General features: G+C 43.4%; 22 protein-coding genes and 3 long non-coding RNA genes across 73 annotated transcripts in view; 15 read left to right on the forward strand and 10 right to left on the reverse strand.

Annotated features, from left to right (window-relative positions):
* Nucleotides 1–6601: 6601 nt before the first annotated feature.
* On the reverse strand, nucleotides 6602–7535 carry LOC101161489 (gamma-crystallin M2). Its single transcript, XM_004072055.5, has 3 exons — nucleotides 7309–7535; nucleotides 6988–7230; nucleotides 6602–6911 (listed from the first exon to the last, which is right to left on the reverse strand). Exons 1-3 carry the CDS (start codon nucleotides 7339–7341, stop codon nucleotides 6636–6638), a joined length of 552 nt encoding a protein of 183 aa, XP_004072103.1. The 5' UTR covers nucleotides 7342–7535; the 3' UTR covers nucleotides 6602–6635.
* Nucleotides 7536–10417: 2882 nt separating this feature from the next.
* On the forward strand, nucleotides 10418–19845 carry inpp5e (inositol polyphosphate-5-phosphatase E). 2 transcript variants are annotated; one of them, XM_020705663.3, is made up of 12 exons: nucleotides 10418–10544; nucleotides 11005–11763; nucleotides 11954–12077; nucleotides 12157–12254; nucleotides 12325–12449; nucleotides 12638–12757; nucleotides 12867–12974; nucleotides 13056–13217; nucleotides 13294–13409; nucleotides 13503–13639; nucleotides 19534–19661; nucleotides 19834–19845. In XM_020705663.3, exons 2-11 carry the CDS (start codon nucleotides 11036–11038, stop codon nucleotides 19619–19621), a joined length of 1806 nt encoding a protein of 601 aa, XP_020561322.1. In that variant the 5' UTR covers nucleotides 10418–10544; nucleotides 11005–11035; the 3' UTR covers nucleotides 19622–19661; nucleotides 19834–19845. The 2 variants fall into 2 exon arrangements, with proteins under 2 accessions (XP_020561322.1, XP_004072102.1); XM_004072054.5 differs by lacking the exons at nucleotides 19534–19661; nucleotides 19834–19845 and adding an exon at nucleotides 14646–15818.
* pmpca (peptidase, mitochondrial processing subunit alpha) lies at nucleotides 15734–23487 on the reverse strand. The gene is made up of 13 exons (XM_004072053.4): nucleotides 23361–23487; nucleotides 22064–22266; nucleotides 21909–21988; nucleotides 21759–21841; nucleotides 21594–21688; nucleotides 21413–21513; nucleotides 20131–20394; nucleotides 19966–20058; nucleotides 19776–19894; nucleotides 19602–19692; nucleotides 17968–18030; nucleotides 17739–17883; nucleotides 15734–16463 (listed from the first exon to the last, which is right to left on the reverse strand). Exons 1-13 carry the CDS (start codon nucleotides 23405–23407, stop codon nucleotides 16294–16296), a joined length of 1554 nt encoding a protein of 517 aa, XP_004072101.1. The 5' UTR covers nucleotides 23408–23487; the 3' UTR covers nucleotides 15734–16293.
* Nucleotides 23488–29327: 5840 nt separating this feature from the next.
* LOC144994509 (protein sax-3-like) lies at nucleotides 29328–33357 on the forward strand. The gene is made up of 5 exons (XM_078952494.1): nucleotides 29328–29468; nucleotides 31581–31751; nucleotides 32045–32196; nucleotides 33143–33311; nucleotides 33347–33357. The coding sequence occupies exons 2-5, from the start codon at nucleotides 31694–31696 to the stop codon at nucleotides 33355–33357; spliced, it is 390 nt and encodes a 129-aa protein (XP_078808620.1). The 5' UTR covers nucleotides 29328–29468; nucleotides 31581–31693.
* LOC105354687 (uncharacterized) lies at nucleotides 33355–48171 on the forward strand. Its single transcript, XM_023958332.2, has 13 exons — nucleotides 33355–33584; nucleotides 35045–35139; nucleotides 35222–35408; nucleotides 40280–40377; nucleotides 40460–40613; nucleotides 41433–41551; nucleotides 42357–42524; nucleotides 42616–42729; nucleotides 43038–43917; nucleotides 43992–44146; nucleotides 44279–44348; nucleotides 45126–45315; nucleotides 45386–48171. Exons 1-13 carry the CDS (start codon nucleotides 33370–33372, stop codon nucleotides 45878–45880), a joined length of 2940 nt encoding a protein of 979 aa, XP_023814100.2. The 5' UTR covers nucleotides 33355–33369; the 3' UTR covers nucleotides 45881–48171.
* Nucleotides 48172–48607: 436 nt separating this feature from the next.
* On the reverse strand, nucleotides 48608–60685 carry ptgs1 (prostaglandin-endoperoxide synthase 1). Of its 2 annotated transcripts, XM_020705662.3 has the most exons (11): nucleotides 60523–60685; nucleotides 60391–60453; nucleotides 58566–58682; nucleotides 58349–58489; nucleotides 56350–56493; nucleotides 56107–56288; nucleotides 55943–56026; nucleotides 55026–55272; nucleotides 52992–53278; nucleotides 50909–51056; nucleotides 48608–49483 (listed from the first exon to the last, which is right to left on the reverse strand). In XM_020705662.3, exons 1-11 carry the CDS (start codon nucleotides 60527–60529, stop codon nucleotides 49134–49136), a joined length of 1770 nt encoding a protein of 589 aa, XP_020561321.1. In that variant the 5' UTR covers nucleotides 60530–60685; the 3' UTR covers nucleotides 48608–49133. The 2 variants fall into 2 exon arrangements, with proteins under 2 accessions (XP_020561321.1, XP_078809450.1); XM_078953324.1 differs by having other exon boundaries at nucleotides 60391–60598.
* Nucleotides 60686–74597: 13912 nt separating this feature from the next.
* lhx6b (LIM homeobox 6b) lies at nucleotides 74598–81673 on the forward strand. 6 transcript variants are annotated; one of them, XM_011478774.4, is made up of 8 exons: nucleotides 74598–75607; nucleotides 75950–76078; nucleotides 76251–76372; nucleotides 77267–77487; nucleotides 78542–78642; nucleotides 78718–78813; nucleotides 79316–79487; nucleotides 81141–81673. In XM_011478774.4, the coding sequence occupies exons 1-8, from the start codon at nucleotides 75605–75607 to the stop codon at nucleotides 81221–81223; spliced, it is 927 nt and encodes a 308-aa protein (XP_011477076.1). In that variant the 5' UTR covers nucleotides 74598–75604; the 3' UTR covers nucleotides 81224–81673. The 6 variants fall into 6 exon arrangements, 5 of the variants coding, with proteins under 5 accessions (XP_011477076.1, XP_023813962.1, XP_078808490.1 ...); XM_023958194.2 differs by having other exon boundaries at nucleotides 77270–77487; XM_078952364.1 differs by having other exon boundaries at nucleotides 74715–74915.
* Nucleotides 81674–85219: 3546 nt separating this feature from the next.
* On the reverse strand, nucleotides 85220–86629 carry LOC105354671 (uncharacterized). Its single transcript, XR_909241.4, has 2 exons — nucleotides 86489–86629; nucleotides 85220–85611 (listed from the first exon to the last, which is right to left on the reverse strand). It is a non-coding gene; the product is annotated as an uncharacterized LOC105354671 (long non-coding RNA).
* Nucleotides 86630–91555: 4926 nt separating this feature from the next.
* krt1-c5 (keratin, type 1, gene c5) lies at nucleotides 91556–98857 on the forward strand. The gene is made up of 9 exons (XM_023958191.2): nucleotides 91556–91697; nucleotides 92098–92489; nucleotides 92570–92652; nucleotides 93353–93509; nucleotides 95982–96146; nucleotides 96227–96352; nucleotides 97881–98098; nucleotides 98405–98433; nucleotides 98549–98857. Exons 2-9 carry the CDS (start codon nucleotides 92106–92108, stop codon nucleotides 98662–98664), a joined length of 1278 nt encoding a protein of 425 aa, XP_023813959.1. The 5' UTR covers nucleotides 91556–91697; nucleotides 92098–92105; the 3' UTR covers nucleotides 98665–98857.
* A 3889-nt stretch (nucleotides 98858–102746) lies between these two features.
* Nucleotides 102747–121827, forward strand: shoc1 (shortage in chiasmata 1). 9 transcript variants are annotated; one of them, XM_023958187.2, is made up of 31 exons: nucleotides 102747–102873; nucleotides 103181–103244; nucleotides 103335–103467; nucleotides 103687–103762; nucleotides 103845–104008; nucleotides 104112–104274; nucleotides 104353–104458; nucleotides 104524–104665; nucleotides 104742–104837; nucleotides 104912–105038; nucleotides 105158–105252; nucleotides 106377–106634; nucleotides 106759–107091; nucleotides 107805–107993; nucleotides 109354–109548; nucleotides 109624–109716; nucleotides 109804–109976; nucleotides 110054–110126; nucleotides 111030–111096; nucleotides 111181–111356; nucleotides 111428–111533; nucleotides 111865–111976; nucleotides 112867–112991; nucleotides 113105–113192; nucleotides 113503–113634; nucleotides 114591–114740; nucleotides 114837–115473; nucleotides 118160–118213; nucleotides 118536–118911; nucleotides 119960–120046; nucleotides 121687–121726. In XM_023958187.2, exons 1-29 carry the CDS (start codon nucleotides 102779–102781, stop codon nucleotides 118616–118618), a joined length of 4305 nt encoding a protein of 1434 aa, XP_023813955.1. In that variant the 5' UTR covers nucleotides 102747–102778; the 3' UTR covers nucleotides 118619–118911; nucleotides 119960–120046; nucleotides 121687–121726. The 9 variants fall into 9 exon arrangements, with proteins under 9 accessions (XP_023813955.1, XP_078808482.1, XP_078808483.1 ...); XM_078952356.1 differs by lacking the exons at nucleotides 118160–118213; nucleotides 118536–118911 and having other exon boundaries at nucleotides 113102–113192; nucleotides 121687–121827; XM_078952357.1 differs by lacking the exons at nucleotides 119960–120046; nucleotides 121687–121726 and having other exon boundaries at nucleotides 113102–113192; nucleotides 118160–118248; nucleotides 118536–119839.
* Nucleotides 121694–123283, forward strand: tal2 (T-cell acute lymphocytic leukemia 2). Its single transcript, XM_004072051.5, has 3 exons — nucleotides 121694–121833; nucleotides 122032–122106; nucleotides 122435–123283. The coding sequence occupies exon 3, from the start codon at nucleotides 122439–122441 to the stop codon at nucleotides 122775–122777; it is 339 nt and encodes a 112-aa protein (XP_004072099.1). The 5' UTR covers nucleotides 121694–121833; nucleotides 122032–122106; nucleotides 122435–122438; the 3' UTR covers nucleotides 122778–123283.
* A 1337-nt stretch (nucleotides 123284–124620) lies between these two features.
* Nucleotides 124621–128499, reverse strand: LOC110015593 (uncharacterized). The gene is made up of 2 exons (XR_002290808.2): nucleotides 128367–128499; nucleotides 124621–124795 (listed from the first exon to the last, which is right to left on the reverse strand). It is a non-coding gene; the product is annotated as an uncharacterized LOC110015593 (long non-coding RNA).
* LOC101172907 (UDP-glucuronosyltransferase 2A2) lies at nucleotides 128360–132675 on the forward strand. Its single transcript, XM_004072099.4, has 6 exons — nucleotides 128360–129134; nucleotides 129238–129386; nucleotides 129477–129608; nucleotides 129905–129992; nucleotides 131095–131314; nucleotides 131479–132675. Exons 1-6 carry the CDS (start codon nucleotides 128426–128428, stop codon nucleotides 131759–131761), a joined length of 1581 nt encoding a protein of 526 aa, XP_004072147.1. The 5' UTR covers nucleotides 128360–128425; the 3' UTR covers nucleotides 131762–132675.
* zgc:152968 (uncharacterized) lies at nucleotides 131970–138799 on the reverse strand. 2 transcript variants are annotated; one of them, XM_011478768.4, is made up of 16 exons: nucleotides 138556–138799; nucleotides 136792–137942; nucleotides 136620–136712; nucleotides 136291–136546; nucleotides 135507–135823; nucleotides 135297–135434; nucleotides 135120–135234; nucleotides 134975–135046; nucleotides 134773–134910; nucleotides 134543–134656; nucleotides 134370–134443; nucleotides 134191–134295; nucleotides 133177–133292; nucleotides 132971–133109; nucleotides 132390–132510; nucleotides 131970–132237 (listed from the first exon to the last, which is right to left on the reverse strand). In XM_011478768.4, exons 1-16 carry the CDS (start codon nucleotides 138695–138697, stop codon nucleotides 132149–132151), a joined length of 3180 nt encoding a protein of 1059 aa, XP_011477070.1. In that variant the 5' UTR covers nucleotides 138698–138799; the 3' UTR covers nucleotides 131970–132148. The 2 variants fall into 2 exon arrangements, with proteins under 2 accessions (XP_011477070.1, XP_004072146.1); XM_004072098.5 differs by having other exon boundaries at nucleotides 134773–134913.
* A 1749-nt stretch (nucleotides 138800–140548) lies between these two features.
* poli (polymerase (DNA directed) iota) lies at nucleotides 140549–147202 on the forward strand. 2 transcript variants are annotated; one of them, XR_013658224.1, is made up of 11 exons: nucleotides 140559–140769; nucleotides 140847–140966; nucleotides 141655–141819; nucleotides 141935–142081; nucleotides 142224–142460; nucleotides 142537–142715; nucleotides 143370–143461; nucleotides 143551–143684; nucleotides 144301–144491; nucleotides 146195–146969; nucleotides 147075–147202. XR_013658224.1 is itself a non-coding variant. In XM_011478765.4 (10 exons), exons 1-10 carry the CDS (start codon nucleotides 140685–140687, stop codon nucleotides 146888–146890), a joined length of 2046 nt encoding a protein of 681 aa, XP_011477067.1. In that variant the 5' UTR covers nucleotides 140549–140684; the 3' UTR covers nucleotides 146891–147038. The 2 variants fall into 2 exon arrangements, 1 of the variants encoding a protein (XP_011477067.1); XM_011478765.4 differs by lacking the exon at nucleotides 147075–147202 and having other exon boundaries at nucleotides 140549–140769; nucleotides 146195–147038.
* Nucleotides 147203–147476: 274 nt separating this feature from the next.
* On the forward strand, nucleotides 147477–151997 carry LOC101172416 (ras-related protein Rab-27B). Its single transcript, XM_023958193.2, has 5 exons — nucleotides 147477–147774; nucleotides 148007–148092; nucleotides 149746–149849; nucleotides 149945–150068; nucleotides 151580–151997. The coding sequence occupies exons 1-5, from the start codon at nucleotides 147622–147624 to the stop codon at nucleotides 151758–151760; spliced, it is 648 nt and encodes a 215-aa protein (XP_023813961.1). The 5' UTR covers nucleotides 147477–147621; the 3' UTR covers nucleotides 151761–151997.
* Nucleotides 151998–157248: 5251 nt separating this feature from the next.
* siat8c2 (alpha 2,8 sialyltransferase) lies at nucleotides 157249–163360 on the reverse strand. The gene is made up of 4 exons (NM_001201497.1): nucleotides 163215–163360; nucleotides 161845–161967; nucleotides 158571–159128; nucleotides 157249–157531 (listed from the first exon to the last, which is right to left on the reverse strand). The coding sequence occupies exons 1-4, from the start codon at nucleotides 163358–163360 to the stop codon at nucleotides 157249–157251; spliced, it is 1110 nt and encodes a 369-aa protein (NP_001188426.1).
* Nucleotides 163361–164117: 757 nt separating this feature from the next.
* On the reverse strand, nucleotides 164118–169001 carry LOC101159996 (cyclin-G2). Of its 3 annotated transcripts, none has more exons than XM_078953334.1 (8): nucleotides 168862–169001; nucleotides 168103–168226; nucleotides 167887–168024; nucleotides 166285–166535; nucleotides 166081–166159; nucleotides 165896–165985; nucleotides 165609–165811; nucleotides 164118–164761 (listed from the first exon to the last, which is right to left on the reverse strand). In XM_078953334.1, the coding sequence occupies exons 2-8, from the start codon at nucleotides 168223–168225 to the stop codon at nucleotides 164650–164652; spliced, it is 996 nt and encodes a 331-aa protein (XP_078809460.1). In that variant the 5' UTR covers nucleotide 168226; nucleotides 168862–169001; the 3' UTR covers nucleotides 164118–164649. The 3 variants fall into 3 exon arrangements, with proteins under 3 accessions (XP_078809460.1, XP_004072097.1, XP_011477066.1); XM_004072049.4 differs by having other exon boundaries at nucleotides 168664–168904; XM_011478764.4 differs by lacking the exon at nucleotides 168862–169001 and adding an exon at nucleotides 168664–168849 and having other exon boundaries at nucleotides 167887–168061; nucleotides 168178–168226.
* A 126-nt stretch (nucleotides 169002–169127) lies between these two features.
* Nucleotides 169128–195410, forward strand: LOC101172169 (uncharacterized). Of its 12 annotated transcripts, none has more exons than XR_013658220.1 (24): nucleotides 169128–169267; nucleotides 169336–169393; nucleotides 169894–170024; nucleotides 170241–170389; nucleotides 171339–171457; nucleotides 171526–171775; nucleotides 171863–171915; nucleotides 173321–173431; nucleotides 173540–173621; nucleotides 174700–174819; nucleotides 175122–175337; nucleotides 175448–175666; nucleotides 175765–175861; nucleotides 177073–177225; nucleotides 177293–177405; nucleotides 177474–177632; nucleotides 177838–177930; nucleotides 179950–180072; nucleotides 180278–180429; nucleotides 180521–180571; nucleotides 180751–180803; nucleotides 182657–182798; nucleotides 187010–187110; nucleotides 194713–195326. XR_013658220.1 is itself a non-coding variant. In XM_020705653.3 (24 exons), the coding sequence occupies exons 1-23, from the start codon at nucleotides 169180–169182 to the stop codon at nucleotides 187082–187084; spliced, it is 2811 nt and encodes a 936-aa protein (XP_020561312.1). In that variant the 5' UTR covers nucleotides 169128–169179; the 3' UTR covers nucleotides 187085–187110; nucleotides 194713–195410. The 12 variants fall into 12 exon arrangements, 8 of the variants coding, with proteins under 8 accessions (XP_020561312.1, XP_078809452.1, XP_078809453.1 ...); XR_013658221.1 differs by lacking the exon at nucleotides 194713–195326 and adding an exon at nucleotides 189515–189779; XM_020705653.3 differs by having other exon boundaries at nucleotides 180751–180807; nucleotides 194713–195410.
* A 3150-nt stretch (nucleotides 195411–198560) lies between these two features.
* On the forward strand, nucleotides 198561–211307 carry scarb2a (scavenger receptor class B, member 2a). 3 transcript variants are annotated; one of them, XM_023958061.2, is made up of 15 exons: nucleotides 198561–198825; nucleotides 198912–199175; nucleotides 199264–199402; nucleotides 201332–201489; nucleotides 201595–201742; nucleotides 201897–202091; nucleotides 203048–203139; nucleotides 203655–203774; nucleotides 203903–204081; nucleotides 205106–205224; nucleotides 205315–205388; nucleotides 206235–206286; nucleotides 206363–206515; nucleotides 208101–208148; nucleotides 208329–211307. In XM_023958061.2, exons 3-15 carry the CDS (start codon nucleotides 199280–199282, stop codon nucleotides 208458–208460), a joined length of 1593 nt encoding a protein of 530 aa, XP_023813829.1. In that variant the 5' UTR covers nucleotides 198561–198825; nucleotides 198912–199175; nucleotides 199264–199279; the 3' UTR covers nucleotides 208461–211307.
* A 3592-nt stretch (nucleotides 211308–214899) lies between these two features.
* LOC110015591 (uncharacterized) lies at nucleotides 214900–215702 on the forward strand. Its single transcript, XR_013658225.1, has 3 exons — nucleotides 214900–215032; nucleotides 215117–215218; nucleotides 215568–215702. It is a non-coding gene; the product is annotated as an uncharacterized LOC110015591 (long non-coding RNA).
* A 5666-nt stretch (nucleotides 215703–221368) lies between these two features.
* On the reverse strand, nucleotides 221369–235545 carry LOC101171918 (serine/threonine-protein phosphatase with EF-hands 2-like). 4 transcript variants are annotated; one of them, XM_078953329.1, is made up of 17 exons: nucleotides 235389–235545; nucleotides 234834–234893; nucleotides 233221–233348; nucleotides 233086–233140; nucleotides 232826–233001; nucleotides 231558–231672; nucleotides 231027–231073; nucleotides 229943–230109; nucleotides 229804–229840; nucleotides 228153–228302; nucleotides 227744–228082; nucleotides 224991–225176; nucleotides 224765–224907; nucleotides 223573–223679; nucleotides 223076–223242; nucleotides 222753–222840; nucleotides 221369–221989 (listed from the first exon to the last, which is right to left on the reverse strand). In XM_078953329.1, the coding sequence occupies exons 2-17, from the start codon at nucleotides 234883–234885 to the stop codon at nucleotides 221736–221738; spliced, it is 2211 nt and encodes a 736-aa protein (XP_078809455.1). In that variant the 5' UTR covers nucleotides 234886–234893; nucleotides 235389–235545; the 3' UTR covers nucleotides 221369–221735. The 4 variants fall into 4 exon arrangements, with proteins under 4 accessions (XP_078809455.1, XP_078809456.1, XP_078809457.1 ...); XM_078953330.1 differs by having other exon boundaries at nucleotides 234834–234954; nucleotides 235389–235520; XM_078953331.1 differs by lacking the exon at nucleotides 234834–234893 and having other exon boundaries at nucleotides 235389–235518.
* LOC101158701 (flavin reductase (NADPH)) lies at nucleotides 235373–240794 on the forward strand. 9 transcript variants are annotated; one of them, XM_020705649.3, is made up of 5 exons: nucleotides 235373–235512; nucleotides 238294–238501; nucleotides 238781–238982; nucleotides 239700–239864; nucleotides 239932–240794. In XM_020705649.3, exons 2-5 carry the CDS (start codon nucleotides 238367–238369, stop codon nucleotides 240087–240089), a joined length of 660 nt encoding a protein of 219 aa, XP_020561308.1. In that variant the 5' UTR covers nucleotides 235373–235512; nucleotides 238294–238366; the 3' UTR covers nucleotides 240090–240794. The 9 variants fall into 9 exon arrangements, with proteins under 9 accessions (XP_020561308.1, XP_004072096.1, XP_004072091.1 ...); XM_004072048.5 differs by having other exon boundaries at nucleotides 235395–235512; nucleotides 238348–238501; XM_004072043.5 differs by lacking the exon at nucleotides 235373–235512 and adding an exon at nucleotides 236457–236557.
* Nucleotides 240795–250515: 9721 nt separating this feature from the next.
* On the forward strand, nucleotides 250516–261512 carry LOC101171671 (selenocysteine insertion sequence-binding protein 2). 6 transcript variants are annotated; one of them, XM_011478750.4, is made up of 18 exons: nucleotides 250516–250725; nucleotides 251049–251128; nucleotides 251218–251344; nucleotides 252034–252103; nucleotides 252234–252412; nucleotides 252489–252558; nucleotides 252640–252722; nucleotides 254196–254330; nucleotides 254401–254487; nucleotides 254580–254639; nucleotides 254716–254848; nucleotides 254931–255097; nucleotides 255182–255305; nucleotides 258846–259020; nucleotides 259087–259307; nucleotides 260484–260638; nucleotides 260717–260912; nucleotides 261002–261512. In XM_011478750.4, the coding sequence occupies exons 1-18, from the start codon at nucleotides 250693–250695 to the stop codon at nucleotides 261112–261114; spliced, it is 2208 nt and encodes a 735-aa protein (XP_011477052.1). In that variant the 5' UTR covers nucleotides 250516–250692; the 3' UTR covers nucleotides 261115–261512. The 6 variants fall into 6 exon arrangements, with proteins under 6 accessions (XP_011477052.1, XP_011477054.1, XP_011477051.1 ...); XM_011478752.4 differs by having other exon boundaries at nucleotides 250517–250725; nucleotides 252234–252403; XM_011478749.4 differs by having other exon boundaries at nucleotides 250547–250725; nucleotides 251046–251128.
* A 4465-nt stretch (nucleotides 261513–265977) lies between these two features.
* prlrb (prolactin receptor b) overlaps nucleotides 265978–276343 on the reverse strand; it is a 12052-nt gene continuing 1686 nt past the window's right edge. The window contains exons 2-9 of the mRNA XM_004072093.5: nucleotides 273471–273608; nucleotides 271871–272003; nucleotides 270569–270738; nucleotides 268438–268604; nucleotides 267615–267756; nucleotides 267448–267541; nucleotides 267277–267346; nucleotides 265978–267196 (exon numbers count right to left, since the gene is read on the reverse strand). Of these exons, the coding sequence (XP_004072141.1) occupies nucleotides 266471–267196; nucleotides 267277–267346; nucleotides 267448–267541; nucleotides 267615–267756; nucleotides 268438–268604; nucleotides 270569–270738; nucleotides 271871–272003; nucleotides 273471–273531 (1563 nt within the window). The 5' untranslated portion in view covers nucleotides 273532–273608 and the 3' untranslated portion in view covers nucleotides 265978–266470. The remainder of the gene's footprint in view (nucleotides 267197–267276; nucleotides 267347–267447; nucleotides 267542–267614; nucleotides 267757–268437; nucleotides 268605–270568; nucleotides 270739–271870; nucleotides 272004–273470; nucleotides 273609–276343) is intronic.

Below are 276343 nucleotides of genomic sequence, written 5' to 3' on the forward strand. Positions count from 1 at the left end.
CATTTACTTCAAATCTGAGTCAATGTACATATTTTAGGACATATTTATACATTTCTCATAAAGATAAAAGCTACTAAATTAAAAATAAAACTGAAAATTAATTATTTATACTAAATACATTTTATAGTCAATATATTTTAATGCAATAAAAATGTATTGAGGTTCAAATTAAGTCTATATTTGTAAAAATGTGTGAATATTAAACATAAGATGTACTAAGCAAATTTTATGATCTTGTATTAACACTTTTGATCATATAAAAGCACACAGAGGCCTACTGCCGATGGATTTAATGACAGGAACAGAAAATGTCTGCAGCTAAAAAATGTTTTTATTGTGTTCACAAAACTACATCTGTTAAAAATTTAAACCACAATAATTTTTTCCGTAAAAAACATTTTCCTATAAATATACTAAACAAATATTAAAGAACACCTTTAAATTTGCTTCACTAGATGGTTTTATTGAAGGCGCAGCTTTTAGAAACAGCTGCAAAAATGAAAAAGCATTACAAAAAGATAAATAAAGTTAACATTTTTGGTGCTTTTACTCATTTCCCATAGTATAAGTAGAAGCAAAACCCTCACATTTAGCATTTTCCACATCCTTTAGGTGCATTCTTCTGCTTTTAAGGTGATGTTTTCTCTCTGGAATGCTTCTTTTTTCCCTTTATCATTCCCAACTTGTAAAACATTTGTTTTAAGGATCTACAGAAACCGTACATCATTTATAAAAAGGTTGTGCCGACTCTCAATTTCATTTGAAACAAAAAATGAAAAAAACAGAAGTTCTTGATTGAAAGAAAATAAAGCATTCCCAAACTCTCCCTCACGTAAAGGTAATGCAGAGTCCTATAGGCTTAACTCTAAAAATGTTGCATGAAACGTTTGGTTTCTCTTCTCAGAGTCTCGTGGAAATATGATCCGTACCTGATGGGGGCTTATTGATGAAAGATTCAGATTGTTTTCATCCGAATGGGCGCCTTCTCTGTATTGACTGGAACTCTGAGGCTTCATGAGCTCAAATCAGGCCGAACAAAACGGAAACCTGACAAGCAGCTTTTGAGACCCCCCCCCCAGGTCACAGCTGATGGCAAACTTTGATCTTTCTTCACATCCAGGCAGCTAATGATGTCTGCAGTACATTGGCACGAGGCGGAGGGGGGATTTTCAGCCTTACAAGCACTTTTAACAAGTTTTATTTGTTTTAATGATGGGGGGGGGGGGGGGGGGGGCAGGACATGGGGGGGCTGCCTTATGCCTTTACTGGGCGAATCATCTGCCCCTCATGAGGGTCTCAGCACAGCATCACCTAAAAGAGGAAGGCGTTTCCTGGTTCTTGATCCGCCTTTATCTTCTGAACCGTTCATTGTCGGTTCCTCCGGACTTTTGATGGATCTGCATACGGAAGAAGAACAAGCCTCAGAAACCAACAGCACTGAGCAGCTGACTCATGCCCCTCACTTCCCCCTTTTGCCCCATTTTTCAAAATGATGGCTTTTCTGTTGGATTTGATCTCCATAGCTATGAAGTGACATGTTGACATTGAAAACAAAACTTTCTACATGTTGCAAATAAAACTAATAAACATTTGTTTTCAATTTGTTTTCACTTTTTTTTTGTTTTGTTTTCATAAACTCTTTCAAAAAATGTGTCTCTGCTGCTCCTTCTGGGTTTGACTCTGAGAGAAACGGTCCAGAATGGTTGATGACTGCAGAATCCTGGTTGAACAGAACGGATACAAAGTCCAAAGTCCATGTCTGCCTCCAAGCACCGTCAATGTGAGACAGAGACACCTGATTGGTTAGAATCTGGACCAATCAGCAGCTGTTTGATGGCAGCTTTGGCACGCAAGACTGAAACCTATGAGAGCAAAATCAAAGAGAGGTAAAAAGCGAGAAGAGACACAAAGCATGCGGAAACATTTACGTTGCAGACGCATAAATGTTTTTTGAAAGCAAATAAAAGGATTTGATAGCAAATGTTTAATATTTTTTGTTGTAACTGCAAGTTTTGTTTGCAATGTGGTGGCATAAATATCACTTCATACATAGCAACCACTTTATATTTTGTCTGCCTGGGGGTGACGAGCAAAGTCAGAATTTTTTCTTTCTCCATGGCCCTAATCCTCTTCCGTAGCTTGAGCCAGCGATTTGTGCATTCAATTTTCACAAGATTCTGGTTTGAAAAAATCTATGAAGAACATGCCAACGCTGTTCAAAGCCTACAACGTCTAATTCCAACATTTTTTCTAAAGTAGCTTCCCAGTGATGCTCGAGGAGTTAGGAAGCGATGAATCCAAATCTACAGGAGGTTTTAGATTTATAGAAGCTGTTTTACACATTTAAGAAGGCAAACTCTACTTAAGGTCAGAGGTCAACGAAATTTTGGTGATGGTTGTAGGCTTAAGTATAATAAAAAAAATAATAATTTCTTCTACTGTCATATCATGTCATTTTTTTGGAGGGGGGGCATTTACTATGTCCAAAATTCATTTTCAGGCTACTTGGTGCAAATTCTGATGAGTTTTTGAGTTTGTGGCAAATTAGAAAAAACAAAATGACAATAAAAAGTCTTCTGAAGTTTGGACTAAATACATTTTTACACTACAAAATATTTTAAAAATAAAACACAAAGGTTTAAACAATTGTTTTTCAGCCCCTCTCTTTCCATCTCAATACAGCTATTTTATTTTATTATGGCACAAAAACAATAAAAACTTCAAAAACCAATTTAAAAAGTCTGCAAACTTTCCCAGCTGTTTCCATCTCCAGGTCAGCGTTGGACTGTAATCCCAGAGTCCCTCGTCAGAGTCATTCCCAGAAACCACTATTACCAGCAGACCCGCTGCCTGGAAAGTTGGTCGCCTTCACAATAAACTCAATCTTGGTCCCATGCAGGCTGCAGCTCCCTGCCCATCGCCTGCTCATTAAGCATATGTCTCACTTTCCATTTCAGAGCAGAGATAGCATAGAAGTGCTCACAAAAGCAGTATTTTCAGGCCTCCTCTCAAAGTCTAATGAGAGCAGATCAGAAATAGCTGACAGCGAGGGGAAGACAAAAGCTCCGGCTGAGCCAAGAGGCAGAACAATGCGGCCGAGTGGAGCAGGAGCAGAAAATGCAGATGATTCTGTAATGAGGGATTAAGTGGTGGATTATGGGTCTCTATTAAGATGTTTCTGATCCTCATTAGGCTGAATCCTGTATCAGGGCATCGATTGCCCGCTTTCTGGCTGGATTGGTTTCTCTCTGGAGGAAAAGAAATGAAAGAAAAGGGATGGAAAGATGCTGCCATATCAAATAAAATGACAAGTGGAAGTCGTACATCACTATGTGACATTCAGCTGTAATTTATTAAAAATTATTCTGTCCGGATCTTAACCGGCAGCTTCCTTCAGAAATCAAAGGAATGGTTGTTTTTTTGTTTGTTTTTGGTGCAGGTGAAGGCAGATCTGTTGGTACGGCAACTATGGAGGGGAAATTGTTCCAAATATAAAAATTTAGATCCAGATGTTAGTCGGTGAAACGTCTAAACTTGCCTCCATCCGTGTGCAGCATATGGACGGCAGCAGCTTCATCCTGTTTGGATCTGACCTGGAGGCCGCGTTACACAGACACAGTCGTGCAATCTGCGCATAAGGCACGGATGAAAATTAGTCATTCGCGAATATACGGAGAAAAAGTTTTTTATATAGGCTCGTTAGTGATTCGTGCAACAATTACGTAAATTTAATGTGATATTTGCGCCGTATTGATGACATTGAAATTATACGTGCGTGAAAAGTCCATTAGACGTGCGTGGAACGGTCGTAGAAAGCCACAAATTCATGCAGAATTGCGTTAGATTTACGTAATTATTGCGCATCAACTACGTAAAATATGCTCAAACTGTGTAATTCTGAACCGACGGCTCAAAACCAAATTTAAGTAAAAGACCCGTCGGCCAAAACCCTCGACGGACATCTGCGCACGTCGACGAATGATGAACGCCAGGAACACGTATGAATATGTCACGCACGTATGACGAAAGGGCGACAGTTCATTCACAGACAATGCGCCGTGTGACTCGGCCTTAAATCTCACTCCTTCACGGCAATCGTTCGGGGTCCTTTACAGGTATTTTTAAACGCAAACATGTATGTACACATACATACATACATACATACATACATACATACATGTCCATAGCTCTGCTGCTGAGTTTTGAATCCATCTGAGACGTTTTTGGATCATGAAGGGATTCCAAGGAGCTGCATCAATGTCCTGCAGCCTTCCTGGACTGTTTTCACGATTCTTTTGTCTTATGGAGCCTTTGAGCGAAAGTTTCACCCTCGCCACCACGGTTGCCCCCCCAAATGATGACATCAGAGCGGGAAAAAACATTAAAAAACAAAGGAATGGGGTCTAAATCTCTTATGGGTCTCAAAAAAAGGACAAAATAAATTCTGAATCCACAACTGAAAAAAAAAACACACATGTCAAAGGACATCCAAAGGAAGTTTTCAAATTATTAGGGGATGGCCACAGGACTAACCACTTTGTGTCCGTGTGAAATTTGGGAATTTATGCACAATGTGGGAAAATAAATATTCATACACATACCACCAGGTCAATCTACAACCACAATGGAGGTTTTGTTGACCTTTGACCCTAGGAAGGGGGTGCCATCTTGAATTAAAAAGAAAAAATCACCTTTAGTACCTTAGACAGGTTTAAACTCATCTCCTGGATTTAATTCTGTCACCTCCAAACTCTTTGGAGAATATGTTGGACTTGTAGATTTTGAACGGCATCAGCGTAGCGAGCTTTCATGGGTGGCGTTCCCCTGATGCTCATGTGTTTTTACCGGAATACTGTAAGGTTAAATATATGAATCTTTGGCTCAAGCTGAACAAAACAATATGACATGAATGTGGGCGTGGTTAACCAAAACATCCGTTGCCAAGGAAATCGAATAATTTACTTTTGCGGATGGATGGATGGATGGATGGATGGATGGATGGATCGATCGAACGATCAATAGATAGATGAAATGGTCACATGCAGCTCTGACCAGGGGGGCAGGAGGGGAAAGTCAGGGGGTCAGCTGTCAATCACAGCCATCCAGTGACTGAATGAGTGGACAGTCTGAACTGGAGCTAAAACAGCACATCCAACACTGTGAAGACCATGAACCAGAGATGTTACAGTCACGCAGAAATGCTGGAGAAACGTCTGCAGACCTCTAATGCATAAACTGTGCACAGGGTCCCAGGACAACACTGGACTGACGTTTAGGTTCCCTCCTATGTAAACCTGCTAAGTGCTCCACAAACATCTGCATGATCCTGCAGAGGACATAAATCATCATCTACATTCCTAACCCAGGCTTCAGCCTCCTCCTTCTCCTCCTATTGTTCCACTAAATCAACTCTGACATCTTTACTTGGGCTTGTTTTGACTGAGGATGGAGCAGATGGAAACACATTCAGGTGCTCCAACAGAAATATTTACATCCCATAATAACACAGCAACACTGAGGTGCAGCCACGGAATCCAGAGTTTATCCGAGAACGTCCAGGTTTACGAGGGGAAGGCCGCAGACAAAACAGTTTTACTTTTGTGCTCAGACTAAACCTCCTGCAGCTCAGCTGGGAGGGTCGGCATTTCTTCTCATGGGGGTGGGTGGGGTGGGGGGGGGGTCCTCCGTGCTGAGGACACGACACTCAGCGTCAAAAGAGTTTCAGGTACAACTGTAGTTTGAGATTCTGTCATCAAAGCGTTTTTTGACCTTTGCCCTCCTGACGTGGTTGCATTTCCCACGTGCGTGTGATCTCGTTCGGGTCGCCTCACGGAGCTGAGATCACTCAGGAATCAAACCAACGACTGTTCAGCGATCCGGACCGTCAGCTATCACCAGCGGATGGAACTCTGCCCGTCTTTGGCGTCACGGTTCAGTTCATGCATCGGTTAAAAAATGAAGAAAGTCATCATGAAAAAAAAAAGTATAACAGAAATGGGATTATATAAATCTGCTTCATCCCACTGACTTTAAAGCAATGATCCAAACTCTATTTGACAATAATCATTGTGTACGAGCACAAATATGTCCATCAGACATGTTACAGACCTCTCAGAGGAGCTGGAGGAAGCGGCCTGGGAGAGGGAAGTCTGGGCGTCTTTATAACTTAGCATTTACATTCATTTGATTTAAGCATTTCATGGCCTTTGCAGTTTATCATTTGTACATTATTTCCATCTTTTACTCTGTACCCTCTCAAACTATTAGCCACAGCGTTTCTTATCATTTGATGTTCATCCACTGAATTTCAAATATGGCTGTTTAGATTTTCATTATTTTTTTTTTATTTTGCATTAAAAGCTTGGAAGGGATTTTAGACGTTTTTCAGATAAGGTACAAAATGTTTATATCGTTTTCATATTTTGGCTCCTGTTCTTTTCACTATAAAGTGATAGATGTTCCACAACTAAACTGACTAATTCTACTGCACATTTGGTTGGAAATTGGGAAATGCAAAGCAGTTTTGTTCACGTGTGTTTGATTTTTTTAAATTTAAAGTTTGATCCGTTCTCAGAGGAAATGAGGACTTCGCCGCCTGCTCTGGGTTTGTGACAGCTTTATTCAGTGCAAAGAGTCTAATAGAAGGAGTCGGTGATGCGCCTCATGCTCATGAAGTGGCCGCTCCAGCCCATGTTGGTGAAGCTCCGGTACTCGCCGGGCCTCATGTACATCATCCTGCCCCTGTAGTGGGGCTGCTCGTACATCAGCCAGTGGCCGTCCATCACGTTGCAGGACATGCAGTTGTTCATGCGGTAGCGGTCCATGATGTTGTCGCAGTCGTCCATCAGCTCGTACATGTGGCCTCCGAAGTTCTCCCTCTCGTAGATCCTCATCCTGTAGGACCCCCGGTACTGTGGAATCGCCAGAGAGCCGGTGAGACACAGAACATCCCGCAGCTCGCCACCAACACAGGAGATGCTAGCTCACCATGGGGATCATGCGGCAGGACCGGATGCAGTCGCTCATGCCGAACATGCTCATGTAGTCGGCGTACTCGCCCCTCCTCATGAAGTACTGGTTCCCCATGTAGTTGGTGCGGTCGTAGACCATGAAGCAGCCTCTCTCCACCCTGCAGGAGTGGCACCTGCTCAGGTAGGAGGACATGTCTGGGCAGTCGCTCATGCACTCGTAGGAGCGACCCTGGAAGTTCCTGTCCTCGTAGAAGACGATCTGAAAAGGGACAGAGGCGCCGTTTAGCCCAAAAGCTGCGTTTGGTCTCACCAGGACGGAGGAATCCCGGACGCCCACCCTGCTCATCATGTTCATTCCGCTGGAAGTCATCTTGCTGCTCGGTTGGATTCTGCTGCTGCTGGAGCTGCTGCTGCTGTACTTCCTCCTGCACCAAACTGTACCCCACCTGGTTTAACCCTTTCCTTTTATACCTGACCCCCCCAGACCGGCCCTTTGTCCCAAACCTCCTGAGCCAGCAACACCTGTCACTGAAATGTGCAGAACAGGGACGGAGCGTTTCCAGGGGCCAGCGAGCCCAGAAATCCTTTCAGAGGCCGTTTGTGGTACAACACTGGGGGCTGGATGAAAGGGTTAACAATGGGGGGGTTCAGTGTTCTGTCAGCAACAACAGTTGTGTCTGTTGTTCAGGTTTTTTTCTCTTCTTTGTCCGCCTGCAGCGTTCTGGCGTAAAAAAAAGAAGTCTTCTGGAAACATCCGATTCATTGATCAGTAGTTGGCACAACAATCTGATTCATTTAGTGCATGTCTACTTAAATAGACAAAGCTCCGCTTCAAATACCGTTACAAAAATCCTCGTAGTTTCCTTCTGCTTCATGTCTTCTTTCTGACCTCCACTGCCTATTAGGACTGTCTGGTAAAAGCAATGCAGCTCGATTTGGAAACACATTTCATACCCAAATATAATTGAAAGTGTTTTGCAGAGCTTTATGCAGCAAAAAGGGAAAAGCTTAAAAAATAAGGGTGTTTTATAAAAAGAAGCATCCCTGTAAGGGTGAAAGTGCTGACCACTACACCACAGAGCATCGCAAAAGAATATTCAAATTTAAAACAAAAAATAAAATAACAGTTTGTTAAAGACAGAATATCTCATTTTAAACGTTATCTTTGTAATAATGATATCTAGAATTATGCTCAGTGTGTTCTTCTGTAATCAATAAGCACATCATCGTTGTTATTTGATGCTATTAACATCCGATCGTCTTTTGATCATTTTTCAAAGCGCTTTAATTTTGATTATGCTGTTTTTAGCCCTAATTAAAACCTTTTTTAAAACGCATGGATTTGTTAAACGACCTTCTATGAAGTGAGATTTACGCCACAACGATGAAAACAAAACTTTCTGAGTAGCAAATGAAAATATTAAATATTTGCTTTCAAAAAGTTGAGAGACGACGCACGTGAAAACCTTTGTGTTGCAAACGCAAAAATACTTTTTGAAAGGAAAAAAAAAGCTTTTGAAAGCAAATATTTTGGATTTCATATTGCAACTTAGAAAGTTTTGTTTGCAACGTAAATATCACTTCAGAACCTTCAGTTGGACTGGTTAAGTATAAGTAACTATTCAGAAGTGAAGAACTGCATTGTGGTAACTATGTGTAAAGAAAGAAAACGAGTTAATTTAATATAATAGAGGTGAGATTCCTCCTTTTCAAGCAAATAAATCTTTATTTGTTAAACTTCACATTTAATTGGTTTAATGTGTCATGTATGTGTGTATCTGTGCAAATATATATATTTTGGCTGAAGTATAAGGGCATCAGTTATGTGCATGTTAAATGTAGATGTGTGTTTAATTCCAGGGTATTTATGCAATATTTTACAACCCAAACCATAAAAACAGGTCGTTTCTACTGATAAACTCAGTTTCCGGTCTAATCTTATTTATTAAACTCCCATGACTTTAACCTCTTTTCCACAATGGGTTTTCCTGCAGATTTCAGAAACTTTCTATAGTTTTCTCCTGCAAATGTGGCAACTCATAACACCTAAAATAACAAAAAAATGGATTCTGCAGCATCTCAGACACAAAAAAAAAAACATTTCAAGGAGTTAGTATTTAGAAGAGGAAGTAAAGCTGACAGGAAGTGGTTGTTAGTTCAGAGTTTCAAACTCACATGTATTCTTAGAAGAACTCTGCTTAATTGCACTCTCACAAACATGAACAATAAATTCAGGTGATATTTCAGCAAAATGTCTGCTCTGCGGGTGAAAATCATGGAGGTTAAAGGTCAACAATCTGGCAAAGTGACATTAAAATATGAATTTAGCAATAAAGTTTTTAAGGTGGTAAAAGAATGAGTCTTCAAAGTTCGACAGAAAAAATAATAAAACAAGAGAATCTTCTAAATAAATTCTTAGATTTTTAACGAATGCATAAAAATATGGATTAAAAAAAACAGTAGTTTTTACATTTAAGTTGCTAGTTGAGGTCTTCCTGTATGATGTTAAAGTGGAAAATAAACAAAACGATATGAGGTTTGGGTTGGTTTGGGTCACCAGAAATCAAAGTTTGTACATTTCTGGCATGTTAATTAAATCCACAGAATGTGTAAAAAGAAAAAAAATAGTTATAGGATATATTTATGTAGAATTTAAAATAATAGAATAGGATTCACAGCCAGTTTCAGGACCTTTCAATAAAATTCAGCTGAAGTTTAGAGAGACCACTTACCAACTATTAATGGAATACTTGTTTTAAAAGTCTTTGGGATTTTCAGCAACATTTTTCTTGTTATAATAGAAATAAACATTAAAAAAAATCACTGTAGAGTAGTTATATTAAGTTAACTAAGACATAAATTAAAAATAAACCTGTTGTCCAGCTTTAGATAATTGACCGAAATAGGATTAAAACTCAAAACCTTTTCCACTCTTTTGACTTGATTGTTCTGCTAATGACTAATAATCCTGAATTGGGGTGGATGGATGGCTGGTTTGAATCTTTTAAACCGTCTAGGTTCAGCTTTTTGAAGGTTGAGAATAAGAAATGAGAAATTGACAATTTTCAGTATATGTAATTATTCAAAATTGTATTTGTAATTTTTAATCAAAAGAGAGTGCAGCATTTTAAAAAAAAATCAAAAAGTTGACTTAACTCAGAAGCTGGTTATATTTATATCGAGCTAAGCAGCAAAAAATAAATTATTCTTAATATATAATACTATAATACTTATACTGATCCTTTATGGTGTGTTAATTGTAAAAAACTGTAAACTTGGTTGTTTCTTTTTACATTTTTTTAGAACAAAAGTAAAATATTTATAATTTTTACAAATGTAACAAAAAAGTTCTTGAGAGGAATACTTATGGACAGATTTTGTCGAATATATTTTAAAACTCCTTTGTGGATTATGTACTTCACAAGCTGCAATCAACCTTCTCAACACGCGGGGGCGCTGTGACAAAGCCTAATCGATCACGTAGCAACGAAACCTTTGTTGTCAGTCGTTGCTAAGGAAGTAGTCGGCCAGTGTTAAAAAAAAAGGTGCCCCGAAGCAAAGTGTTGAGCGGAGGTAAGGACGCTTTGAGTTATTCAACTTACAAGTAAAACTTAAATAAAATAATAGATATGTGGCTATAAATATAAAAACAGACGCTGCCATGTTGTTAGCTTAGCTAGCTGTTATTTAGCACTTCTTTAGCTCTGTGAACAACAGCAAAATAATGACTCAGTCAGCGTGGACTATTAGTTACAGAACGGAAAATGCAACTTTATTGCAAAACTGATGCGAAATGACTTTAATTCCCAATAAAATGTTTAATGAAGTATTTTAGGAGAGTTTTTTTCGGAGACAGAAAGGGACGGCTAAAGCTAACCTAGTACTAGCTAACAGCGCGTCACATTTATTACCGCTTCAAAGTGAACTTTTGTTTCGATCTAAACATTTTAATAGATGGGGTACAGTTAATTTTAGCAGTCAGGTTTAGGATAAAGCTGTTGCTGAAACGCCGGACTCTCATGTTTGTCTGCAGGCGCCGTTACAGCGATGAGAAACCGCAGCTGATGTTGGACATGAGAATGAGTGAGGATGGAGAGAACGGAGCCCTCCACCTGTCCAGCCTCGCTAAAGGGAACTCCGTTTCCCATGAGCGCCAAAGACTCCAGACCCCCTTAACAGCCAGGAGATTGGCCAAGCAGAATGAGGATGTTGCAGGTCTTGCCGGGGGAGAGGTCACCACATTTCAGCCCAGACCCCCTTCACTTCCGAAGCTGACACGGTTCGTCAAAAGCGTCTCCCTGGAGGAGACCTTGAGAACCAGGAGGATCCACAACAGCCAGGAGAGTCTGAGTGACCGGGCGGGTACCGGCTCCTCCACCGACTCGCTTAAAGAAGACCCCCCAGCTCCGGCCGTCTTTGCCCTCAGCGGGAGGGATGATGACCAGGATTCACCAGACTTCCGGGGCAGAGGGAGCAGCCTGTCCGGGAGCGACGGCAGGCCGCACAGCCAGCAGAGCAGCAGCGAGGAGAGGCCCGCCAAAGTGCGCCTGTCACCTCTGCAACCACGAGGGCCCCTGCCCGCTCTGGAGAGGAGCTTCGTGTCCGCCCCTTTAAGGACCTCTAATAGGATTGACAGAGATTGTTTGGATTATAAAATGCCGGGCAAACAGAAGTTAGGCGAGAGATCTCACAGCCAGCTGGAGGACATGGGGTCGGATGACATCTCTGTGAACACCCTGAAGTCCTTCTACAGCGTTCTGAGCCCCATCAGACCCCAGGACATGAGGAACAGGTACGGTGGGCTCAGCAGGTCATGGTGCATTTGTTGATGAAGGCAGTCCTTGGACATCATGTGGTTTTAGATCATTGCTGGTATTCTCTTTAGGAGGAAGGTTCAGAGGAGAAGCTCGTTCTTCACAGCGTTTGGACACGAGCAGAGCAACCAATGGGTCACGTCTGTTCTTGCTGTGTCTTCTCTCCAGGAGCTTCTTGGAGGGCAGCGTTCTGGGAAGCAGCGCCCTGCTCGGCGCCGAGGAGCTGGAACGTTACTTCCCCAACAGGACGCTGGGCATTTACATCGTCACATGGAACATGCAGGGGGAGCGGGTTAGACGTGGGACTGGCGGCTGGACGTCACTCCACAGCCTCCAGCTGAGCTTTGACCCACCTCTCTGTCTTTTCCCAGTTTCTTCCAGCCAACCTGAACGACCTCCTCCTTCCAACCGACTCAGAGTTTGCGCAGGATTTCTACGTGGTCGGCGTTCAGGAGGGATGCCAGGACAAGTATGTCGGATGTTAAGGTTGATGCGCGGCGCTTCATGAGCGCCGTGTAAACCGCTGTGTGTCCCTGCAGGAGGGAGTGGGAGATCTGCATCCAGGAAACACTGGGGCCTCACTATGTGATGCTGTACGCAGCATCACACGGCGTTTTATACCTGAACGTGTTCACAAGAAGAGACCTTATATGGTTCTGTTCAGGTGCGTTTAGTCATGTTTCTTTGCAGCTTTTGGTCAGATTTATGGCTCAATGTTATAAAGTCTAACTTTCTCTGATAAAATAATTCTGCAGGTTATTTTAATGTGGGAAAAAGCCGTCTCCATCTGATTGGGAATGATGATAAAGTCGATCAACAAAAACCAAATCTGTCTTTTGTTGCCCCCCACAGTGCCGGAGCACTCGACAGTCACAACCAGGATCATCTCTCAGATCAAAACCAAAGGGGCTTTGGGAATCGCTTTAACCTTCTTTGGAACGTCGTTTTTGTTCATCACGTCTCACTTCACCTGTGAGTACCAGCCTCTGCGCTCCGGAGACGCCACGGCTGGGATTTCTCACAGGACGATTCAACCCAAACCGTCTGCAGCCTTTGATCTGTAACTCTGTTCCTCTTCTAGCCGGAGACGCCAAAGTTTACGAAAGAGTTCTGGATTACAACAAGATCATCGAGGCGTTGACTCTTCCTAAAAGCCTTCCAGACACCAATCCCTACCGCTCTGAACTATGTAAATCGGAAAATCTCACGATTCAAACGAAGCGGTTAGGAACGGAAAGCCTCACGTTGTAAACATTTTCTGTTCCTGCAGCTGATGTCACCACGCGCTTCGATCAGGTCTTCTGGTTTGGAGACTTTAACTTTAGGCTGAATAAAGATCGAGCCGACGTGGAGGCCATCATGGCGCGGACAGTAGGGGGCGATATGAGCACCCTGCTGGAGCACGACCAGCTCTCCAAGGAACTGAAGGATGGTGAGAACAAACGAGGCTTCGGTCTTTTAGACGTCCTAACAGAAGGAAAGAGTAACGTCCTTCCATTCACCTGCAGGCTCCATCTTCAAAGGCTTCAAAGAGGCTCCCATATGCTTTTTCCCCACCTACAAATTTGACATCGGCTGTGATAAATACGACACTACATCCAAACAGAGGACGCCTTCGTACACGGTAAGACCGAAGCGAGACGGACGCGTGACTTTCAGGTCAGACTTTACGTCATTTGAACAGCAGGTTTGAGATCTTCTGCGTTTCCATTTGCAGGACAGAATTCTGTTCAAGAGCAGGAACCCCAAAGAAATTAAGGTGGTCAAATACAACAGCTGCTCCAGTGTCAGGACGTCCGACCACAGGCCCGTCATCGGGGTCTTTCAGGTCAAAGTCAGGCCAGGAAGAGACAAGTGAGTCCTGCCAACTCCAATCACAATCACTGTCAATTTATCCCCGGCATCTTCCACCATAACCTTTTTCATTTTGACTTTGCATAAGATTATGCCAGATTAATTCAAAGTCCAGCTGGAAAATGCGATCTGTCTTTTATGACTTACCAAATGTGGCGCTCAAGTCAGATATTTGCAGTTTTTGGAGGAATCTCATCCTACTGTTAGACTGATGAAGGTCAAATTCAAGGCTTCAGATGTTTGGATGACATGATCCTTAAAGGAGGAACTACGTCATAAGATTGTTTAATGAAAAAGGAAAAGTGATGAAGAGAAAGTCCAAACAACGTCTTTAAATTGAAAGCTACTTATTGTACCTTTAAGAGTAGATTCAGTTAACAAAAGGAGTCCAATGGAAATCAGCTTAAAGTGAAGAATAAACCAGATTGTAAATAAAAAGTTTAAATCCTCAAGAGCACACTGTAAACGTGAAAAAAAAAATCAAAACATTTAGAAAAAAACATTGTAAATTTGAAAAGTCTTAACCCTTTTGATGCAAATGTGCATCAAACCACTTATGTACTAAAACTTTCTTCGTATAGCATCTATAACAAAAAACAAATATTTAAAAAACTAATTGTAAATATAAAGTTTTTTAACATAAAAGTACACATTGAAAACTGGAAAAAAATAAATGAAAACAGTTCTGAACTTGATAGAAATGTTTTTAAATTTCAAGAAATACTGAAAACTTGCAAAACTATAAACCTAAAAGTGTTAATTTGAAATATTTGCTGCTTTTTTGTCCTATTTTTGTTTTTTTTACATTTCTAACCATCTTCCCTTTGTTATACTTTAATTTTATCCAAGTTTTCAGTATTTTTTTAACTTGTTTTTTTTTAATTTACATTATTTTTCAAGTTTGAAACAGTTTTCACATGTACCATCAGGGTTTTTTTCCTTTGCTTCAAGCGGATTCTGGTTTCCTCCCCACATTTCTGCTGTTTTTCTGTATGGGGGCGGGCAGTGTTCCCCTGTGTGCGGGGCAGTTTGACAGAGGTTTGTACCTGGAGGGCATTAAGAGGAGGATGGCCGCCCGAGAGCTGAGGAGAGCCAAAGAGGGGATGACGAGCCCCAGCACCGTCTGCAGCATCTCCTGACCCGCCGGACCGGAACCAGCCTGTGCCTCGGCTGGAAGAGGACCAAAAGGAAAACCAAAGCCGATCGTCCACCGGGGCTCAACGTGGACTGACTGGACCTTTTTTCTGCAAACCGGATTTCTCCCGTCAGGAGGAACCCGAAGAATCGCCTTGTGGTTTTACACTAACCGTATCTGAAGGGACTTGAATCAGAGCGGCAGAATCTGTGCGTTTACCAGCCCTGCGGGGTGACAGCTGAGAAGAATGAGGACAGATCAGGGAGACTCTGTTCCACCATCATGAGGTCAGGCGAAGCACTACAACAAGCCCATAACTCACTGCCTTACTTCTCACCATATAAACCCATAGAAGCTGTCAGTGGATGTAGCACAACGGTTAACTTGTTTTTACCGCATGAAAAGCAAAAAAAGAAAAAGTGCCTGTGGCTCTACATCGTTTCCTCATAAGCTGCTCCTTTAACGCCATGTAACCTGCCCTCATTTACATTTTCCCCCACACGTTTGTCCATATCTTTGCCAGACACATGCAGAGTGTCGAACACTTGACTGTAGACTGAGGGAAAAGACGCCGGTGTTTTCTGAGCAGAGGGAGGGAAACGCTTGGAAGTGGCAAAAGAAAAGCCAATCTGTGAAAGCCTCACCTTCACCATTTTGTAGAGAAAAAGATCACATGTTGTCCTGACGCTTTCAGTTTCCACATTTACAGACTGGAGGAAAAACGTCAGAGAAACACATTACAGCTTTTTTACTTAAAGAACAAGAAAAAAGAATTAGGAAAGAAACGTTTCTGAAGATTTTTTTAACGATTAAAAAATATATACCGAACTTTTCAAATCAAAGTTTAACGTTTTAAAACAGACCCAAAACAAAGTCTTGTATATATGTAGCTTCCCAGATGCTGAGATTTTTTTATTTTTGTAACTTGTACTAAACCGCATTAACAGGATAAAGCAAAAGATGTTTACCAATATTTATTATTCGCTGAAATGTCTCATGTAACTTGTAAGAACAGAAACTGACATTAAAAATCTGACATCTTGAGGGTTGGTTGTTCTTTTTCTTTTCTTTTTACAGAACATTTGGCCAACAGGTGAACCTCAAAACTCTCACGATTGGAAAGTGTTGGGGAAAAAGTTCAACCTTTTCATAATTCCTGTGATATGTTTAAGCCAATGCTTTAAAAAAAAACTTTAAAGAATCCTGAGGGTACAGTAAATAATAATTTATCACACACTTCCTGTGTGGATTCACACATTAAAACATTCACTTTTACTTTGAAGGGGGCAGGAAGCTGTTTTGGGTTCAAAGCGTTTCTTTGAGACCGAACTGCATCCCAGAAATGAGCGCAGATCCATAAGATGAACAACTATGATTAATGTGGAGTAGCTGCTTTAAAACCCCCATGGTTTGTTTTCCCCCCGCCCCTCCCAGATTCATGTGTGGCGAGTTCAGAGTTGGGAGGGGCCGCTAGAGCAAAAGTCCGATCCAGTCCGCCGTCTGGCGGCTCGGTGGAGGTTTACCGGAAGAGGCGGTACATCCGCGGCAGCCGCCCGTCTTTGCTGGACAGCGCGGCCTGAATGTGCTCGTAGGAGGGCAGCTCGCTCAGGTCGCCCAGCGCCGCCACTGCAGGTTTACCGCGCAGCATCTTGGTGGTCACTCTCTTAATGTCGCCGGCTGTCACTTTACCTGAAAACAACGAAGGGCTCCTTTCAGGGGCCGATCTGAAATCAAATAAAGCTGCGAGTGGGGCTGCCTGTCCCCACTGCCCTCTTTTGACCCGCCCTCACTAGTGAAGCAGCTGCTTCACCGCCCCCCCCCCCCCTTCCGCCCCTGCCACACTGGTCAGAGGTGCTTGTGACAGATTCATGAAAAAAAAACACCCTTTTCTGTTGGTTTTATCTCCTTAGCAGCCATTTCATCATTTTGCTCGCCTGGGGGTGACGAACAGGTTTACGTACCTCTCCCACCCCAACCCCAAACTACTAAAAAACTAGAATTCTAAAAGCAATTCGGACACCATGCCTGGATATGACGTCATCGATTTCACAAAGTTAAAATCTAATTGATATGAGCGCTTTGCGACGATTGTTTATGAGTCCACTGTCTTCTGAAGGTAACAACGTTGATGGTTTATTAAAAAAATACATTTAAATAAATTATTTTGGCAATAATTGTTCTGACACAATGCATTTTGGTCTATATTCACCAATCTAGTGAGCATTGATGCACACTGTTTTTACGCTGAGACTTCTGGGAAATTTCTAGGGCTCTGGATTTTGGAATTGGTTCGGATAGGACTAGAAAATGGAGAACGCTCTATAGAGTGCACTATAGGGTTAGGGTGGGAATTCAGAAACAGCCTTATTAAAGGTAAAATGTTGAATTCTCCTGGCAACAAAGGTTTTTGTTGACCACACCCACATTGCTAGTCTGTTCAGAATGTTCGTCATATCCTTTCATTCAGCTTGAGCTGCAATTCATGGATTCAATTTTGTTATACCATGGTCCAGGTGAATTCTTGATTCTTATTGGCTGCTGGGTGTGCATTAAAAAATGATAATGCACACCTGGTCTTAAAAACAAACTTTAGCTTCATCATCTGGAGAAATGAACGCACGTCGCAGAAGCAACGATAATGCAAACTTCGTGGGCCATAAACCCTTACGTAAAAAATATCCGAGCAACAGCCGTTCAGCCATTTCGTATTAGCATCATCCCTGGCTGACGGCCGCCGTCTACACGCACGACCACGCCAACGAGGAAATCCTGAAGATTTTGCCGATACCTCAAAGTGGCCGCCAAGTTATAGGTCATGTGGCCATCCCATAATAGCTTAAAACGTAGTGGATTTTGAAATATGTATTCTTTGAGCCTCTTAAAAGACTCCTGCTGTGATGTCATCTCCATTTTGTTTGTTTTATGAGGGGGTGGCGGTCGGGGGTGTTCAGTAGGCAGACTCACTTATCAGCTGGCAGAGCTCGTGGGGGAGCTTCCTGTTCCCCGTGGACAGAACCTGCCGACCGACATCCTCGAATATAACCGGCCGGGACTCCAGGTTCATCATCAGCATGGACTTCAGCTGAGTCTTGGCTCTCTCCAGCTCCATCTGGGTTGCAGAACGTAAAATGATTTCCTATCAACTTAGGTTAAAAAGCCCCCAACATGAGGGCAAACGGTGGGGGTGAATTACCTCTCCTGCACTCCCACCCATCTGAATGAATTCCCTGGTGATTATTTCCACCATTTCACGCACCTGAAAGAAGAAGTTAGAAACACTTAACCACATTCCGTCCTATAAAACATAAAGCTGCAAGATTACTAGACTGAAATGGTATCTTGTTTTAAAGCAGTCGCGGTTTTTCCTATGGGCAATGCAGGGGGGGTCACCCAGGGCGCCATCTTGTAGAGGGCGATTTTTTAGAACACAAGGGCGCCGTCCAGGGTGTAGATCTAGCCAGGACCACCTCTGTTCTATAGTTGGTCCGGGTGAATACCTGATTCTGATTGGTTACAGATTGTCCATTAAAAAGTGATCATGGACACCTACAAAAGAAGTTCCGGTCACACAGCCTGAATGCTGTTTTCGGCGTGTACCAGAACAACAGAAACTTGAACATAGGTGGACGGATGGTATTCCACAGAAGACAGTAGACAAGATCTCTGTCCATCGAATGTCTCTACGATGGACATGTCTTTGTTGATCCACGACGTTGTGTCTAAATTCCTTCCCTACTTTCTACATACTGCCCTACATGGAGCGTTCTCCATTTTCTACAGCTGTCCAAATCTACAACTCCAAAATCCAGTGCCCTAGAAATTTCTCAGAAGTCTCTATGGAAAACCAGTGTGCATCGATGCTCACTAGATCGGCGAACATAGACCAAAATGCATTGGGTCAAAACCATTTTTGCCAAAAAACTTTATTTAAATGTATTTTTTTGATAAACCATGAACATTTTTAATATTCAGAAGACAGTGGACTCATAGATAATCGTCGCAAAACGCTGATATCATTTAGATTTTAACTTCAGGAATTCGATGACGTCATATTCACCATTTAAAAAAAAAAGTAGTGAGCATGGTGTCTGAATTACTTTTAAAATTAAGGGGCACTACATAGTGCCCCGCTACATTTTTTAGTAGTTAGGAGTTATAGTGAGAATTCGTAGCCCCACATTTTTTGATCAGAGTTAATGTACGACATTTCTTCAACCAAAGGGATCTAGAAAACTACTTGTGGACTTTTTCTTCATCATCTGGACAAAAACAAGCGCTGAGAGTTGAACTTTCCGTCTAAAATGACGCTTTGGATCACTAAACATGATGTTTGGCAGATAAAGTGTTCCCTCACTCTATCACAGTTCACCTTTCACTGATTTTCTTTTAAACACAACTTTCCACGCTTTCTTATTCCCACAGTACACCATGTTCTGCTTTCTGATTGGCTGTAGATATTGTCAATCAATCTCCTGCGTGTCGTGTCTCCTGTACAGAATGCGTTCAGTTTTCCAAGTAAATCTGTGATTGGGATTAGATCTTGTTTTCATTCTATAATCCTGGACTTATTTTTCCACTTTGTGAGTTTAAACACGAGAGAAGAGTGTGAAAATGTTTATGTCTAGTGAGGAATTTTACTGCTCTAAAACTTATCTTACTACGTTAGTCTTTTGGTGGTTAGTTTTAAAACTCCTGTGATAAACGAGGGACAACTGCATTTAAAAAGCATTTCCAAACACAAATCTGCTTTCTTTGTTAGGAATAAACTCAGTAAGGAAATCCATCACAGATTGGAGCTGAAGTGCCCCCATCAGCTGCTACACAGACCTGTCTGGGATCCGAACTAGCATGGATACAGAGCAGGCCGCTGTCTTCGTAGCTGTGATGGTAAGAGGTGGCGTTGTACATCCAGTGATGCCTGCCGACCACAAAAGCCGTAAAGATGTTCTTAATCAGCAATAAACTCAGAATCGGACACAGAGCAGGTGGTTGAAGACTGACCTGTTGAGGACATTCAGGTACAAACGGGTAAACATGCCTTTTCCGGGTCCTCCTGCAGAGAAGGAGCCCCCTCCTCCCATCATCATGTTCAGCACAGCAAACGGGATGAAGTCGTCCTCCTGCAACAGAAGCATTTTCAGCTCTGTGTGCTTCAGCGGACCGCCGGAAACCTGCCCGGCCGAAAACCAACCAGGAAGGAGCAGCTCTCCAAGCCGATCATGATGTGGGTGAGTTCTGGGATGGGGGTGGGGCCGAGGCTCACGTCCGACATGTCCTTCTCCGTCTAAATCGGGCCGACAGAAGAACAATCACGTCTTCCGTTTCGAAGGAGTCTCTGCGGCAGCGCTGGACTCACCTTGACGATGCCCCCCGTGTACTGAGCCACCGAGAGGTCCACGTCGGCCGCAGAGCCCTCCCCCCACACGGGCTTCACGCCCAGCAGGTACCTCCTGGCGCATTCAACCAGCTGCTCGTGCTCAATGCCCACTCCAGCCAGCACCATGCGCTCAGGACAGTAGTAGCTGCGCATGTATTTGTGCAGAACTTTCCGGTCGATCTTGTCCACATTCTCTGCAGGACAAAAGCGGGGAAGTCCCACCGTGTTTCCTCGATACGCAGCCTGGAGACAAACGACAACATCCAGGTTTAGTTTTCCTTCAATACAAATCCACGAAGTACAAAAAGTGAATCTAAGAGCAGAGATTCTTATCAGGATTATGTCTGGATTGTGTGTCCTCTTCTCATCTGAGCCACAAAGTTGTCCTGTTTTCCACGGTATTACCTTAATATACAACTGAAAATAGTGTTTTTAACATGTTCTTGTGGCATTTTTCTGATGAGTAAGGACACACACATGAAAAAATTAAGCTCAAAATGCATTTGGGTGTATTTATTCCAGTTGTTGTGAATCAGGGGCAGACGAAAAAAATCCTGCTTGAAGAAGATCTTTTTTGTTTTTTGTCACAAGCTCTCAACAGTGTGTGTGTGTGTGTGAGAAGTGCATCCTGACACTTAAAAATACACAAATGATTAGGGTTGTAACAAGTATCCGAATACTCGGATATCTGTAATCTGATCCAGAGAAAACGAGAATGAATATTTGTGATGTCAAAGATTGCTGATTCGCAATCTTTATAAATATAGACGAGTAGAAAATGTAATTGTGGCTCTAAAATGCAGAACAAAGGTGGATTTAATTATATAAAGAAAACAAACCAAATGTCACAGGAAGTTATTTAAACCTTCAGAGTAAAGTGTCGGAGAAGATTCTCAAAGTAAAAGAATCAAGTGTGTTTTTAAAAGATGAAAAAATAAAATATTAGGATGAAGTTTAGTTACTGAAATAAATAATCAGATTGGTTTTAAAAACAGTTGACAGTTTGAATAAAAAGATTGAATATAAAACTAAGAATATTAGTAAAATCTGATCAATGATGCGACGTCATGTGACCGTCTGAAGAAGTTGGAACTGTAGTCGGCTAAACTGTGGAGAACAGCTTCAGGATGTGTTGTTAAATGATCCAAAACAACAGATGTTTATGTTTTGTGAATGGAATCGGATCAGCGCCAAAGTAACAACCCACAACCTATGAACTAACTCTCCTAAAAGGGCATCAGAACCACGAGGAGTCACTCACGGCGTGGATCATTTCAGTGAGTAACGGCTCCGGGTCCGGTCTCATGTTTAGATCTTCCAGCTCAAAGCGAACGGCCATCCGGGTCATCTCGATTTCTTCGTCTGCATTGAAACAAAAAGTCTTGTGTTCTCCAAAACGGATCAGAACCAGTGGAAAAGAAAAACAAGACAAACGGACGAACCGAGCAGGCGTGGCTGAAGGACGGCGTCGGACAGGAGGCTGACCACGGTGTCCAGACCTTTGACTTCAGCAGAGACTGCATACATGGTGGTGTCTCTGCACAGGAACATAGTCAGTGGTTCAGACTAGATCCAGTAAACCTCTCAACAGAAAACGTGCGGCTTACCTCGATGTTTGGCAGTCACAAATTCCCCCGTGTTTCTCCAGCGTGAGAAGGATTTCATCTTTACTTCCATACTGTGCTGTGGACTAACAGTAAAGATGTTGTAAGCCTCAGTTTACACACATACTAATACTCTCCACAATTTTAGCTTACAGAAAAGGCCAGCTTTTCTAAGAAGTGAGCTATTCCGCTCGGATACTTTGCTTCGTGTCTGGATCCAGAATTAACTAAAACTAAAAGAAAGAAAGAAAGTGTGAAGAGACAACAAAGCTAAAGATGATCCAATTACTCTTTTTGTTTGAACTTACTTCCAACCGTGCAGAATTGACCAAACTTATTTTGAGAGGCAACTTTAAGGCCATTTTCTAGCGTCGTTATCTTAGTCTCGTATTTTTCCTGGCCATCCACAGATGCAAACACGGGTTTAGGGATCCCAGTTAGAGGTGTGGAGAGGGATATATTGGGGTATCCACTGCCGCTGCTGTATTTTCTGTAAGCTGCAATTCCAAACCTTTTGAAAAACAGAAGCAGACGGACAATGTAGCAATTAGCTAGACATTATTTACAGTGTTGTATATAGCTAAATGTCTGCAGATACAACTGTTTTCTTTAAAATAAACAAACAAAACGTTTGTCAAATTTAAAGTTAGCCGGGATATTTGTCTCAATAAAAGCAGCATTTTTAGTTTTATTATCTAAAACATGTATCAGGACAGGCTGGTTTAAAGTACATCTTTTTGATTTTTACTGCTAACCTTTAATTGAAACTTAAAAAACTGTGTATGTGTGTACTAGATACACACACACATATATATAAGAGAAGTGTGTTATTCTTTATCTATAAATGACCTGGAATGTGTTTAATGGTAAACACGCTTTAAAAAAAAAGCTTTTTAGAAACATTTTATAAGTCCTTTTCAGAATTACAAAAACAAAACAATTAAACTGAACACTCTGAACTTGACTAAAAAACATCTGCTTGTGTTCAAATCTAACACAATTCATCAGCTTGTTGTCATATAAAAAAGAACAATTCTTTCATGACACTGTACAAAACAATTAAGAAGTTAAGAGTGTTCATGGAAATAATATGTCCTGAAGAAAATCTCAGGCAGCAGAAACATTACATGCACGATATCCAATATTTTTGGAAAAATGCCTATTTTCAGTCAATTCTGACTAAATCACACGACCTTGTTGTACTTTTGTAATATTGGTTTCGAATCACATAAAACTGTTACAAAATCTGTTTGCTGACTGAGCACAAACCCGGGTCAATATTAAGTCCCGACGATACCTGACGTAAAGTCTGCGCATGTGCACTTAACGTTACCTAGGTCGTCTAAACGCCACCACGTGAGTTAAAAAAATGCAAAAAAATTACAACAAAGAAGCGACAGTATGAAAATCCACAGTACACCGGTGCAGCAGCTAACACTTAGCATCACTTTCTTTGGCTAGCAGAGCTAACCTTATTGAGGACGAACAGAAGTTTGGAGGCTGCTGCCGTCTGACAGGGGTCTTCTGGACCCCCCCGGATTTATGGTCTCTGCTCGCGCTCACCCAGCACGCGCTAGCTTTAGAGAGTCACCTTAAAAGTCTCACCTTTGAACTCGATTCCAACTTCTGCACCTCGACAAGCGAGTCGCCATCCTTGCTGTCAATGACCGGAAGTCAACCCGGATGACCCGGATAACGATGACGAGGAAAGGGTATTTCCGGTATTTCTTTTTGAAATGTCTTTTTTAAGCTATTTATTTCTTTATTCATTTGTTTATTTATTTTAGCTTTAAGTTTTATTTATTTATTTTAGCTTTAAGTTTTGATTTATGTAAAACGTATTTTGAGTATTTTATTTATGAATTGCCTAAAATTATACGATTTCTAACAATAAAAATTAAATGGTTCACATACACAATTATTAAAATAAATTAAAACATTTTGGCCATGTTGTACTCTTGAATTATTTAGGTTATATTTAATAATTTAATTTTGTTGTTTATTTTCTAACAATGAAACAGAGATAAAGTTGGATCTGAATTTTTGTGGAGGGCCTTGAGAGAATCCTATCAGTGGAATAATTTCCTTTTAAATAAACTGAATTAAATTAAACTGCGGTGAATAGAGAAATAAGTTCATAAAGGCTTTTCTTCTTCCAGATGATGTGTCTTGAAGTCGAGTCATTGCGTCTGGACTTATTGTCTTCTTTTCTTGAAACCTTTGGCACTTGGTGAAACTGCCAAGCAATATGCTTCAGACCAATAAAACTAAAGCCTAGCTGACTTTGCAATGATTCACGGCACACCGGTCAGTGACATTTTAGCACAAAATGCGCACAAATAATTTAAACCAAGTTTTAGACTTAGTGGTGGAGAGTTCAATACCTCTGTTTTTGATGGCCCCTGATAATAGAAGCTTCTTTGAATGCTGTTTCACTGAACAAAGACTCATTAACTCAAACAAAGCTTGTGTCTGTGTCTCTACAATTTGGACTCAATTAGCTAAATTGATTTTTATAAAAGGCCAGAAAGCCTGGAGCAGTTAGTCAAATCAATTCCGATACAAAAGCAGGCCAGCTCTGGAATAACTTTAACATTTCCACTTGACTTTGGACCACTGTGGAGCTGACAGGAGACCAAACAGGGCTCCAATCCACAATCATGTTCTCCACCTTGCAGGCCACTGTGGTCATGTGCTGGATCTGTCTGCTTTCAAACGGCAGCTCAACCTATGAGCTGCAGGACACCATCCACACCCTGAAAGAAGAAAACCTGCACCTGCAACACCAGCTGGAGAACCTGACTCGAGCTCTTGGAGACCTAAGACACTTGCTGATGGAGCATCCTGGAGGTAGGCGAGGAACTAGAATTTGTTTTAAATGTCCAAGAAAAGCTTTCAAAAGTTTTTTTTCTTTTTAATGAATGCAGCTTCTGGAGGAGTACATGACCCTGAATATCTACACGCCTGGAGGGAATGGACCCAACATGGTAAGACCTCGTAGTAAATTTACATTTAATTGATCTAGTTTAATACGATCAAATACAAATTATTAGTCTAAAAGATGCATTTTTTTTCAGGAATAAGTGTTGAAACTCAGGAAATGTTGGAGCAGGCTCTGTGTTCCAACGACCTCAGTAATGCTGCTCAGTCCGCCTTCAAGCCTCCAGGCTTTTTCATCCTTTTTTATGTTGCTTCCCTGACTTTCACAGTGTTGTCTTGACTTTAGCTTAAAATCTGCTCCAAAACAAACATCGACACTTCAGCAAACCTGATATTTGTTACTGTTTCAAATGTTTTATCTCAGATTTTTTTTCACTGTTTAGCTTGCCTGAAGAAAAAAGGAAGTATTATTTGTACTGTTCTAACAATAAAACCTTTTTGGTTTGACGCTACATTAGAACACAATTTGTGGACAACAATTGTGTCATGTTATTCCTTGAAATTACGTAAAGTTGATGAATATCTCGTCCTCTAAACAACCAAGTTTACAAATAAAGAAGAACCTCCCTGCTATGCATGACGTGTTTTAGCTCGATTCCAATAAGATTTACCATCATCGACCATGTTTTTGCTTTAAAATAACTTTAACAACCTCAAAAAAAAGTAAAAATAATTTCTTATTGTTCTGGATGAGTATATACTAAATTGATGTTTTCAAAATGTGAAAAAAATTTGGTTTAGCAGATAGTTAAAGGTTTAAAGACATTTCAAGGATTACAATAAAGAAATCCAGAATTGCAAGCCTTTTCTGTGACAATTTTAGAGAAGTTGTATTTTAATCAGTTGTTTTACATGACCAAAAATGTTAAACCATCTAAAACAAGTCTATATCGTTTAGACAGATTGTACATTTTGTTTTGTTTTAATTTGTTAAATCTTCATTGTTTAACAGGGTTTTGCACTTAATTTGAGGGCTCAGTGGGTAAATTGTTGACTTTGTGCAAACATGATCCTATTTTATCAAAAGTTAACCATTTTCCTAATTTAAAAAAGAAGTATTTATGTCTTGTAAACATATGAAACTGTAAAGCTGCGCTTTAAATACTTAAATCATTCTCCCATGATGTGGGAGATGATTTTTGGCTCTTTCAAATACTTTTTTTTTCATGCTGAATAGTGAATATCAACCATGTAGCATTATCTGTAAAGAAGAAGTTACTCTGCCTGCATAAGCTAAATTACTTGTTGCTGTCCTTATCCCATGATGCATTTCACCCGCTTTGTCTGCATAATTAAATTCACCCATTCTGAATGAATTAAATCGGTGCATTTGTACTTTAATTTTCATTTGATTATGCTGCAAGGACAGTCTATTTACATTTGCAAGGATCTTGCCACAGTGGAGGGCAGACTGGCCGTGTGAATAAGTGTTATCGCTCACCAACAAATAAACAGCTGTCGTTGAATTTTCTTTCTGCTCATTTTAATAACAAAACGTGGCTCTTTACAGCTGATAGAAAATGAAGAGCGGAGAAAATGAAGTGAGCGTCTCTGCCAGGCAGGAACAATGCTAACGTGCTGACCTAGCCAATCTTACACCTTAGCTTTGCCTGTCAGAATGCTAATTCAATAATGATGTATGTTAATGGCTTTAATACATAAATACGTAAAAATGAATGATCTAGCTGTAGTAAAAAACAAAATGAAAGACATAGACTCTAAATTTACAAACAAGAAAAAGCAGTGACATGAATATGGGATGTGTACGAAATCTCTACTAATTGGTGACATCCATCCGTCCGTCGATCCATCCATCCATCCATCCATCCATCCATCCATCCATCCGTCCATCCATCCATCCATCCCTCCATCCATCCATCCATCCATCCATCCATCCGTCCATCCATCCATCCATCCATCCATCCATCCATCCATCCATCCATCCATCCATCCATCCATTCATCCATCCATCCATCCATCCATCCATCCATCCATCCATCCATCCATCCATCCATCCGTCCATCCATCCATCCATCCGTCCGTCCATCCATCCATCCATCCATCCCTCCATCCATCCATCCATCCATCCATCCATCCATCCGTCCATCCATCCATCCATCCATCCATCCGTCCGTCCATCCGTCCGTCCATCCCATAAACTGTATATAGAGAACTGGACAGTGGCTCCAGCGAAATTAAGCCAATTCAGTCACTATTTTTCCACAATACGGACGTCGCCATGTTGAAGCCAGATGACAGTGATTGGTCCGAGTTGGTCTGAGTCAATGTTTCTATGGCAACCACTGTCGCCAATCAAAAGTGAGCTTGTTCGAAGTCCACACCCTGAATCAGACATTGAGGTGGGGCGTAGTGGCCACCACATGCTCTAACTGAGGCATTTGATTGGTCAGTTTGTAACTTGGATAACTGGGGATAAAGAAAATAATTCCTGAAATAAAAGAGGACAATCAAGTAGATGTTAAAGAAAGTGTGAGATCCAGAACAGTTCTTCTGACCAACGGAATGACTAAGTAACAGCTGTTAATCTTTCTATAGAAGTCTATGAGATTTGGCTTCTGGGAGCCATTTCCTGTTTGGAAGGAGCAAGTTGACATTTGGAAAAAAAAAAACATATTATATGTTCAGGTGTGCTTGAAGAAAACACATTGAAACCAGTTTTCAATTTAACTGAATAACAATATTCTTTGGCATAGAGGGATTTATAAATCTTCTTTTCTGGGTGGTAAGTTTGTAGTTTTAAATATATATCCAGAATATTCTGTTGCTTTAAAATTATGAATATACACTTCAAATGCTGGAAACATAAATGCAGACACTTTTTTAGAAGAAAAACTTTCCGTGAAGCAGTCTGGTCTAGTCTGCAGCTTTAGCACGGCTTTCATTAAAAGCTAGTTCATTTATGTCTTTAGTGGGACAAAATGCCACTACTACCCCCATTAACCCACATCAGTGTGAACACATCCCTATAGATCCCCTGGTCCTTCAGCACTGATCATTATGTTGTGTCACAGCGACAATCATTTCTGCAACGTCTTCATGACAACTTGGACACCATGAACATTATTATGCACTTATTTAGCAACCGATGTTGTGAAAGTTTAACGTCAATCAGGCTGTAGCTTCTATCTCTACAGCACAGCAAATTTCATACAGGAGTGTCTCCTTGTACGTCTATGCATGTTAGTAAAAATTTACATTAAAAAGCTCGATTTTGACTCATCTACTTACAGTTTTACAACCTTTTATCTCCTGTTTAGGGTCACAGATAATCCGTAAATAATTTTTGTGCATCACTGAATGAAAGGAGGCAGAGTTGATCATTTTATGCTTTTGTGGGTGAAAAAATTCACAAAGATGAATTAAAGGGAATATTGCTTGTGTGTTATTGTTTGGTTTTGCATGTTTTCCGAACCAGTATATTTCAAAACTCTTGACCAACGTGCAGTTTTTATTTTGTCCATCCTTTGTGCTTTACCTTGATAATTGTATTTACCCTGTAAAACGAGTGGGTCTGACTCAAAGACACTTTCCTGTTTCAACAAAACAGAAACCTGCTGTTTATTAAACTTAGCTAGTTAGTTTAATAATATTAAAAATGCAATTGGTCCAGATGTGGGCTAAGGAGTATTAATTGGGGCTTCAATTGGAGTTAATTAATTTAATTGATTAGATTCGTCAAAAAAGCAATAAAAACCTTAGGTGCTATTAAAATATATTCCTCTATGGTGTTATGTATTCACAGTTATAAATTAAGCCATTTGGCAGTTTGTTAAATTACTCACGTTGCTGTGCAAAAGATTAGTTTTCAGTGAGGATCTACTACACTATACTATACTATCCTGTACTATACTATTCTGTACTATACTGTACTGTACTATACAATACAACACTATAACATGCTATGCTACACAATACTGTGCTCTGCTATACTATACTACACTATACTATACAGCACTATAATAAACTATATTACATTATAGTAAACCATACGATACTATCATCTACTATACTGTACTATACTATGCAATACTATCCCATGCTATGCTACACAATACTGTGCTTTGCTATACTATAGTATACTATACTATACTACAGTAAACCACACTATCCTGTACTATACGCTACTGTACTATACAATGCTAGACAATACTCTACTGTGCTATACTATGCTTTGCTATACGATACTATAAAATAGTATACTACAGTATACTACAGTATACTATGATGCTAGACCGTATTCTATTCTTTTCTATTCTATTTTATTCTATTACTATGTCTTTCCAGGCAGGTGCACTGACTTTCCAAAAAACCTTCTAAAAATACACAACAATGGAAGAATGGATGGCTTTAAAGCATAAATTTTAATCCCACTGAACTAGAAGTTTATTTTTTTATTTACTCAACTGATTTACTCTGCTGATTTTAATTCTTTAGATTTAAAAGTTTTATTTAACAAACATTCAGTGGATATTTTATCTAAACATCAGAATTGGCTTTTCCATAAAAAGAAACGCAGAGACAAGTTGAGCCGTTTTTATCGTCCAAATGAGTCCAGATTTAGCGATTCAGTAGGCCAGTTCTGAGTGGATTCACAGTGAACAGTGTGGGTGTGTGCCGTGGAGCTGTTGAAGGTGTGTGTGGGGGAAGTGAGCGTCTAAGCTCCCCCGGCTGGACGCTGAGGAGATGCATCGGGGCAGGAGATGCATCCACACCGAGAGGGGCAAATGGACTGATCCAGAACACAGAGGCAGGGTGAGTAAATCCTCGGTCACTGTCGTGGAAATGGATCATTCTGTGATGTTTGTCCGTCTCCTGTGGGTGCGTTGAACTCCTCAGATCATGCAGCTACATCCAAGCATAGTTAAATGTTCTGCACGGCGTCGACCATGGTTTCTAAGAGTTCAATCCATGCATTATGTACATACTATAAAGGTTTTTTTCTCCAGCCTTTACATTATTATATTCCCTTTTTTTGTCTTCATACTTTGTATGAAAATGCTCTTCTTCAAATACATTTTCAGTCAAATGTGTGTGCACTAAAATGGACGCTTGACCAAATAAAAATTCTAATCACGATAAGCATCCATTCTGAAAAAAGTGTATTTTCTTATGAATTTGTCACGTCTGACCAGGGTGGAATGGGCAGAAGGGGAGGGTGAGGGGCTTAGCAACCGCTCAGCTGGTAAGGGCAGGTCAAATGGGGGGGGGGGGGGCGGGGGGGGGCGGCCTGCAGGTCATGCAATGCTGCACATGACTTTAATTATCTTGTTTTTTTAGATTTTCAGTCCTTACGTAAGTCTTAAGTTCTGTCAGTTCTGTTGTTCAGAGCTCCACCAAAGAAAGAGGGAAATGGAAAGTGAAAAACACAAACGTGTCATCATATGAGTTATATTAAAATGAATTTATAGTTGTTAACAAAAAAAGAACATTATTATTGTAGAAACACAAAGTATTGAATTGCAGTTCCAGCAGGTGTCTGGAACAATGCGCTTCATGTCCAACATTTACATAATGTTGGACACTTTCATTTGCAGGTTTCTTTCTACTTGTCTCTGCAAATGACTAGAAAAATATTCCAAATAGTATTCAGATCATTTTGTTCCTAAGCTATCTGCAAACAAACGCATTTATTTTTTCACATTTTTTAGTTAAGCAAAAAGTAAATGTTCTTTGTGTCTAAAGGATGAGCCCCATAATGGCCGTGCTGAGGATCATGAAAGCCCATAGGATCAGACAGGTGGTTGTCCTTGAAGGGACCAATAACTGATCTTCACAGTACAAAGCTCCGCAGCCTCTTTTCATGTCACTTTCATTGAGTGAGGGGGGGACTAAAGCACAAGCTCTATAAAGTGGCTGTGTCCATTGAAGGTACTAAAGAGGACAAAGCTGGACTCGTGCTGCAGATTCACATCCAAAACAGGAGGAATAAAAGGGGGCAGGGGCGCCACGAGGGAGGGATGAATACATTTGGGGGGGAAATGTATTCATGGTGGATCTGAGCACGTGGCAAGTTCAGCGCGCCGGTTGTAGAGGAGGAGATGAGGAACATTTTTCATTTAATTTGTGAAAAAGTTAATGGTTTGGTTCAGTTTTTGCATGTCGCAAAAGCCAGTGAAAATCACAACACATGGTTACCTTAAATTTGCTAAAACAATCTTATGGCAGCTAGAAGTAATCAACGAATCGAACAAATCCCTTTATGCATTTGGACAATCAGATGGACGCCTTTTATGTAAGATGTTTGCCTCTGATTGACTCTTATTTAAATTAAACTTTTGCAGTAAAATGGAAATGATGTTTTTGGTTGTTTTGCTGTTTGTTTATGTTTCGCAAGTTATATCATCATCGCAATATTGATCACTGATGTCGCAAAACGCGAGTCTTCCTCATATGGTGCAGCCCTATAGTCTCATCCTTATGGTTTCACGTCCGTCTAAAGAATTAACATGTAATCTGTCATGGTGAAATTTTACAAAATACAAACTAAAATTGATTTGAAAATACGAATATCTGCAGATTCTCCAGGTTCCTGGAGCCAACCCCACTGTTGGGTGAAGGCGGGGTTCGCCCTGAACAGGTCACCGGCCTGTTGCAAGGCTGCACACTCACACCTAGGAGCCAGTCAGAGCCACCAATGAACCTTTGAAGCATGAGGATTTTCTCTGATTTCCTCCCACGGTCCAAAAACATTGGTGTCTCTGAATTGCCCCTATAGGTATACATGTGAGTGCGTGGACCTGCAGCAGACCGGTGACCAGTTCAGGGTCGTCCAACAGTCGGGTCGGCTCCAGCAGCCCAGTGACCCTGAAAGGGATTCAGCAGGCCCCGAAGGCAGAAGGATGGATGCCTTGTGTCGTATTTCAGAGTGAAGGCCATCAGCATGGATCGCATGGATGAAGCTGGATGCCGTTTCCTTCTTTCCTCTCTGGGAGCTCCACAGTAGAATGCACGTCTGTGTCCTCTGATTGCTTCTACAAATGGTTGTCCCCCACTGTGTCTTCATCCTGTCCAGCTTGACAGTCGTCTCGCTTCTGGGTGAGTCTGTGAACGGGCTCTTCTTTTCTCCTGCAAGGACCTTTTATGATTCCTTTGGTTTGACTGTTAGCGGACAAATGTGAAAAAATGCAGAGTATTTTGGTCCAAAGTGAAGTTCCTCTCATTAAACAGATGAAAGAAAGTCAACAATAATCCAGATGATAAATCGTCTGTCCTCCATTCCCCAAATCCACTGACAGACATGAATGATTGATTTACGGATCTAGACACAGTGATGACACAAATACAGCCGCTTGCAGCAGGTGTGAGATGTTTAATAACTGGGGTTCCAGGTTTGGAGGATGTTTTCTTCAGTCCTCAGAACCAGACGGTCAGAGAAGGAGGGGCGGTTTTCCTGCAGTGTGTGTCAGGGGAGAGCTCTTCTCCTGCAGAAATCTTCTGGCTCAAAGATGGAACCACGGTCACCAGGGGAAGACACTTCCAGGTGAGAACGTTCTCAAGAAAACGGCCGCGAATTTAGGTCAACTCTCAGGAAAAAATAAAACGTTTTCTTCCGTTTGCACAGAAAACTCATGCACTGTTAGCGTATAAAGACTCTCTCTATAATGTATATAAAAATAGCAGAACTTGCTATATAAATAGATATAAATATAGATATAAATGTATATATCAAATAGTACTCCTCTTGACATTTCCATCTTTACCAAAAGCAAAACCTTCACAGTGTTTTAGCTCCACATCTAGCATTTTAATACACTGTGGGAAATCAAACTTTTTTACCTGAATTCTAGTATTTTTATCTCTAAAGAACGTCGAAGAGAACAATCTACATCCCTACAGGAATTTCTCCTTTACAAGTTCTTTAGACCAGCGTTAAGACAGAAGATAAAAAGAACAACAATGAACAAGAAAAAGGCCTTAAATTATTTAGATTAATTTAGATCGTCACTGAAGAGGAAGTAGGAAACCTACTGGATCCTTCAACGAAACCCAGAATTCCACAAAATATTCTAATTATTTCTCTTTCTCAGCATTTTGACTATTTTTCAGGTTTTTAATCTTTTGAATCGTGTGTTTTTTATTAATGTGTAAGTGTTATAAACTTTTATTATTCTAATATTTTAAACTGTGGCTGCTTGTTGGCCACAACTTTATCGGTTTTTATTCTCCTTGGGAATTTCCTGGTTTAATAAAGGTCAATAATAATAATAAATACCAAACCTTAAATATTGCATGTTTATGTTCTTAAATTAGTTGCATTCTTTGTCATTTTCTTGCATTTTTTAAAATTTCATTTATTTGAATAGCTCAGCTACATTTGTGGTTATTTAGTGGAAGTATTTGCTCTAAACTCTGAGGTTTTTGCAAATGTTTAAAAACAGTAATTGTCATAAAATTGCGCGCTGTAATCCGCCTTTTCTCTGTTTTAGGGGGAGTACGGTGGCGGGCAGCAAAACAAAACCTCAGGCACGCTTCACCTCTCTAACGTGACATTACACGATGACGGAGTTTATGTCTGTGTCACAAGAAATCCGTCACTGAACATCAGCAGGAAGAGCAAACCGGCTAAGCTGACCGTGCAAGGCGAGTTGACTTCTGGTCAGGATCCGTCTGTTTCTCGTGTGAACGAGCAGTCTCCTTTTGAAAACTGGGTCTTATGAAGGCAGTTTACCTTGCAGGGGTGCGGAGGAAGCTGCAGATCACCCAGGGCCCTGACAACACAACTGTTGCTATGGGAACCAATGTCTCCATGCAATGCACTGTTTCTGGCTTCCCTGTTCCCATGGTGCGCTGGTTCAAAGACGGGTTCCTCCTGCCCAACGGCTCGGCTTCATTCAGCCTCCAGAACAATGGGCAGCTGCTCACATTCAGGTCCGACACCGAACACAACAATCACTTTTTTTTTCTATCTGCTTTGTCAACCATTGTTGAAGTTATCAGTCCAGCTTAGATCTGAAAATACTGACATCAAAAGATGTTTTGGGGTAAAAATAATTAGAAGAACCTCAAGTCATTTTAAATTTGCGACCTAAACCCGACTGCTGTTTAAGATGCTCCTTGACGAAAACAACGCCGCCTCAAAACTCCAAAGAATCTCACAAAGTGTTTTGTAGCAGTGGACGTCACTGACAAGCCAAAAAATCTTCCTTAGGATTTTGGACCGAAGAGAATGATAAAAAAAAAAGCTGTAACAGTTAGACTCCAGGAACTCAAAATGTGATGTGGTGGAAAACCTGCAGGCCTCACCCGAGTCAGATCAGGTCAGAAGGCATAATTCAACAGATAGAAAGAGACTTTTGGACAACAATGGATGACGCGGAGGCTTCAACTGTCCATCAGCACATTATCCCGCTCATACCGTGGTCACTTATGAAACAGATAAATATTAAATCAATTGTTTGTACTTTAATCTAAATTCTTCTAACGTTAAAATTGTTCTTCAAAAGGAGGAAACTATTTGATACTCTGAGTGACGTCATGGTGACGGATACAGAACCTGCTTGTCCTTCTGCTGCAGATGAGGTATGAGGATTAACCAGCGGCAGAAGGTGGTTTACACGCTAATCGTCATTTCAGAGGGAAAGTTCACCTCTTCCCGCTTGCTTTTGTCCGGATGGTGAAGATAAAGTTTCAGAGAAATAAATTACATAAACATTTTTCTGGATCGTTGAAGAAATATCCTCCATTAACTCTGAGCATTAAATGTGGATCAATGAACAAACTATTTATTTCATTAAATAATAATACAATTATTTACAAATACATTCCCTTATGTTCTGAGTTTCTGTTGTTCCAATTACCAACTGCTGTTTAGGCCAATATTACGGTACATTCAGGCTATGTGACTGGAACCTCTGTTTTAGGTGTCCATTTTTAATGGGCATCCTGCAGCCAATCGGAATCGAGTATTCATCAGAACCGTAAAAGTTGATCCAAGGGAGCGATTAAGGGGGGAAAAAAGCACTTTAAGTCTCTCATTTGAGAAAAACCTTTGGATTATTCCCAAAACCTATGGACTGGTGAAAAAAAAGAGGAACCTTCAGGAAGAGGTGTGATCTGTTAAATCTGTAGTTGGCATTAATAAAAGACACAAACAATGAATCAACTTGAGGGCCTCAATGACTCAGCCACCCTCCTTCTAAAAAATAAAATGAAGGTTTCAAGAGGCAGGTCATTCACAAACCTTTGAATTCAGTTGCTGCCATGAAATGTTTGATTTTGGAAAATCAACCTATATTGTTTCAAAAGTTGTTTTTGTGTGACAATTCTGCACAAACACCTTGATGGAGGTTTGGTCTGACAGCTGTTCATTTCGGACTTTTTTTCATTAGAAATGTGACAAGGGAGGATGAGGGCTTTTATCACTGTGAAGCATCCAACCAGAACCAGACTGTCCAATCAGAGCCGGCCTTCCTCCTCCCAGCTGGTACCGTATTTACCGATGCTCCGCCCAAATGTATCAAAGTTCTTCTGTAAGTCCCTTCACACATGATCTGCTGTGTTTGCAGAGATGGGCTGGACTTTTGTGCAGGAGCCCACAAACATGACGGTGAAGAGAGGAGAAAACCTGACTCTCAGCTGCAGTCCTCCTCACAGCAGGCCAGAGGCTCGGGTCACCTGGTTCAGAAACGACCAGCTGCTGTTTCCCACGGGCCACATCACTGCGCTGCCCAATGGGGACCTTTTCTTTCTGCGGTAACAAAAAACAACATTAAATTTGTTTCAGTTTTAAGTACTTGAAGTCAAACATCATGTTTTTTGACCCATACCTGTGACATTTTTCTTGTGAAATAGAACAAATGTAATTTTAAAAAATCCTTTCATTTTTGCATTTCTGAGTACTTCTCCTTTTAAATCCCTGTCAATCAAACTGTTGCAAAATCGCTCCGTTTAAATTAATGGGCTGTTATGATGTCACAACGGCCCACTAGCACATGCGCGTTGCACAGGCTCTCTGATCTGCCCCGTCCAGAGTGCACAAGCTCAGGTGCAGGAAAAGAGAAAATGGCACATTGCTGAAATGCCTGCATGTATTTTAAGTGCGTCCAAAGGCTGGATCTTAACGTTTGTTGCAGATTTTTAAAAATGAACTTTAACCTAAAATCCCTAATCTGTTTCCTGCACTTGTGTTTCTTCTCTGACTGAGTTTGAAGGCTGGCTTTCCCGCATTAACCAGAGAGGGAAAAAATAAAAACAAGAATAAAATCAGGCGATCTATTTAATTATTCCCTCGGTGAAAATAAGAATAATATCATAAAGTTCTGGAGGCCTGAGCAGGCTGGCTCTAAATCCCGCAGCGGGTCTCTGTCTGGCCGCCTGCTCGCCGTCTGGAAGCCAGCGTAGTGACCGGGATTGCTCCAGCTCCATGGGCCCTGCGACAGACTGTCCAGGGTGTACCCGCCTTGATTTGGTTCAGACGGGTACCAAATCGCAACCATTGCTCAAATCGCACCGCAGGACCTCAGATTGCGTCTGTAACATCAATTTAACATTGAAACTGGTCGCTTCTGCCGCGCCAATCGCGTTCGGTGTGAACGCAGCTGAACCATGACCCATAATCCTAAACCTGACCCTTCCTCTGGGTCCGTGCGGCCAAGAAAAAAGCTCAGCACATATATGGAAAAAGGCCACACGCTTTCTTTCTGGCATTTCATTTTATTTGCTGTGCAAGTGAATCTAACAATTTTCTCAGTTTCTGAGACTGTCAGTCGTTGTCGTTTGTGCCGCCGCCCTTGTGTCAAGCTTTTCAGTCATACAAGATAAAGCTTGCAGAACGGGGGGGAGGGGTCAAGGGCGGAGCTACTCGGCTCAGCACCATTTGCCACGCCCATGTGGAGGAGATTTTGGCAACAGAGGCTTCAGTTAAGCATGAAATATGGCGTCAAATTTACGGCAGATTTCCAACTGTGCAATCAGTGGTTGCCTCGGCCGGTTGGCCTCCTCGGTCCCGTCGAGGCCTGACCAGAGCTCTTCTAGGGCCGGCGTCTGGGGGTGGGGGCCTGGGCTTGCTCCGGGGGGGGGCGACGCTTTCTGGCTCCTCTCTCTCTGTGTGGGGTGGGTGGTGCCGGGCCTGGGGTGTCGGCGCCTCCGGGGGTGGGCCCCTGGGCTGGGTGGCCCTGGCCCCTTTGCTGGGGGTGGGCTGGGGGACGGCTGTTTGACCACCGGGGGACAGTCTACCAGCTGTCCCCAACTTACCCCCTTCCTTATATAACCTCATATTAGGGTGAGGGGGTGGGGGGTCTAGCCTGCGATGCGCCTTGGGGGGGGGCTACTTGGGAGTGGCCCCCCTCCTATGGTTGCCGTATGGAGTGGGCCCCCCCTCTTTCGGTTTTATTTGCACCTTAGACATGTAGGGTCCTTGGTAGGGGGGGTGCTTGGACATCACTGCAAGCAAGCAGCAGATGTCCTCCTGGCACCCTACCCGCCAATTTTAACCGCACCTTAGACATTTAGGGCCCCTTGGTGTGGAGGGTGAGGGGACATCACTGTGAGTAATCAGGAGATGTCCCCTTAGTGCCCTACTCGCCAATTTTAACTGCACCCCCCTTAGTACACACACCCCTCCCCCTTCAATATATACATTCAAACATAAACACACACACATGCACACAAACACCCTCTCAAACACCCATACACGCACACACATTTTACAAGGAAGGTGGGACCTGGGTCCATCTGTCCCCTACCCCTTCCCTGGTGGGGGGTGCGGGCCCCTTGGCGATGGCGGCCGTGTCCCTTGGGTGCCGGCTCCCTGGGCCCGGCGGTGCTCTCTCCGCACGGTGGGGGGGTTCATATTACACCTGAGCCGGGGGTGTTTGTGTCCCTGGGGGGTGGGTCCTGGTCCTTGCCCCTGGGCGCTGGGCCCCGCCAAACTTCCAACATGGCCGAGCCTGGTCGGGCCATATTTATAACATCCCTTGTGGGCCGCCCTTTTTTCCCCGGGGTTCCCCCCTCCTGGGCGGGGGCGGCGGGCCCCTGCCTTGCTCCTACCTGGACCAACCGTGGGCCGGGTGGGTGGCTGCCTGGAGTGCGGAGCGGGTCTCCCTTGGGGGGTCCTGGCTCGTACCTGGGGTCGGGGCGGGGGGATGCCCGGAACTCCTGGGTGGTGGTGGGGTGCTCGTCTGGGGCTGTGGGCGTCCCTCTCCGGTGGGGCCCTGCGTTGGGCTCTTCCGGCGCGGCGGGGGGCTGCTTTCCTGGCTGGGCTGGGGCGGCGCTCTCTTTCCCTCCGCGCCTCCCTGCTCTCTGGCTCTGGGGGCCTCGCGGCGGTCCTGCTGGCCCTGGCCTGGGTGGCGGTCTTGGTCGCCCGGGGGGCGGTTGTTCCCTGCCTGTTCCCGTGTGGCGTTGGGGGAATTCCGGCTGCCGCTGCTGCTGCGGCGGGGGTATGGGTGTGGGGGTGGCTGGGCGCTCCTCCTCCTTCTTTTCACATTCCACCATCCATTTTAGAAGAACATATACACTCACCTGAGCACAGGTGTTAGCTCACCTTTGCACTAATAGTTTGCATGATTGAATGAATGAAAGATTTCACACTAGTTGGTTTAAAGGCATAGGTATGCGTTCGTGAACACTATCTGTTTTGTGTGCATGTTGACATGTGGACATTTTTGCGGCTAGCAGGTGTGTTGATAATATTTAAGTGTGTGTGAACAGGCCCCGCCCTTTTTGTACTACATTTGAACCGTACCGTAACGATAAACAACCAGTAAACCTGTCTGCTCTATGCTGCTTCATGGTCTTACCCCCCTTCCCCTCCTATTATCACCCTCCTACCCCCCCCTCTCTCTAACGTCCCTCTCTCTTCTTCCCCTCTTTCCTTTTCCGTCCGGTCCAACACCAAAGATTTTCAAACATGATTGAAATTAATAAATTTTGGCCTCAATTACAAAAGGGGTTTATTCAGACATACCTTTGGTTTGTCTGAAGATGAATAACCCCTCTTGTTAAAATAAAATATGTCCAACACAAGAGGCCCTCAGCTCTCATCTGTTTGCCTAGCTGTTGGACAGGACAAGTTAAAAAAAAAAAAAAAAAAAAAAAAAAGATTTCCAACTGTGGGCGAGCCTGGTCGGGTCATGTTTACGACACTTCCTGTGGACCCCCTCTTCCCCTGGGTGTCCTCGTACTGGGCGGGGATGGCTGGCCCCTGCCTTGCTCTCTCCTCGACCTACCGTGGGCCGGGTGGGGGGCTGCCTGGATCGCGGGGCGGGTCTCCCTTGGGGGGTCCTGGCTCGTACCTGGTTGCAGTGGGGGCATGCCCAGAACTCCTGGGTGGTGGTGGGGTGCTCGTCTGGGGCTGTGGGCGCTGCAGGGCCCGCGTTGGGCCATCCCGGTTGCTCTCCTGGTTGGGCTGGAGCTGCACTCTCTGTCCCCCCGTGCCTCCCTGCTCAGTGGCTCTGGGGGTCCTGTGGCGGTCCTGCTGGCCCTGGCCTGGGTGGCGGATGTGATCACCCGGGGAGCGGTTGTTCTCTATCTGCTGCTGTGCGGGTGTTGGGGGTTCTGGCTGCCGCTGCTGCTGCAGCGGGGGTCTGGGTGTGGGGGTGGCTGGGCGCTCTCACTCCTTCCTTTTACATTCCATCATCCATTTTAGAGGAACATAAACACTCACTTGAGCACAGGTGTTAGCTCACCTTTGTACTAATAGTTTGCGTGATTGAATTAGATATTTCACACTAGTTGGTTTGAATGCATAGGTATGCGTGTGGGAACAGTATTTGTGTTGTGTACATACCCCCCCCAACTATTATCACCCTCCTATCCCTCCCTCTCTAACATCCCTCTCTCTTCTTCCCTTCTTTCCTTTTCCGTCCAGTCCAACACAAAAGATTTTCAAATATGATTAAAATGAATAAAGTTTGGCCTCAATTACATTCATTCATTCATCTTCTTAACTGTTTTATTCCCTTTTGGGGTCACGGGGTTGCTGGAGCCTATCCCAGCCACTTGGGTGTAGGCAAGGGATGCCCTGGACTGGTCGCCAGTCTGTCACAGGGTAGAATATCCTCAATCACACATCCATTCACTCTCACACTCACGGACAATTTAGAGTTGCCAATCAACCTATGTAGCATGTTTTTGGATGGTGGGAGGAAGCCGGAGATCCTGGAGAAAACCCACACATACACGGGGAGAACATGCAAACTCCACACAGAAAGGCCCCCCATTGATGTTCTGTTTTTCATGTCCCCCAGCTGGGACTTGAACTGGGGGCCTTCTTGCTGTGAGGCAAGAGCGCTGACCACTGCGCCACCGTGCAGCCGCCTCAATTACAAAAGGGGTTTATTCAGACATACCTCTGGTTTGTCTGTAGATTAATAACCCCTGTTATTAAAGTAAAATATGTCCAACACAAGAGGCCCTCAGCTCTCATCTGTCTGCCCAGCTGTTGGACAGGACAAGTTAAAAAAAACATGAAATATAGCTCTTTAAGACATTTAGATTGCTGGATTTTGGTTATAAAATCACCACTTTAAATCAAACCATAAAAATGTAAGTCTTGTAAATTGTGAGAATCACCAAAAAAATTGAGGTTGAATAATCTTGAGGAGCGTTTTGTCTTGTCCTTTTAGTGTCCAGGAGAGCGACAGCGGCAGCTACTTCTGCAGAGCCTCCAACATCCACCTCCAAAGATTCATCACGTCTACCAGAGCAGCAGTGACTGTGCTGAGTAAGACCCATCCTCTGGATTGTGGGGTCTCACGTTATCGCAAAGAGTCTGGAGCAATTCTGTGTTCTCCTCTCCTTTGCAGCCCCTCCAACGGTGAAACTGCACCCCCAGGTGTTGACGGTGGCTGCGGGGGCTCAGGCTGTGCTGGAGTGTGAGGTGTCGGGTCGGCCTTCGCCTTCCATCAGCTGGGTGAAGAGAGGTCACTCCAAGCAGACAGGGGGCAGGGTGGTGTTGGGGTACGGAAAAACAGCCTCCAAAGACATGGAGGGATATTTATGCCACCATGTTGCACACAAAACGTTCAAAGTTGCAAATGGAAATATTAAATATTTGTGTTCAGAAGTTTCAGTTTAGCGAAAATCAAACTTTTGACCAATATTTTGCTCTGGAAGATTCACAGATTACACACAGGCCTGTTGATTAAGCGTAATGTCAGCAGATAAACAGTTTCAGGAGATCCTCAGCTACAAATTCACAAATCTGAAAAAATAAAAAAACAATCAATGCTGAAAAAGAAAGAAAGTATTAATTATTTTTTAAACTTGAGGCTAAGAGCTGGTTCGGCTTCTATGCCTTGTTAGCAGACACCATGCTTGATAAATAAAGCAATTTGATTGGTTAGAATTCAGACCAATCAGCAGCTGTTTGATGGCAGCTTTGTCACGCTAAACCGAAACTTATGAAAGCAAAATCAAAGATGGGGAAAAAAGCGAGATGAGACACAACGCATGCGAAAACATTAGTGTTGCAAACGCAAAAATATTTTTTGAAAGTCCAAAAAAAACATTGGAAAAAATATTTTCGAAAGCACTAACAAAAAAATTTGAAACCAAAAAACATTTTTGAAAGCAAATATTTGATAATATAATTTGCAACTTTGAAAGTTTTCTGTGCAACGTGGTGATGTTAATATCACTCCATAGAAAGATGGCAGCCTCTTCCCGAGGTCAAAGGTTACTGCAACATCAGTTGTGGTTGCAGACTCTGGTCCTTCAGTCGAGGACGGCTGCTGCAGCATCACAGAATCAAAAAATCTGTGTTTCCCTCCCATTTAGACGGAGAACTGCAAGTCTGCACATCCAGTCCGCCAGGCGCTACGATGAGGCAGAGTATCTGTGCGAAGCGTCCAACATGCTGGGAAAAAGCTACAGCGCAGCCCTGCTGAGAGTTGCTGGTAATGCTCACTCAGAAAATTAAAAGATAAAGAAAAAAATAGTATTTTTTAAATCTTTTTCATGTTGGTGTTTTCTAGAGCCTGTAAAGCCAGTGAGATTATTATTTTCTACTTCAAAGTCCCCTCTTTTAAGTTGTGGGACATAAACTTATGTCACCAGGTAAATAATGTATGCATAAAAAATACATACTTGTCAGTAATTTTAAGAGCCTATTATTAACTGCAGCAAATCCAAAGAAAACTTCAAATAAAATATAAATAAAAAATGTGTAAACTAAGAAATGTTCCTTTAAAAGTTGCAAAGAATACTATTTCAGCTTCTCTTTAACACTCATCATAAGTACAACAAAAGTCAGAATTAATTGGATAAATATGTTCTATAGGATGGATAAATATGGATAAATATATTCTGTAGGATTTCAGAGACAAAGACAATAATTATGAAAATGTTTTCATAATTGTTTGGACCCAAAACAACCAAAGAATTCTTTAGAAAAAGCAGTAATTACAAAAACACACAAGTCAAAAAATAGAAGATTTCAGGTGGAGCAACAGAAATAGTGCATTTATTGAGTTTAATGATAAAATAAAACTTTATTTATATTCTCCTACAACAGTAATACAAAGTGCATATAAAATATATATACACTTAAATAAATACCTTACCCCTCCTGACCCCCTCACCACCACACACGTGACACATAAAGTGACATATAATAAAACGGATTTGAATTTATTTGCCCTCAAATAAAGCTGTGCAACCCCCCCAAACCCTAACCGTGACTCTAACCCTAACCCCCCCCAGTGAGCCCCATCATTGTGACCCACACGGATCAGGTGGTGTGCAGGACGGGGACTGTGGCGATCCTGCCCTGCAGAGCTGTGGGGGAACAGCCCATCACGTACCGGTGGACCAAAGACAGAGCCGGGATCCGGTCCTCCATCCCCATCACTGAAGACAAATACATCAGCGGTAAGAAATGAAAACTTGTTATTCCTGATCCACGTTTAGGAACCTGTACGTTCCGAGTGACTCGCGACTCTGTTGGTTTTGGCTTCTTCAGCGGATGGAGACCTGCACATTTCCAGGGTTCAGTACTCAGATGCAGGACACTATTACTGTGTGGCTGAAAACACAGCCGGGCGACATCAGAGGCGCACGGTGCTCGCTGTCACAGGTGTGTCACTTGGTCCACAAAAAATCTGCAGTGTTGATTTCATGTTGGCTTTGTGTATGAAAGTGGTGTAAATAGTAAATGATAGGACATTTCTACCTTGCTTTAATGACCCTCTCTATTTTCAAAGCGTCCTCAGTGGTCTTAATTGATCAGTTTGAGGTTTGAGGTATGTTTGGAGCCACAACAATATCCAAACGTAACTGAACCACGACATGAAATCGTTCTTTGGCTAAAGTTAGACGAAACATTTTTCCCTTCAAACCCCATTAAATTGTGTTGGATTTACCTTTTTTTCATGTTATTTTCAGGTTCTGGCTCCAACAACATGACTACATCCCTCACATCTCCAAGGAAAGCTGTGGCTGAACTGATAATGCCTCCTGAGACGCTTGAGGTTTTACAGCAGCACCTAAATCAACAAGCAACCAATCCAACACAAGTGTTGGTGACGCAGATTCAGCCTCCCATGTTGCCGCCTCCGCCCCATCCATACTTTCAGTCAGCTGAACTCCACACCCCACAGACAAGAGGGACGGTTTCTGCTTCAGTGACCTCTGAGGTTTTGGATTCGACTGTGTTTGTTGAAGGTCAGACGTCAACATCTGTGGATGCGCCGAAGCGACAAAAAGTCCTTCAAGAATTGTTTTTACGCTCTTATCCTGATAGTTCCAACATGAGCGATGAGTTTTTTGGTCCCAACTTTGATTCACTCAACCCAACTTCAGCTCAAAGTTCTGTCACCCAGACCTGGATAAGACCTTCAGGACCAGATACTGAACTCTCCTCAAAGCCAGCGGCCCCCCAGCTGGTGACCAACTGGTCTTTTTCCCATTTCCTCCAAACAACACAGGCTCCTCTTCCATCTTCCTCATCTCTAACCCTTCCTCAACAATCTTTCACGATTAATGTTTTACCAAAGTTCCATCTTGAGCTTTCAACACTCCCCTCTTTTATCCGACCTACAGTCTCAAATGTAGAACATGGATCATCTCCAGAGCCACGTCCTCAACGTCCGCCCTCAGCTCCTAAGAATCAGGTCTCCACGCCACGAGATGACAAAGTCCTGTACCAAACAAACAGATCTTTTCCTCTAAATGAGACAGAAAAACCACTGACCGACAAAGAGCTCACTGATTCAAGGTCAAGGAGGAACACCTCCCAGTCTTCTGTGACCATCAATGATCCAAAGTGAGTGAGCGAAAACCCGGAGATGCTCTCAAAGCTGTTCTGTTCACTGACTCGCGTTTGTTTGTTTGGTCCAGAGGGACTCAGCAGTCGCCATCATGGCTGCCTGTGCTGGAAAAGCACGACATCCCCGTCGTGGTGGGAGTGGGCGTGTCTCTGGCTTTCATCTTCATCACTGTAACCTTCTACTCAGTGGTGCAAAAGAACGAACCTGCACAAATGTGCCGAGCAGGTCAGAACTTCCTCAGCACACACCTGTAACTTATAACCTGTTAACTGGTTTGGTAAAAAATGTCCATTTAATTCTCAATGAATGCCAATCTGTTTTTATGAACCATGTAGTAACTCTGAACGTCCTTGACAGCTCAGAGGAACCTTGGGATCCCAATTCGCCATGCAGACTGCCGCTCTGCAGGACGCACCTATGAGAACAGGTGAATACTCTCACTGAAAGAAATGAAAATAACAGTTCCTAAAGCTTTAGTCACATACACCCGGATGGGGGCTGACCTTGTTTGGGGTCAACGGTGGGTCATAGAGAGGGCAGGTGTGTCCTGCAGGTGTGTTTTCGAGTTCCTTTGAGGCATGATGACCTCCAGGGACGGCACGAAAGTGGAACGTACCACTGTCGTGTGTGTGGTAAGTATTCGTCAGGTTGCATACTCTAATGACATACAGGTAACGCTGTATGTCATGGCACGGCGCCCCACGGCACCCTAGTTGATTTGAGTTCTGTCTGCTCAGTGCGAATGCACTCTGATATGTAAGCGCTCGTAGGACACCTGTACGATGTCCACACAAACTTCACTTGAATTGTCTACGTCTCTCATTTCTGACAGTCAGGCTGCAGCAAGGAGCGCGCACGTACGACGTGAGCAGCACTAACGGCTTCCTCGTACAGCCTGGGGAGTTGAAAAAGCACCTCACCTATGAGGCCAGCCTCATACCTCACCTGCTTCCCGCTTACTAACACTTGTGTGTTCGCTACAACCTGTCGTGAAACTGCATGCCCGTAGAAAAACACGAGCACGAAGGTTTTCGCAGATTCACCGAGTGGTCTACACTTTGATACTTCGTGCGGTCCACCTGCAAACAGGTTTGACCGTTTTTTTTTTTACCTGCAGACAGCCCGAATCCATTCATAAGGGCGGTTGGGACTCAGGCATAAAGCTTGAATCTCAGTACTAAGACTGCGTGTTGTCCTCACGCAGGGCTTTTGAGGACGACGACTGTGTTGCAGTGATTGAACAGAGCCCAAATACATCAGACACCCGAACACGACCTCCAGGACCCTGTCTGGTCACCGTGCAGATGGAGCCCACTTTTCAGGAGCTTTCAGAGAACGCGCTGCCAGCCTCCGTCACCGTGGAGACCCATCCTGAACCCGTCACTGTCACAAAGGTCTGAACTAAGAACAAAAACACAAAAAAAGTTAACATCATCTGCATTAACATTCGTCACTTTGTTCCAGGTGGACTCATTAACGGAGGAGGAGAAAGGCTGCAGTCTGTCTCAGCCCAGCATCCGGCTTCAGTCGTCTGAAGAGTGGACCAGCAGCAGAGGAGACACCCCCAGCCTTTGCCAGGAGACCTTGCCCCCTCCATCATCTTCACCCTCCCACTCCATCTCCCCCCCTCCACAATCCAGACGTCAGGAGGCTCTTCACTCCTCCCTAACTCTGCAAAGTGCGGAGTTGAGCGTGGCACCGATCCAGCACAGCCTCAGCGTCTCCCACGGCTCGCCTCCCCTGCTGCTCTCCCATCACGTCTCTCTGGGCCTCACAACGGTTGCTGTCGACGTGCAGTTTTACCCAGCAGCCACTGCTCCCGTCACAGTGGGTGCCAGCACTCAAATAAATTCAGCGTCAAACTCAACCACAGCGACTGTGCCTCTGTTCAGCCCCTTGTTAGTCAGCGGCCATGAGGAGGACGACCCGTCAACCGCCAAGTTTCCTGCCAGGAAGTAGGTCCAAGACAGACATTGTCATTATAATAATAATAATAAACTTTATTTGTATAGCACCTATCAAGATAAAAATCTCAAAGTGCTTCACAATAAAACACAGTAAAACATAGTAAAACACAGAAATTTAAAAAAGTTATTTTAAACAGATAGGTTTTTAGCTGTTAAAAAAAAAACACTGAGTCTGCAGATCTGAGGCTTAGAGGAAGGGAGTTCCAGAAGGATGGAGCCAGCCAACCCTGGTCAGATGACCTCAGGGACCTGCTGGGAGTGGACAGCTGCAAAAGGTCTTTTATGTAGACCGGTGCCTGGTTATTAAGAGCTGTGTGTGTTAAAACCAGGATTTTAAAACGCACTCGGTAGCGGATGGGGAGCCAGTGCAGCTGGATTAACATCTCCATCTCTATCTCAGTATGCAACACAATTGGACTCAATTTTGCAGTGATTGGTCCAAGTCGGTCAAAGTCAACGTTTCTATGGCCACCACTCTCACCAATCAGGAGTGGGCTTGTTGGAAAGCCACACCCCTTCCACTTGAAATCTGGCTTCACAAAATCCGTCCAACGTTTTGATCGTTAGACGTGGGGGGCCAGCCGGCTCCACCTACTTTTATTGATTGGTCAGTTTATAACTTGAGCAACAGAAATAATATTACAAAAAACAGCATGTTTTTTTAAAAAAAGGCATCAGAGCAAGAATGGTTATTCTGACCAACAGAATGACTGAGTGACAGCTGCTTATTTCTAGTCTATTTCTAGTCTATTTCTAGTCTAGTCTTATTTCTAGTCTTCTTGGAATCACTTCCTGTTTGAAACGCCAGGGGGGGCGGGGTCACCCAGTCAAGTTAGCATCATGTGTTTAGACTTTGTTTATTTTTTTAGAACAGTAAATTGGAAAGTTTAACTGTGTGAATGATGTTTCAATGAAAAAAATGTTTATAAATAAATACAGATAATATATACATAATCCATATGATAATATACATAAATCTATGTGTAAAGTAGTAAAACCCCAAAATGTGCATTTTAGACCACAGGCAGCATTTGTGCAATTCCTCCTAGAGAATATTATTGTGGTAATAAATAACATTTTAGCACATGTCATTCAGGTCTTTCCTCGTCTTAAAGGTCAAATGAAGTTATCTTGTTCGATGGAATTGATCATCAACTTTGTCAAAAGTTTCTAAAGTCATCCATTTTTTAAAAACATTTTTGAAAGGAAAGTTTTAGCAGCTCTTCTATCAAGTATTTGTTTCACAAGTTTCACCGTAAGTTTCATTAATAGAAGATCAGAAAAAATTGCAAAGAACATAAAGAAATTCTTAACATAAAGCAATGAGATGATTCAAATGCAAAAACTTTATTTAAAAGTATTTCAATTGATATTTTATTTGAAGGGGATCTCATTTTTGTTTTTGCTTTTAGCCTGTGTACTTTAGGAAAAGAGTTTTACTGCAGTCTCAAAGGGATAAATATCACGTTGCTTCTCAACAGTTTGGCTTAAACCCGTCAAGTGTAATAAACTTCATCTCAGCTGATCTCACAGCTTTTGATTTAAAAAGGTACCAAAAGTAAGATTCACATCTCTCTTTTTGATAAAAAGGAGATTCTTTACATCACAACTTTGAAACCTTGCCCCTTGTTATGAACAAAACTCATCATTCGTGCTTCTGTTTGGTTTCAGAGAACATTTCCACCAAAACCCCAGTTATTCTGTGTAACCTGTAAACCTGCTAAGTTAAATTTCTCATTCAAATTATTTGTTTTTAAAGTATTAACGTATTTTTATATATTTTCATGTTAAGCTCTGCGTTTTCTGGACACTGTTGTGCTTTGTGTGATGTAGTACTACTGCGCTCCACTGCTGGAGATGTTTTCACTTAGATTTTGCCAAATAAAAATGCCAAAAAATACTTCCCAAAGTACAAGATTTCCTCCTTTGCATTAAGTGCTTTTACACTTAAGGTTGAATTTGTTTGCCTTCGTCTTTTTGAAGGCAACTTATTGTTCTGGTCTTCTTTAAATTCTACATTTTATTGTTTTAACACATAAAAAACAATGTATTTGTGTTTTTTTTATTATGTGTGTTTTGTTTTGATCCATATTTCCATTTGTACGATTCAGCAAAAATGTTAGTGCGTATGTTTTAGTCAAACAGCCAAGGATCCATCATGGTTTTGTGTTTGATTTTTTTCTTTTTAACATGTCTCTATGTAAAGTGACTTGACTGTTAGACATTTTTTCAAACCAAAGGAGGGTCATTGAAATGTTAATAAAAGTGTATTTAAACGCAAAACATCTTTTGTGTTTGTAGTTTTTAAAACTTTTGAAGCCCTTTTCAAAACGGAGGGATAAATTCAGAAAGAAAAAGTTTAGAGCAAGATTCCCAAGATTTGCACCATTTCTTGGACATTTTGCTCCAAGCCTCCTCCAAATGCAGGTGGCGGATATCTGCTAGTAAACAGCTGGAAAAAGAGGAGAAGAGGAAGAAGAAGCCCCTCCCCGCTTGTCCAGTGTGAACACCGAGGGCTAAACCCACGTCAAATCCCCCGTGTGTATCAAACACAACAGTTCATTTTTTTTCTTTACTTCAGCAAAATTTATGTTTCACGGTATTTGTCTAAAAATGTTACAAAAAAAGTTTTCTTTTGAAAAATTGTACTTTCTTTAAGCCTAAAGTTGAAGAAGTTATTGATTGAAAAATATCTGAAGGAATGATTCACACTCTTGAGTGACAGTTTTGCATCAAGATTATTTATAAATGCACAGAATCTGCCTGTATGTTTATTTAAAGATGTTTGATTACACTTATGGTTTGTAACGTCAAAATCGTTTTAAATTTCATCCTTATCCATCGTGTCATCCCTATCTTGAGTTGTTGAAAAGGAAGTTGAACCACAGAGACCGGAAAAGAGTCGTGCTCAAACCACAGGCAGTTATAGACTAGCTTTAACTGCTTTGTCAGATGCTTTGCTCATTCCATTTCTTGTAAGTATTTGAAATATATACATTTCTGAGCTGGTTTGGAAATGATGTACTTTCAAAAAGTTTTAAAATGTATTAAATAAAGTAATAATGTCTCACTTAATACGAATCATCTAAAACCAAACAATACACGACTCCAAATTATCTAAATAAAAGAGTACAAACATGTAAACGTTTAAAATAAAATTTTAGAGTTTGAAGACATTTTTGGTCAAACACCTTATGTTTATCCTTAATCTCTTCAAGCAAAACATTGTCAGATGTGGCGTCTCCTCAAAGTTCGGTGCTAGCTTTTCTTCCTCCTGCCTCTTCCTGGTTTGGTGGGACACGGAAGGCCACGTACGGACACCACTTGGTGTTGAGACAAACCAGTTTCTTCAGAGTGGACGTTTTGACGATATTGAAGCCCGTCTCTCCTCCAAAGGTGCTGGGCTTCCAGTACTCTGGAGAGCAGATGGGATTTCCCATCAGCCCCTTCAGGGAGAAGGGTGCGCCCATCTCCACCATGCTCTCACCAAAGATGCTGTTGGCTCGGGCTTTCTCCAGCAGGACACCGGGGTAAAACTCCAGAGCGTCGACGTCACCGTACAGTTCTTCTAAGCCTTCAGCCATTTCTTTGTCGTCTGACCACAAAAGATAAGCCTCAGTTTTTCAATTCAGATCATTCAATATTTTCTGAAGCATTTTCTCCGTTGCGGCTCTGAGAATCTGACTCATACTGTCTGTGTAACGGAGATTAATTGTAAATATTGCATTTAGCAGATCTCTCATCCTCACCTTGTAATGACTCTATATAAAGATTTGAACCTGAGATTAAGTCACAGCTGTGAGGATTTTACCCTTTGGTTTCATTTCACATCTGTTTTCCTGTTTTTTTTGTCATGTTTTGTCTTCCCAAAGTCAGTCACGCATGTTGATAGTGATCCACAGTTGTCTTTATTTCAGTCACTGTCAGTATCTGGTTTTCAGGTCATCTGCATTGACAGCTTCTGGTTTCTGCCTTGTTTCTGAGTTAATATACACAACTTTTAATTCCTGCCACAATCCTGGTCTCCTCCAATTCTGGGTTCTACTTTAGCATCTTTTCTTGCAGTTCTTTTGCTTCTGCAGCCCACGGCATGCCAGAAGATGGTTTTTCTCCAGCTGTGTTTAAGTCATTTCATCCTAAAATAAACCAACTACAGAGGGATTGCCTAGGCCACAACTCATTAAAATTCCTGCCACTGAGGTGGATTGCTGGGGCCGCTCCTCTTCACGCTCCCTGTCCCAGAGCAACATCACCAGCCTGCATGTTCTTGTTCTCCGTTCATGAGGGTCGCCAAGGTTGCTCCCCTTCGTGTTTTCCGTCACTGTGGGAGGATTGCAGGATTGCTGCCCTTCATGTTTCCTGTCACCGGGAAGAGTCATCGGGATTGCCCTTTACGTTTCCTGTCAATTTGGAGGGTCACCAGGGTTGCTCCCCTTTATGTTTTTTTCTCTCTAGGGACAGTCATTGGGAAGCATTCCCTTTCATGTTTTCTGTCACTGTCACTGGGGAAGGTTGCCAGGGCTGCTCCTCTACATGTTTTTGTCTCTGGGGAGAGTCATCAGGACCAGCCCGCTTCACATTTCCTGTCACTGAGGGAGAATCACTACGGTTGCTCCCTTTTATGTTTCTTGTCTCCAGGGAGAGTAAATAGAACCACCCCCTTTCAAGTTTCCTGTCACTAGGGAAGATTGCCAGGATTGCTCCTCTTCATGTATTTGTGTCTGGGGAGAGTCCTTAGGGCCACTCCACTTCATGTTTTTGTCACTGGGGAAGGCCGCCAGGACTGCTCCTTTACAAATCCTCCTTTCCTGAGTGAAGTTTGACACTAAAACTGATTTAAATCTATGCACTAATGGGACTAGTAGGACTCAGGAGACTCTGCTTAGACTGGGGAAAGAGAAAAATATGACAAAAGCCAAGGATACACAACTGAAGTGAAACCAAAAGGGTCAAACTGTTTGAAGTCATTCCTCTGAAAAAGTCAGACACCTGAGTGGATTGTCTCTCTCCGTCTGCTCACCAGTGAACTCCTGAAAGGACGCGTATGGCTTCAAGTTGAACCTTTTCCTGTATTCATTGAAAGGCTGCATACGTGTCCTCCTGGACTCTGTGATCACCATCTGGGCCACCTTAAGAACCGCTTCATGAGAGTTGCGACCCCCTCCGATCTGAAGGACAGGAAAAAAAGGTCAGACGGTGTCTTTTTATTTTTTTGTGAGCAGAAAATGCAGCAACAGCCTGGTGTGTTCTGAAGAAAACTGTCCTTTTGGTCCTGCAGATTTTTGGTACAAATCTGACACCTCACCTGCTTCACCTGTACTTACCCTTGCATTGTGTGTATACTATGTTTGTGTGTAAGCTATGTCCACTATGACCCATCACCCGGAGCATGCTCGTGGTAAAAACATGAAGATTTTGGTTCTACGGCTCACTGAGAGATTGAGGGTTTTGTCCGGGCCGCCTGCGTACCACGTAAAAGTTTGACCATTTTTCGCCCGCAGACAACCCATAAAGTATGGAGTGATGTTCATGCCATCACGTTGAACACAAAACTTTCTAAGTTGCAAATGAAAATATCACATATAATACAACATATCACATTAAACACCTGTAAAAGCTGTTGGGACTAATTCCTAATGAGGGGAAACGCAAGCATGATTATTTAGTTGTAACACAAATGCCACTGTAGTCTGAAGACAGGAACGGCTTTAATTCCATCAAAATGTACTTTTTTCTTTCTATTAGAAGAGGTTTGCCTGCCACATTTGGACTTTCTGACGTTGACGGTGGTTTATTATCTGAGTTATTTTTCTTTTTTAAATGTGGTGAAACTCTGGGTTGAACAAGCTTTGACCAAAATACAGAACTGAGACATGAGTCTGCACAATCCTGAGTCGGTTTCCTCTTTCTTCCTGCCTTATGCCTTACGCCAATCTAAAAACCTTTCATTGCTTTGCTCTTTATGTGAACACGATTAGATCTACACTCACCAGCCAATTTGCTAGTACTGGGTTGGACCCCCTAATGTGTTCAGAACTGCCTTAATCCTTGGTGAATCAATTCAACAAGGTACTGGAAGCAGAGACTTTGGTCCATGTTAACATGACAGCATCACATAGTTGCTACACATCCCAAAGGTTCTCTATTGAGATCTGGTGATTGTGGAGGCCGTTTGAGTCCAGTGAACTCATTGTTTTGTGAAGAAACCAGTCTGAGATGATTCCAGATTTTTGACATGGAGTCTTATCCTGCTGGAAGTAGCATCAGAAGATGGTCCACTGTGGTCAGCAAGTGATGGACACGGTCAGCGACAATACTCAGGTAGGCTGTGGCGTTGGAACCATGCTCAATGGTACTAAGGGGCCCAAAGTGTGCCAAGAAAATATCCACCACAACATGAAACCACCGCCACCAGCCTGAACCGTTGATACAAGGCAGGATGGATCCATGCTTTCATGTTTTTTCTGACCCTACCATCTGAATGTGGAAGCAGAAATGGAGACTCATCAGACCAGACAAGGTTTTTCCATCTTCTATGGTCCAGTTTTGGTGAGTCTGTGTGAATTGTAGCCTCAGTTTCCTGTTCTTAGCTGACAGCAGGGGTACCCGGTGTGGTCTTCTGCTGCTGTAGTCCATCTGCCTCCAGGTTAGACGTGTTGTGTGTTCAGAGATGCTCTTCTGCAGACCTCTGTTGGAACCAGTGGTTCTTTGACTTCCTGCTGTCTTTCTATCAGCTGGAAGCAGTCTGGTCATTCTCCTCTGACCTCCGGCATCAACAAGACATTTTGACCTAGAGAACTGTCGCTCACTGGATATTTTCTCTTTTGCAGACCCTTCTGTGTAAACCCTAGAGAAGGTTGTGGCTGAAAATCCCAGTAGATCAGCAGCTTCTGAAATCCTCAGACCAGCTCTAAGTCACTTCAATCACCTTGAGCAGATCGTCTGGACCATGCCTTCGTGTTTAAATGCATTGAGTTGCTGCAATGTGATTGGCTAATTAGACATTTGCATTAACGAGCAGTTGGACAGGTGTGCCCAAGATAGTGACCAGTGAGTGTATCAGTGCTTCATTTTCAAATGGTTGCATGAGGCTGTTATCATACCTGTCCTGCTGCCTGTCGAGAAAAAGCATCCACCAGTTTCTCCACACCGTAGTGCATGAGGATGGAGGTGTTGTATATGAAGCTGGTTAGCGGGATTTCATCGCCATCGATGACGAAGCTGTCTGGCATCAGAGGGTGCCAGTGGTAGAGGTGACAGAACTCCAGGGCGATGCGGTTGCTGTACTGGAAACGCACGTTGAAAAGCAGGGAGGGCTCAAACTTCAGCTTCAGATGGTAGCCGCTCAGCTGCTGCACATACTCTTCTGTGATTATGTTGATGATCTGACCTGAAAGGGACACTGGCACAGAGTGATAAACTGACCCAAGAACCACGTGGAGGAGGTCATCATAAATACATTAAGAAAGAAGCGAAGGAGTTGATTTAGAAAGATGTATTACACCCAAAATAGAGCAACAATCATAGTCAGCACGTGAAGATCAGACACTTCCTGTTAGCTTTGCATTGTCATTTAGTTTACAGCTTAATGGATGAGTTGGTCCATCATGATAAAAGACGTAATTTGACAAAAAATCCAATTCAATATTTCTGAATGAGACTTGGTCACATTGACTGTGTGTGAGAACTGGACTGAGAGACTCCTCCCCTCTGTCATTCCAAACAGGAAGTTCCTGATGGCTCCAAGAAGCCAAAATCCTATAGACTATTACAGAGAAATAAACATTTCTTCAATTGTCAGGAAAAAAAACCCGGCTCTGATATCTTTTTTTAACATGTTCTTGATAATCCTCACTTTTTTCACAATATTTTTTTTCTGTAGTTCAAAACCTCATTTAACATACTTTCAAGTGGTAGGGGATGTGGCCTTCCAACAGGCTCACTCCTGATTGATGAGTGTGGTTGCCATAGAAACGTTGACTCAGACCAACTAGGACCAATCGCTGCTTACTGATGATGTCTGGTTCCAACTTGGTGGCATTCAAGTTGCAGGGAAAAAAAAGGCGACTGAAATGACTTCATTCTGCTGGAAGTTAACCATTTTCTATGTTGGCGTCGCTCGATCCAGCTCTCACATGCAATCAATGGTTGGTCATCAAAATTGATTAATTAAGATGAGAACGACCATGGCTGACAAAAAAAAACATCAGACATGGTCGTTCTCGTCTTCTGCAGAAAAACACAGAGCAAAAACTGACAGAAACTTGTAATGTAGATGTGATGCTGCCGTCAGAACCACACTGAATTCAAGTCAAACTGTAGTATTTAGTTCCACAATTTTACATTCAATTTAGTGGAACTGTACTATCCGGATGTGGCCGGAAGAGGGAGCTACTCTACGTAGCTCTACAAAAGGGGTCAACCACTGCCTGCACTCCATGGGGAGGTTAGTGGTCAGTGATTTGAGTTCCTTCCCAAGTTATTTTGTTAAGTTGACCTCTTTTTTATTGATATTTAACCAGTGATATGTGTTTAGTTTGGACAAATGCCAAAATGTCAAATGACAAATGTCCATGGTCTTGGCTTTTGGCTGCCTGGTTCACCACAAGAATAAGACAAGAATGAATGAACTAAAACAAACAAAATAACATAATCAACCTCTGAGGCAGAGTATGAGCCAAGCTAACCTAGCCAATTATCAATTAGCCGAAAAATAAAAATAAAAAATAGATTTCAGAAAGAATCCAAATTGAACCAAACCAGATAGTTTTAGGATGAAACTGAAAGAAAAAAAGGAAATCCTGAGAAGCTGCTGTGTAATTTTATTCATTCTTAAAACAAGAAGGGTTTTCGTGACATGTCAAAGCCATCTCCCCTTCTGATGCTCTGTTCAGAAAACCTTAAAAACAAGTGGAGATATTTTGGTACAAGCAAAATTTCTCCAACAAAATCATTTCCTTTGTTGCTTCAATTTCAACATAATTAAAAATATGGAAGAAGATTTTAGGCAGAGATTCTCCAAATTAAAACTGTAACTGAGGAAAAGCAGAGAAATAAGTATGACTCACTAAAACTAAGCGCATTCACTTGTTTGACCTATTATTGCAAAGTCTGCGCATAATTTGCATTCTTCTCACCGATGATGATGAGTCTGGTGGTCTGGAAAAGCTGCTCATCATCCCAGGTTGGATGTTCGGCCTTCAGGATGTCGCAGATTCTGTTGTGCTCCCTCAGCCAGATGGTGGCGTACATGGTGAGGCCGGGCAGGAGGCCGAACACCTCCTGCCCGATGGCCAGGCGCTGCTCGGGGGGTAAACTGTCGGGATACACCATGTGCACGGGGACCTCAGAAACTGTGGGGGGGTACATCTCCCCGTTCAGCAGCTGTGGATGGAGATGAACCAGAACTTTTATTTTTCGCTTTTACTTTGAAACTTCATTTCTCAACAGCTTGTATTTCACCAGACAAACTGATTGGTTCTCAGATCACATGACGTCTCTCAAGAACCTTTGGTGGCTTGAAAGGAAAAAAGTGTACGTTATCGAAGCATCGTCTTTTTTTATCTTCAAAACCAATTTGTCCTCGGGAGAACAAACCACATCTTTCTCAGAAGACAGGAACTGAAACTAATGGTAGTGACTGCTGAGGGTGTTTGAGGAGATAAAAAAAGGACAGATTAATTAATTACCAAGTAATGCACATCCCTAACGTTACCATGATGTCAAAGTCATACACAACATTTAGTTTTCACTGTTTAAGTTTCTGGATTTTTATTTAAATAATCCTTTTAAAATGCTTTTTTTTCCACTGGGAATCCTGTATTTTCTTTAGTATAATTTAGTATAATGGCAGTTTCGACTGAATGCAGTCAAACACACCAACAAGTTATTAATTCATGTATGAGGCGCTCTGGATGATAAGGCGAACTGTTATTTTTTTGGGGGGAAAAGGGATTTTAAGTGCGTCTTATAGGGTGGAGAACACAATGAGTGCCGTCCACAGGACGCCCGTCTAATCTAAGAAAGTGCAGGATGTATGTTTAATGTTGAACACCTGGTATTTTAGTTTTCCATCCTTATGAAGCCGAAGTTCATGCTGTCTTGCGAGCTCTTCTCCATAAATATTGCTTGCATCTACCTGGGAAATAAACCAAAAGGATGTGGTTTTAAAATCGTCCAAAATTGATGGGTCCATGTGTCTGCCTGCATGTCCCTCACCCCGTGTCCCAGAGCATTGGTGAATCCGCCCTCAGCTTTGCGGTTGGTCTTGAAGAACTGGTGGGTGAAATGCTGAGCCATGAAAGCAAACATCAGATTGGTTCCTTGGGGATCGGGACGAAACTTTTGCCTCCTGAAAAACCTTTCGGTCAACAGTTTCACATCTGGCAGGACTGGTTTCCCTGCAGAAGGACAAACAAATGAAGGGCGACTGCAGTCCAGGTGGACTCGTGCGAATCTCACCTTTAGTCCCCATCGGCAAAGGACAGTCTGCAGGAACTGGAGGGAGGAGCCGGGTGTAGTAGGAGGTGTTGTGGTACGCCTCCCAGCTCAGGTATCCGTACTTGGTGTTGTAGGTCGGGGGGCTTGGAATAAGATCACTTCTGACTGAAACAGATGAAGAGTCAGAACCTAAAGAGATGTCTGATTTTGAGCTGGTCAGCATCTTAACAAAAAAAGATTTATCTGAAAATTTGCAACTATTGGACCAACAGTACGTCCTGCTTGAGGACAGAATAAAGCCAGGCAAATGTATCTAAAAATCACTGGGTGACAAGGCAGTCCCCATTTACCCCAATGTAAAACCACATCACCTAACACTAAAATGAATGCATCCTTTTGAGATTTAAAAACATTCCTAGTCAATTTTCCCAAGAAATTAAAGTAAACCAAATTATTAAATTAACCTGAAATTCTAGTCAATAACCAGATACTGTTTGTTTCTGTTTCAGTCCGGAAGTCATCAAGTTACTGCTGCATCCAAAATCAATGATGAAAATGTTTGATTGAGTAAAACCTCTTGGAGATGCTGTCAGTTTAAACGGACTTTGCAAAAACGCGGCATTAGTTTCTAGCTTAAACACCTCCGTGATATCAGACTAAATTAACTTAATTGTAAGTTTTCAGTTAAATATTACGTCTTGTTTGAAGACAGTAAATATTGAAAACCGTAAGTTATTCTATCTAAAAAAAACCTTTATTTTTATTTTTTTATAATTTAATTTAATTAAATTTAATTTCTTTCATAGTATTTTTAAGTTTTTTGCACTTTTTATGGTATTTTCAAGCATTTTTTAACTACATACCTAAAAAGTTTCTTTTAATGTTTACATAGTATTTTTTAACCTTTTTAAGCTTTCCATAGTATTTGTAAGTAATTATTATGGTTACATAGTATTTTCTTTTTTCTTTTTTTTACTTTACATAATATTTTTAGGTATTTTTATATTTACATAGTATTGTGAAGTATTTTTTTTTCTTTATATTATCATAGTATTTTTAAACTTCATATGGTATTTTCAAGCTTTTTCTTTACTTTACATGGTAATTTTTATCTTTACATGGTATTATAGGTGTGTTTTTTACTTTAAATAATATTTTTAAGTATTTCTCATCCTTACATAGTATTTTAAAGTTTTTTTCAACTTTACATGGTATTTTAATTTTTTTATACATTTTTATTATTTCTTTTCTTAAAATAGTATTTTTATTTTATTTTACATAGTGTTTTAAAGTATCTAAAGTTTTTTCCTTTTTTAAGGTGTTTAGTGAACAGTGAGCGGTTTTCAAAAAACAGTTTAACTTGAGTTGAGGAGGCTGGAAAGTTTTATTTTACTTAACTGACTAATTTATCCAGAATCTTAAAGACAAATTGATCTTAAAAATGTATAATTCTAGAAAATAAGGATAGTTTGACTGTTGCAACTGTTAACATTTGGGGGCCAAAAAGTGTACAAATATACTATTTCTTTATTTTCCGACATAATATTTCCAATTACCAGAGTAAACACAGCTGTTTATGGCTATTTTATTTTGTTTTAAAAGAGCAGGAAATCACAGCTTGTTTTAAAAAAAATTTACCAAGACAAATTCTACTGACTGTATTGGCATTTTTCAAAATTAAAACAAGGAAAAATCTTAAATTTTATATTAGTAACTTGTTTTTGAAAAGCACATTCTTTCACTATGGTTCAATTCATTTTACTCACCTGCACTCAGGTGAGATCATAGGTCAGCACACTATATATGGAACAGGTTTATTCACAGATTAACATTTCTCCAAAAGATCGTATTCAACAATGGATGTAGATGTTTTAGGAAGCGCAGTTCCTCCTGTGGGGCTCTTTCAAAATTATGACAGGAATAAGTCATTCCTCATGCGGTTCCTGAGCTGACGTCTGTGACAACATCTCCACACACAAAGTACCTGAGCAGAACTGGCGCCAGAGCGTCATTCACAAACCTGTCAGCACCATTTTCATGATGGTATCTCTGAGGGAGGAGCTGTTGATGAGCTCCCAGAACCACTGGAAGTGAGTCAGCAGGAAGTGGACCGTGGAGGGGCGGGGCTTCAATGCCAGGCGAATCCTGGTCCACAACTCAGCTGCACAACACAAACCCCCGTGTTAGTGCTACATGCACAGAGATGATTCACCGTGGGGTGGGGGTTACACGCTTACGGGTGGTGCAGTTGTCTCCATAGAAACCTGTGCGGGTGCAGTCACACCTGTAGTCTTCCAGGCCGAACCGCACGCACACGCCAGTGTTCTGGCAGGGGTAGTAACAACAGGGGTTCACTGCAAAAGGAAACACAACAGCAGCATGAAGCAGACACACAACATCACAGCTTCAACACAGAAGATGCAACGTTCCTCAGACATTTGTCTGTCCAGAAGTCGTCCTGGACTGAAGGACCAGAAGAGCCCCCCCCCCTCATATGAAGTGATATTTATGCCACCACGTTGCAAACAAAACTTTAGAAGTTGAAAATAAAATTTTATTTACAATAAAATTGTAAAAATGTTTTGTTTGCAATGTGGTGGCATAAATATCACTTCACACCATTCTCATACCCCTGTATCGTGGACATCTGATTTTTAAGACAAAAATCATGTGACTGCAGTCCAGTGAGGAAAAGAAATACATTTCTTTCTCACTATATGTGCAGAGGAGTTGATGGAATAGAGGATGTTGTCATCAGCATAGAGGTGGATGGATGAGTGTTGTTCATGTAGATAGAGAAACCCGTTGGTCCATACAAAAAGACAACTTTCAGAATTAATTTTACTATCTAGCAAAAAATTTGTGACGATGCAGAAAATATGCAAAAGAGGAGAAAAAAAAACCCTTATAGGACATTACAAAACCCCAGATGCAACACCAAAACCACAAGGATGATGACACAAACACACACACGGTTCCAGTTGGGCTGTGAAGGTTAGTTTTTAGGCATTTAGATGCATTTCTACTGTTTAAAGTTTTTGACTTATGTAAAACAAAATCATACATACAGTTTGCCTTAAGCCTAAAATTTTGTTGTTTTTTTAGGTGGAACAACTTTCTTGTGGCTACAAAATTTCTGGTTTCATAAATTTGATGTATTTCACAAGTTGAAGCATAAAAAACTCCCACCATAACCACATGAAACAGAAGCAGAAGTGAAACATTCAAATATACTGAAAATACTTCACATTATGCTGCTAGTTTGTATATATTTGGGTGTATTTTCCACCTTCTCTTGAGGTGCTAATGACACCCTAACTTCCTATACATATCTGTGCAGGGCTGGTTGTAGTACGACTTCCTCTTTTCCCGCTTATGTTTGCAGAAGTTCTGTGAGATAACATGACACAGCTTAAAGTCAGACGCTCCACATGACAATTAACCGATAAATGTGTGTTTTTAAGTAACAGACTCTACTAACAAACTTTACTATGAACCAGGAACTGAGAATTTCTCTTAAAACAAAATATTTGGGAGTTTCTATTGATAATGTGAGCCTTTCTGGATTTTATTGATGATTTGAGCATAGAAAAATCATTTCATGTTGTTATCACTCCATGTTGTTTTGAGGTACTTTGAGGTCCATCCATCCAAGGATGGGAAAGTTATGAGGTCAGTTTTAATGGTCAACAAATGCCCCCTTTCAACCCAAACTCGTTCATTCGAGTTTGCATAACGGACCTGAAAGGAGAAGCTGCAACCTGATCTGGAAGCCGTAAAAACGGGGGTTTTAAAGGGATGATCAGGATGGAGACTCAGTCACACAAACCAGGCAAAAGCTGGGTTTCTCTTTAAATGAAAAAAAAAAAAAAAAAAAGCTTTTAAGGAACTTACAGCAAAAGAGCAGGTTTTAGATTTGGACACAACTTAGGCCATAAGATAAAAAAAATTAAGCTAAGCTTCAATTCACACAGAAAAACCAAGAAACTGTCTTTTTCTTCACTGAGAATGCAGTAAATACAAGTAAAGGTTGGATTTATTTAGGAGGAAAGTCCTGCTCACCCTTAGTAGAAGATGATTTCTTCATCAGAATCATGAACACACAGATGAAGAGTAAACGAACAGCTGTAAATAAAAACAAATGGTTCATAAATAGATGTATTAAACTCTGAAGCAAACATCTTCATGACTCACCTTTCATGATCAGGCCGTCTGAAAGGCTTGTCCCTCAGTTCTGCACCTCTTCTTTAGCAGCACTATTGCTGTTCTGTGCGGCAACATCGCCTGTTGAAAGGGGAGGGAACTCACTTTTCTTTCCTTCCTGAAGTGCATTTGAACGCAACAACCTTGAATAATTCTAAGGATGATAGAGTCAAAACAATAAAGTTATTTACTGCATTTCGCTGAGATTGACAGGTATTTCTAACAGATTCGCAGAGTTTTGGATCATCACTGCTACAGTGACTGAAATGAAGGATGCGTTTGTGCAAAGAAAAATAATTTGTCGCCTCCTGCTGGAACATTTGAGCATTACCCACAAAATTCTTTTACATTCTGAAGCCTGACACACTTCAGAAAATTAGCTTCAATTGTCTTGGGATGGTTTATTCTTATTAAAGGTGATTTTTATTTTTTTGAGCTGAAATATTTTGTTGCTGCAAACAAACAATCCCAAGACGTCTAACTTCTTTCTGCTCACACCAAGACCTCATTTCTGTTTGAATTTGGTTTTTCAGTGACCCTCATCTCCATCTTGTTCAGGTGAGGTCAGGCCCAAATGAAGCACGTCTGCTTTGCTCTTTGCACTTTTGTAAACCTTTGGATGATGCAGAATCTCCCAGAGGCTCCTGTGTGAACCACAGCGGGTTCCTGCAGTGAAAAATCCTACACGATCCTAAACAGTTTCAAATGTTTTAAACCTCGTTTTTTTAGACAGTCAAGATGTTTTAGCGAGTTTGAAGTTGTTTTATTATATCTTTGCTAAACACCTTTTCAAGTTTTTACAAAATGTTGGTCTCTCAGAATCTAGAAGGAGCAAGTTTTTGCAAATGACTCCTAATAATTTTGCTCCAAACTCTTGACAACAGGAAAGCTTGATTTTACTGTAACTTTAGCTTCAATGTAAAGGAAGTTATTTAAGGTTCAGACTGGAATTCATTGTAATTATTTTGAAAACAAAAACTAAGATTTTAGTTCAAAGAGTACGTGCTAGTTTTAGATTCATGAGAATTTCTTAAGATGGGCCAACCTTTCAGATTTTGTTTACATTTTGTTTTAAAAAGAGCTCATTTCCACTATTTTTGTCTCAGTAATCCAAATGAACTACAATTCTGATATTAAAAAACATACTTATGACTGGGCTGCAGAACACTCAGTTTATTCAGTCACGCCTTTAAACAGTTGACTTTTTTAGCAAATTTTTACCTTTTTGGAATGCTTTTGTCTCCATACAAAATAACACATTTATTTACAAATTAATAAATAACAACCAACAGTAACTGAACAGGTGAAGTAAAAAGGCTTCAGGGGTGAACCAAGACCAGTATAACAGACAAAACTCCAACCAGAAAACAAAATCTTACCTGCACTAACAAAAACGGGAAAACAAAGACAAACATAACCTCCCTGGACCAACATAAACAAGAGAAAAAGAGTTTTAACTTATAAGTTACTCTAAAAAAAACTACACATAGTGGGCAACAACACAAAACCACAAAGAACTACAAAGTGCAACACAAACTAAAACATGTGGAGAACTACAAAACAAATGGAGGAGAGGGCCAAGCTGCAGTGGAGACGTGTTGCAGCCCAGCTACCTGGGAGGCCACGCCCTTTTCCAGCACAACACCTGAAAAAATTCCCACAAACACTCACAAAAGTCCCACTCTGATACAAACAAGATGCACAAAACACTGAGCAAAAAGAAAGAACAAAACCAAATACGGACACAGCCGTAACACTTGATGTCATATTTTTGAGCAGAAGTTTAGATTTGTGAATTGGTTAGTGGTCTACAAGCACATTTCCTGGAACACTTGATTTCTTCCATAAAGTAAAAATGCATCTAATGAAAAGCAAGACCGACGTTTGAAGGTGAACGAACATTTACGTATGATGTTTAAGACAAATTGGTCTTAAAATGTATGCTTCCGGTCTATAAAATGATTATTGTTTAGAATTAACGACAGTTGGACTGTGACCCCGACTGATTATGACCATTATTTATTTTTATTAAAAGCAACAAAAAAATAAAAACTGTTCCACTTTTCTAGTTTTTACAACCAGATTTCACATTTTGGACGCATAAAAGTGAATCCATTCCTACAAATATTTTCTAAATAAAATCAGATGAACAAAACCATTAAAGATTAAAACAAAATAAAAGAAAGAACACCTAACCCCTTTTTTCCTCAGACCTCAGCATGTTGAATGTGTCAAAAACATTTGGAAAAGTTTTGGCCTCGTCCTTCCAGTCGCTTCCCTTTCAGACTTCAATAGCGGCTCATATTTAGGTTACTTTCTGCTTCCTTTACATGATTAATACAAAAAAGAATGAGATGCATCAGGAACTAATTATCAAATCGCCATTTCCCGCTTCACAAGTGCCTGCAGGACTTCTTCTGGCAGGAGCGGTTGCCATGGTTCCTCTGCAGGCCGAGCCTTGCTGCTTCTACAGCAAACCTGCTAATTGGGATCAGATGGTCGGCTGAGCGGGACCTGGACTGGGAGTAACCTGGAAGCATTTATTTTATGGAGAACATGTTTAGTTAAGCTGTGCTCCCAATCCGAAAGAGCCCGGGTCCTGCTGCAGTGATGAATACGATTGGTGAAAGCGCTGAAGGCTGGTTCCTGACTCCTTCCTTCCAGCGGTTCAGGTTACAGATTAGCAGACTTCCCTTTCAGTCCTGAAGCACGCCAAGCTGAGCGACAGAGCGGGCCTCCCGGGTCACGCAGGACTGGGTTTCTGACAGCGGTGGGTCCTTAGAGCATCATTTGTTAAACCTGTTAGGAGCAGCAGGTGATTGAGAAGAAGGACAGACCCCCGTGGAGAACGGCGAGCTGACTGTGCTCAGAGCAGCAGGACGAATGTTTTCCCAAAGACAACGGATCGAATGACCATCTGTATAGAAAACGCGCATCAGCAGGTACATGTGATTTGAACGTTTAGCCGTGGATGCAGTTCAAATCCATGCGGTCAAGGCTGCAATCTGCAACTTGACTGAACGTAAATATGTGGGAACACAAGCCTTTATTTCAACTGGACACGACTGGAAACGTGAATTCACGTGATTGTTTACACGGTTTCTCAGGACTGCGCGGCATTCCTCCATTCCGTTGGGTCACACACCGTCCCAAAGCCGCTCCTCTGCTTGGGACCCGGTTTTCCGGGGAGATCCGGTTCTCCTGAGTCCAGCAGCTCGCTCACCCAGACTGACTCCTTTGGAGCGCCACACCGTCTACGCTTGACCTAAACCAGAGCAGCAGTGACCCACAATGGGAATAAACTTTTTACATGATGCACTACAATCGGATCAACAATCAGCATAATCTCCATCGGAAAAATTTTTTTGATCTTTTTATTCCGATCATGCGTTCATTACGATTACTTTTGTCCACTATCTGAAGTGATATCTGCACTAAAAAATTCCTCTGATACGTTAAACTTTACTCTAAACTTCTACATTTCAAGGAGAAGTAGCCTAAAAGCAGGAATTGAACATTAGTCTTTCTGGCCGTGTCACACAGCTGCTACGTTCTTTTTGCGCATTTTCCACGTAAGGAATTTTGGTCTTTTCTGATACATGCGTGATTCACAGTGGAGCAAAAAAGTATTCAGTCAGCCACCAATTGTGCAAGTTCTCCCTCTTAAAAAGATGAGAGAGGCCTGACATTTTCATCAAAGGTCAAAGGAAGAAAAAGTATGAAAGTATAATAAAATGCGTGAAATCATGCTACATTTCCCATTGAATAATTACACTAATACCACATGAATTAAGAGATTCTTTTGCTAATATGTTTTTTAAAGCTTTAAATGTATTTTTCTGTGTTTCAGGTGCATTTCTGACCAAACACATTTCTGTACAGACTCTTACTCTTTACTTACTGTTTGACCAAGATTCTGACAAATACAGAAATGAAAAGATGCTGAAGTTTTTTGCCACTTGTCGCCACCAGAGGGAGCCATAGTGTCCAAGAGATCAACATTTTAAGTGATTTAAGCAACAACAACAAATAACACAAAGGAAAAAGACACTAACAAAGGCACATAGACATATCAGAACTACAAAATACTAATGAATAAACAGATTACAAAAAAGACTAAATGATGGTCAATTCTTGACCTTTTTATTGCTCCTAATCACAAATGAACATACTAGCGTATAAATAAATACATGTGACCCATTGAATATATTAAATTATAACAATTATAAATCACAATATTTGGGGTAAAAGTCACCACTTAAAGACCCTTTCTTTCCTTAAACATATTAAATTAACAAATTGATATTTTATTCTTTTAAGCTTTGTTTATGAAAAGGTTTTCACAGAGTTTCAGCAGATATTTCAGCAGGTTTGAAGCTCCATTAACATAAAAAAGCTACTTTAATTCAAATTTGACTCTTTCTTGCAGTTTCTGTGGTTTATAAAAATGTTTTTTTTACACTTGGAGATTTGAGGTTTGAGGCATTTTGAATAAAAAAAACATTCTGTTCAAAATTAACTGTAAATAGGTTTAGATTTGAGTGGAAATAGAAAATAATGTCAGAAATCTTTGAGCTGAAACTGGACGTTTCCCCCCTGAGCTGGTGTCTTTGTGGGCAAACTTCCTGTCTGTAGCACTTCTGGGCCGGTGTTTGGTTCTGCTCGGACTTTCACGCTTTTTGCTGCAAATGTTTTGCAGGAGTGAAAGCTGGAGTCATTTCTCAGCTGTCAGGCGGCTGGCACTGCTCCGTGTAGAAAAACAGAACCCTCTCATTGTGCCGTGCACGTTCTGCACACACACCCCGGCTTAAGTGTTAACAGTTTCAGGCCGTGGCGCACATCCTTCTGCTGTGTGGGGGGGAGCCCACTTGCCAGCCTATTTCCAACCACGTGCGTCCTTCTTGTCCTGCAGGTTGGAGGTCCCTGCCCCAGCCGCCCTCCGCTTCCTGTCCCACCTTTCCCCCTGATGGGAGCGTGCCAGAACCTGTCGCTTACACTCAACTGAACACCCGTGTGGATCACCACAGCTGCAGGATATTGCAGGCGGCATCCAGCTAAACATGCCATGAGTCCCGCACATGTGATCTTCACGTGGAGCCTATTTAATGTGACAGTTTAAATGCTCTACTCTCCGAGGTGGGGCAGGGCTGTTGGTGGGCTGACCAGAACCCCAACCAGAGAGGGGTTTTGATGATCGAGCTGCTCGTCCGCCCCACGATCACCGCAGGTCACTGCAGGTGGGTGCAAGTGGTCGGAAGGAAGCGATTTTCCTTCTGGAGCTGGTTAGCTGGTCTTTGACTCCGACCTGGTCCTCAAACAGAGTTGGATCTGCGTCAGGAGGATCGGGTTTGTTCTGCTGCACTAGTGTGAAAACACAAAGTCCCACTCACCGGACTGGAGTCTGCAGTAGTTTATACACAAATATACGACACACTTTTCAGTCAGATGTAAAGACGTGTTTGAGACAAAAAAAATCTGAAACATCCTGTTGAGTCATTTGTTCTCTTTAAAGTATTTTTTAACTTTACATACTGTTTTAAGTAGTTTTTTTTTTTAAACTTTACAAAGTAGAGTTAAGGTTTCAATGTTTTACTTTACACCATTTTTCTTTTATTTTACATATAACACTTTTTTGATATTTTTATTAAGTTTACATATCATTTTTAAGTTTTATTAGATATTACATCGTATTTTAGTTTTTTTTTACTTCATATTATATTTTATAGTTATTTTTACCTTAAAAACTTGAGTAAGGTTTTTGTTTCACTTTCACTCACATATTTGTTTTTTTTTTTTAACTTTACATATTTTAAAGTTAGTTTTACCTCACAAACTTTACACACCATTTGTAAGGTTATGTTTTTACCTTGTATATTGGATTGTTATTTTTAATTTTAATAATAATAATAATACAATTTAATTGTATAGCGCTTTAAAAGGCACACAAAGACACTTTACACCACGTGAGTAAAAACAGTCAATATTAACTACAGCTAATTCAAAAAAATGACAGATTAAAGATTAAAATTAATTTTAAAAAGATGAGTGCATAATGTTTTATTTTTTTTATTTTAGATAATTTGTTTTCTTTTCCTTTTAACTTTACATAGTATTTGATGTTTTTTTTTTACTTTAAATAGTATTTTTGGGTTTTTTTTTACTTTACAGTGTATTCTTAAGAGTACTTTCCATACAATCTTAAGTTTTTATACTTAAAGTACTATAGTACTAAGATTTCTGTCTTTTACAAAGTATTTTAACATTTGTTTTTTACATTGTATTTTTTAGGGTTTCTTTACTTACAGAGTATTTCAAAGTTCTTTTTTGTGAACAGGGAGCGTCTTGTTTTAAGAAAAATACTTACTCGATTTAAGAAGCCTGAAGATTTATAGAATCTTAAGACAAATTGATCTTGAAATGTGGGATTCCAGTCTCTGAAATGATTATGGTCTAGAAATAAGTAGGACTGTTGTAGCTGTTAAAGTAGGATACCTTTGGGGGCAAAAAGTGTTTAACGATAAGTTTTTTGGGGGTTGGGTTCTAGCAATATATCAAATTCATCGGGCTAAACACAGATTTTCAGACATATTATCTTATTTACCAGAGTAATTTACCTAAATCTAAGAATTTATGTTTTCAAGACTTGTTTTAAAAGAGCTGACACCACAACTTTGTGATGTCAACTTACTAAGACAAATTCTGCTAATTCTCTCTCTTTTATTCGGTGATAACCAGGAAAAAAACCGTGTATTTTACATTTTTTAATTGTTTTGGAGAACAATATTTTTTCCAGTGTGGCGACACTTCTCATTGCCACGTCTCCTTCTCTTTTCTGATTTTATGAAACAAACTTTTTTATGATCTTGTCAACAACGACCTTCTAAACTTTCCTCCTGGAGAATCATTTGTCCAACTTCCTGCTTTGTATTCGTTAAGGATGTTCTACTTATTTATTCAGTTTTACAGCATTTTACTTGTATGTTGTGAAGCATTTTGTGATTTTCTTTTATTCTTGTAAAGAAAGTGCGACACATATTCTGTCAATAAATACCTTTTGAGCGAACGTTTTCATGTCTGTGGTGTTGCAGCTGCAGCGTCTCCAGTGGAGCCAACAGCATCGGCACAGCCGGCTGTTGGAGGGAAACGTTAGGGATCCACATTCCTGCAGACCCAAGCGGCGTTCACTAAAAGCTGGCTTTGAGCCTCTGCAAAGCTGAAAGAAAATAGTTCCCACGTCAAACTCCAGGAGGACGGAGGTGGAGATGGCTGGAGTTTAGCTGCACCCGCTCAAACTACAAGTTTCTGTTCTTATCAGGTTCATCTTTTGGGATTATTCAATTGTGGGAACTATAGTGAAACTTAAAACAGCACTCGTCATGTTTAAAGCCAGAAATAACTCACTTTCAGTAAACATACAGCAAATGTTCAAGGACAGAGACGGGAGTTACAATTTAAGAAATCAGTTGAACTTCAAAACAGCATTCCTATAGTAAATAAAAAGAAAATGTGCTCATCCATTTGTGGTGTGGATTTATGTAACGGATTGGATGAAGGTTTAAAACAGACCAAAAGCTTAGATGGATTCAAAAACACACACAAGATGTCACTGATGGAACTGTACAAGGCCAGAAAAACCAAAATGTCACCTCTGCATGGGTGCTAGGGTGCAGAGTGACTGTGTGGCATTGAAATATGCAGATGATCTGGTGTTGTAAAAAAAAGGACACTGTCTTGTTTCATCTGTCTATTTTAAAGTCTTGTGTTTATTTTCATTTGTGTTTGAAATAAAGAAAATCGAATTGAAATGAATCGGATCTCAATTCCTGGGTTTATTTGTGAGTTTAGACGTGATTCTTCTGGATCTTTGCAGACAAACAAAACAACAGAATCTCCATTCAAACCCCAGACATGAAACTTTACAAAACCACACCCAACGAGGCGGATTATCTAATCTAATGTTTAATCTTCAATCCCTCAATTTGAATTTCTCTTAAAGTCTAGATCCTTCAGGCATTCGGTTCTGATGAAGCCTCTGTTTCACATCTGAGAATACACAAAGAGGATTTTCATGTGAACATTTCCTCTGGCGCTGAAAGAAACAACCGTTCTGCAGCTTCACCTGGAGAGACGGCGTCAGACTCTCCCTCCTCCACCCATCAGAGGAGCCGATCTGCTAATTCTGCCTGTGAAGAATGAGGCAAAACCGTAATCCACTTGATGAATCTGGAGCAGAATGCGGCAATCAGCTGAAAGCAATTTGCATGTCTCTGCTGCAGCCAGCGGCTCTCAGTTTTCTCTCCTGTCATCCATCATGGACCACACGCCCAGGCCAAGATACACAATGCTCCCAAATTACTGTCATATGGAGCGCAGGCCCTAAAAAAATGATAATTTTCCTTGTCTCTACTTCAAATAAACTTGTATTTGTTAGGAGGTTTTCTTCTCTCCCCGCAGTGCAACTTTTCAGCGAGTGGAATTGTGTAATGTGCAATTTTGTGTGCTGCTGAAAGCTCATCTAGTTGGGTTTGATCTCAGAATGTCTTCAGATGGCAAAAATGTCTTTCTCGCCGGCTGGAGCTTAGGGTCCAACTCCTGAAAGGTTTACATCTCCTAAACAGGACTGAACGCTGATCATCGGCCGCAAAAAAAGCCTTAACTGCAGCAAAAAGGGTGTTTTTATGTGTGGAAAATCTCACATTGAGCTTCTTCGCTTTTCACCCAAACTGCAGCAGCTGAAGCTCCACGGAAACCACAGCCGGCTTTTCGGGCTGCCTCCACCCAGTCAGCACGCCGAGGAGACCATCGCTCATCCCCGGTCTGTAACCTTTAGCCGGGTAATACAGAGTGACGGCACTGCGGCTGCAGAGGAATGAGAGAAAACCCAGCAGTCGGACAAAACTGTTTGGCTTTCACAAACTAGAAAATGTTGTTTGTTTTCCTTCGAGTAATGCAGCCAAAACAGACGAAAACGACACAGAAAAGAAGGCAAAGTGGGATTTACGCAATCCTGCACTCTGATTTCCTCTGTTTAGCTTTTCAATTGGGCTGAAATCATAAAGCAAGAAGCAGAACATGACAGCGATGCGCGTCAGCGTGCTCCGCAGACGTGCATGGGCTTCAGGTTGCTTCCCATCTGGATCCATCAGACCACAGTTGATCCTAATGTGGCCACAAGCGCTCACACGTTTCAAGTTCTCATCCAGAACTAAAAAAGTCCAGCCTTGTGGCTTTCCAGCTTTTTTTTCTGTTTATTTTAGCTTCATGAAAAAGACCAAAGCTACAGAAAACTTCTGCAGATTTTTTGCTTCTCGAGTTTGAAATTTGGATTTGACACAATAATACCCAAGAAAACAAATTTGGATCAAATGGTTGATGGATCAACAATAGGTGGACAAACAACCAGCAGGCTGATGTTTCACAAAGATGTTGCTTTCCATTAACGCGTCACGCCGCCACTACGTCCATTTTTTGCAATTTCCACAATGAAATTTCCTTCTTTTATGCGTGATAAACGTCATTCATAAGTGTTTCTAACGTTCGTCATTGGTTGATGTGTCCGTCGAGGGTCTTCACATGAATTCGGTCTTGAGCTGTTCAAAATCTTTGGTCGGTTCAGAATTACGCAGTTTACACGTATTTTACACCGTCTATACCGAATAATTACGTCGTAAATCTTGTGCAATTGTTTGGGATTTTTCCGAGATACACACGTACATTTGTGGCTAAATTTGTTCCACGTATGTCTGACGGACTTTTCACGCATCTACCATCGATGTATTACTTCTATATTGCGTATTCGGCGCACATATCACATTCAAATTCCATAATTGACGCACGCATCGCTAATGAATTGCGTATAAACAACACAATAATCTACGTGCAACGTTAATTTACGTGTTCTTTGCGTGGTTTATTCGTACTCCTTCTGTGGTTTTAACGTGGTTCATTCGCGATCCAGCTGTGAAAACTTCGTGAAGACCTCGACTTTTCTCAGTTTTTTCACGTAGATTCACGTATGACCAGTTTTATAATCCTTATAAATATGCGCAAAATGTACGTGGTGGCTGTGTGACACGGTCTTCACAACAGAAACAAAAAGATTGCGAAAAGCTGAACTAAACGATATGACATATGACAAGGACTTATTAGGAATGTGGGCGTGGTTAACAAAAACCTCCGTTGCCATGGAGATCCAAAAATGTACTTTTGCCGATTTTTCTAAAAATGACATCGACCTGTTTGTCCCCCCCAGGCGACCAAAAAATAAAACTGTTGCTATGGAGATGAAATCAAAAGAAAAGTGGATTTCGTTTATTACTAATCAATTTTCTCATTTAACACAGTTTGGAAGTTGAGCAGAAGTCGATTTTGACGGCCAGTTGAGGTTCCTTTGTTCCGAGCATCGATCCGCTTTTAGGGCTGGACCTCTATATGCAGATTTTGAACACTGTTAGACCTCTAATAGAGTGACATAATAGAGTTTTATGTCCAGTAAACATCTACCATATAGATGAATAATCAGTTACGCATCTTGTGCTCGGGGGGCCCCCCTCGCAATCTGCTTCAATTAATCGGATTTGAATGATTAAAGAAGAAAAAAAAACCTGAAACAGAGGAACGCCGTGGAAAGACGATACAGAGATCAGAGAAAAGGACAGTGTCCGTCTGTTTTATCAAACCTCTAATCCCACCAGTCAACAATGCTGCCAGTTTACTGAACGGAGTTCTGGGAAAATTAGAAACCAAGAGATCTGCTGTGATGGAGCGTTTCTGAGAAGGACAAACATCTCAGACATAGAAACTTTGGAAAATCCTGGATTGATATGATTTAGACCTTTTGGATATCTTCTCTTTAACGGACACGACTAAATGTACTACATATTATGGAATACTGTCATATATTAACTACACCGTACTTTATTTAATTGTAATTTATTAGTTGGCAGAAATATCAGATGAACTCTTCAGGAGTAAATTGAAGGGTTTTTATTGAAGAAACAATTTTTCACAAAGAATCAGTTCCAGATGTACTTTCGAAGTTTGGAAAGTCATCAAAAAGATCTAAATACAAATGTTCCATCATTGATCTCTACCCTCAGGTTTCTATTTCTACATGGATGAAATCTAAAAGCTCGTGTGTCTAAAGCCTCGGTCCCCACCGCCCTTAAGGCCCGTACACACCGGGACGAATATTCGCCAGGCGTTATTCGCCAGCGTTTTTTGTGTTCAAACCCAGGCGATTTTCGCTGACGGTGAGCCGAGCGAACATGCAATTTCATTCCCTGACATTAGATGGCGCTTAATGTAAAACAGAAATACTCCTGTACACAAGGTGGCGCTGCACAACTTTACGATTCTTAAAGTCGCTTTTCACTCAGAAGAAGAGAGCAAGTATTTACGCGCTTGTCAGAATAATACAAAGAAAACATGAATATTTCAAGCATCAGTAGCTCCAACTGGTACTTGGTAAGGGGATATTTTAGAATGTCCGTCATTATTTCTTCGCGGCAGTGTAGACGCTACTTGGCGTCTATCTTCTTCGCTGGTATGTGTGCTCAGCAAGGCAGTTTTGTGTTTGAGCGCCCCAAAGTTGTGTTTTACTGTAACTTCAGAAGCTCCAGACACGTGAGCAAAAGCGCCATTCTCATTGGTCGAGTAGATTTCGACGCGACGCGTCGAAAAAAAAAAACGAACCCGAGGCGGGTTTTTTTTTTGACGCTTTGGCGCTTGGCGTTTTTTCGCGTCGGTGTGCACACTCTCATTGGTGCCCTTTGTTTAGTCACGAGGCGTTAAACGTCGGCGAAAATCGCCGGCGAAATTCGTCCCGGTGTGAACAGGCCTTTATGGGTCGATGGGTGGAAGGGTCAAAGCTGTACGGGGACACAGGTGACCCGGACCAAATATCAAGGTGGTACGCTTACCACACGCACGACAATGGTACGTTCCATTTTCATGGCGTTCCTCTATGCGGCCGCTGAGCCTCAAGGGAACTGCAAGACACACCTGCGCTCCCCTTAAGATGCAGCCGCTCCTCTCTAGGACCCTCCATGGACCCGGACCACCTAAAAACCCAGCAGTACCTGGAGGTGTAAAACCCAAAATGAGCTTCGTGGAACAGAAACTTCAAAGTTGAACTAATAAATAAACTTTGTTAGGGAGAAACGAAAGCAGGTCAAAGCAGTGAAGATCTGAAGAACCAGACTCTAAGGATCACTAACACAAACCCACACAGCTGGGGATTGTGATTGACAACCCAAACTGACACAAGCTAAAACAGAACCACAGAAAAGTCTCCAAAAGTCCAAACTATAGAGCACAATTCTCTGATTTTTTCCCCCTGAAAATATGCATAAAGAAAAGAGAAATGATTCCCCTTTCCGCAGGAAGGACATCTGAATTTCAGGTGAAAGTCTTTTTTTTAGCTCATTAGTTGAACGTCCGTAACAAATTAAGCCTCAAACGTGGTTTCCTCTCCCAAATCTCATGTTTAGAGAGAGAAGAATCTCCAGCCGGGTGGGGTCTGAGCAGCTCTGAGGTGGACTAAATGGGATCCCTAATGGACCCTTCCACACTCCTGCAGCCGGTAATTAGAGTTAATACTCAAAGCTGCCAAAAGCCATTACTGTGAGAGACGGAGACGATGAATGCTTTTTACTCGATCAATGACAATGACAGCTTTATTGATTTGGCTGTAACCTTTACTTTTAGCCATTTTACTCTATTGAAGTTTACTGTAAAAGAAAAAAATTCCTTAAATGTTTAGATCTGGAAACTTTTTATGACAGCGAAAATTTGAAAAAGTTCCTGTAAAAAAGCAGATTTTTGGTAACAAATGTATTTTAAAAATTGTTGAATTGCTTTTGGAAAAGTTTTCATTATTCATTTTTATCGCAAATATTTATAACATGTTTATTGATTTTAAAATCTGTTTTTGATTAAATAAATAAATAAATACTATTATAGTTTTGTAAAATAGTGATAACAATACAAGTTATTATTAGGACTTTAACTGTATCACGATCTGAAAGAAGAATAAAACATGAAAGTTTCAATAAATTAGACGACTTCTTTCTTCAGATGTGAGCCTTTTCTCAAGGATTTGCAATAATCATAATTTCTTTTCTTATTCCTCGTGAAGCTCTTTGTGTTGTCAGAACTCAGCATTTGGTGAAGCTAAACTTTGTCTGCTTGGAATTTATTTGAAAAAATCTACTTTCTGCATTTCTTTTAAATGCAAATGTTGAGATGTATTTCAGTTGAATTTATTTTATTTGGTTCCCACAAAACAATCACAAAAATAATGCAATATCAGAGGAAAAGAAAGAAGAAAACTGATTATTTCTGCCTTTTTTACTTTATTAATTAATTGATTCGTATTTGTTTCAGTGTCCCTATTTTTCATGCATTTTGTGAAGCATTATTTCACACATTGTTCCTATGGATTAAAGTTTAAAATGCAAAAATGATTTTGCTCATTTATATTAAAAAGTTGTTTGAGAAAAATAGAAAAAGCTGCGCAAAATGTGGACAAACTTCATGCTTTTTGATTTATTTTCTGCTCATTGTCATAAAGAGGAAAAGTGCAAACTGGATAAAAAGTGACTCATCAATTCCTTTTAACAATTAAAAACACATTTTGAAATCAATCATTTTAATGCTATTGTTGTGTTTTCGTGTCTATTTTAACCAGAGGAGCCAAAAATGAAACGTTTGCTGCTTGATTCTGACCTCAAACCCACTAAGACTGAAGAAAAGCAGTTTGTTTCCACCCAAAAAGGATGAATTCATCTTCAGCTGCAGGTTTTGTTGTGCATTTTGTGATCATGGATGTAAAAGTTGAAGACAAGCAGGAACGAATCAGAGCATCCATCATCTCGATGGGATCAGTCTAAAGAAGTCAAGATCTGTCACTTCATGCTCTGCGTGATCAGATTGTGGCTTCGGAGAGGCGGCCTCAGGCAGACTGCGGTGAACTCACGCCCTCAGTCTACATGGGGGGGGGGGGGGGGGGGGGGGGGGGGGTTTGAACCCGGGGCTGCAGGTCCACCAGCATCACATCCTGCCTCACAGAGAGCAAAGTCAGAGTCGAGGCGCGGAGACGCCACAGCCAAATGGGAGCGAGACGCAGGAGCTGCTGCAGTGACGCGCCGCGCTGCCCGTGGATTATTTTCCTCCGGAACCATAGAAAAGTGGAGCAGAGCCGTTCGGAGCCTCGCAGCCCCCCGGAATGATCTTGCTCCGTCTCTATGATGCTCAGGATTATAAACCGCGCCGGTCGGTGCTTGCTCTGCTTTGGGAGGATTTTTCCCGGATCAAGCTCGCTTTGACGTCCACGCGGGCCATCTCACCCATTTAAACGGCCTCCAATATTTATGCCGCAACCGGTAATTAACATAATGCTGCATTCCTGGTGATTTCGAGGCGCGAAGGACAACACGGAGTCCAAGATTACCCCCCAAACGCAGATTTCTGGCAGTCCCTGAATGCAGCTGTAATCACGCGCGGCAGCTTCAAGTGCTTAAATGGGTCCATCACGAGAAAGAGACAATCAAGCTCCTTTATGTCTGAAGATCAGCCGCAGTTTCTGCGCATTGTCTGTTATGAATAGACCGATCTCCAGTGGAAGCTCTTCACTTTATAAAGATTTTTCGATTTTCGATTTTGTGGCTATTGAAATTGGGGCGCGCCGCCTGTTTTTGCCCTCTTAGCTTGGTAGTTGTTGTTGCCCCCTTTTTGATTGGCAGTTGAAATTGACACTCGGGTTGCCTCTTATCAGGCGAAGCGTCTCAATCCTCCACTAATTGCAGATTTCGCGCCATCCTTTCCTTTTACTGGCGTTTGATTGCGCCACAGCCTCCCATTGCGCGCAAGAAGGATCGATCACATGTAGTCCCCCCCCCCCCCCCCCTTCTGTTAATTGCATCAAAATTTTCTTTTGTTGCTAGGGTTTAAATGCAAGAGAAACCGTAATTCGTTGTTTTGGACCGGATATAGTGCGGGTTGGGTTAGAGATGCGTAATGCGCAGAGCAAGCTCCGTTTCTTCTCCAAATAGGCGGCATTCAAGAAGGAAAAATGGTGAGTCAGACATCTGGACGGGTTGCGTTTGCGGGCTTTGTATTGCTTTGTATTTCTGGTGCTTTTCCTGAACTTTACGCACGATGGAATGGCGCTGTTAGTTGATCATGAGGAGGAGAGTCGCCTGCTCCAGTGGGGATGTTTATGATCAGCGATCCTACGAAACTTATTTTCAGGAGAAAAAAAGAAGTTTAGATCAAACCACAACTGCGCGCAAAAATGTGGGATATTTGTTTTAATTCTTTGCGCAAAATGTTTAATGAGAACAAAAATGCTCCCTTAACCAAAATATTAGTGATTTATTTAAGAGTGGATTTGCTGCAAATGTGTTTCTTTACGCAGTCTAAGTCGGAGATAAAGAAGGAGTCCGGAGAATCCAGCCCGTCAGAGGCCGCCTGCCTCTGCTCCCCAGCGGCCAAAAACCAGTGCGCCAACTGCGGCATTGAGATCCACGACCGGTACCTGCTCAAGGTGAGGAATCACACCTGCCACCGCTCGAGGAAGTGAACCCCGCTCACCTGTCAGATGTCAAACAGGAATCCGATGCAACCGGTCTTCATTGAACCCCGTTTTCATGTCACAATAAAAGCCCCAGGCCTGAATTTCCGGTCGTTAACGGCGCCCTTTGCGTTCCGGTTCGCAGGTGAATAACCTGAACTGGCATTTGGGTTGTCTGGAGTGCTCCGTGTGCAGAGCGTCTCTGCACCAACACAGCAGCTGCTACGTCAAAAACAAGGAGATCTACTGCAAACTGGATTACTTCAGGTAAGAGCCACGTGACGCACGCACGCGGCACATTTGCTAACGTTAATTTGTCGACATTAAATTAAAATATTCTGACAGGAAATTGTGTCAATAAATGATCCAATACTGTCCCGTTTAGATTTCCAATTACAGAAATATTTTTAAAAGCTTTAGATTCTAAAAAATAAAATATTTGTTAGCAACTAAACGAATTGGTGAAAATTATTAACCGTGTTTAGATATTTGCTTTTAATTATTTGAGGCCTAAATTTAGAAAAAATCCGAGAGACTCGATCAAGGATTCTGCTGAAAACATGTCAGATAAATATTTTTTTTTCGGTGAGGAAACACAAGGCTGGAGTTCACTGATTTGGCCCTTTGACAAAACAAAAGTGAAATAAAGTAAAGTACGATTTCTTCTGCATTCTGTCGCTTATTCATAGTAAATCTGAAAATATGAAAAATGTTTCATTTCTTGTTTAAGTTTAAAAACAATAGAATTTGTAGTAAACATTAAAAAATGACATAAATAATAAAATAATTAAAACTATTTCCTATAAAAGACTTAAATTAAAAGAATTAGGGAAAAACATTTATGCAACATAAAAAGTTCTGCTTTGTTGCCAAGCGTAAAAATGTTTCAGTCTTAATTTTTTTATTTCAATAAAATAAACTGAATATATTGAATTTCTGACAGTTTTTCTAAAATGTGTTAAATGATCACCGCAGACTTTATTGATCCTGTTTCGATCTTCAGCAGATTTAGCATCTTTATCAGCAGCAGCAACATTTTTTTATAAATAACAATTTTTAGAAGTGGATTTTTTAAATCTAAACACGTGACTTGCAGCCTCAGACCTCACGCTGTGCGCAGCGGGCAGACCCTAAGTGCGCATGTCCTCCCCCTCCCCACAGTAGGTTCGGCACCAAGTGCGCGCAGTGCGGCCGCCAGGTGTACGCCAGCGACTGGGTGCGGCGCGCGCGCGGCAGCGTGTACCACCTGGCCTGCTTCGCCTGCTTCTCGTGCAAACGGCAGCTGTCCACCGGGGAGGAGTTCGGCCTGGTGGAGGGCAGGGTGCTGTGCCGCAGCCACTACGACATCATGCTGGACAACCTGCGCAGGGCGGCCGAGAGCGGTAACGATAATCCCAATAATCCACCGGATTGAGGATTACAAACCTTCATTTAGGAAAATTCACATCTTAAATACAGTTATGTTTATTATTTCAAAGCACCAGATCCGTGTCCACTTCATTCAAATTTATATTTTCCACACAATCCTGTGAAAAATCTGTAAAAAGTGATCTTTAAAAATTCAGAATGAATCGTCCTGATGATCTGGAAATTTCGGATTAGTGTTCCCTAAACAGAAATCAGAGAAACTCATTCAAACGATCTCATATTTTGGTGTTTTCAGAACTGTAATAGTATTGTCATATCCAGAAATGTTGTTGATTTATCAGCAAATCATTTAAAACATTTGAAAGGAAAAAAAGTTCCTCCAAATGTTTGAGTTAAATCTCTCGTGGCCGAATAAAAGATTGTTCCAGATTCAGAAATTATTATGAAAGCAGAAGAAAAAGAGTTTAACTAAACCAGAGTTATGACTGAACTTTAATAATCAAAGAAGAACCAAAAGCTCAACTAAAAATGATTCAAAGAGTCTTTTTTAATGCTTAAATGTGTAAATTAGGAGCACAGTCTCCAGATATGTCTCTCTTCCTCAAAGAGGAGCAAATGAATTTTCCTTAACTGGAGCACATCTTATTATAAATCCAGATGTTTTGGTTTTTTTGTTTTTTTTGGGAGGGGGGTATTTTAGAAAGTTTGTGTCTTATTTGTTCTGCAATTCGCAAAAACAAAAGAAATGTTTTGGTTATCTGAAATCAGATGCTTCTAGATTCCTATTTGCTATCTTTTTTAATATTATTAATGTGTTTTTCCCGTTGCAGCAAACAAAAAGCTCAAAACTGCTTCAATCCTTAAATACATTTTAAACTACATGAATTGAGACAGAATTGACTTTTAAGAAATAAAGAGACTCATTCATTTCAGAACGAGGAAAGACAGTTTGTTTTGTAGAAAAACCTCTGTTTCCTTGGCTCCGTTTTGCTCTGGAGTGATGAAACTTTTCCCAGCGGTGGTTTTGGTGGAGCTCATTGTGAATGTTTTTTATGGTTTCCTCTCCAGGCACGGGGCTGACTCTAGAGGGGGCGCTGCCCTCCGATCAGGACTGCCAGCCCAAACCAGCCAAGAGGGCGCGGACGTCGTTCACCTCTGAGCAGCTGCAGGTAAAGCATCCTCTCTGCAGCGAGCTGAGGCGCAGCGGCGCAGCTTTGCTCATCCGTGGCTCTGTCTTCTTGCAGGTGATGCAGACGCAGTTCGCCCAGGACAACAACCCCGATGCGCAGACGCTGCAGAAACTGGCAGAGATGACGGGTCTGAGCAGACGAGTCATACAGGTCGGTGATGACCAGTGTCACATTAACACTAGAAGATGGTTTGTAAAAGAAAAGGCTAAAGAAACTATAAAACGCCAATACTTTGATTGATTGATCTTTGAACAGAAAAGTTCACTTATTCAAATAGATCCCAAGCTTCTTTCATGCAATCTATCAAATTATAGCTCTTCCTGCCTTCTGCCGTCAGATTTTCAGGAAAATTTGGGAGTTTGTGTCTCAAAAGAGGCAAAGTTTTGGGAATATTTAAGAATTTTATTTAAGGTTTGTACTTTAAAACCGTTGGAGATGAAACTAGAAGTAGGTATTTAGTAAAAAAAAAAGAAAAGAGTAGCAGATTGACTGTGTTTTACACATTAACACCCTTTAGTGTGATGGGATCAAACCCCCCGCAGCCCGTGCCAAAATAAACGGGGCGACCGCAGTGACAGCCTGAAACCTCGCCTGCATAATGTCAGACGCTCCTCCCTGCAGCTGCACGCTCACGCTCTGAAATCCTCTGAAGGTCTGGTTTCAGAACTGCCGGGCTCGGCACAAAAAGCAGCCGCCGCAGAGCAGCTTCTCCCAGAGCGCCCCCCTGTCCAGGATGCCCCCGTCTCTGCCAGAAGACATCCACTATTCGCCATTCAGCAGCCCGGACAGGCCACACCTCCTGACGCTGCACAGTTACCTGGACAGTGAGTCTGGAGCTTTGGGTTTGAGCTCTTTTATTTGGTTTCTTGCATTGTTTTCTACTTAAAAAACAAAATCTTGCTCATCTTGCAGCTCCACAGTCCCTTTTCATCTGCTTCTGCATCCAGCTGATAGTTAAAAATGCCCTCCAGGTGCTGCAGCTTTGAGATGTTCTACCTTCTTTTGAAATTTGGCCAAAATGATTAAATTTTTCAGCCAAATAAGGCTCAGCTGCTTTTGTTTTTCACAATATAATAACAATAATAATAACCATTTGGATATTTTACAACTCCTTCATTTTTTCCCAAATAACACAGGAAAGCAAGATTCAGTTTATGAACATTTCAGTTTCAATGTAAAACTTCCAAGAAATGTAAAAAATGTGTCTAAAATAGATCAGATTAGATCAATAACTAAATAATGGTCTCACATTCACAGCTCATACTTCATATGTTAGTGGCTGGGTAGCTCAGTTGTTAAGGTGAGAGGCTACCACGCAGGAAACCAGGGTTCAATTCCCAGAGTGGGATAAACAATGGTTCATCACCAATCAATTACTGAATCAATGGCAAGCAATTAATCCCACTGCCTCCCAATCACCTCCCCAGGGGATGGGATTATTTTTTTTATGTTCTTTGATGGGACAGCTGTTTGATCGGATGGAAGCAGATTTATAGACGGGCGACAGTGTTGTGTTCTCCTCTTTAGTGCAGCAGAACGAGGTTTTTGCTGCTCTTTTCCTCCTCTATCGACGAGTCTCTTCTCCATCAGTCAAGCCTCTGAGCCGCATGCAGGTTGTGGCTTTTTGCCTTGAGGGTCTGAAAAAAACTAAAATCATGTTGCCTCAAGGCAGAATGCACTTTGAAAATACTAGTATTCATTCAAATTGGTGTAAAGTACAGAGATCTTTGTGTTTCACGACTAAATTACTGTATTAAAAGATTTTAAACATTTGTGTTTTAGGTCTGAAATGAACAAAATAGTTCATATTTATCAGAATAACAGACAAAATAATGCAAAAATGGCATGTTATTGTTTTAACGTGGAAGTATTTTTTTTTTAAAAGAGTGAAACAATTTCCAGTTGATTTTCTTCTATAAAATAAATCTGAACATTGAAATAAATCATTTTTTAAAGGCCCTTCTCTGATGAAAATTTGGTTTTTAGTGTTTTTAACATCTAGTTGCATTTTCCTGACCATGGAGCACATGTATAAAGAAAATGAAAATTGCATTTCTGAATATTTCTTTATTCAAATTGCTGTGAATCAGGTGCAGATAAAGAAAATACTGCTTTAAAAAGATTGTTTTTGTGACATCGAAAATACGCTGGGCGGGGCCACAAGCTTCCAGCTCCGCCCCTTTCTGATCCTCCACCTGCAGACACACAGATCCATGAACGTCTTTGTTTTCCTGGTCTGAGCTGGAATCTGGTTAAAACCTGTACAGATGGATTGCTCTTATTTTGCTCGCCGTTTGTGTTTCTTCTGCATCAGCAGGTATCTGTCAGAATTCTGTTGTGATGTTTGGTTTCATCACATCAAAAGTTCTGACCTCATTTCCTCGATTGGGACTGAACTGAGATTTCAACCAGTTTTCTTGCGATGCTCTTCCAGTGACGCTCATCATGCTCTCTGTGTTCTGTCCTTGCCGGTACAGCTCATCCTTTCTCCGTCCTGGCCGCCCCGGGTCACCTGACGCACCCGTCCATCTCCTTACCACAGCTCCCCATCAGCCGCTGACCTGCTGCCTCTGAGGAAGTTCTGTTGGCGTCCCGTCGGCGTCCGGCTCCGTGCTGCAGGATCTCTGCTGTTCCATCTGTGGCGACGGCCTCAAGCTGAGACGGGAATTGATTTAAATATTTTTTATGTAAAGAGGAAGAGTTCCCTTATTCCCTTTTCCCACCATCAGGTCAGGACTTTTCATTTCGTGCACCGTGAGCTTTCTAAAAGCAAAAATGAGTCAGTGTGACAGAAAACCTCAGCCTTTTTTGTCTGTTTGTCATGAGCACATCTGCAGCTTTGTCGTCCTTGTCCCGTCTTCAGAGGCGTATTTATTCAGAGCAAACCTTTTTTTAAAAGCACTTTTAAATGTGTCTCCACGTGAACAAGTTAGTGACTGTATTTCTAACAGAAAAAAAACTGCTATGATTTAATAAAATGTATGGGATCTGTTCTGAAATGGATTTAAAATGAAGATTCATGTGTGTGTGTGTGTGTGCGTGCATCTGAGATTATGACGATGCAGTCAAAGGGAAACTGGGAAAGAAACTGATGAGACTGCAGCTCAAAGTGAAGCCAGAATCCTGGAGATGCACTGCAGCAAGAGGTCACAGCAAAACACCGAAACCAGAAGAAAAAGACTTAAAGCAATAAAATGATCAGTCTGTGAAGCGAGGCATGAAACCTGAGACTAAAATCTCAAAATCTAGAAACAAGGAGTTCTACACAAGCATTCAAAAAGGAAAAATATGCTAACTGCTAAATAGAATTACTTCAAAATGAATAAACAGCCCAATAAGAAGTATTTTTATAGCAAATTGTAGTTTGTTATGATTACAGTGACAAAAAGTAGAGTAAAAAGTAGGTGTCGGCCCATCTTAATAAATCCTCATAAAATAAAAAACTACAACTTATTCTTAGAACATCAATCTACAGTTTTGTTTCCAAAATAAGCACCAGCAGAAACCTAAACTGAACCGGTCAAATTCAAGGTTTTATGAGTCTTAAATCCAGTTTTTCTATCGTCAAGAGTTGGGAGTTTTAGGAATTTGGCTCATTTTGATAGTCTTTTCCTCATTTCTAGATCTCAGCTCAGGGGTGGGCAAACTATGGCCCATGGGCCACATGGAGCCCGTCGAACTATTCAGTCTGGCCCTGAAAGCTGGAATAAATTATATTGAAAATCCCTAATAACGTTTTATTTGCTGATGTGTCGCCACTCATAAAATAAATTGACCTTTAGGTGCAGTGTAATGTCATGTGGTGTTGGAAGATGTGTTGTTTTTTTTAAGGTTCACGTGCGTTTTCCGAGTCGGACGGTCATCTTTCTGGTCATTCAAACCTGCTAAAAATCTCTCTCGAATGTCTAAAAACAAGGAGAAATCTTTGCAAGGATCCAAGAGTTTGCACTCAGACCAATACTCCTCCTCCAGCCTGCTCATCATCATCATCATCCTCATCTTTAGCTTCTGTAACCCTCTGGGAGGACAGTAGGATTAATCTGCTGTGACTTCACAGACAGATAAAGCCAATCGATCAGGCAGATTGCTGAGCTTTTTTAGGGTATTTACAGACCAACTGTAGCACTTAAGCTGCTGTGGAACAAATGAGATATGATGAGTTCAAAGACTCTGACTCTTTAGGTGAATCAATACCATCATTAGAACAAAAAACACATTTTTATGGTGCAGTGACCAGAAAGTGTAGCTCAACTGCAGAACTATTTACTGTTGGCTTCTTTTCTCAGTGCATTTCCAGTGGTGCTTTGGCAGAGAACACATCACTGTTTCACACACAGAGAAAGAGCACCTCAGGAAGGAAAACACAGAAGTTTGTCTCCATGTTTTGGTGGAAAGAAGACCTCGCTGGAGTGTGACGTCTCCACGATGGACAAAAGACAGACACTCCGATGAAAACGTGCCGGGAATAAAGCAAGTGAATGAGCTATTAAAGGGCTTCAAATAACAATATAATAAAGAAAAAAGCAGGTTTGTTTGAATCCTCCACTAATTCAGACATTTTGTTTTTTGGTATTTTACAGACTTTAATATTGCAGGATGTATCAGGACTGAATGTATCCGCATTTTCTCATTTATCCTTTTTTAAAACATTAAAAGGTTTGGATCAAAAATGCGATGAAAAGAAGATAAGAAAAACTAAACTAAACCTTTTAAATATTTAGATAGTGTCAGAAAATAAGATCAGAGGGAGGAAAAAGGCTTAAAATAAATGAGAGGAAAAAAAGTATTTAAACTAGTTATTTATTTATTAGCAATTCTTAAACATTGAGCCAAAAGGTTCATGAAGAAGTTCTGACCATTGGCTGTAAAAACAAAATGTAGAAACATTTTTACAGTCTGGTGCGTCAAACCTGGATGATGACGCGTCAGCATCCAGCTTCAACGCATACGCGTCCAGGTATGGATGCTGACACGTCGAACACGTCGAACCTGGACGCTGACACCTCGAAACTCGACGCGTTGAAGCCGGATGTTGACACGTCCAGGTTCGACGCCTCAAACCTGGACGTGTCAGCATCCAGCTTACACCTCGAAAGTAGACGCGTCAAAGCTGGATGATGACGCGTCCAGGTTTGACATGTCAGCATCCATACCTGGATGCGTATGCGTTCAAGCTGGATGCTGACGCGTCATCATCCAGGTTTGACACGTCGAACCTGGACGCTGACACCTCGAAAGTAGACGCGTCAAAGCTGGATGATGACACGTCCAGGTTTGACATGTCATCATCCATACCTGAACGCGTATGCGTTGAAGCTGGATGCTGACACCTGGATGCTGACGCGTCAAAGCTCGACTAATGCATTAAACTTGGGTGTAAATTGTCAAGTCTGTTAACGCAAAGTTATTGGATTTATTATTTTTAAATAAAAATCTACATGAATGTAATTTTAGTGCATAAAATCACATTGGATGCAAATAAAGATAATGGGAAGTTGTGACTGTTGCCTTTAGTTTGACAATCAAACCTGTAATTTTGTGAAAATAAACCATCTCATTTTTGGATAAAGCAGCATGTCTCATTGCAGTTCTGGCCTCACACATTGCGTGATTATAAAAAAATTAAAATAAAAAAAATCAGACAAAAATGAGGAACAACCAAACTCACAACCTTTGTTTTTATTTCTTTGTATTTGACGGACGAGCCATGAGGAGGGCGTCGAGTCTTTAACTTATACCTTCGCCGCCTTTGGATCCTTGAGCATCAGTTGATTGAATCCCGTCAGGGAAGCTGCGGCGGCTCCTCAGAACAAAAAGCCGCCTTCCTGCCGAGCGCAGATGATAATCAGGCTGGCGCGGTTGGGGCCACCTGCCAGCACTACACTGCACAAAAACAAACTTTCTGCCTCCATCTCACTCCAGCCCGAAGGCACGTCTCCCTCCCTGCGTCCCCCCCCCCCCACCCAGAGCCTTTGAGCCACCCCGATTTGTCATCCTGCCATGCGTCTGCCTCTGTGATTGGCAGCTTCAAGTGGTTGCAGATGAAAATGGGCCCCCCATGCTAATGAATAGGCCTCTGATTGCAGAGCCGCTCGCTCGCAGAATTACAGCGTCGGCAGCCTAATGAGCAGATACACTGCAGTGCCCCTCGTCTCCAAGTATTCACGTTCCCATCCTTCATGCTGATGAGCTCTCCGCTGCACAACAGTCAACAAAACCTCTGTGGCAGATTTCAACACCAGCCATCTTCATCAGTCTCCTCCTCCTCCTCCCACCCAAGTTTGCTTCAAAGGCTGTACAAAGCTGACAGGGCCTTCACTTTTTTTTCCTGTCAGGACATAATCTGACTGAGATGATCAGCAAAAGTGTCTGAATATCAGAGGAGAGAGTTTAAAAAAATAAAAGGACTTCAAATTAAACACATTTGAGCATTTTAAAATAAAAGTGATGGATGTGATGAAATCTGCTCCGTTTCTTGAGCTTTATTGAAAAAGTAGGACCAAAAAAAAAAAAAAAAAAAAATCACAACATAAAAACATTGGATCAATAACTGACATGATTGGAAAAGTTTCATTTTTAATCCCATTTTTTATAGAAGGAACACAGTCTGCAGATGCAGCAGGAAGGCATCCATCTTCAGAACGGGAGGAATCCTTTGTGACCATTGGGGTTCACCCTGAGCAGGTCGCCAGTCTGTTGCAGGAGCGCAGGCTCACACCTAAAGGACAACTGGGACTCACCAACAGCAGGTTTCTGCACTGTGGGAGGAAACCTGAATGCGTTTGAATGTGGCGTTTGTGGTTGAAGCAGCTCCTCCCTCTTTCTGGAGGTCTCTTGAATCCTTATGATGATCCGCTGAAGGTCGTCTATTTAGCTTTTTGCCACATTTTTGTTCTTCGAGTCTTTCCGTTGATCTGCTCGGACAGCGCTCTGTGAACTTTACCCAGACTACGGAGGGGAATCAGGGATTAATTACATCAGGGGAATCTGTGCAGGCGCCAAATGTCACACTGTGCAGGTCAACAGACATTCAGAGAATTTTCCTTCAAAAAGAAGCTGCTCTTCAGAAAAAAAAGAAAAGAAAATAAAAAGTTCATCAAGCTCCATCCAACACCTGATTTGAGACACGAGCTTCAATCTCTAAAGTTGTCTCCAAAAATGAGACAACACTTCACACAGTTCCTTTGGGCCAAGACTTCCCAGACTTTGTGGCTTTTTGTGTTTGCTTCTCAGCGTGGAAGTTGCGCAGGCCTCCATTTAACTCTGACTAAAATAAATGCGGTGCTGAACTGCGTTCAGTGTCAGGTTTCCAAACAAATCTAAATTTATTCACTTTGATTCTCTTTGCTATAAGACCAGCGTGGTGCAGACCACAGAAAAATAAGCACAGCCTCTCATGTGTGAAGCACCACTCTTACAGTAGCAGAGCAGACGACAACAATTCTCCTCACACACTAAAGAAAAGTCAACATTGGAAGATTTTGGAAATTTGATGCCCGTTTTTGAAAAATAAAAAAAATCAAAGCTTTATTCATTGGAAACTTTAAATCCGAAAGACTTTTTTTTTTAAAAAAAAGACATGCTGAAGAAAAGCATGCGATCTCTGAAATGAACTTTTTCTTTGCCATCTAAAAAAAAAAAAACAAAAAAAAAAAAAAAGAAGAAGCAGATTACACCAAACTGCAGCCTCTGTGTTCCCAAATGTTCCTCCAAACTCATTAAAATTAAATAAATCAACTTTAATTTCAGGGATGAACCGAACACATGCAGGTTTGCAATGAGGGGATGTTGTGCAACACCAAACATCTTACAAGAACAAACTTACTTTAAATGAAACGATCCGCTTTGTAGAGGAAGAAGACTCAGGAAGGACTCAAACATATCCAGTGTGTGCAGAGGCTTGAGTGAGACCTGGACACACTCCAACCCTAAATGAGATCATTGCAGGCAGCTGTGACCATCTTCAGGTGAGGCCAGGGGGCGGGGCATCCAAACCTGCACACAAGCAAAAGGCAAACCACAACATTTTGTTCATGTGGACTTTTTACATTATAATGTAAAAAAACAAAACACACACACACAATAGCTTTGCAAATACAGATCTGAAGCCTTAGTCACATGCACCTGTACAGGTACAGGTGGGTTTTTGGGTTGCCCGGTCAGTGAAGAGCCGCAGTAGAGTCCCACTCAGTTCGCAGGGGTCTTTTATTTATGATTATGTCGTATTCAGCCAAAATAAAAAACACCTGACAGGACACAGTTTCTGCAGAGTGGCAGAATTTCACCTTGGAGTTGTGGGCGGGACTGTTGGCATAGCGCAATTTCCCATCATGCTGATCCATCACAATTTGAATAAAGAAAAACTTAAAAACAGAGTTTTAAACTCAATTTTCTCTCTCAATGTCCTCCATCATGAGAAAAAGACTGTTTTCATTGGAGTGGGTGTTCATGGGGGCAGAAGTTCCCTGAGTCACCTTAAAGGATGTCAAACAAATGGAACGTACCATTGTCGTGTGTGTGGTAAGTGTGACGGTGAAAGCTCCGCCCACTTATGACGTACGGGTGATGCTGTCGTACGGCGTCCTTACGCCACACTGTTTTTTTTTTTTGTTTTTTTTAACTTGTCCTGTCCAACAGCTAGGCAGACAGATGAGAGCTGAGGGCCTCTTGGGTTGGACATATTTTACTTTAACAAGAGGGGTTATTAATCTTCAGACAAACCAAAGGTATGTCTGAATAAACCCCTTTTGTAATTGAGGCCAAACTTTATTAATTTCAAACATGTCTGAAAATCTTTGGTGTTGGACCGGACGGAAAAGGAAAGAGGGGAAGAAGAGAGAGGGACGTTAGAGAGAGGGGGGGTAGGGGGTGATAATAGGAGGGGAAGGGGGATAAGACCATGAAGCAGCATAAAGCAGCAAGTTTACTGGTTGTTAATCATTATGGTAAGGTTCAAATGTAAAAAAAAACAAAAAAAAAGGGCGGAGCCTGTCCACACACACACTCAAATGTTATAAACACACCTGTTAGTTGCAAAAATGTCCACCTGTCGACATGTACACAAAACAGATAGTGTTCACACGCATACTTATGCCTTAAAACCAACTAGTGTGAAATATTTCAGTCATTCAGTCTGTTGAGCTAACACCTGTGCTCAGGTGAGTGTTTATGTTCTTCTAAAATGGATGGTGGAACGTGAAAAGAAGGAGGGAGAGTGCCCAGCCATCCCCACCCCAAGACCCCCACCGCACCAGCAGCGGCAGCCGGAATCCCCCCAACGCCACACGGGAACCGGCAGGGAACAACCGCCGCCCGGGCGACCAAGCCCGCCACCCAGGCCAGGGCCAGCAGGGCCGCCGCAAGGCCCCCAGAGCCAGAGAGCAGGGAGGCACGGAGGGAAAGAGGGCGCCGCCCCAGCCCAACCAGGAGAGCAGCCCCCCCGCCGCGCCGGGAGAACCCAACGCAGGGCCCTACCGGAGAAGGACGCCCACAGCCCCAGACGAGCACCCCACCACCACCCAGGAGTTCCGGGCATCCCCCCGCCCCAACCCCAGGTACGAGCCAGGACCCCCCAAGGGAGACCCACTCCGCACTCCAGGCAGCCATCCGCCCGGCCCACGGTTGGTCCAGGGAGGAGCGAGGCAGGGGCCCGCCGCCCCCGCCCAGAAGGGGGGAACCCCGGGGAAAAAAGAGGGCCCACAAGGGGTGTTGTAAATATGGCCCGACCAGGCTCGGCCACAGTTGGAAATTTGGCGGGGCCCAGCACTCAGGAGCAAGGACCAGAACCCACCCCCCAGGGACACGAACACCCCCGGCTCAGATGTAATGTGAACCCCCCCACCGCGCGGAGAGAGCACCGCCGGGCCCAGGAAGCCGGCACCCCGGGGACACAGCCGCCGTTGCAAAGGGGCCCGTACCCCCCACCAGGGAAGAGGCAGGGGACAGATGGTCCTAGGTCCCACCTTCCTTGCAAAATGTGTGTGCGTGTATGTGTGTTTGAGAGAGTGTGTGTGTGCATGTGTGTGTGTTTATGTTGGGATGTATATATTGAGGGGGGAGGGGTGTGTGTACTAAGGGGGGTGCGGTTAAAATTGGCGGGTAGGGCACTAAGGGGACGTCTCCTGATTACTCACAGTGACCTCCCCTCACCCTCCCCACCACTACGCCACACTGTTAAAGAGGTGTGAGTACTGGCTCCTTTTAGTGCTGCGTGCACGTTGTGTGCACATGATGCATAAGTGCTCGTAGGATGTCCACACAGACTGGTTGTTTAATTTCCTTATTTTTAGATAAAACTAAACAAAATCTGTATTATTATTGTAAAGGTTTTAAATCTTTTTCATTCGATCTTTCTTCTATATTAATTTAGCGTAAAAAATCACATTAGTGTGCAGATTTTTGATTAAAAAGGCTGAAAATATACTTTGATTTTTGTTTTGTTTGGGTCCAAAACCATCATTTTTTTTTTTTTTTTACGTTTGTGTTATTCTCAGACTGTCAACTTTGCTCTAGCTTTCCGTCTTAAAGACAAGAATCTCAGCCCAAACCATGATACAACCACCACAAAGTTTCACATTTAATTGTTTTTTTTTTACATAAATCATGTTGTTACCTCAGACTCAAAGATGTGTTTCATACCAAGTTTTTCTTCTGCTAAACCTTTTTTTATAAACAGATTGAAAAGATCCCTCCACAGAGCTCCATTTCGTTTTTTTGTTCTTTCAACAACAAACTGCTGAATTCTTTTAGTGAACTTTAAATTCCCACTTTATTAAATCATCATTACAACTTTAAAAAGATGGAACATATTTAATATCTTTACTCACTATTTTATTCCAAATGTCTTAACAAAAGCTTTTAAATTCTGCTAATCGTTTCAGATTATCATAACAATCTGAATATTTGTCATTTATCAAAATATAGACACACAACTTTTACTTGTTCAGAGTTAAAATGAAGGTATTTCTATATAATAACAGACGAATTTAATTCTGCATTTTTACTGTACACACAACTGCAATTCTTCTTCATACCACAGGGTGGCAGTGCAATCTTTCAAAACCCAAATTCTATTGGAAAATGTGCTGCAAACTTCCTGTTTGGCTTTAATTTGAGTCCTAAAAATATCAGAAACAAACAAACACCCCTACAGGATCTCATATGTTACCTCCTTAAACAAAAGCTTTTTCAGGTAAATAATGAATTTACAGGTTTGCCTTTCCACCGTTACCTGTTGGTTCAGCCTCATTGTGTGTCACACCTGAACAGCTGATGTCCCAGCTGACTCCTGCTGAAGCCAAATGCAGCTTTTATTTTTGTCAACAAAAAGAACAAAGGCAGCTTTTGCACACAATGCAACTTTGATTTGACGAAAACCAGGCCGTGCCGGGTGCAGGTGACACAAAAAGTAAGGAACCAAAACACGCTCAGAGTGACTGGTCTTCCCAATAGAACGCCACACAGAACAAAGGACTGGGAGAACAGGGGACTGCAGGGACTGGATTACGTGAGTGAGAACATGAACCAGCTCAGCCAGAAGCTGCTACACCCTGCAATACTCAGAACATTTCTCAGGGGTCTTCTCTTTCTTTTCACTCCGTCTTTCCATTGTTTCCTGTTTCCTGCCGTTCCTCTGGCCCCTGGGGGCCGTCCTCGGGTGAAGCCGCCTTCTCACATAGCTCTGATTGCATTGTGTGGGTTTGCTATCGAAGCTCGGTGGAGACAGCCAGATCCAGGTCTGCAGCCTGCAGGCCACAAAACATTCAGGTCAGGCCAAAACCTGAGGAGCAGAGTGTCACTGTGCGGTGGTGACGGCGGCCCTGGAGGCGTTTTAGTGCGCTAAGAACGGAAAAGAGGATAAAAATATGTGTGACTGCATGTTTAAAGCTCAACACTACATTGACTTGAAATCTTATTGATGTCCTGCAGCCGTCCTGAACTGAAGGACCACACTGTTTTCCACAATACTTCTTTGAGCAAAGATTTCACCAAAACACTCCTAATTCTAGCTGAAAATGAATTTTGGAAAAGGTGAACAACACCCCACCCGCCATGTCAAACAAACGATCAGGGGTTTCCAGGAAGTTTTGAAATTATTATGGGATGACCACATGATTTACAGCTGGGTGACATTTGGCGATTTCTAAAATTTTGCGCAGGGTGAGGGAAAGAAAAAAGCTTTAGTTTGAGCGTTCTCCACAAAACATCAGCACAAAACACTCCAAGTTTGTACAACCACAACGGTAGTTTTTGTTGACCTTTGACCTCAGGAAGAGGCTGCCATCCTGAATTTAAAAAAAAAATCCCCTTTGGTATCTTCTACAAAGTCAAAGTCCAACTAGATTTTGATTTATCGCCTCCAAACTCCTTGAGCATCATTGAGAAGCTAAAGACAAACAACTTACTTTAAAATACAAACATATTAGGAATGTGGGCGTGGTTGACAAATAATCTCCGTTGCCAAGGAAATCCTAAAAATGTCTTTTGTCGTTTCTTCTAAAAATAACATCGACCTGTTCGTCGCCCCCAGGTGACCAAAAAATAAAATGGTTGCTATGGAGATGAAACCAACAGAAAAGCTTAAAAGTAAATAAAATAATTTGTTACATGCAGCCTTGACCAGGGGGGAAAAGCCAGCACCTGCGGACAACTCCCCTCGCTGCTTTCATTTAAGTTTTTATAGGTTTGTTGATATTTGCTCAAATTTGAACTCCCATTTGAAAAGGTCAATAAAGATAATAATTTTTTTGTGGGATCAATAAAGTTTTATACAACACAAACTTTATAGTTTTCATAAATTACATTTAAACTACAGGTATTTCCTAATTTCAATAAGTAACAACAGGAAATTGCTGCTCCTCATCTGTTTTTTTCACTCATCTGTACACGGTGTCCTGTTGCGTCTGGAGAGACCGGACCGCCCTTGGCTCCGCCCCCTCTCCAGGACTCACCTGTGAAAGCTGTTGCAGCTGCAAACACAGTCGCTCCCATCCCCTGACAGAGCAGGACGGACTCACAGAAACTCGGACCCGCCTGTAAGTCCTCTTTTGACTTTTTATCACGCGTCAAATTGTTTTTTTAAGAAAATGACTGTGTGTGTTTAAGCTGAAAAAAGTGGAGGAAAACCTTAAATATTTTAGTATTTTAAGGTTTAAAAAAAAAATAAATACACAAATATATTTTAGTAACGATGATAAATAAAGTTGTATTTTGAGACATCAATAGATTCACCAGCTTTGGAAAAGTTTCTGTGTGACTTCAGTCTTCTTAGAAAATATGCAAAGATTTTTTTTAAAAAGTAATGCAAAAAAGAAGGAGTGATAAGAAAGACATGTTGCCGTCGCAAAAGAGCCTTAAATAAATAAAAAAAAAGACAAATACAAAGAGAGGACTGTGTTTGTATGTTTTTGTCTTTACTATCCTGCATCCCTGCAGCGGACACCATGGCCTCCACGCTCTCCGTGCGCAGCTACTCCTTGCGCCAACCTGGCTTGTCCAGCGTTTCCATAAGGGACGGGGGGCGAGGCCTCCGCGCTAAGACCCCCATGTCCCAGCTGTCCAGCCCCCTGTCCCGCTCGCTCTCGGTGGGCAACGGCCTCAACGTCCTGGGCTCCCCCACCTTCTCCAGAAACGGTCTGGGCGCCAGCGAGAAGGAGACCATGCAGGTCCTGAACGACCGCCTGGCCAACTACCTGCACAAGGTGCGTTCGCTGGAGAGGTCCAACGCCGAGCTGGAGATGAAGATCAACCAGCTCATGCTGGAGAGGACCCCAAAGGGCCACGACATCGAGAGCATGATGGCGCAGGCGCACGCCATCGGGCAAGAGGTCAGGCAGCACACGACAGACCGACCTTCACGGAGTTTCATCCAAAACAGAACGAGTGTCACTGTGATGTTCCCGCACAGGTGAGGAAGAAGTCTCTGGAGAACGCCCGGATCATGCTGGAGATCGATAACGCCAGGCTGGCCGCCGATGATTTCAGGGTCAAGTGAGTGTCACAGACTTTTTTTTTTTACCTGCCTGTGACTGTTCACACAGGAGCGCCAGACTGCTGAGCCGTGTGGATAAATGACCTTTCTGTCGGCTGGTGAAATCCGAGACGCAGTCCCACGCTGCTCAGGGGCGGAATATCCGCAGACCGCTGAGCGGGAAGTGATGGATCGTCCGGGTCAGGAAGACATCGTCCATCTCTGATGCTGAGAGGAGAATGTCAGATGAAACGTCAGAAACTGCTGACGTGTTTGACGTTGGGATGGTGGAATGTTTCTCAGGCTCGTGTGAAAACCACTTGAATTTATCAGCTGAGACAAACTGATCAGCAGTTTGCACTAAATACAAACATTAAGGCTAATTTTCATCCCCTTAGACTTTAAAAACGTGTTTTTAAGAGATATTATCTGTCATTGGGTTGTGAATCTCTGCCTAAATACATCGCATAAGCACTATGCAAAATAAGAATTTGATTAAATATTAACTTTTTATCTTTAATTTACAAGGAAAATCCTATTATGTGGTCATAAAAAAAACTTTCCCCACAACAATCACCAAAAAGGGGGGAACTTTTCATTGGAAAATTTTGAATAAATATAAGACAAAACTAAGGGAAATGTGTTTATTTTCTTTACCTGATAAAACTCAAGGAAAGACTGTGAAGGAAAGTAGAAACTCTGCCCTGTTTTCCTCTGCAGATGGGAAGCCGAGGCGGCTCTTTGTCAGTCAGTGGAGAGAGACTGTCAGGCCCTGAAAAGAGCAAAGTCAGACCACGACCAGATCGTCGGAACGCTGCGAGGAGACTTGGACAGTCTGAAAGAGGAACTCTACTTCCTCAAGAAGAATCACGAGGAGGTATTTGTCCTCATATCTCAAGGGTATTCATAAGAAAATACCCTTTTTTTTTAAATGGTGGGGCAAAAACTGAATCTTAAGGAAGTAAAAGCTTATTTTGTGGCCTGGAAAAAAATCTTATCAAGAAATAATCTTGGTTTAAGAAAACCTGTTTTTAGTGACTAACATTTTTCTTAATAAACTGAGAATTTTTGGTAATACTATGCAATACTACCCCATTGGCAGATTTCATTTTTCTTAATTAAAAAAAAAGAATTCAAATGTGAAGAATTTCGGTTGGCTGTTTTTGCAGCGTGAGCAGCTTCCTCCCACATAGCCAAACTAACGTCCCATCAGTGTGTTGACAGACAGCAGCAGCGTGTCGGTATTTACACACTCTGTCACAAGGGTTGCTATTATCACAAACATGATGAGGTCACAGCACGGACACGCCCTTCGTCTTTACAGCAGGCTTCAAGGGAAGCATGGAGACGCGCGTCTCCATCCGGCACCAGAGTGTTTGGACAGTGAGGCGTGTTGACCAGGACATGTCTGTGGCTCACTTCAACTCACCTTTAACAAGTTATAGCATCCCACCCACACCGGTGACGCTGGCGGAGGTGGAGAAACACATCTTACAAAGCAAAGTGTTGTGGGATGCAATGTAAAAGTGCTCTTTAATTTTTCTAGAAGAATAATCAGGAAATTTTGTTGTTACCTACCACCTCACTGCCCCATTATTACGCCCTTTTTACCTGCCCTCATTGGCTAGGAGGCTTCCTTCAGGTACTTACCTTCTTCTTCTACCCTTACTGGAGCTGCATGTGACAAACTTTTTTTTTTTTAAATGACAGCTTTTTCATAGTTTTATCTCCATAGCAACCATTTTATTTTTTGCTTGCCTGGAGATGACGAACCGGTCAATGTCATTTTTTTTCAATTCAAGATGCTGGCCTCTCCCTGAGGTCAAAGATCAATGAAACTTCAGTGGTGGTTGTATGTAGACTTTACCATGTCCAAAGTTGGTGTGAGCACATTTTGGTGAGTTTTTGAGTTCGTGGTGGGACAAAAGTATCACTCAAAAGCTCAGTGAGAAAGAAGAATTGAGAAAAGAATCTGGTCCTTCATTCCGGGACGGCTGCAGGACAGAAATATTCCACAAATGTCTTTTCTCCCAAGTATGCGCAGTGGTTAGCGCTCTTGCCTCACAGCAAGGGTCAAGTCCCGGCTGGGGGACCTGAACCAGAATACCAATGGGGGACCTTTCTGAGTGGAGTTTGCATGTTCTCCCCGTGTATGCGTGGGTTCTCTGGATCTCTGGCTTCCTCCCACTGTCCAAAAACATGCTTCATAGGTTCATTGGTTCATCTAAATTATCCACAGATATGAAAGTGAGAGTGCATGGGTGTGTGATTGTGGCCCTGCAACAGACTGGCGACATATCCAGGGTGTCCCCTGGCTTCGCCAACGAGTGGCTGAGATAGGCTCCAGCAGCCCTGTGACCCCGAAAGCCACGAAACGTGGTGATTGAATGTTTTGAAATTAATCAATGTCTTGTTGTTTTTTTGTCCAAATTCTCTTTTCCTCTTTTTGTTTGTAGTTTTATCACATTCACATTTTGCTCTTCTAGCCCTTGTTCTATCCTATGGGGTCCAGATGACCCCATTCTTGCATTGACATGTTCTCCCTACCATGACACAGGTAAAGGTAAAGAGTATTTCATGTAATCCATGGACACCATTGAAGATCACAAATCAAGGTTTAGCGCACTGTCTAGTGGGTCCAGATGACCCCACTCCCAATATTAGAGTGCCTAGGATAGCACAAGGGTTAATTTAGGTTTGTGTTCATTCATGAAAGGACGACCTGCCTTATTTCTGCTACATTTGGGCCCAAAAACCGACATTTCTTCAAAAACTTTTAAAATAATGTGAGTTTCTCAATAAAAAGAGTAGAAAAACCCAACGTAGTTTTTCTCGGAGGTGATTAAAACCCCCAAAAAGCCTTGGATATCCTGATAACTCTGCAGGAAGTAGCTCTAAAACACCTCAGTGTGGAAAACAGGACTCAATGACTAATGGATCTTTAGATTATCCATAACCCTCAAAAATGTTCCATGTCTCATGAACAAACGTCACCGTCGATCACAGTCTGGAAATTGGTTTCACATACGCATCCATCGTCAGATGATCAGACGGCCTTTAAGAACGTTAAGTTCTGGTTTGCTGCAGCTCATCCGATGCCTCTTCAGCTGGAAAAAATCACGTCCTTTGTCTGAAATTAGAGCTCCATTGTTTCCATAATAGCAGTCTGTGATCATCCCTGCATCACCGCCCTTCTGAAACCCCCTCAGCCTCACTGAGACGTTGCTTTGGTAAAATGAGACGAATCAAGTCAACGAGTCAGAAGTGTTGGGCTCAGGCGACTGTGGCCTCCACAGGTTTAACCAGGAAAGATGCTCCAACAGTAAACACTTTGTTCTTATGGCTGCAGGAGATGAACTCCCTGAAGTCCCACCTTGCTAACGAGCAGGTGAAAGTGGAAGTGGATGTGACTCAGGGGCCTGACCTGGGGGCCATCATGGCTGAACTGAGGGTCCAGTATGAGGGCATCACTCGCAAGAACAAGGAGGATGCTGAGACTTGGTACCTCAAAAAGGTTGGCATCATCCCGGCTGCTGTTCCCTTTTTGTTAGGGACTCTGTTTGGTGATTTAAGAGAGACTTTTGGTGTCCACAGGTAGATGCAGTTCAGTCTGAGGTCAAAGAAAACAATGAGGCGCTGCGCTGCGCCCAGACCGAGCTCAGCGAGAGGCGGCGCTTCCTGCAGGCTCTGGAGGTGGAGCTCGACAGTGTCCGCAGACAGGTAAAACTAGCATTAGCGATGCAACAAAAGTGTTGAACAACATCAGGGATGTCCAGATTGCAGCTCAGACGAGTAAAACAAAGATGCTCAAGGATCCATTTATCTAAAAGTGAATGCATCCCAATGGAGCGGAGCAGAAAGCTTGTGGCCCCATCTTTTACTTAACAACTTTTCCAACTGCAGAAATCATAGTAGTAGGTTTAGGGGCTGTTATCTGGACTTGGTTTTTAAGTTAAAAGACGTTTCACCTCTCATCCAAAAGGCTTTGTCAATTCTGAATTAGCTGGCAGAAGAGTTGGTTTCCATGTGCTCGTGGGGGAGGAGTCAGACCTGAAACTGGATGGTATGGTTGCTGGTCGTTAGTAGTCCTTTGTCCTCAGCTGGGGTTGGGGAGCCAGTGACTCCCTCCCCAGACTGGTCATCTCTTTCAGCTGTTAACGACCCAGGTGGAACTGATTCGGTTTGTTTGGGTTTCAGAACACTGCTGTAGATGGATGGAAGAATAAACCTGAGACCATCATTCTTTTTCAGAGAAGGTTGATCTTTCTTGACAAAGATGGCTTCTAACTTTAAAAACTAAATCCAGATAACAGCCCCTAAACCTACTACTATGATGGAGTCAACCTGGATGAATGAGTCTTTATAGACAACTGCAGAAATGCAATTTTGAGCTTGATTTTATCCATACATGTCCTTTATAATCAGAAAATGCTACAAGAAGCTTTTAAAAACACAATTTTCACTGGTGTGAGTCTTTAACGTCTCGCACATTTGGAAGCACCGCACAACTCCCCAAAAACGGTATCAGACTTACTCCAGGATTCCCACAGATTTGCAAAAATACAAACCAGCAAGCGGAATAAATAAATGAATTAAGTTTATATGTGATAAGAAAACTGTCTTATCTCATCCATAAGTCATATTAGTGCCACACGCGTCCAGTCAAAAATGTGGAAGAGCTGCTTTTGTGTCTGACCTTTTTATAACTAACGAATATGCTTTTACTATTGTACATTTTTTCTAGACTTCTCTCTTTGTCTTTTTTTTATCTTGGCAACGGATGTGTCATTGTGTTAGTGTACTTTTACCTAATCTATCGCATCATCTAAATAAGTTGCATTTGCGAGCGCCTACAAACCTTATTGAATCACTCCAATTGTCGTTGTCTTCCATATTTCAATTTTTAGATGTTTTCTTTAAAAGACAAACATTGATTAAATATGTGATATTTTTTGTCATTTTCAATCCTCGCATGTTTACCTAACCCTCATAATAACCTTTAAAAATATTTAATTGACCATACCTTAAAAAAAAACCGGGAGGATTCTAAAAGTACGTAAACAATTATTCATACTTGATTTTTAGTTTAAGAAATGCGTTCATGAATAGTATCCTTATGATGGAAATAAACAGAAGTTGTACAGTGAATAAAGTGTCATCTGCAAAGATTGGCACTTTGCCGGAGTTTCTGAACCAAATGAGTTCTGATTCCACTGCAGCTGCTGACACGATCTGAACGCTTCAACAGGTCGGCGTGTTGGAGGGAAACCTGGGGGAGACGGGGCACAAATACACAGTGGAGATGGACCACCTTCAGACCAACTTGATGCAGCTGGAAGACGAGCTTTCTCAGCTGCGTTTGGACATGCAACGAAACAAAACCGACTACGAACAACTGCTGCGCATCAAGCAGAACCTGGAAATGGAGATCGCCACCTACAGGAGGCTGCTGGAGGGGGAGGAAATGTGAGAGCAGCACTGTGCAGCAGTTGAAGACTAATTTTTATATTTGCAGGCCAAACCCCATAGAGCAGTCCTCTTTGGGATTCCCTGGGCTTACCTACATCCATCAGTGTCAGAAATCCGTTTTCCAGAGATATAAACTTTAAAAATGAAAGGAAAATGTTCAGTCTATTGGTGCTCAAACTCTAAAACCACCCAGAGCTGCAGGGGGATTGAATGAAATGTGTCTGTACACACTATCAATAGACATTTGCTGTAATTTGTTTATTTCTGTGCTTTGATTCCAACTCATGAAACAATGTTTTGCAGGGTGAAAGAAAAACCTCCGCCTCCCAAAAGTAAGTCTGAATTTTGATGTTTTATAAATCATCCGAGCTTTGGTGAACTTCTTCGTCTGGCAACGACACGATGCTGTTCCAGCAGCAATAACTCTGGTTTCCTGTCGTGTCACAGAGGAGCCCGACGTCAGGACCAGGAAGATTGTGAAGGTAGTCACTCAGACCATGATCAATGGAAAGGTGGTGGGTGAGTCCAGCGAGGTGGAGCAGATTGAAGAGGACAAAAATTGAGCCGCAGATTGCAGAAGTGAAGAAGACGTGAAGCCCCGGTGTTTGTGAAACTCCTCCTCTTGATTAGTCTTTGACAGCATGTTCAGAATGGAAGTGTGCTCTAAGGGCAGTTTGTCGGATTCTGCATTGCTACATTTTTGCCGGTTGACCTGTCCATTTAAAACTTTTCAATAAAGATTTCAAAACTTTTAAACAGTTCCCAGTTTTTATTTAAAAAAACAAAACAAAAAAAAAATTCAGTAAATCAACTGCTTTCAAGTTGATTTAAATTGAAGTTTAATTATTCACACATTAAAACTGTGAAGGGGCGGAGCTAAAACATAATTTTATTTCTTTTTTTTTGTTTTTGCAATCCTTGAAGAAGCTTGTGTTGATGAGTTGTTGATCTTTTATCTTTAAAAAGTTTTACTTTTTTTATTTATCTTGGAATTTAAGAAAATTTTAATGTCATTTGATAGACTTTCAGTTTATAATTTAAAACAACTTTACTTCAAACAAACTTGTTTGGAGAACCTTAAGTTTTGCTCATTTTTGGCCATTTTTACTGCAAAAGTCATCTGAATATTTTTTTTCTGTCTTATTATTTACAATGAGAACTGAGCGTGATAATAATAAATGTACTAAATTTTATTTTAGGTTTTGTGTGCGGTCAACTGTTGGGTTAGCAGCATCAGAATAATTGTAATATGTAAAGTTAAAAAAAAGGGAGAAACGGACAAAAACAAAGATCTTTATCACGATCACTTTTTTTAAAAATCTAAACCTATTAAAATGGTTTTTACATTTTTCAAATGTGAAATTTTCAGTCTCATTGTTTTAGAATCTTCAAACACCGTCTTCCTTGTCTGTTTTTCTTTAGTGAATGTGAACCAAACTGTAACTTCTCTATTACTAATGTGTAGTTAAAGTAGTAAAAAAATGAAAAGTCTCAGAAATAAATCTGAACCTGTAATGACGTTTATTACAAAGAAACCAAATGCAATTTTTACGTATTTTAGTTTCTGATGTCTGTGGGTTTGGACATAAATATTTAGTGGAAAAGGATTTTTTTATTTTAAACTGATCTTTTTTTCACTGTAAAAGCATTTAAATTAATTTTTAAGTTGTGAGGAAGTCATCACACTGCAGTGGTTTTGAGTGATAAAAAGAAACATAAGAACCTGAGAATTAGTCAACGTTTTTCACCTCTGCTTTTAAAAGCATAACAAATTAAATGTCAAAAAAAAAGTTATTTTATATATAAAATAACCAGATTTACACTGAGATAAAGAGCTTATCTCACAAATGTTAAAAAAGTACATTTAATTTCAAATGAAACTGAACGTCTGTGCTTTGCATGTAAAACACACAAAAGGTTCACAAGCTCTTTATGTTGCAGCAGCTTTTGTACGAAAGCTTCAATGAAAACATGGAAATGTCATCTGGAATATTGTAAAGCGGCACAACATGATAGTTGCTCCTGTGAGTAAAGGTGAAACTGTTGGAGCGAGTTACAGACCGCAGGACAAAGACCCAGAGGCAAAGAACGACTGCTGGAAATCAGGACAAAGATTTTCTGTTCTTCCTTCAGAACCAACCTGTTCTGGGCGTCAACGGCTTTTCTTTGACAGTGAAAGTCTCTTTTAAACCATGAAACTCAATCATGTTCTGACTGTGTGTTTGCAATCAAGTTGCCGTTTGGGGATTTTGGACACTTTGTGTTTTGTGTTACCCAACTTTTCTTTTAAAAAGCAGATGTAAAAGTTCTAGAGAGATAATTACATCCCTTCAACGCTGCTATTATTAAGACTATTTGATCCTTGCAAAGATTTCAAACCTTCTTTTTAGACATTCAAGATATTTTACAGGTTTGAAGTTGTTTTAACTTACCTGTGTATTCCCCAAACACACAGGACGGCTTTGTACCGGTGGGAAGGAAGCGCAAAAAGGCAAAGCTCCCCGTTCGTAACAGGTTCTCCTCCCTCAGCGACACACGCGCTCAAGCGTCAACTCTGGTCATTGGCTCTTCTATAGTTAGACATGTGGAGCTTCCAGCGGCTACAGTTAGGTGTTGTCCGGGGGCCAGAGTTGATGACATCCAGGGAAACCTTAGGATGTTGGCCCACAGTACGTCCAGGATCCCCCAAAGTCCCCCCAAGTTATAATAACTATCAGACCCTTCAGGGAAAGAAGGTGGTTTGGCAGTGATACCACAGTATAGCTTACTTCTTAGCATTAAAGTCAAACATGTTTATAACTCCTTTGAAAGCGTCATATTATCTATGAATCTCAGTTTTAGGACCCATCCTGTTTATGATTTACATTCTTCGCTTAGGAAACATGATCAGGAAATATGAATTTTCACTGTTATGCAGATGATACGCAGTTGTATTTATCCATTAAACCTGACCAGAATAACAGAAACTTAATGCATCCATCAGAGACATCAAGACCTAGATGACAATTAATTATATAATTACAATTTATTGTCTCTGAGTCGTCTCGAGCCCCCAGCCGTCCCCCCACCCATCTAGCTCATCTGCTGGACTAAATAAACATGTAGTTGTAGAGTTAGATAAGCTAATTCTCTCTAAGAGTTCTGGTACAACGCCTGTCCGTCCTGGGGGAGTATCCCTCCTTTATGTGGACACCCCCGAGGTTTCTTCTTTTTTTCCCCAGAATCTGTTTTTTAGGAGTTTTTCCTTCATGAGAAGGAGGGTCAAAGGGCAGGGACGCCCGGTTTAGCATGTGCTCCTGTTTTCCCAAAGTGCATGAAGAAATCCAGTTCAAAGCAGAATTCAAATTTTCCTGTTTAGATGGATAAATGTATTTTTAAAAGGTGAAAGTTGTAAATGTAACATGACATTCTTAATATAATAGTTTTGTTTTGAGATAATACTTTGTGTAAAATCAATCTATAAGAACAAATTGTAAGAAAAATTAAGAGTAAAAACAAAAGATGACACTGGATACCAATAAAACTACAACAATAATGCCTATTGTAATTATTTTTTTATCAAATTTTTTTAAAGTGAGGAACAAAAAAAATTACAACCCTTGACAAACACAAAACTGATGAAGAATCTGCAAAAGATAACGGATTGTTTTTACCAGCATGAAACGAAGACGTCGTTTCTTCTAAAAAATATCAAATTTGTAGATTTCTTACTAAAAGCATGAAAGAAACCCTTGATGCAAAAATATTTTTTTATTCTTATGATTTTAATTCTTCACTTCCCAAGAAAAAAAAGAGTAGTTGTACTCTATATTTCCCAAGGTTCAAACTTGCAAACTTAATCTATTTGATGCTTCTCCAAACATTTTTTAAGACACAGACGCTTCAGTCTAAAAAGAAGACAGAAATCGACCAGAATCAACATTTAAACATCTTCTGAAATTCTTGTCATTTTTCATGTTCTGTGAACCCCGGAGGACACCTCCCTTTGAAAATGTTAGTGACGAGAGAGAGCAAGGTGGGTTCATAAGTGGCGCTTTATCACATGGCTGGGAATTCTCAATAGATCATCACTGCAGTGTGAAAGCGCACACAGCCAGGCTGAGCCGGCCTCATGCAGGCTTGAGACCAGAAAAGGGTGGAAATTGTTTTTGACACCCCGATGAAAAACTGGTAAACCCTAAACATAGACATTTAAGAGTGCAATTAACATCCAAACCATCCAGTCAGTTTACACATCTGAGTTTTTGGCCAGAAAACCACCAGCAGAGGTTTGAACTGCAAAACAGCTGCGCATTTAAAGGGATTTTAAAAACACAAAGTAAATGTGGTCTTTATTTTCTCTTAGGAAAACGAAATCATTATTTTGTTTATATAATTTCTAAAATGCTTTTGATCTTACTGTTAACCATTTTATTAAAAAAAAGCCATAATTTGATGTCACGGCACGGCTAAATGACACGTTTGAATGTGGCAAACAGCGCCATCCTGTGGCCGTCTATTTAAACACATTTTGTCTGGGATTTTTGTTTAAAGAAAATAATTAAATTCTCGTTTTTTAAATAATTCTAATACATTTTTAAATTTAAGACTCAGAAATAACTATTGTAATAAATTTAGTTTCGCTCTTTATAAAAGGCATCGAAACTATGCCAAAGCGCATGCGCTTTCTGTCAGCGCATGCGTCTTCAGACAAATGAGAGTTTTAGCGGTCTTAGAAAACAAAAAAACGTATTTTTAGATACTTCAACCCCTGAGGATAACTTTGATATCATGTAAGCTTCTTAATAATATATCAGAAAGCACGATTATCGCTGTTTATTATTTTTCTGCTTATGTTGAATTCGAGTTTTAAACGTAATTTATTTGTGTGAAATGTATGTTAGCACAGTGACTAGCTTAAAATGCTAAGTTAGCTAAACGGCAAATTGAAATTATTTGTTGTTTTTTTACTTTAAAGTAAATTTTTGAGCTTGTGTTTTATACCTACTTATACTCATAAAATCTTAGTTTTTTTTTTAGTTTAGACGACATTTTCAGGATTTTTATGTTATTTTAAAAATGTTTTTTGTTCTAACACAGGGCTGACAGGGCTAGCTGTGTGTTCCCGGTCATCGGATTTAAAGCACTCGACTACGTCTTTGAGGTGAATTTTTATTTTGTTCATTTATGTATTTGTTGCTAAGCTGAATGTTAAATGTTCAAGACAGGATTATCTTACATGTGTGTGTTCTAGGCGAGCACAAGTCTCAAGGTAACATGGGATTTGCTGGCTCTGCCAGAACCTTACTCAACCGGTACCTGTGACCTGCTGAACGCCCACATTCACCAGCTGTTTGAGGAAACCTACAGGACACCCTTAGTCAGAGGTAAACAGCTGGTTGATGGAATTAATTTGATTGTGATCATCTTAATAAGATATTTTGTGTTTAATAGTTTTTTTGATTCATTATGATTTTTATATTTTGTTGGAAAAGCCCAAGCTTTATCACACTTTGTTCTTACTGATTTGAGCTGGAAACTATTATTCATCTGTTCCAAACGTTTCAGTCTTTAAATAAACATTTAACTTCTTATTTCCTCAATAGAGCAGGTGACCTTCTCTTCTGGATCTGTTCTGGATGATCTGAGGGAGAAAAACCAGTCACTTACCCCGTTGGAAAGGTTTTGGCATTTTATAACTCATGAAAGTTATTGATACGTGTTTTTTTTAGGAGATTTATAAAACATTAATGTGGTGTTTCAGATATAAAGCTGAAAGTGAGGAGGAGGTGTTCATTCCCAGCTCCAATCCCGACTCTCTGAAAGATTTTGACCGGGATCTTTGCGTGTTAAAAGAGCCGCAGATGTTCTGTGATCCACACCAAGAACTGTTTTCTAAGCACATACAACCAAAGCAACAAGGGAAAGGTAAAGTCTTGTGCTTGGATTCACTCCTGTGTTTTAGACTTGTTGGATTCGGTTTATTTTAAGAAACATTCTAATTCTCATGAACATTTTTTTACATTTCTAGATCTCTCCCTGGCAGAGGATCTCATAGCTGTTGATCACCTCCCGTATTTCAAAAGGCATTTGCCTTCTTTGAAAGTCAAACTGTCCAGACTAAGGACGCTTCCTGTTGCAGACCCTTTGCTGACTCCAGGAGGACTTATGATCTCAGAGGAGAACATCTTCAGGTGTTTTTTAATTTACGTTTGGTAAATTATACTAAAGACAAGCGTGTCTTCTAAACCCCTGCATTGCCTTTGTTTTAGGAGATCTGCTTCATATGAAAAACTTTTGGACACTGACACAATCAATGGTCAGACAAGCCCCTTTATTCAGGAGGACTTTCTTCAGGAGTCACTTTTGAAGGAAGAGGTGTTTAAACTCTAAAAAGGTTGGGTTGCTCAGCCTTTTTTTAGCTCATTGTTTCTCCTCTGCAGATGCTGCTTTTGCCTGAGGTGGTGGACACTCCCCAGCTGGAACTGCCAAAGGTCCAATCCACGAAGAGCTTCTCTGGTCTTTGGGTCGTTTTTCCAGAGCCTCTGGATGAGGAGCGTTCGGTTCTGGACATCCTACGCAAAAGTGAGAATTTGAAAATATTCATCCGACTTTAATAAAAAATATCAAAGCAGATTAAATAAAGGTGTTCTTGTTTCAGCTTCCACTCGAGGCGGGTCGATGGATTTATTTCAGTTTGATCTTCTGGAGAAAAGCAAAGAACAGGAGAGTAATACTGGTTTGATGGAGTTTTCAGGTACATTTTCAAGAGTCATTGACATAAACGGACAGTAGACGCGTTCTGGCAATAAATTCTTCTGTTTCTCTAAGGACACCTGGCTCCTCCAGCGGATTTAGAGCTGGATTCAGTCCTGAGCCTTTCTCCAAAGAAGAGATCCACCCACATCGGCCCGTCTGTCACTCAACTCCAGAAAGAAGAGTTGTCTCCTTGCAGGCTGTGAGCAGTGATTTGTGGTTATCCTGCACCTTTTTAGTACTCATACATTGAATGTGAAGCCAGAATATACTGTGTGTTTTTGTGTTCTCATGAGGAGAGTATTGGTGAATGTCACACAGATCCTTGATGTCACCGAGGACTCGGACAGCGATGGAAACGGCAGTCTGGAAGGCAGAGAAACATCCGGCCTCTGTGGAGAGATTCCTCTTAGCAGGTAGGAATGTGGTTCTGGCTACACGTCCTGAGGAGACTCTAGATTCAGAGGCAAAATCACATGAAAAGTCGTTACATTAAATCATGGAATCAGAAAATGAAATGTAACCTAAAAATCACCCCTGAAGTTTAAAAAGGTTTTTCTACTGTAAAATCGTTCCCAGTGGTCTTTCCACTATGATAATGCAGTTTTTAGCTAAAATAAAAAGTCTTTCTTTTTGTTTTTAAGACATATTTTCTGCAGAGCAGCAGGAACTCACTAGAAATTTGCTTTTGGGTTATGGCGTGGAAGTTAGGCTAATTTCCCAGCATGCCTTTGTTCACACTCTCCCGCTAGTGCCTCACAAGCCTAAGCCAAGATCAGCGTCGCAAAAAAATAAATAAAAAAGGGAGCAATATCGGCGGTATCCAGCTGTACAGTTTACAGCTGGAAGCAGTTCAGACAAGGACAGGAAAACGTACACGGATCTATTTGTCTGCAGGTGGAGGATTTCGAACCCTAGCAGAATAAGCCAGATCATAAGTTCAAGGAGGAGATTCAAATCATATCAATCTTTATTTTTATCGCTCTTTACGTACCAAGTAACACATTGTTCTGCATTACAGAATTGATAATGTAAAACAAGTACAATGATTTAAAAAATAAAGTCCCACAGAGCAGCCCCCCCCCCACGATGCTGCAGCAGCTGACCCAGAGGGAAACTGAGGAAATAAAAATGATCCTCAAACATTAAAATACTGGTAAAAACATAATGAATAATTAAACAATTAATTGAGGAATATTAAATGACCTATTAATAATCCAGTGTCATCAATCCAAGAATATAATAAATATCAAAAGATGGAATCAAATGAGCTAAAAGCAGAATTAAAGAGATCAGTCTTAAGCCTTTTCCATAATGCTCTATGTGGCTTTCAGGTCCTCCGTTCCATTTTTTTGCTCAGACAGATCAGATCTCTTCCACAGCAGTTCTTTATTTTACCACTAGATGTCCTCGTGATTCCAGATTTTAACCCCACAGAACCCACAGAGTCGATTTAAAAAAAGAATGTCATTTCTCTAACTTTCACTTCAAAACTTCTACAGCCCTGCTGCAGACTAAACGACTCCGAATTTTCCCACAGAACCTCCGACGGACGATCCAGCCGGCGGTTTCCAGCACGTCTGTGAAGTTTTGAGGCTTTTAAAATCCGAGCAGCTCAGTTGCATCTGCGTCTTTGACGAGATGGAGTTACAGCTGGACTCAGAAATCCCGTGGATGTTTACGGGACGTAGCAGCGAGTTCATAGAGAAGCTGTCTGCAGGTCAGTGGTCTGAGCCTCCTCCCACCACAGAGGAGGAGATGGAAGAGTTCACCAGACTGGTACCTGAACAGGAGGAAGGTGAGAAAATTGAGCTTTGTTAACTGTAGATGCTTCTGTGATTCATGAAGTTGACATTCATACATTCATTGTCATTTTCAAACGCATGTAGCAGCTTCTTTTGTAAATGTCCCTCTGGTTACAGTCAGATCCATCCTGCCTCGGTTCACATGTGAAGTTCCTCTCCAGAAAGAATCTCCAACCAAAGTCCTAGAGAGCGTTAACACTAAGGAAGAAGCTCTCCCCAAGGAGAAGGTTGTAGAAAAGACGGCTCCTCTGCTCAAAAACTACGTGAAAACAGTCAAATGGAGCGAGAAGCCTCTGTCCTCCGCATCCGCTGACAGACAGGCTCACAAATATTTGAAGATCCGTCATGAACCCCAAAAGGACCTGGACCCTCTGTCCACGTTCATGATGCTGAGATCCCAGCTGCTTCTTCCAGATGCTGCTTTGCCTCAGGACTCGGCCAACGCTGCAGGTACCTTATGCACTTCTGAAAAATCAAAGTTCTCTACATACTTTTCTGTTTTCTACACTCACTTTTGCACATTGTTGGTATTAGCTAAAAAAAAAACACCCAAACTTTCACAACACAAAGCCTGAGTTGGGATTTCCTTCCATTTAACTTCCCTTCATGGTTTGGACATAGAAGGCATGAAAAAATACTCTTCTTTATATTTTCAAAGTAGTTCCACCCACTAGATTTGTCTTGGGTCTTCATGACCTCCTTTTACTGATCAGTTGCTGCTGACAAAGATTTCAACCTTCCCCTGTGTACATACTGCAAAAATAAACACCTGGCTCCCTCTGCTGGACAGTTTAGGAACATTATCAACAGATTTATTTTACTGTTTTCTATTGAGACGTGCATTTATGGTCAAAGTCAACACAATATAATGGATTTATTACTGAAAAAAGAAGAAACCTCACTTCATAGTTTCAAGTGTGTGGTCACCTGTTGGTTATTTTAATAACGCTTTCTGATAGGTATATGGTATTCATAAAATAAATAAAATAAGGTGCCTCATCATTGCATATATATGCTTTTAATTTTATCATAAAAATACATTTTTTCATACTTCTGAATTATTTTTACTGTTTATATAGTTTTTTTATTAACAAACTAGCCATTACCTGGCATTTATAATTTTACTTTAAAGTTGATTTATTGGAATTTCATGTTGTCTACAGTTGAAAACCAACAAACAGAAGAGAAGGAGCTGCCGCCTTGCACTCACAGTGGGGGGGTGAGGCCGGTGGGCGGCGGCATCGCCGACTCGGAGGATGCTGGCAGACAGCAGAAGCCTCATCAGTGGACCAGTCAGCTCATCGTCCGTCAGGACGGCCAGAGCAGCAGAATCATCCAGGTCCAGGCTGCAGGTGGGACTCATCACTGATGGAGAGCTTCCTCATCACAAGTTCTGATCCGCAGCCATGATCACCAAACATGCTTATTGATATGGCGCCTTAAAGTCCCACTCCGATCATCTTCTGATCCATTTTCATTATAATGAAGACCTGTGTGGCTTTCCAGGACATAGTTTCTGCAGAGCGGCAGGAGTTCATTAGAAACTCTCTGAGTTGTGGGCGGGACTGCTGGCCTGCAGCACCCCCACGCACGCCCCCTTCCCTCTTTGTTGCCTAGCGGAGCAGGGAGCTTGTGGCCCGCCCAGCGTGTTTTCCACGTCACAAATGAGCCTCTGCTCTTAATTCACAACCAAACAAAGAAATCCTCAGAAATACGATTTAAAGCCTAATTTTCTTCATCTATGTCCTCCGTGCCACAAGAATGTGTTCAGAACACCGATGTCATCAGAGTGGGTCTTTAACATGAACGCAGTCAAACATGCGTTTAAAGCTCAAAAGGTTAAAAGCAACAACGAAAAGGTTAGAAATGAGAATAAAATAAGTGACATGAGAAAATAACACTGTTAAGAGTTAAAGCAAAATAAAACAGCTGCAGAGCCTCATGCTGTGTCCAAAACCTGACTGTGAAAATATACATTTTTTTAATTAATAGACACTTAATCTGCATTACATTTGGAATGTGTTTATATCGATAAATTATATATATTATATATATATATATTATTATACAATTTGGGCTAATTTTTATTATTATTTGATATTTTATTGTTACTTGCGCAAATTAAAGGATTTTTCAGATTTTATTTTATCTATTCATTTTTAGTATTTTGTTGTTTTGTATTATACAAATCAAACAAACAAAACCGTGACCCAAAAATTGAGGTTCCAACTAAATGACCGGGAAAGTGAATCGTTGTATCTCTACCAGACATGGAAAAATCAAACTTAGGATAAACAGTCATGAATTAATTAAAAAAGGATAAGAAGATGATGAAAAAACACACATCAGTATACATACATACACATGTACATCTCCATATATGGATGTTTAATGAGGACAAACCAAAGATCATTGATGGTTTAATGATAAAAAGCAGTTATAAAAATGTAAAAAGCCGTGAAATGAGAGGGAGTCAGCAACTGAATTCCAAGCAATTTTAGAGATAACTCTGCTCTTTAGGGACTAAACGAGGAAAAGAAAAAACACACAAATCCACTGACAAAGCAGCTGACATAAGCAGTGTTTTATGGCATTGTTTTCTATTTTCATTTTTTGTTGTTTTAAATCATTTGTCTGTAAAAATACTTGAAGATAATTTTCTACATGATTAGCTCAAATAACAGTAGTCGAAGTGACTCCGCCTCCTCGCAGAGAGCCAGCGGCGGGCTTACCGGGAGCTTCTGGCCTTCGCTCGTCCCCGTTTGGACTCAGCCAGACAGCTGGGACTCCACGGCCCCATGTGGGGGGACTTCAGCTGCTTGGGCCCGGACCAAACTCACTTCCTCCTCAAGCAGCAGGAGAAGGCGCTCTGCAGCACCTCTGCTGACGACGCAGCGCTCCTCAGGGGTACGGGGGGCCCTTTCACCGAAGCCTTTCATCTGTTCACTTCAGTCGGTGCAAATCTACTTCTGTCCGTCACAGACCAGGAGCTGCTTTTCAGTCAGGTGGTTCTGATCCATGTGTTGGTGACCTTCAAAGAGCTGCTGCTGAAATGTGACCTGAGGACCGGCCTGGGTCAGTATGACAAGTTCTCCAAAGTTTAATCTAAGGGCTGAGGAAAAAGTCCTCTGTGCTTTAACGTCCCTTTTCATTTTGCTTCAGTCTATCTGAGCAAAGCGGCAGAGTCGTGTGCAGATCAGAGCCTGAAGCAGCTGCTGAGGAAGCTGCACGTCATCCTCCTCCTCGCTCAGAAGAACCAGGAGTCCAACAACAAGCTGCTGGAGCTGCAGCAGCTGCTGGCTGCGTGGCTGCACAGCCGGACGTCTGCAGAGAAGGTCGGTTCAGGGAGGTGAACATAAGGCTTCTGCTAGCTCGGCAGCTGAACTGTAAACCGCCTGCTTGTGTTTTCTAGATTCTTGTCATTCTGTCAGTGGACTCCGATGAAAACAGATCAATGATTCTCAGCGGTCTGAGCCGAGTGACGGGTGAGCAGCTTTTACTGAAACTCCTTCAGCCTCTCTCTAATCCCAACAGCAGTCGGGGTTGCCAGATTGGGTGGGTTTGACTCTGACTTTGCTTTGGGTGGGTGGACACAAGATTTGGAGTCAATTCCTTATCGAAATGCGTTTCAAACACAAATGTGCGATCAGATCATTAGATGTATACTAAATAAATATATGGTCACTAACCCGTGCTACAAATGTAATTTATTTATAGGATAATCCTTTCTTCCCCTCAAAATCTCTTTTTCTCTTGTGTTTCCTGTCAAACTGTAGCATAAGCAGGCACTAAGCATGGCTAAACGTGTTTTTACTCACTCAGCGTATGCTCATAACAGAATGCTTTATTTAAATACTGAAGACATTGTAGACATTTTTTATGACTTGTTTTAGTGCTCAGATCTGACAAAGCTGCATTGAAAACACCAAAAACATCATTTTCATTTGACTGGAACAGTTTCATTTAATAAACGTTGACCCTCGTCTACATAGGAGGCGAGCATCTAATATAAAAGGGCTTCATGATATAATGACATAAAGGGATGTATTTGATTACTTAAGTACTTCAAGCACATTTAAGGTCTTTTGCGTGTTGCACAGCTTGATATTGCAATAATGATAAATATGCGCTGCATTGTGCAGGCATAAGGCAACTCTTTACTACTGCTAATTAATCTCTAATTAATGTGTTTTGGGGGGGGGGGTAGGAGTGGGAGGAGTCTAGATGACTTTTAGGCTGGAAAACCGTGACTCTGGCAGCACTGCCAGCAGCACACGCTTAATATTCAGTCTGTGTGCTAATAACTACTTCTAAATGAGTCAAAATCATGGTAGAAACCCCAAAACGTCCATGTTTTACAGTGGATTTGTTTGTTCTTCTGGTGTCAGGAGCTTCTTTGACTTGTGTTCGTCCTGAGGACAAAGTGAAGCTGAATGGAGCCAGTGTGGTCAGCAGGTCCGTTTAAACACTTCTGACACAAGCGGTCCTCATTTCCCGTCTGAAACGGCGTCCGTTTTCATGCTTTGCGTGTCTCGTCAGCGTTTGCGGCTGTGATTGTGCGCTGGTGTTTGAGCAGCACATCGGCCCGGACTTCCCCTGGACCAGCTTCTCCCTGGTGGTGGAGTTTGACCATCCGGGTCAGTCTCCGTGGTCCGCGGTGTGCGGCCAGAGGAGCATCCAGCACCTGACCTTCGACACCGTCATCCCGGACTCCGGTCTGCCGCCTCGGCTCGGAAGCGGTTCTGGGACCGCGTCCCCCTCTGAATGTGTGTTTTGTCTCCTGAAGGCACGGGGGAGGTCCCATGGTGCTTGGAGGACAGCGTCCCATATGTGGTGTTTGTGACGGAGGAACTACTGAACTTTCCTTTGCTACTACAAACCCTGGAGTCCAGGTGAGCTTTGCATTTCACTTTATGATCAGAATTCTGTCGTTTTTAAGAGATATAACAGCAGAAGTTAAAATATTATCTTTTTATGTTTTTTTTTAACATTTGACCATCTTTTAAATTTAACAGATTAAATAATTTCCCAAAATTGTACCTAACATCATTTTAAAAATGTTTTTTAAAGTAAAGCAACTCCCTGTTGATTTTGTCCTTAACTAAATTGTTTTCTTGACAAAAGTCTTCCAAACTTTTCCCAATAAATACTTGACATTTCCCTAAAGCTGTTGCTTTAGTCTGGATCATCAGACTGTCTTTAAAGGTTGTGTTGCCTCTGCAGCTTCAATGTGACGGTGCTGGAGAGGAGCCCCCATCCCAGCCTGCAGATGCTGGGCGGGACCCACAGCTACGCCGTGATCACCGTGGATGAGAGCACGGCAGTCGTCATTCAGGTAAACGCTCGCCGTTCTCTGATGCGCGTCGAGAACTCAACTCTCAACCAAAAATGGAAAAATGATCTGGAAAGAACCGATAGGATTTTTTTATTAAAAATCTTATCTTTATTTGTTTGTTTGTTTATTTCATACATTTTATTTCTTGTTTTTTGCATTTATTCATTTATATATTCAGTACTTTTATTGATTACTTAGATTTTCATCACTTATTATATTACTTGTATTTTATCGCAATACTTATTTATTATTTTATGACATATTTGCATATTTTATTACTAAGTTCTTTGTTGAGTAAGTTGTGTAATTTATAACATATTTTATTTCATTTACTTTATTCAATACTTATTTATACATGTTATAACTTATTTATTCAGCTATTTGTATGTATTACTTTCTAATTTTTTACCTAAATTGTTAACTTTTTCGTTTAATTAATGCTGTTTTTGCATAGTTACTTATCTTATTACCTATTTAAATGTGTATTTATTTTATAATATTCCTTTTATTTTATTCAATATATTTCTTTTATTACATATTTCTTTTAAAAACTATTAATTTTTTTTACCTTTGTGTTTATTTAATTGCACTTTTATTTATTTTATTACCTGTCTATTTATTGGATTCTGTATATATTTTATTACATATTTGTTTATTTTATTATTTATTATAAGTATTTCTTTTAAATTGTTAATATATATTTATTTTAATACATAAGTCTTTCAAAAACTATACATTATTTTACTTTTGTGTTTTTTTGATAGTATTTTTATTTATTTGATTACTTGCTCATCTTGTTCTTCCTGTTAACTGTCGTCTCTGTTCAATGCCAATAAAGCTTTTTTTGAATCGTCGCTGGTTTCTGATTGAAGCTTTGGTTTGTTCTTCAGGAGCTGGAGGAACTGGGTCAAGAGCGAGCCAGTGAGGTTCTGGTGATGCGTTTGACCGCGCTCTCCCTGCAGTACAGCTGCTGCTGGCTCATCCTGTTCTGCCCCGACGGCGGCGGGGGGGCGGGGTCAGTGTCTCGCACAGAAAAACAGCAGAACAAACCAAGTCACCAACACGGAGGGAAACTGGGAGCTGACGGATCGGGAACAAACCTCGTCTCATTTGTGTTTGTTGAAGCAGGTTTTCCAGCGAGGCCTTCAACAACCTGACCTTGGTTTATTCTTCTCTGGTTTTGTTTGGAATGAAGTCTGAGGATCTGGATGTGAAGGTAAAACGCCAAACTCTCCAAAAGTGCATCAAGTTGTGACATCGTGGCTTTAAATCACTTTTTCATCAAAGATTATAAATAGGAAATTTTCTTGCCGTTACGATAAGTTATGAGTTTTAACTATATTTCTTTTTTTTAATAATCATCTTGTTTCCATAAATCTGACATTAAACGTTGCTTAAATATAATTGTCTTTAACCAAAAAAGTTAGTTTCTACTTTACTCTTCTTTTCTTTGTTCCACACGTTTTTGACAGCGGCTTCAAAGGAGTCGGCTGTTTCATCGCAGATGTTCTGACTCTGTTCCTCAGGTTCTGCTCGTGTCAGAAGTGACTGAAGTGGCCAGAAGCATCAATCGGATCTGCTTCACCGCCATGATGACCAGCGACGGGGATCCTGTCGGATACCTGAACAGAGACTGGCTGACTGTCATCCCTTCACAGGTGAGAGTCGGGAGGGTTACCTGCAGAGACAGGAGCTCCATCTGTGTCTGTGGTCAGGTTTGGCATGGGATTTCAAAGACAATCACATGTGATTTAAAGGAGGCGCCTTACATTACAGATTTGGGAGCTCAGAAAGCAAAAATGTTACAAATCATGTGTATTCGGACCGGAGAAATCCTTTGTTCCAGATCGAGTCCGCTTAGTTTGCTCACCACAGCCACTACAGAAGCATCACACACACAAAAAGAGTCAAAATGATTTACAGAGTTTATTCCAAGTAATAAACTGACCAATCAGATGCCTCAATGAAAGTAGGTGGAGCCTGTCGGCCCCAACGCTCAAAAGGTTTAACAGATTTCGTGTAGCCTGCTTTCAAGCAGAATGGCGTGGCCTTCCAGCGAGCTCCCTCCTGATAGAAACATCGACTCAGACCAATCGCAGCTTCCCGACGACGTCTGGCTCCAACATGGCGGCGTCCGTTTCACGAAGAAATGGCGACTGAATGGACTTCATTTGCTTTGGAGCCGGACAGAAAGCGTTTTCTTCAGGCGATGTCACACTCGCTCATTCCAGTTCTTTGATGCAGTTGAAGGTTGGGCCATAGTGGGGGGGACCCCAGCACCCCCCACCCACCCCCGATCCAACTGCATCCAAACTCATGAGACCAAACGGTATTTTTTAAAGTTTTTTTTTAGACACCAGAATGAAACGTTTGCACAAAACAGTATATTTTTTTTTTAGTGCAGATAAAACATTTTTTAGAAATATTCTTTCTTGCATCATGATGTCAGTTGATATTCAGACAAAAAGATCAGCTGCAAAGGATTTGGAAAGTCAACTCTTTTATTTATTTCATTCCACCTTTTACTGGCTAGAAAAACAGAAAAAAAGCAACAAAAAAATCTGTGAATTTGTGTCCGTAATTTACAGAAATGAAGAGTATGTTTTGTCTCCAGGAGGAGGAGTGTCTGTCCCGGTTTCCTTGTGTTAATCCTCTGGTGGGTCAGCTGATGCTGAACAGATTCCCATCCCTGCTGTGGCTCCTGAGGGCCTCCCTCCCACAGCTGAAGGAGCTGCTTCCTGAAGTCCCAGAGAAAGTCCTTAAGGTGATCCGGACCAGTCTCATTTCTGATGCTTCTGTCGCAGTGAAATCAGCTTCATGCAGATCTGAACCATTTATTTATTGCTCTCTCTGGTGTTAGTTGTTCAGTGACATCACGTCCCTGTACTCCACCACGTCTGATCCCGCACAACCCTCTGAAGCAGACCCGCCCTCAGAAGACCTGTGGACCAGCGGAGGCGAGCAGATGACCTTCGGGGATCCTGAGCTGCTCTGCGGCGGCCTCACGCCCAACTTCCTGTGTGAAGCTGGCAGAGCTGAGGACCTTTTCTGCAGGCGAGACCCAGAATCTGCAGCATTCAAACTGGACCTCCTAAGCGGCTCCTTTGGCAGCCCAGATGTTCACCCCCAGAGCAGCTGGACAGAAGCAAAGCAGACCCTCCGAAGCAGAGCGGGGGCTGCCGGGAGGGTCGTTGAAAGACTCGACGAGGAGACGAGTCCCAGATCCTCATCCGCTGACTTCAGCTTCCACCGCCACGAAAGCCCCCTGAAGCTGGACTTCAGCTTCTGTCAAAGCCCCACCCCGAACCGCCTGGTCCTCAGCACTGTGCCCCCCACACCCACAGGTCCCAGCTGGGGTCTGAGCCCCCCCGCAGGCGCCCCCTGGGGTTCAGAAGACCACGAAGGACCGACGGCAGCTTTAGACTCGTACGGATCCAGGATCTGGAGAGGACTGGAGAGGAAGAGGAGTAGAGAAGCAGCTGGTCTGGACCCATCAGGTAATTGATGATGAAGAGGAACCTTTTTTGTAAAACGTTAAAAAAGAGAACAAGTTTAATCAACAGATCCAGACGGGTTTTTATTTTATCAACCATTAACCAGAGTAATTCTGTGGAGTCGCTTAAACAGGTAAAAAATAGTAAAACCATTAACTAGAAAAATAGTCAACTATTAACTAATTAACATAGATGATAATTAGTCGTGTGAGAAAGTTTGGTAAATGAAGCTTCCGCACATTTTTTAATTAGATATGGTTCAAATCTTCATTAAAAAATCCCAAAATAAATAAATGCTGACTTTCTGTAAATTGTTCTTGTAGCTTAAATAGGATGAATGGATCATATCGGTATTTTTGAGAGCTTATTGATTGATTTTTATTTCATTTTTTTGGATCCCTTTTTGCAGACGTTTTTAATTCTCATCAAAGGAAAGTTTTTTAAAAACCTTTTTTCTTTTAAATGTTTTAGTAACCCCGTTGAGACTAGGGTTGTGCCGATTGACGATATCATCGTCCATCGTGATGGGTGACTGACATCCCGATGGAGAGACCACCATCGTGATGCCACGCCCCCGCCACGTTGCGCGTCGACACCATAAGCCGCGGTTACATGTACAAAATATCTTGATGGGATCAATGGTCGGATTAGAATCCAACCGTGTAGATGGTTCCAGAAAAATGTTTTCAGAATATAAAAACGTTCACTAAGGTCACACTTTCCGTCGGAATAAATCATTCGCACATGCGCAGTAGGGTTTGAAAAACGGAAGGATATAAACTCCGCCGAGCGGCTTTTTTTTTTTCAAACTTTATTGAATGTAACAATTCAATACAAAACATTGTTAAACAGCGCCGAGCGGCTATATGCATTGACATGTCAGCTCGGTAAAATACGAGATGATCTTCTAAACGTGCTTTTAATAATGTTACGGTTATTATGAAACACCTGTTCGCTCATCATTTGAATTTTAATCCGTGTGGTCAGTGCTTTTTCTGAACGAAGCCAAGATTAGCAGTATGCTAACACGGGCTAACAACATTAGCTATGGGTGGTGCTGCTTGCTGGCTGCACGTAAACATGTAAGAATAACATCAGCCTTTATTTAGTCGGAACACGACTGGAAACATAAATCCGCGTGATTGTTTGAATGTTTTCTAAGGACTGAGCGACATTTCTGCTTTGATGCTCAAACCGCTGTGTGTGCTGACGATCCGAGCTGTGCTCAGACACACGTTTAGACCCGGTTCTGAGTTCGGTTGCTTGTACCCCTAGAGCTGCGGGACGGATCGCAGTCTTAAATCTCCCACACATACCGCTCATGTAACAAAGCACCCCCCCCCCCCCCCCCCTTCCCCTCAAACACAAAGCTGTAAGTCCGCGCTCCGCCGGTCCACTTCACTAGTGAAGTGCGGGAGCGGACTACTTCTTTTCTATTTTGTTTGTTACTTTTTTTGTTAAAGTCACTTCCGTCAGTTTATACTGGATCATCGCGGATGAGTCATTAGTTGGGAAATAAAATGAAAAAAGCAAAAAAACGAATAGCAGTTATATAAGAAAGAAAAATGTAAAAATACCCCCCCCCGACGATGTGATCGTCCATCCCGATGGTTGACAGCAAACATCGTCAACGGCCAATTTAAGGGACATCGCCCAACCCTAGTTGAGACAAACAAATAGAAACTCTTGCCGTTTATTTATGAGGCCGGAAGATGAAATCAGTGAAAATCCTGAGTTTTTCTGGCAGTAAAACGTCGTGATCCGATCACGATGTGCGAAAAGTATTTATCTGGAATAATGAGTTAAATGTATACAGCTGATCCTAATAATAACAATAATCAACTTTATTTGGATAGAGATTACAAAGTGCTGTACAATCAACTTAAAAGACCAGGATTAAAAACAGTATGGAGGTGTTTGACGGTACGACACAATAAAACACAAAACAATGATAGAAGTTTAAATCTCTAAAATCAATAATATCAGAGGTTTAAATTTAACAAACAGTCAAATCTTTAAAGCTTGCCTATAAAGGTCCGTTTTTAAAAGCGATTTACATAGTGGTAGGGACTCAGCCTGATCTCTGACCTTTGGGTGAACGGGTCTGTGACTGTGAAGCTCTTTGGGCCTTTGAGGAAGGTAGAAAAGCGTGATATAAGTATCGCCATTTACCAGGGAGTCTGTTCCAGAGTGTTGGGGCTCTTATAGAAAGGCCCGTCTCCCTTGGTCTTTAATCTGGATTATGGGATTGTTAAAAGGCCTTTTGCCGAGGATCTAAGATGATGATGGACGAGGAGATGACAATAGTCCAAACGGGAAAAAATAAAAGCATGAATCAGCGTTTTTTAGATGGGAGAGAGGTTTTAATCTGTGTATATGCCAGAAACCAGATTTGACCACCGCTTTGACACGCGTCTCCAAATTCAGATCAGTGTGGAAGATATACCCCCCCCCCCCCCAGATTCCTGCAGTTTGTAGAAACATTCTTAGACCGAGACTCCACCTTATGAGCCTCAACGGATCCAAAAATCATTACGTCACTTTAGAGAATAATATAGATGTCCCATCCCTGATCGGGACACAACAGACTGAGTCTGGGATTACGTGATCCGGGCCGGTCTCAACGGATTGAGACACCCCCCCCCAGTTGAGGATGATTCACCTAAAACGGCTGTTTGCGTCTTTACAGCCTCGACGCCGCTGAAGATGGGCCGGCTGAGCTGCGAGAAAGTTCCCGGAAGAGGTGACGGGCAGACGAGACTCCGACTCTTTTAGACCGTAAAAAGAAAAGTCTATAAACTAGAAACGTCTGTTTTCTCAGTTTAGATGGAATTTTAGTTGAGTTTAAAGATTCTTACCTTTTTTACCATTCTCTTACCATTTTTTACAAATGTTAAAACGTGCAAGATTTCTGTAAATCGTTGGAAAATAAATTTAGTCTGAATAAAAGCATAAATGTGTTTAGATTTGATGAAACTTTACATTTATTTAGCTAAAGTTCCAGAAGCAGATTCTTCGTGAAAATCGGGTTCAGGCTTTTGTTTTGTTTTTTTCTCGCCGTGCAGAAAAGCACAGACAGACGGTGATTTGCGGTCGGAGGACCGGCATGGAAGGACACTCCGGTTGCAGCGATAACGTCTCCCTTTGATGCCGGCGGTGTCGCTGGGGTTTCTCCTCCTTTCATACATGTGGAGTTTAGTGAAGCAATCCCCTTATCGCGCCCCCACAGCCTGTGGAGGGGGGGGCTTATCTGCAGGAGCCAGCAGAGTGAAGCCACCTCCCTCAGGAGGGATCCCTAGACAAAGACCCCCCCCTCCCCGGGGGGGGGGGGGGGGGGGGACTCCAAACCTCCCTGCCTCTGGACGGCACTTCTCCGCCGTCCACCATCAATAACCCCGCCGCTGCCTTCCAAGGAGAGACGCTCAGACAAAGCCAGAGAGGGTTTGTGGGCTCTTTTATTGGCTCTGGGACAAAAGCGGCCCGCGTGGCGGTCAAAGGAGAGCGGGACGGCGAGGTAAACATCAGCCTAATGGTGCAGTAATGGCTCCCGACCGCGGTCCAGCCACGGCTCTGAAAGGGACGGCGGGTTAATGTGGGAAATAACAGGCTGTTCAAACCCGAGCGGCCTGCAGACCGCCGTCTGCGCATCAGCTGGAAAGGTCACTCGGCTGTTATCTCCCACGGCAGGCGGCGCTTCCCCATCACCTGTAAACGCCACCCAAACCCCGCCCCTGAAGTGAGACAAAACCCAGAAACGGGATGTGATCCACAAAAGGAGCAGATTCTTGTGTTTCCGTCGCTTTTATTTTACTTTAATCCATGAAAACAAACAATCTTGACTGAGTTAGTTCCCTATGAAACTGGAATTTATCTTTACATTAGATCATATTTTATTATGTTTGACATTTACTTTATGGGACAAAACAAATGGAGGGAAAAATCTAACAAATATCCAGAAGGGAGAGGAGAAAACATCTCAAAATTGCATTTCTGAGTATTTATTTATTCAAATTATTGGGAGAAGACATAAAATGTTTGAAAAAACATCGTATTTGTGATGTAAAAAAAATATATACGCCGGGCGGGGCCACAGTCTTCCATGCTCCGCCCCTTGCAGACAAACGGATCCATGAACGTCTTTGATTTCCTGGTCTGAGCTGGAATCTGGATCAGAACTGGACAGATGGATGGATCTGATGTTGCTGCTGTTTTTGTTGCAATATTTTACGCTACGTCGATAAAAAGCCGTTTTTCTGCGCTTCAGAACCGGCTAATTCACAAAAGCTGCCTTTCAGTCGACTATGAAATTGTGCAAATTGGATTTGCGTTAAAGTCTCCTAAAGGAAACACAACAATAAAAAAAAACAACTCTGCTTTTTTGGAAAAAATGAGGTGTTTTTTTGAGGCGTATCGAAATGGACATATTTAGCAAAACTGCACAGAATTAACTTCTTGTCATGTGACCATCATGGGATGTGTTTCTTGGTAGGAAGTGCCGGCCTGCACAGGGGGCGCCACCAGAGGTCCTACAGAATGTGTGATGGAAACGCCGCTGGTGAACGGTGGGGGATTTACAGTATGTCAAAGAGCGAGTGTTCATTGGGCCTCGCTGGTCACATCTTAGCCCTCAAAGGGTTAGTCATTGACCTTTGACCTGACATTGACTGCATGTGAGAACAGGACTGACACTGCCACTCGTTCCACCTGTGATGAAGCTCAGGCCTCCAACCCCCATCAGTACCAAGGATCTGGGGGTCTTTTTCATCTGTGGTTCAAGTTTGTCCAGGACACGTGTGACGTCATCGGCCCAGAGCAAACCGCCCGCCAAAGATCATTTCAGTCAAACACATTTTTACTCTCTTTTCTCATTGAAATGACAGATTTGACTGGACTTTCTGCACTTTGTTTCTGGTAAAGCAGCTGCAGCAGGAGGATCTGATACGTCACAGGATGGGTTTTATTTTGAAAGGACCTGCTGCTGTCAAAACCAAAATATGTTTTTTTTTATATATATATATATATATATATATATTTAAAATATATATAAAATATGATGGAACCGTTACAATTTAAATATAAGTTTTTAAAAGCTACACTTTATTAAAGAAAAGGCGTAGTGGGAACAAAGTGAACGTTTCTAAAGGCTGAAGTGGACATTTTTAGCTCTCGCTGGGTTTCAGTCTGTAAGAAACTATTTCTCCCCCCACTGCCTTTTCTATTCTTCTCTAATGAGAACACATTTTATTTAGAAACATAAAACTACACACAAACATATGCAGAAACATACACTCATGGTTAAAAACTCATTTGATTCTGTTTTAATCTTAATTCCCTTAAAAAAAACTCTTATTTCTGAACAAACATGTACCCCCCCCCCTCCTACAATTTAGTTTATCTTCATAAATATTTACAGGAATATCAGACTTTTTTATATTTTGTGTTTCTATGATTAAAAACAAAACAAACAGGAGAAAATATCTGCAGAAGAAGTGAAAACGGATTAAATTATTAGGGATTATCTGAAAAACGTTGGCATGTGTTGATAATTAACCTCTTCAGACCTACGTACACGGACGCCACATTTTGGGTTCTGTTACCACACTAAGTAAATCTGGGGCCCTGCGACCAAAGGGGGTAAATAAAATAAAGCCAAAAAAACTCAGTTTGAAAGGAAAGAGCTGGGAAATAATGCATGTTATCAACTGAAGGGGACAAAAGCGGAACGAATAAGTGAAATATTAGAAATCGATAGTTTGTGTCAAAGTTGTTGAGGCTGGAAAAGTGCAGCGGCGTCCCGTCTGGAGGCGGAGCGCGGCGTGGCCGGCCCGCAGGTGCAGCCTCTTGGACGCGCAGTGGGGCTGATAAATGGACGGATTCAGAAACCCGGCCCCCATCGGGCCCTGTTCTCCAGACCCGGGGCTAATCCTGGCCCCTAATCGGATTATGTAAATTCCTACTCCACACAGAGACTTTTTTTTTTTTTACAGAAGGCTGCGTCTTTGAAACAACACTTGAAGGCCGTAAAAAGACCACTGACGATTGGTTAAACCAGACTCCTGTTTTTATCTGAGCTTTAAAGTGGTGTTGGGGGGGGGGGGGGGGATTTATGTGTGGCCCCTTGAAATGGTTCAACAAGATTACCATAGTCCTGACAAAACGCGCATTGTGGGACTGTCAGTCTGGATGTGGCATTTTTACCTTTTGTGGTCCAATCAGGCGGAGCTGCTGGGACATGAAGGTGTTTTCCTGGAGAAGGTCCACGCCGAACGTCAAAGAGGCAGGAGGGTCCACCGCCGTCACAGACTAACGTCTCAGTTTCACCTCGGGGATTTAAACCACCAATGAATCCTAAATCAGCAGCCGGTACGAAGCGCCTTTCATCATCACACCTCTCGGTGTGTTTCTGGTCCCCGGCGATCAAACTGGGCTGTGCTCTGCACCAAACGGCACAAAGAGGGGAGGCGACGTCACACAATGGAGCGCAGCCTGCTATAAAATGTGGGGCAGAAGCCTCCTCACCCTCACTCCGTCCCTTTGTGTCCCCGTCCTGCCCCTCATTAGGAGGAGGACGTGCATCTGAGAGGACACTCCTGCAGGACCCTCGTTCACTCTTCACGCCGTTCTTCCTCTGAGCAGGTGAGCACTCCTTCCTTCTGCTTCTTCAGGTTCACCTTTGATTCAGAAAAGTAGAGAAACGCATTCCTTTATCTGTCATCAGCATCATTCCAACATCCTGAACTTTTCACGGTAAACATTTCCTGCAGTTTTAGATGTTAAGATCCTCACAAACCTCCAGTAGGAATAAAATGTGCATCAAATGTTTCCAAAATGTTCGTTTGGATGAAGGAATCTGAAGGTTTTGAAGCAGATTAGATCACGTATGAAGCACAGAGTTGCAGTGAAACAGTCATTTTAAACCACGTTTCTAAAAAAATCTGCGTTTTGCCTCCGTGTCTGTGCTCAGCGCCATGACCAGGAAGGTGTTCACCAACACCAGGGAGCGCTGGCGCCAGCACAACGTCAACACGGCCTTCGCGGAGCTCCGGAAGCTCATCCCCACCCATCCTCCCGAGAAGAAGCTGAGCAAGAACGAGATCCTGCGCCTGGCCATGCGCTACATCAACTTCCTGGTGCGGCTGCTGGAGAGCCAGGGCGGCCAGCCGGACGGCCGCTCCCCCACAGCTCTGCTCACCTTCCTCAGAGGAAACATGGAGCAGCTGCGCTCCCCCCCGCCCCGCTGGACCGTCGCCAGCGACACCGAAGCCCCGTCGCCCGGATCCAGCTGCGACAGCTCCGAGGCCTGGTAGAGGTCTGGATGCTGGAGGAAAACACAGATTATGGACCCGAGCCGGGCAGAACCAGACCCGAACCCATGAGGCCAGAGGGAACCTACTGCCATACGTTTTCTGTCACGCCTGAAGGGATTCCGCTTTTCCACGAGGCAGAGTTCTGAGAGAAAAATGAAGGATTTCATCCAGTCCTGCACTCAAACCACGGCGGATCTTCCTCCTTTTCCCTCCGTTACAGCAGCACTTCTCTTCTCCCCAAACTAACTAAATCTGACCTCCTCCTCCTCCTCAAAGATGAAGGTCATTTCACTCCGGACGTCTCCCTGCTCCTTGTTAAGGAGCCGGGGACCCGGCGGTCCTCCTCCATCAAACCACTTTAAGGGTTTTGTCACACGACCAAAGATCCTGAACTGATTGTCCTCCGTCTGAAGCGTCTTCTCTGACCTGCTTGTAAGTTTGGCTCGTTGACAAATAGTCTTATTTATTTCAACTATTTATTTAATAAAGGATTCGTTATGACTTTTTCCAGCTTTGTCACTGCTGTCATTTAGAAACCAAAATGTATAAAAATGTTTATTTTTTCCTTTGGGATGCAAAAAAGGAAGCTTCTCCTGCTGATGACAAACAAAATCTTAAGTTTTGAGGCACAAAAATGATCTGATGTGTGGAAAATAAAATCCCAACACTTTCTCAAATGATTTCTAAAATTCATTCATGTCAAATTATATCTAATTACACAAAAAATTAAAATAACTTCTGGTATTTTATGGTAGAAAAAAGATCTAATGAGAAGGATCCCTGCACTTTCATTAGGTGATGTAGATTTAACTTTATATTTTATATAATGACAGAAAATGTGGAAACGAATATAGCGTTCCACTTGTTTTGCTTTGTGGATGAACTGGGATTCCACGTGGGTCAGAGGTCACGACCCCTGTGTCAGAACTTGCAGAACAGCTGAGAAAAGGACAGAACCCAAAAAAAAACCACGAACGTAAAATGCTAACATGACCACACGAGTTCTGCGCGACTAAGCAGATGATTTTATGCAGGAAACTGTCTCAACGAGGTGTTTTGATGTCCTAAAAAACATCTTTGTGCTTTTTTTGGGATAGTTATTAACATAAAAGTAAAAAAAAGACAAAGAACTAAACTGCAGCTCTGTTGTTGGTGTTTAAAAGGCCAAGAAACTTTGGTTTTCTGCCCAAGTGGACGCACAGATGACCTCTGCTCATTGTCCAGCGACCGGCCGCCTGAAGGACCAGCGTTTAACTTACAACCCCAGAGGTCAGAGGTCACTTTGGAGTCAAACACTGTCCAGTTGCCCGACATGCAGATGGAGAGATCTGAAAGAAAAGACCAGTTTTAGCAGGAAGAAGAAAAGAAGTCTAATCCCTGTTTGCAAACACTGGCCTTGTGGGATCAATAAAGTTTTAATCCCCTCCCATATTTTTTAAAACAGCCGTCTAAATAAAATACACTAATTGAGACATTTTGAGTTCAGATACAGGAAAGACCTAAAAGTTAGAATTTAAGTTTAATGACCGGGGGAAAAAAACCTTCAGAGTAACTAGAGGCTGTAAAAAAAACACAAGAACCACCTTCAGGCTGCGTCCGGCTGAGCTGAAGAGTCAACAGACTCGCGTTTTCTGTTCTGATGGGGCAGAAACGCCACCGACGGCAGCTGCGCACGCCGGCGCCGACAGGTGACTGTCATCCAACAAACCCGACGGAAAGCACAGCGCCATCAGCCGGTCGATCCTCCTACTACATGAATTGAGGAGGTGTTTTCTTTCATGGTAAGCAAAGATATTTCACATTCAACCTGTAAAAAAAAGAGGTTAATCATAACTTTTGTTGTTGGAAAATGAGGAAATATTAAAACTTCAAGGTTGCTTTGGGGGAATTCCTCCTCGCGGTGTGTGATGGACCGGAGAGGCGCGTGACTGACAGCATCCACCTCCTCCTCCTCCCATCCGACTCAACCGTGTCTGAACATCCCTCTGACCCGGAGCCTCCATCCGGACCGTGAAGCTCTGAAAACAACAAATCTGTATGCGTCTCATTCCCTCCAACCCAGAGAGCGGGGTATTCTCCCGGGCTCAGGGGTAATCGTCTATGGAGAGCACATTTCCTTATCAGCGTCTAGCACACCGTCTGAATTCATTATCACAATGGGCCAGATCGGCGCAGGCAGCCCGCCGCTCTCCCGGCTCAAACGCCTGTGAAAGAGACATTTCTGGAGTTGGGCGCCAGCCGATGGGCCCTGAGCTCTTTATCCCTTTAAAGCCAATTCACACTCTGCAAGTTTGAATATCTCTCAGCTCAACCCCTGCCCTCCCACTCCCAGCATGCTCTTAAACCCCCCCCCCCCCCCTGCACTCTGTGGCTGCACGTCTGAGCAAGGGCCGCCGTTGGTGTGGACGAGTGGGATGCAGGTGCTGGCTGGACGGCGAAAGACGAAGGGGAAGTCGTTCATTGTTGGGGTGGACAGCACCCTCTCTCTTCTGGAGCACCCACTGATTCGGGGAGGGGGCACTGACAATCGCTCGCCCTAATCTGATTATGCAAATGTCTACTTCAAAAAGCAGTGCTGTGTAACGCTCAGCGAGTGCTGGAGGAAGAGGAGCAAGCCAGAACGAAGAAGCAGTGAAGAAAAGTCCAACATGGAGTCCAGACTTCTACCAAAACATTAGCCTGCAGCACCTTCAACACTCCAGGTGGTGCCTTAACCTAAGGGGGGGGGGGTCCCCTACGAGCCCCAGCATCCAGCAGTTCACACGGTTATTGTCGTTGAGTCAAAAGGGATCAACAATGTTAATGAGGTGAGGTGGAGCGGGGGCCAGTTTGGAGGCCCAAACAGCTAGAAGTGACATTTCTCCAAGAGCACCGATTCCTTAAGGGGCATTCAGAAACACCCTCTATAGCCAAGACTTTAGAGTGACCCCCCCCCCCCCCCCCCAAAACGTCACTGAACCCAGTCCATTTCAAAAAACCGCTGCTCAAACGACAAGAACCCTGAAGACTGGACCCAATGTGCATCTACAGGCGGTGTAGCGGTTCCTTTTAACAACGATTCATAATTATTGGTTGATGATCTGATTCATGGTCGATATAAGTTTATTTTGAACGATAGGATTGGATCAAATTCTCCGACCTAAAGTGGATCCAGATCCTCTTGATCCAAACTTCCAGCAGTGAGACTCAGACAGAAATTCCTGCTACTGAACAGTTTTCCAGATTCTTGGATTTCTTCCAGATCATCAAGTTTAAATGAAATCTGTGTCCAAAACAACAAGTAAACTAGAATGAATGTCAAATCCATTCACATGTTAGTTTCCTAAAGTTCACCACTGTTGTTTTTCCACATCCAAAGAATCCAAAGGGAACATTCTTAGAACATTCTAGACACTGGATGGTCACATGACTTTATTCAAAGTCTGTCCACACATTGGACTGGAATGATGGACTGATCCGTGTTCATGACATCACACGTGTGTTGTCCGCTGTGATTGGTCGTTTGTACCTTATAGTGAAATAAACCTACTGTACCTCAATCCAAATAGTATTTATTTATCAATATGATTGAATTATTTTATTTTTATTAGGATTTCGGTTGATTTGATTAACAACTTGCCTCAGACGGATCGATCTAGTTGGACAATAGGAATAGAAATTGATTCATTGATTAATCGTTAAACCCTTTTTTATTTTTATTTTGGAAACATAACTTAAAAAATAAATTACCAGCTCCATCGAGGTTGTGGATGTACATGACAAAGTCCATGTGAAGCTCAGCTCTCCATCTGATGGATAAGTGACTGATTAAAACAAAGTTTGACAATGTTTTGATAAGAACTGTGAAGTTTGAACTTTTACTACAAAATACACAGAAGAGGATAAGGGGGAATGGTCATTAACGACCAACAAGCCAATTCTCCTGACTTTATAACGGTGGGGGCGAAGAAAATACAAGAGGTCATGGAAAAAAAGGAAGTATCGAGGACTGCTGGACTCGTAACACAACATAGGACATGTAAGCGGCTACAAAGATGAAAATGTTATGTTAATGTACATTTAGGGAAACGGTTAGATCCAAGATAGTTCATTAATAATTAGAAAGAAAATTGTTCTCTCTTTTTTCAGAAATAATTCTTAAAAAAAGGGATGTTAAAAAGTCTTTCTAGAACTCAGGAAGGAACTTGGATCAGAAGCAGACTCTGTTAGGGCGACCACCACAGACGATCTACTTTGGAGCTTTTTGGGAATCTTTATGACTTCAGCTTGGATGGACCGGCCCCAGTTCCGGGTCCTCACCGTCTCCTTCGTCTTCTAGCTTCAAAGTGTCAACTTTGCGTCTTTATGTGGTCAATAGTTTTTTAGCTGCACTATAGATGGTGGTAGAGCTTCACCTTCCAAAAGGTCCCAAATGGGTTCCCAGAATACCTTTTGAGGATGACCAATAAGGATTCTCCATAGTTTCAACAAACTGAATTTTATCTCTGCAACAGGCCACAAACCAGCTCTTAGAAATCCTTAAGCTTGATGACTTCCTGTAGTTCTGATTAGACCATTGCCAGATCTTAGTTGCATCCCCCCAGCAAACACCGAAGACATACTTCAGTCCACAGTGGGGGTAAAGAACATGGCACCCCATGACTAAATGTCCCCAGACAGTTGTTCAGGCCACAAGTCAAACTCACTGTTCCCAACTTGGAAGATCAGGAAAGAGATTCTCTTGTTCACAAGGAGGAACTCCAACACAAGGCCACTAAACTGGGCATCTGTGAGCGAGTCCACACTAGCCCGTCACCTCTCATCATAAGGAAACTTCAAAGTGGGAGTGTCTCAAAGAGTCTGGTTTCAGAGCATAAACTGTGTCTGAAAGCAAGAAAGAAAATCTCTGGCCGGAACCACCTGACCTCCCACACAAGTTCAGGTTCCTTCCCACTCAGGAGGTTCCCTGTTGGTCAGGGTCTACTTCCAGGGATTGGCCCATCAAGCCACCCATTTTTGACCATTGTCCAAACCACACAGCACACGACACTCATGGTCCATCCTGAGAATGATGAAGGAGACTCCATGCTGGACCCAGCAAGGAGGCCACCAGGCCTACCTTCAAGCTCAGACCTCAGGTGCTTGTGTGGGACAAGACCCAAAAGATGTAAGGCCAGGCATCATGATGGGCGCCTCCTCAAGCATTATTGACTTTCCTGCTGTGTCATTTCTCCTTTAACCCTTGTGCTATCTTAGATGACCCCCCCCCTTCCATTGACATGTTCTCCCTACCATGACAAAGGTGGATAAAGGTGGAAAGATTTCATGTAATCCATGGACACCAGTGAAGATCACAAATCATTGAAGAAGAAAGGTTCAGAGCACTGTCTAGTGGGTCTAGATGACCCAACTCCCAATGGTAAAGAGCCTAGGATAGCACAAGGGTTAAGAAGCAAAAATATTATTTACATAAACAATTGTTTTAGAGGATGACTGTAAATCCTTGCAGTCTTGCACTCTACCCTCTTTCAGGGTGGACCTAATGTACCTTAGATCGTATGGAACAAAGAGGAGCATGTCAGAGTTCAGCGTCTGCTGGTTAATCATTACCTGAGAAGGTGCGCCTGTAAAAAAGGCTCAGCAGGGTCTCCAGCCGACATCCAGCCACCATGGAGCTGCGTCTCTCCCTGCTGCTTCTCTGCTTGACGTCGAGCGCTTCTGGAGGAAACATCTTAGTATGGTACACTGAAGCCAGCCACTGGATAAACATGAAGCCGCTCCTGGAGACTCTGGTGGACAGAGGACACAGCGTGACCGTCCTGGTCCCAAGCACGTCCATGTTCATGAGCACCAAGGAACCGGCCCACTTCCACTACCTGCCGTTTAACGTCTCCGTTTCCCTTGAGGACATGGAGAACTATCTAGAAGAACTGTTACACTTCAGCATGTACGAGATGGATTACATGAACTACTTCCAAATCTACAAGAAGTTCATTGATCTTATGGAGTTCGAAATGAGCTATTCCTTAGATTATTTGGACGGTGTGGTGAAATCCGAAACGACAATGAAGAAGCTGAAGGAGGGACACTTTGACCTTCTCCTGTCTGACCCCATCTATCCGGGCAGTGACTTAGTGGCTGACATTTTAGGACTTCCTCTGGTGCTTTCCTTACGTTTCAGTATGGTCAATAACTGGGAAAGATACTGCGGTCAGCTTCCTTCTCCCCCGTCCTTCGTGCCCGCCAGTATGAGCAAACTGACGGACAAGATGGACTTCTTCGACAGAGTGTGGAACTTCCTCTTCTATGCTTTAAATGATGTCGTCCTAGAACCGATTTACTGGACCCGGGTTGATAAATATTACTCTGAGGTCAGAGGTAAGCACCAACACACCACCTGAAGACCCCCTCCGTGGTTTGATGAAGGTTGTTTTGCTCTTTTCAAGTTTCAACCTTACCTTTGGTGTTCGGTGTGTCACAGGAATGCCCACCAATGGCTGCCAGTTGATGGGGAGAGCGGATATTTGGTTGATACGAACATACTGGGACTTTGAGTTCCCTCGCCCATTTCTTCCCAACTTTAAGTTTGTTGGTGGGATCCACTGCCGACCTGCGAAACCTTTACCAAAGGTGGGTTTTTTTTCTCCCACGTCTTTGCAGCTATTTTTACAAGTCAGGAAAATCTTAAAGATGGGGACAATTTGAACTGCTCTCCTGCAGGACATGGAAGAATTTGTCCAGAGTTCTGGAGATGCCGGCATTGTGGTCTTTACGTTGGGATCCATGATCAAGAACATCACGACGTCAAAGGCAAACATGATAGCCTCAGCCCTCGCTCAGATTCCTCAGAAGGTAAGGAAAACCTCACAGAACTCTGTTGATCTTTAAATATTGAGAGCTTATTGGGGAGAACAAGATGAAACAATTACTGTAGGAAATTTAAAGCAAATACATGGAAGAACAGAAGTTTGAAATGTGGAATCAAGACCCGATGTGAAGGAGCCATCTTTACTTGCTTTATTAAGATATCAAAAAGAAAAAAAAACTTTAATATTTAACAAAACTGCCCCTTACTCTCTACAACTGGCTTCTGATTCAGGATTCTACACGTCTGATAAATGTTTAAAGAAACTGTTTTCTGGCTGTAGGTAGTCTGGAGATACAGCGGGGAGAAACCAGTAACGTTGGGTCCCAACACCAAACTTTATGACTGGATTCCTCAGAATGATCTACTGGGTGAGTAAAGCCTTTGTCACAGACACCCAAAATAGGCTTGACCCGTACGGGTTCTGCTGCTTTTTTTGGGTTGTCAGGGTCCGTGGAGGGTCACAGAGAGGAGTCTTGAAGCTCGTACGGCCACCTCAAAAACGTCCTGAAAATGGAACGCACCATCGTCGTATGTGTCTGGCAAGTGTATCGTGAAGCATTCATAAGGATTATGGAAGTTACATGCACTTCTGACGTACAAGTGACGCTGTCTCATGATGTCCTCACGCCACGCACAGAAGCTGCACGCACGGGGTGTGCACGTGATACAGAAGTACCTGTTGGACGTTCACACAAACTTCACTCTGGCTAATTTCCAACAGTCAGGCTGCAGCAAGGAGCGTGCATGTTTCACGTGAACAGCACTCCTTGTACAGTCTGCAGGAATTGAAAATATTTATAAATATCGTCTCGTGTCTCGTCTATTTACCCCTCACGAGTTGAATGTTGTCTTACGTGTGTTTCCCTACAACCTGTCGCCTGCAGCAAGCCTGTAGAAAAATGTCCATGAACATTTTCTCTCTAGGGGCTCACTGAATGATACAACCTTGATATTTCATGTAGGTCACCTGTGGGCCCTGTACAGGTTTGACTATCATCAGCAGACAGCCTAGGTTCACCCATTAAAACTGTTGGGACTAAGGCTCAGAGTGGAGCAACTACTACACCTGTGAGGAAATGCAGGGACAGAGTTAAAACTTGCTTGAATTAGGTGTTGTAACAATGAATTTTAACGATTCGAATCATATCCTAATTTGGGATTGACGATACGATTCCTTGTCGATTTTGGTTCATCTTGAACGATCCGATTCACTGACCTGAAACGCACTTGGGACATCTTGAGCCAAAATTTCAGAGGGACTCAGATGTTGTCTTGGTCGATTTTACACAATAGTAAATACCCCGTCTCTATTCAAACGGGATTTTCCGACGTTGAATATCGGATGTATCCCATTTTGAAACGATTTTATAACGGTTTAGGTCAATTTGATGACAGATCTATCTGGTTGGATTGTAGTAATGGGTCGATAAATCGTTTCACTCCTACTTGAAAAATCTTGGCCCTCAACAGGTCATCCAAAGACGAGAGCCTTCATCACCCACGGTGGCACCAACGGCCTCTATGAGGCCATCTACCACGGCGTTCCCATGGTGGGCATCCCCATGTTTGCTGACCAGCCGGACAACATGAACCACATGAAGGCAAAAGGAGCTGCAGTGATCCTCAACCTGAACTTCATGACCAGCGAGGACTTCAGGGACGCCATCAACACCGTCGTCAACGATAAATCGTAAGTACATCGACACGTGGAACACCTTTTCTGTCTCGGGGGGTCAAACCTAAGACGATCTCACAAAGACGCAGATCTTCTGACTGCAGGTTGAAGGGGTTTTCCTCATCCTTTGTGAAGCTGAAGAGCACAAACACATTTCGCCCCCCCCTTCTCATCCACAGCTATAAAGAAAACGCGATGCGGCTGTCCGGGATCCATCACGACAGACCCATGAGCGCCCGGGACGAGGCCGTGTTCTGGATCGAGTTCACCATGAGAAACAAGGGAGCCAAGCATTTACGGGTCCACTCCCACAAGCTCACCTGGTACCAGTACCACAGCCTGGACGTCCTGGTGGCCTTCCTCTGCTTGGACCTCTTCCTCATCTTCCTCTTCATCGGGACCTGCAGGTTCTGTTTCAGGAGATGCTGTGGCAGCAAAGCAGTCAAGACGAAGGCGGAGTGAGGATTCAGCCGAGACGGGGATAGAAAACTCACGGTTCAGTAAACAGACTGGGATTTTAAGTGTGGGGGGGGGGGGTGTCTGTAATCACTACAACTTTGAGCAGGTTTGTCCACCTGCATCTCATTTACCACACCTGAGGTCCATCTGGCATCAGAGGCTGAAGCCTCATTGGCTGATGGACGATTTGGAAACAAAAAAAAACCAGACAGATTTTTTTTGCTTTTAGTTGAAAAATAATTGTCAACCCACCACTTTACAAGCTCATATTTGAAAAAGAAAGATAAGCCTCAAATCCCTCTGCATACAAAAAAAGACACATTTAACTAAATAAGTGACAGAACTTAAAACAAAACTCCATATTTAAATCTGAATCTGGCAGTGAGAGCTTCATCTTTTCATTTTTCCGTCTTCCTTGACCCTCCACAGCATCAGCTCCATGCAGGCAGCTGCATCCTCTGCAGTGTCGTGGCCACAAACTGGGAGAAACGGCAAACATTGAGTCTCACCTGTTCAGCTCTTCCAAATGTATTTTTAAAAAGGACAAATGTCTTTATTCAACGGAACGACGAAAAGAAGCTCGGGAACGTCCCCCCCGTGGGCAGCGGACCCTCCCACGCTGCACACCCACCGCTTTCCTGGATGATCCTCCGGAGGTGTTCGGCCGTCAGGTGTTTGAGGCTGAGCCTGTGGGGGGGGCCCAGGCGGTGGGGGAAGACCACCGACGTGTCCACGACCTTCCCGTGAAGCAGCTAGAGCACAATAAAAACTCCTCAAACTGCTTTCATTTCTACAGGATGATCGGAAACTGATCAGTCGCATTGCATCATGGGAGAAAATATATTTGTACCATGTGTATTTGAGTTTTCATATTAGTTATAAATGTTTAACTTAAAAGCAATAAAAACTCAAAAGTACATTTTCATGACTCTTATTTTTGTAAAACCACAAGCCTGAAAACAAGAAAAAGAAAACCTTAAGATGATCAATGCGCCTTAAATACCTTCCTTTTATGCTCTTAGTTTCCACTTAATTCTGTGGTAAAACTGCATTTATTAGCATAAAAAAACCTGAAAAGGATGGTTGAAAGTCAAAGACAAATTATTTCACTAAAAGCAGCATCTTTGTGTACTTTCAGACTCTGTTTTATACAAAGACAAAACAGAACAAACATTTTGGCCAAACGTTCTCTAAAGGTGTATATCTGGTCACCTTCAGCAAACAGAGGTCTGTTTCCAGGCCGTGTCCAATGAGAATGGTGTCTGCGTTGATGAAGCTCAACAGAGTTTGCTGAACTTCCTCCAGTGAGGCGCTGCTCCCCGCCACGTCCTTCTCACAGATACCCGAAAACCTGCGCGAGTCCACAACCGATCAAAGCAACAGGAAGACCAGCCGACACTCGGAGGGAAGGCAGTTACCTGGTGTTATAGTCGATGACCTCGCTGTCGGGTTTGACGAAGGCGTCGTAGACCACTTGGAGGTCCGAGTTGATCACGGTGACTCTGGACAGCTCCAGGCCGCGGACGGTGTAACACTGAAGACGACATTGACAGAGCGGAACCTTTTCAATACATAGAGGATTAAAGTTTGAACAAATGAAGCTCCATCCATCCATCAGCGGATCGTAGGGTAGTCAAACTCTTTTCCCCGTACACTTCCTCCAACTCCACTTGGGGGACTACCAAGACAATTCCAGGCCCGTCCAGCGTGTCCTGGGCCTTCCCCAGGGCCTCCGCCCAGTGGGACATACCGAACACCTCCCCCATACGAGCCCCCTCAGCTGGCTCCTCTGGATGTGGAAGAGCAGCAGCTCTACTCCGAGTGACCAAGCTCCTCCCCCTATCTCTAAAGCCTGCGTCACACGGCCACTACGTCATTTTGTGCATAGAGCAGGGATGACGTTGGGTCATACCTGGAAAGAGCGAGAAAAGTTGTGGTCTCATGTGAAATTTTCACAGATGATCCCAAAAAAAACACGGAAAAAGTTCATATCAACCACATAAATCATCGTAGAACATGAACCGTGCGGGATTATTTCGCCGTTTATATGCAAAATATTTATGATTTGTGTGTCAATCATGTCATATTAACATGATACGTGTGCCGTGTACGTGATATAAAAGTTATACATTCCTGGTACATACGTGAAATGTCTGTAAGACATGCATGGAAAGACAGAAAATTTGCGTATGCATCTTGGAAAAAAAATGTCCGCTTGGATTCTCCTGGTTCACCGGCTCATGACCACAGACCAGCATTGGAATAAAGATCCACCCGTAAACGGAGCTTACAGTGTTCAAGTCTCACTGACGGCAAAATCAGTTCTCCGCATTTCACCAACAGCTTTTCCCGTCCAAACCTAACCGGGAACCTTCAGGTGTTTCAAGGAATCCACTGTAAGCAGTGAGAGATTCAGGAATGAATGAAAATACCATTTCACAATCCAGAGCATAAACCCCAGGACACGCCGCATCCGACGGGCTCCTGGCTGCCGTGGACACAAACCCTTCCAGGCTCAGGGAATCGTGGACGTGCAGCTGGTCAAGGGGAGAAGCACTCTGTAAGAGATTTTTCTAAAGCGGGTCAGCGCATTTCAACAGTGGACCTCCACCTTGAACAGCTGACACGCCGGAGCTCCCATGACGCCCTGACAGCAGCTGTAGCGGGTCTCCACTCCACCCGGCACTGCAATTCAGAACAGAGTCAGCACGTTCATAAACACGTCTGATCTAAAAGGCAAACGTGTACACGTGAGGTGCAGGTGGATGCAGATTGCCCTCTGACCTTTGTTTTTGACCCCTTTGCCGTAGTGGTAGTTGCACTCCTCCTTGCGGACGTGTTTGCCCGATTGGCTCACGGAGTACGTGGATCCACATCGACAGCAGATCCGTTTCAGGGCTGGAAGCATCAAGAGGGAAAGCTGAGGCTCCTTTGCACATCAGGCGGCTAAGTCTGCCCCCTAGTGGTAAAACAGGAGAACAGCAGTGACCATCGGGTGGGAAATCTCCACTTACGGTCTGGGTTTGGCTTCTTTTCGTTAAAAAGGGCCGCACATCCCCGCTTCTCCGGGTGCTGGACGGGATAATTATTCTCTATCATTCTGTCATCACTCAGAATATAATCCTTCAGACTTTCATAGAAAGCCGTGTCATCTGCTGAAAGACAAGAGTCAGAGAACTGAGCAGCGGCCGGCCCATTCATCAAAGTGACCTCCACCTTTTCCTCTGAACTTCTTGGGGCTCAGTGGGATGTTTCCTTTAGATCTCTGGGTGATGACTTCTGTCTCGTCTGCAGCACAGAAACATGACAGTCATCTGACATTCTCAGACGTGGAGGAAACTCAGATTTTGGAGGATCTCACTCTTGGGAGCAGCGGCGCTTTGGTTCTTCAGCCTCTTCAGGGCGTTCACAGCGACACTCAGGTACTTGAGTTTGTTTGCGCTGCGGTTGAAGACGCTCTTTTCTTCGCTCAGGGCCTGTTCACACCAGAGCGGGTTCAGATGCTGGCCTCTGTAGAGAGCAGACGTCGCAGGCTCACCTTCTGAAAGGCTTCGTTAACGTCCTTCGTGGACTTGAGGAACTCCTCGGTGAACATGTTGACGTAGCGCTGGCGAACGTTGTGCGGGACTTTCTCTTTGGACGCTTCGCTTTGCTGCTTCAGTTTACGCTTGTTGGGCTGAAAATTTTAAAATAATAAAAGTCAGGTGAGCTTCACTGGATCTAAACTTTCAGGTGAATTGGGTTCAACCTTCTGGGCCGTCTTTGCCGCCGGCTGAGGGGCGGCTGAGGGCAAACACGCCGATGAAGAAGCGGCGGTGAGCGCAGGCCGGCGCAGAGGAGCAGCCACGACCACGGGGGGCGCTGCCGAACGGCTCCTTGGCATCACAGCGGCGGGATGGCACGCCTGCCCGACGGCGTTTGGATGCACCTGACAGACCGGAGTGAGAACAGAAGGGGTGGAGGTGGAGGCAACAGGAAGAGGAAAAGCCCCCTGAGGGAGGATCAGGTGCAGGTTGTTGCCCACTTCGATGACTGCCGTCCCGACTGGTATGTAGTTCACATAAGCTGTGGAGGAAAGTTACATTTTAATGCACTGATATGCATCTACATCCATCTCAGCAAAAGATGTTCAGATGTTTGTTTTCATGGGAGAAACGCAGAAACGCTGCCGAGCCCGGCTTTAAGACGACGTCATGAAATGGGCGGCACCCACAAGGAGCGAGAGGCGGAGCCTCAGAGACCGAGTCGCATCACTTCCGGGTAGGTGTGCCAAAGGTAAGATATCATCATATATATGGATATATTTGAAATTCTGATAGACCCTTTACAGAAAATTTCACGTAGAATAATTTCTATGTGAAATATTTTTTCACATAAAATTTTTTTGGAAAAATGGTTTGGACCGGTCCGTTAGAACATTGCCTGACACTAAACCGGTCCATGTTCTAGTAAAGGTTGAAAACCAGCGCTCCATCGCATACAGAGACTGCGCTCACATTTGAAAACAGACGCTTTTGTCGCTACATCCTTACCGTGCTGCAGAGCAGCAGACTGCAGGTGTGCCGGAGGCGGAGCCAACGCGTGTGCCGCCCTGATCTCTTCCTGGCTCCTCTGGGTCATGGCAGAAACAAAAGCTTGGCCGGCCTTCACCGACGCCGTCAGCATGGAGGCCCTCTGCTGCACCTGCTGGATCCTCGAGACGGAGGCCCGTGCGCCGTACGTCGGCGCCGGTGGCTCCCGGAGGGGAACCAGAACCTGCGGCTGCGGCCTGCTCTTCGCCTGCGGTTGCTTAGGACGTCAGACGAGGACGTTTTAATCCTTCTAAAACCCTCGGAGGAGAAGTCATGTCTGTCATTTCTACCTCTGGGTTTCTGTCGTCGTGGGCGACCCTCTTCTTCCCTGCAGACGCCTGAAGTCCCACATTTATCTGCAGCTTCTCCGCATCATCTTCCAACTGGAAAAAAGACATTTTTATGCACAAAAATGATTTCGTCTTTAGCTTAGAGAGCTTATCCGGCTGGCGGCAAACTCACAGACGCGTCAGGATAGTCCTGGTTGTTTGCCTCCATGAAGATCCTGTAGCACTCCTCCATCGGGTCACTGTCCGACAGCTCCACATCCGAATACCTGTGGTCGTCATCTTCCTCTCCATCATCATCATCATCATCATCTTCAGGGCTGGAGTTGATCTCGATGATAGTTTTGGCAGCAGGTCCAGATGACTCTGTTCTCAAATCTTCAGACATTGAAACGGTGGAAGTGGGAGGTCGTCCCGCGGGTGGAGCAGCTTCTGCGGGCTGCCGGGATCCAACAGGCGGCGTTTTGGGTCGTGGCGAAGGCGCCGAGCTTCGTCCAGGTGTGCCGCCGTGACCTGAAGCACGAGCCGAGCGACCAGCTGGAGTCGGAGGCTGCTGGATCTGCGTTTTCTCGGCACTGCCAGGCGGCTCAGGCGCTGGACGGCTCCCGCTCGGAACATCCGGGTCCGGGGAACCTGCGGTTCCATCAGCTGAGCAGGTTTGTTTGGCGGCTGCAGTACCACAAACGAGACGCCGATGGGTCTCCTCCAGGTTTTTGAGGCTCGTGTGAGAAGAGTCGATCGTGGCGGTCATCATCTGGAGCTCCTTCACAGTTTCCTCCGCACACGGCGGAGGTTTACTTCCAGCAGAAACCCGGCCATTCGAGTCTTCAGGCACAGAAACCTCGTCGATAACCAGAACACTGTCTTCCGTGGCGTCCTCCAGGAGCTCCAGAGATGAAAACCCAGAAGCTGGAGCAGCAAGTTCTTTTGCTTCAGGCGTGGATCTTCTCCACTCTTGCTGGATTTTACTTTTCTTTCCTGAAGAGCTGTACGAGCGTAAGGCAGCAGAGAAGTTGGACAAAGGGTCATATTCTAAATCGGTTCTTGGTCTGGAGTTGTCCACCAGGTACTTCCTTGTTGGGACGGGGTTCTTCTGCTCTGCAGACGACGGCGGTCCATGAAAGCCCCGGCTCTCGTACGTTGGCGTGCTGCTCCTGTCGGCACTTTTCGAGGTGTAGCTGGACAGGCGCCGTTGCTCCCGCTCCACCTCGTGCCTCACGCTCTCGATCTCCTTGTTGAGCCTCTCCAGCTCATGGAAGCAGTGGTCTGAGAGCTCTCTGTTCACAGGAGCGCCACGGGCTGCATGAGGACCGTCGGAATCTTCTCCTGGAAGAGGAATTAACAAAACGGTTGGGATTTCTATTACTTTTTTAAAGTATTCATGGCATAAATTCAGGTCTGACAGCTCCAAAGAACTTTTCAGAAAAATATTTCAAGGATGAAACTCAGTTTTTTAACCATGTGACCTTAATTTAAAGAATATGGTAGAATTGGCATCTTACATTTTTTGCTACTCAAATTTAAAAAAGATATATAATCTCAAATTAAAAAAAAAAATTTGATCCTCTAAGCTTAAAATTTTGCAACATTTAATAAAATGAACAAAATAGAATAAATAGCTTAAATAAATAAAAACTTAGCATACTTTAATAATTTAAGCTATTAAATCATTAAGTAAACTTAGGTTTGACATTTCACTTATTTTGATACTTTATGAAAGGAACTACTGACTACCTCACCATAACCATTAACTACAGATAAAAAAAATCCAAACAGTTAAATTAAAAGAGCATACATAAATAAATGTTTAGATAAAAATAAACACACTTAAATAAAATCCGTTCTTGAACTTTTATATGTATAACTTTTAATCCGTTTAACTTAAAATATCACGTTAAAGGAACGACGGTCGGTGAGATAACGGAGACCGATCACCGACCTGTTAAATCCACGATGGAGGAGTCGTGAAGGCCGGACGCGTCCGCCGCCGCGTGCCCGTAGAAACAGTGCGGCCGCTGACAGCGTCCACGCCGCGCGACGGGACACGTGATCCCAGCGAAGAGTCCGGACGACGGGAACATGGGCGAAAACCTGGACGGACCCGGCCAGAACCGGAGGAAAGCACACACACCCTTGTTAATGAGCTGATCAGACAGGTGTGTGACTCACCTGCAGTCTTCAGCTGACGTCAGTCCTCCTTTTATAGGCCTTCCGCCACCCTCCCACCCCTAAAATCAGGGTTTGAATATAAAACTGCTCTTCTGTCACGTTGTTAATTTTTATAAAATCAATTGTAGATTTTGATCTGAAAACAGAAATATTTATTTCTCCTCCCGACTTTAACAAAATTTAAGAAACTTTAAATGCAAGAAAACTGATCAGCAATTAAAAAATTACCAAAACACAAAAAATGTCCGTGTCCGGAACAGTTAGTTTTAAAAAAAAAGTAAAAATTATGTACGACTGAGTTTTAGGGCCAGTTTACAAAAAAAAAAAAAAAAAAAAAAACTTTAAAGTCGTGATTAAAACAAGAGGAAATATTACCATGAATATTCCTAAATTTGTTAGAAAAAAGTAATCCGCAAATTTAGGATAAAAAAGTAGGACTTTAAATCTCGTAATACTACTTTTGTTTTGGGTGGCCCTAAAACTCCATCATAATTATGAAATCATATTGCATTCATTTGAAAAAGAGAATCTGAGGTTTTTCGGGATACTTTTGTTTGCGTTTTTTTTCCCCAGTGGATCGTAAGATAATTTTTTTTTTTAAAGTGTATTGCATTCAATTGTAAATGAAAAAAGATCATTCAAATCTTTTCCACATTTTCATTCGAACATGTTTAAGAACTACAAACAGGCTGGGCTCTAACCTCATCTGCTCATGGAAATTATAAGATGAGCAGAAAATGTGTTCTTCTTTTCTTTTATAATATGTTTTAGATTTTTTTTTAATACATGAAACGTTTTTTGTGTTTGTTTGCTTGTTTTAATTAAATGCAAAATGTTTCCATACTTTCATACTATGGAAGCACTTGTGTCTCATAATTAAAAATGAAAGTCAGTACCAGAAATGCCTTTTCATTTTCACAACAAAGCTGCGTTTGTTGACTTTGTTTGACAATTCAAGAAGAAAAAGAAAAAGCAGTTTGGCAGATTGATTTTTCATTTTATTTTTGAGTTGACAAACGCAGCTTCATTGTGAAAAGGAAAAACTGTTAATCTGTTAATCCATTTTAATTGTCAAATTAGATATTTCTAGTTGAATGTTGATACACATTTACTAGAGAACTTTTTGAAAATGAAATGTCAAACACCATTCTCTTTATCCTTTTATTAAAGGTGACAGATTAAACTTTGTTGAAGAAACGAAAATGCCGTTTGGCAGATTGATTTTTCATTTTCTTTTAAATAGATAGATATAGATAGATAGATAGATAGATAGATAGATAGATAGATAGATAGATAGATAGATAGATAGATAGATAGATAGATAGATAGATAGATAGATAGATAGATAGATAGATAGATAGATAGATAGATAGATAGATAGATAGATAGATAGATAGATAGATAGATAGATAGATAGACAACTTTATTTATCAATGGGGGAGGTTCCCGCATGGAAATTGACATCTCCATCGCATACAGCACTGGTTGACATACGTATATGAAAGAGCAGTACAGTATCCAGAAAAATTAGAACAGTAAAAACAGTAACAGTTTAAATATCTGCAGAACAGCATATACAAAAAAAAGTCATTCAGGCCCTTTCCCTTTCCTTTTCTGTCCCCCTCCCCCTTTAAGTCAACAAATGCAGCTTTATTGTGAAAATGAAAAAGCATTTCTAGTACCGACTTTTATTTTTTAATTATGCTACACAAACGCTTCCATACATGGCTTTCTTAAGGAGGGGGGAAATAGGAAATCCAGGTTCGTCTTCCACACCAGTTGGTGGCGGTAATGAGCTTCTTAGCTGTTTTGGCGCCGCTATTTCAACCACAGAAGAAGAACCCTGGCTGAATCTTTTACACTTCAGATGTTTTTACAAACTTTAGACTCATAAATAAAATGGACAGCAGCGATGAAGAGATGGACGGAGACGATGGCCAGTGGAGGAGCCAGTTCACGGGTCCAGAAGAACCCGCCACTTCCGGTAAACTCTGAAGCTTTAAGCTAGCCCGTGTCGGAGCTCGCGGCTGTCATGAACTTCAGTTGTGTCTCCGTTTTCAGGATGGAGCGTAAATAATCCTCCAGGAGCTCCTCACAGAGTAATTCTCCACTTTGACCTGGACTGTTTCTACGCTCAGGTGGAGATGATCAGAGATCCTTCTCTGAGGGAGGTTCCTTTAGGTAAATTCTCTGTTTTAGGCAATTTTCCACCGTTTTCTTGTTTCTGCTGCAGTTTTCTTTTTTGATTTCAGATTCCCGCCTTTCATGGAGTTTTTTTCTTCTTCATTTTATTCCATTTAGATGACATTTTACCGTTATGACCATTTATGGACATTATATAATTGCACTTCCCCACTAAATAATAAATTTATTTCCATTTGACATTTAATATTTAATGGATTAAGTGTAGTTTTTAATATTTCTGTGTATAATTAAAGGTAATTATAATGACCTCATTAACATGTGGATATATTTATATGGAGATTAATGTAGGCTACATGTGTGTCTATAAATATATTTGTGTATATTTCTATACCATCTTTTTCTTTAAAGGTTTTTTCCAGTTGTTTCATAGCAAATAACCCTAAGTTCTAATGTATTTATGTACAGATAAGTATTTATTTAGTTTACTTTTTTCTGTTTTAAATTCCAGATTAACCGCACTAGAGCAATCTGGAATAAACTGGATTAAAGCAAAAACACAGGAACAAAACTTTGTTAAACATAAATGTATAAACTTAATTTAAAGGACGAACAATACATTGTAACAGATAGGAAATCTCAGAGCAAAACTCAGTATCCAGGTGTGACTTAGTTATATACCTCTTAGAATTTAAAGTTGCTCAAACGATGACGTCTGTGTCCTCAGGCATCCAGCAGAAGTACATCATCGTCACCTGTAATTACGTGGCGAGGGAGCGCGGCGTCACCAAGCTGATGTCTGTAACCGATGCCAAAGAAAAATGTCCAGAGCTGGTTCTGGTCCGAGGAGAAGACCTGACGCTCTACAGAGAGGCTTCCCATCAAGTGACAGGCAGGAATCTGGAGCCGTTCTTAGGCTAATTAAAAACAGATCTACAGGATCAGATTGTGGAGAAGAGCGATCCTGAGACTCTGATTGACTTTACCTGCCGTTTTCCTCCTCTCAGAGCTGCTGTCGTCTTTCTGTCCTTTGGTGGAGAGACTTGGCTTTGACGAAAACTTCATGGACGTCACAGAGATGGTGGAAAGGCGGATGAAGGAGACGCCGCCGCCTGAAGGATATTCGTTTTCTGGACACGTCTACAACCCTTCCAGTGAGTTGGACTCGCATCGCTGCTGCAAACCGTCGCTGTCAGGAAACTGAGAGGAACTTGCAAATCAGGATATTTGCATGAGAATCTCGGTTTCTTTCCTGCAAGCGGTCCGTTTTTTGCAGAACGCCATGCCTCTGTGCAGACGCAGAGATCAGCGGCAGCGACCACCCGCGGCTGGCTTTGGGCTCCTACATCGCGGCCGAGCTGAGGGACGCGGTCCACAGCAGACTGGGCCTGACGGGCTGCGCCGGCGTCGCCACCAACAAGCTGCTGGCCAAGCTGGTTTCAGGCACCTTCAAGCCCAACCAGCAGACGGTCCTGCTGCCGGAGGACGTCGGCCACATCATGGAGTCACTGGGCGGAGTTCGGAAAGTTCCAGGTACGGAAAGATGGCCTCCTAAAAAGCAAACCTGTGGCGTGTTTGAGAAACTGTTCAACCTGGACGCTGCCCTCAGGTGTGGGGCATCAAACGGCTAAAAAACTCCACCAGCTGGGCGTGGTTAGCGTGAAGGACCTGCAGCTCCTCCCACTGCCTGACTTGGTGAAGGAGTTCGGAGGCGCTGTTGCTCGGCGCCTGAGGAATCTCTCCCTGGGTGTTGATGACTCACCTGTCACCCCCAGCGGGGCTCCCCAGGTGAGTCGGGACATTCGCTGAGCTTCTGACAAAAATACAGACTTTGATTAGATCAAAAAAGTAAAATATATACCACACAGTTTTTTTTCTTTTTTAAATGACTTTAATATGATAAAACGAATGATATCTGATTGAACACAGACAAAGGAAATGTGTCAGTTCTGGTTGTTTTTGATCTCAGTGCGGCATTTGTCCATTGGTAATTTCACATCTGAGCTAGCAGAAATTATATGTGGAGTTCCCCAAGGCTCCATCCTGGGGCCACTTTTTCTATTTAGCATTAACATCAGGGCTAATATATATATGTACATATAGTTTATATTTATACTTTTTCTAAAGTTTTTATTTGAATAATCACCCCTTTAATATTCTTGTTAAATATTTCTTTAAATTTTTTTGCCTGGAATTATTTTTGATCCCAAAATCACCCGAGTTAACGACATCATTTTTACTTTTCTTACAAAATAAAAGTCTTGTTTCTGTGATTCTGATACTTAAAGAGTTTCATTGTTGATTGAGGAGCAAACAAATAGATTTATTGACACTGTTTTCTATTACATTATTTTCTATATGATTTTATTTTATTGAGGTTCAAAGGAGTGAATGAAGAACTGAAGCTTCATCTAAAAACTCCTGTCGTGTTTTGTGCTTCAGTCTCTCAGCGATGAAGATTCCTTCAAGAAGATGAGCTCCGAGGCCGAAGTGGTGGAGAAGATCCAGCAGCTCCTCAGCCGTCTGGTGGAAAGGTCAAAGCAGCTCCAGCTGCCCTCACCGCCCACCATGTGCCAGCGCTTTGCTCCTCCTAACATTTCGGTCTTTTATTTTGGCGAAAAAGGATGCAGAAGGACGGCAGGCAGCCTCAAACCTTCCGGCTCACCATCCGCAGATACACGCCAACCAACAAGTGGTTCAGCCGGGAGAGCCGGCAGTGCCCCATCCCGAGTCACCTGGGGCAGAAGATCCTCTCTGGTGGGCCGGCTCTTCAGAAAGATTCTGTGATAAATGTTGTGCTTTTATTCTGAAACCCTTTGAAGGCGAAACATCAATCTTCACTAGAAAATTGGAAGTGTGATCTGAAAAAGTTTTTGGAATTTCCCTCAAAGATACAAAACAAAGAGATCCTTGAATCGCCCAAATCTATAAATGAGTTCTTCGGATGAGTATTTTCAAAATAAAAGCGGTCACTCGCACAACTGTAACACACACAAATACTGATATGTGGATGTGACCTGAAACGTTGGGATGTTTTCCATCGTGAACCTTCCAGAGTGGCCTCATTTCTGAGCAAAGATAAACCGTTACTGCTCCGTCTGAATTCATGCTCTTATTCTTTAGATTTTCTCGTCTTTGGTCTCTAATAGCCCAACAGAACCAGATGATCGTCTCTCATCTGATTTAGTGATGGAAACAGAGAAATAATCCATTAAAATGAAAACACGGTTGGATTCCTTTCACCAAAAATCTAAGAATTCATTTTTTTTAACTGAACATGGATGTTATATTTCAGTTTTGTTTCTCTGAGTTTTTCTCAAACTCTTCTTGAATGATCGGTTTCCTTCACGAACGTCTGCTCCTTCCTGCTCAGGCGCCACCGAGGACGCCGTCCTCCCGCTCGTCTCTTTGGCCATGAAGCTCTTCCATAAGATGGTGGACGGCGGCTCCGCCTTCCACCTGACGCTCATCAACGTCTGCTTCAGCAACCTGCAGAGCAGAGCCGCCGGCGCCGGTGGGAAGGGCGCCATCACCGCCTTTTTCCCACGGCGCTCCCAGAATCAGGTTTCTGTTCTTTACCTTCCAAAACCTTGAGTTTTTACGTCATGAAAAGTCTGACATGGATTCTGCTTTTTCAATAGTTTGGACTCTTATAAGCAGCTGAAGGCCGAGTGTTCATCCATCCATCCATCATTTATCAATCTGTCTTTAGAAGGATGAGAGGGTTGCTGGAGCCTATCCCAGCTGCTGTTAGATGAAGGCGGTTTTCATTCTGGATGTTTACCTGTGAAAAAATTTAGAATCATTTCTTATTCAGGGGTCAGCTTTTATAAAAATACGACTAACTATCGATTTTATGTTTTCATTTGGTTTGAATTTGATTGAAAACCAGCTTTTTGTGATTGTTTTTTTTTTTTTGAGAAATTTTAACGAAACAAAAGTGAAACTTTTTGATGACATTTTAAATTATTGCATTTAAAAACCAACAAAACATTTTTTTCCTGTAAGTTGACAAAAAATAGCAGCCAAATGCTGGAAAATGATTGTTTTTATTACCAAATTATAGTTAAATGAATCATTTCCAAAACTTTCAGGGTTTTTATTTTTGCGCTTTTAGTAATAAATAATAATACATTTTATTTATATACACTCAAGGTCGCCTCACAGTACAAAAGTATGTAAAAACATAAAAATACAACAATAAAGCTCCAGAACACAAAATATTTTAACAGTTAAAAACAGCAATTTAAATATTATGAGCTGAATGCGTGACGCAAAAGGGGAGTTTTGAGGTGTTTAGAAAACTGAAAGAGGGAGTCCATATTTTGTAGATCAGAGGGGAGGGAGTTCCAGAGTTGTGGGGCAGAGCGGCTGAATGCCCGACCCCCCCCATGGTAAGTAGACGTGGTCGTGGGACAGCCAGTCAGAGGAAGGGGGTAAAACAGTCAGGAGCTCTGAAAGATACGGAGGGGTGAGGCTGTGGGGGGCTTTAAGGTTAAGATGAGGATTTTGTAGGTGATCCGGTGAGGTACTGGTAACCAGTGAAGCTGCTGTAAGACGGGTGTAATGTGGTGAATGGGGGGGGGTTTGGGTTATTATTCCAGCAGCTGAGTTTTAAACCAGTTGAAGCTTACGGAGGGTTTTTAGTGGAAGTCCAGAGAGAAGGGAGTTACAGTAATCGATGCGGGATGAAGAGACTGTGGACTAGGACAGCTGTGGAGGGAGGGGGGAGAGCGGGACGGGGACGACGAATGTTACAAAGATGGAAGTAAGCGGAGTGGGTGATGTCACTGATGTGGGCGGTGAATGAGAGAGTGCTATCAAGGAGGACACCCAGACTCTTAACCTGAGGGGAGGGAAATATGGAGGAAATGTCGAAGGAGAGAGAGAAATGACCAACTCTGCTGAGAGTGGATTTAGTGCCAGGAGTTCGGTCTGATTGCAATTTAATTTAAGGAAATTTGCAGTTAACCAGGATTTAGAGAGTGAAGAAGGTGGAAAGTAGAGCCAGGTTTGGATGAGGTGTAGAGCCGGGTGTCGTCGGCATGGCAGTGAAAATGCATGTTGTGTTTCCGAAACATGTGACAGAGGGGGAGGAGGTAGATGATGAAGAGAAGGGGCCCCAGGACAGAACCCTGGGGCCCACCTGTGGTGATTGGAGAGGTGAATGATTTTAGCTAAATGAACCTCTTTATTAAACCAAAACTCCCAACAATGTGGTTCCTGGAATCGTCTGAGCTCCTCCTCTTCTGCTCTTCCCGCTGCAGGACTCGGCTCCGAGTATCGATGGTCGCCGCTCGGGTCATGGCGTTCCTCCAGCCCCCACAGGAAGCTCTTCAGGCTCTGAGGGGGAGTTCGGTGGCTTGGAGAGGAACCAGAGCTTCTTTGAGACTCTTCTAGAGAGGACAGACATTCCCCGCAGCACACAAGGATGCGGTTTTAATGAAGCCACCAGAACTCCGTCACAGAGACTGCCAGCAGATGTTGACCCAGAGGTGTTCGGCGCCCTTCCAGAGGAGATCCAGAAGGAGCTTTTAGGTTCTGCTCACCTAAACTCCTCCACCTGCCCCTCCATCGCTGATGCTCTCCGTTTACCTACAAACAAACCTCCAAAGACCTTCACGGACTCGGAGGGAAACAAATTCTGGAAGGATCCCAGTCCAGCCGACCCAGCGACGGCTGTGGGTCCAGAGCGGCTCGCGGGAACGAGAACCCTCACAGAGCGAGCGGCGTTTCCTCCGTCATCCGACCGCGAGCTGCCGGGAAACGTGGATCCTCTGGTGTTTTCCCAACTCCCGCTTGGAATTCAAAGGGAGCTGAGGTCCGAGTGGAGGCAGCAGAAGCCGGTTCTGAAGGTCCCGTCCTCCAAAGGTTCTGGCAGGCGCTCGCAGGGCAAAGACCCAAAAGCTGTGGGGGGGAGCAGTCAGCACAACAACCTGCTGAAGTATTTCAAGCGGAGTTAGAGGAGGTGGAGTCGATCCATGTGACCGTCTGTCAGGAGGAACGTTTAAAAAAAAAAAACAGAACGGATCTGGAACAAAAGTCTGTAACCAAACGCCGTGTCCAACCATTTCAAAATAAAACTTCTGCCGCTGCAGGTTTGATTCCTGACGGGTTTCCATTCTTCTCATTATTTCTCCACACCAGAGAAAGTTGTTTGTCCCCCCCCCCCCCCCCCTCCAGCCTCTCCTGGGTCCAGCGGGCCTGAAGCTCCTCCCTGGATCACATGTCCAGCTTGGGGGGGGTTTGGCAGTGTGACCGCCGTTCTCTGGTGGCCATCGACTGTTTCAGATCTGAATGGACCTGAGTTCTTCCTGAAGGTAAGAGCCTGGACTCGGTGGGGATCCTGAAGGCCAGACCCCCTCCTCTGCAGATGGTTCCAGGAAACGTCTGGTCTTGTTTGAGCTACTTTGATGCTTTTTGATCTGATTCCCATCTCCTCGGGTCTCCCTTCTGCTCCGGTTGTCGTCTGATCGTTTAAACCGGCGGTGTTGAAGGTCAATAAAAAGCCCGGCAGGCGAGGTTTAGACCACGCAGACATGTGGAAGCACTTGACTGCTCGTGTGGTGGTCATGTGCTGCTGCCCTGGTGACCGGCACTCGGGAGGTCCCGCCGCGCCTGTGGGGCGGTCTGCAGCCGCTCCTCACATCCAGATTTCTCGACTCCTTTCTGGCAGGTCCTGCTCAGCGGCACTATGGTGGACTGGGACTACGACTACCTGATCAAGCTGCTGGCGCTGGGCGACTCCGGCGCGGGGAAGACCACCTTCCTGCACAGGTACACCGACAACAAGTTCCACCGCAGGTTCACCACCACGGTGGGCATCGACTTCAGGGAGAAGAGGGTGGTGAGTGACCGTTCCTGCAGCAGACGGGATCAGTAGTTTTTTATGTAGTACACCTGAGTATTAGTAGAGCAAGTACACTATAAACTATGTAGGAGGAGCGCTAACAGAATATTCTCCAGACTAAATTTAGAAGGTTCATGTCAGTGTTTCCTATTTCGGCAGAGGTGACAGACGATAAAATGGGCTGTTTGTTCCCCGTTTGGGCTCTGATTTGTCCTCTGCTCGGGCTCAGGTGTACGTTGGGACGGGGGCCGATGGGGCGAGTGAGAGGAGCTTCAGGGTCCACCTCCAGCTGTGGGACACGGCGGGACAGGAGAGGTAAACCCCTCATGTACTCCTATTCATGGAGGGGCTCAAAGAAGGACCGAAAACACTCAGCTACTTTGGAAGCTGTGAAAACGGAGCCATTAAACAACAAAATTAGAAATAAATGTTCAAAGTCAATTGGTGTTTATTTTATGTATTTTTTATTCGGCCTGGACTGAAGGAGCGGATTCTTTTCCCAATTCTTCTTTCTTTCTCTCTGCACCTTTAGGCGAAAATTTCCCCCTCGGCACAGACTCAGAAACAACCTTTTTGCCTTGTACGCAGTGCAAATGAGTTCAAAACAGATACAAATATCACTCTAAATAAATTTTAGTCTAAATGATCAAAGGAGTTTATTCAAATATACTCCTTGTGTGTCAGAAGATCCTTAAGTCCCAGTTGTAACAGTACAATCTGTCTGTCACAAGAGCCCTTCAGCTCTGACCTGTTTGCTCAGCTGTTGGACAGGACAAATAAAAAAATAAAAAACATTTTTAGCGTAGTTAACCCCACCCCCCCAAAAGTGATGACATCACAGTGGGTCAAACCATAAAAAAATGAACAGGGCTAAAATCTCTTATGGGCCTCAATATCCCCATAAGTTTAGGTTTTTTCGGGGACATCCAAAGGAAATTTCACAGTCCCGCCACCAGGTCAAGTCTACAACCATCGCTGAAGTTTCATTGACCTTTGACCTCAGGAAGAAGCCACCATCTTGAATTTTCTAAAAGAATACCCTTTAGTTCCTTTCACTAACTCGAACTCCTTCTAAGGATTTCAGTCTATCTCCTCCTAACTCCTCGAGCATCGTTGCGAAGTTACTTGGGGAAAAAATGTGGAAATTAAAATTTGTAGATTTTGAACCGCGTTAGCGTGGCGAGCTCGCAAGAGTGGCGTTCTTGTTGCTCACATAGTTTTTACCATAATATTGTGAAAAATGTAATTCATGAATCGTTGGCTCAAGCTGAACAAAACAATCTGACATACGTTATGAGCATGTTAGGATTGTGGGCGTGGCTAACAAAAACCTCTGTTGCCAAGGAAATCGAAAAATGAATTTCTGCTGATTCTTCTAAAACTGACATCGACCTGTCAATCACCCCCAGGTGACCAAAACAGGAAATGGTTGCTATGGAGATAAAGCCAACAGAAAAGCCGCCGTTTTGAAAAAAGTGTTTTTAGTTATGAATGTAGCTCTGACCAGATAGTACATGGATTTTAAAAAAATCTTTCCTTGTTCTCTGCTTTTCTTAATGTTTAGTCATGTTGACACCAGAGTTTCAGAATAAAGCTTCTCCTTTACAAGGTCTTCATGAAATCGTGGACCTCCAACAGACGTTCTGCCCTAAAACTCTGAAACAGGAGGATATTCCTCTGGAACCGTCTTTACCTGCTGGAAAACATGACGGAGAGCTGACTTTCTACTGTTTCTGAGGATGTTTTGAACTTGTACTTTTTACTTCTGATCCTTTTAGTTTCATGCGCAGCGTTGATTTCGGATGAAGCTCCTGAAGCTCCTCCTGGAGCAGACGCGTGAGCCGCGGGTCGTCGTTGCCCTGGAAACCACGGCCTCATGCCAGTTCTGCGGGGCTGAAATCACATGATCAGAAATGCCGGCGAGGTTAATCCTCTTTTCTGCCAGCTCTGATTGAACTCTGCTTGCAGGTTCCGCAGCCTCACAACGGCGTTCTTCAGGGACGCCATGGGCTTCCTGTTGATGTTCGACCTGACCAATCAGCAGAGCTTTGTGAACGTCAGGAACTGGATGAGTAGGTCATCTCTCTTTTTTTTTTTTTTGGGTCTTCTTATGCTCTCGTCGGCCTCTGAGCTCATGCGTCACATGACCTTCTCTGCGACCTGTCAGGTCAGCTGCAGGCCAACGCGTACTGCGACAGCCCAGATGTGGTGCTGGTGGGCACTAAGGCAGACCTCAAGGACATGAGGAACGTCCACGCCAGACAGGCTCGAGAGCTGGCAGAGCGATACGGGTGAGCAGAGGAACTCCATCGATTATAAATTTCACTACGTTTGATGTTGAAGGAAGTTTTGCTCAACTTTTCCTGGTGTCCTAATTTTTTACAAACTTTAGCCTTTAAATTAAAATCTTAGAATCTTGCAAAAAAATGTACCGTAAATTATCCGAAATTTACTTTTATTTAAAGAAATGCTTACAGTGAAACAGCTTTAGCCATGCATTTCTGCATAAATTCAAACATTTATGCAGGTCTTAGATTTGTCCACCAGGGGGCGCCCTTTCTTCCTTCTGCCTTCACTGAATTCTGCAGGGCTTCAAGGTGTTGAAACTAGAGGCTTTTCTATTTATAGTTAGTGCTTTAATGGGTTTAAATGTCGAATTATGATGTCAGTCTTTCAATTTTGAAAACGGCCTCAAATTCGGAACATTATTTAGCCAGTGTACTGTAAGGAATTGCTCATTTGAAATGAAGAAGAAAATGTAAATTATTATGTAATCATTTTGAAGAAGCTTTAGGAAACAAATCCTTTTTGCATCTGAGAACAAAAAATAAAAGGTTTAAGGTTAATAACAGATGACTTCTTGTCTGAATATTCTCAATTTACTTGCATTTGTGAGAAATAACAAGTGAACATTGAAATTATTTACTTTCTATTTTTTTATGGGTTTTATTTATTTGTTACCATTTATTAAAATGTTTGTTATTACTATTATTATTATCTATTTTTTATATGATTTTTATTATATTACTATTATTTTTTCTTTTTATTTAACATTATTTGATGTATTATTGTTAGTATTACATATATACTTGATTATTTATATACTTTTCTATATGTTATTTCTATCTTTGTTTTTCTCTGGCTGCTGTTCTTTGTAGTTTTTAATTTTTCTTATGTAGTGATTTATTTCTTTATTGTTTTCCTGATATTATTATTAATTATTAAAAATATATTACTATTTGCTATTATTTTTCAGTTTTTTAATAGCATTATTCTATACTTTTATTATTATTATTATTATTATTATTATTATTATTATTATTATTATTATTTATTATTATTTAATTTCATAATTTGTTATGGTTTTTGTTTTGGATGCTTCCCAAGATGAACAAAACATCAAAAAACGTGAGAAGCCACGGTTGATTACATTTATGATCGGACATTTCGTCCTTTTTGATGTCATTTTTATGAAATAAATAATATTTTAGGAGCCTTATGTTTATTCTCCTGTTGAGAAGGAATTTAACCCTGCGACAGACTGGCGACCAGTCCAGGGTATCCCTTGCCTTCGCCCAAGTGGCCGGGATAGGCTCCGGCAACCCCGTGACCCCGAAAGGGAATAAACGGTTAAGAAGAAGAATGAATGAATAAATGAGAAGGAATTTAATCACTGGTTCACCACTAGATGGCGCCTTCCTGCTGCTGTTCTGTCGTTTTTCTGAATTTTTTAACACTGAACCTTTTCCTAGAAGGGATCGTTCATTGCACTGGATAATTCTAGGCTTCCTCCATTTCCCAGCATCCCTTACTTTGAGACCAGCGCGCTGACAGGAGCGGGTGTGGACCAGGCCGTTACCACCCTGCTCAATCTGGTGATGAAGAGGATGGAGCAGGGGGCGTACGGCTCGGAGCCCAACGGCAGCCACAGCTGCAGTCGTGAGGTGGAGGAGGCTCCTGTCAGGAGGAGGTGCGCCTGCTGATGGGAGGAGAAGACCTTCAAAAACTGGAAAGAGGCCGAATTTCTATCGATTCTTTCAACACAAAATGATCAAACTTCAGATTTTTACCTGGAATTTTCTACCTCGAGGTGTTTTTCCGGCCATAATAACCAGTAAATTCACGTCTTTGATCCTTTTTTGTGACTTTTTTAAAGGATAATTGTAACGTTTTGTAGAATTCTTTAGTCTAAATTAGAAATAAATGTCAATTTGGCAAAATATGGAGTCCTAAATGGAGACATTGTGGTGGTTTGAGAAGAACACTGGAGCATCTTCATGATGAAGAGTCTGGAGTGAGGTCAGACGTTTCATGGAGGCTTCTTCTAATGAATTAATGATCCTAAACATTTCCTTTTTGAACCTTTCACATTAAAAGCATGGCTGATTATGGATTTTGCTATGAAGAACAATTCTTTTGTTTCTTTTTTTAAATTATTTTTCTCAACAGGAATATTAAATTTTTGTGGTTCGTTATAAATTATTTGTTTCTGAACGTTAGTTTAATTTTATTAAGTAAAAATAAAGTAGCTGTTTAGAGCGGTCAGATTTTAAGGAGGCGGAGCTTCATGGAATTAGGCCAGCTGTTCATTCATTCGCTTCCCTCCACGTTTTTCCACTTCCTGTTGAAGCACGATCTCATTTCTCCCAAATTCTCTGCCGGGTTCTCGTCTGGAACTCCTTCAGAGGTCGTGTGGACTTCATCCTCATCACCTGTGCAGATGTGGCAGACGGTCGCTGCTGTTTGGCAGAATGTCTTCCTCACCTGCAGATGTCCTGCAGGTCCATCTGCTCCTAACTGAGCCGTACTGTGATGATGGAGGTCAGAGATCCATCACACCAAACAAGACCTTCTGGCTTCCAGTTTTCTTCCATCAATTTGAAGCAGCGATCCGCAGGAGCCAGCATGGTGTTTTTCCTCACAGCAGAGCCTCCCTCTGAAGGTCTTCCTTTGGAGATCGGGTCCTCCGGAAGATCCAAACAGATGGACTACAGCGTCTCCATCTCCTCTCTGCACTGTCTTGTCTGTGACCGTTTCTTTTTCCCAGAGCTGAACTGAGTCTGGACTCTGGTCTTCAGGTCGTGTGGTCATGTGGGGAAGAAAACAGGGAAGTGTGGCGATGGAAAAAGGAAACAGAAGAAGTCCCGACGGAGCCGTCTGTGGAGCCCGTTCAGATAAAAAGGCTGGAAGGATGAAGCCTTGTGAAACATCAAGGCACGAATAATCAATTGAGTCAAAATTGTAAATGATCCAGTTTACTAGTTTAGTCATTATTGTTTCACATTTCCTTTGATTGATTCAAGATGCCTTTATTTTCACAGGAGTTCATGTTTAAGATGTAAAAGAACCTTCTAAGAAAACAGTGTTCATGCTTATAATGTGAATTTGAGTTAAGACCTTTACTGTGAAGGCTCCACCTACTTCCGGTTTCTCCGTGAAATCCCTACGCATGCGCCAATTTAGCAGAGACGGGAAAAAACGGGAAATGACGCTACAGCGACAAGAGAAACGGACTGATAATTGTTTAAATCTATCATTTGTTTTAGCATCTAGCTGGAAGGCGAACAGGTAGGATTATTGTTATGTGTATTGTATACATTTTGGGATTGTTTGCTATTCGTTTTGTTTAAAAGAACGAAATATGTTTCAAGTCATCCAACAACAAGCTAACGACGCTACTAGCTAAAAAGGTAAATCAAAAAAAGAATTGTTGTAGGTTTGTTATTTTCCTGTTCTTCAGCTTTTACGGTGTGATTATGACTGGAGTAAATAATTGAGTGCATCGTCTGAATCAAGTAAGGCTGGAATGCTACAAAAAATATTCAAATCAAAAACGGAGCCAGCACAGCACAGGACAGGTCACGTGACCCTGTGATTCCATGGAAACCTCTCTCCGCACTGCCCTCTAGTGGCCATCTAGGGAAAGTGACTGATTTTGCAGTGAAGGGTCTTTTATTTTGGGCTTCTGTCTTCATAGACTTCATTACATTTGTAACATTTGATTTTCTGTCTAGCCCCATTTTTTATCCATAAACAAAGAGCCCGGAAAATGATAAAATAATTCAAATATATCAACAGGTGTGTGAAGAATTACACGACAATAAGTTAACAGAACTTCACATTATCAAAATGAACCTTAAGCACATCCTAATGCTTTGTTTAATTCGTATTTTACTTTAAATTACTTAACGATGTGAATGAATGGTATTTACAGTAAAAATTCGTTCTAATATAACCACAAAATAAAACAGTTTATTTCGTCTTGATCTGGATTTGTTCCTTTGGTTGCAGTTGGTGGATTATGTTGTTGGTTCACTGTTAAGCCACGTTCTGTGATGTTCATTAGTTTAAGAAATGACATATTTTGGTTAAAGCAATTATAACTTTGTCTTTGAAAGTATTCAATTCATTTAGTCATAATAAAGGTTTCAAAGTCCTATTCTGACTCAGTAATGACACTGAAACTTAATCAGTTTAGTTGATTAAGCCGTTCATCTATGATAAATACCACTACTATTTATAAAAATATTTATAAAACAAGTTAAGCTCCTGTGACGAAGCTATACCTACATGGGACAAATCAAATTTGATAGCAGAGAAGAAAACTTGATTTTATTCATGTTGTAAACAGAAATCTGCAGGTCACATTTTTGACGCGTTTCTGAACTGTTTCTTCTCAACACATTTGTTGATTGCACACAGTAAAGGGTAAAGGGTTTGAATCCAGATGGAATAAAAACATGGCGCGTTGTTTTTCGGTGGTGGTCGTTTAATGCACAGAGTTCTGCAGTTTCTTTCCTGCCGGATGAAACAAACCCCCATGAGCTCCGATGGCATCGTTTTCTGTTCCACTCATTCTGCAGGTTGACTGAATATTTATGAATAAAACGTCCCGCCGTGTTCATCAGAGGCGTTTGACACCGCAGACGAATTGAAAGAACATTCACGGAGTCGAGAAGGTCAGCAGAACATAAAAGTGTTTGTGTCACAACATTCAAGAATCAGAAAAAGAACGCCTCTCTTTGGTTTGACGAACAAAACTGAAAGAAAAGAAAAGCTTCAAATATTCATTTCTTTTTCTCTGTAGATTCGTTTTATGACCATAATTACACTTATTAGTAACTTGAAAACGACAAAATGTGTTGATGTACAACTGGAAGGTCTCTGTCGCTGCCTTGCAGTCAAACAGAGAGCATCCCGCCGTAAACAGACCGCTATGGAGCTGCAGGGAGAAGCACATGGTGGAGTCATGAGACAGTCACGAGGCCAGACGCCGCCGTTCACCGGCTTATGTCCGTCTGCGTCCGCCTGCAGGACCAAAGAGCTGTTAAAGGGCTGCAGATTAGCCTTGTTAATATATATATATGTATATATAAAGAAAACATTCAGATTCATGTTTTGTTCCTTGTCATATAAGAGGATTTAGCCCCAAAAGCAACATTCCTCCATGAAAAACACTGTGCAAACCAAAAACAAATCACATTAAAATCAGCTATTATATTGAGTTGTACAAAACCAATCTAAAATATCTGCATGCAGTCATAAATAGATTATGATCTTTTGTACAAGATGCATAAAATGACATAACATTCCTTCTCTTCCATGTTTTAACGTCACTTTTCTCCAGTTTTAGTAAAGTTTTTTGTGTCAATGAAATTAACTAAATGTTCTCCTGATTTCTTCTAGATCCAACAACTTTTAGATATAATACCAGGGCTTTGGCTGTGATCTATAGGTTATGAGGTACAAACCAAGAAAAAGACAATGTAGGCTTTGTAACGTGTCGGTAAACAGAGAAACGTTTGAAGGGCAGTTGTGTTAGCTCAGGACTCCTTAAAAATCTGAGGGAATATCTCAAAGTCCAACAACTTCTAAAATCTAATAAAATTATTCATTTTGTTTCCACAGTCACGAGTTAAAAAAAAAAAGTGAAATTAACAAACCAGACGGGGAAATTACCCAGCATGCTCGCGTCAGAACAACAGCTAAAGATCCACGTTGATGAAAATGGTGTTTGTAACGCAGTTTTGTGGGATTTTTCTGATGATCGAATCAGGAGCAGACGAAAGGAATATGTGTGATTTAAAGCTCTGAACTCTCAGCAACTGGGAGGGGAAGAGGGGGCGGGGTTGCTCCGCGCCCACAGTCCTGCCCACCACCCAGAGAGGAATTTCTAGTGATCTCCTGCCGCTCTGCTGAAACTATGTCCTATAATAGATTTTATTTTTAAAAAACGGCACAATCACAATCAATGCTGTAGTCAAGTCTCCCAAATCGGGAGGCAGAAGTTGCATTTTTACACGCCGCACAGTAGCCGGGAGTTTTTTTGACGAAGTAAAAATTGTATAGGGACTAGACGATTTTATTTTTCGGTCAGTGGCCGCCAGGGCACATTTCTGGGACCCGCGTCGTCTGCACCGGTGACGGGCCCGCATGGTGACATGGAAGGTCGCCGTCCAGAGACATTTACATACTGCCCTGCGACCACCCAGCTGCCGCCCGATTCCATAACGCCGTCATCCCTGCCTGACCGACTGACGCCCACCATCGACATTTGGGATTTAAAAAAAAAATTGGGCTGCACCAGCTAATCTTGAAGCTTCTGCCGATGCCTCCCCAATAGATCAGAAGATGATGTGGGACTTTTATTTTACAAAAGTTGTTTGAACTGATTTAAAATGCAGTATAGGAAGCCAATAGAACAAACAAACGTGCAAGGATCTATGAATTAGTTCAGTATGGCGCTCGCATCATGGTCCAATGACACATAGAGGACAGTGGAGGAAACCGCCCTGACTAAAACAGGCTTGATTTATTTTGAAACTTGACCTAAACTTTAGAAAGTACTGCAGGAACCCTTCTGCGTTCATCTTGTTGGAGGCTGTACTGGGTCAAGCGATTCTCAGAACCTAATGTAGGCCAACCAGGTGCTGTGTTTACAACAGACTGTTAGTGAATTCATGGCTTACTGCTGGAATGTTGATCGTCATTTCAAGACTTTGAAGAATTCTGGCAAAGTTTAAGCCACTATTCAAATTTAAAGCAAAAGACACGTGTTCGTTCATAGGAGTCTGTAAACCATCGAGGAAGACCTGAACGGGCGTGAAAGTCTGTCATTATCTGGGATCAGGCGAAGGAAAGAAAACACTGATCTAACTCGTTCCCTGAGATTAGGCAGTGCACAGGATCTACTTTAAAGGTGATGCAGGCGTTTCCGCGGGAGACGGAGGGTTAGGAGGACGAAAAGCAGAGTCCCTTGCAGACATGTCACCTTTGCTAACGGTCATCAGCGGCCATGCAAAGAACAGGAACATCAGCAACAGAGCAGCTTCACCACGGAGCACAACAACAAACCGGGTGAAAGACGAGATCCACAACCTGGACGAGTCTGACATCTTTAGGTTAGGTGAGGGATGACGATGGGGTCTGTCCGCGTGCGTTCATGCTCGCCGGTGCCGTCTCGTTGGATGACTATGTACAGTGGGACAGACCCAGTTTGGTGACGCCCTCCCTGTGCAGCTTGTAGAGCAGTTTGAACTCGCTGGGCAGCTGGTGAGTCTCCTGCCACTTGGTGGTGAACTTGGTCCCTTTCTTGTCGTAGTAGTGGTATGGCAGGTCTTTGCCCGTGTTGGGGTCCCAGCCAAAGGGCCAGAAGCCGTAAAGGTGGATCTCGTCGCACATGGAGAAAGCCAGCGTGTACATGAGGATACCGGTGCTGAGGCGTTTGGGAGACAGGTTCTTAGTCTTCCAGTATCTGTGAGGGAAACAAAGGAGATCAGATGTTCAACCGTGATCCAAACCGCTGATCTCCTGAAACCATCTGACCACACCACCTCCTATTTTCATTACGATCCATTATGGTCTGATTTGTTATAATCCAATTCAGTCCACTTTAGTCATGAAGGGTCTATCTACTAGGTTTTATTTTGGCAATAGTCTGGTGATATGATACGCACCGAGATACATGTTTCACGATACGATATGTATCGTGATACGTATCATGTGTCCCTCGTCCCACTACAAAGCACCACGATCTGCGATTTTACATGGTACTGGCAGCAACATGACACAGTTTCGATACCTATCCCAGACAAAAACTACATAGTGTGTGTCTCATAAGGACAAAAACCGAGAGACCGATTGAACATTTAGCATTTAACACGAGCGGATTCTCGCGAGATCTGGTAGTTGCTTGGTTCTGCTCGAAGAGGCTCAGTGGGCGGCGCTGCCAGCTAGCGGTTGGGGGTCTAAGTAAAAAACCAGAGTCTGACGCTGAAGGACGCTCAGAAATAATTAAATAAATATCGTGTTGACAGAATTTAAAGTGATACGAGTATCACCAAATGAATACATATATCGCATAATCGATTTCCCCTGCACCTCTAATATTTACTGCTAAAGTACTGCAGAAAAAAAAACACAATAAAAAACAAAAGAAAAAATTATATTTTTTTAGAAACCAGTTTGATGTTTAAAACATTTTTTGGACTTACATAGATTTATTTGAGAAGAATTGTTGAGTAAAAAAAGCATTTAAAAATTCTTTATTTGTTTTACTGTTTATTATTAATCATTGTGAATCTTTGTCATTATTTCAGAGATCCTCCTGGTTTTCAGAGAGTTTAGGTGTTTGGGTTTGGGTTAAAACCCTGACCCAAACACCAAAGCCCAAAACGCGCATTTACCGGACTTTTCTTTGGACGTGGTTGCTGGATCGCGCGACTCCAAAGCCGGTGTGAACGCAGCATCAGAAAAACTTTAATGTTCTGCACAGGCGACCATCGGAACCTTACTTGTTGACGTTGTGCATGATGTTTCCAGGCCAGGCCAGCTCGACCTTCAGCTGACCTTTATGCTCGACAAAGAAATCCACCAGAGTTCGGGTGACCGTGGCAGAAGTGTGAAGGAAGAAGGCCGGGATCCAGAGGATGGCGCCTTCCAGCTTCTTCAGGTGGAGGAAGAAGTTGTTCCTGTCTTGGATGGTCAGCAGGTTGTTGTAGTACCTCTCCAGGATGCTGGGGTTGAACGTGGTCATGTTGGTCTTCCTGCCCACGTCCTTGGAGTAGACGTCCGTGGGGGCGAAGTTGCAGCGGAAGACGAAGTCGGCCTGATCGATCTCGGGGCCGCAGTGGCTGCCGGTCAGGATGCCGCTGTTTCCCACCACGGCGCACACACTGTAGTGCTTGTTGAGGATGGGAGAGATTTCCGGGAGGAGCGACTTGAAGTTGTTACTGATGGAGAAGACGTATTTGTGGCTGGAGTAGTCAAAGTGCATCAGCTGGCCAACACGCACGCTGTTCTTCGTGAGCGAGAAGTTGTTGGGAATGTCGATGTAGCTGAAGATATCTTTCCTGAAAAAGAAAACAGTCTGTAAATTTTCTTTTGAGTTGGTGACTCCTCAGTCCGTGACCTTCAGGCTCTCCAGGTCCTGGCCGATGGTTGAATTTCGAAACGTATTCACACAATAACAATGTGCTTAAAAATGATTTTTCTTGTTTTGAAAACCTCCCAGTGAACCGCCACCTTAACATGGTGGGGGAGTTTGATAGCTTGAATGATCCCAGGAGCTAAGCTCTCTGGGGCTTAAGCCCCTGATAGGGTCTCCCATGGCAGACAGGTCCTGGGTGACGAGCCAGACAAAGAGCGGTTCAGAACCCCCTAATGAAAAGAAACAACAAGGACCAGATTACGTCGCCCGGATTGGCTTCACCGGTGCCCCACTCTGGAGACAGGCCCGGAGTTGGGGCTCGCAGGCGAGCACCTGGTGACTGGGGCTTTTCCCATGGGCCCCGGTCGGGCACAGCCTTGGGACCACTCTCCCATGGGCCCACCACCCGTAGGAGACTTCAAAAGGGGCTGGTGCAATTTGGTTTGGGTGGCAGTTGAGGGCGGGTGGCTCGGCGGCCCAAACCCCGGTCACGGAACTTGGCTTTGGGGACATGGAACGTCACCTCTCTGGGAGGGAAGGAGCCTGTGCTGGTGCGAGAGGTTGAGAGATACCCTCTAGATATAGTCGGTCTCACCTCCACACATAGCCCGGGCTAGAGAGGGATTGGGTTGGACTTTCTACCACTCTGGAGTTGCTCAAGGTGAGAGGCGGTGGGCTGGTGTGGGCTTACTCGTGAGCCCCCAGCTCAGCCGCAGCCGGAGTTCACCCCGGTGGACGAGAGGGTCATGTCCCTCCGCCTCCGGGTGGGGGACAGGTCTCTGTGGTTCCGGCTTACGGGCCGAACAGCAGTTCGGAGTACCAGACCTTCTTGATGTCTCTCGAAGGGGTACTGGAAAGTGGCCCAACGGGGGACTCCATTGTCCTCCTGGGGGACTTCAATGCTCACGTGGGCAATGACAGTGGCACCTGGAGGGGCGTGATTGGTAGGAGTGCCCCCCCCCCCCCTGATCTGAACCCGAGTGGTGTTTTGTTATTGGACTTCTGTGCTCGTCATAGTTTGTCCATAACGAACACCATGTTCAAGCACAAGGGTGTCCATCAATACACCTGGCATCAGGACACCCTAGGCAGAGGATGTCAATGATCAACTTTGTAGTTGTTTCAGGCACCTTCGGCCCTGTGTCTTGAACACTCGGGTGAAGAGAGGGGCAGAGCTGTCCACCGATCACTACCTGGTGTTGAGTGGATTCGCTGGTGGGGATGGAGGCCAGAAAGACTTGGAAGACCCAAACGTACTGTGAGGGTCTGCTGGGAACGTCTGGCTGAGCCCTCCGTTAGGGAAGTCTTTAACTCCCACATCCGTGAGAACTTCAAACGGGTACCGAGGGAGGTTGGGGACATTGAGTCCGAGTAGACCATGTTTTCCACTTCCATTGTCGCTGCTGCTGCTCGGAGCTGTGGTCGCAAGGTCTCTGGTGCCTGTCGCGGCGGTAACCCCCGAACCCGGTGGTGGACACCGTAAGTAAGGGATGCCGTCAAGCTGAAGAAAGAGTCCTACCAGACCTGGCTGGCTTGCGGGACAGAGGCAGCTGACAGGTATCAGGAGTCTTAGCGAGCTGCGGCCTGGACTGTTGCGGAGGCAAAAACTCTGTCCTGGGAAGACTTCGGTGAGGCGATGGAGAAGGACTATCGGTTGGCCTCGAAAAAATTCTGGCAAACCATCCGGCGCCTCAGGAGGGGAAAGCAGTTTTCCACAGGCAGCGTTTTCAGTGCAGATGGGGGGCTGTTGACTTCGACTGGGGACATTGTCGGGCGGTGGAAGGAATAATTTGAGGATCTCTTCAATCCCACTGACACACCACAGTACTTTTTTTTTTTTTTTACCAGGAGCTATGGTACAGTGCAATGAACTGACGCTGATTCCAATACAGGGGAAACAACAGAACTGGTCGGGAAATGTTCATTTGTATTTATAGAGAATAGCGCACCCAACTGTTCAAACACAAGTGACATATGAACCGTGGTTCGACCAAACGATGCATTTGGCGCTTCATACGTCATCAACCACATGATCTGCGCTAGTTGACACAAGCCCCGAAACATTGTGCCGAACCACTCTACTTCATGAAGGTGCAACAAGCGCCGGAGCGTCCGTGTCAAACGGGTCATCCTTATGTTTCTGATTCTGTTTGCCTGCCGCCTGCCTGACCCTGATTTAGCTTTTTGGACTTTTAGCTGTGCTAATAAACCTGCTGATTTGGAACCAGCCGTCTGCCTGTTCTTGTGACAGTCCTACAGGTATCCAGTGGTAGTAACATACTCTACTTAATGCTTTTAGTAACTATAGACAAGTATGAAGTTCCGGGATCATTTATAATAAAGGACATTATACATATTTCCCTTTGAGTCATGTCCTTTTTGGTGAAACTCCTTTTTCTGATCGAGACACTCACAGAAATGTTTATACTTTCCAACAAAAAATATAAAAGTAATTTTTATATCCTTAAGCATAGTGAGCATAGTAAAATGAATGAAAATGCAATAAACCCATAAAGAGTGCGCAAACATTTCACCCACATCTGTCCTGGTGGGATTGAATAAGAACACAGTCTGGGTAAATCTGCAGGTTGCTAAGCATTTCATTGGATTAGAGTGGAAACAGAAAGTTCTGGTCTCACCTCTGCTGGTAAAAGGCTGTTCTGTTAAACTTCCATTTGTACGGTTTACCTTGAAGCTCCTCATTCAGGGCAGTGGTGAGAGGAATAAAGGAGGGGTCCAGGAAGTTCATGGCCGACTGGGACCTGAAAACAATACAATTACAGGCTCAGGACGCTGCCAAATTAGGTCAGAATTACTGCAGGATTATGAGGTTTTCTCCTAAAATGTTGGTCAGTAACTGCTTTGCTGATTTTTGGCAATATCCTGGAATGGAAAATTCATATTTAGGACCTCTTTGGAAAAAAAAGGGGAAATGTAGCAAACTCAATGTTCCCCATTAATCAACATCTAAGCCATCAATCAACATTTGAGCTTTCTTTGCGAGGTAGTAATGGGCCAATGTTTGGGTGGAGATTCTAGAAACACAAGATAAAGATACTTTATTGATCCCAGTTTGGGAAATTGGGTTGTTGCAGCGACCGTAAACTACAAACAAACAATGATTGACAATCAGGAAAACAATCGGTTCAGATAACATCTCTAGAAAAACAGACTTCGAATGAGTTTATCTTTGGGAAATGGACGATGAGTTATAAAACATGATTGGTTGGTCCAAATGTGCCAGTCATTAGTTCACTCAGGAATGCCAAATATGGTTAAAAAAAATGTTATGTAGGTTTTGTTTGGTACCTGTAGCCTAGAACTTGATATTTGTATTTTTAAAATGCATGTGTGCAAGTTACAAAACAAAAGAAGTACAAATCTGAAGCCTCAATTCCAGCTCCATGTTATACTTCTGGGTTGGCTTTGAAAAATCTGACATCTGGGGCTGGGATAGACCCAACAAAACTCTGAATTACTGCTCTTTGAAACCAGCCTGAAGTGGTCATTTGAGGAACTGGAACACGTAGTTCTTCCAGGTGGGCTTCAAATTCTAAAAACTGAAAGTGGGAACCAACTCGGACGTCCCATCCAACCATAAGAGTTTGTTGAATCGAGCCTCTTTAAGTTGATTTATTAATCAATTGTTGGTTTGATATGATAAATTAAGATAATTTCATATTTGGTATGTTGGTTTCCTGTAAACCATACAGTAATTAAAGCTCTGGTTGATTCATAAAGCCTGTCTCAACATCCGAGTGGAATAAAACCTTCATTTTTGTATTTTCCATATGTTGTAAATATTCGGTGCAGACGCTTTGAATCAAAGACCCGCAGATTCTCCTCGGATTTCCGTGATGTGTCACGGTACCGGACGGACACCGGCGTTGATCCTCGGAGCTTCAGCACCTCGGACAGCTCAGTGTTTGATTTTCGTGATGCTGAGTTGCGGTTCTGGGCGGCGCGAGGCCACGTCCGCGCGCTCCGCAGCATCCCGTCGCTCACTTACCGAAAACCCGCGTGGAACATGATCCGCGGGCCTCCCACGGACGAGAAGAGGCTGTCTCTCCTCAGAGACACGTAGCTGATGAGCGACAGAATGAGCACGACCGCGCACAGGATGCCCAGGCCCAGGGCCTTGGCGATGCGGACCATCTTGGGGGCCTGTCGGTATGTGGCGCGTGACAGCGTGGAGGCGTCGGCTGGGCTGGTCCCGGTCGGTTCGGCTCACGAGGCCCTTTTCGGGGTCTGCATGTTGACGATGCCGAGCCTCTGCTCCGTCTCATTCCCGCCACTCTCCGGCGACCAGCCTCCAGACTGCAGGTGGAGCAGATGCGTGTCAACACCGCCGAGCCCCGCCCCCTTCCTGCGCATCCGAGCGCGCGCGCGCGGCCGCCAACAAGACGGACGCACTTGTGGATTTAGTGGGAAATTATATTGGAAATATAACTTAAAAAAACTACTCCATTTTTGTATAAAGATATTTTCCTGGTAAATTAGACAAAGATATTATCTTTATTACACAGTTGTTTTTATTATTAGCAAAATTCCATATTCATAAAGCCAAATGGTCTAAATTCAAACCTAGAATGAAACCAATCAGTCCTGTTAATTATTAAACAATTTCAAAACCAAAAGGCAATTCGAACTAATTTGAAACGTTTTTTTAAACCCCAGCGGTTATTGGATTGATGTAATCTTTTCTCATATTGTAATTATGTCTATAAATATTGTATTTTTTACTTTTTCTGCAATTTGTACACATTTCAATCCTCCCTGAGAATTAACTCTGTTGTATTGTTATCAATATTATAAGAAAAAAACGTGTGGATTTAGGAATAACACGTGACGCCCATTCTCACTACCCCCCCCCCCCCCGCTCTATTTCTGACTGATAGAAAAATAAAACGACAAATGTAAAAGACTTTTATTTTGAAGTTTGAGCTTCCCACATACTTTCTGTTAAGCACGATAAACAGCATCCCAAACATACACATTTTTATTATTTTACAAGTTATTTGATTTTTCTAGAGGGGTTTTTGACCATAAACATGAATATGTTTCAACATTTGCATGCATTTACAGTCCAGTACCATCATATGCAGCACAGGTGAGTCATGTTAGTGAGAACATACATTTTCCATATGCAGAATACTGTTAGATGTAAATAGAAAACGGGCTTCAAAAAACAAACTACGGAGCATCTGGTGTTTGACCTCTTGTGCTTCGTGTGAAGAACACCTTAAAGTGACTTTAATAAAAACATTCCGGCTGCCGCGGTAACGCAAATATTCTGCTTTACATTTTGAAGATGGGCCTTTGATGTCCAACAATCCACACTTCAGTCCGCTTTTACACACCTAAGATGACACACAACACATGCACACAAAACGCACACGTCTCTGCTAAAAATGTTATAATTCCAGGAAATGGAAAAACTCCCATCAGTCTCGGCTGTGGTGGAAGCTGGAGGGGAAGAAGGTTCCTTCGCCGTCGCTTCCTAAGGAACCGCATGGACTTTCCTCAGAGCAGCTCGTGTCCTCGCCCGAGTCCTCGCTGTAAGGCAACACATCATAACTCAGTTAAGACCCGCCCTCGCCATCTGTCTCTTAACTTGATTCAATTAGTTACGTAAAATCACAAGTACGCACTTTATACAAAACCCAACAGTTTTGCTAAAACGAGGATCAATTCGTGTGTTTCTGACGCAGAGTTCTAGATCTGGATCACAGCAGGAGGAAGGCCCGGTTCTGCTTCTGCATCAGTCCGTTCAAAGTCTGGATGCAGACGAGATCCTTCAACAAACATTTGTCTTCCTGAATATTTTCATGAGCCAGTTTAAGATCCGACTCAGGCTCCAGAAAACCAAAGTTTTTTAAAAATATTTCTGGGACATGAACCTCTCTGCGATCAAATCCTGAGCTGAAACTGTATCACAGCACGCTTAACCCTTTAAAAGCAGACTTTAGAACCAACTGTTCTTATGGGTGGACACAGGAAAAATGGGCAAGCCTGTGCGGGGCACACAGGTGACACCCCCCCCCCCCCCCCACACACACACACACAGAGCTGGTTGACCACTAAGAGAAAACCTTCATGTACATTTATTTCTACGGTCATGTTGGACGGAACACTAATGCAACATGGAAGGGAAAGGAGCGTTTGCTCATCACGTGCACACCCCGCTGCACACCCCGTGCAGCGTTTGCGTGCGGTTAGTAAGGAGCCAGTACTCCCACCTCACTAAGGACTAGAGCGTTTTTGTGTCCTGCAGTGTAGAAAATCACACAAACTTGTTTTTTTAACTAATGAATCAATATTAGGGTAAAAGAAACGGATACAAATGAAATAGAAACGATCTCCGGAAAAGGAAAAGGGAGGAATGAACGCTCAGACTCCAAACCTTTGGCTCTGGTTCCAGCTCCTCTCAGGAATGGTCGGCAGAGCGGGAACGCTGAAGTGACAGCTCTGAAGGCCCTGGGCGGTTCTCCTGGACACAATCCAAACCAGCTTTTTGTTGTCCGGTTTGCTGCATTGGCTGGAGTGGTAGGCGCTCATGCACTCGGCCACCAGCTCCTTCCATCCGAGCAGCTCAGCGTCGCTGATCTGCAGAGTCGACAGGAAACAGCCGAGAGTGAAAACGTGAAATGAATCGCCGAACGCGGAAACAAATCTCCAGAGAAAACCTACTTTTAGATGCTTTTGAAACTGTTGGACAGTCTTCATCACCGAGAACGACTCAAACTCCTGAGCGACGAGCGACAGCGCCAACACCGACGGCTGAGAAGACGGGGAGAAGGAAGGGCTGCGTCAGCTCCCGGACGGTCAGCGAATGCAGCAAAGCTGACAAAATGTCACCTGAGAACAATTCTTACTTTTGCTTTAGAGAAAACAAGCCGGCATAAACAGGCTTTAAGCTGGGCTTCCAGTCTCCCAATGCTTGGGATCTCCTCCCTTCAAATATATAGGGGAACTTTACGTGATCCGCCGTACAGACCTCATAAAGAACAACCTGTTTGACCAGCTCAGTGCAAAGCGGGACAACGTTCCAACAGCAGCTGGAAGGAGGAGACGCGTACCTGCCGGCAGACTGGGAGGCGATGGCGGAGTGGTAAAGCTGCAGGAAGGTCAAGGCCGTCACCGCTTTGGGATCCAGGCACAGTTTCTCCGAGATGATCTTCTCCATGCGGCTGAGGTCCGACACCGTGAACCTGCTTTGGCTGATGCGGATGAGTTCGTGGGTCGGCGAGACGTCGGCCTCCTCCTCAATCATTTTGGCGGCCATGTGAAGACAGCAGACTCCGATGCAGGGGACGTGTTTGCGCTGCACCTGTCACCAAAAACATGGAAATCACCTTTCATGATATCGCCGCTTGGCATAATTCAGTTTTCAATGTTTCTTTTGCAACAGCATTCTGCTCTGCATTCTGATTGGCTATCGACCTTGTCAATCAAGCTTCTCTGTGCCATGTCTCCTGTACAGAATGTATTCATTTTAACAAATTAGAAATCTTCGTCCCGATCAGATCTCTGTTTTAATTCTATAATCCTGGACTTGTGTCTGAACTTTGAGAGTTTAAACAAAGAGAAAAGTGAAAATGTGTAACGAAGAGTTTCAAAAATCTACAGTTAGTGTAAAACATATAGATGACTACTTTATGGATTTTCCCTGTCCAGGTTATTTTCCTATCCTAGTTTTGAGTTCATGAACTTTAGCACTCCTAAAGCTACGGTGGCCCAGAAGTACAAATTACAACAACAAATCACTCAACACTTAAACACTTTAAAGAGGAAAATTGTGTTTCTTTTTGTTGCCTTTTTCTAATGATGGACACCTATAAAGAAAATTACGATAAAAATTGCATTTGAGAGTATGTCTTCATTCAGATCGTATTTGTGACGAAGAAAATACGCCGCAAGAGCCCGCGCAGACGAAGGGGGCGGGGTTATTACATGCCGACATCGCGGCCACAACTTAGAGGTGAATTTCTAATGAACTCCTACCGCTCTGCAGAAACTATGTCCTAGAAAAAGGTTGTTTTTTTTTTAGATTTTGGCTAAAAACGGCATCATCGTAATTAAAAAAAACACTGGGAACGCTTTGAAAAGAAATAAAACAACATTACATTTTAGAAACCAAAACAAAAAAAATAATTGTTACAATTTTTTTCCCTTCAGGGGTTCCTTAGAAATCAAACTAAACTGTAAAAAATAAATGAAACAAAATAAGAAACATGAAAAAGGTTTTGAAATAGAGTAAAAACTGAAGGAGGTTATTCTCCAAACGGTTAATACATCAATCACTGAACTGTTGCAGTGGGCGTGGCCAGAAGCTCCACGAAATATCTTCCATTGAAGACAACGCTATGACAAATAACCTCCTGTTAAGGTGAACAAATGTCATCATCCAATCAGTGACGTCCAAACTGTCTTGTGACCATTTTCAAATGTCACTATGCTATGTATAATAACAACAATAAAAGCATTTTATTCTATTCTATTGACGCTTTGCACTTTAGAACCACTTGTGCTAAAATCCTTTAAAGGGCAAATAGGTTCATGGATTAAAAGCATGTATAAATAGTAACTTGACATCTAAACTCTATCAGAAGTGACAAAGTGATGGATTTTAAGATTCAAAACAGAGTCACAGAGTTACAGACTGCCAGAGGTTTTGTTACCTTCATCAAGGTGAGAAATCTGTCAAGCAAATTGACAGCTTGGACAAAGGTTTGGGTGCTGTAGCCAAAGAAAGTGGTCAGGCCCCACAGTTCCTCCACCCGGCTGTCCCGGCACTTTGCAGACACCCCACTGGAGTTCTTTGGGCGGAGGGGACATGGAAACATATTTATACCACTGCAAGAAATAGAGAAAGACGTGAAGCAAAAGTAGGTCACCTCTGCAGGAGTGGACTCCATCAGCTTCAGGCCCGTCTCTCTGGGGAGAACGCTGTCCTCTTTGGCACAACATACCTTCAGCTTTTTTAAGAGCAAACTGTCAATGCCAGGAAGATCCCTCATCCTGGAGAACAGCCACACACAAAGAAAAACAACGAGAAATGTCACCAAAAAATGATTCTTATAGGCTGAGGAGATGAGCCCACGTGACCGTTTGAGTCCAAGCTGGGTAGGGGTCAATCACCAGCTGACCTCAGACTGTAAACACATGTATGTATGCAGACATGATGCTGGTTTCCAGACAAAAACTGACGTGTGTGGAAAATATGCAAGAAAGAAAATGTGACTCCAGTCAGAAATTTTTTATCCTTTAGCTTAAAGACTAAATTCTCCGAAGCTTCATAATTGATGACGTTGTTTCGAAAAGGTTCTTTGCATTAACAATGTAATGTAGAAATAGAATCAATGTGAAGCCCAGACAGACAGGTATGTGTCCTGGCTTAGCTAGCTAGCTAGCATGCTAGCCTCAGTGGACAGACAGATCCGCTCCTCTCGGTTTACCTCGCCGAGACGCTTCCGTCGTGTGAAACACCCGAACCGCCTCGAAAAGGTTCCGAACATCATTAAATCATCTTTACGTCGACGTGTTTACACAAACAAACAAACAAAACAAGACGGTCGACGGGGCCACCGGGGCGCGACACCCCGAGAGAACGGAATTTCACCCGCCCTCTACCCGAATCACATAAACTCTGTTACCCATCATGCAATGCTTTGGGCGCGACGCACTAGCGTCACGGGTGCCTGTCAGTAGTTTTGGCGTCCTTTTCAAACTCTGAGCTGAAGCGGCGTCACTTTCACAGGCGAGTTACAAACAAACTAAACTCTTGAGCACATTTGCTTAGCTTTAAAACATCTGAAATGTTGACCGGTGAAAAAGTAAAGGTCAGGTTTCTAAAGCTAAGGGCGGATGTTGTTTCCATGGTGACGGAACCCGTTTTAGCTAGGCTTGTTCGCTAAATCTGGGGTTTTTTTGCTCGTGTTTCCGGTTTTGGCGTCAAATTTTAAGCAGAGAATATGTCATCCGGAGATCAGGGTTTGGACCTGGCACCGGACTTTTCTCTTTCTGACTTTCACCCGAAAGAGGAAACACGAGCTAAAGTTGGTAAGTGTAGAGACGTTATGACGTTTTTCCCATGATCCTTTGCTAACCCGAAGAGCTCTTTTCCACAGGAACCCAGAGCGCATCTCTTGGGCTGGGATTCAACAGTCTGACTCTGGATGAACTGAGGTAAAAACAACATTTTTTAAGCCATGGAAAAAATCATTCTCCTTGAATGTTCTTTTATAATTAGAGGATTATTTGCCAATGTATTACATCCAATACTTAAAATGCTGTTTGTGCAAGAAGTCCTGTGGAAAAATATCTACCTTATGTTATCACAGGCAGTAATAATATAACTAAGTGGAAGAGTTTGGGTGCACACTTACACCAGGTATTGGTGACCAAACCCCGTCATTTGTGCAGTTCAGACCTCCAAACTGCATGTGGCCTACAGGTTAGCTCAAGACTTTCATATGGAGAACGCAGAGACTTGGATTTCCAGTACCAACCGGTCCAGGAGTTCCAGGAGTTGGTTGCTGGCTTGTAAAGCAGCTACTGAACTCTGAAGACATGTCAGCAAATACACGCTGTGGCTTTCAGATGGCAGAGTGGACCTAATGCTCGACCTTTGCAGAAAAAAAAAAAACTTTAAAGAATGACAGCTGCACAAACTTGTGTTTTTGTAGTGAGGAGCTTGACAGACGCACAAAGGAAACTCGGAGACTCCAGGAGGAGGTGGAAACAGAAACCAGGGAGGCCTTGGAGAAGTTCGGCTGCACTTACAGAAAATGCTCGCCTGCACAGACTGTCTGCCATGGTTAGTGCTAGTCATGATAAAACAGATGCGCTGACTATAGTTAAAGAAAAAAATACCGTCCATAAGTTCTGTTACAGCCAGAAAAATGTATTATTTGCAGTAAAAATGTCTGCTAATTCACATTTTTGTGGAAATACAGAAGCTTCCTTGTAGCTTTTTGCACCAACCTTTCTCACAGAAACAATATCTTTTTAAAGCTTTTTGCTCTTTTGGCAGACGACTCATCTGAAGCTTCAGGCAGTCTTTCAGCCCTTCAGGAGCCTCTGACTCCTCCTTGGAACCAGGAGGGGCCCCTCAAAGAAGGAGGCTCCTTCAGAATGGATCCAGTGGACGAGCGTCTTCAACAGTTTTCTGATTTCAACAAGGTCCATATTTAGTTTAGTTTAGTTTTGTCTCCATAGCAACTAATTTCTGTTTTGGTTGCCTGCGGGTGACAAACAGGTCGATGTCATTTTTAGGACAATCGGCAAAAGTAAACTTTTGGGTTTCCTTGGCAACAGAGGTTTTTTGTTAACCCCGCCCACGTTCCTAATATTTTCATATTTTATGTTTATACTGTTTCTTTCAGCTTGATCCAGGAATTTTTGTAACATATTTTCACAATATTCCAGTAAAAAAATATCCGAGCAAAAGGCGAGCGCCACTTTTACGAGGTCGCCACACTAACCACGTTCAAAAATCTGCAAAGATCCCCAAATATCTTCTCAGTGATCCTCAAAGAGTTAGGAGACCATAGGATCAAAATCCCATGGAGGAGTTTACGTTTATAGAAGGTACTAAAGGTGATTTTTATTTTATTTTGAAAATTCCAGATGGTGGCCTCTTCCTGAGGTCAAAGGTCAACAAACTTGGGTTGTGGTTGTGGACTTCGTCTGGTGACGTGGGTAAAATTTTGTGAAGATTGCTCAAACAAAAATGTTCCTTTTCCTATATTGTGGAAAAAAATGTGAAGGTCACCAAATTTCACCTAAAATGACCACCAAGACAAAAGTCCCCTGGCCATCCCATAATAGTTTGAAAGCTGTCTTCGGATATCTCCGACTTGTGTGTGTTTTGGTTTCATTTGTGGGTTTTGAGCTATTTTTTGAGTTTGTTTCTTTGACAGTTTCTCGCACCGTGATGTCATCGCTTATTTTCTTTTTTTCCTTGGGTGTTTCACGGTGTCAGAAACGTTTACTAGGTGAGCGTCCATTTTTGCTCAAAGGCGCAGGAAGACAGAAGAAGAAGAAGTGTGGCAATAGTCTGGTCCTTCATTCCAGGTCTGACAGAAATAAATGTCATCAACAGTTTTCTGAATTCTGTCTTTTCCCATAGTTTTCTGTTTCACTTCAAGTGGGAAAAACAAGCAGAAGTCTTTCTCACAGAGAAATCACGAACCTGCAGGAAAAGCCTCATGAAGCTCAGATGGAAAAGGATTTGCTGTCTGACCTCAGGTTAGCACGGATGGCTCTTCTGTCCATAAGTCAGGTCCGTGACGTTAAACGCAGTTTGTCACTTTTAGATTGAAGGATTCCAGGAAAAACGTCGACCAAATGGAACAGATGCTCCAGATGCTGGAAGACGTTCAGAGCATCAAAAGATCTGTGAGCCAGAAGCTCCAGGAGACGGAAGAAGAGGCGACGGCTCTTCGCCGGACAGTTGAATCTCTGGAGCAAACGCTGAAGGAGGCGTGCCAGCGTCTGTGGGAGGCGCCGCGTGGAAACAGAACCCACCCCCGTCTAAAGGACGCTTTGGAGGAGGACGGGGTTTCAGTGAGTGTTCAACCTCCTGAAGATCATTTAACTGCAGTTAAATGAGGTCAAAGACCTGTAATCTCCTGTTCTGTTGTTTCATTGAAGCTTGAAAAGCAACCAGAGAGTGAAGAACACAGAGAACTAAACCATCAAGAACGGTACCGTTCCATTCTGTTCAGTTCTGGCCCTGTTTGTCCTTTTTCCTTTATACCTTTATTAAACCAGTAAAACATTAACAACATGTCAAAACCAGATCTTTGTAACTTTCAGCTCTAGTTTCTAGAAAAAAAGCACAAATACTGGACTAAACGGTAGAGAATTCACTCTGTGACCATCCCATCATTTCTTTAACTCTATAATAATGTTTCCTACAGTAAAAATGTTTCCAAATGGGATTTTTTTCATTACTAAACATAGAAGTGAAATGCGTCCAAAAACATTTTTAGAATATATAAAAAAGTCTGTCTGAAAAAAAGAAAAGTTGCCAACATAAAATCTGGGCTGACATGAAATGTCACATAGGCTGTAAAACACGTGAACGGAAAAAACAAGCAAACGGTTTCCTTATCACACGGTAAATTCTGGTTCCGGCCCGAGAAACCGATCTGTTCCTTTGGTTCACGGCAGACATTTCTGAAGGCTCCTGCAACAGCAGATTTACAGCGGCTAATGATGGAATTAAGCAGCAGCGTCACGAAATCAAACACAAAGTTTTTAGCACATCATTGATTGACAGCAACCTGTGGGCCGGTAGAAATTTGAATTCGGCCCACGAGCCGGACTTGGGACATGCCTGCCCTCAATGATTACATCAGTGTTTTAAGCTCATCTTCCTTTAAATATCACGTCCTCATAAATAAAAAAATGTTAGATATTTGGTCAAATGAGTCGATTCAAAGTTAATTTAACGGTCACCTGAGTTTTTTAGGTTTTTGATTCCTTTGGTTATTTATTTGCAGACTTTCTGGTGGCGTTGGTGACGTCTCACTCGCCTCGCCTGACGTGGTTTTTGTTTTCTTTTTTAGGCATCTAATGTAATCCTCTCAAACGCTGCTGCAACATTAAGCTATTCTAACAATCCGCCATCATAAAGCTTTATTTCCACACCCGTTATAGCACATGTGTCAAAGTCAAGGCCCGGGGGCCAAATGTGGCCCTCCATGTCATTTTATGTGGCCCCCGAGAGCATAACAGTTTTTCATTTCTTAAAATAAAAAGTGGTGTGTACTTATTCATATCTAGGTGGAATCTGACTTGAAATATGGGATTGGTCAACTATACATTACAATTCAAACACTGTCCGTATAACCTAACCTGACAGAATCAAATGTAAAAGGATTTATCCTAGAGGAAAAAGCAAACATATGTTTTTCTATGCAACTGTAATTGTCACTTTAAAAAGTTATAATAAATAAATAAACTAGTTGTTTAACATTAAGGAGTAGTTACGTTTATTTTTCATTACATGTAGTTGAATGTATAAGTCATATCCGGCCCTTTGAGGACAACTGCTATGCTGACGTGGCCCTCGGTGAAAATGAGTTTGACACCCCTGCGTTATAGGATTCAAGAGCTGATTTCAGGCCTTGGCCAGGAGGTGGCGACGCTGAGCCACAGACTGAGCTCCACCAAGGACAGCAGCGTACGCCTGTCCATCAAGATGGAGCAGCTGAGGTCAGGGGAGCCTGGGCTCGGATTTGTCCGATTCATTAGTCTTCCTCAGCAAAGTGTGCAGTGAGAACATGTGGATGGAAAAGCCCTGAAATGTCTTTTGTTCCTCAGGAAGCTGGCAGAGAGGCAGACGTCGCGGCACAGACATCAAACGAGTGAGCTGGAGTCGGCGCTGTCCTGCTTTAGAGAGAAGGTGAATAGAAAATGTTCTTTATTATGGGATGTATCTGCAGCTGCAAGTGGAAACACGGCGACTGAATGAATTTTAGACGCTGAAAGCGAGGAAGCATGTGTGTCACGCTGCAAACCGGCCCCTTAGAAACACTTCAAACGTTCTTAACATTAGAGTTTTTTTAGGACATAGCTCCTGCAGAGCAGCGGGAGTTCAATGTGGGCGGGTCCATTTGTGTGGAGTGAGCCTGCACTCATTTCCCATCATCCCTTTGTTTACACCCTCTCCTGCTAGCTTACAGCCCCTCACACCTCAAACCTAACATTACCGGTGCAACAAAAATGGCAGCAGTATCAGATCCATCCAGGCGTCCAGTTCTGATCCGGATTCCAAAAGATGTTCATGGATCTATTTGTCTGCAGGTGGATGATCAGAAAGGGGCGGAGCTTGAAGCTTGTGGCCCACAGATTGTAGCTACACAGGCTTTTTCCAACAGAATTGTTCGTCTGCTCCTGATTAAGAACTATTTTAATTCAAAAATGCTCAGAAATGCAACTTTGGGCCTAATTTTCTTAATATTTGTTGTCCATAATGAGAAAAGAACATATTAAAAACAACCAAAACTTGATTTTCATTGGAGTGGGTCCTTAAATGAGTCAAGAATTTTTATTTTTCAGAAAACAAATTATAGTCACTAAATCACATTTTGAAATTAAACTTATTTTATTTGTTTTTTTTACATTTTTTGATAAGATAATTTTTTGTTTCAAGACAATTTATCTTGAGTTTTTCTTTTTTACTTTTTGAAAATTGTTTTTTTTGCAGAGAAACTTGTCGTTCCTAGAGACTTTCAAACTGGGAAATGTTCTATAACGGTGTCTCAGCGTCTGAGATGTTCTTCTGCCCGGCAGAAGTGGAGCAAACGTTGATGCTGCACTCAAAGTCCCTTTTTTGTTCCACAGTCGGACCCGTGTAACTCCTGCTGTGACCCGTCAGCTTTGAAGGGTTTCACACGCAGGAACCTTCAGCTGCAAATGATCCGTCTTCACAGAAGAGAACCAGATGCTTTTATTTTGACACGATCGTTTGCTCGTTTCAGGTTTGTTTTCTGGAGCAGCGACTTTCCGAGACCCGACTTGAGCTGTTCGGCTCTCAGACGGAGAGGAATCGAACTCCACAGTCTCTGAAAGATCTGCAGGCCCGACTCGGACGGCTGAAGGTGCGGCAGCAGAACGCCAATGCGTCACCGTCACCGCCCTGTGTTTAGGTTTAAGTCAAAGGCAGAATGTACAGCAAAGCCAATAAAACAGCACATTAGTTCACTTTCATTGATGTAGCACTGAAAACATCCAGTGGGACGGGACAGACAGTGTTTGTCTTTCATTCTCTGATTCTTTGGTTCAGTGGAATTATCTTCATTCCTCCAGGGGATGTTGTCCTGAAGTTGAGTCATCATCAGTGGTCAGGTTTCCTCTTCTTGAAACACTTTGCCCTCTTTCTTGCCTCTGTTTTTTTTTCTAGACTTGCTGTGAGCGGCAGTCGCTTAGCGTTGAGGGGGATGCACGGATCTTAAAGGAGCAGCTGGAGGTCATCAGGAAGCAGATTTGCGACGTGTGGGAGGATGAAACTCCTGCGCAGATCCTATTGGAGCAGAGGAACCAGGAGGCCAAACAGTCCGAAGAGGTCCTGCAGGGGAAATACCGGGAACTTCACGATGTTCTGCAAGAAACCCAGCAGGTGATGAACCCAGGACAGATCCTGTGTGTTTATTTTTCCCATCATGGCCTTTTCTCTAGTTATGTGCTGGAGACGATGACCTGAGAACCGCCCGCTTGTCCGTCTCGCAGCATCTTTCCCGTCAGTGTCAGACTCTGCAGGCCGAGCGAGAAGCTCTGAGGCTGGAGCTGGAGGGCAAAGAGAAAACCATAAATGATCTGAAACTGCAGATGGAGAAGAGCTCCAAGAAGACGGCAGAGCACAGCCAGACTATTGAGAGGCTCCAGCACAAAAACAGCCTCTTCATCAAACAGCTGGAGCAGCACAAGCTGGAGATCCAGCAGCTCAGGGTCAGACGGAGAAGAAAAACGTGATTTTCAGTTCTTCTGCCATCGATCTGCTCCTTCACAACCTCCCTCTGTGTTACTGCTTTCCTTCATCTGATCAGAGGGAGTCAGACCTGGCAGCTGCGGAGTGTGAGAGCAGACGACTGCAGAGTCAGAAAATCCAGGAGGAAACTCAGCTGCAGCTGCAGAGCCTCAGCAGTGAGTTTACACCTCCGGGACTTTCATTTAATCTCTACAGTTTGGTTTGAACGAGTCAGTCTGAACCCCAGGAACACCAGAGGACCTTCACAAAGCAAAGCCCACAACGCTCCAGGGCTCAGACGGAGCCTTCGCTGAACTTCTGTCCAAAAGCAGAGTTTGGGGGGAAATTCTAGACCAGAAGTTAAAATGGAAATGCCAGTTTATGCTGCAAAAGCTGATAAATCTGTTCAACAGGAGGAAATTGTTCATTAGTTCTGCTGCAGTTTGACAGGCTGCCATACAAATGGAAAAATAAATAAAAATATTAAAATAAAGTTGTAAAAATTATGAAAAAAAGTTTTTTAAAAAAAAGAACAAAGCTGTAAAATTATGGGGAAAAGTCAAAAGTTTACCAAAAAAAGTCGCAAAATTAAAAAAAAAAAGTCAACATTTTGTCAAATTAAATAAAGAAGTTAAAATTTTACAAGAATAAAGTCAGAAAATTATGAGAAGAGTCAAAATTTGGTCGGAATAAGTTTTAAAATTATTTTCAAAAATCAAAATTTGAAAAGAATAAAGTGATAAATTATAAAAAAAATTGTTATAGTCGTAAAATTATCTAACAGAAAATTATGATTTAAAAGTTGAAATTTGACAAGAGCAAAATAGTAGAATTATAAGGAATAAGTCAAACAATGTACATTGACCTTATTCTCATACATTTTTTTAAACCTTTTTTTCCGTAATATTTCACGATTTTATTCTTAAATGTGTATTTCTTTTCCGGTGGCTCTATTACTCTGTCGTAGTAGTTTAGGGTTTTTGGAGGTTTGGCTGAATAAACATCCATCAAACATGAATCTGCAGGACAGGGATGAACAGGCAGAAGTTGTTTCTAAAATGACAAATAATGAAACCTAAAAAAAGTTTGAATATTAAATATATTTATTTATGTGCAGAGTCAGGAAAGGGTGGTATCCAGACGGCAACACCAGCTTCTTTTTTGCCTTGAAGGAGATAAAGTTAGCAGAAGTTCAGCCTAACACATTTGTTTTGTGGGAGTTTGAAGTGTTTACGATAACATCCCTGCTGCGCTTTCCCTCAGAGATCTTTCCTCACAGCTCCACATTCTCCCTCTGGTTCCGCTGATGAAACCAAGAACCTCGGCTCCTCTTCGGTTGCTCCATCGGTTTGATGTAAATCGTATGTTTGCTTGGCAACCGTTTCAGAGGAGAAGAAGGAACTGGAAGAGCTCCACAGCTGGAAGAAGGATGAGCGTGCAGGCGTGGTGCTGAAGCTGCAGAGTCAGCTGAGGAACGCCCGAGAGGAGCTGGAAAAGCTCCGACACACCCTGAAGACTCTGGAAGGAGCCGATCGTCAAGGTCTCCATCAGAGTTTGCCGGAAATCCTGTTGTCTGACGTTCCTTAATCAGTTTGTGTCGACATCAGGCCTGCAGGCGGCCTTCGACATGCAGGAAGAGGTCACCTCCAGGAGAGAGCAGGCCAACGCTCTGCAGAGTCGGATCCAACATCTGGAGGAGGAGGTTGTGACGCTGCAACAGGTAAATTCATTGGTGAAACTCTGAAATGTGAGCTTTGAATGACCAGAAAATGGGTCTCCTGCATGCAGGAGAAGCTCCTCCAGAGCCTGGAGCTCCGGCGTCAGCTCCAGAAGGTTTCTGTCACCGAGGAGGAGAGGAGGCAACTAGAAGAAGAGCTGAAGACCCTTCGGTCCAAAGACCAGCAGTTAAAGGGGAGAATCAGCCAACTGGAGGCGATGCTTCACAAGGTGAGCAAGGAAACAAAATCCACATCCAGTTTACGGATGATCATAAACCACACATTAAGATCAAATCTTTCAAATGTTTATGTCGGTTTATTTCCAGCGGTTTAGGTTCAAGTGTGGATGTAAACAGATGGGATGCATGATGGAGTAAATATAGCCGCTCTGTTATTTCCTGAGTGAATGTGTTATTTCCTTTTTGTTCCCAAAGATGTTAGAAAGCTTCACCAGCTGCCAAGCGTTCCTTCAGCTGAGGGAGCAGGACTATTTCCGTCTGAAGCTCCAACACACTCTGGACTTGAAGGTAAAGCGGCCTGTTTGTACCACGACTCACATTGAACATTTAGGAGAAACGTGGAAAGGAAAGAAACGCTTCTTTCTTCCATTTCAACACACTTCCCCTAAATGAAATAAAGACGTTTTGCTTTAGATTTATCTATTAAAAACATGTTGATTTGTGATATTCCTTATAAAATAACACCTGACCATAAATCTTATGGTTTGAGCACACATCCAGCGCAATCCTCCTTTCAAACCTGAATCGTACGTTTGTCTCAACAACAGGCAGACAGCTGGATCCAGATCAGCAGGTTTATTAGTTCAGCTAAAGGTCCACAGAGCTAAATCAGGGTCAGGCAGGGGTCAATAACAGGCACAAGATCATCAGAGGAGAGATGGGGTAGTCAGGATCCAGTCTCTGTGCAGAGCTTAAGTAGACTGAGATTGATTGAGTGAAGGAGTACAGCGTGGAGCATCCAGGAAGTGCTCGCTGGGGTTGCTGGGAGATGAAGTGCATTCAGTAATCCGGAGACGGTTCCTGGTGACCAGAGGGGGACACAGAGCTCTGACCGCTGACAATGTTACCCAGTTGAACCCATCGTGGGGAAAGTAAATCGTTGCGTCTCTACTGCATACGAGTACGCTTACGTTGAACGTCTTAAACACGTGCTAAAATCAAGAAGCATTATAGTTTTATCACTAGTGCTGTCATGTGATTCATTATTTTGTGCGATAAATTAATCGTGGCCTGCTAATGATGCTGTAAAAAGCCTCATGTTGAAGTATTTTCATTTAAATTTGTGACATTGTCGCAGTAAAAGATCAGTTCAGAACTAAAAAAAACTGCATTCATGAAGTTTTTCTAATATAACAGACTTCCAAACTTTACTTTTACACCAACAAGGGGATTTTTTCAATCTCCAACAATTGAGAAAAAACAAAACAAAACATCAGGACCAGAGTCCTCTGGATGAGCACTAGGCCTTTTCGCTGAGACGGACTGCCTCAGCTTTCTCCTGGCAGCTGACTTGGTGCGGACCACAGGAACCCGACCGTTTAGTTCAAATAAAGCATTGCGAGGGCCCCCCGGTGGGCGCTGACCGTGGTGCTGACGCGGCGTGATTTCTGTCCAGTTCTCTGAAATGAAGAAATACAATGAAGCGCGTGTTTACGTGTTCTTTGCGTGGTTCGTTCGAACTCCTTCCGTGGTTTTAGCGTGTTTCATTCGAGATACATCTGTGAAAATTTCTCACATACTTTTCTCACTTTTTCCACGCATGATCAGTTTTCATCCGTGCAATATGTGCAAAATGTTCATATAAAATATTCACAATAGCAAGCAGTCGGACCTTTATAAAGGGGCAGGTTTTGCCGTTTTTCTGGTTCTTTACATCTACTTACAGGGATTTAGACTTTTATAGTCCAACTGCAGATTATTTATCTAGGAACAAACATAGTTTTTCTGTAACAGAAGCAGATTAAAGCTTTTGCCAGCCTCAGGACTGTTTTCAGTTGAAATAAAAATAACCAGGAAGCTTGGATCAGGAAATATTGACTGGTTTTCTCTTTTTATTTTATTGATTAATTGATTTGATTTATTATTATTATTATTATTATTTCAAGCAACTTTAGCAACAAAAAGAAACAACTTAAATATGATCTATTTAGGTTCTATTGAATTCATACATGTATTAGGAAATGAAAGAAAATGATGCTGTTTTTAAAGCACAATTCCTCCTAATCATAAATAGACATATTCAGATTTACACAGACAGTACTTGACTCTACGACCCGTTAAATCAAAGAATTGACAAATAGTTTGATTGTTTGCCTAAAAGGCAGCGGGAAGACGTGAATTTATGTAATCCCACCCTTATTGTGTTTTACTTCACTTTTTTCTTTTACATAGTTGTCATAATCTGCTTCCTAATTTTATTAAAATCATAATATTTTTAATAAAAAACACCATGAGTTGGATAAAAGCAGGAGTTGTGTTTGTGACACAGCCGTATGTTGGTAAAACTCAAAACTCGGTTTGGTGCAGGAACTCCAAAGTCAGAGTTTGCACTCGGCTCTGTCCAAACCCCCACCTGATGTGGACTCGGCGACCTCGCCGGGGAACGCCGCTCCACCCTCCACCCCGCAGGCCTCCAACACCCAGAACAAGGTAGAGTCAGAAGCATATTTTGCCCATCCCTTCCCGCCTCATCAGCTGCATCTGCGATCGTTTTCATTTGGCGGCTCCGGCATGAGCTCAGCATTCCTGCTGGGATCCAGCAGCAGCTCCGGCACGGCAGGCGCGTTGCTGCTGCTGAACCTCCCGTCCGGAGTGAGCGGATCGGAGTTATCCAACATGTCTGCTCCTCTCAAAGCCCTACAGGCAGCAGGAGGGTTGCAGCTGCGAGCTCAGATCCCCTGCAGGAGGAGTTTCAGAGAACCGCAGACCTCCCAGGGAGCAGAGAGGCGCTGGCAGCAGCTCCTGCAGGAGGAGGTCTGCTCCCGGGCGGGAGAACGCCACGACGCAGTATGTGTGCCTCCATCCGTCAACACAAAAGCATCTGAGCGTCTGAATCTTCTTCCTCATAGTTTAGACTTTTGCTTCTCTGGCTCCACAGCAAACAGGAAGTGAACTTCGGCTCCAAAGTCAGGAGGAAGACGTTCAGCAGGTGAGACTCCATCAAACTTCATCCTGTTTTCACGGGTGACTGCGATCGACCCTCACCGTTTCCTGCATGACCTTTGACCCCTGGTTACGCAACAGTGTGACACCGGCTGTGTGACGTGACGTAACTCAAGTCTGTGTTTGTGTATACGTGTGTGTGTGTGTATTCTTTTGTGTTTTCAGTGATCTTCATCGTCTGCAGACGTCGGAGCTGAAACAGAAAAAACTGGATCAAAGTCAGTGAGTTTCAGAAATGTTGTTTTGTTTTTGTCATTTTTAATGTCCATCGTCTTTGCAAGGATAAATGTGTCATTGGTAATGTTTCTAATAAAAGCACCAGTTAGATTTAGAGATCCAATAGATTCCTGTGACCCATCAGATCGATTCACCGACTGCATTAGTGACTAATAATGAAAACTATCAGCTGGTGGAACTGAAAGTACTTCAGGTGTGAAGAACTATCTAAACCTAACTATCTAATCTAAAGATCTTTAGACCTGTAGACCTCTAAACCTGTAGACCTGCAGACCTGTATACCTCTAAACCTGTAGACCTGTAGACCTCTAAACCTGTAGACCTGCAGACCTGTATACCTCTAAACCTGTATACCTCTAAACCTGTATACCTCTAAACCTGTAGACCTCTAAACCTGTAGACCTCTAAACCTGTAGACCTCTAAACCTGTAGACCTGCAGACCTGTATACCTCTAAACCTGTATACCTCTAAACCTGTAGACCCCTAAACCTGTAGACCTCTAAACCTGTAGACCTCTAAACCTGTAGACCTGCAGACCTGTAGACCTCTAAACCTGTAGACCTCTAAACCTGTAGACCTGCAGACCTGTATACCTCTAAACCTGTAGACCTCTAAACCTGTAGACCTCTAAACCTGTAGACCTGCAGACCTGTAGACCTCTAAACCTGTAGACCTCTAAACCTGTAGACCTGCAGACCTGTATACCTCTAAACCTGTAGACCTGCAGACCTGTATACCTCTAAACCTGTAGACCTCTAAACCTGTAGACCTGCAGACCTGTATACCTCTAAACCTGTAGACCTCTAAACCTGTAGACCTGCAGACCTGTAGACCTCTAAACCTGTAGACCTCTAAACCTGTAGACCTGCAGACCTGTAGACCTCTAAACCTGTAGACCTCTAAACCTGTAGACCTGCAGACCTGTATACCTCTAAACCTGTAGACCTCTAAACCTGTAGACCTGCAGACCTGTAGACCTCTAAACCTGTAGACCTCTAAACCTGTAGACCTGCAGACCTGTATACCTCTAAACCTGTAGACCTGCAGACCTGTATACCTCTAAACCTGTAGACCTCTAAACCTGTAGACCTGCAGACCTGTATACCTCTAAACCTGTAGACCTGCAGACCTGTATACCTCTAAACCTGTAGACCTCTAAACCTGTAGACCTCTAAACCTGTAGACCTGCAGACCTGTAGACCTCTAAACCTGTAGACCTCTAAACCTGTAGACCTGCAGACCTGTATACCTCTAAACCTGTAGACCTCTAAACCTGTAGACCTGCAGACCTGTATACCTCTAAACCTGTATACCTCTAAACCTGTAGACCTCTAAACCTGTAGACCTCTAAACCTGTAGACCTGCAGACCTGTAGACCTCTAAACCTGTAGACCTCTAAACCTGTAGACCTCTAAACCTGTAGACCTGCAGACCTGTATACCTCTAAACCTGTAGACCTCTAAACCTTTAGACCTGCAGACCTGTAGACCTCTAAACCTGTACACCTCTAAACCTGTAGACCTGCAGACCTGTATACCTCTAAACCTGTAGACCTCTAAACCTGTAGACCTCTAAACCTGTAGACCTGCAGACCTGTATACCTCTAAACCTGTAGACCTCTAAACCTGTAGACCTGCAGACCTGTATACCTCTAAACCTGTAGACCTCTAAACCTGTAGACCTGCAGACCTGTAGACCTCTAAACCTGTAGACCTCTAAACCTGTAGACCTCTAAACCTGTAGACCTGCAGACCTGCTCTGAAACACGTCAGAAATTATTTTCTCGGTACCAAGAAGAACTTGAAAGTTTACTGGATTTACTGGATCTTCTAGATCCCGTTGGGTCCATCCCAGGGAAGTCCAGCAGCTTCCTGCTCCAGCTGTCTCTGGGCCGCAAGTCTCCCGTCCATTCTCTGCTGACCTCCAGGCCGAGCAGCTGACTGGCGCCATGGGTGAATCCGTCACGTCTCCGGTGGTCAGTTTTGTTCTGACGGGTTCAACAAGAGTTTCTGTTGAAACGGACAAAGTCGGCCGGATTCTACGTCCACAGCTGAGACAGCAGAAACCCATCCTGACGTCCAGCAAAGATCTAGGACCTGCTGAGACGGATGCAGCCGTCTTCGTCTGTCACATTAGTTTATCTCTGTCTTTAAGTGGACATCAGTTTTTATTCAAATGCCTCATGTCTAGGGCTTGTTCTTCGATGATCTCTCTAGTCCACATGAAGCTTAGATCATGTAGCTTCCTGACTGGAAGTGTGGATTTTGACCATGTTCTTCAAGCCAGAAGGACCAACGTCTTCATGTTTGATTGAGCAGAAGTTGGAAACTACTGAAAGAACTCCAATCATTGGATTCCTATGGAATCAACCTTTTTTAAATCCATATTTTCTTTTCATCTCCATGTTCCAGACTGGAATATCTGTCCCTGGAACTGACTCTGACGTTTAATACCGGTGATCAAACGCCTCTGAGGATCCCTGAGGGAACGGCCTCCTCTTATCTCCAGAGTGGAGCTGATGTTGTTCTTTTGGCACCAAAGTGAAAGCTCGTCTAAGCTTTTGTCTTTTATGGTTTCCTGGAGACGTTTCCTGAAAGTCTGGCAGATGTTTTCATGTTCTCTTGTGTCCGCCTTTCGTCCTGTCTTCTGTGTTTTCGCTGGGTTATTCACCGGTGGAAGCAATTCTTCTTTGGATTTGTTTTCCTTGAAGAGGCCAAGCCGATGGCCATCCGCTGCTGCGTGGGAGACGCTGCTGAGACAATCGACCCATCTTCTCTTTAGCTTTCTTAAAAAAGGAACATCTCTGTCGAAACATCTGTTATAAAGGAGGAGGAGAAAAATAGGCTAAATGATAAATCGCAATATATTATTTTTGGCAATACTGGTATCGATTTTAAAGGCTGGCAAAAACATTTATTAATATAAAATATTTACAAGGAAACATTTAGTTCTTATTTGGGGGGTTTACTTCCACTTCCACACCAAAACGACGTGATTTGTGTCGCGGTCGTTGTTACGCAGCTCAATATAGACACTTCTGTAAATGAGAATGAGAACGCGGTCGTGATGGGACGCCGACGCGAAACCAGCAGCTAGCTCCGGGTCTCGATTGACCCCTCAACGAGCTAGTTCTGTCAAACTCATCCGTATGTCTTATGAGTTACGCCTCACCGTCCCATTACGCCTTCGTCACATGACCCTTGCGGGTTCTGCAGGTTTTTGGGTCGTCCGGGTCCGTGGGGGGTCGTAGAGAGGAGCGGCTGCATCTAAAGGGGAGTGCAGGTGTGTCTCACCTTTCCCAGTGGAACGCACCATTGTCGTGCGTAGTATCGGTAAGGATAATGGAGATGTCGTACACTCTAGTCACAAACGTGATACACAAGTGGCCGCAGGACGTCCACACAAACTACACTAACTTCCTCATTTCCAACAGTCGGTCTGCAGCGAGGAGCGTGCACGTTTCACGTGAACGGCACTGCCGGGGTCCTTATACAGGAGCGTGGATTCCACGACGCGGCGGGCGTGTCGTGGAATCCACGCTCTTCTATAAGGACCCCGTTTAAACCACAAGACGTGTTGGTTATGTCCACACATCACCAAAGAAAAGGAATCGTTCTGAAAAATGAAAAATTATTTTTCTTTGTTTATTCTTTACAGTCTTCCAACAAAAAAAGGAAAATCTCTCATCAGAAAAGAATAAAAGTACAGCTCGGCTCAAAAAAGTGTTTTTGGCGGGTTTTTTCAGGCGGTGTGAGTTTGGTGTCTAGGCAGACGGACAAATCTGTCATAAACGTTGCTGTATTTACTTAAACTTCAGATATTTATTACATTCACAAATGGGTTCAATGCTACAAATCCTTCAACTATTGTTTTGCTGTTTCTCTTTCTTTATTCTAGCATCTTCCTCCATGTTTTTGGTGCTTATCTCCTTCTCCAATATTTCATCTATTTCAACCATTCAACTATTCAAATGTTCAGCTCTTTCATCTTTTTCCAGCTGTGACTTTTGGTCCTTCAAATCCTTGAACTTTTCCACATTTTCCAGAACTTCTGCCTCCATTAAAATACATTGAGAATCCTTGGTGCAGAAGCTCGCTGGTTCGATACCCGGCTCTGGCATTTTTCACAAACATATCTTTTTTTGTTCTTGTGCTGTTTTCACTTTATTTATGGTCATCTTTGATCATTTCTGGTCCGGATTGTTGTGTATTCTCTTTTGTGTCATTTTATTTTATCCATAATATGTTTTTACCTTTTATTTTCCCAGCCAACTTTTCGGTCTCCATGTAAAACTCTCTCATTACCAAAGAATCCTAATGTTTCTTATTTTTATTTTGGATTTGCTACAGAAAAAGACATAAAATTGTTTCCCAGTCTTTTGTTTTCCCTCATTGAGCACTAGATGGCTCCATATGTTTAAACCTCACATCTGCATTTGATGCATATATTCATGCTGTTTTGAAGGTTGAAGCGTTCAAATCTTTTAAGTTGTTAAACCTTTTTGTGTAAAACATGTTTCTTTGTCGTTTAAAGTTTTGAAAAAGTGTCAGAAACGCATAAAAGGCACAGATTGTGCTGGGATTTCTGAGAGCTGCCGCTGACTGAACATTGAATCACATGTTTTCCCTTCAGGCCTCATCAATTAGCTCGTTAGCTTCAGTTCAGGTCTCTGGACTCTGCTTCAGACTCCAGGGGCAGATCTCTCTGCTGAATGTTTCAGTGAAGTTGGCGAGCTGCCGCGTTCGCCGCTTTGGATCGTTTGTCAGAAACACGGCCAGAAAGCGAGGCCTGCTGTTGGACGCGTGACCTCATCCTCGGGTGATGCTCGCCGTTCGCGTTCTCCGCCTGCTGAGCTGGGGTTCAATAAAGAGGCATTTGTGTCTCAGACGATGAGGAAGACGAGGATGATGATTTGGACATTGCTGTAACTCAATCTTCACTTCTCTCCTAATGTGATTTTATTCTTCAATTATAAAATTACTATTTTCTTTTTAAATAAACAAAAATTCCAAGATTACTCCTAAAGAAACGAGGTCTCCTCCAGGTATAAACCTGTAAATATTTAGGAAAGGTCAAATTAAAGTCAGTTCTGAATGTTTTTGTGTATTTTGGGTCATCCATCCAAATCTGATTGGCAGGTCCTAGCAGGTCAAAGGGAGGGAGAGTCCCGTCCACACCCAACAGACTGTTAGACCTAAAAAAAAAAGAAATCTTGTGTTGAGACTGGAGGAGGAAGCTGGGATTTGAACCAGCACCTTCCTGCTGCCCCACCATGCAGCTCTTCATCTAAAAGCTAAACATCCCGGTTTTTAAGAATGTGTCATTTTATTCTAAAATCTTTCATATTTCCAAAAAACTCTATTGTTCTTTCCCCGTTTTGTGATCGTTGGTACATAAAGATTCTTGCAAACAAAGTGAGGATTACCGGGCAACATTTGAACAAAATCCAATTTATTAAAAGTTTTTATTAAAAGCCTTTTAGCAACTTTAAAAAAAAAAAAATAAGAAATTCCAGCAACAACGATCCAAGCAGAAGTTTTTGGGGGATTTCCTCTTCTTCAGGTTGTAGTTTTACCGTGATTTAGAAATAACACCGACACCCCCATTAGTGTCGTTTTCCTTCAAAGCTAAAACGTTTTCAGATTTGAAATGTTTGATTTAAGTTAAATGATTGTGGAATAAATCCTTCTCCTGGTTTTGTGGACGTTTTTTTTGTTATTCTTTTGACTTTATTTCTGCTTTGTTTTTGCTTTTAGACATTTTTCTTCACATTTGATCTTTGGTATAAAAAACTGTTTGATCTAAATTTTTTGCAGTGAAAATATTCATGATTGAGTTTTTTTGGACCGTTTCGGAGTCATTATGTGATGTAACAAAACAAAAAAAAGTCAAACAGTTTTAAATTTTGATGGAGCAAATTGTAAAAGACAGAACCCTTCAGTCCTGATGCGTTTGGTTCTGCTGAAGGCTCTGCTTTGCGTGTTTGGATCTCGTGTGTTTTCTTTTTTTTTTTACCTTTTAAAAAAACGACTTAACAAAAGGCGGCAGCAGAAAACCTGAGTGCCGGCTGTGCCTTAAAGGACAGATATCTTTAACCTCCTGTTGGGTCTGCATGGAGTTTGTTGGAAAAGGTTATTTCTGGATTGTTTGTTCATTTCTTAATGAGATCTCTTTTCTTATCTGCAGGTCTCAGTGGCAGAGAGGAAACGCCGTGTGCTTGAAGTCGGACACACCGCACCTTTCCTTCCACTTTCCACTTGAGGTTTCCTCCTGGAGCATCCTGACTCGTGAGTGATGGAGTGTGACCCGCTTCATTGTCTTTCCTCCGGCTCCCTCAGTGGCTGCGGGAAGATGGCCTGACTTCTAAGCTCGGCCTCTCGTGGGCCAACAGAAAAGCCGGGAGTAAACATTCAGACGACCGTGCACCGAGATGTTTACGTGCACACTTTGAAGCATTTCTTCATGTGACATTCAATCGTCCTACGGGAAGATTGAATGGGGAAGAGCCGTTCCTTTATTCCCACTTTCTGCTGGCCCTTGTACGGCGAACCTTATTTTTAATTTTACGCCTCACAAAAACAAAAAGACGCGGCCAGGATGACACTAATGTTCCTCCAGAGACCGCCATCTTCTTCCACCTGCGAGGTGAACACAATCGCAGGAAACGTGTGGGATTCGGGGAAACGTTTGTTTGGAGTGAAATCAGCGCGGCCGCCTGCTGAGAAAAAGGAGGTTTCTTCCATTTCTAACAATGCGCTCTGCCTTTAGGATGTCGGGGTACAATAAACACAGAGCGGTGTCTGGACAGACAGGCCCGTTTCTGAAAGCTGCTTTCTCATAAGTCGGCTGCTCCGGCTTTGGCGACGGTTTAACTCCGGACGTCAAACTCTCTGTTTGTCGTGTGTCAATATTTCAGTTTGCTTCTGGCGTTTGGGTTTGAGGAGGGAATGTTAGCAGAAAGTAAAGGAGGGGACCTTAGTGGAAGGCGTCTCCCATCACCGCAGTGGACCGTGTACAGGACGCCGCACAGAGGAGCGGAACAGTCAAATAATGTGGCGGTGGCGGTGGTGTCATGGTCTGGGCCTGCCTTGCAGTGTCTGCCGTTCCAAACTGTTTTTGGGTGAAATTTAAATTCTCCCTTCTCCTAAACTCCAACTGTGGGTGAGCCTGGTTGGGCCATGTTTATAACATATGGACCCCCACCTCTCTTGGGCGTCCTCCTCCTGGGCAGGGGTGGCCGGCCCCTGCCTCGCTCTCTCCTGGACCAACCGTGGGCTGGTTGGGTGGCTGACTGTAGCGTGGGGCGGGGGCCCTGGCTCGTGCCTGGAGTTGGGGGATGCTCAGAACTCCCTGCGCGGCGGAGGAGCTTTTCCTCTGGTTGAGCTGGAGCTTGCACTCTCTGATAGATCGGGTAACGACACTGACGACGTCTGGCTCCAACATGGCGGCGTCTGTATCGCAAAGAAATGGCGACTGAATTTCCTTCATTTAGTTGGAACTGGAATAAACCATTTTCTACGGGTGACGTCACACTCGCTCGTTCCCAATACGTCGATCGCGATCAGAGGCAGTGTGGCTAGACCGACCCGAGGTCAGTCACTCAAAAATAACTTTAAACAGAACCTTTCTGTTGTCGGCACGCCGGCACCGTTGACACGACCACTAAGAAGACACGGATCCGAACGCTCCAGTAATTCCAGCGTCTCATCTGACTTCAATCCAATTCAGGTGCTGCTTCATGATTGGTGTTGACGGTGAAGATCCATCCAGTGTCCATAGATTGAAAGGATTAAAACAGGTCCCTCCACAATAAAAGACTTTGACAGAAACACGTTCAAAACCTCACAAACCCAAGCAGATGCTTTTGTTTTGTTGCGGATTTCCGAATAATTGTGATTTTCACAGAAAACCGCTGAGCCTCCCTGCATTTTCTACCCACGAGACTCAGCAAGTCGAGCAAATGGTGGGCTGCTTTTGTCAGACAATACATAGCATACAATGCACACATTGTTGCGTAAGTGTCCACCGAGGTCTGGGGTCGGGGTCGGCGGGGCCAAGCAGGGGCCGCTCAAAAAGAAGAACAGCAAATCCAGCGGCGGTTGTGAAGGTGGCAGGAATCGGGGGGATTATTTTTCTGCCTTTGTCACCGACAGCAGCGGAGGCTCCTCAGGTTCTTAAATTAACACCCTGTTGCTGAGGGTGGGGACATTTACAAAACACGCCGCTGAATGGTGGGAAACGGGCCGCACCTAGGGGGGACAAAGGAATGCCCCGGTCGGTCGGGCCATCACTCAACCGCTGTTGTTGTAAATAAACTGGGAAGTGGTGCCACCAGGACCCAAAGGCCACGCCTCCGTGCTTCACTGGGAGGCAAGCATGTGGAGTTTAAATCACACGCCTGAAGGTGCAACTCCCTTTTTCTTCACACGCATGTGAAAGGCCTGCAGCTCGTCATTCATGCAGCTACGGAGCTGATTCCTGTGGTTTCCACTCAGTTTTTAGCCCCATGCAAAAGAAAAAGCTCTTTTCTGTGTAGGATCTGCCCCTCGCAGCATTTCTAACGTTTCTTTTGTCTTCTCGTCTGGTCACTGCCGCCTTTCTTTCCCCAGACGGAGGAGACTTGAATTCAGAGCCGTGTCCTCGTCTGATGGAGGGCTTCGTGTTAATCACCCTCCTCACTCTCTCCCACAGCTCTGGCTGCAGGTCAGGCGCTGCAGAGACTGTCTCCGCCTTCAGGCCCGGTACCAGGCTCCACCGCCCCGCCGGGCCTGTCGGGAGGAGAACCAGGACAGGGTTGGTGTTTGTGCTGCAGATAAGCAGAGAAGAGGGAATGTGGCGGAGGAGGCAGCGGCTGCCTTTCACTTTGGCTTTCCTCATCAGATAAGAACTGTTGGTTCTGAGAAGAAGTCCTTCTCCTGCCAAACGTCACAGTTCAGTAAATATTTACAATCATCCAGAAGTCTTTACAGGGGCTAGAGTTTGTTCACTTTAAATGGTCCAAACAATTAAAATGCCTTTTCCAGGCTTTGATCCTGTTTCTATTGAATCTAATTGACATGTAATGACAGGAAGTGAAAACACAAACACGTGAATCCAAGGAGACACGACCAAACACTTTCCCAATACACGGAAAAAAGGCTCCTTTTCAAAACAAATTAAAAAAAAACATGTCTTCTTCTTTTAGGAGAAAAAAAGTCTGTCAGTGGATCCAGTAGAATGTGTCCTTAAAGACCCACTCGGATGAAAATGCTGTTTTTAACATGTTCCTGTGGCATTTCTGGAGTATTTCTTTATTCAAACCCACTGAGTCTTTTTGGGCTGCTGGAGCCTATCACAACTACTGCTGGGGGGCAATTTAGAGACGCCAAACCGGGGATCCGCGTGAGGAGAACACAGAGGGGGGCCAGCTGGGATTTGAACCAGCGTCCTCTCGTTGAGAGTGCTGACCACTGCGCTGCTGGGCTGATAAAACTTAAGAAATAGGATGTACAGTTCATAACGGCTAAACCCCAGAGAGATGTTGCTTAGTATAAGGTCATTTGACGGTTTAGTGTTTTCAAACAAGTCGTTCCATTTGACTGAACAGTTAGTTGGTCTGTTTTGTCGTTTATCAAATGTTTTTACTTCAGAATCGAGACAAAAAGACGTTTTCAGGTTTGGTGTTTTTGCAGCGTATTCCTGAAAACAGCAGGCGAGTTCCTCAAAAACAGGAGTCATCCTCAAGAATTCTGAGTCATGTTTGCTCAACGCTTGTTGTTCTCTTCATTCCAACGGACATGTGATTGGCGGGTTGCAATCATGTGACCTTTTTTCAAGGTCAGCTCCCCTTTCATTTCAGTGACAGATGCAGGAATTCTCCTGCCCAGACGGGAGGTTACCGTCTGCAGCGCCGTGATGTCATTCCTGGGATGACATCCCCACGCCGCATCTGAGGCTGCGCTCAGCCACACGAATGTTCAATCCAAGAATTCCGTTTGTTTTTCGGGGAAAGTTTCCGTCCTGCGCCTTTAGCTCGCCGTGTTTTGCTCCACACAAGCGCCAGGCTGACCGGGGTCACATGATGTCAAGGATGGTTGTTTACACGCCGAGGATGACGGCGTGGATCTGCAGCTCATTCATGAGCGGGGAGGGTCCGTGATGTCAGGGGGGGTAAACCCCACTCTGCCTCTGGAAAGGGGACGGTATTTGGGATCTCGCTCTCTGCACAAACACTGACATGACCCAGCCACGCATCCACCACAACCTAAGCTATTTTTCATAATTGTAGATTTGTTGGTGTTGCACAAGAAACGGCACAAATCTGGAGTCTGGACTTTGATCAAGTCCAGACCTCCTGTTTTATTTCCTCTGAACCGCTCCCTCATGCTGTGTCAGGATCACGGTTCCTTCACGGCTCCAGGAATGGAAAACCTCTGTCGTGGTTAGAGTTCTGATCAGATGACGTACAGAAGGCAAAAAAAGAAATTAATTAAATTAAAATAAATAATTAAAATGAAATAAAAAAGAAAGAAATATTCAAATGAAATAAAAAAGAAGGCAGAAAAGGCACAAAAAAAATTAAAATAAACAAACACGTAAAATGAAAATTAATAAAATTATACATATTTTTTTAATTCAATTAAAAAATAAAATAACAAAAAATAAAATAAATAAATGAAATTCAAATAAAAAAAAAAAGGCAGAACATTCAGGAATGTCCCAAACATTTGACTGAGCTAAAGCCCCGGGTCATCAAATATCACACCTGACAAAGGATTTGGGAAACGGGTCACTGGCCCGGAAAGCAGCTACTGTTAAAAAACCAGTTGGACAAGTCTTGTTGACGTGTGAAACCTCATCTCCTGCCAGCCATCCTTTAATCGTTTCATTCGCCTTTGGAGAATTGTGTAAACTCTGCTTCGCCAAAATGATTGCATAATCCCAGATGTTCAATCCAGATGGCGACTGGACGGTTCAGGTTACAGAGTCATGAGAGGAAAGAGGGAAAAACAATAAGAAATACTACATTCATTTAATAACTAGTGGTTCATAAAATCATAAAAATTTGGAATTAAATCGATAGACTAGATTTGAGTTAGCCCCGCCCACTGATGTTGATAGACAAGTTTGACAGCTTTATCCCTTGTGCTATCCTAGGTACTTTAACATTGGGAGGTGGGTCATCTAGACCCACTAGACAGTGCTCTGAACCTTTTTTCTTCAATGATTTGTGATCTTCACTGGTGTCCATGGATTACATGAAATCTTTCCACCTTTATCCACCTTTGTCATGGTAGGAGAACACCTCAATGTGGGGGGGGTCATAGGATAGCACAAGGGTTAATTCATGAAACCCTGCAACACTAAACCGTAAAATAATGAACTTTAAACAGGAAATTAATATTAATTTTATTTAATTTGTGGCACATTTATTTAATTATTGAATATTGGGTTGATTGAGTTTAATTTGTGGTCTTTGGTCTTCCGTAAGGAACCAGGATCTCATCCGTCCACAGAACGTTTCTCAGGATGTTTTTGCTTTTCGCTCGTATCTTTGACTCGTGAACTCTGACCTCCAGAGTGTGGCGTGCGGCCTGCTCTGTTTGTTTTCCTTGTTGGTTTATGGCCTCCTGGACGATCCCTCCCCGTCTTCCTCAGCCAAACACCACCTCTTAAAGCAGTGTTTTTCAACCAGTGTGCCGCGGCACACTAGTGTGCCGCGGGAGATGGTCAAGTGTGCCGTGGGAAATCACCCTCATTAACTGATTGATATAAAAGCATTTCCCATCTCCAGGATTTCAGCTCTCTGTTCATCCAAACAGGCCCTGATAAAACACTGAGTAGTTAGGAATATAAAAGATCGTAAAATACTTTTTCTTTGCGTTTATTTTATTTTATTAAAGACATTTTGATAAGAATGATGGTACCGCGATTCAGCTGCAGCTCCGGCTGTATTTTAGAAAAGTCCCGGCCCTTTAACTGTCTCCACCAATCATTCTTGGGGAGCTTAATCACATGTCATCAGTCTGACCAATCAGAAGTGGTTAAAGTCTTCACTTCCTTGTCCCGATTTAGCTCGTAAAATCGCTCAGTTTTAACAAAAATACCAGCTAAAGCTCGTCTTTATCGGTGTAGCTTTCCACAGAATCCGGTATCAGACCGTGGAACAAGTGAACAAAACAATGAAGCTCAGAGACGCGATCTCCGCCGGCTGTTTTATGCACTACATCTCCCATGATGCATTGGGTTGTGAGAGTGACAGCGCACAAGGAGATCTGTTGTTAAACGTCTTGAAACCAACGAACACACATCAAACTGTTTTTAAATCTTCTAACTTAACTTTTATTGCATCTTTTAGCAAAAAACAGCTGCAGTTTCGAGCTTTTTCTGCAACAATTATCTCAAAAATGCATGTGCAATTGTGGAGGGAGGGGCTGTAGATCAATACAGACTGAGTTTCTCCGTTTGTTTTTTTTTTTATTTTTGGATCCTGGTGTGCCGCGGGATTTTTTTTAAGGTTAAAGTGTGCCGTGGCTCAGAAAAGGTTGAAAAACACTGTCTTAAAGGGTAAAAACCAGGGGCGGAGCTACAGGGGGGGCAAGGCTTTTCCCCACGCATTGCCCCCCCCAATTTTTGAGGCAGTGTTAGTATGATTATTGACAAAGATTAGGAAATCATCCATTTTTAAACATTACAACATAACTAAAGCAACATTTTTAAATGAAATATAAAAACAATAAAACTGTTAGAAATATTTGATCCTTTCATTTAAAGTCTCCTCCCACCGTCGCACATAAGTTCACACCAGCTTCTCTGTGACGTGAAATCTTGACCTGAGGGTGGAAACCGTCTGTATCGTTGCTTATAGGTTGTAGATTTGACCGTCTGAAAGCCATGAAACCGTGTTTGTCAGCCACGCGGTTTCATTTAAATCATATTATGAGGTAGAAATGTTTACATTGAGCTTTTCCAAAGTTTACAGAGACTCCGCCCATCAGTTATCCCAGAGGATTTAGCAGCTCTTTGTGAAGCGCGTGATTCAGACTCATGAGTTCAACTCACAGGCCTGGGGGGGGGGGGGGGGGGGGGGGAAGACAAACATCCAGAGTCCTGAAATATACGGAGTGATATTGATGCCACCAGATTGCAAACTAAACTTTCTAAGATGCAAATGGAAACATTAAATATTTGCTTTCAAAAACTTTTTTTTGCTTTCAATTTTTTTTTGCTTGATAAACTTTCTTGGTATAAATTTTTTTTAGCTTAAAAAAGCTTTTTTCCTTAAATCTTTCTTTATTCACATTTTTTTTTGCTTTCAAAATTGTTTTTTTTTTTTCAAAACATTTTTTTTGCTTAAAAAACCTTTGTTCCGCTTTCGATTGTTTCCTTACGTTCAACATTTTTTTTGTTTCAAAATTGTTTTTTGCTTAAAAACATTTTTTGCCTTTAATTTCTTTTTTTTTGCATTCAAAAATGTTTATTTGCATTTGCAACACAAACGGTTTCACATACGTTGTGTCTTATCTCGCTTTTTATGAAGTGATATTTATGCCCCCACAATGAAAACAAAACGTTCTGGGTTGCAAAAAAAAAATTTGGAAGCAAAGAAAAAGCATTTAAAAGCAAATATTGAATAATTTCATTTGCAACTTAGAAAGTTTAGTTTGCAACATGGTGGCATAAATATCAGTTGATAGAAAGGAGTCTCTGCATTGAAAGTGTGGCGTCTTCAGCAGAAAGAGGAGACATCAGTGAAGCTCTGCTGACCAAACAGAAAGGAGTCGGTCACTGAGGTTAACCTCCTTCACCCCCCCTTCTTTAGGCAGAAACAATGTTCCTGCTTTACTCTGCTGTTATCCCCCCCGATGATTTTCTTTAACTTTTTTTTTGCACCGCTGTTGTTTGAACAGATGCCGCCCCCCTCCTATGGCCCCCCATCCTCTGGGAGCAGCCGTGAGGCCCGGGACAATGAGGCAACACTGGATGACATTATTGGTGAGAGTCCGGCCCCCCAGACGGTTCCTCTCGACATCAAATGATGCCACATATATCGCTTCCCGCCGCCGACCTGCAGCCTTTTGTTCTGTTTTATTTATGAATGGATTATGTAAGAGACGCTGGATGGCCGTGTTCACCTCTCAGCTCAGACGAAAACCAAAGCATTTGGATTCGGGAGAGACACTGCTAGGGGGGGCAACAGTTGGGAACACAGAGATGCATGCTGGGATGTCATGTGTGGGCGGCGCTCAGGTGAAACCTCCATATTATACAGTTTGCAGGTTGGCGCAGGTCTTCACAGGTTTGTGAGCAGATCCCAACCAACAGCACGGAGGAAGCGGAAACCTTTAAGATATCCCAGCAGAAAGGACAAAAAGGGGGGCTGGGTTTTAGGTGTCAGACGCCGGTAAAACTGTTGTCCAAAAGGTTCTGACCACGATCAACCGTTAAACCAAACACACTAAAGGACATGCAGGTTTAAAAATAAAAGAAAACGGTTAGATATCAAACAAACACAAGGCAGAAACCTCAGCAGAAAAGAAAAGACTCAACAAAATAAAACAAAAAATACTGTAGATCCAAATAAAACTGTAGATGAGACGTCATGAAAGCGGTTTTGGCTCCTAGTCCTGTGGGCCTGTGGGTGAACTTTACCTGTGATGCATCAGCGATAAGGTTTGTACCTTCTGAGTCTGGACATGTTCAGAAACACCAAGAACCTTTTCTGTGAATGATCTACGCTGGGTGTGACCAATCAGAGATGACGGTGTGAGTGGGGGAGCAGTCTTTGTTGTTTTTAACAGAAACCTGCTGAGACTTCTTGCTGACGGTCCTGGCTAAGTCCTGGGTGGAGCCAAGCAGCTGCTGTTGTCTGTAAACAAGGAGGGGGGGTAACTTATGGCCCCCGAGGTGTCCCGTTTCAACCCTATGGCCACCGGATGATCTCAGTGCCTCTGAGTCCTAGAGAAACGTCACCTTTGACCTTTTCTAAATTTAAGATTTGAAGGCCTCTGAACAGAGGCAAGCCTTGGAGGGCTGGCATTTCTGTTTTCCCCTCAGCCGTCTGCATCCGCTCAGATTCCCACAGCAGCTTCTGAAATCGGTGACGTGTAAATTCAAAGCCTGTTCTTTCACGCTAAACATTAATAGAATCTTTTTATTTCCTGTTTTGGACATTTTTGCTGGTTTCTCGTCCACACAAGGGGGAGCACTGACTCCTCTGACTATGAGAGAACCGTGAACAAGTCAGCCAAAACAAAGGAATTTGTCAGAAAGAAACACAATCAATGTGTGTGTTTATTGAGCTAAGGCCTTGGTCACTTGGTGCACTCATTGACCGATGGAGGTTTTCGGGTCGTCCGGGTCCCTGGAGGGTCGTGTGGAGGAGCGGCAGCAGTACAGGTGCGTCTTGCAGTTCCCTCGAGTCTCGTACGGTGGGTGGGTTAGAATAATTGCGTCACACCTACTTCCCCCTGAAATGTCGTATACTGTACAGTCCAGTCTGCTATTTTGAGCGTTTCCATGACCAAATCGACCCATTAGGCCAGACCAAACCCATTTGTGGGCCCACCGCATAGAAAAATGGAATGGACCAGTTAGGGCGGAGCTACTGTTGAAACCGATTGACTGGCTGAAGGTCACTATGATAAAAGTGGCCGTATTCCTTTTTCGCCGCCCACAACTCAATGTTTTGAAGATACAAAGTACCAAGAGCCAAAGGGAACAAATGAGCGGCTGGATGACCTCCATTGTTGTTGGTAATAGTTTTCCCCCCGCATGCACCTTGGCGGTCCAACTTTGAGACGAGAACAGAATAGAATATCTTAATTTGTGTAGCACTTTTCCCAGAAGGAATCACAAAGCGCTTCACAATAGGAGCATAAAATCCAAAGACGAGTAGCAACGCCTTTTCTATGAGAGATCTCCCTCTAGTCTGAAAGTGTGTTTTTTGGAACGCTTCATAGATTTTGGTTGGAAGACCTCAAAGATCGAGCCGAAGATGATGGAGTTAAAAGGTCAGAAATGTACGTTGGAGCTTGACCACGCAAGGCTCTAAAAACTAAAAGTAGAATGTTGAGTGGAGACGCTCACCTGAATTGCCTGGACCATTCTAAACCGGACCGGACCGCTCAGTGGACTTGAGACTTTAGGGTTCACAATGACCCGTCGCCCACAGAATGCCCGTAGAAAAAATGTGCAACAACGTTTTGGCTTTAGGGCTCACGGGTCTGCGACTTTTTATGTCTGATGCTTTGGTCTTTGGTCCTCGTCCAGCTGAGACTCAGGCTTGGAGTTTCACATGAGAACATAAGAAACAGGCAGTAAAATCCAGCCTGAAAACGTTTGAGGAACGCCAACAAACGCGGTGGCGTTCAACCTCTCAGGACTGGTTGTTACTTGTTTCAGGAAGCTGGTGGGGATGTCATTTGGTAAAGGATCACTGAATAATGTGTACATAATGATATGGAGTTGTGTCGTGCGGGAATTGGCTCTAAATAGACAAACAAATGAGCCCACTTTCATTTCCCTCGCTGCAGAGAAAACTCGGGGGACCTTCCAGCCTTTTTGAACTGCAGCCGTTTAAATGTGTTTAGAGCAGACGCCAAAAGACTTGAGCAATTGAGGAAAAACGTACGTTTTCAGCAATTTATATTTAAAACATCAACAATTTCTGCAGACAATTTAAGTTCTTGTCTTACCATTTGGTGCTAAATCCGTAATTTTGGGCTCACAGTTAACTAAAGCAAGGTTTTCACTTCTCAAAACATTTAAAGTCTAAAATATGTTTTTATTGATCATAAATGTTTGTAGAAATAATGTAAATTTCACTTGCAAATATTGACTGTTTGACAACTCTGGAATTGTGTGTACACTACTCATATTTATATGCTGTTAATCACTTTATGACTGCAATTATTCACACCAGTTGACTTCATTTTACTGCCCCATTGAAGGAGCTTTTATTCACTGACACGTGAGGATTTCAAAAGACTCTTTTTTTCTTGAGGAAGAACTAAATTCAGCACAAAACCAAATAAAAAAGATTCACTTATGATCTTCAGCCATCAAACTCCCAAAAAAAGGCTGCGTGAACCAAACTGAAATCCTTTTTAAAAGACAAATACATGAAAAAAACTTTCCAAAATATGATTGTTTCAAATGTTTGTAATGTTTTTTATTTTATGATGATTATTTTTTGTTTTAAATGTATTTATAAATGTGATGCCATGTTTTTTCTTTACTAAAAGAGTGACAGAAAATAAAAACATCAACAACATCTAGATTCGTTTGGTTTAATCTGTTTTTCGTTCTTCAAATTTATCTTTTTCACAAGTATTTATAATTTCCTTAAATTCGCTCATTTTCTGCTCTAGAAAATTGTGTTTTTTGGGGAGAATAGATTAAAAAATTTCATTTGAGACTTTTTCCATCTGTTTCTCTGTCTGGAATAATGTCAGTGGGACTGCCGGCCGCTGTGAAGCAGCAGGAGTCGGTAAAACGGAGCCGCGCCGCCGTTTCTCCGCCGCAGGTCGAGCGTTCGGCTCCGCTTCTCCCACCGCTCCGCCACCTTTATGGGAGCCCCGCCCTGAAATCAGTCGATGAAGTTCAGCAGCGCTCTCCCCACGCCGGACCAATCAGATCTCGGGAGGGGTGGTCTTCTGCCGGTGGTCCGTCGAGCCGCCGGCCAATCAGAACGCCCGCGCGGCAGACAAAGCGCTCGCGTCAACGGCTGTTGGTGGTTTAAACGGGACTGTATTCGCATCGGGGCGGGGCTTATTTAAGGAGTCACGATGGGGCGAGATAGCGGTTTGCATAGAAAAGTAACGGAAAAACCGCTGCGCAGGTTTTTGTTATTTCCTGTCAAAACACCGGATGAAGTTCAAATTTCGAAGTACCCCCCCCCCTCCCGTGCTACCTCAGATGTTGCTAATAAAGTTATCTAGATTCAAATCTGTCCCGCTCACAGACAAATAAACGCCATTTTGGTTTGGTTTAAAATCGACTTTTATTTTGTTGACAAAGAGGTAAGTTTGTTTCTTTACACCTCCGCCGCCCGAACTGCGGCCCGAAGCGTCGCTGTTCGCCTGACTGCCTTTATTTATGCGGGGAGGAGGAGGAGCAGCAGGAGGAGGAGGAGGAAGAGGAGGAGGAGTGCCCTTCTTCTACGACCCGATGCTGGCGGAGCCACCGTCTCATTTCTCCGCCGACTCCGAGCAGCTCGCGCCTCCTGCGGCTCCTCCGCCTGATAAAAGTGAACTTTCCGTTTTTAGAGCCCATTTTTAAAGTGCCAACAGAGCCGGAGCGGGAGGAGCACGCGGAGCCACGAGGAGAACTTCAACCCCCACTTTGCTGCTCCGGAGACGGCGGAACTGAGGTTTCACAACCGCACTTCTCGCCCTTTTACCTTTTTTTCTCGTTATTGCCAAACTCTTTTATTATTTTTTTTCTGGACGCGCGTGAAGAGCGCACGCGGACACCATGACTCGGAGATCGTGCTGCATTTACGTCACGGGGATCGTCAGCGCTCACCTCCTCATCCTCGGCATCGCCTTGGTGGTGGCTCAGGTCTTCCAGACCATGATCCACGAACGCCTGAAGCAGGTAGGTCCGCGCGCGTGCGCGGGACGGGAGGCGGTGTCCCCCTCCCCGCAGCAGGGGTCCGCATGACCGGCGTGGAAGTCCCGTTTACGCGGATGCACATCAGATGATCAGCCTTCACGTGTGCTCCGAGGGTTCGATCCCCGCTCTAAGGAGGGTCATTGAACGCATCTGTTCCGTTTGAGTGAAAAAAGCGTGAAGGAATTTGTCGTTTATGCCCCCCCCCCCCCCCCCCCCGTGACCCAGTGACATATTTCATCCCACTGCTACCTGGAGAGTTCACCTGAAGATCATGTGACCTGGGGGGGGGCTTCTGTTGATGCATTTATCAAACAAATCAAAGCAGAGATGATTTCCTGAAGGAGTCCTGGCAGGTGAAGCGGGGAAATCTGATGCTGGAGGGGGAGCAGAGGTGATGGGGAGGGTGGGTGGGGTTGCATTTGTCTGCTCACATCCTGCTGACCTGCTCCTACCTAAAAAAAAAAAAAACTGGCATTCCACTTTCAGATGGCTATCCATCAATCTGACTCCTCGTTTTCTGAGTTGGGAGGAGGAGGCGCGCCTGGATTTACTCTGAACGCCTCGTCCTAAATCCTGGACGGAGGCCCGAATGAGGAGTTTGGGAAGTTCATCCACTGTGGTGACGTGAAACGGCGGCTAATCCTCTTTCGCCACAGTTTTCCCTCTAAACGCAGCTGAGCAGATGCTGCTCCGGACCGGCGCCGCCACCGGCTTCCTGGGGCCCTGTCAGGAATTTCTCTGACTTCTCGGCCCCGAGGGCAGGATTTTTTGCCCCAGAGCCATCGCCTAATTCCTCGCTCCTGCCTCGCCCAATCAGATGGCGGCAGACTCCTCCTGCCACGCCCTCCCGCCGTGTTTTGAAGGCTTGTCCCTGAGTGAAAGCAACCTTGAAGGTGAAGGCCGCGGCGCTGAATTCCACCTTCTGGCGCTTTGGCTGCGGCTCAGGCCGTCATCAGACCTTCAGCTGAAGGTCACGGCAGACCAGGATGGTCAAAGGTTGAATTCCCAGCTGACAGCGCCGGTTTCAAACCAGGGATCGGTCCCTGTCGGCCTTCAGCGTCGTCTTCTTCACTTCCAGCTTTTAATTATAAAGTCAGCAGGACTCCAGAGAGTCCAGCCTCTTAAATACCTCTAGAGGGAAGACCTGGAGTCTGTGGCACCAAAAAAACCACATTTTATTTGATTAAAAACACACTTCTGCTCACAGTCAGACGTTTTCATGGGACATTCTGCTATGTCGGATCATTAGACCAAAGTGATTCCTGTGAACTTGATCCCTGCCCTTTGTCGCTTCTGCAAAGTTTCTCCAAAACCCGTTTGTCTCCTGGAAACGGCGACACAAACAGGAAGCTTTAAGTGACGGCGTCACGGCGATAAGCAGCTGTGAGCGACCAGCGTGTCCGGCTTCTTCAAGAGCGTCTCAGGAGGAGGAGGAGGAGGAGGAGGAAGCTCGTCTGCCATTTAAGAGTTTTTTCAGAGCAGACGAGCCGCCCCCCCCCCCCCCCCCCCCAAACATCTCAGTCAGCCCTTCAAGTCAACCAAATGTTTGAGACCCACCGCCATGTTTGTTTTGTTTTTTGACATGTTCTTGTAGTATTTTTCTCATATTTTTACAATAAAACTTTCTTTAAATGGTTGTGAAACAGGAGCAGACGAAAAATGAAAAAGATTGTATTTGTAGAAAGTACGGTGGGCGGGGCCACAGCGTCCCTGCTCCGCTCCATTCTGATGCATTCACTGGATCCATAAACGTCTTTGTTTTCCTCGTCTGAGCTTGATGTTCGGTTGGGGGGTATGAGGGGCTGTAAGCTAGCAGGACAGATTATAGAAATCGCAGTTATGAGTGACGGGAATGGTGGGCGGGGCTGCTTCCCGCCAACCGTTTCTGACGTGGTTTTTTTTGCCCCGCAGGAAATCACGCTGACGGAGAAGAGCCAGGTGTTTGAGTCCTGGAAGAACCCGCCCCCGCCCGTCTACATGGAGTACTACTTCTTCAACGTCACCAACCCCTGGGAGTTCCTGCAGGGCAAGAAGGCTTCCGTGAAGCAGATCGGCCCGTACACCTACAGGTGAGCGCTCGGGCTGCAGCCGTGGCGGGGCGGGGCGGGGCTCGCGCCCGGGGGCTTCCAGACTGGCAGCGGGCGGGCGTGACGGACCGTGTCTGTCCTCCACAGGGAATACCGGCCGCGGGAGAACGTCACGTTCCTGGAGAACGGCACCAAGCTTTACGCCCTGAACCCCAAATCCTTTGTTTTTGTCCCGGAGAAGTCCGCCGGTAACCCCGAGGTGGACATGGTCACCACCATCAACATCCCCTTTGTGGTGAGTGACGCCAGGAAGCGCCGCCGCCTCCGGCTTTGGATGACGGCTGCGATTTCAGTTCCTCAAACGGTGGTTCCGTCCGGTCGGAGGGACGGCGAGTTCCCCTCCACCGCCGCCTTTCCTCCCGGCCAACGCCGCGTCTCGTGTCTTCCAGGCGGTGATGGACGAGCTGAACTCCTACTCCTTCTTCCTGCGGAGCATGGTGTCCATCTACATGTCCTCCCTGGGCGTGGACGTCTTCATGAACCGCACCGTCCACGAAATCCTGTGGGGCTTCAAGGACCCGCTGCTCTCAAAGATCCACAGCATGAAGCCCGACGTGGACGAATATTTCGGGCTGATGTGGAAGGTAAGCGTGACGTCGGTTCAAATCCCACCAAAGATCCTGTTTTTGGAGAGCAAACGAGGACTTTGGGTGCTGAGAGATCAGGTTTTACTTCTCCTTCAGTCAGCACTTCGTCACAAAGACGGACGCCGACGCCTTCCTCAATTCAGAGGACGCCGCCCAAAAACTCAGCTCAGGGGTCATGTGGTAGAGTGTCCACCCTGTGATTAGAAGGTCGTGAGTTCAAATCCAGCCTGAGTCATACTTAACTCATTTATTTAATCCAAAGAAAAGCAGTTCAATGATCTGTCTGCAGCGAGGCGCTTTTCAGTGAGAAATCTGAGAATAAAATATTAGAATCTACAAAGAAAGAGTTCCACACAAACATGTAAAACAGGAAAAAAAGCTGCTGGATTGTTCTACAGCCCAATAATACAGATTTATTTTACTAGCTCTAAGCTTAATGGTTTGTATTTTTTGACTTTTCATAACCTTTATTTTGAAAACGGTGACAAAAAATAGTGTTAAAAGAGGAAATGAGTCATTTTAGATCAAGTTGGCCCCTGTAAATAAATCCTCATAGATGCTAAAACTGGCACTGATACGTAGAACATCAATCTACTAGAACAAAAGGCAATGAAGGCCAGTCTAAACCAAAATGACTGAGTTGCGTTTGAGTCTTAAACCACATTCTCTCTAGTGTCAAGAGTTTGGAGCAAAAGGATTTGGACTCATTTTAATTAACATTTTCTTATTTTTTGATCCTTGCTCTTAATGAGACAAAAATTCTTGAATTTTGAGAAAATTTAGAAGGATGTTGAGCAAAAAGAAGCTAGAAGAGCGGTCCAATGTCTGAAAACCAGGTTAGAGGTTTTAGCACAGATCCAACAGTGGACTTTGAGGGTCGAGTTCAAACACCCCTCTGACCTACAGCGACCCCCACCCCCCCACTAACTTGTTCTCGTGTGCTTGTCCTGCAGAAAAACGGCACGCATGAAGGAGAATTTGTCTTCCACACCGGGGAGCAGAACTACCTGGACTACGGCAAAATCGACACGTGGAACGGCCTGAGGTAACCCCCCTTTTTTTTTTCTTTTGGGGTGGGGGGTGGGTGGGGTGTTCTGTCAGCACTTTGCTCCCCGGGATGTTTGCAGTGTTGCACAACCGGCATCCGAAAGGATAGCTGGTCACGCAGAGCGAGGTTGCAAAACCTCGGTTTGGATAACCGACATCCGTGATGCCGTCAGCATCCGTGGGCTCAAACCGGTTCTGGCAGGAGCGTCGCGTCACGCGCCGCCTGACACGGAAAGGCGTCGCGGCTCTTTCAGTATTGACAGGCAGCATCATGTCACAATAGTTTATCTAGCATTTAGGTCAGAACATGAACCGCACAAAGCTGCATTAGGAAGAGGATCTTTACCCAGAATTCCCTAAAGTTACTCCTACAGAACGGGCTGCATGTGAACGCACCGTTTTGGGATTTTCTAGTATTTATTTGGAAGAGCCTTACAGTGGGAAACCACCTTTATTTTGAAAAACCAGTGGCATTTCGTGATCAGAGTTTGAAGTTGCCTCCTGTTTCTGCAGGGAAATGTCCTGGTGGTCGTCCAACCAGAGCAACATGATCAACGGGACGGACGGCGCCGTCTTCCACCCGCTGATCAACAGGAACGAGCTGCTCTACATCTTCGCCGCCGACCTCTGCAGGTTCGTTTGCCCTTTGATTTGTTTACAGTCAAAGCGTGGCGGCCAGGCGAGACGGGAAGCGGCGCCCGCCCGGGCCGCTGCTTGTTCAGGTTTGATTCCTGTTTGATTCCGTTTGCGTCGGCCCCCAGGTCCATCCACCTGGCTTACGTGGAGGACGTAGAGGTGAAAGGGATCCAGGCGTTCCGCTTCGCCCCGCCGGAGGACGTCCTGATGAGCCCCAAAGACAACCCCGCCAACGCCGGCTTCTGCGTGCCGGCCGGAGACTGCCTGGGCACCGGCGTGCTGAAAGTCAGCGTTTGCAGAGAAGGTAGGGGGCCCCCGCTTGACCTACGTCTGCCGCGGCGTGCGGGACAACGTCCCCCCAAAACCTTCCAGTCAGCGGGCGGCGTGCAGAGTTTACTCAACCCGTGTCGATGATTAACGCGCTGACGAAGCAGCGGGGTCATCGGAGGCCGTTTATGGCTCTGATAAGGCAATCTGAGCGCCGATTGAGCGGCGAATCACAGTCATTAATGGCGGTTCCTGAAACCTGGACTTTGCTGTTTGCTCATTCAGATCGATTCAAGCCTTTCGTTTGCTCTGCTTTCGTCATCCGTTTGGGAGGAAATTCTGCCGACTCTGCAGCAGACGAACTCACCGCCGCTGAAAACCTTCGGTCTGCTTCCCGTTTTTTTCCGGACGCCTCAAACCTGCGAACCAGCACATTTTCCCTCCTTTTCTGCTGTCCGTAGCTACAGGTCATCGTCTTGGCAGCACTTTAGCTGCTTTTTCCCGTCTGTTTCTAATCAAAGGAGAGATTCTTTACAACAGTTATCCTCCTTTTCCATCACACCTCAGTGTTTCTGCTCAGATTTAAAGACCCGCTCTGATGAAAATGGTGATTTGGGTGTTTTTAGTGTCCTCTTGTAGCGTTTTTCTGATGAAGGTTGACATAAAGCAGGTCAATGAAGCTAAATATTGCAGCATTTCTGGGTATTTCTGTGTTCAGATCGTTGAGGAACAGGGAAAATGTCGTTGGACAAAGCTTGCAGCGGCTGTAAAATCTAATCTTGCTGCTTTTACGATCCATCTGTGGATAATGCGGTTTAATCTAAACACCACCGTTTGTCTGGAGGGAACCAGGAAGTCCAGGAGGGAACCTGGATCCTTCTTCACGTTTGACCTCGTTTACAGGAACGCAGGAGCTTTGTCCTTCACTCTCAAGGTCTTCAGTGGGGGGTTTCCTCTTTCCTCAACCTTCGGCCCCTAATAAAAGCTTTCGGCCGCTCCACGGCTCCCAGACGCCGTCGTATCTCTGTGCTCACGTGTCTCCTCCTCTCCTCTCCTCCAAGGTGCTCCCATCGTGGTCTCCTTCCCCCACTTCTACCAGGCCGACCCCAAATACATCAACGCCGTGGAAGGGATGAACCCCAACAAGGACGAGCACGAGACGTACCTGGACCTGCAGCCTGTAGGTCCTGCAGTCCGTGGGGCTGACGCCGCGCTTTCAGGTGTTCTGCTTCAGCTTTTGGACTGAGACGCTGTTTGCCCGTGTTTTCAGACCACAGGAGTCCCCATCCGGGCCTGCAAGAGAGCGCAGCTCAACGTCATCGTGAAGAGGATCCCGGGCTTCCCGTGAGTTCCTTCACTGCTTCACAGCTGTTCCTCTGTTGGAGGACGGCGGTAAATGTAACCCCTATGGTGCAGGACTGTCCCGTCTCCTGAACCCAAACGCTCACTGTTTTAATACGGGGTCGCCAATTTGCTGAACCCAATAATAGAACCTAATAGATGGGAACGTTTTCCAGAGAATTTATGAATCCACTTCTGATGCCGAAATCTTGGACGATTTCTTTAAAACACGTAAAGTAAATTAACATTTATCCAAACGAAAAATCGTATGTGTTGGTAAGTTCTGAGAGATTTTCCCGGGCGCTGGATTTTGGACGCTCCAAAAAGCGTTTTGTAAAGAGCATGAAGGAGTCGGTGAGGAAAATCAGCTTGATGACAGTTTTTAAGTCGTAAAGTTATGAGAAAAATTGTCACAACTGTTGAATTACGAGCATAAAGTCATAAATTTAAGATTAATTTTTCCTCTCGTGAATTTACAACTTTAAATCTCATAATTTTACTTCTTTATGTTTATTTTTTTGGTGTGGTAGTTGCCAAATTAAATTTTGTACCAGTAACTCAGCTTTATTTTCCCATTAGGTTCTGTTGTGAAGCAGAAATGACATCATCAGAACCTCTATAAGCCAATGGGCTTAAGGCTAACTAAGGTTCATGGTTTCAGGATTTACATTTTTTTTTCCAAAATGTTTTATATTTCTTTGGATTTTCAACTTTTACTTTAGATGTAAACCAGTTTTGTAACTGATTATTTTTTACAATTGTTTTTTTCTCTTCACTTTAAACCGTTGCCGGTTCGACTCGTGTTTTTCTGTTTTCCCGCCGTCTGACCGTCTGGTTTCTGTCCCTCAGAAAAACACGCCACATCAACGAGACCATCTTTCCCATCATGTTTGTCAACGAGGTGAGGAGATCCTCTGATCCGCGGTCAGAGCGACAGATCCCAGCGCCAACTCACGCTTTTCCTCTTTGTGCCGCAGACGGCGACCATCGACGACGGGTCGGCAGCTCAGATGAAGACGCTGCTCCTCATCGTCACGCTGGTTTCCAACTTCCCCGTTTTCATCGTGGGCATGGGCATCATCCTGCTGCTCGTGCTCGTCGTCCTCTTCTGCCGAAACCGCCAGAAGAAGGTAAGGAGCGGCCGCGCCGCCGCGCTGAGAGCCGCAGTAGTGATGCGCACTAACGTAGGCGTGCGTGGTCCTCACACAGCTGTAGATGGTAGTGTCACCAACGATAGGAAATGTTAGTTTGTGATGTTTTTGACTGGATGTCTGTTGTTTTTAACTGCGCTCAGCTTCTGCAAGTTTAACCCAAAGCTTGTTAATGTTTACCGTAAAGCTGCTGACTTTGCTGCAAACGCATCTTTACGTTTGCCGCAAAGCGGCTGACTTTGCTGCAAACGCATCTTTACTTTTGCCGTAAAGCGGCTGACTTTGCTGCAAACGCATCCATCTTTACAATTACCGTAAAGCTGCTGACTTTGCTGCAAACGCATCTTTATGTTTGCCGTAAAGCTGCTGATTTTGCTGCAAACGCATCCATCTTTACAATTACCGTAAAGCTGCTGATTTTGCTGCAAACGCATCTTTACGTTTGCCGCAAAGCGGCTGACTTTGCTGCAAACGCATCTTTACTTTTGCCGTAAAGCGGCTGACTTTGCTGCAAACGCATCCATCTTTACAATTACCGTAAAGCTGCTGATTTTGCTGCAAACGCATCTTTACGTTTGCCGCAAAGCGGCTGACTTTGCTGCATACGCATCTTTATGTTTGCCGTAAAGCTGCTGACTTTGCTGCAAACGATTGTCGGATCCGGCATCTGAGCCCCGAATCCGAATGTTTGTTCACGCACCTATGATCAACCAAAACAAAGAACCACTTTTTATGAATTTACTGTGTTCTGAAGAGGAAAATCTTGATAGTTAATTAAAAAACGTTTTTTCTGCAAAAAATGTTCAACGCAATGCATTGTGGTCTATATTCGCCAATCTTTTGGGTAAATTCTAATGCACAGACAGCACTACAAAATGGTAAACGCACCATAATAGTGAAGGAATTCAGACACAGACATTGTTTGTATCACGCTAGTAGCGTTAGCCGTGTTAGCTTATTTACAACATCTGTAACACCAAATCTTTTTTGCAACACATAAAAAACAGATTGCTACGACAAATGTTACAGGGTCGGCGCTAACTCCCAACTTTGTTAGTAACATGTTAAAAAAAAAAACAATCCAACTTTGCTACACGTTAGCCATGCTAGTAGCGTTAGCCGTGTTAGCTTATTTACAACATCTGTAACACCCAACCTTTTTTTTTCATGTTAGCCACGTTATCGTATTTTCAAAATCGCTTCGACATCAGTAACCAGAGTTAATCCATATAAAAGGCACTCCGGGTTTTATTTATATATATCTTTTCTTTTACGTTGAGGCATTTAGATGTGCCTTATCGTGTGGAACTAACGTAAAGTGTCGCAGTTCTGTGTTGGAAATGCTATTCTGTAATTGAAGAATAGAAATATTGACTAGATTCTGTAAATAATTGAAAAGTGCGGTAAACGCCGTTCGCTAAATCTCCGATGCTAAAGTGTTAGCTTAAACATATCGGTGTTTTAGCTTGATGTGAAAATGCTTAATTGCAATATGAACTGTTGTATTAACCATGTTCCAGTTTTAATTTCCTGTAACCCCCCCCTTTTTTCCTTTCTGTTTTAGAATGAAGTAAAACGTATTGATTTTAATGAGGCTTTTCCTTCTTTTGCTGTAAGTCTTCAGTTTTGCCTTTTTTGTTCTTTCATTATTTGACATTTCTGGTTTATTGTTTGTGTTTTTGTAACTTCATCATCATCATCATCATCTCCGTTGTTGTTTTTTAAAGTGGAAGTGTTCATAGTTCTTGTGGTTCTGTGCGGTTCCGTTCTCTGACTCTGTTCTCTCGCTCAGACGGGGAAAGACGACGCGGCGTACACGCAGGTCAGCAGCAAACCCGACGACAGCTCCGAGACGCCGTCCGGCCAGATGATGCGGAACGGCTCCTACATCGCCCTGTCGCCGGTGGACGCGCAGAAGTGCTGATCCGGGATCCCTCCTCCCGAACTCAGGAAGGCGGCAGCACGAGGGTGGGGGTGGGGGGGTGGGAGATTCTGGGAAAAAACACAAACCTCGGCAATGGGACACGCTCCGCCCCCGTCCTACTGCACACACACCCCCACCCTCACTCCCTTCACCCCGGACACCCAGTGGGCGTGGCCAATGCCGGCCTGTGCCACTCTCCTCCTGAGGGGGCCGCGGTCCCGGTTCTCCTCTGTCATCAGTGTTGTGAGGAACAGACTGTCAGAAACGTCTGCATCCGCGCCTCGGACGCTTCAAAAGGCAAAAAAACGAAACAAAACACTATTTTTAAGAGCAAAATGAGCCAAACTCTAGCTAACTCTGATCCAGTGTGAACTCTTTGCACTTGTATGCTTAGCGGATGAAACTGTATTTACTTTTTTTTTTTTTTGAGGACCACAGGTTTTTTCTGACGTTCCAGCCAAGTTCCTGCTCTCTGCCAAACTCCGGTCAAACCCTTTCAAAGAGCTTCCAAGTCTCTGAACCCGTTTGCTGTGATCGTTTCTCTGGAAAAACTACATTTCTTTTATTTTATTTTTTGTCACGCAAACAAAAAAGGAAAGAAACGCCCACAAAACTTACAAGGGAGGCCTGAGCCTGTTTCTGCCTTACAGCGGGGCTGCAAAAACGCTGGAAATCTGTGGCTGAACGTTCGTGAAAAGAGGGACCTGCTTTAGAAACTTCTGACCAAAGCCGGCGTGGGCGGGCCGCGGCGCCGGCGTGGGCGGGCCGCGGCGCCGCTGCTGCTGTTACATTTCCTGGGAAGCACAGTGAGGATGGATGGAAACGGCCCCCACACCTGTGGTCTGTCGTTTCAGCGGCAGGCCGCAGCACTCTGGTGACTCTGTCCACACGCCGAACTCGCCGCTCGGAAGGCGCCCCGCACTTAGCCTGGACACGTGTTCGTCCTGCTCGTTTCAGCGTGAAGTGGTCCGCCCCACATTTCCGGCTGCTCCTGAGCCGCGCCGCCGACGGACGCCTCCGTGTTTCCAGCTGACGGAGCGCCTCCTTTTCTACACTTTTGTATTTGTTGTTGCTGCTAAACACGCCCCCCTGCGGAGGGGGGGGGGGGGTCATTACAATGTGCTTCAGGTTGAACTTCAAGGGCTTCAAGTCCTCGTCCTCCCCCTCCCCCCATGGTGCCAACCGGCTGAACTCCTGAGCACAAGATGCAAAGCTTTAGCGGTCACAGGCGGTGGAGCGCCGACTCCTGACCATCGGTGGTCTAGTCATTTCAGGATCGGTGGTCTAGTCATTTCAGGATCGGTGGTCTAGTCATTTCAGGATCGGTGGTCTAGTCATTTCAGGATCGGTGGTCTAGTCATTCCAGGATCGGTGGTCTAGTCTTTACAGGATCGGTGGTCTAGTCATTTTGAGATCGGTGGTCTAGTCATTACAGGATCGGTGGTCTAGTCATTTTGAGATCGGTGGTCTAGTCATTACAGGATCGGTGGTCTGGTCTTTACAGGATCGGTGGTCTAGTCATTTTGAGATCGGTGGTCTAGTCTTTACAGGATCGCTGGTCTAGTCATTTCAAGTGGTGGTGGGCTTTAGTAAATATGGGGTTCGAACCCCCAAAAGGCTCCTGGACCTTCAGATTTTTGGTTTGTGGTGGAGGATTCCCTCTTCCGTCTTGACGGCTGCAGCGATCAGCTGTTTGGCCAAAGCCGAGCCCCGCCCACGAGCAGCTGACGGTCTAAAAACCTTCCAGCTTGGGGGGGAAATTGTTGGATTTGAAGGCGTCCCGGCGCCGTCGGGAGATCTTTTTTAAGTATGTAGGAGATTGTTTTAGTTGATATTCCTCGCCGCACTCGTGGCGCCGCCTTCTGCAAACCCGCAGCCGTTCACCTCATCAAACCTGAGAGCCCTTAAACCCGGAGAGACACCTGAGCCGTCGCTCCCCTCCGCCACGCTGACCTTTACCGACCTTCAGGCCTTTGGCCCCTCCCTGCTTGACCAAAGACGCCCCCTATAGGTCAGTCCAGGAGTGTCCGTGCCACAAAACCACCGCCTACTTTACAAAAAGACGACTTGTGCCACCGCTGCAGTGTGCGCTTGTGTGCGTGCATGTGTGTTTATGAGTGTGTGCCTTTTCCATCGAGGCCAGATTTTAAAAAAAAGCAGAAAAGTGACGGGTATTTTTGTTTTCCTTCCTCCTTTGGGGTTAAAACATCAAGATTGCTTTTTGAGCTGCAAGAATCTCAGTATTATGTAAAAATAAAAAATGCAATATAGTTGTTAAAAATGGATGAATACAAAATTGGGGATTTTTTTTTTTTTTCAAGGAATCACAAACTTTAAAGATGAACATTCCTGCTTTTGTGTTGCTTTTTGTGTTTGTCCTTCTCTTTGTAGTGTGATCTAGTGTTGTGCATTTATCACTACAAGCTGCATTTCAGAGTTGAAGTGAAGGTTTGTGAGGCTGGAAGCTGCGCAGCTGCGGCTGCGACTGCGGCTGCAGCTGTCTGGCTTTGATTCCTGTAGAACTGGAAGGCGGATTATCTTGTGAAGCGCTCGTGTTGTGTGATGACTCTAGATGAATGAAGCCCTCCTTCAGGGACGAGCACTTGTGCCATTACCCCCTCTGTTTGTTTCTAACAGCCACACCTCCCCTTTTGATACCCTAACATTTCATTTGACATGTCGACTAATTGAAAATGACAATCCCCTTTTGTCATGTTGGGTGCAAAATGATTTCTGTTTTAGTTTTGATATTTTACACTGCACAAATGTTTCTACAATGCTTTTGTAAACATTTCTAGTGTATTTCCAAAAAAAGAGAGAAATAAAAGTTGCAGTAAAGTGCAAAAAGTCCATGATGTCTTTTGTTTTTCTCCTTCCTGTATTCTTGAACTCTAAAAGCCTTTATTGTGAAAGGTGAAGATTTTTAGATTTGGTCTGTGAGACTTTTATTTTGAAAGGCTTCTCACATTTTTAGTTTTAACTTGAAGTCAGTTTTCTGTGACACTGGAAAAATTTCCTCAAAGCAAATGAAAATATAAAATGTTGTTCTTTGTTTTAAGTGAACACATCTACGGAGCCCTCCAGGTGCCAGTTTAAAAAAATAAAAAATAGTTATTTGTTTTTTATCCTGGAGGGCTCCGTACAAATCTAACAATGAAGCCGGTTGAATTTTTAGTTTAAGATTACTGACCTTTTAAGATTAAACCTTGAAATTAGCTAAAAACACTCATGTAGGTCTATTGCTCTGATCATTTGAAATATTAGATCTAAAAAAAAACAGATCTATTGTTCAGAAAACTTTTTCTTTAAAGTATGTGAAGTATATTTATACAGCTTTCCTCCAAACAAATCCCATTTTTAAGTACTGCAACTGTCCCGACTCGCCTTGTTTCTGGACTGTAACCATTTTAAGGTAAGACTAGTGTCACTGAAGTTTATTTGCTTCTATAGACAAAACATTATTCAAATTTGAAATGATCGACGTGAACCAAAAAGTCCAACCAAAAGGTGAAATTTACACAGAAACAAAACTTATCAAGTTGACAAATATGCCCTGAACATCAAAACGTTTTGCTAAATCATATAAATGTTTACACATACAAAAACATTTACTGATACAAAATAACATTTCACTAGTATTATTCAATTTCTTTATATTGGAACAATCGTAGTAACTAATTTTAATTCTAAAGGTTTGCTCCAAAAACAGGACATCTCCGGTTTACGATTGTTCTGCATAATCCAAACCTTAAATGACCACTTAAATATGAAGACGTGGGTCATCTTCAAATACAATTAGTTTAAAGATTATATGTAAATGTTCAAATAAAAGTCTTGAAACAAAGCGACAAAACGTCTGCAGTAAAAAGAATTTTGTCTCTTTAAAGATTTTACCTCAAATAGGATTTTCAGGATGAAATGACTCAACTAGATACTCTAGATATAGAAAATCAGTTGGTACAGACTAGATACTGGACAGTATAGTAGTATCAGTAGGGTCTGGACAGTATCTAGTACAGATATACAAGTCTGTAAATCCTAATGAGTTAAATCCAGTGATCATCTTCATGTTTTTATTTAAAATAATTTGATTTCAGCCTGACTAGATATAAATATATAAGCAAGAGCTTTAAATGTGAGATGGTATATAAATATATATATATAAATGTGATTATGTGCGGATAGATTGTTATTAATGCCAAGTTAAAATACAGATCACTGCAAAAGTAAAGCACCAAGTATTTTTGTCTGGTTTTAATTTTAAATATCATACTGGATATGCGACAGAGGGAACCGACTAGCAGCTAAAAAGAATAAATCCTAAATAGCTTGTTGAGTCATTTTCTCTCAAAAAGGAATTATTTTAACTTTAATTTACTTGACATAGTATTTTTTTTAACTTTACATAGTAATGTTTGGGTTTTAACTTTACAGTACATTACATTTTCTCATTTTTAATTTTTTTTTCTTTTACCTTACATAGTGTTTTGAATTTTTCTTATTTGTAGTTTTTTCTCATTTTTTAACTTTACATTGTATTTTAAATTTATGTTTTTTTTACTCTACACTCTGTAGTGTTTCTAGTTTTTTTACTGACAGTATTTTAAAGTTTATGTTTTGCTAACTGTGAGTCATTTTTTAAGAAACAGATGAACTATATGGGGAGACTGGAAAGTTGTGACTAATTTAACTCATTTAGACAGAATCTTTAAGACAAATTCCTCTCAAAATATGGGATTTAAGAGGAATTTTGGACAATATAAATAAGGATGGTTGGACCGTTAAATAGGACACATTTACTAAAAACTCTTCCCTTGAACTCAGTAGCTTCACCTTCAGAAGGACCGTTTTATTTCACTGCTGCACCAAAAAACCCACCAAAGTTTGTTAATGTTTCCCTCCTTTTGACCGGCTGTTTTTCTTGTTGCATTCTGGGAACTGCTTTGCTCTCTTGTTGTCTCACCTGGTTGGAGGGTAAATCCTCACATCTGCTGCTGGTTTTCATCCCTCCTCAGGGCTTTTCTAGCGTCTCTGCTTCACTTTGCTGTGTTTGAGAAGCCTCTCCACCTACAGGATGAGCTTCAGCAGAGCTTTGGATGATGCTCGGTACAGAAAAAAGACAGAACCTCCTCAGAGAAAATGTCTAAAAGCGGCGAATAAATCAAGTTTGAACTCAGGACATTGGAAGAACATCCACGGTGAAATAAAAACAGAGTTCTTCTGGAGGCGGAACATTCTGAGGACATCACCAGCTGATCAAGTTACAGACAATCCAGAGATAAACTTTATTAAACTGTTTCTGTGTTATCTCAGCTGGAAGTGAGACAATGAATCAAGAGGGGATTTTTTTGTTGTTGCAAACAAAAGAAGATAATTTCTTTTGCCTGGGAATTCAAACAATCTTTCAGGAGAACTGTCTTCAGGAAAAAGCCACTAAGGCGGATCGGGAACGTTCAGGCAGGTTTACTTTAGAACAAACAGGCCTTGATTTGGTTTAATGGCTCTTAAAGTGAGACGTTCTCCAAACAACGTCGGCCTTTTTCTTGTTATTCTGCCTGTTTTGTGTTTGAACAAGTCTGACGTTTAGAAAGCTCAAGGTAGCAGCTCCAGGGTTTCCAGGCTCCAGGGTCTCCAGGCTCCAGGGTCTCCAGGCTCCAGGGTCTCCAGGCTCCAGGGTCTACAGGATCCAGGGTCTGCAAATTTCTGGGTCTGCAGGTTCCAAGGTCTATGGGATCCAGGGTCTGCGGGATCCAGAATCTGCAGGATCCAGAATCTGCAGGATCCCGGGTCTACAGCTCCCATGCTCTGCTGGCGTCAGCTTTCCTGCTCCTCCTCCTGGAGCGAGTCAATGATTGGCCGTCCTTCAACGCTCCACTGATCTTCATTTCAAGGAGCTGAAACGTCTGCAGACGTTTTTATGTTTAATCAAAGGTCGCAGAAGTTAAAACACTTCAGACCTTCACAGAGTTTTTTCACTGAAAAGTTTGCACATATTGTTTCCTTCACACAAACACAATCCAGAAAAAACCTAAAATAAGTCAGCAAACTCCGTTCTGGTTTAATCATTTCAGTTTCATGTGAAAAAAACGAGTTGTTTCTGTCCTTCGTCTTCTGCTTCAGCGTTTGTGCTTCAGATGAACGTCGTCTTCATCAACCGGCCGACTCTTCGTCGGAGCAAAACAACAAACGCAGTGCCACCAGGAAAACCCGTCCAGACCTCCTCGGCCCCTCCAGGCAGGAATCGGGTCTGCTGGACCCGCCAACGTCTCCTCCGGCAGGTTACAGAACAGAGCGGCAGGAGTTTCTCAGAAATTCACGTCTCAGTTGACACAGAGTAAGCCCACCCCTACTTCCCATCATCCATCTTGTTTACACTCTCTCCTGCTAGCTTACAGCCCCTCACACCCCCCAACATAACGTTGGCGGTGCAACACAAATGGTGAGCGATACCCCCCCGAGTAAACAGGAAGCTGTTCAGATGCAGGAAACCGGAGGTGGACGACGTCTGCTGGAGTTCTTTTGGTGTTTGGATGTTAAAACCACGGAAAACGAGTTAACCACGCCAAGAACAGGTAAATCAGCGTATAACAGGATGTGATGATTGAGCTTTTTACATGCAATAAACCCCCCCATTCGTCATAAATCTGTGCATTCAGCAACACCCCAGCAGGAAGTAACCGCTCTCCCCGTTGTCCCACTCCTGGTGAGCGTTGGAGTTCCTGAATCAACGCAGAATCACAGGTACACTGTAAAAAAAGGTTGGTGATTTTTTTTTACCACCAAAACCTGTGACAGCACCAGCACCGTAAAAAACCCCATAAAGATCTATTCCAGTCAGAGACATTTATTTTTTACATTTTCTGTTTAAAAATCTAACAACTACAGTGTGTTTGGTGAATAAATGAATGGGGTTTTTGGTTTGTAGTGTTCACATTGAGATCTTATAACCAAGGTTTTAAAGCTAATACAAGATAATCACCATAATGTCATAAAACCTTTGTTGATTTTTTTAACTAAAAAATCTGAAATTTATTTTTAAAGTTTCTCTGCAGAGACATCTTCTGATTTGTTAAAGTCCTTCAGCTCCGTGTTCTCTGTTTGCTAAAGGTTTTCATGTGCTGACATGACGGAGCACGCTAACATGCACGTGTCATGACGGGAACACGTTTCATCACAGACGATCGTCACGCCACACGTCAGGCTTTCAGTTGAGCAACAGGAACGAGCGGCCAGAAAACCAGGAGCTTTTATTTTTTTACGTTGGAAGAGTGAGGAGCAGGAGGGAAGGGCTTAAACAATCAGGTGTGCAAACATCCACCAAGGCGGATCTGCATGAACTCCTCTGGAGACAGGATGTCTGAGGAGATCAGGGCTTCCATAGAGATGCAGTTTTGGTTGTTTTTCCCAGCTTTCTGTTTTAAGATCTTTGAGTTTCTTGAGTTGGTTTAAACATTTCTAAGCTTGTGACAAAAACAGTGCCAGTTTGAGTATATGAAGGCCTTAAATGATCTTTTGTCAGTGAACTACAGAAATATTGGCCAAAGTATTAATGTCTGTTTGTCAATAAAAAGTATTTATTTTGATTTTTTTCATCCTTTTACTCTGTTCCGTAATTGTGTTTTAAACTAGACCTGTAACCGGCACTGTTCGTAACATTTGAAGGTTTTGCAGTGAAGATTGTCTAGTTTGGCTCCAGACCATCACACTCCCCCCACCATGTTTGATTACCATGGTGAGACACAAACGAAGACACAACTTTTTAAGAAAGTCCCACATTAGTCCAGACGTTCCTCTGTGTTCTTGTCGCTCAAAGTAGAAGAAAACCTGCCGTAGAAGTCTCTTTCTGACGGTCGGATCGTGACCTCTGACCTAAGTAAGCTGAGATCTACACTCAGGCTCCGTCCGAATTCCTTCCTTCACCTCTAACCACTTAAAAAAGTCCAGTTCTCATGCTCACAACTTTTTGATTTCACAAAGTTAAAATCTAATTGATGTGAGCGTTTTGTGACGATTATTTATGAGTCTACTGAGTTCTGAAGAATAAAATGCTGACGGTTTATTAAAAAGAAAAACATTGAAATACTTTATTTGGTTAAAATTGGTCAAACGCAATGCATTGGGGTCTATCTTTGCCAATCTAGTGAGCATCGATGCACACAGGTTTTTCACAGAGAATTCTGGGAAATCTCTATCTAGGGCTCTGGATTTTGGAATTGTAGATTCAGACAGCACTATATTGAGTTTTAGTTGAACAGTTTAGCTTCCTTCAGTCGGCTTCACTTTCACTTATCCGGCAGAAACAAACTGCCAGATGCTTTCAGACTTCAGATTGGGTCTAAAAAAAAAATCCAAGTAGATGAACTCGGCCCAGCAGCATCCAAGTCTTTGATCTTCTTTCCATGAAACCCCAGGATGTTCCTCTGCTTCTTCATGTTCCATCACAGACGTTTGCTCTGAAGCATTTCTGCTGTGTGACACAATCCAGACGTCTCGACCTCCCAGAAGACGGACCCGTCAGAGATAAGGAGCAGAAACCAATCCTGTTCATATTAGGGTGGGTTTTAATCCAAACACAGCTTTTCTTTTGAGTTTTATTCCAAGTCAAACACAAACCAGACACAGATGTTCCATAGAAATGTGCTGGAAAGCTGCCCAAACGTGGATCTTACGCCACCTGCTGGCGACTCGATTTAAGTCAATTAAGTTTAGTGATAATGTAATGACAGACTCACTCATGTTTTCCCAAAGGTTTGTTTGTCTAACGTTTACTGAAATCAAGATGTTATCTGTCGGGATGCTTCCATTAATGCCTCTGAAAGCACAAATAAGGACCCAGTTCTGCATCAGATGTTGAAACTTCAAACATGGCATCACCAGAAACACGTCTCTAACTTCAGGAGAGAAAAAAAAGGCGTGTCGTCCAGATTTTTCCTGCAGACTGCACAAGGATCCCGTCAGTGCTGTCCACGTGATACGTGGACGCTCTTCACTGCTGCCTGACTGTTGGAAATGAGGAAATCAGACAATCGTCGTGTCGTTTGTGTAGAATGTCCTACGGGCACCTACGGATCACGTGCACACCCTGTGCACGCAGCATCGCCACTGCTCGCACCTTTCTGACGCCTAGTGAGGCACGAGCACACCGTACGACAGCATGTGTGCGACTTTCATTATCCGTGCAAACGCTTCAGGATACACTTAAGCGCACAACAACGGTACGTTCCGTTTTCATCACGTCCCTCGCGGTGGCCGTACGAGCCTTCAGGGAACTGCAAGACACACCTGTGATGCAGCCAACCCAAAAACCTGCAGAACCCGTTTGGATCAAGCCGCCATTTGGATGCAAATGACTAAGACTCAACCAGAACCTTTACAGAACAAATAACTAGGACGCTTTTTAAAGATTTGTGATCTGAAAGATCTATTTTGTTGACTGACAAGGATAAAGTGAGAAGTTCTTTGTTTTGGTTAACCCTTGTGCTATCTTAGATGACCCCCCCCTTCCAGTGACGTGTTCTCCCTACCATGACAAAGGTGGAAAGATTTCATGTAATCCATGGACACCAGTGAAGATCACAAATCATTGAAGACAAAAGGTTCAGAGCACTGTCTAGTGGGTCTAGATGACCCAACTCCCAATGTTAAAGTACCTAGGAGAGCACAAGGGTTACAGTGAGGCGGAACGTCTTGGCGGCGCCACAAACGCCATCAGAGCAGACTTTATGGAGAGAAATTAGACTCAGTCAGATTTGTGCGTGCGTAATTCTTGATTTGTGCGTAAATTAGGATTTGTGTATGCATATTCTTGCTTTGTGCGTGCGTAAATTAGGATTTGTGCATACATTGGGATTTGTGCGTGATATGTTACTCACATAATACGTTTTGTGTATAAGTTAAAAAAAATATAAAATGAAAAAAATACAAAATGCAATTTACGTATGCACAAATTAATATTACAACAGCTTGAAACTACTTACACACACACATCTTTAAAAAACACGCACGAATCCCTTGTTACACACACACGAAGCCAAAGTTACGCACGGATCTACCGTGAGACTGTTTTCACTTCTCACAAATTCGTCTGTGAGTGCTGCGTTTAAATACCAGTGGAATGCTTGGTCATTAGAATTTTTCTATCAGCCTTCCCTTCCAAACGTATCCAGACAATGACTCAATCAATACATGAAGACAGTAGATGTTAGTGTTGAACATAGAGGCTACTTACTTCGGGGCGCTGACCACCGAGATGGGCCGCCATTCTTCCCGTGACTCTCAGTCTGACTGCCTTTGATTTTTCCGGAAGAAAAAAAACAGTGCCCCCTACTGGTCGTTCCTATTACGCATTTTGTATCAATTCGGTGTCTCGGAGAATAATATACTTTTAATATATATATTAGCGTTTAAAAGTGAACGTCATATTCTCAGATAATAATTTTTATTTTCCTTTAAAGTTTTTTTAAGCCCTGCTACACCCACTGAAGGAAATACGTTTAGAAGGGAAGGCTGATAGGAAAAGTCTAATGACCAAGCATTCCACTGGTATTTAAACGCAGCACTCACAGACGAATTTGTGAGACGTGAAAACAGTCTCACGGTAGATCCGTGCGTAACTTTCTTCGTGTGTGCGTAACAAGGGATTCATGCGTGTTTTTCAAAGATGTGTGTGTGTAAGTAGTTTCAAGCTGTTGTAATCTTAATTTGTGCATACGTAAATTACATTTTGTATATTTTTCATTTTATATTTTTTTAACTTATACTTAAAACGTATTATGTGAGTAACAAATCACGCACAAATCCAAATTTATGCACAAATCCTAATTTACGCACGCTCAAAGCAAGAATATGCATACACAAATCCTAATTTACGCACAAATCAAGAATTACGCACGCACAAATCTGACTGAGTCTAATTTCTCTCCATAAGACTTCCTCTCGCCTGTATCTGAATTTACTTCCACAGCAAAGGCACAGACAAGCTCTGGTTTCAGTAAATGAAGGTCATTTTCTGTAAAGTGTTGGCGTCACGCTCATCTTTTTGTTTAAGTGAATAACTCACAGAGGAAAACCGTTTGAGTGGGGAACAGTGACGTTCAGCTGTCAAATAAAAACTAGACCTGCACTAAAACCAAAGGCTGAAAAAACAAAATCAAAATATGGGATAAGATCACTTTCAATAACAAATGTATAAAAACCAAATTGTGCAAAAATTAATACTTTGTTCACAGTTAAAAAATATGATTTCAACATTTAAATTTACGTTTAGCATGTCTGTTTTGAATACAACGTTTTTTTTTGTTGACAAACGGTCAAAAAGGCGTCACAGGCGAATACACACATGTAGTCCCAGAACATCGGGACGCACACTGACACTCATTTATCAAAAATAAAACTCAATCCACTTTTTTAGAATGTTTTTGATCCCATAACAGGGAAGTGGAATCAATAACATACGACAGAGTTTTAGAGGCACCAAGAAGAAAGAAGTCGTAAATTTACGAGAGCTCTTTGTTTTATTTTATATTACTTACACTGAAACATGGAAAGCCGGCTAAACTAACAAGAATCAGAATTCAGAATTTCTTTGTTTTTGAAACATTTCCAAAAATAAAACTTCTTAAACGCTCCACGTCTTTTACCTTCGAGGACGGCTGCGATAAACAGACAACTTCTGGGATTTTTCTCGTCAGGTTCTGTCTTTTTTCTTGTGAATTTACATGTTTTAAAGTCGTAAATTTACATCTTTATCCCCGTAATTAAATAGTTAGGACTTTTTTTCACGTAAATTTAGGACTTTAAAGTCGTAATTTAAAAAAAATTGCTTGTAAACTGCCCCTAAAACTCTGTCAATATAACATTCTAAAAAGTTATTTTAATTTTTGCAGTTTAATAAGTAAACCTCAATAGCATGCAGAATTTGATTTCCTGACTCGATGTTTCTGCTTGTGAGGCTTTTCTGAGACGTATAGGCGGTGTCTGAATTCTCACCCCTGACCACTAAAATCTATAAAGTGCGGCTCCATGTTAGTGCCCTGGATTTTAAAAGCAATCCGATGCCACGCTCACTACTGTGATTTAGTAAACAGTCAATATGATGTTATCGATTTCACAGAGGGAGCGTTTTACAATATATTTATGAATCTACCGTGTTCTGATGATTAAAAAAAACAGATTTAAATACATTTCTGGTCGCAAAAGTTGTTCAAACGCAATGCATTGTGGTCTATATTTGCCAATCTAGCGAGCATCAATGCACGGTGGTTTGTCGTAGGGACTTCTGGGAAAATTCCAGGGCACTAGATTCTAGAAAATGGCGAGTGCCATACATATATATATACATATATATATATACATATATATATATATATATATGTATATATATATATACATATATATATATACATATATATATATATATATATATATATATATATATATACATACATATATATATATATATATATATATATATATATATACATACATATATATATACATACATATATATATATATATACATACATATATATATATATATATATACATACATATATATATATATATATATACATACATATATATATATATATACATACATATATATATATATATATACATACATATATATATATATATATATATATATATATATATATATATATATATGTATGTATATATTTAAGACCGACATGTCAAACGTGAAACTAAATGTCTTCATTATTTTGTGCAAACTTGTGCACAAAGTTTCTTTTAATGTTTCTTTTTGACAGCAAAAACATAAAAATAAAAAAACACATTTGGGTTTTAAAAAATACTTTTTTTGGTGAAACACTTCATGACCGTACTCTGTTAATTGTGATAATAGAAATTATTAGGTTAGTCTTAAAAAAAAAGGATTACATTTAGAGTTTCTCTGAACTATTGTGTATTTATTAAAACTAGGTCAACCCTGACATTTGGTCAGTGCTTGACGAGAAGAAAACATTTGAGAGAAATTGTCACCCGCAGGCTAAAAGTTTCCTCACAAACAGCTTGGTTTTTTTTGTGCGTGGCAGATTTTGGTGCGAAAACATCCCACATTTTCAAAGCCTGCATGAGGACTTTTTCTCTTCTCTAAATAAAAAAAGTCTTTCAAGTGTTTTTTCCACACTTTCTCTGTCCACAGACTCCTTCCCATAATCCTTTGTGATCCGCGCAGCATCCCGCGTCGCCGTTTGCATCACCGTGACAGCTCGCCCGCACCCGGCTGCCGTCGGCCCCACCTGTTCCCTCCTTTCAGATGTTGGGATCTTCGTCCAGTTTGGTGAGGTCGGTGGCCGTGCCCATGAACATGCTCCGCCCCCTCTCCAGGCGGCTCTTCTTGTCCGTCAGCCGGAAGGCCTCCATGAACTCGTCGATGTCGATGCTGCCGTCTTGGTTGCTGTCTATGGTGACCGCCAGGTCAGAGATGGCCTCATCCGTGATCTCCATCTTCAGGTAGACGCTCAGCAGCTTCCAGGTCTGCCGGAAGTCCTCCATGGAGATGAAACCTGGAGGATGAAGAGGAGCGTGTGTTGACTGCAGCTGGGGGCGTGGCAGTAGATCAGTGGGTTAATCCTCATCTGGAACTCAGGAGGCCACGGCGCCGTTCACACGCTGGAGGTGGCTTAAAGGCTGAGCTCAGGAAACGGCAGACTCCTCACGCCTCCTCTGTGCCATATGCCTCGTTCAGAGCCGGCTCCGGTATTTAACGCCTCTTCCTTCTACCCAAAGTGGGAGGAGGATTCTGAAACCTACCAGGGAGAAGGTAGGATGGACCCTGGAGGGGTTACTGCTCCACAAACACCTCTGAAATCCATCCGTCTGTTTTCAGAATCCCTTTCGGGGTCAAGGGGTTGCTGGAGCCTATCCTAGCTACTGCTGGTGAAGGTGGGACACACCCTGAATGTAGGGCCACACACTCACATGCACACCTCTAGGTATCATTTAGACCCCAAGTCCAGGCCTCAAGGGCCGGTGTCCAACATGTTTTTCAACCAACCTGCCATTGAAGCTCCTTATTGGCTAAACACACCTGATCCAGGTAATCAGCAGCAAGTAAGGCAGGGTTTCTGGAAAGCCAGCAGGACACCGGCCCTCGAGGCCTGATTTAGGGACCCCTGATTTAGTTAGAGACCTCAATGAACCTATGCAGCCTGCCATGCATGCAAACTCCACACAGCCGGGATTTGAACCACACCCTTTCCTGCTGTGAGGCGATAATGTTAACCCTCCACCTGCTGCAGCTTTTCCTTCCACCAGCGGCCCTTGTACCTGAGTTGTCTGTGTCTACGATCCTGAAGATGGTCTCCAGCGTGGAGCGGTGGCGGTACAGCGTTTCCAGCAGCGTCTGCTCAATATGCTGCAAGACAGAGAAAGGAGAGACTCCTGACGGACGGCCACGATTCAGTTTCTTTTCATAAATGAATTGTAATATTTGTTTTGTTGGTTTTTTTTACATGTGCAGGACTGTTTCAGTCTGAACTGATATTTTCTCCTCCTCCTTCCACCAAACCCGAGGAGAACCTCTGAACATGGAACACACGACGGCGTGTCCTCCATCACGGCCATCGACCCCGACCCCCGCCGCTTCTTACGTCTGTGTTCGGCCCCTTGATGGCGAGCTCGTGGAACCAGGCGTTGTAGTCGATCATGCCGTCGCTGCCCTTGCAGGTGACCAGCTGGCAGCGGAGCATCCTCCAGGGCAGGTTGAGATGCATGACGCTCTCCACGGCGCAGGCCCAGTCGCTGAGGGACACCAACCCTGCAGAACAGGAAGAGGTTCTGTTCTTCTGCACATGGACGGGAAGAAAAGAACTCTGCGTGGTTCCAATAAAGAACAAAACCTTTCTTCTGGGCATCAGAACAAATTCTCTAAAGGGAGATTTTCTTTCCTTTGTGGGACAGCAGATCTGCTGCACCCAAAACCAAACAAAGAGGAGCCAGCTGGCATTTCGGTGAAACTCTGAGATGCTTTCATGAACTTTGTTCTCAGATGTCCTGAGAACAAAGTGCTCCCAGAGAGAAAAGGGAAGGGAAGAACAGGAGCCGTCTGACCTGACCAAAGCTCCACCCATTTCCAGGCTCCACCCACCTGCGTTCTCCGTGTCGAACCCCCTGAAGGCACAGATGAGGTCAGATTTGTGCGCAAACAGCTGCTCCCGCAGGACTTTGAGGGCGGAGCGCTCCGTGCGCCCGATGCTGGACAAAAAAAACAGCAGGTTAGAAAACGTTGGTTTGGTGACGTTCAGCGCCGGGTTTAAGACGGCTGCGTCATTATCAGCGCTTCAGCTCTTAGATAAAGTGTGTGCCATCATTATGGGGCTTAAAGACCAAACATGCACTGTTCTGCTGTGGATCTGTTTTCAAAATCTCTAAAAAGTTTTCTGATTCACTTCAGAGATGAGGATTGTTCATATCAGATAAAAGCCGTCCTCCAGCCAGCAAACAAAAGAGATTTTATTCCCTCCTGAATGCAGAGCCACACTCTAGAAGTTCCTAGAACATTTTTCAAAAGAACAGGCAATGCTGTCTGAAAATATCTGCATTTGTTTGTTCTTCCTGGCTCTGTCATGTCAAATTTAACATGTTTAAATGGGATTCTTGATTCCTATTTCACGCTTTTATTTCAAAGTAAGAGTCGACAATTTTAAAAAATGACCAAAGTTTCAGTTTTCTGAGTTCTGAGTTTTCCTGAGTAAATTTCAGGCCATTCTACAGCTGTTTGTGCGTTTTCTGGCTGATGATTCGGAACCATCGACTGTATCTGAGAGCTGGACTGTGTGACCCCTCCTCCCTGGCATTCCAAACAGGAAGTACCCCCAAAATCCCACAGGCTGTTTATGTTAACAATTGTTTATGTTTTTAGGGGTGTGTGAGATTTTGGCTTTTTGGAGCCACTTCCTGTTTGGAACGCCAGGTGGGAGGAGTCACTCAGCCCAGTTCTCGTACACAGTCACCGTTCTGGAGCTACCTGAGCTGAAACTGGGAAGATTGAGTCCGATTTTGTTGCCTTTCCGTGCAAAACTTTTGGATTCAATTAATCTATTTAACACCCCTGCTGTTGAGTGCGGGCCACCCTCATTGTTGACCCGATAGGGCATTTGGGCGTGGAGTAAGTAGCTGTTTTAGGCCCGGGCCATACGGGCAATTGCCCGGGGCGGAAAACTTAAAAGGGGGGGGGGGGGTGGCAGCTCAGCGCTTGTAAAAAAAAAACAACTAAGTCTGTGTGAAACCGCCACTGCACTTTCAGGGGAACGCTGCGCACCGCGGTTGGGGACCCCCACCTTTGTTTGGCGGTGAGCTCCCTGGTCATGCTGCTGGCCTGGTACTGAATCACGTAAGGCTCCAGGTCCGGACCCATCTTGACGTAGGCCCCCCGGTTGCTCCCCACGTCGTAGTAGTTGGAGGCAGAGAATAGAGTGAGGACCTACAGCGGAGAGGAGAGAACAGTGATGCAGCGAGTGCAAAGGAAACCCCTCCCCCCAAACGTCTCCCGGGGGGGTCACTGACCCTGCGGTTGTGGCAGAATTCGTAACCCTCCTGCTTGCACTCGTGGGAGCGGATGATGAGCTGCATGTTGTGTCTGTTCAGGAAGTCCTCGGTGATGTCAGGCCCCCAGTAGCAGCCCCCGCCCCGCACCTCGTTGGGTTTGCAGCCGTTTTGGGTCATGGGGTCGCTCCACAGCAGGTCCAAGATCTGGTGACAAACCACGGTGAGGACGTTCCCTTTAGATTTATGTATATCCTCTGCAGTTCAAGTTTTGACTACAAGTCACAAAAAAATGCAAAATAAATACGAAAAAGTCGTATAAGTCACACCCCCCCCCCCCCCCCCATATGTGGTAGTTATTTACTCATATCATTCAAAGACACGTGTGTATTTGTGTTGTGTCTGTGTGTATCTGCTAAATGGTTTGTAGCACTCTTCTACCTTGTTTGAAGGCCCAGAGCGCATCCACACACACACACACAAACACACACACATAGCAACTTACACTCACCAACACACACTCACCAACACACACACACACACAACGCATATAGACACTCATATACACAAACACAGGTGGTGCAGACGTAGAGTGGTTGACCTCTGATCTGAGGATTGGAGGTTTGATTCCTGCCTTTTGTGCCAAAGTGTCTTTGGGCAAGGCATTAAACGTCACATGACTTCTTCAAGTTATAGGTTGGCGCTATCAGTGTGTGAACGTGTGAGTTTGTGTGTGTGTTGGTATGTGAAGTTGCTTTGTGTGTTGGTGAGTGTGAGTTTTTTTGTGTGTGTGTTGGTAAGTGTGAAGGCCCGTACACACCGGGACGAATATTCGCCAGGCGTTATTCGCCAGCGTTTTTCGCCACGTTTTTTGTGTTCACACCCAGGCGGTTTTCGCTGACGATGAGCCGAGCAAACATGCAATTTCCTTCCCTGACATTAGATGGCGCTTAATGTAAACAGAAATACTCCTGTACACAAGGTGGCGCTGCGCAACTTTACGCTTCTTAAAGTCGCTTTTCACTCAGAAGAAGAGAGCAAGTATTTACGCGCTTGTCAGAATCATACAAAGAAAACATGAATATTTGTTGCTAAATGTAGTTGTTAATATGTTGCTGTGTGTGTTTGTGAGTGTGTTTTTGTGTGTTGGTGAGTGTGTGTTTTGGTGAGTGTGAGTTTTTTTGTGTGTGTGTTGGTAAGTGTGAGTTGCTGTGTGTGTTTGTGTGTTTTTGTGTGTTGGTGAGTGTGTGTTTCTGTGTGTGTGAGTGTTTTTATGTGTGTGTGTGTGTGTGTGTTTCTGTGTGTTTGTGAGTGTTTTTATGTGTGTGTTACTTTTTATATTGATTACTTTTTCTTTTGTGTATTTTAAGTTTCTTGCAGCTTGAAAACGAAAATAGTGTAAAAGTAATCGAGTCAGATCCACCAGTTTAGTGTCATAAATATCAGGAAGTGTTTTTTGTTTTGTTTTTCATTTTTCTAACTAAACTAAATCTGTCTTTCCTGTTGGAGTAAAATCCTGAAAACAGATAAATCCAGTTTCTCATGAGGAAAAATATCCAGAAAATTCCACACAAACGTGAAGAAATTCTTCTAGATTTAATCTTCATCTGCCACACATCCTCATCATCGTCGTGTGACGTGAGCGGCCGTGGATGTTTGCCGTTGTTGTGGCGTTCCGCTGATGGCGTTCTCCAAAAGCAGCTTGGAGGCGGCAAAGAGATTAAGGCCATGAGTGATTACAGCAGACGCGGGCGGCCCGTCCTCAGAGAAGAGGGTTCAGACCTGTGACTGAAGCACGTCCAAGCTCACAACTTCTGACTGAGCCGTCCTTTACGCCATGACACATGTAAGCATCTCAGGACTCAACGGGATTTAGATGTTGACAAGCTCCAGCCTGGAGCTTCAGGGCAGATTCCCACAATTCCAGAGATGTTTTAGTGTCTGCGGCTGAAGAACCAGATGATCAAAGGTGGAAGTTTTCAAAATACATTAACTTAAATCACGTTTCACTCAAAGGTTTTTGTTTTTTCAGAAATAATTAACAAAATGAAAAGAACAAGATTGGTCAGAAGAACTATTCTTGCTCTGAAACCTTTTTTTAACATCTTGATAATCTTTTTTTTTAGGATACTTTTTCTGTAGTTCATGTTATTCAAGTTATAAACTGACCAATCAGGTGCCTCTATAAAAGTGGGAGGAGCCTTCTGGCCCCCCACCTCCAAAACCTTCGATCTACAGATTTGGTGTAGCCCTCTTTCAAGTGGTAGGGGCGTGGCCTTCCAACAAGCTCACTCCTGATTGGTGAGAGTGGTTGCCATAGAAACTGCTTAAATCCCTGCTCACTGGCCACGTGTGGTTCCAACATGGCGGCATCCATAGTTGAAAAAACAGCGACCGAATTGGCTTTATTTGGTTGGAGCCGGGATAAACCATTTTCTATGGATGACGTCACACTCATTTGACATGAAATCTGTTTTATTTTCTGAATCTAACTGTTTTTACTATTACAAATATCCAAACAATAATGTTTGTAAAATGTTAGAGGAATTTTTGGTTTCTCCATTTCTTAAAGTTCAATAAAGGTTTAAAAATCCTCCTTTCAGTTTATATTATCATTATTATTTTTTGTATAAACTTCTCGTTTATACATGCTGTCAGAGTTTGCTGAGTTTTTTTGCCCTGGTACTTTCAGGAACCCCGTCTGATTTCTGGCTTCGCTCATTCAAACGTCCTGAAGGATTTCCTTCCTGCCTGTGGGAACAGCAACCGCTCACCTGTCTCCACTCCTCGTTGGAGTTGTCACTCCTGACAGAGTCCGTGGAAACGTTCAGCGCCTCTTTTTCTGACCCGCCTTCGTCTGACAGGAACACGGACTGTTTCCTGCTGGGGATCTCCAGCTCGTTGTCCATGTTCATTCGGAGGCGTCCAGAAAAGTCCTGCAGCGAGCGGTTCTGAAAGCAGTTCCGGGTTCCCAGAGACTTGGAATATGCCAGTGAAGCCCGACGCTTGAAGACCCTGCTGGTGCCCCAGCCCTCGTCCCCGATGTCCATGTCCATGGAGAGCCCGGACAGACTCTGGTTCCTCTTCTTGGGAGGCCTCAGGGCGGAGACGTACTGAAACAGAAGTAAAGGTCAAAGTGGACTGTCAGAGGTCAAACGTTGGTCCTCCTTTCAGCTCTCTTACGCTGTGCCTGTCCAGTTTCGCCAGGACGGCGAGGTCAGTGGTGTCTGAGATGCCTCCGTGGAGGACCAGCACCTTCTGGTCGATGACGGTCGCCAACGGCAACCAGCTGAAAATCTTCTGGAGCAGCTTGAGGATCCGTTTTCCATGAACCTGAGAGGAAGAGCAAAATAAACCTTGAATTATTAATCTCTCCTTTTACTTTTTGTGTTTTGTTTCCCTCAGAAGGTTCCTCCAGACAGAAACCAACTCTTCTGGTGGAACAGGGTCATTGCAGTGGACCCTCCCGGGTCGGGCTATTTGCTTTGATCAGGGGGTGTCCCGTGCTGATTTCATCTGATTCATGACTGGGTCGATCACTGGTGTGGACCGATTCTCAAAATATTATTTCCTCACGTCAGCATCAAGCCAGGTTTCCACATGGGTTTATATAAAGTATACATATTTATACATTGATTTTATTTAAAGCTGTTCTTTATTTTATTAATAGTAATGAATAAAGTTTTGCTTGATTTGATTTAATGTTTTGATGTTTTGATTTTATTTGATTTTTTGCTTTGATTTGGCTTAATTTAATGTTTTGATCTGATATTTTGCTCTGCTTTGATTTTTTTTTACTTTTATTTAATTTAATTTAATGGTTTGATTTGATTTTTTTTTACTTTGATTTGATTTAATTCAATTTAATGGTTTGATTTGATGTTTTGCTTTGATTTGTTTTTTTTTAACTTTGATTTTATCTTATTTTATGTTTTGGTTTGATTCTGTGTTTTGTTGAGTTGTGATTTGATGTTTTGCTGTCCTTTGCTTAGCTTTGCTTTGATTTGATTTGTTGTCCTCATCTCCTGTTCTCTGTGGGTTCTCCTGAAGTTCACCCCACGTTCTCCTGTGGTTCTCCGTGGAATGGCCACAGCTTCCTGTGGACCACCTGGACCATCCTACCGTTTGATTAGTTTGAGTAGTTCTTTAGTGTCTCTGTTTGAGTTTTCAGATAATTTTAGGCTAAGGTTGCCTTGACGACCGTGCAGCCCTTTTGCTTGTTTTCCACTTTTTTTGGGGTGTTTCTGTCTGCGCTTTTTGTGACTAAATTGTGAGTTTTCCCTAAAAGTTTTCCTGGTTTTCCCTGCGTCTGGGTCGTCCTGCGATACCATGACAGAAGGAGGGGCAGATGTCTCCACCCACTCTTGTAGGTACAGATTTTACCCAAAAATGCAGACCCTGGCGAGCTCAAGGAACACTGAATTTGTTCCTTTCGGGAAGCAGCAAATAACAGCAGCCACAAAAAAAGATAAATAAAATGACAGAAAATGGAAATACCTCTTTGTTGTGTGGTTGGAAAAACACAGAATTGGTGATTAAATCCAATAACTTTCAATTCTTATGTTCACTTTTCAACATATTAAAGTGTTCAGTCTGACTCAAAGAGGAAGTGAAACTCCCCGGCGTTTGGAGCGACTCCTGTGACCCGTCAGGAGGCAGATGCCCAGCACTGATCTACTTTAATGACCTCAAATCCTCTTAGTTGGCATAAGGTCTGAGCAGCATTGTGTGGGTTGCATCAATGTCCCTGATCACATTGTTGGCAGTTTGATCATCTGTGACGAGGCTCTGTAACAGCACATGAGTGGGGTGTGATGGAGGAGGGTAGACCTACCCGGTATTTGGTCAAAACCTCCTTGGTGAAGCCGTATCTGAAACAGCAGAGGGAGAAGAGAAAACAAAGACTGAATGACACCCGAGGAGTTTGGGTTCTGGACTCCATGGATGACAACACGTGGCGTTTGTTATTTCACCTCAGGTTGATGATGTGGTCCTCGTGGTTTCCCCTGTTGAGGTAGACGTCACTGGGATAAATGAGCAGGAAGGAGAAGAGGATGAGGAGGATCTCGATGGAGTCTTTTCCTCGGTCCACAAAGTCTCCATTAAACACGTAAGGCTTTTCCAGGGAGGGCATCCCGTTCTGGGTGACAAACAAAAACGATACAGACTTATTGACTTAAACATCTACCTTTTTTATTCTATTTAAGCCGTTGAGATGGACAATGCACTGTAGGCAGGGGGGGGAGCCTTCTGCCCTGCATTAAAGATAATGTTCTGTGGCTGACCATCCAAAAAAGGAATACTTATGTAAACTCTTATGTACTCTTATATAAGGTTCTATGTTGCTAATAACCAAAAAAGGAGAATGTCTTGATATGTTTATGATGTTTCTATGACTGACCCCCAAAAGGAATGTTTAATATAAAGTTTTATCCTGTTAAGGGAGGACTCTGTAGAGCATATCCTGACAATGTTTAGAATTTTATCCTATCCTGTTATGTTACTGACCCGTAAAAGGAGTGCTCTGTAGAAGATATTCTGACATGTTTATGATGGTATAGGATGAGTCTACGTAAAGGGTGAGCCTGCGGGAAGGGACCGGCCCTCCTTTTCCTCACGCTCATCAAAGAATATAAAAGATAAGGAAGCCCAACTTTATTCAGAGTCTGCTGTGGGTTACGTACGAACGCCCAGCCGGAGTTTTGTTTCAAGCCACTCTATCGGGACTGTTGGCTCTCCAGTCCGTGTGTCACGGTAGGGGCAGATGAAATGTTTTCTGTTGAAACTGCATGGCTTAAACTCCTGTGTTATGTTGTGTGACTGTTTTGAAGCGGGGAATAAAAAGACACATTTTATTCTAGCTTGCAGTCTTTGAGTCATTTGTTTCTGCTCAGTGCCTACCTCCCTCGAACCTGCAAAAATTATTTCATAAAACAGCCGTTTATTTCTTTCAAACCCAATTTCTACAGAAAAAGGTCAGCAATTTTCTCAGAGGGTTGTTGTTTATAAAAATCTAAAGCTAAGAAACTAAAAAATCTGGAAAATTAAAGATCCAACCTTGTAGAAAATCAGCAGGAGGTCCTCCAGCTGTCCATGCAAGTCTCCTGTCAAGAAAATAAAGATAACTAGAAGGAGCTGCATTTCCAGAAGAAAACGTAGGGTTGAATGTAATATTGCTGAATGAGAATGAATCTTAAAGGACAATAATTGGCAAAAATAACATAAACAAAAAATAGAAGTGATCAAAGTTGACCATAAATAAAGTGAAAACAGCCCAATAACAAAAAAGATGTTTGTGTAAAATGCCAGAGCCGGGTATCGAACCAGCGAGCTTCTGCACCAAGGATTCCCCATTTATTTCAATGGAGGCAGAAATCCTGGAATGTCTTTTTTTCACCTAAAGTACTTCCTGTCAGGACTTTTCTGAAACTTTTCCTACTTTTACACAATTGAAATATCTGTTCAGTTTTTACATTTCAATGCAACTTTAATTGAAAATGTCTGTTTTTTTAATCCAGTTTTGCCTGAATTTCCTGTCCTTTATTGTGAAAGTCAGAGGAAGTGAGCGTCTGGTGCGGCTGGTCTCACCGCAGATGGTGACCTCTTTGCTGTGGCAGGTGGAGATGCGGTTGATGTTGGGCAGCATGCGCAGCAGCCTCCAGGTCTCCAGGAGCAGCTGCAGGACGTAGCGCGAGTGCAGCTGCTGCTGAGACAGAGAGTGGTTAGCCGAGGGGGTCAGGAGGCGGAGCCACTCTGCAGCCAAGCGGCGTGTTGACCTGCTGCTCATTTTCAATGGACAGAACTCACAAAATCAGTTGAATCCCATTCACATCTGTACAGACACAGTGGACATGTCCCACGATTCTTTTTTGTGGCTTTTTTTTAATTGCCGGCTTCTCATCTATGTCACGTTTTTATTTTTCTACATTTTTCTGTAGATCTCAGTCTCTTCATGTTTCCACAGACAGTCTGGAAGGTTTGACCCCAGCATGACCCAGACCTTTCACTTTTCTCGATCCACATTTGGTCCAGGATCATCCAAAAAAGCCCAGTTTATAGCACAGCACTCGTGCCGTGTGACGAGTCCTGTCGGCTGTTGATGCACCAAAAACTGAGCCGCAATGATCACAGATTAAGACCAAACATGGCCGCTTTTGAGGGGATCTTTGATTACTGATAACTGTGCAAATAAAGTCTGAGTCACATAAACCTGTACGGGTCAACCCCCCCGTACGGGTTTTTGGGGTTGTCCGGGTCCGTGGAGGATCGTAGAGAGGAGCGGCTCAGGTGTGTCTGTGTCAAGGGACAACGTGAAAGTGGAACGTACCGTTGACGTGCGTGTGGTTAGTGTATCATAAAGTATTCGTAAGGATAATAGAAGTTCCACGCCGCTGTGACTTACGGGCGATGCTGTCGTACGGCGTCCTCCTTACTGACCGCGCACACAATGCTGCACCCACGGGGTGTGCACGTGATCTGTAAGTGGCCGTAGGACGTCCACACATTTCTAACAGTCAGGCCGCAGCAAAGAGCGTGAACAGCACTAACGGACTCCTTACGCTCCTCGTGTGACGACCTGTCGCCCGAAGCACGAGCGTAGAAAAAAAACGTGTGCGACATTTCTGCTCCATGGGTTCACAGAGCGGTCTACCAGCCTGATATTCTGTGCGTGGCCCGTACCGGTTTTTACATTTATCGCCAGTAAACAGCTGGGACTGAAGCCCTACTTTGGTTGCATCATGATGTGGGCTTCATTTTGCATTTCGAGTTTAACTGTGGGGGTTTTTTTGCTTTGGGTTGTGAGGGTTTTACTTTGAAACTGTCATAAAGCCTTCTCCCGATTCTTGTGAACCTGCCTTCTTGTTCCTGAAGGCATCCAGGAGGCCGATGGCCTGTTCCAGCGTGAGAGGAAAGGTGAGGTGGGGCCCCGAGTAGACCTCAGGAACCTCGATGTTCTTGTAGCAGAAGTACCTCTCCCACTCTGCGTCACGGCAAATGTCGTTCTCTCTGAAGATGTGTGAGATCAAATTCCCTGGAAGTGAAACACATGTTTTTCAACTCAAACGTTTCTTTAGGCAGCGTGAAGAGACGCTCTGGAGCGGAGCGGAGGCCTTACTTTCACTGCTGGATGGTGTGAAGTTGTCCATGAGGTAGCCGAGGAAATTGTAAAGCTGCAAAAAGCACAGGTCCATAGGTGAAGCTGGAGCTTCTGGACCATCAGAGCAGACTGCACCCCCCCCCCCACACACACCTTGATCTGAGCCTGCTCTCCAGAGTACTCGATGGACTGGAAGATGTTCCAGGTGTATCGGCGCCTCATCTCTGTGCGGGCCACGTACTGCCGGTACCATCGCTGGATCAGGACGGCAGCTCTGATGGCTGAGGGGGAAAGATCTGAGTTTGTGGTGATTGTCTGTCCTCAGATAATTGAATCGGTTAGTTCAAGAGGGGCCCAAGTCCAAGAGGTTTGTTTTTCCAGGAACTGATTTTAACTGCATAGCTTAAAGGGAGGCTACACCAAAAGATTCATACTTTACCCAGATTTAGCTCCAGTTCATATCTTACAAATGCTAGAATATGAAGCACCTCCCTTTTATCATTTCAGAGGACTAGCAAACTAAAGTCTCTGGACTTTGGCCCTTCTTGAATTAAACAGGGGCGCTGAAATATTGGATAACTAGTGCTGCCATCTATGGGATAAAGCTAAACCCATGCAAGAGAGGCCCAAGTCCAGGAATTATGCACTCAAAATGTCAAGCATAGTCAATACATGACAACGGACTTGGGACTTGTTTGCACAGAATCAAATAGCTTTTCCCTTGAAGGCCATAGAATATATACTATCTACATTTTGAAAAATCTTGGCCCCTTTTGAACTAAACGATTCAATTTACTACAGATTATGGTTAGGAAATCAAACATTAACCTTATGTTACCAAAGAAAGTACATTTCTATGAAAACAACCATGTAAATTTTTTTTTACAAACATTTGTATTTTTCTTCAGTGAGATGTTGCCAGATTATTCCATCTCATCTAAAATGTAAGTGAATAAAACTAGAAACATGACTTCAGCTACTCCACAGGACTGAGATCAAAAACCCTAAGAGGGTCACTTCCTTCGATTGACTGTATCAGAGAACTGGACTGAGTTGGACATGAGGATTATCAGGAACATGTTAAAAAATGTATCAGAGTCAGAACGGTTCTTCTGACTGAGTTATAGATGGCTATTTTCTATTGAAGTGGATGGGATTTTGGCTGGGATTTTGGATGGGATTTTTCTTGGAGCCAGCAGGGACGTCGGGGGGGGGGGGGGGGGGGGGTTCACTCTGGCTCCTCCTCAACCGAAGAGAGAAAACTTCTTTGTATTTTTACATCAAAACTTCACAAAAACCCAAATTTATCATTTTAAAAAAGTGAAAATACCAACAATGAAAACGGGCAACAATAAGAACAAACCAAAAATTCCCCAGATCACCATATCACTGTGCTTCCACCACCGTGTTTCATCATGAGAGCTGCTTAATAAGCCTATGAGGGAGTTTCCAATGCTGCTTCAGCTGCTCAGAAGAGACGTGAACTTTCATCTAAACTTTGACGTCATCCTTTATTTGGATTTTGGAGACATGTTTATGTTGTCTTTCTTACGTTTGTGGTGCCACTTCTTGGTAATTAGCAGAATAATCGAGTTTCCAATGCTAAACAACAACAACACAACAGAAATTCACTTACTTGTGACCGCTGCAGGCGGCAGACCCAACGACAAAAGTAATAAAAGTAAATAAAACAAAGTCAAGCTGGGAATGTGGAGACAGCAGAAGGAGCAGATTCATGAAGCTTCGCTGACGTTTGAAGGTGTTACCTTTTCTGGAGTGTTTGTGGAACTGGTTAGACTTTGAGACCCCACATCCCATGACTGTTCCTGTTGGAAGAAACCAACCGATGGCTAAAATGCCCCCGTTGTTCGTCCACTTGACATGTATCTGCTGAGACACTGCAGCGTCAAATGTGAAGCCAACGTGACTTGTTGCAGCCACACGTCCCACAAAGCTCCAATTGTGAGGCAGACTCTTCATTCATGCTGCTGACGGCTCAGCTGCTGTCGGAGCTGTGTAATCCTGTTATCTGACGGGTTTGCTGCTAACGTCTATGATTAGCCCCAATCCTTGTGGCACTGGTTTGTTTTTTTCTGAATTCTATGAAAATTTACATAAAACGGTTTAGCCTGAAGCTGGATTTATGAAAACATGATCAGAAGATCTACTTTTAATGGATTCATCTTACTAAAATGAGGATACCGTTGGCTTTTTGTTAGGATCATCAGTGACTGGGTCCTCTGAATACAGAAATCCTTCTTTGATTGACGGCATTTAGCTGAAGACCTAGGGTGAGAAATTGGAATCTGCAGTGTACTCACACGGACAGCCTCCTCATCCAGAAACCACTTCCCAGGCAAACATGCAGTCTGTTTGCAGTTTCACAGAGATTTTGAGCAGCCGTCTGCTGCGTCGCATCCTTCAGCAGTCCGCCAGGAGGATCAGGTGAGAATGTCCGCCACCTGATCCAGGTCCGCCTCAGGTCTGACTGCGTCCAGCTCCTCTGCACTCATCTGAAGACTCTTTAATCTTTGGTCCTTCTGTGCAGTCACATAATCAAAGCGCACGGCCACAAGTGGATTATTTGAGCTAATGACTTGATGAGACTAGAGGCGTCTTTATTGTGGCAAGAAGGAGGTCACTGTTTGTTTTCCTTGTTGGAGGACATCGTCTGAACAGGTCAAAGCCGGCGTTTCTGCTGATATCGTTTACCAAGCATAAATATTTCTTCTCAAATTGATTTTCTTGCACGAAAATAAGAGGCTATGAATAAAGGCAACATTTCAGAAATTAGAAAGAAAACGTTTTAATAAAAGTAAAACTTTCTTTGCATTAATTGTTCAAGATTATGTTTATTTCCTAATATTATTATTATCATGAACCCTGAAGAAAACGGTTTTCTTCTGGGCTTTTAAAGCTAATTTGACCTTTTTGTTTGTTTGTTTGTTTGTTTGTTTGAGGTGACAGCAAGTAATAGCAGCTACAAAAATAAAAAATTGGAAAGAAAAGATAGAGTTTTGTTACTGACACTGAATCAGGTCTGTTTCTACTCTTTACTACTTTTCTTATACGATCATCTCCTTGACCACCTCTACTCCAATGAGATATCTGTCATATCATTATGTATATCGCAAAGTCAGATGTAAACTATAGACAACACCTGTAACAGAAGACGTCATCATTTTTAGGCTCTTGAATGTAGCCTAAATCTGACATGCAGCGAGTAAAACACCGTTAAAGTCAACATTTTGCAACATTAGTCAGCAAAGTTTCCATAATTAGCTTTACTTTAGAAAACACACAGTTTTGAGTCGTTACTTTATTTTATAGATATAAGTTATCGTTGAGTTTCAATATTCAACAGTGACCGTGAACGCGCGAACACTGCTGCTCTTGAACGCCTCTCTGCTGGTGTGTAAACAGTAATGGCGGCGTGTGTCGCGCGCGCTTGCTGCTTGTTCGCTTTCTTCATGAAGACCCGCTAGCTAACGTATGTCTTTTGTTTTGAATAAAAGGCGGGAATCGCTCATCCCGTCTGGAAATATGAAAAAAATGGCGGGAGGGTCTCCCTTCGGGAACCGCGGTCAAGTGAGCCGACATCTGTGGAATCGCGGTCTGGCTAGCCGGCACTGACTCTTTGCGTGCGCGTTTACATCATAGTTTACGGTACACACGCCCAGCGAGCTAAAAAGAGAGAGCGCTGATATCACCCATGTCACGGTTACCCATCATCAAATAACATGGACTGTGCTCAGAAATCAATGAGAGCTATTGCAATCCAAATATTGTCATTTGATGGACATTCATTTAGATTGCGTGTCTGTTTATTCCGTAATAAACTACCAGAATGACGTGTTTTGCCTGAAATATAACCAATCAGACAGATTCTAAAAGTGAGATTTAACACTAACAAGTGTTTTGTGGGTGGTTGAGCATGACATGGAATGGAATCAAACAGAAATGAAGAAATTCCACGTAAAAGGGCAACATCTGGTCTTTCTAAAGTTGCTTCATTTAAGGTGATGTAAAACTTTGACTGGATTATTGTTAGTAATGATTTTCACTAACATCACAGCAAGTTTGAAGAAAAATGACTGAAGAAAATGAGAGAAAGTGACATTATTGGCCAATTCAGGCCTCCTCATTTATAGAGTATAACATGTTTAAACCTCCATATTAGGTTAATACATGGTTAGAGTATTTTTTCTTCAAACTTGCTGTGATGATCATGAACATCATTACTAACAATAACCCAGTGAAAGTTTTGCGTCACCTTTGAAAAAAGTGGTATTTTGGATGCTTCACATGTTATTCTCTAACTATGATGGAGCCTGAATTAGACTATAATGTCAATATCTTTACTTGACAATATAGGGCTCTTAATAGCTGAGCACAGTCCATGTTATTTGATGATGGGTCACCGTGACATGGGTGATATCAGCGCTCTCTCTTTCCAGCTCGCTGGGCGTCTGTACCGTAAACTATGACGTAAACGCGCACGCAAAGAGTCAGTGACGGACCGCGGTCCTCGGGAGCGTCTGAGGTTGAGTAACGTTAGGACGAAGAGGTCACGTATAAAAGTTCAGTAATGTCTTTATCAGTTCGGACATTTATGCGATTAATTTGAGTACAAATGTCCACTTGACACGGCCGTGAAAGCAGCGTAATACCAGAAATGCGGCTGTAAATGTGCTCGTAGTAACTATAAGTTTACTTTATTGTTGACAGAGGCCGTTTGATGTAAAAAAAAAAAAAAGTTTATAAAATAAATGAAGAGTTTTAACGGCTGCTTTTAGTTGTTGTGGATCAGGGCGACTTTTTCTAATTTTTTTTGACAGTCAGACTGTTAAATAGATAATAGAAAATAAAAACTATAAACCAACCCGGAAGAACCTAATGCTGCAATACCCCAAAATAGCCACTAGGTGCTGCTTTTAGAAAACTGGACAGCATTTTTCCATTCAGTCAAATGTTAGAAATGTTTAACAGACATAAAAATGTTCAGTTTAAAGTTTTTAACCCCAGTGTAATGAAATATAATAAATGAAAATAACTTTATTTGCATTTTATGACACATTTGCCTCCAAACTAATCTATTTAGTTTAAATCCGATGTTTGTTTTTTAAGTATATATGAAAGGACAAAATGTATCATGTGAGAAAAGCCAAAGAACAGAGAAGGCCTTTTATTGCAGCGTAATGATCCTTTTTCATGCTTATAAAACAGGGAGGGGACGTTCGGCTGCTGCCGCTCCGCCTGACTCACTGCTCCGTCTTCCAGCTCTGCCTGAGTCCTGAGGATGAAGATCGCCGTGCTCGGAGCCACCGGGCAGACCGGACAGTTCCTGATCAAACAGGCGCTGGAACAAGGTCACACCGTCACCGCCATCGTCAGGAACCCGGCCAAGCTCGCCGTGCACAATGACAATCTGAAGGTAATAAAGCAGGTTCAAAGGTGTGGGGCGCTGTTCCTCACGGCGGCCGTGGAACGGCGTCCTGCGTGTGTTCCTGTGTTATGAACCGTCTGATGGAAATGTGGCGACGTTTTACCAAACGCCAACCACTGATGAGCGAACCTCAGGCACTAATTTGCTCTTGTTCACAGATTAGAAGCTCAAATCCGACAAAAAGCACAAACCGTGTCTTAATCCGCAGCTGAAAGTAGTTCCAGTTTCACTTTTTTGTTTTTGGTGGGATGATCTCCGGGCCTTTAGGTGGTGAAGGCGGATATTTTCGCCGCCGAAAGCCTCAAGGATCATTTCAAAGACCAGGATGTGGTCATGTCCTGCCTCGGTTTCCCCGCCTCCTTCTTCTCCGGGGTGACGGGCTACACCATGTCTATGGCCGCGGTGGTCAGCGCCATGCGAGAGGCCCGTGTCAGCCGCCTCATCGCCATGACCTCCTGGTACACGGAGCGTAAGTGAAGGCTCTGTTCTCAACTCTCCTCTCTCAGCTTTTGGCGCCCATTTTTTCCCCCTGAAGAGATTCAAGTGTTTGGAGAAACGGAACCCGAGAAAGAAAACACAAAGTATTTCACATTTGTCACGATAATCTTCCTAAATGCGCTGAAAGACGAGAGTGGCGAGTAAAAAGTGCATTTTCTACGAGTTTTGGATTGGATTAGCTGGAGGTGACGTGGAGATCACCTCCTTCTTATTCCTCCAGATGTTTCCTGTTGGAACCAAAAAACTCTAGCTGCAAACAAATGTTCCTTTTTGCTCCTCAAGTTTTTACCTTCTCCAAATTTAAAAGTGAGAAATGTTTTTAGATGCACCGGTTCATACTTCCTGTATCTTACCTGTTCAGTGGACCGACAGACCACTCCCCCTTCTACCTGCGGGTTCGCAGCACGTGTAGACTTAGATGTCGTCGTCCATGTGGAAAAATACCAAACCTCTGAAATGCTGGAGACACTCAGGCTTAAAATTAAATAAACACCACTCAGAAGTTTAGTCATGGCGAGCGAAACCGGCCGACTGTGCTGCTACCGAGACCGAACCCTTTGATGAAGGACAAACCGGTTCTGAGGAGGAAATCCACACAATTCCAGAGCATTGAGTTTGAGTCCTTTAGTTTCTGCTTGAGCGACGATTCTCCCGAACCAAATGTTAAAACCTGCATCCTGTTGGTCAGCAAACTCTGGGACCCAGTCGTCGTACCTGATCCGGTTCCTCCTGCTGCCCATGATCAGAAGCGTCCTCAGCAACATGTACGAGATGGAGCAGTCGCTGGCAAAGACCCAGGACATCAACTGGACCGTGGTCCGGCCTCCCGGCCTCAAGAACCTGCCTGCTACAGGTGAGCGGGGGGCTGCGGAGCTTCTCAAAGCTTTGAAGGGTGTTTCTGATCACATCCATCTCTGCAGCTCAGGAGTTTCTGACCCACGAGGGATACTTTGTGCCCGAAAGCAACAACCAGCCCCCCCGCAGTGCCGTCGGGAGGGGAGACGTGGCGCGCTTCATGCTGTCTCTGCTGAACAGCAACGCCTGGGTGAAGAAGGGAGTCGCCATCACCACCAAATGAAACGATGAAGGAGAAACCCCCATCAGATCGGACTTTACTAACCTGCAGAACCAGCGTGGAAAAAAGCAACATTTTCAGGTGTTTTGTGAGAATCCTTTGACTTCAATATTTTGCTGCATAACATTTTTTTTAAATACATGTTTAAACAAAAGTAATACATACATTTAAGTAAAAACCACACAAATCAGCGCAAATTTTAAAGTGAAATTCTTGCAAAGCTGAAAAACACAGCGACACGCCTTATACACTCTGATGAATGTACCTTTTTCTTTTGATAAAAAAACATTTATTAGATCCTAACAGGCTGAAATGTCCTTATGTACTCTGTTTACTGTTTAACATGCACGTGCCATCGTACTCTGTGGTTGCAGTAAACGCTTCTGTCCACATGGGGGCAGTGTTCTGTTATTTAAAACTGATTTTCTCCTCTGTGATGTTTTTCTGTGAGGTCACCTAAAGAGAAAAAAAGAATGTTGTGACGTGTAGAATGTGTCCACGCAAAATAATAAAAGCATAAGAGTTATGAGTTATATAATTATCAGAGGGGGGGGAAAGCAAAACTAGACTTAAAAACCAAACAAACACATTTCTTTGTCTCTGAATAAATCATTTTGATAAGTGAGTCTTACCAAATACGAAGCCCATTGAGATGAAGGTGGCTGTGATTTTGGGTGATATGAATAAAATTGAATTGAAATGAGTCAATTTTTGTGCTGCAGCGCCAGTTTGTGGACTATTGAAGAACTCCTCTCTGACATTTTAGATGCTAGACTTAAAAAAATCTAATTTTAGATTAAATTATTTTCCAATTTAAATGTTATTTGTCACATACATATATAGTATAATATGCAGTGAAATGCATAGCTTTTTAAGGAACTGCGCTGCCATTTAAATCGGACATTTTCTAAATATTTTTGTTTAAAGTTTGATCTCCTTCCTCATAATAAAAGCTTCTTCTCATGAATGAATGAATGAATGATGAAGCTTTGTTTGTCAGATGGAGTATCAATGCAATGAAATGCTTAAAAGCTGTTTGACTCCCCAATAATTTATACATACAATAGTAGTACCCTGTAAAAAAAAAAAAATGCAAAATGTGAAAAAAGGAAAGTGAACATTAATAGAACCGAATACAGGTAAAAGGTTCCAGGTGTAGGTAAAATTAGTCGAGTTTGGAGGGTGTTATTGCTGCACGTGTCCGGCCTTGACCCTATTAGGAGTTCATCAGATTATTTTGTTAAAGAAGATTTTCGGGCATCCCATAATGCACCTGCTTGGTTGGCTGGGATGGCACAACGTCAGGAAATCTGCAGCAGCCGTTGTCATCCACCGAGGAGGACAACAGTTTTCTCAATGGAAGATCAGGACGGATGTCCCAAGTTCTCACATCCTGATCAGTTTTTAGGTGATGTGGACCAGATCAGATCAGATCAGATCAGATCTGGTCCACAGATTAAAATGTTTGAAGATCTCCTGGATCTTAAATCCTGTGGATCCTCTGCAGAACTTCATCTGATCTTTCAAATCAGCAGGTTCCCATGTGGAGAGGCCTTTTGCAGGGTGGTGCTCACACAGATGACTCTTCAGCTAAAAGCATTTTGACAGACCCGGCAGCGGTGAGGCTTTTGTCTGGTGTGGAGGCGGCGGCGACGTTTTGAGCAGAATCGTTTGTGGAAAGCCTTTTTTTCTGCACGCGGACGGCTCCGCTCTCTCTGTCTGAGAGACTCAAAAACATTCTGAGTTTCCCTACTTGATGAATCTTGATAAGGCTTTTTCTGAGGTCTAAAAACGATCCACGCATTTAGACAAGGTTTAACTGAGGAAAATACAACAGTAACAAGGGTTACCATGGTGACACACAACGTCGTCATGCTCCAAAGGTCCCCCTGCTTCAACCAGCACATGTCCGGTTCTGGCTGAAGTTCTCCAGAGACCGCCTGGATGATCCAGAGGAGGACTGGAAGAAGGTCATGGGGTCAGAGGAGAGCAAAGGGAATGAACTCTGTGGCGTAAACGCCACCTCTTGCTGTGTTTGGAGGAGGATGAATGCTGGGCTGCATCCCAATAACACTATGACCAGTGTGAAGCACGGGGGTGGAAACATCATGATGTGGGGCTTTTCTGCACAGAGGACAGGACAATCGATCCGTATTAAGGAAAGAATGAACGACAGCGCCCGCGTCCTATTGTGGCTAAATTCGAACATTTCAAACAGAAGGAGTTGGTGAAGGGCCGCGGACGGGAACTGAGAGGCACGCATTACAGCGTGAATGACCAGTTCCCGGCAGAAATCCTCCGCAGAAGGAAGATCCTGTTCCCGCTGAGGAGGAAGCATCTTGCTGCTGGTTCGAGAAAGATTGTGGCCGTTGACAAACTTTACGTGGACGGCCGGCTGTTCCGGGACCCGGAGATCACCCCCTGGCTGTGCTGAAGGCTTTCAGATCCGCGCTGAGAACATCTGCGCTGCCCAGAAGAAACCCGCTAAACTTACTTCAATGAATGGAAAACCGGATCATCAATAATCCACACCTCGATCTCAGGAAAACAGTCTTTTTTTTCTTCTTCACCTCAGTCCCACTGATGTTTCTATTGTTGTTTTGTTGTTGTTTTCGTTTTCCCTTCTATCTCTTTTTTTCTTTCCTATACTCTCCTCCCCCCCTCTCCCCCCTCATTATATGTAAATCACCTGGAAGCAACTCATCCTCGGTAAGTATTTATTTATGCACGGAACGGGCGCGCACACACACAAGCGCACACACGGGCGTGCACATGCGATCCCGCACACACACGCCGACATACTGCAATCACCTCACACAGGCTCTCATAGGACGCACGCGACACGCAGCTCACATAGCCAGAAAACGTTCACGCGCACAGCGCTTCTCAATGCGGGCACGCGCACACGGACTGGTACACAAGCACTACTTAGCTTTACACCTTTTCAGTCAGAGCAGTTATGAACAGTCTTAACATCGTTAGCTGGAATGTGCGTGGACTTGGCTCTGAGCCAAAGAGACTGAAAGTGTTAAATCACCTGGATGGTCTAAAAGCAGATATAGCTCTACTGCAGGAGACCCATTTATCGAATTCTTTGAATCACCTTATGTGCTGCTTACAATTTCCAGTTATATACTCTGCCAGTTACAACTCCAAACAACGAGGAGTTGCTGTTTTAATTAATAAAAATCTTAATTTTACTCATAAGGATACAGTTACTGACCCAGAAGGCAGATTTGTAATCATTAATATATCCATTCAGAATAAGGACTTTTGTATAGCGAGTGTTTATGGCCCTAATGTTGACGACTCTTCCTTCTTTCACAGATTCTTCACCTCACTCTCAGTTCACTCTGACTCCACAATCATTATAGGAGGAGACTTCAACCTTGTTTTGGACCCTGAACTTGACAGACTCAGCACAGCAGCAAATCAGCGTACATGGCGATCTGCAAGTATTCTAAAGCAGTACATGAATGATCTGGGTCTCTGCGACGCTTGGCGCTCATGTCACCCAAACACTAAAGGGTTCACCTTTTTCTCTCCAGTTCATCATTCACACTCTCGTTTAGATTATTTATTAATCAGTAACTCTCTTTTAAAAAATATTCAAAGCTCCAATATCCATCCAATTATTATCAGTGATCATGCACCAGTCTCTGTAAACATTTCTAGGGAAAAATCCACACCCTCTGGTACAACCTGGAGGTTTAATACGTCTCTGTTAAAGGACCAGGAATTTATTGAATTCTTTAAAAAAGAGTGGGCAACTTTCTTAGACTTCAACAATACTCCAGACATCCCACCGTGCGTTCTTTGGGAAACAGCAAAGGCAGTCATGAGAGGGAAAATCATTTCTTATTCAACGCACAAAAAACGCAAAGAGAAAGCAGATTTATTAGAATTAGAAAATAAAATCAAAACCCTGGAGACTGCTTATGCTGCTTCTGCACAGGAACACATTCTGGGAGATCTGAAAAATTTAAAGCTGCAGTTAAATGACATCATTAATAAACAAACACAATTTCAAATACAAAGGCTACGACTTGAAAGATTTGAAAACTCTAATAAATATGGCAAATTTCTGGCTAATCAGATTAAAATTAATAGAGAAAAATCATCAATCACCTCTATTATGGACCAAACAGGAAATGTCACCCATGACCCGGTCAAAATTAATAACGCATTTGAAAACTTTTATAAAAACCTGTACACACCGCAGATCAATCCGTCAGAGCAAAGTATTGACTCATTTCTTAATAATGTAAACCTACCCAGGCTAAATGAGGATCAAATCACAAACTTAGATTCTCCGCTCTCGTTGTCTGAACTTCATGAAGCTCTGTTACTTATGCCCAATGGTAAAGCACCAGGGCCTGACGGCTTTCCTGCTGAGTTTTATAAAGAATTCTGGGAACAACTGGCACCAACATTTTATAAAACTGTCACATCTATTAATGAGAGCCAATCAATGCCACCTAACATGAACTCAGCCAACATAATTCTTCTTCTAAAACCAGACAAAGATCCCACTAGTCCTTCAAGCTATCGCCCTATTTCTCTAATCAATGCAGATGTAAAAATTATCTGCAAAGCACTAGCACAGAGAATAGAAAAAATCACTCCTCACATAATTCACTTCGACCAGACTGGATTCATCAAAGGCAGACACTCGGATGATAATGTCCGTAGACTAGTTAATATAATAGACTTTGCCACCATTGAAAACCAGGAAATGACGGTACTAACGCTGGATGCTGAAAAAGCCTTTGACAGAGTTAATTGGAAGTTCCTTATTGCTGCCCTCCATAAGTTTGGTTTTGGAGAAGCATTCATCAATTGGATCAAAATATTATATCACAACCCCAATGCATCAGTTAGAACTAATAAACAGACTTCAAACAGGTTTTTTCTTGGAAGAGGAACCAGACAGGGCTGCCCACTCTCTCCTACTCTTTTTGCTATATTCATTGAGCCTTTAGCTGCAGCAATAAGACAGAATGAGAGCATTATAGGAATAAAAACCAAATACAGCCATCATAAAATTAGTCTTTATGCGGATGACATATTACTGTTTTTAAGGAATTTACATTCTGTAAATGAAACAGCAATGATCATAAATGAATTCTCCTCCATATCAGACTATTCCATTAACTGGAATAAGTCTGTTTTATTACCACTCAACAGGAATATGGAACAAAGACTCACAATTCCAGTTAAAACAGGAAATATCAAATATCTGGGTATCTACTTTTCCCCCAAACTATCAGAACTGGTGCAGCTAAACCACACCCCATTACTGAAAAGCATACAGGACGATCTAACACGCTGGACCAACCTGCCTCTGTCCCTTATGGGCAAGGTAGCCACGGTTAAAATGAAAATCTTACCCAAAGTTAATTATCTTTTCTCAATGATTCCCACACAACCGCCATTAAAATGGTTCAAAACATTAGACTCATCCATATCAAGCTTTCTATGGAACAACAAACCTGCAAGAATTAGTCTAAAAACTTTAAAATCTGCAAAAAGCTGTGGAGGATTAGAACTACCTAATTTCCACAAATACTTTCTTGCAAATAGATTACAATATATCTTAAAATGGTTAAAAAATAATCCAGAAACCAACTCATGGTTAGACTTGGAACAGGCGTTATGTGGAAAGATCAACCTGTCAGATCTTCCATTTATCAGCCAAACAGTTAAAAAACAGGATTGTTTCAAAAGCATTAATATAAATGCCACTTTAACAGCCTGGTGGGAATTTCTCAAAATATCAAAATCATCAATTCAACCGTGCAAAATGACACCCATCTGGAACAACCCGGACATCCTTATTAACAAAAAAATGATTCACTTCCCAGCTTGGCAAGCAGGGGGCATAAAACAACTAGAGCACGTAATTATTGATAGAAGATTCATAACTCCCCAGGAACTTCAAGACAAACATGGAATAAATAACTTCTTGGAATATCAGCAACTTAAATCAAGTATTACTAAAAAGTATAAAATTAAAGACGACGATTTAAAGCTACCAGATGTAGTTACCACTCTGATTAATTTTTCAATGAATAAAACTCTCTCCAAAATATACAAACTTTTATGTAATTTAGATAACAATATTGCCCTTCCAACAAAAAAATGGGATGCAGATTTGAGCATCAGCACAGATGAAAGTTTTTGGTCAGAACTTTGTCTAAACACCTTTAAACTGACAAAAAGTCCAAATCTGCAGCTAATCCATCTCAAAACTCTTCACAGAATTTACTACACTGGACAGAGGATGTTCAAGATGGGTCTCCGTAACTCAGACATTTGCGAGCACTGTGATAATAATCTACCCGACAGCTACATGCACGCACTGTGGTTCTGCACACCTGTCCAGGCTCTCTGGCAGCAGGTATGTGCCGATTTATCAGTCTGGCTTAAGGTTTCAATCACTGCCTCACCGTCACTTTGTGTGCTTGGTGACATGAGTGCCATCGATATAGAAGAAGGATTAGCATCTATCATTTTCATAACTCTTTGTATTGCCAAAAAAACTATTTTAATAAATTGGAAAAACAAGAAAAATATAAACATAAGTCAACACAGAAATCTGCTGTTTGATCATATCAGCTTGGAAAAAATGTCAGCCCAAAGCTCAAGTAACTTTGAAAGAATTCAGTCTCTCTGGTCTCCTGTGGTTGACTCCATGACTTAGGGGGTGGAGGGCTTGGTCGTCGCTGCTCCTTGCCCTTCTGCCGTGGTTTGGGGTGGGGGTCGGGGCTTCCGGTGCCTGGCGGGGGCGGTGGGGGGCTCCGTTGGTCGGGGGGTCGGGTCCGGTGCCTGGGTGGGGCGGGCTGGGGCGCTGCGTGGTCCTCTGGGCTTGGGTGTGGGGGTGCGTGGTGGGGGGGTGGGGTGGTGGTCTGGCTTGGCTTGGGGGGGTGGTCCCTTTGCCTGTGCTGGGGGGGGTTGGCGGGGGGCCCTGCTCGGGTGGGGGGGGCCCAGCGGCGCCGGATGGGCTGCCCATCTGCACCTGGGGCTGGGATCGGCCCTTCCCTGGCTCTGGGACGGGACGGGACAACCCTCTCGGGGCCCCCGGTCGCTCTGGGTGTCACCCGCTTCGGCTGCGGGGTCTGGGGTGGGGTGGGGTGGGGGGCTTGTCGGCCCTGTCCTGTGGGGGGGCGTTCTGGGGGGGAGGGGGGGCCCATTATTAGTACGGGTCGGGGGGGCTAGCGGGTCGGGGTCTCCACTGAGGCAATCAGTGGTTGCCTCGGCCGGTTGGCCTCCTCGGTCCCGTCGAGGCCTGACCAGAGCTCTTCTAGGGCCGGCGTCTGGGGGTGGGGGCCTGGGCTTGCTCCGGGGGGGGGGCAACGCTTTCTGGCTCCTCTCTCTCTGTGTGGGGTGGGTGGTGCCGGGCCTAGGGTGTCGGCGCCTCCGGGGGTGGGCCCCTGGGCTGGGTGGCCCTGGCCCCTTTGCTGGGGGTGGGCTGGGGGACGGCTGTTTGACCACCGGGGGACAGTCTACCAGCTGTCCCCAACTTACCCCCTTCCTTATATAACCTCATATTAGGGTGAGGGGGTGGGGGGTCTAGCCTGCGATGCGCCTTGGGGGGGGGCTACTTGGGAGTGGCCCCCCTCCTATGGTTGCCGTATGGAGTGGGCCCCCCCTCTTTCGGTTTTATTTGCACCTTACACATGTAGGATCCTTGGTAGGGCCCGGCGGTGCTCTCTCCGCGCGGTGGGGGGGTTCATATTACACCTGAGCCGGGGGTGTTCGTGTCCCTGGGGGGTGGGTCCTGGTCCTTGCCCCTGGGCGCTGGGCCCCGCCAAACTTCCAACATGGCCGAGCCTGGTCGGGCCATATTTATAACACCCCTTGTGGGCCGCCCTTTTTTCCCCGGGGTTCCCCCCTCCTGGGCGGGGGCGGCGGGCCCCTGCCTTGCTCCTACCTGGACCAACTGTGGGCCGGGTGGGTGGCTGCCTGGAGTGCGGAGCGGGTCTCCCTTGGGGGGTCCTGGCTCGTACCTGGTGTCGGGGCGGGGGGATGCCCGGAACTCCTGGGTGGTGGTGGGGTGCTCGTCTGGGGCTGTGGGCGTCCCTCTCCGGTGGGGCCCTGCGTTGGGCTCTTCCGGCGCGGCGGGGGGCTGCTTTCCTGGCTGGGCTGGGGCGGCGCTCTCTTTCCCTCTGCGCCTCCCTGCTCTCTGGCTCTGGGGGCCTTGCGGCGGCCCTGCTGGCCCTGGCCTGGGTGGCGGTCTTGGTCGCCCGGGGGGCGGTTGTTCCCTGCCTGTTCCCGTGTGGCGTTGGGGGAATTCCGGCTGCCGCTGCTGCTGCGGCGGGGGTCTGGGTGTGGGGGTGGCTGGGCGCTCCTCCTCCTTCTTTTCACATTCCACCATCCATTTTAGAAGAACATAAACACTCACCTGAGCACAGGTGTTAGCTCACCTTTGCACTAATAGTTTGCATGATTGAATGAATGAAAGATTTCACACTAGTTGGTTTAAAGGCATAGGTATGCGTTCGTGAACACTATCTGTTTTGTGTGCATGTTGACATGTGGACATTTTTGCGGCTAGCAGGTGTGTTGATAATATTTGAGTGTGTGTGAACAGGCCCCGCCCTTTTTGTACTACATTTGAACCGTACCGTAACGATAAACAACCAGTAAGCCTGTCTGCTCTATGCTGCTTCATGGTCTTACCCCCTTTCCCCTCCGATTATCACCCTCCTACCCCCCCTCTCTCTAACGTCCCTCTCTCTTCTTCCCCTCTTTCCTTTTCCGTCCGGTCCAACACCAAAGATTTTCAAACATGATTGAAATTAATAAAGTTTGGCCTCAATTACAAAAGGGGTTTATTCAGACATACCTTTGGTTTGTCTGAAGATGAATAACCCCTCTTGTTAAAATAAAATATGTCCAACACAAGAGGCCCTCAGCTCTCATCTGTTTGCCCAGCTGTTGGACAGGACAAGTTAAAAAAAAAAAAAAAAAAAAAAAAAGGAAAGAATGAACGGGTCCACAAAAACCTCATCAGTGAGGATGAGACGTCTTTCAGCCGGCCGAGGTTAATCCGGTTATCATCCGTTCATCCACCTAAAATAGAATAAAAATGAATCTTTTTTTTTATTTCCCAGTTTTCGTTTTAAATTGAAAATGGAGCAAACGGATCATGAACGTTTAAAGTCCTGTTATAAGTTTCAGAAGCAGAAGGATCCCCTGGAAGTAGTGCGAGGCGTTAAAATATCACTAAACGTCCTCAGAAAAGTGTATTTTATAAACAGTGTAGTGAGATTTGGTGGTTTTCTCAGTAAGAAACTCAACCACATGGTTCTTACAGAGGTTGCTGGTTTAATTAAAAGCATAACTCAAAGTACACATACACACTGTATATGCAGTGTATGTTATTTACAATAAACCCGGATCAGACTTTTAACGTCTCATCCACACACGTCAAATGAAGCTAGGATCTATATTTCCACCATAGATCCGGCTCCCTAAAAACAGCCATCACTATAAAACATCTGCAGTACCATTAAAGCTGAGGAAGACCGACAGGAAGCATTTGAGTAACTTTACAAAGTGCTGAGAGGAACTTCTGTTATATTTTCTGCTTCATTATACAAATAAATTCTCTAAAAATCTTTGTTTACATTCTGCTGGAAAGTTCAAGTGTTTCTATGACTCGTCTTTTTAAGGAGGACGACTTATGGAGCCGCCAACTGACTGGTACTTTTTTGAGAGGAAGTGCCAACTTTAGATATTTTTATTTCATCTAAATGAATACCAGACAGTCTCCTCTGTGGATTCTTTGCTCCCATGTTTGCGGAATTGTAGTTGTGACTGAAATGTGTGCAAAGGTTCTTTTGGATTTAAATTTAGATTTGATTGGATTTTTATTACACGGCTTTCATTAAGATTCACTAAGTCAGTGGTTCTTACACAAGAGTACATGTGTTCCCAAGAGTACTTTATGATGCTTTAGAGGACAATTCAGATGATAAGTAATTTAGATTTAGAAGATTGTTTTCTTCAAATTGGATTTGGGTATTATTGTTCTAAATCCCAAACGTCACTTATGTTGATAGTTGCGCTCATTAAATATGGCCGCCTTGATAATTATCTTTATCTCCACTTAAAATGAAATAGTTTCTTCTTTTTTTTAAAGTTTTTTTTCTAAATAGTTTCATTAAAATATAAACTCTTTAAAAAAATGCTTAAAAAGTTTAATAAGTGACAAATACATTGTTTAAACTTTGTTTTGCCATTTATGTTTAAAAATTCTCTGTACACTTCATCAAAAAAGTACTGTTTTTGAATTTCTAATTCTAATCTATTATAATGATTATGCAGAGAAAATGTGAAAATGTAAAACATTTGAGCTTTTCAGTCGTTTTCTGATGTAATTAAAAAACACTGGATCCGCTCCACGGTGCACTGCTGCATCCCGCCGCAGGGGGTCGCTGTATCGCCGTCTCCAGTGTAAACATCCGCCGCTTCTGTCAGCTAGCTGCGCGTGGTCCGGAGGCTGCCGGTGCACCGTTTCCCGGCGCTTTGAGCAGCAGATAAACGCTGAAATGCGGAGTTTGAAAACGCAGAGGAGCTCAAATGAACACGCGAAAAGGTGATGGACTTGGAGACGCGACAGAAGATGGAAGCGGTAATATTACGTCTGTTTTTAAGCTAACCGTTTTAAGCTAACAGGAGCTACTAGCGCGCGCTTGTGTGAAGTGTTTTCTTAATTAGAAGTTTAAAACCGGCGGCTTCAAAGTTAGCTAGTAGTTTAAAAATTACACGAAACAAGTTAATTTTAAACATGACCGAGGGCTCAAAAGTTAAAGCGCTTATAAGTTAGCCTTCCTTTATCTTGATAAAACCTCGAGTTAAGTAACCGGAGTTACTCAACAATTCGGGGGATTAAAGTGTTGCGAAAGTGTTTTTGGGAAATGTGGTTTATATGGCGTGTTTTCCTGAACCCAGCAGAGCAGAGCTGCTCCTGTCAGCGTGGAGGTGAAGCGGCTCTCTGCTGCCACAGCTGCTGCTCCGTCACCAAACCCTTCAAGGTGTGTGGATTCTGGAGGTTCTGCTAGTTCCTTCCACATCCGAGCCGACTCCATTTTTACCACCCCCGAAATCTGTCGATATTGTTTAGGACCTGGCCAGATTTAGGCCCCAAACATGGAGCAAACACTGTATCAGGAAGTTCTGGCTGTCCGGTCCAGGAGACCAGCGCCGGTTTCCCGCAGAGGAACCGGGCCGAACGAGATCCAGGAGTGAAGGTCGGACTTTTTCCCTAAGTGTAGACCAGTTCACAAATACGGCAGTGCCCATTGGGTCCTGGCACAGGTCAAAGGTGACGGCCTCACACAAACACGGGGAAACCGAGTTCTTGATGGATTGACGGAGGACTGTCCATTTAAGTCAGTGCTCTCCATTTTCTAAGACATAGCTTCTGCAGAGCGGCAGGAGTTTATTAGAAATTCACCTCTGAGTTGTGGGCGGGACTGTTGGCAAGCCGTATTTTCCCATCATCCCCTTTGTTTACAATCTCTCCCACTAGCTTACAGCCCCTCACACCCCCCAGCCTAACGTTAGCGGTGCAACAAAATTGGCAGCAATATCAGATCTGTCCATCCGTCCAGTTTGGATCCAGATTCCAGCTCAGACCAGGAAAACTGAGACCTGCATGGATCTATTTGTCTGCAGGTGGATGACAATAAAAGGGGCGGAGCTTGGAGCTCCATTGGAAAAATGCTGCAAGAACCCGTTAAAAACACAGTTTTTATTAGTTAACTGACCCACTAACGTGAAAGCGGCGTTTCCACAGGAGCTCCTGTGATTTTTGCCTTCAAATGTGTGTCGTAATAGCTACGTGTTTGCTGCCTGGCGAGGCCTCGACCTTTGACCCTGCATATGTGTGAACTGGTCTGGAAAATGAACTCTACCAACGAGTATCTGGTCCTTACAGACCTCCAAAAGCAGCAGAGACTTTCAGGGAAGAAACGTGGGCAGAAACTCAGCAGAGCGACAGAAAAGAGGTACCAAACACCAGACGTGCTAAATGTAAGGTCATGTATGACCTTTCCGTGCATCCGTGTGGGAGTGTCATCATTTCTATGGTATGTAGAAATGACTTGTGTCGGCGCTTTTCTTTGGTAAACCTCTCAGCTTCCAGAGGAGCCCAAAACTCAGCAGCAGTCCAAGCGAACCTGCTTCAGTTTGAGGGGAAGATGGTGGATTTTCCACAGCTGGAAAGTGTGTCCTTGTCCAAAGAAGCAGCTCAGAAAGACCGCTGGGGTCCAGACCCCCAACCGAAACCCCCCCAAACAGCAAACCAGGTCTGGACGGTGAGCTCATCACCCGAAAACAGTCGGCTGCCATCACACATTTACACTCGGCTCTGACATTCTGTCTCTCTAAAAGGCTGTCGGGAACTCTGACCCTCCTCAAAATGCCCCCCATGGTGAACCGGGGGCTGCCGCCGTCCCAACAGGTGAGCCTGTCGTTTTCAGTCTTTGATCACCTGCAGCCCTCAGAGGTTTCCGCTCAGCCGTCCGTCTGTGTTTGGTTACAGCGGCGGGAAAGTCCTGGGCTAACGTTGCCTCCCAGCCTCCAAAGAAACCCGTCAGAGCCGAGCAGACGACCAGCAGCTTTCAGGTTAGACCACACGGTTCTGAACATGAAGAACGTGTTTTTAGTTTGATCCATGCAGGAACCACTAAAGTTATGTTGTTTTCTCATCCAAAAAGACATTTTTTAGGCTTTTTTAGTCTTTGCTTCATTTCAACTGTTTTCCTTTTCAGCCTTTTGGTTAAAATCTTCTGACTTTGTTGTTTTCATTTAGAAGAAAAAACCTCTTTTTGTCCTTTAAATGTGGTGTTTTTTGGTGAGTTTTGTGCAGAGAGCCCCCAACAGTTTTGAGTGCTTTAAATGTCGTTCTAAAAGCCTTTCCTGCTGCAAAAGCTGCTGCTGAAGCGCTTCCTGTCAAAGAGCCGCTCTGATGAAGAGACTGTTTTTTCTGATGACGGAGGACATTCATGAAGAAAATGAACAAACACATTTTTGTTTGTGCAGACGTTCACATGCATCCCGCCTGCAGCTCCCCCGTTTCCTCGTTTTTCCTGTCAGAGTTGTTCTGCATCGCTGCACTTTTCTCCTGTCAGTCATCCGATCATCCACCTGTCGGGGTCAACCTGAAACAAGTTTAGATGTTCACCCCAGATGCATAATTCAAGGATTTTTCCTAATTAAATTAAATATATGATGAGTGTAGGCCTGTTGTTGCGATATCGAGCTGTGCAACATCGCGAAATACGCTGAAAATTGTGACAAATGGTGCTAAAACAATCTTAAGGCAGCTTAAAGTATTTAACGAATCAGATAAATCCCTTCATATCATCGACCAATCAAATGGAGCTCTTATATGTTAGATGTAGACGAGGGTCATTTGAACTATAATTGAAGTTATGTTGACTTATTTCAATTAAACTGTTGCAGTGACATGGAAAAGATGTTTTTGGTTGTTTTCTTTACTTGTTTATGTGCCGCAAGTTATATCGTCATCGCCATATTCATCACTAATATCTCAAGTTTCCTCGTATCGTTCAGCTATGAGATGTGAATCGTACACGATTGGTTTTATATCACATCCCTTTCTGGTAGAAGCCGTGTCTCTGCTTTCGTTGTTGTGTTTCAGTGTTGGTTCATTTGTTCTGGGATTTGTTGTTGTTGAATCTTAAATGTAAAGTTGTCTTCCACCTCTCAGCCACCGTATGCAGCGCTAGATGACGGCATTAACCCCTTCATGCCAAATATAGAAAAGATTCTTTCATTTCTGTTTTGTTCTAGGTGATGTTGAGTGAAGTGGGGTCCTGCATTATCGGCTGCTTAGCTAACAAACGACACACATTGTGAAGTTATTAAATAAAATAAAAAATGATTTTATACAATTGAGAATCAAATTTTATTTATTCTAATTGCAACATAATTCTTTGAGATTTTAAAATGATTAAGAAAAATGTTTTTCAGTTCATGCAAAAGTTTTTTACTTCGTCCTGATTGTTGGATGAAATCGTTTTTGCGTTCATGTCTAAAGTTGTTGCCTGATTAGTTTTCGTTCGTCATCGTCAGACAGAAGAACCAAAAGACGACGAAGCTCCAGGAAAGAAAAAGAGGAAGAAGAAGAAGAAGGCTAAAGGCGGCGCTAATGACGCTGCAGCGGAGCCGCAGAGCCCCGCCGTCCCGCTAAGACCCCCCAAATTCGAGGTTTGTTCTCTGTTCTCCTGAAGCTTTTGGTTTTCCCTTCATGCCAGGAGATTTTTCCATTTTTGTTCAGGATGAACTTGAGTTTCCTGGTTTGGGAGTCGCTTCGAAAGGAGCTGAGATGTTCATAACCAGCAGTAGCACGAAGCTAAACAGCGAGGTAGAAAATCCTCCAAGTGTCATTTGCAACACGAAAACTCAGTTTCTACATAAATGAAGCTGGTTTTGTGGTGTTTTTTTTTTTTTATAAAGGAGAACCAGCTTCTGTCTGCAGAGCCGAGCCTGAAAAAGTCACCCATTGGAAAAAGTCAGGTTTGTTTCGATTTCACTTTAGCGTTTCTCTTCAACAGAACATTCGCAAACTCGCCTCCTGTCTTTGACTCCACAGAAAGCTGAGAAAGTTTCCGGCAAAAAGAGCAAAGTTCCCGTCCAGCTGGACATCGGAAACATGTTGGCGGCCTTGGAGAAGAAGCAGCGATTCCAGGGATCCAAGCAGGAGGCCAAGCCAGTCAGTCTCTCAGGTCGGCGCTCTCCTCCGTCGCCGCCAGGTGACGCACTCGCTTGCTTTGAAAGTTTGCCCTTTTAAAAGTCCCTTTTGTGCAGTTGGTGGAGGACTGCCTGTCGTTCACAAGCAAGCCTTAGCCCAGAAAAAGCCTCCATGGCAGCAGGAGAAAGTGGCGCACAACCCTCTGGACTCCACCTGCCCTCTGGTGAAGAAAGGCAAACAGAGAGAGGTGCCCAAAGCCAAGAAACCGACTCCTCTCAAGAAGGTGTGTGCGCCCTTTGGCTCTGAAACGCCCTGCGTGGAAACGGCTTTTTACCCAAGAGTTCTTCTTCTTCTGCCGGATCTTTAGGTCATTTTGAAAGAAAGAGAAGAACGGAAACAAAAGCGATTGTTGGAGGAGAGAGGTCTGCTGCCAGAAAACGAGCAGGAGTCTAGAAATGACGCCGCGGAGGAGCAGCGTGAGGAGAACACAGGTGAGCAAACGCTACATACGCACGCCGCTGCTATCTGACCAGGACTTTCACACCGGCACTCATTTGGTTCTGCTGTGTAAGAGGAAACGCTCTGTTGAGTTCTTCAGGGGAGGAACCTCTCACATAGTTGACTTCTTATGCACCAAACGCCACATCATTTGCTGGAGTTCCTAATCCTGCTGCTCCCGCCGCATGTGGGAGGAGCTACCGTCCAACGTTTATAGCAGGGGTCGGGAACCTATGGCTCTTTTGATGGTCACATGTGGCCCACAGACAAATCTTTAATTATACTTTTTTTTTTTTTTTTTTTTTTAGACCAGTCCTTGTCTGGCGCGATGCGATGCCAGGGGCGCGCAGTAGTAGCGGTGCTTGGAGAACAAAATCTACACCAGCACTATCAGTTACTATTATCTATTATTTCACAGAGTTTGTACCAGCCGGAAACCTGTGAATTGCCGTGCCTAAAATTACGCGCTCCCGTCTCTGAGAAAGAGCGTGCAGTTGAGGGGACGGGATGTTAGAGGAAGAAAGCGGGGGGGGGGGCACGGCCAGTAAGGTGAACCGCGCAGGGATTGTAATAACGTAAAACCCGCTGCCCGTCACTCACTGCAGCGTGTGAGTGTGTGTTTGACTCCACGTCTGCATGTGAGCAGTCTTTGTCACATCTACAGAACATTCAGACCTACGATCACGTTTAAAGTCTCAACGCCTGAACGAAGCAGAAACTCACCACGGATCAACCAGACTAGACCATCAGCTAAACTACCATGAGAAATACTCATCATTTATTAGCAACAGCATAACGATATTATTAAAAAGAATCCACAGACTTATTGTACTTTAAAAATGTTGAAATTACATCAAATGCACACATTCATTTGTATATTTAGTTTTAAACATATTGTTGCGGACTTAGTTTAACTTGGCTGTTGGGCCGCATTAAAAGTTCTGGGGTTCATTAAACGCATCAAGCAGAGATCTGATTGGCTCTCAGTTCTGTCGCTCAGGTGGTTGTTAGGTAGTTTGGACCAATGGGGTTCAGCTATGGGCCAAATAAGGGAAATGGGAGGGCTGACGCGGCAGGAGCGAATATAAAGTTGGGAGAAGCGCTCTTGTCTCGGCGGGAGAGATTCAGGAGCTGCTGAATTAATTGAACGGCGTTCGTTGCGGTCTGCAGTAATCAGAATAAAGAACCTTAAATGAGGTTAAGTCTCCGTGCCTCAGTGTGGGAAAGGGACACTACATTAATGGCTCTTTGGAAATTACATTTCAAAATATGTGGCGTTTATGGCTCTCTTGGCCAAAAAGGTTCCCGACCCCTGGTTTATAGCCTCATCGCTACATGGAAGACACGGATGAGGTTGAGAGATCCGGTTTGCTCCACGTCTTCATGTCTGCGTTCATGACATCATTCAGAGACTCTGCCGGTGCGGTGATCTCTACCGTCGGACGCTTTCAGCGCTGCTCCTGTCTCCCTGTTCAACCACTTCCTGTCCCGCATGAGTCTGAGGAGGGACTAAATAAATGTAAAATTAGAGGAACCATTTAGTATGAATAAGAAAACTTCTGAAGTTCAGGAGAACAAACGATCAGATTGTTCTGTGTTAGTTCTGGACTCACCCAGATCACCAACATGACCAGCTTCTGATTGGGTGACGGGTCTTCCTTTAGAAAGCTTGAAGTCTTTTTTCAGCAACAGAGTAATAATATTTTCTCAAACACAGATGCTTTTACGACCTGTGAAAGAAGATGACTGAACGATGCAGCTAGCAGGGACTTAGCTGGTAAGCTAGCATCAGCTTTCCTTCAGAAACTTGCCGTTCTTCGTGCAACCAACAAGTGTTGGAGGAAATTGGACGTCATGGAGTCTCTGTCTGTTATCTTCGAGCTGCAAACTGTCGTTTTAATTCCTGCATGTAGAAACCTTTGGAATCGCTTCTGCAAATGGAATCTGGCAGTTGGACAGATCGTCTTCATTGGATGTCCTGCAGTTTGATTGGTTGGATTGTGTCGGGTGTTGTGCCGACGGCAGACGCACACGTCTACGGCAGCGTACTTTTTACTACTTTTTGACCTTTGGCCGGTGGGCAAAGTCAGTCTTTGTGAGTCAAAAGGCTCCATTCATCCTTTGGTCCACCGTAATCAAATCCATGACTGGAGTCCAAACCTCTGGTGTTTCCTCCAAGGAGGGGTCCAGCTCCAAAAAAAGGGATTTCATGGTTCGTTTGTATTTTTTAATTTTTGGTACATCATCAAACATAATTACAAACATGCAAAAGAAAAACAATAAAAACAACTAAACATATAAGAACAAAAACAGATATACCTCTACTAGTCAGGAAATAAAAGGGAAGCCATCCTTTGAGACATTTTTCCAATACAAATCCTTTTTTTTTTTTAATAGTGAAGGTTTACAGAGTATTTTTAGTCTTGGTCGTCCACAGATCCATTCTCCTCACAAACGTTTTTAGAGGACCTCACATGCCTTCCAACACTCCCCTGTCCTAATACATGTAATCCTTTCTAATGGGAAGATTCAAGATTTAAGATCAATTTTATTAAACCCTGAAGGGAAATTTAGTTGTAGTAGCAGCAGACACAAAATATACAGGGAAGAAAAGAGGAAGAAATTGAATAAAATAGTAATAAAATAACTATACAGTCGAAAAAACTCTAGAACTCTCAAAAAAATCTTATGTACATCCAAGTCTGCCAGATGAATTGTGGAGTCTAATGGCTGATGGCAGGAATGACTTCCTGTATCGTTCTCTGGCACAGCGGGGGCGTATAACTCTGCCGCTGAAACTGCTTCTCAGGTTGTCCACCTCCCTGAAGAGGGGGTGGGAGGGATTGTCCATGATGGTCCCCAGTTTAGCCAGTAGTCTGTCCCCCATTACCTCCTCCAGATTGGCAAGCTTGGAGCCAAGGACAGACCCTGCTTTTCTAATGAGTTATTCAGTCTGTTGGCGTCCTTGGCTTTGATGCCAGCTCACTGCAGCAACGAAGATGGTGCTCGCCATGACAGACCAGTAGAACATGTGGAGCTTCCAACTGCAGACATCGAAGGACCTGAGTCTCCTCATGAAGTAAAGTCTGCTCGAGCCCTTCTTGTAAACCGCCTCAGTGTTAGTGGACCACTCCAGTTTATCGTCCAGATGGACACCCAGGAACTTGTAGGACGAGACAATTTCCACATCCGTCCCAGCGATACAGAGTGGGGAGGGCGGAGACTTTCTCCTGCTAAAGTCAATCGCCATCTCTTTAGTCTTGGCCACGTTCAGCTGCAGGTCATTTTCCCCAGACCACCAGACCAAACGCTCCACGAGGCTCCTGCACTCAACTATGAGCATCTGATGGGCCTTTTTTCCAAAACATTGCAATGGATCTGTTTTATGGTAAAACAAAAAAAACAAACACGTCAATCATAATTTGTTTGCTTTTAGAAGTTATTTCATGTTAACAACCATTTGTCATTCTAAAACCATCCAACCGCTCTTCCTCCTTTCTAACGGCTCTAGATGGTCATTCTGGTTTTTGCAGATGCCGTTGGGTTGGACAGTTCTGGAGGAGAACCTGACGATCCGATGGAGTCAAACGAACCAAATCCAGTCCCAGAAGAAGAGGCAAACGAGGACAAAACCGTTCAGCAAACCGCGACCTCACCTGTGCCCCCCCCAGCAAATGTACCTAAAATCCACAGCAGGAAGTTCAGAGAGTGAGTGTCTGATGTCGGAGAAGTCCTCCTCACCGCTCCTCTGACAGCTCTGCTCCTCTTCGGCAGCTACTGCAGCCAGATGCTGAGGAAGGACGTGGACGAGTGCGTCACCGTCCTCCTGAAGGAGCTGGTCCGCTTCCAGGACCGCCTGTACCACAAGGACCCCATCAAGGCCCGCATGAAGCGGCGGCTCGTCATGGGGCTCCGGGAGGTCCTGAAGCACCTCAAGCTCCGGAAGGTCAAGTGCGTCATCATCTCGCCCAACTGTGAACAGATCCAGTCCAAAGGTACCGGCTCCTCCCCGCCGCCCCGTCACTGGTTCTGATCCAAGCTGTGACTCCCAGGTGGAGCTTCTCCACGACCTGTCAGTCATCCCAATTCTTATTTCAGTTCCTTTATTCCAAAGTCAAACCTCTGAGGTGGGAAAAGTGACGTTTTAATCTGTAGAATCTGTAGAAAAAACTGCTCCTGAAAAGGAAGCTAACCGTTTCCATCTTTTTAGCTTTAGCGCCCATGTTGACGTTCTACCGTAACTCTTCAACCGGATTCGGTGAACAGCAGCTTTTGTGTCCATCAGACTTCATCGGAAAAACGGGAATTTAGTGAACGGTTGAAGAGCTTCTGTAGTTTAGAGCTGGTGTGTTATTTTGGTGTTGTTGGTGACACCTCCAGTGTTAAAGGGATGAAGATCCTCTTGCTGCCGCTCTTCACCAGCGGCCGAGCTGGTGTTCCACGTGTTTGACTGGAGCATTTACCGTATTTTCACGACCATGGGGCGCGGTCTCAGTGTATTTGACACATCCAAAAGGTGCACCGGGTTTTAAGGCGCGGCCACGTTAACACATACCGGTAAAACACGCGTGTTGGTGTGTGTTTAAAACCGGCAGCGGGAGCAAAACTGAGTTGGTTGGGATTTATTTTTTCAGTCATCAATCAGCATCTAAACATCCATCCAAGTCCTCCTCTTCTGGATCTGAAATGAACATTTCTATCAAACACGCCGGGTTCCTTTCGTCATCGTGGGAGTCCGGCTCGGTGCCGTGCGGCTCCTCCTGAAGGACGCCGGCATCTACAGTCGTCAGGCATCTACAGTCCAGCTCGCCCGGCGCAGCGGCGGAAGATGGACGGCTTTTCACCGCAATCCGCTGGAAGTTGCTTTTTTCAGCTTCCTCCGCTTTGATTCGTTCATCTGGAATTCTCTGCAGCTGCTGCACTTTAGTCCTATTCAGGCGTGGGGGGTGTTGTCTTCATTCACGCCCTCACTCCCCTCCTCACCGTTCTCACGCTGTCCTCTCCTACGTCCGCTTTGCTGAAGTCACACAGCAACATTAGGGCTGCAGCATTGGGCGCCCTGTGCATTTGCAGAAAATGTAAGACTTAAGTGCGCCTCATGGCAGTGAAGATACGGTAAAGATAGGACCGGTGGTGACGGCTGGGGGGGACTAAGGCTGTGACCCTCACAGGCGGCCTGGACGAGGCGCTCCACACCATCATCCAGACGTGTCGGGAGCAGGCCGTGCCCTTCGTCTTTGCCCTGTCCAGGAAGGCTTTGGGACACTGCGTCAACAAGGCCGTGCCCGTCAGCTTGGTGGGCATCTTCAACTACGACGGCGCTCAGGTCAGGCGGACATCCAGTACACAGGCTCAAACCCCACGAAACAATTTCTGAACGGCCGGAAACGTGTGGCGCCCGCAGGATCACTACCACAAGATGATCGAGTTGTCGGCCGAGGCCAGAAAGGCCTACGAGGTTCTGGTGTCCAGCCTGGAGCCGGGAGACCAGCAGGAAGAGGCAGACGGCGGCGGAACTGCAGAGGAGCGGCTCAGTCATAACCCGACCGAGGAACCTGCTTCTGGTTCTGTCACAGCAGAACCTGAGAAACCACATTACAGTAAGTTCTGACCAAACGTTCTTATTTTTTAATTTTGACATGTTCAAACGATCTTGTTCTAAATAGAATCGTTTCTTTTTTCATTACAGTCAAATTCTGGGAAACAAAAGAAAATGGCACATTTCTGAACTTTGAGGAGCAGCTGAACTTCCTGCATTTAGACCATGAATGTACAGAAACCTTTGAGGAGCAGAAGAGTTGATATTGGTTAACGCACTTGTTTAATACATTTTTCCCCACAATTTTCATAAACTACTTTTGTTTTCTCATTTGAGAATAAGTTCTGATCCAGATGACGTGGAAATCCTCTTCATCTGAGTATCTATCAGGGATGTCACAACCAGCTGGAGAGAGACGGATGGAGGAAAAAGACTGACTGAAGGAAATGTGAAGCTTTTAATGTGAAAGAGCTCAGAAAGGAAGTTTTAGGCTCAAAAGATGTAAATAAAAGATCTTCTGATGTTAAGAAGACAAACGTGGTACTTTTAGTTTAGAGCTACAAAAACCTTTATTTGTGAAGACACTCGCTCCAGATGAACCGGGTCCAGTTGACCCACTACGTCAATAGAATCAACCTGAATAAAGGAGGAAACACCCAGATATTGTTGTACTCGTTGTTCAAGTCCACTTCCTGTGTGAGGGACACCTCCACACCTGGTCCATCCGCTCTCCAAGGGGCGAAAAGACGAGTCCAAACACGTTTGAAAAGACGGGATGGCCGGAAACGCCCGGCGTGCGATGCTTCTGGCACACGCCGCTCACACGCCGTTTAACTTTAGTCCTTTAACCTTCTTTGCTCAAGTGGTGGAGTGTGTGCCCTGAGACTGGGAGGTTGTGGGTTCAAACTGGTATCTGGCTGAGGGAAATCTTTCAGCAGTTTCGGCATCAACCTTTTCAGCGAACGCCTTTAGCTTCCCCAGCTTTAAATTCACATTTCTGTAGGTAATAAAGGAGACAAAACCTCAAATTTTTAGTGAAATCTGTAAATAAATGGAAAGCTATAACAAGCGTTTACGCCTGCACTTGCAGAAATACCCAAAATATTTGTTAGCAAAGATTTTAGAAAGTCAGTTTCTGTTCTGATATCGACTTTGTGTGCATCAAAAGTATATGCAGATCTGTAACCGTAGAATCGGTCAATGAGACTGAAAAACAAGTGCATATGCGTCTTTACACGATTTTTAGCCATAAAATGTGTTGGAATTTATGTCCAAAACTTTCCATGAAAGTGTCTAGAAGTCAGGAAAACGAAGAGAAACGGAGAGAAAAAACGCCGTTTCTTTTAAGTTAAATGTGGTTTTGAATATTGACATGCATACATGTATGAAAAAAATAGAAATATTTCGGTTCCAAACGTCTACATTTGACCATTTCATCGGGTTCTGTTTTGCACGTAAACATCAGAAGTCATCAGAGTGGAACTGAAAGAGTAGGCGCTCATGGAAAATCATTCGACTGCACCGATTTCCAACTTTAACCTAATTGAGAATCTTTGGAATGTGCAGGAGAAGAGTTTGTTCCCGTCTCCTATCAGCAGGGCAGCGTTGCATAAGAGTCTGCTACCGGGTTCCTGCTGCAATAAACCAGACAGTAAAACACATTTTCCCCAGCTTTTCTTTTTCCTCATGCAAGGAATTACGGCAAAGCACAAATCAGGAGAACGGCACACTTCATCCAGTTTCAAAGCCTCCTCTTAGAAAAGTTGCATTTAATGTGTTTGCTTCTGAAAAAGGTCTTTTTTTTGCATGACGGCCTGCAGAAAAACACATGCGGAGGATCTTTGTTAAAGATGGAAACTTGCATTTTAAGAGGATTATCACTAAAAGAACCGATAGGTGAAGGGCATTTCCAGCATGTGTCGAAAACGGCTGTTCATGCTTTGGAGGAAGAAATGAAAGCAGGTTTTCTAGTTTCGTTACTCTCCAGTGTTTTCTCTTTTAGAAACCCATCCTGTGAAATGAAAAACAAACTATTTGGTGTGGATCATTTCAGCCTGTGAGCTGCAGCAGGTTTTAGGAGTTGTGAGGTTGAAACATTTTGTTCTTTAAACGGTGACAGAACACGTCGTTTCCAGATGAGTTCCTCTGTGCAGCGAAGGCGTTCATGATGGACGTGGAAGGCATGCAGAAAGTTCAGGAATTCAAATGCTTGATCTCCCTGAAGAGTTTATGTCGTTTATTTTAATCAAACGGTTTTCTTAACAACACAATGTGAGTACAAAAAAAGAAGACGTCTGTGGAGTAAATTGCTCAAAGAGAAATGTTATTTTGAATTTTAGAAACAATTTAAAACACAATTCTATGAACTAAATTTAATTAAATCTTCTTGATATCAAATAAAAATCACGAAGGCTGTTAGATGCAATAAAACGACACGATAAATTTCTTGATGAAAGAATGTTTCATTAAGTCATTAGAGATTATTTTTCTTCATGTTTCTGCACAGAAATGTGGTGGAAAAAAGTACAAACTATTAAAGTCAAATAAAAAAAAAGGACTGTTATCCAAAGTAATGTTCGGTCTAAAGGTGAAATGAGAAGAGATGAAAATCTTTTCCATGTTTAGAAAACTTCTATCTTTAAAACAATTCGAATAGTTTACATTTAATTTAACTTCAAAAATAAACATTTGTGAAATGTTTGTCAAAATAATATTATTTGAATGTTCTTCATAAATTCAGCTGTTTGATGTTTGTAGTTAAGATCTGTAGCGGTTTTAGGCATGGGCCATATGAGAAGTTGCCCGGGGCGCCAATTCAAAGGGGCGACTGCATAGCGCTGGGGGGGACCTGCACCGCCATGGGTTCCTATTATTACTTACATCACAGTGTCCTGAAAGCTGTGAATTGGCGCCCCCTGCATCTACGAGCGCTTAGCCGACAGCAGCTAACCCCAACTCTAGGGACCACAAGACGATGATTTCTAAGCTTTCATTTTCTTCTCAAACTTTTGCTCTATCTTTACTTGTAACATTAGTGGCAACTCTCAGACGTCATGACTGGTGCGTCTGCTGTAACACGAAGGTTTTATTCTATAATCATAATGATCATCATAATAATGAAATAATAATAAAAAATAAATAATAATAATAAAATAATTATAATTAATAAACAATAATAATAATAAATAATATTAATAATAATTGATACTTTATATATCCCACAATGGGGAAATTCTTCTCCACATTTGACCCATCCCCTGGGGGAGCGGTGAGCTGAACCGCACTCGGGAAAATTTCTATATGACTATAATTAGCTCATAGTTCAATGATATAACTATCATTAGTCCATGATAAAGGTGGAAAGATTTCATGTAATCCATGGACACCAGTGAAGATCACAAATCATTGAAGAAGAAAGGTTCAGAGCTCTGTCTAGTGGGTCTAGATGACCCAACTCCCAACGTTACTACTTTTCATACGTCTTTAACCAGTGAACTGGGGATTTTAAGTTAAAGTGGGTATGGCGTTTATTTTTGATTTCTTTCCATCATGTTAGGTTCTTAGTCCCTATTCACAAATCTGTAGTTTTGAAGATGAATATTTACTATTTACTACAACTCAATGGTGAGAAAACCTTATTTAACCAGTCAGAACTGGAAATGTGCCAATCATAGGATTGAAAACAGCAACCATGAGCTGATTTTCCACTTTATGTGTTATATGGTGTTAGATGTATTTTGTATCAAGTGGACATGGACAAACACAATTACTAATGGGGGTTGGGGGGGGGGGTAGTTTAGGGTAGAACTGCCACTTGTTAAGACGATCTTTTGGTGAAAAATGGAATATTGATCAAATCCACAAGTTCCTTTTCTGTTTAAGATAAATAGTTTGGCGGAAAGAAAAAGATTTTTTTGTTGGTTTTTATTTTTACAATTTATTGCTGAACATAAAATATCTAGTACTCTGCAGCGTTTATGAGCAAGCAAAACTGGTTTTAGGATTCAATCCAGTTTTATTTACCGTATTTAGCTTTATATAACTCAATGGGCTTCATAGAAGAACAGAATTCACTGGAGGACCTGGTTTCTCTGGACAAGGGTCTGGGTATCTTTGGTGTCCGGACCCCCATTAAGAGGGAGAAGATGGATAAGAGGAACACAAAAATGTCATTTAAATTCCAACGTTGCTTCCATAAGCAGATTCAATTTGTTTCCTGTTGGTCAATTAGAAGTATTGAATCAAAGCACGAGCTTGTGTTTGGTACCAAGTCCAGGTTCATAGTTCAACAACGAAGATTGTTTTATGAGTCCCGATGGCAGAAGTGTGATAAGTGTCTGATCACCTGGATCAGTCTTTGATCGTCACCGTCGGTCTTTCTGTCGTACATCCTGGATCTTTGAACCCACATTCCGGTCAGGGTCCGGTTCCTGTAGACGCTCCTTCATCTCCCAACAGTTCTTCCCGTCAGCTTAACGTTTTTTCTATTTTATCTTTTAGAGTAAAAATGTTCTGGAGAAGGTTGAAATAAGAAAATTTGAACTAATATCAAAATTTGGGGTTTTCATGAAAACTCGAGGACGGGCGATGTGGGAACCCAAGCTATAATCTTCTGATCAGCGGTCGACCGCTCCACATCTGCGCCACTACAAAGATATTGAAGTGTGTTTTATACTAAATTATGAGTGTGCGTGGTTTGAATCCATTCTTTTGATGATTTAAAAGTTTTAACGTAGCGTTTTAACCCTCGTGCTATCATGTGGGGTTAAAATGAACCCCCCCTTCCATTGACGTGTTCTCCCTACCATGACAAAGGTGGATAAAGGTGGAAAGATTTCATGTAATCCATGGACACCAGTGAAGATCACAAATCATTGAAGAAAAAAGGTTCAGAGGGTCATCTGGACCCCACAAGACAGTGCGCTGAACAAGCCAATACCTGTCTTGTGGGGTCCAGATGACCCCACTCCCAACGTTAACGTGCCTTCCTGGGGAGTGGGGTCATCTGGACCCTACAAGATAGCAGAAATGTTGCGAGCGAATGAAAATGAATGTTTGAACTTGTTTTTTTCTCTTTCAGTGCCCTGAACAAACATTTAGAAAAATGAAGAAACAGACTCCTGAGCTGGATTTGAGAGTTTAATCACCCACAAGTTTGTTCAAAGGGAAAAGCAGGGCCTTCCAAACCCAAGGCAAAAGCCCGGCATACCTGTAGAAGTAACATCACGAGCTTACCACGGTCAGGAGTGAAGAGGAGCGGCTGTGGCGTCGTACGAACGTGCCAGCAGTTGGACGTTCCACCACCAGCTCCCGCCTCTGCAGCTTAACTTTAAAGCAAACGCTGAAAACGCCACGACAATCTGGTGATTATGAGCAACACAAAAACATCGAAACCAATCAGACGGCTAGATCAGCTGGTGAGCCGTCCGGCTTCTTCGGCGTGACGGAGGGAGGAGCCGGAGGATCCTCCGTCACTTCTATTCGTATTGATGCAACATAAATGATGAATTCCACTCTGAGCGTCATCCATGAACGTCTTTATCCAACCAAGTCCATCGCTGATCAAAAGCTAATAAAGAAAATCCACGTGTGGCATTTGTCGTCATGACGACGGATCACTTAACAGAAATTTGGCACAGAGTCCACGTATCCGCTGCCGACCAGCTGTGTGGACGATCCTGTGCTGACCTCAGTCCCAGGAGGCTCTGGTTTTTTGCCAACAGTCCATCCCGCATCATGATGCTGCCTCTCCTTGCAGACGGGGAGGTTCTGCAGGAGCACTGTGGCGTCACTGTTCACCTCTGCCACCCTGCTGTAGTCGCTCGCCACGTTGGCCAGCTGGATCTGAGCGTCCGGGCACGGCGGGACCCTCTCTTCTTCCAGGAGGACATCCTCGCCGTGCACGCCTTTCACTCTGCTGTAGTCGTCCGGGGTCGCCGGCGTCCGGCAGTCCTCGGGCGTGGGAATGTCCACGTAGCTGTGGGCGGGGCACTGCCCGGCGCTCCTTGAGGCAGCATCTTGGCTTGCGCTCAGACTCTGAAGCTCAGGCGCCGGCGGGAGCGGCGTCCTGCCGTCCCCGGGTCGAGACGAGCTCCTGTCGAAGACGGGATCCTCCTTGCCGTCCGCAGCCTTTTCCAACTCGAAGCTCTGGGTTTTGGCGCCGAAGACGAAGCCGTTGGGGATGATCAGGCTCCTCACCTTCTCAGACAGGCGTTCGTCCGGTAGGAGCCAGTCCCTGCTGTCCGACACGCTTATGAACTCTTCCATCTCCTCCGTCCTCGCCTTCATGTTCGCCAACTTCTGGTTGCCGAATAGAGCGCTGACCACATCTTCAGCTCTCCCGCTCTGGGAGGAAGAATTCATCCACAGTGAGCAAAAGGAGCGGTTCTGAATGTTCTGGAGATCTTCCAAAAACTCGGTCTTACCTTGAGAAGTCTGGGATCTACTCCAATTATCTTTGGACCGGGAACAGGAGGCAGGAGGCACTGCTTCACCCTGAGGAACGGCAGGTCATTAGCGGCACTTCTATCGATCTATATCCATAACTACCTCTATTTTACAGCATATAAAGCGTCTAAAGATCATCAGGTTCTTACGAATTCCTCTTTACAACCAAGGCACAGACGGCGGTCAACAGTGGAATCAGAGAGACCAGCATCAGGACCCACAAGAGTCTGTCCTTCTGAGAGCCTGAGGGTTCAAAACACTGTTTAGAGGGCGGCGGCGTCTCCTCGGCACTCAATGAGGGGCGTCGTGGACCTACTGCCGGGGATCTTTAAGGAGGCGGTGGAGCTCCACTCGCTCCAGGTGCTGTGGTCCAGGGCGCAGCGTACCTCCACCTCATAGGTCACCCTGGGGTCAACCGTGTGCAGACTGAAGTTCCTCTGCAAGTCAGTGTCGTAGATCTGAAAGAAAAAAAAGAGTTCAGGGAAATTCAGGTCAGACAAAAAAGAACGAAGGGCATCTCTGGGGCTTCATCAAACTCTTTGAAATCTGCTTGGCTTCAGCCTGGAAGTAGAACTATCTTTAAATCTCTAATTTAAACCTTTATTGTCAGTGTTCATATGAACCATTAACCAGCTCAGTGGCCTTGTGGTTGGAGTGTCCGCCCTGAGAAGGTCGTGGGTTCAAACCCAGGCCGAGTCATACCAAAGACTTTAAAAATGGGACCCAATGCCTCTGTGCTTGACACTCAGCATTAAGGGGTTGGATTGGGGGGGGTAAATCCACCAAATGGTTCCTGAGCGCGGCTGTGTCTGCAGCTCACTGCTCCCCCAGGGGAGGGGTCAAATTTAATATCATTTAATTGAATTTAATTAGACAGTCACAGTATGAGCGCAAAAAGCTACACATACCTGACATAAACATGCACAAATAATGTCATTTAATAAAAAAGTAGATAAGACTGAAGAAATATGAACAATATTGAAGTAGAATTAAAGAAGCTCTGCACAAATGACATTAACTGAGAAGAACTTTTTAAAAACATCCGTTTAGCACCACATATATGGGAAAAAAAACAACAACATTAACAAAAAAGTCCTGCTTTCTTGGCTCCACTAAAGCGTTTTATTTTGAAAACCCACCTTCCATTCTTTGCTTTTCTCCGGTCGGACTCTCAGCTGGTATTTGATGGTGACCCATCCGTACGTCTTGGTTTTGTTCAGGGGGCTCTGCCAGCCGATGAACAGGTAGGGGTTGTCGTTGCTCTGCTTCACCTGGAGGACGACGTTTTTGGGGGGGTACGGCCGCACTGTCGACCGGGGGGGGGACAAACACCCGTCAGACCAGATTTAAAACATCAGAGTGAAGCGACACTGAAAGGAAACGCTTTAGCTTCAAAGCTGCTTTATGATCCATCAATATGTTGAGACTTTTATTGAGACTCAGCTCTCATCTGTCTGCCCAGCTGTTGGACAGGACAAGTTAGAAAAAAGAAAGAAAAAAGAAAAAATATGTTGAGACTTTTATCTCTCTTTGCTGCAACTTTTGGTGAAAAAGAACAAACCGTTCCAACATATCATCGGTTTTCACAAAAAGATCATTTATATTTAACTTTCGTGGACATGCGGAAAAGAGGAAACACATTTGTCGGTTGACTAGTTGAGACTTGTTAAAACCGGAGCCCAGCTGGACCAAAACCGAAATATTTAAACCACGTGGAGACGATGATTTTAATATACTGATTTTACGCAGGTGTCTGGATGAATAACAACTTTTTCCGACTAAATGAAGCCAAAACTGAGGTCCGAGTCTGTGCTCCTCCCCCAGATAGTCCAGTGGTTCGGTCCACTTGCTTCCTGTCTGTCAGGAACCTCTGGGTGACTCTAGACCCGGTTTTATCCCTTGACTCTCATGTCGGGTCACTTGTTGGTTCTTTTTTTATCATCTAAAAAACATCACCAAACTGAGTCCAATTGTGTCCTGAGATGGAGATGCTCATCCACGCTTTTATATCTCCTCGTCTTGATCACTGCAACTCCATCTTCACACGTTTAAGTAAAGAGTAAATCTCTAGAACGGCTCCAGGTTGTCCAGAACGCTGCTGCAGAGGGTTCTAACTACGACTGAGGGTCAATGCTGCAGCGGCGTGGAAGCAGCCAAGAAGACTGAATTCCTCCAGAACAGCAGATCAGTCCCAGTTAAGGTGGACTGACAGGCTGTTGGACCTTCTCCTCTGTCATTGAGAACGTTGGGAGATGTTTGGGTCAATCTTTGTACCAAGTCATCTTTGGCCTATAAAAACCAATTACCGCCAAGGACACGCCCCCTTCCCTGAATCCCAATAAAGATAAACCCTAAAACGTTTTCAAATCCCTCCAGATTAAACATTTATAACCTGAAAGAGAAGACAGAACTAAAGGAAGGTTCCTGATCTCCAGAACCACCGGAACAACAAACAACCAGCGTTAGGCTGGACCTTTTATCTCGTCCACGCCGCCTTTCAGCAGCTCAGTACTTTTCCATCCTTCACTGAACCCAAGATAGTTATGCCGCCAATAAAACCTAGACAATCATTAGCTCGGCCTGTGCAGGTAATTCTCCGCTGTGTTGATTTCTAATTTAAGAAGAGGACCTCTGTGGGCGAGGTCAAAGTTTCAGGCTTGTTTTTCTCCGGACAGAACGGCAGAAAAGCGAAACTGCAGACCAGGAAAACGCAGCTTCAGCGTGGCTTCATTTGATTTCTTTCCCCCATCTTTTCTGTGTTTAGTCTTTGTTAGGTTTTTCAACATCACAACGGCCACTTTCTATCAAAAGTCTACGAAAGCGGCCATTTTGGACTTCAGAAGTCTGGCATTCATGTGCAGATACGCACATTTTGAAGACCATTTTCAGAATCTACGTACAAAACGCACCGTTAAATTTAAACCAGGTCGACCGTTACAAACAGGATCGCGAAGAGGGAAATCAAGAACTGCGGTTTGTGTTCGGACGATTTTCGACGACAGAGTCTTTCATTTATCGGAATGGAGCTGAGAAAGAAAAAAACCCGGAGAGAGGTTCCCAAGATGTACACCGCTGGACACGCGCTGGTTAACAGTTGAAAGAGAAGCCCCTCCCTGCTCGCACATTGTGAACACCTTAACCCTTGTGCTATCTTGTGGGGTCATCTGGACCCCACAAGATAGCACAAGGGATAAGTACGTCACACGCCGCATGCCTGATGAGTCTGCAGTTTTAGAACCATAAGCCCCGCCTCCACCCCTCAGAACTCACCCACATTCATGACATCGATACTCAGGGTGTCTGAGGTGGCGTTCCCGAGGGCATTGGTGGCCACCACGGTCAGCTCGTACTCCACCCACAGGGTGGTCTGACTCTTGTCAAAGTAGCAGGAGTTACTCCCTCCAGAGGTGTAGTCGGGACACTCCCGGACAACTTTAGACCTGTGAACACCCAAACCATGGAAAAGTGTGTCAGGTGGAAGCTTCAACTTACCGGACAAACCTAAATAAACAGATCTATCCTTTAAATCAGCGTTTTCTAAACCCTTTCAGGCTGCGGACCGCTTTAACGGCAGACAATATTTTCCCGAACCGACCTGGACCAGGATGAAGTTGGCATCTGATTTTTTAGAAATATTTTTTTTTTGAGAGAAAAGTTTATTTTCATCCTTTTTAAAATATCTGCAGCTGATTTCAGCGTTTTCTGTCCCCTAGATTTGATGTAGGAGCCATTAAACCAGGATCTAGATTTTCACCCATAACTGTCAAAGTCGATGCTATAATGTCAGACGCCGCATTGGCAGCATCCTTGTAACATTAGACAGCCAACTGTGGAATATTCTGCATTATTTCATGTACAGACTCCTGTTTTTCTTCTTCTTTTATTTTGAAGTTGAAGACTCTTATTCTGTTTCCTCTTTCGACCAAAAGAAACGTTCCTATTAGATTAATTTTTTTGTTAGCTTTGGGGTCTCGGTTTAGCGGTTCAAGCAGCTTGAGCTTCAAAAAAAGTAACGCGACCGAGTGACCCGGCACGTGTCTTGGATGTGGTGGGGAGAATCCAGTGGTTTTTCCAAAATAAAACTTCCTTCAGAATCAGACTAAAAATGTCATTTTTTTTTTCTGCTGAAGTACCAACTGTCCTCCAGACCGCTACCGGTCCTTAGCCCTGGGCTTGGAGACGTCTGGCCTAAATTTTTCATTTTTAACACCAACATTTCTGCGTCTGCTTTACTTTGACAGCTTCCTGTCAGAAAAGTCTCTTTTGCAGAAACCTTTGATCTGCGTTTTAACACGTCCACTCGTTTCTTACTCCTGTTTCCATGAGTCAGGCCAAGGTCGACGAAGGTCGGATGGGTGACCCGAGTGTTGGAGGCGAGCATGTGTTCAGCTCACCGCGGCCTGAGCGGAGGGCCGGGTACTTTTCCACTCGCTTGTCTTTAGTGTCATTAGCTGGCGTGGCGGGGGGGACACACTTATCTAAAACTCAATTGGCCATCTGGTGGCTAATGCAAACAAACTGCAGGCCGAGGCTCTAGCAGGAGAACGGGAGGGCGGTGGTCGGCGCACTAACTCTGCTCTGTGGTAGTAAAGGCGGTGAACGGTCGGCAGGCCTCCCGGAGATCCAGGCGTCCACCAGCACGTAAACGTCTCCTTGTCGGGGGATCTGCAGCCAATCAGAGCGGGTTTACCAGGCGGAGATGCGTCTGACCGACAAAAGGAAAAAAAAGAAGGGTTCATAACGTCACAGCTGAGTTTTTAGAACAAGTCACAGGAAAACAACACAGAAAAGGCAGGGAGTGCCACTTCCACATACTAAAGCAGACATTTATGAAGCTGTGTAATATGAACAGTCATGATTTGCATTCCTTCCACAACATGTTGTGTCATTTCCACGCCTCGCCAGCGGATGATCGGCCTCTCGGACGCATTTTTAGCGTCTGTTTAAAAGGGTTTGTTCGTCTGCGATCCAGCAGCTGTTTGTTTACAGCAGCATCAAACCCACAAACTGCAGCCGAGCCTGCCAGCTTAAAAAAGCAAAAGTGGGGCCTTGAACGCAGCCCCGTCTCCGGCAGGAGGGCTGCCAAACCGGCTCCTCCGGTTCTCCTCGCATGTGCACAGACTTGTGAGTGATGACGACGGTCGGCTGTAAAGTGATTCCGTTTTTCTCCATCGGTGAAAAAGAAAAGCAAAGAAAAGTCGGTGGGAGAGAACAGCAACGTGCAGCTGTGCTCCCTGATAAATGGCTAAAAAAAGCAGCAGGAACCACGAGCAACGGCAGGACCGATAAAGGAGAAATTCTTCTACCACCTGCACTTTTTTCTAAACCAATAGTCAGAAATCCTCCAACAGTCAAATCTTTTCTAATCATATTTAAAGAGTCAGATTTAAAGCCTTTTTTGTGAGCTCTTGTAATTGATTTGACCATAAAAAACATTTGATTTTAAAGAGAGCAGCCTAAAGACATAAACTCATTTATTGATTTATGAAAACATTTACATCCCTGTGTAGTAAAAACTCAACACAATCTCATCTAAATGATTCGACCCAAAACATCTACAGTCTGTAGGACAGACCTCTTTGAAGGTCTAACCTTTAATCTGACTTTTAAAGAAAAGCTGTTTTGTGCGTTTATTACATGTTCTTGCGGCATTTTTTCTGACGATGGAGGACATACGTAAAAAAAACTAAGCCTAAAATTGCATTTCTGATTATTCCTTTATTGAAATCGTGAATCGGGAGGAGAAGAAAAAAATCCAGTTTGAAAGAGATTATATTTGTGACATAAAAAGTGTGCTGGGCGGGGCCACGAGCTCCGTGCTCCGCCCCTTTCCAATCATCCACCGTTAGACAAACCGATCCATGAACGTCTTTGTTTTCCTCGTGTGGATGGATCTGATGTTGTTGCCATTTTTGTTGCACCGCTAATGTTAGGTTGGGGGTGTGAGGGGCTGTAAGCTAGTGGGAGAGACTGTAAACAGAGAACTCTCAGCAGTGGGGAGGGAAGGGGGCGGGGGGCATTTCTAATGAACTCCTGCCGCTCTGCAGAAACTATGTTCTAGAAAACAACGCAAGTTTCTGATTTTGGCCCAAAACTGTCCAAATCCTGATTTAAAGACCACTGGGAAGGCTTTGAAAACAAATCAGAAGACGATCTGAGTGTCGGGACCTACCGTGGCACCAGACCGCTGCAGACAGCAGCAGGAGCACCCCGAGAACCAGAGCTCCCCTCATCCCGGCGGCGGCGGCTGCACCTGCCCTTTAACAAACCCGCAGAAAAGCGGTGGCCCGGCGCTGGTTTCTGTTTTCACCTGAAACAAGCAGAGATAACAGCAAATGAGAGCCGTGACTGTTTGTTCCGACACATGCAGGCCTCCACAGACGTGGAGAACGTCGACACTCCGGGTAACAAACGGGGCCGAAACATTCTCCCGGCGCAGGTTCATACGTTCATTCATTCATCTTCTACCGTTTATTCCCTTTCGGGGTCACAGGGCTGCTGGAGCCTATCCCGGCCACTTGTGGGCGAAGGCAGGGGGCACCCTGGACAGGTCGTCAGTCTGTCGCAGCCGGCGCAGGTTATGAGCGGGAAATATTGGCAAAAGTGCTTTGTTATGGTGCTCACATCAAGCATATCAGATCCCAGCATCTGCAGGGTTCTCCTTTCAGAACCGGAGGAACTAGATGTGACAGGTGAGCCGTGAAAAGTGACGTTCCCCTCATTCATCGTCAGGGATGAATGGTTTTTGTGTACTCATCAGGATTCCTCATTAAAACCACTGTTTACATGTTTTTCAGCTTCAGGTGAAAACAGAAAAAGCGCTTTCAGGATCCGTTTCATGACATGCAAACACGCCGCTGCTGCAGCAACGGCTGCAGGTGAAGGCGCCGTTACCGGAGAAGAGACGGCCGGCGGGACCTCCGCAGACCACGCCAAAAGCTCCTAAAGGTATACTTCTCAGTTTATGATCATTTTATGATCTCATATAAACACGTGTGTGGTTTCAGTCACGCTTAGGCAGCCATGTCACGTGTTTGAGATTCAGGCGACCTTAAAACTAACCAACCAAAAAAAACACAAACCCAGAGAAACGACGTTCACTTTTGATAAAGAAAATTCAACTTATGTGGATGAATTCAGCTGTTTTTTTTAACACTATCAATAAAGTTTGAATCTTCAATTCAAAATGTAAAAGGCTTTTACAAGCAAACAGAAAAAAATAGCATATTTTTCCAAAAAGATTTCAGATCTTCACTGTGAAACTCAGGCTTGCCAGGAATCACTTCTGACCATCGATTGTATATAATATCTGTACTGAGTGGCCCCGCCCCCTGGCATTCCAAACAGGAAGTGCCCGCTGTCTACACGAAAGCCAGTCATTCTGCTGGTCAGAATAACCATTCTTGCTCTTTTTTCCTATTTTTTTTCTGTAGTTTAAGTTACAAACTGACCAATCAGATGTTTAAATTAAAGTAGGTGGAGCCTGCTGGCGCCCACGACCAACGTTAAAAACAGATTTCAAGGGGTGTCCAACAAGCTTATTCGTGATTCGTCAGAGTGGTTCCCATAGAAACAATAGCTGCGTTTACATGGACAAAAGTAATCGGAAAGAACGCCTGATCGGAAGAAACATGCGTCATGTAAACACGCCGTTCGGAATACTCCGCCCCGATCAGACTCTTTCAGATCAAAATTCCTTTCCGATGGAGATAGGTGGTTATGCCGATTGTTGATCCGATCGTTGTTCATGTAAACGGTTCATTCTGATCGTGTGTCACTACTGCTCCGGTTTAACGTCACGCAAAGACGGTGTTTCACTCCAGAAAAGCTTTTGAGCTCAAAGGACCGAACGGCGGTGCGCAGCGCCACCCCGCCCTCGCCCCGCCCTCGCTCCGCTGGCCTCTTCGCCTCTCCCCTCTCTTACACCCCTCACGAGGGGGTTGCAGGGGAGGAGCGCTTCGTGCCCCGTGACGTCTGGACCCTGCACGGCCAAGGCTTCGGTGGACCGAGCAAACCGTGTCTCTGAGCAGAGCAGCCGGGTTTATAACTTTGTGTTTGAGGGGAGGGAGGATGCTTTGTTACGTGTGTGTTTTGTTGTTTTGTTATGTGTGGGAGAATTCGGACTGCGATCCGTCCTGCCGCTCTGGGTTTGCGGCTGCCGGACTCAGGAGAACCGTGTGTCCGAGCAGAGCTTTGACCGTCAGCTCACACACAGCGGCTTTGGGGCGACGAGCAAACTTTTTAAAGCAGAGATGTCGCTCAGTCCTTAGAAACTGTTAAAACAATCACGTGGATTTGTGTTTCCAGTCGTGTCCCGACAAAATAAAGGCTGATGTTATTCCCACATATTTACGTGCAGCCAAGATGCAGATTGCAGCATTTCCTCCATGGATTTATGTTCATCAAAGGCTAAATGTTGTTAGCGCGTGTTAGCCTCTCCTAACCCTTCTTCCAGCTCCGTTCTTTCACAAAAAAAGCACCGACCACACGGATTAAAAATAAAATGATGAGCGAACAGGCGCTTCATAATATTCATCACATTAATAAAAGCACGTTTGGAAGATCGTCTCGTATATCGCCGAGCTGCTGCATGAATGTATATGGCAGCTAGGTTTGTTTACAGCGGGACTCATTTCCTCTTCCGGTATTTTCAACACTACTGCACATGCCCACATGATTTATTCTGACTGAAACTGAGACCATGTGAAGGTTTGTTCTAATCTGAAAAAGGTTTTCTGATCCCATGTACACGGTTGGATTTTAATCTGACCATTGGTCCCATCAAGATATTTTGCACATGTAACCACGGCTACTGACTCAGACCGACTCGGACCATCACTGCTTAGTACCGACGCCTGGCTCCAACATGGCGGCGCCTGTATAAGAAAAAAAATGGCGACTGAATTGACTTGATTTGGTCGAAGCTGGAATAAACCATATTTTCATGGATGACGTCGCGCTCTCGCCCATCAGGTCTTAGATACGGTTGACGGTTCACCAAACAGAAACTACAACCAGCGATCGCTGTCAGAATCCAAAAGATGA

This window comes from Oryzias latipes, chromosome 9, assembly GCF_053564925.1.
Source record: "Oryzias latipes strain Hd-rR chromosome 9, Olatipes_Hd-rR_3.1".
Taxonomy (NCBI): Eukaryota; Metazoa; Chordata; class Actinopteri; order Beloniformes; family Adrianichthyidae; genus Oryzias; species Oryzias latipes.

Coding starts and splice junctions, on each gene's coding strand:
- shoc1 (XM_078952355.1), top strand. CDS start 102,779: ATGCGTCTTCAGACAAATGAGAGTTTTAGCGGTCTTAGAAAACAAAAA. Junction 107,994..109,353: donor CATCCAGGTCCAGGCTGCAG/GTGGGACTCATC, acceptor GCCTCCTCGCAG/AGAGCCAGCGGCGGGCTTAC. Junction 113,635..114,590: donor TGACTGTCATCCCTTCACAG/GTGAGAGTCGGG, acceptor TTTTGTCTCCAG/GAGGAGGAGTGTCTGTCCCG.
- LOC101171918 (XM_078953329.1), bottom strand. CDS start 234,885: ATGGGATGTGGGGTCTCAAAGTCTAACCAGTTCCACAAACACTCCAGA. Junction 228,083..228,152: donor CGAAACTGGACAGGCACAGC/GTAAGAGAGCTG, acceptor CTTCTGTTTCAG/TACGTCTCCGCCCTGAGGCC. Junction 221,990..222,752: donor CGTAGACACAGACAACTCAG/GTACAAGGGCCG, acceptor TTCATCCTCCAG/GTTTCATCTCCATGGAGGAC.
- siat8c2 (NM_001201497.1), bottom strand. CDS start 163,360: ATGGTCCGCATCGCCAAGGCCCTGGGCCTGGGCATCCTGTGCGCGGTC. Junction 161,968..163,214: donor ATGTTCCACGCGGGTTTTCG/GTAAGTGAGCGA, acceptor TATTGTTTTCAG/GTCCCAGTCGGCCATGAACT. Junction 159,129..161,844: donor ACAGCCTTTTACCAGCAGAG/GTGAGACCAGAA, acceptor TTTCTTTTTCAG/GAAAGATATCTTCAGCTACA.
- LOC101171671 (XM_011478749.4), top strand. CDS start 250,693: ATGGACTTGGAGACGCGACAGAAGATGGAAGCG. Junction 252,104..252,233: donor AGCAGAGCGACAGAAAAGAG/GTACCAAACACC, acceptor TAAACCTCTCAG/CTTCCAGAGGAGCCCAAAAC. Junction 260,639..260,716: donor TCAACTACGACGGCGCTCAG/GTCAGGCGGACA, acceptor TGGCGCCCGCAG/GATCACTACCACAAGATGAT.
- LOC101172416 (XM_023958193.2), top strand. CDS start 147,622: ATGGTGGACTGGGACTACGACTACCTGATCAAGCTGCTGGCGCTGGGC. Junction 148,093..149,745: donor GACACGGCGGGACAGGAGAG/GTAAACCCCTCA, acceptor CTCTGCTTGCAG/GTTCCGCAGCCTCACAACGG. Junction 150,069..151,579: donor GAGCTGGCAGAGCGATACGG/GTGAGCAGAGGA, acceptor TCCATTTCCCAG/CATCCCTTACTTTGAGACCA.
- scarb2a (XM_023958061.2), top strand. CDS start 199,280: ATGACTCGGAGATCGTGCTGCATTTACGTCACGGGGATCGTCAGCGCT. Junction 203,775..203,902: donor TTCGCCGCCGACCTCTGCAG/GTTCGTTTGCCC, acceptor GTCGGCCCCCAG/GTCCATCCACCTGGCTTACG. Junction 204,082..205,105: donor AGTCAGCGTTTGCAGAGAAG/GTAGGGGGCCCC, acceptor CTCTCCTCCAAG/GTGCTCCCATCGTGGTCTCC.
- LOC101159996 (XM_078953334.1), bottom strand. CDS start 168,225: ATGAGGGATCTTCCTGGCATTGACAGTTTGCTCTTAAAAAAGCTGAAG. Junction 166,536..167,886: donor GATTTCTCACCTTGATGAAG/GTAACAAAACCT, acceptor TTTTGGTGACAG/GTGCAGCGCAAACACGTCCC. Junction 166,160..166,284: donor GCCTCCCAGTCTGCCGGCAG/GTACGCGTCTCC, acceptor ATATATTTGAAG/GGAGGAGATCCCAAGCATTG.
- krt1-c5 (XM_023958191.2), top strand. CDS start 92,106: ATGGCCTCCACGCTCTCCGTGCGCAGCTACTCCTTGCGCCAACCTGGC. Junction 96,147..96,226: donor AGACTTGGTACCTCAAAAAG/GTTGGCATCATC, acceptor TGGTGTCCACAG/GTAGATGCAGTTCAGTCTGA. Junction 98,434..98,548: donor AAAACCTCCGCCTCCCAAAA/GTAAGTCTGAAT, acceptor GTCGTGTCACAG/AGGAGCCCGACGTCAGGACC.
- LOC105354687 (XM_023958332.2), top strand. CDS start 33,370: ATGAAGGCAGTTTACCTTGCAGGGGTGCGGAGGAAGCTGCAGATCACC. Junction 33,585..35,044: donor GGGCAGCTGCTCACATTCAG/GTCCGACACCGA, acceptor TTTTTTCATTAG/AAATGTGACAAGGGAGGATG. Junction 45,316..45,385: donor AACCCGTCACTGTCACAAAG/GTCTGAACTAAG, acceptor ACTTTGTTCCAG/GTGGACTCATTAACGGAGGA.
- pmpca (XM_004072053.4), bottom strand. CDS start 23,407: ATGGCGACTCGCTTGTCGAGGTGCAGAAGTTGGAATCGAGTTCAAAG. Junction 21,514..21,593: donor CCTTCAGCCACGCCTGCTCG/GTTCGTCCGTTT, acceptor GTTTCAATGCAG/ACGAAGAAATCGAGATGACC. Junction 16,464..17,738: donor CGAGCTCTGCCAGCTGATAA/GTGAGTCTGCCT, acceptor CGTTGTTTTCAG/GTAAAGTGACAGCCGGCGAC.
- tal2 (XM_004072051.5), top strand. CDS start 122,439: ATGACCAGGAAGGTGTTCACCAACACCAGGGAGCGCTGGCGCCAGCAC.
- lhx6b (XM_078952362.1), top strand. CDS start 75,715: ATGAGGAGGAGAGTCGCCTGCTCCAGTGGGGATGTTTATGATCAGCGA. Junction 76,079..76,250: donor ACGACCGGTACCTGCTCAAG/GTGAGGAATCAC, acceptor TCCGGTTCGCAG/GTGAATAACCTGAACTGGCA. Junction 78,643..78,717: donor TCACCTCTGAGCAGCTGCAG/GTAAAGCATCCT, acceptor GTCTTCTTGCAG/GTGATGCAGACGCAGTTCGC.
- zgc:152968 (XM_004072098.5), bottom strand. CDS start 138,697: ATGTTCCCGTCGTCCGGACTCTTCGCTGGGATCACGTGTCCCGTCGCG. Junction 136,713..136,791: donor AGGACTATCCTGACGCGTCT/GTGAGTTTGCCG, acceptor TCTTTTTTCCAG/TTGGAAGATGATGCGGAGAA. Junction 132,238..132,389: donor GAGGATCATCCAGGAAAGCG/GTGGGTGTGCAG, acceptor CGTTTCTCCCAG/TTTGTGGCCACGACACTGCA.
- LOC101172907 (XM_004072099.4), top strand. CDS start 128,426: ATGGAGCTGCGTCTCTCCCTGCTGCTTCTCTGCTTGACGTCGAGCGCT. Junction 129,135..129,237: donor ATATTACTCTGAGGTCAGAG/GTAAGCACCAAC, acceptor GGTGTGTCACAG/GAATGCCCACCAATGGCTGC. Junction 129,609..129,904: donor TCGCTCAGATTCCTCAGAAG/GTAAGGAAAACC, acceptor TTCTGGCTGTAG/GTAGTCTGGAGATACAGCGG.
- LOC101172169 (XM_020705650.3), top strand. CDS start 169,180: ATGTCATCCGGAGATCAGGGTTTGGACCTGGCACCGGACTTTTCTCTT. Junction 171,916..173,320: donor GAACTAAACCATCAAGAACG/GTACCGTTCCAT, acceptor CCTGCGTTATAG/GATTCAAGAGCTGATTTCAG. Junction 177,226..177,292: donor GGAAGGAGCCGATCGTCAAG/GTCTCCATCAGA, acceptor TGTCGACATCAG/GCCTGCAGGCGGCCTTCGAC.
- ptgs1 (XM_078953324.1), bottom strand. CDS start 60,478: ATGAACCATTTGTTTTTATTTACAGCTGTTCGTTTACTCTTCATCTGT. Junction 58,490..58,565: donor TGGAGACAACTGCACCACCC/GTAAGCGTGTAA, acceptor TGTGTTGTGCAG/CTGAGTTGTGGACCAGGATT. Junction 55,273..55,942: donor ATGGAAAACTAAAATACCAG/GTGTTCAACATT, acceptor CTCCATCCACAG/CTGCTGAACGGGGAGATGTA.
- LOC101161489 (XM_004072055.5), bottom strand. CDS start 7,341: ATGACTTCCAGCGGAATGAACATGATGAGCAGG. Junction 7,231..7,308: donor GAATGAACATGATGAGCAGG/GTGGGCGTCCGG, acceptor GTCCCTTTTCAG/ATCGTCTTCTACGAGGACAG. Junction 6,912..6,987: donor CCTGCCGCATGATCCCCATG/GTGAGCTAGCAT, acceptor GCGATTCCACAG/TACCGGGGGTCCTACAGGAT.
- inpp5e (XM_004072054.5), top strand. CDS start 11,036: ATGTTGGACATGAGAATGAGTGAGGATGGAGAGAACGGAGCCCTCCAC. Junction 12,255..12,324: donor CAGGAGGGATGCCAGGACAA/GTATGTCGGATG, acceptor GTGTCCCTGCAG/GAGGGAGTGGGAGATCTGCA. Junction 12,758..12,866: donor CATCACGTCTCACTTCACCT/GTGAGTACCAGC, acceptor TTCCTCTTCTAG/CCGGAGACGCCAAAGTTTAC.
- LOC101158701 (XM_020705649.3), top strand. CDS start 238,367: ATGAAGATCGCCGTGCTCGGAGCCACCGGGCAGACCGGACAGTTCCTG. Junction 238,502..238,780: donor TGCACAATGACAATCTGAAG/GTAATAAAGCAG, acceptor CCGGGCCTTTAG/GTGGTGAAGGCGGATATTTT. Junction 238,983..239,699: donor GACCTCCTGGTACACGGAGC/GTAAGTGAAGGC, acceptor CCTGTTGGTCAG/CAAACTCTGGGACCCAGTCG.
- poli (XM_011478765.4), top strand. CDS start 140,685: ATGGACAGCAGCGATGAAGAGATGGACGGAGACGATGGCCAGTGGAGG. Junction 140,770..140,846: donor AGAAGAACCCGCCACTTCCG/GTAAACTCTGAA, acceptor CTCCGTTTTCAG/GATGGAGCGTAAATAATCCT. Junction 141,820..141,934: donor GGCTTCCCATCAAGTGACAG/GCAGGAATCTGG, acceptor TCCTCCTCTCAG/AGCTGCTGTCGTCTTTCTGT.
- LOC144994509 (XM_078952494.1), top strand. CDS start 31,694: ATGGTTGTCCCCCACTGTGTCTTCATCCTGTCCAGCTTGACAGTCGTC. Junction 31,752..32,044: donor GACAGTCGTCTCGCTTCTGG/GTGAGTCTGTGA, acceptor CTGGGGTTCCAG/GTTTGGAGGATGTTTTCTTC. Junction 32,197..33,142: donor CCAGGGGAAGACACTTCCAG/GTGAGAACGTTC, acceptor TCTCTGTTTTAG/GGGGAGTACGGTGGCGGGCA.